The 243,793-nt window shown below is 37.4% G+C and overlaps 2 protein-coding genes and 2 long non-coding RNA genes across 8 annotated transcripts; 2 read left to right on the top strand and 2 right to left on the bottom strand.

Annotated features, from left to right (window-relative positions):
- Positions 1-792: 792 nt before the first annotated feature.
- On the bottom strand, positions 793-4,121 carry LOC120300765. Its single transcript, XR_005554725.1, has 2 exons — positions 3,438-4,121; positions 793-2,859 (listed from the first exon to the last, which is right to left on the bottom strand). It is a non-coding gene; the product is annotated as an uncharacterized LOC120300765 (long non-coding RNA).
- A 2,797-nt stretch (positions 4,122-6,918) lies between these two features.
- On the top strand, positions 6,919-168,943 carry SLC44A5 (solute carrier family 44 member 5). Of its 2 annotated transcripts, none has more exons than XM_039327194.1 (22): positions 6,919-7,344; positions 99,025-99,073; positions 118,678-118,751; positions 123,720-123,804; positions 127,423-127,507; positions 128,103-128,222; positions 131,138-131,198; positions 135,749-135,872; positions 137,022-137,105; positions 137,401-137,513; positions 139,484-139,615; positions 142,628-142,727; positions 147,869-147,961; positions 151,150-151,237; positions 151,966-152,228; positions 152,970-153,064; positions 153,375-153,478; positions 153,726-153,799; positions 156,786-156,856; positions 158,812-158,900; positions 159,736-159,820; positions 160,982-168,943. In XM_039327194.1, the coding sequence occupies exons 1-22, from the start codon at positions 7,308-7,310 to the stop codon at positions 161,092-161,094; spliced, it is 2,139 nt and encodes a 712-aa protein (XP_039183128.1). In that variant the 5' UTR covers positions 6,919-7,307; the 3' UTR covers positions 161,095-168,943. The 2 variants fall into 2 exon arrangements, with proteins under 2 accessions (XP_039183128.1, XP_039183129.1); XM_039327195.1 differs by lacking the exon at positions 6,919-7,344 and adding an exon at positions 88,294-88,403.
- Positions 168,944-179,400: 10,457 nt separating this feature from the next.
- On the bottom strand, positions 179,401-202,479 carry LHX8 (LIM homeobox 8). 4 transcript variants are annotated; one of them, XM_039327201.1, is made up of 9 exons: positions 201,839-202,479; positions 201,303-201,440; positions 194,897-194,992; positions 193,886-194,050; positions 190,408-190,529; positions 186,709-186,929; positions 185,368-185,471; positions 182,383-182,478; positions 179,401-181,928 (listed from the first exon to the last, which is right to left on the bottom strand). In XM_039327201.1, the coding sequence occupies exons 3-9, from the start codon at positions 194,978-194,980 to the stop codon at positions 181,722-181,724; spliced, it is 999 nt and encodes a 332-aa protein (XP_039183135.1). In that variant the 5' UTR covers positions 194,981-194,992; positions 201,303-201,440; positions 201,839-202,479; the 3' UTR covers positions 179,401-181,721. The 4 variants fall into 4 exon arrangements, with proteins under 4 accessions (XP_039183135.1, XP_039183137.1, XP_039183136.1 ...); XM_039327203.1 differs by lacking the exons at positions 201,303-201,440; positions 201,839-202,479 and adding an exon at positions 197,189-197,448 and having other exon boundaries at positions 179,401-180,140; positions 181,745-181,928; XM_039327202.1 differs by lacking the exon at positions 201,303-201,440.
- An 11,400-nt stretch (positions 202,480-213,879) lies between these two features.
- On the top strand, positions 213,880-217,290 carry LOC120300767. Its single transcript, XR_005554726.1, has 2 exons — positions 213,880-214,158; positions 216,323-217,290. It is a non-coding gene; the product is annotated as an uncharacterized LOC120300767 (long non-coding RNA).
- The last annotated feature ends 26,503 nt before the right edge of the window (positions 217,291-243,793 follow it).

The raw sequence follows: 243,793 nt of genomic DNA, 5'->3' as shown, positions 1-243,793 counted from the left end.
AGGTGTCGTCAAAGAATGTGTAGCATGCGAACGAGGAAAGGCCTTATACAGTATGTCAAGAGATTTAGGCAGAGGACCTGCACATCAGGGATAATTTTTGCTTCTATCTATTTTCCGTTTAAACTAGTTCATAGGCTGGGTCCACACCTTATACTAAATTTAACGCATTGTGTTTTGTATTGGCTGTGTGATGTGCAAACTCAACCACTATTAATTTAGTAAACTCTGGTTGAACAGTTGCTCACCATTGCTGAGCTTAGTCATATTATCTTTTCCATTTTTTTATGGGAAAGAACTTGTTCATAGCAACTTTAACTATGCCATGATTAGAAAATAAAAATCTGAATAGAAAACTACATACTGATAAAATATGTAACTACGCTGAGTCTGTTGTTATGATGTAGGTGGGAATGGAATTGGTATTTGTAGAACTTGTTCTGAATTACAAGCATGGGAAATGCAGAGGCAGCAAAAGAATGTGCTATTTTAAGGAATAATGCTACTTACATAATTCGGTATTTTAATGTTTTCTCATATTATTTTATATAATTAGAAAGAAAAATAGTCTCTGGCTTCCCAATCTCACATTTTGCCTAAGAGCTCACAAGAGATACAGTGTTAGTTACACTTTGCTTATAACTGAGTATGGGCTACTTTGCTCATAAGCCTTCAGTTCTTTGGTGTATAATTTATTCTTTGAGGATTTTTCTTGTTGCAGGGTGGAATATAAATTCTATAACTGGCTTTATTAATGCAGCAGAATCCCCTTTTTATTCTAATAAGTTTGTATAAATTATCAACTCTCTCTCTCTCCTCTCTCTCTCTCTCTCTCTCTCTCTCTCTCTCTCTCTCTCTCTCTCTCTCTCTCTATATATATATATATATATATATATATATATATATATACACCATTTGTTTAGATACTTCCATTATTTTTCCTAGTACATTGTTACTATGTTAGCTATTGCAGTTATCAGTACTATGTTTATAATTTATTTATTATGTATTTTTGACATAAAAGCTTACTAATCTATATGTGAATTATACAGATTTATATTTATCCAATGCCCAGATCCTTCTAAGGGCAGTAGTTACCAGCAGCTGCTACTGTCAGCATTAGGGATGGAACTTTGGGTTGTTCTCTAATAAACTGAAGATTAAGAGAAGGCGCAGCAAAGGGGAGAGGATAAGGGAAGGTGAAGCATCTGCATTGCTTGAATGGGAGAGAAAAGTAGGCAGGTAAGCAAGGGATGAAGTTGGGATAACAAAGAAGATTCCAAATGGGAAGACTATCATCATAGGAAGTAACAGTGAGTGGTGCAGGGGTCAATAGCTTGAATGCAGCCTTGTGGAACATTTCTTTTATATTAGAAACCTAACCATTGGTTGCCAGGAAAGCTGGGGTGGGGAAACAGCCTTAGCAACATTAGGACTTGTGAACTTTAACTCCCATTATTCCCCACCCAGCCATGTTGAAGAGAGTTGAAGTTGAAGGAAATTGAAGCCCACAAGTCTTAAAGGTTGGACACCCCTGCTCTGGACCCTGGGAGTTGAAAGAGAGTTGGTCACGGAGGTATATAATGTCTTGGTTATATTGGAGGGGCAGTTGTGCAGTAAACCAATTGGAGCCCTGGAGGTGACTAGCCTCTTCCAGGCTCTTTCTTCACAAATGTAGAAGACAAATGTATAGAGAAGGGACTGGGGCCAGAATGAAAACCCCATGGTCAGAACCTCAATAAAAGGAAAGCAAACGACAGTATTTTGATGCTGGAACACGGTAAGTGCATAGATGAGCCTTTAGTTCTGAACAGATGTAGCCAAATATCAATGCATTAATGTGCAAAACAAAGTTTGTTATAAACTATGGTTTATTATAAAGCTACTGCAACCAGCATGGCTAATATGTGTTAGAAAGCACAGCTATTAATTTTAACATAATAATGGTCCATGTTACATAACCAACCATATTTCTAGTACATTTGAGGGTTTTTTAAACTAAAGTAATTGGTTCCTATGACTGTCCATCCTCCTTCCCCCCTTCCCTCCCTGTAGATTAATTAGAAGGAAATTATATAGAACAAGGGTGTCAAACTGGCAGCCCACGGGGCAGATGCACACACCACACCCATACCGGCTCTGCAAAGGCAAAAAATGTTGTAATACATCACGATACATCACATGACACTATCAAGTTTGACACCCGTGATATAGAAGAACTTGTGTGCCTTTGTTTTATTTGATTTACTGTAGGTGCTGCTTGATTCTGGATTGCTTACAGCATAAACATACAGAATAAAAATACAATAGAAAAAAACAATATGATGAATCTGCCAATCACATGAAACATATCCAGCAAGGATTTCCAACTACTTTATCCTAGGGCTTAGCCGAGCAGCCAAGTCTTTTAAGGCTTCCAGGACACAGTTACGGTGGGAGACACTTAGATCTTTACAGGAAATTTTCTTTTAGAGGAAAGGCACCACGATAAAGGCTTCCTGAATCCTGATAGATGATGCTGTTTAATCAAAGTGATCCAGAGCGTGCCAATCTTTGCTCATATTGGCTGCACAGACACCAGAGGAGATAGCGGGTGCTTCAAATAACTGTACTGTGTTAGGTTTCATAGAATACAGCCATCCCCTTGAATTGCACCCAAAATCAAGTGGCAGTCAATGGAACCTGTGAAAGAGGAATGTCACATGGGTACATTGGGGTGTGCCTATGATTGCCGATGCTGCTGCATTCTAGAACAGTTGAACCTTCCAGGTGGTCTTAAAAGGCAGCTTCATGTAGAACACCTTGCAGTAGTTATGCCACGAGGGGTTATCATCTGTCTGTCAAGATGATCATACTGTAACTCTGAAAATGGAGAATTTGGTATGGTGGGAGAAGCCAAAGAAAGAAGTAATTACTTTTAAAAATGGGCTGGATTCAGTAGGGGACTGGAAGATGAAAAAAAAAAATCCAACTCTCCCCTCCCGCCTCATCCCAATACAATTTTTAAAAAGTTTCATTCCATGAATATTTGAAGGTGAGTTGGTTAAAGTATCTATTTTGAAAAACAAGGAGAAACAGAATTCTAATTTTAGTTAGAAACCATTATAAAAGCAATGACTCCCACTACACTAGTAAAACAACAGTAGGCTATTGTACACATACACTAAACAATTTACTTGTATTCAGAATTTGAATACAACTATTCAGAGTTATATAGACATTATTCTATTCACCCTTCTTAAAAATGGAGAATCCAAATTTGCTCCCTTCCCACATGACATTAAACTACAATTTCATTTTATGATTGATAATTCCTCCTTCTTTCCCTGCTGCATAGTAATGAGAAGTCCCAAAACTTATTTCCTGCTAATTTATTGTTTCTCATTATATCCAAAATGGGAATGGGTTTATTGAAACCAGGCACAATTATTAACACTGACCTCTTCCATTATATCATAGTTCATACCGTGGTCTCTCAGGGTTCAGATATAATGAGCTGAAAATTGAAGTAAAAGCTTCCAATCTCCTTGCAGTTGTGCTGGAAAGAATTGGAGAGTCTGCAAGATTAAAGCTTTCACATGTGATATATAAGAAATATATTTTAGTATGGCATTCAAGGCCAGGCTATTGTCATCGATATGTACTCCATAAAACGGCTTCACAATCTGGTCTTTGAAAGTGAGTGCTGGAAGATTAATGAATTAATTTTTATATTGTGTTATAGCATTATTATTCTTTTTGGGAAGGAAGGTGGGAAATCTTGCTTTCTGTTTTCTCTCCCAAAGTGATCTCAGGATCAGTAAATGTTTGGCATTTAAGATGTTGTTTATACCCTTATGCTGTTGCTCAATTGCAGATTTTCTTCAGTTAAAAAGTAACTGGTTGTGTCCAGCTGCCAAGTATATATATACCAATAAATAACTCACCCGAACTGCCCTATATTTTGAACACAGTATGCTACTGATGGTAACAAATGTGGTCAAACACAGTGCTCATGTAATATTAAAAATGTGTTGTTTTTATCACATAGTTTTTTCATAAGTTTTATTTTTATATATAGAGAATGTTATATATAGATACTTTTTTATATATATATAAATATAAATTTTTTAATTTAATTTTTATTTTTATTTGTTAATTTTTAACTAAGCCTATATTCTGCTCTGGGAAGCTCGGGGGGGGGGGAAGGGAGGGTGTTTGTGAGGGGTGGGGGATGGGGTTTTTTTTTATATGTTTAGTTTTTTATTTATTTTTTTTTGTATATGTTGTTTTTTGTTTTGTATTGTTTTTGTCTTTTTGTAAAATTTATAAAACTTTCAATAAAAAAAAATGTGTTGTTTCACTGTTATGCTTGATTTAATGTGAAGAATTTTCTCCTGTGCTTCTAAAATTAATAACTTTTGAATAGTTTCCTTAGGTCATGGTGATAATAATTTATTTGGTTATTTTGTTTTGAACATATCAATACAGATTTCTTAACAGCTGGATATCTGAATTGTGTATTTTAAAAAATAAAATTCAGCATGGAAAAACGCATGTGTAAATTAATCTCCAAGCTAAAGGGAAGCTAACTATTTTCAAAGTTAAATGAAAAATAGTTCCACAATTCATCTAATGGATGAAACCTAGTTAAAGATAGCTTCTTTATAAAATTGTAGAGCAACAGTAGAGGGTGCTATAGCAGGAAATTGCACTCACAAATGAAGATAATATGCTATATATTTTACAATATACACCATCAGATATTTCTTCTATTTAATAGACATGATAACTGTTATACATACCTTAATATATTTAGAAGAATAACACTGGCCATAATTAAGTAAATAGCAATATTCAGGTAATTTCATAAAGAACATATCTTTGCATATAGGAGAGATTCTTTCATTTAGATTGATACAAAACTTATCTGTTACACATACACTACATATTCAGGAGAATAAAGGATGCAGAGTTTCCACCATGAAGAATAAAAAGGAATTTCAATGCAGAGAAGTCCAAAGCAAGCAAGCACCATTTCCTTACACAAAATTCATTAAGAAATTATTATATATCCAATATAGTAAATATAACATAGCCCAACTTTTATGAATTTATACTGGTTTGATGAATTGAGCATTTGATACATACAGATCCAGTGACATTTGCTTCCCTGAAGTTGGCAATTTGAGTCAACCATTCAGTAATGAAAATAAAAATACTATTTGCAGTTTGCTGTAATTCACATAAAAGGAATCACCAAATGTGGCTGGAGCAATTGTTGCCTCACCATGCTTTGCTGTTGCATTTGCAAACATTCCACCAGGTGTTGTTTTTAATGCTAAAAATTGGGATGTGGACTAAATGGCTGTATCCATGTGCAAGAGGAACTACCAGCTAATTTAGGGAATCTTGAATTTTGTGCGAGTAAAATCAATTACACGTATAGACAGAGAATTCAATAAGCAAGAGTAATAAACAGATTGTGGAAGAAGAGATGGAATGGAATAGAATGGTTGTAAAAAGGGAAAGAGACATAAGGGGAAACCATGTGATTTCCTGGTTCACAGAAAAAATGATTTTTAAATTGTTATTGGGCAGAAGTTAGTGCAACCATAAAAATCAATGAAGAAAACCAAGATTTTAATGCAGTTGAAAGTGGGTATCAATGTCTCATCAAACCTTCTTATATCACACAAAAGAGCTCATATATTTTCTAACCCAATTCTTATTTAGATGGGTACTTCACAGATCTGGAAATAAAGGTTACAGACTAATTGTACTCTATTGTTAATTGCAAGGTTCAAAACATAACCTACAAGTTGTTCAAATAAATAAGTAGACTCACTAACACAGAGAGAGAAAAATATGTAGCCCAGTGGAAATATAGAACCAGGAAGAGAATATCTGTATTCTTATATTTTGCACATTACTGTTTGTATCCATTAAATATACCTGAAGGGTTTTAGTCTTTCAGAAGTAACATTAAACATTTAATTCTATTTTGGTTTTGCTCAATTCCAAACCAACTCTGAGCTTTGTGGCTCTTGTCAACTGACAATTTATTGTGACATAGACTTTCCACAGACTAGAGAAAGCTCACATTCATAATAAAAGTTGTTAGCCTTTAAATTGCCAGAATTCTTGATGGTTTTATTTTATCTGATACACATCACTTGAAATGTAGATCAGACTGCTATCATTCTCTCCTCCCTTGCTTAATCTGAAGTACTTTTTAAATAATAGGTAAGTGCCACCAATGACTCGAACCCCATTTATAGAATTTTGACAAGGCTTCTTGAAGCAAATGGGAGAATTCAACTACGCGATTTTCGTGTAAAGAGAAAAACCAGGATATCAGCACGAGAGGCAAAGGACAGCTCCGGAATCAAGGGGGAGAGAAAAAAAAAAAATGAAAACTTTCCTCGGGCAATTTTCCAAGCGGCAAAGGCGCAGATAAAGACCGCCTGTTTTGCATTGCCCAGAAGCGGCCGATCACTTGACCTATCCAAAATTGCCGATGTCATTCCAAGTCACCTCCGAAGTTGAATATAAACCTCTGAAAAATGTCTAGCAAGTAGAGTCCCTCCGCTCTAAGGTGCAGGAAAATTCGTACCACGACGCCTCCAATCGAAACTCCCTCCCTTTCCCTCCCTCCCTCCCAAATTTCGGAAAACAATGCAAAGGCAACGAGGGAACGAGGGAGAAGGCCGGCGGGATCAAGATGCCTTTGATTCCCACCCACCTATAGCCTTGCAACCCAGCCCGAAACTACCGCAAGGGGAGTGAAGTTCTGGTCTCTGCTCCCGCCTGAAGTTCGCCAGCCGCTCCCCGCGCGAGGGGGCGGAGTTTGTGGCGCTCTCCCGGGGCTGTCGGTGCGCTCTGGCTCGCTGCATATGGATCGAGGGGCGGGCTGAAGCTGGGGGGCAGTCCCACGTGCCCCCGCCTCCTCCTCCGCATGCCTGCGAAGGCCGAGGAAGCTTTTTAGCAACTGCGGCTGCCAGCGTCGCCGCCGCCGCCGCCACCTCTAAGAGAGCTCGCCTCGCTGAGCTCTGGCAGCGGCTCCTCTGCCTTGAAGGGCGCTCTGGGAGAGCGGGAGGCAAAAAGGAGGAGCGGGGGGCGCTCGGGGGCGCCCGCGAAGTGCAGCAAGAGCAGGAGGAAGAGGAGCAGGAGGAGAAAAACAAGCACCTGGGGCTCGGCTGCTCGCCTCACCGCCGCTCTTTCCCTCTGCCCGCCTCTCATGCCATTACAGCAACAAAGAGCACGCTGAGCAGCGGGCGGAGAGGCGCCCTGGCTCCGAGCTCCGTCAGCCCAGAAAGCGGCGGAGGACCATGGCTAGGAAGGGGGACGCCTCGGTCTCTCCTTACGGTAAGTCGGGCAGAAGGAGGAGGGGAAGGCAGGTGGCCGGCTGCAAAGGCACAGCAGCGCGGGCTGAGGGGCACGCTCGGCGCCGCAGCCCAGTCCGGGGGGCTGGCTGGGTATTTTTGGCCTGTTTCAGTCCGCGCATCCAGCTGCCGGAGTTTCTTGCCTTGGGGAGAGAAAGCAAAAGCCAGGGAAGCCCCATTCCGGCCGCCCCGTCCCCCTTCCTGCCTTCTCCGCCAAGGCGGCTTGTTGCTGCGTCCTTGAGGAGGTCGGAAAGTTGGGGCTCGGGCTGCGGGGAGGGGGAGGCAGGGAGGAGGAGAACTCCGGTGCGTTTCGCCCTTTCTCTCAGGCGGGCGGGCTCGGTTGAGGAGAAAGAGGAGGCAGCCCCCGGGTGCAGGTGCACCCGCGCCGCTTTGTCTCCCTCCCCAGGGAGAGGGGGGGGTGCAACCTGGGAATCGTTGGCCAGTTGGGGCCCACGGGGGTTGTGCAGGCATGGACCAGGAGCCGATGGAGGAGAAGGTCGGACGGAGGCGTGAGGACGGGGTGGCTTGTAAGGCGGAGTGGCGGCGGGCTGAAGAGGACGGAGGGGTACTTCACCTCCGGGGCAGCGCTTCTGGGGTGGGTGATCGCGAGGTAACCTGCAAAACAGCCAGGCTGGGACTGGCTGCTCTGACTGGTTGGAAACTATTCCTGTTGAATGTTAGGAGTTGAGGACAATAAATCTGGGGCCGGAGAGGGATGGTTGGGGGGGGGGGGAGGAAAAGAAGAGACAAGAATCTTTTAGGCATGATAAGCAAGGGAATGAATTTGTGATGTGGGTTATGGGCTGAGAGGAACTCTCGAAGAAAGAGACGATGAATCAGGGATGTGGGGTTTGGGAACAGCCCTTCGGGGACTTGAAATATCTTAAGAGGAGTTCTGGAACCAGAAGCGATGAATAAACAGTTGTCATTCACAGCCACTTTTTCTGGGTCTAAACAAACCTGCTTCCTGCTCGTTATTTAAGTGCTCATAAGGGCAGGAATACATGTGTGTAGAAAGCTGGGATGCAGTAACATCAGGGTCCGTGTGGGCATCCTGTATCATTTGCAGTTCAGAGTCAGGCTAGAGAATGATGGATGGATGCTCTGTGTAATTTGCAAGCTAGTCAGACGGGTCTCCTCTTGGGTACCACACGATGCCTTTAAAATCCCAATTTAGAATCAATGCAGTTTGTTAAAATATTTCCTTCGGTCCTCCAGTTCATGACCACATCAAAAGTCATTTTGTGCCAGATATCTGATATAATATGTTTATGTTTGGCTTTGAAATTTGGATTTAGTCAGAAAACAATACATTCTGGTTTACTGCAGTAGGAATGACCATATAGGATACTATTAAATCACGCTCAGGATTTGTAGATATTCTAAGTGATAAATAGATTTTAAAGATGATTGTGTGATTGGTATCTCTGCATCTATCAAAAGTGAAAAGGAAGCCACAAAAATGTAGTAGTCATTACTAGTTTTTCTTTGGGAAAAAAAAGAGAAGCAACTATTTTATCAGAGTTTTCTCAATGGTTCATATCCTTCTTTGTTCACAATGACAAGGCATATTTCAGCTATTTGATTGCATACCATACAGCATCTTACAAATAATACTACAGTGTTGCCTATATTTCTGCATAAGTCTTGAGATTAATACTGGGGAGAGAAAAAAAACTAAAATAGATATATTTTTATACTATCACTTTGCTTCCTTCTTATGCCCCATTTTTGTGTGTCTAAATTTTTATGAGTCCTATATTATAATATATGGCAATCTTCTTTTTGCATAAGAGCTCTTAATATGTATGTAAAAGGTACACAAATAAGAGCTGGGTTTTCATAAGGATATAAATGTCTTATGAATATAAGAAGCTATCCTGTATCGCATTGTTTTTTATTTGATTTTTATCCCCATTGTTTTTACAACTCAAGGCCTTCCACCTCCTATTTTTTCTACCACAACTCTGTAAAGAGGGGTTGGGCTGAAAGGGAGTGACAGGCCAAAAGTTATCCAGCGGGCATTCATACATATGGGAAAACTAGAGCTCACAGTCTCTTAGGGTCTAGTCCAGAGCCTTAACCACCACTATAGGTAGCCCTTGGCTTACAACCTTTCATTTAATGACCATCCAAAGTTGCAATGGTACAGAAAAAGTAACTGATGACCATTTTTCATACCTACAACCATTGCAGCATTCCCATGTTGTCAAAATTCAGACACATGGCAACTGACATTTATTTATGAGGGTTGCAGTGTCCCAGGTTCATGTGTGACCACCTTTTGTGACCCTTTGACAAGCAAAGTCAATGGGGAAGCCAGATTCACTTAACAACTATGTTATTAATGTAACATCTGCAGTGATTCACCTAGTGGCCACTTAAATCACTGTGGCAGGAAAGGTTGTAAAATGGGGCCAAAACTCATTTAACAATTCTCTTGCTTAGCAATTTTGGACTCATTTGTAATCATAAGTTGATTAGAGTAGATCACACTGGCTCTCAGTTATAAATAAACTACAAGCAGTCCTCAAATTACAATCATTCGTTTAGTGACCGTTCAAAGTTACAACAGCACTGAAGAAAGTGGCTTATGACCACCTACGATCATTGCACATTCCTCATAAGCCTGTGATCAGAATTCAAATCCTTGGTGACTGGTTCATCTTTATGACGGTTGCTGTGTCTCGGGATCCCCTTTTGCAGTCTTCTGACAAGCAAAGTCAATGGGGAAGCCAGATTCACTTAACAACCATGTTACTAACTTAATAGCTGCAGTGTTTCACTTAACACCTGGGGCAAGAAAGGTCGTAAAATGGGAACTCAATTAACAACTGTCCCACTTAGCAACAGAAATTTTGGGCTGAATTGTGGTCATAAGTCGAGCACTACCTGCACTGTTGCATATTTTGACAGACAGTGCTTCTTAAGTTCTCTAGTAGGAGATTTTTCATTACTTTCTAACTATTTAAATGGAGAACCAGGGACTGAACTGCTGAGTTTTGTTTCTTCCCTATCATTTGAATGAAAACCATGTGGTATCTGTTTATTATAGGATGAAGCCAGTCTATGGGAGACTCCCATATACAGTATTTATTAATCAAATTCATTTATTAATCAGATTTGTGTAGCAGCCCATCTCTCAAAACACAGCCTGGCTTGTACATAAAATTCTGTTAGGAGCAACCTGAAATATATGGTGTACAAACAACCGGTTTGAGCCATGCAGATTCACAAGAAAATCATTCAGCTGGAAAGTATAGCAATTTAATGAAGAGTCCTTCTGTCACTTAGCAACATTTTGTTTTCCTCTAGATTCTTTCCTATAATCCATTTTTCTCTGTACCTATACTTTACAAAGGTTTATGCTCTAATAACAATGTTGGTTTTTTAAAGACACAATGTATTTACACTTCTGCTGCAACAAATTCATATGATTACCTCTAGAAATTGTGACACAGCTTTTCTTAATCTCAGGAATGTTTATGAGAGTGTGTGCTGGATAAGAAAGAAGATGCTGTCTATGGCACACATAAAAACAGGCATCGATCACCCGGTTGAACCTACCGACTTATTTTTATGGCCCCTTCCATGGCCCCTCCCTTGTTAAGTGTGATCCTTAACCTGGCGTGGGGACTAATAATGGCTGGAAATATTTAGACTTCCTATCCAACATACCTGAAGAATAACAGATTCGGGAAGGCTGAATCAACATTAAATACAGCAAAATATCTTAAACCAAAATGGTACACCATTCTACTACCAAGACAGGATGCTAAGAACTACTATGAAGTAACAAGTGAAGAAACAAATTGGCTAATGCTTAGACACTTTTCCATAGTAATTCGGGTTATAGTGCAAGTTACTTGAGAATGTCTCCTTGAAATAATTAAATTCAATTTCAGCTATAAGTGGCTGACTATGTTTTATGTTGCAATTTTGTTCTTATTCATCTGAAAAATAAATCAAACTTTTTTTCAGCTCTTTTTGCTACATGCAAATTTGAAAAGCAGCAATTTAAAATGTTGTTTCACAGCTAGCTCTAAAAGGGAAGAAAGGTAGAAAGTGCTGAGCAGATTTCTCCAAAGTACAATGAGGAGTTAATCTTGCTTTGATCCTTGTGGCAAATAGATGTGAATATCTCTAAATCTGAAAAATAAGACAATCTGCCAAGCACTGCTTGTCATACATTTCAGAGGTAAAGGCACTATTATCCATGATTATTCACAATTTTATTTTTGTTTTCTTAAAACTCAGATTAATGTGTAACCCAGAGATCTGGCATTTGAGACCCTTTACTAACTAACCAAAATAACATAACTACAATTCTATCTGTTAAAGGCCAGATTAGGGACACCTTCATGGAGAAAATTTATCTATATGGTCACTAAGAATTGACACTGACTTGATAGCACATAATCAACTCCTAAGGAAGGAAATTTAAACTAACCAATGACACTTGCTTCACTTGACCTAATCATTAAGTATATGTAATACTTGAGATAAAACAGCATCTGGGCACAGCTGTAATACCTGTTTGAAACTGCTTAAAGTGGCCACTGCTGGCTTCTGAAATATCTTTTGGCTTTTGCTAAAGTGCTGCAAAGCTAATTTCTTCAGTATCTATTAACATAAATCTGAATAATAAGAGAAATTGAAATGTGTAATTTTATACAAATATGTCATCTTATTTTCATTGTTTCTGGACACAGAACAGAAAGGCTTAGAATGTAGACTCACTCATCCAATAATACAATCTTGGCAGAAGATTAACAGCACTGCAACATTAGCTATATTATACTCATTATCTTGCATTGCCTATTCCCCCCCCACACACACTTTAGATGCAGCTGTCAATGTACAGAGAGGATCCTTCCACAGGTGATAGTAGCATTTTTAAAAAGATAATCTGAAAGTTATAGACAGAGCAGAAACAGTTTACTTTTCAGAAGGAACATTCTGTATAATTTGTTAATTACCACCATTTATTGACTTTTTTCATTTGTTTATAGTCATTGAAATGAGCTATGTTGCAAACAGAGCTTCAGCTAAAGCATTCATAATTTTTTGTTGGCTGTAACTAATGACTTTCCTTCTCAAGTTATTACTGTGACTGTTGTCTGACTCTTTGGCTAACATTAATTTGACGCTTGTCTTGATATCTAGAATGCAAAGTAGTCCACTGATATCTGAGAAGATGTGCACAAACAGTTTTTGTAAACTTGTAATGTATGTTCTCATCTGTGATATATTGCTTATTTAGACACGTATGCTTCAAATTTAATACTTATCCAGAATGAGCATTGCATACTGCAGTGCCTTAATGTCCTTTAATTGTGTAGTGTACTGCAAAATTTTCACTTGAAATAGTTACAGTAAAAATAAAGAATGCTTTTGACAGAGCAAAGTTTTTAAACAATTAGCATTGCAACTGTTAGGAATATTCTGTTGGCGTAATTACATGCCTTGTATTGCATATTGGTATAGATAAACTGTACAATCACATGGAAATCTCTCACCTTACTTTTCCTGTAAACATTATTATTACAGGGAGTCCTTAACTTACAGCCCTTCATATAGCTATCATTTGAAGTTATGATAGCACTGAAAAAAAGGGACTTATGACCAGTCCTTGCACTTATAATTGTCGCAGTCATATGATTGCAATTTGTGCAATTGGTTATTTACATGTATTTACAATGGTTTCAGCATCCTGATGTCACATGATCACCATTTGCGACTTTCCCAGCTGGCTTCTGACAAGCAAAGTTAATAAGGGAAACTGGTTTCATTTAATAACTATGGAGAACAGGTTTGTCAAATTGGGAGTAGTCACATGATGACTCAATGACCAGATTGGTTAGCAACAGTAGCTGTAGTCCCAATTGGGGTCATACATTGAGGACTACCTGATATTTTGGAAATTAATAACATATTCTGGAGGTTCCAGAAAACAACTCATGCTTGTTTTCAGAAGTTACAAAAAACAATTATTCCACTGTAGAAAGTTATTTGTATACTTAAAAATTTACATAGGGAGACATGAGTGGTGAACAATACTACTAATTAGATGCCTGTCTGTAACCACCTTCATTTATTTATTTCAATTATTGTAATAAAACTATAATGGTTCAAATGTACATTAAATCAATTTAGCATCTGGTGTTTGAAACAAGTTTACTGTGACAAAAACTGCATTATCAAATTGACTTATTGCCAGTTGTGTAACAAAAGAAACATTTGGCAGAAATTATGTACTTAATTACATAGTACAAATATGCCTGATAATATATAATCAGTTATTAGTTTATACAGGATTGAAATGTTCATAAGTACTTATTCACATTTAGCTCACTTTAATTCCTTAACTAAAAGAAATGTAAATTATAGTGATTTTTTTGTGGTTTTTTTACAGCTGGTTGAATTTTTACAAAATTCAAGTGCTATCAAGTGCTATTTTAAAATCTTATGCCATCAACGAAAGTTCTACCATGATATGGATGTTTATTTTAATTGGTATAAACGGTGCCATGGACATCTGCACAGTATATTTAGTTGGAATTTAAAACATATCATAAAGTGTTTTTATAGTAAAATCTATTTTAAGGGGAAGATTTTTTTAAATAGCTATTCAGTTTTTGTTAAGAAGTCTATTGTGAATAATATTTAGATCAATAGAAGGACTATTGGAACTGAACATGGAGTTCTGTGTACAAATCCCAGCTGCAAATTATTGCAAGCTAGTCGTGCTCTTAGCTTCAATTCTCTATTATAAAATAAGAATGAAAAAGGATTGTTTCATTGAGGTTTTAGGAATGCAAACGTTCTTGTGGATTCCTCTTTTATCTCAATCAATAGTTTGACCATAAATCTAATTTTTACATTTGGTATTATTAATAGGCACTCACTTGAGGGTATCAGTTGCCCACTGACTTTGTTTAATCAGCTGAGATGTGAAACATGTCTGCAATACATTCACCTTTAGAGAACTTAAAAATTATAATCTGATATGAAAAGCAGGAAGGACCAAAACTGACAATTGTCAATTCAAAAGTTCTCTTGACTTATGCAGCAAGAGTGATGGTATGATTATCGGGCTTTATTTTTTATTTTTTAATCAACCCATCAGAAATAATCAGGGATAAAATTATCCATACAAATTCTTTAGAAAATGGATCTGCTGTTCTGCATTCTTAGAACAATTTGTTTTGAGGCTTATATCTAATATTAGCCAACCTGTGAACTGTTGGGTTATGCTTTCAGAAATATGTCCTTAGCAGATTCCTCAATGCCTTCAACAATGATAGAGCTTCTAATGTATTTCATTCACTAAAAAAGTTGGGATACCTTCAGAGATGTACCTATCTTGGAAATAGCCCATATAGAATTGTACAGCACAGTCAAACATAAGTATAGGAAATGTTTTATGACCTTTTGTATGATATGAACAACTGTTTAAGATAATTTTTATATCATAAAATGTTTTATGAAATTTGTCAAATCTCAGTTCCATGAAAATCATGGATCCAAGATTTTGGATACATCCTATAAGTTGGATCAAAAGTGGTTGCCCTATGATGCACTTAAAGGTTACAGGAACAGGAATTTTAGTCGTATGTATTTGGGCACTTCAGGATTATTTAATTTATGTACCATTGTTTTCAATAAATTGACTCATAGCAAAAATTTACGATGTCTTCCTATGGAAATTTGATGATATATCCACAGTAAGGTATAAAAAAATTCTGTGATAGTAAGTTTCAGAAAAACACAGCATTAAAAAGCAGCAATACAATAATTAGGAACAGAGTTGTCATTCTAAACAGGGCAGATACTTGGACTAGAAGGTACACAATAAAAGATTCAACAACATAGTTGTCATGAAATACTTTTATTGCAGATACTTGAAAAACAATACTTTAGAAAATCAGTAACATGAAACTCTGGAATTTAAGCCCTATTTATAGTAGTCCCCAGTTTCAAATCTAGGTGTATTTTTCCTACAGCATTTTTTTTTTTTACATTTTAATGGCTTGAGCACTGCTCAGAGCTCAGTGGAAGAAGATATTACCATTGTGGCATTATTATTTTAATAGACAAGTCTTGTCTCAATTCTCTGAGTTTTTTGCTCTCTGTTCATTTATAGAGCTGTTAACGACTATAATTAAAACGTCAGGGGAAAAAAATGCCCTCACCAGGCTTCTGTACTGTAATCTTAACTTGTTTAATGCAGGGAGGAACCCAACTAAATTCTGCTTTATGTTTCCAAGTAGAGAACTCATGCTGGCATACATTAGCAAGCCTGTAAAATTGAGGAGTCACCTCAGTTGGATTGTTGGACAGATTTTGAGAACTCGTTATGAATAATGAGTGACTAGTCATAAAACTCTCTTTCTTCTGAGGAGATTGGTGCACTTCCATTCATAATATAAGATTCTAGCTGCTTATTGTATTTATAATATAATATATTCCATGTGGTACTCATGGAATAAATGTATAAGTAATCGGAACAAACTATGGTGATCAAAACATTGATGAAAAGTGCATTGCACTATAATGATGCAGATCCTGGCTGTATTTTTGCTGTGATGTCATATCAAGTATGTTAGTCATTATACTGCATCATTGTGACACACGTAATTCTTCCTTTGCCTTCCACTAAGAACAGTATTAATATATGTATCATTTTACAAATTATTTTGTTCTAAGATTTTGTATTTCTTCACATTAGCATGGAATTACTAGATTTTAGTAGCTAACTAAAAACAACTTATTCTTAACTGCTATGAAGAAATAACCACAAATGTTGGGGTAGAAGTTTGCATGAGGTGATCTAATGAGATGCAGTGACATTTTGGAAATATTACAATCTATTGTAAATTTGTATTTTAGACATGTTTAAATCACAGAATATGTAAATGTCTGGTATAAACTTTCAAAACCAATTATGCAGACAATGACTAACTTAATGGATTTTCTTATAAGCATGCAGATAGAGATACTGAAAGGCATATATCTTCTCAATAATATTTCATATTTGATAATTTAAAAAAATTAAGCACTTGGTATTAAAATATTAATTGGTATTACATATTATTTAAAATGACTATTTTAAATAATCTTGAGGCTTTTCTTCTATATAATATATAGATTTGAAAAACGTACTAATGTGTTATTTAAGCTACAGATGTTTCTTTTGAACCCAATTGTACAAAGAATTAAGAAGTAAGCAAGAATTTTTGTTATAGAAAATGGTGTTAATTTTTGGACACTTTTCTCTAAGCAAGAGTGGATAGAGAGAGCGAGCTAAAGTCAGCATTTAAGTGTATGACCTTTTATTCCTATTACTTATGTGCAGAAATCATAGCAAACTGGATCAAAATACAGAATATTTATGACTGGACATGAGCCCCAAAAGAGCTTAGCCATCTCACAACAGTTCAAGACATAAACCATTCCAATTTGTATAGTATCTTTCTTTCTTTCTTTCTTTCTTTCTTTCTTTCTTTCTTTCTTTCTTTCTTTCTTTCTTTCTTTCTTTCTTTCTTTTCTCTCTCTATGTCTCTCTATCACATACACTTACACAAAAACAAAGCAAGAAGATGAATAGAAGTACATACTGTTGAGTCCGTGGCGGGAAAACAGACACGAGAAGCAGCTGGAGTTCTCAGTTTCTTTTATTCAGCGTTCAGCTTACAGGAAGATGGCTTCAGCCTCGCCCAAACGCCTCGCAGCCTCTTATATAGGCAACTCCCGGGTAAATGGGTTACTTTTCCCGCGCCAGCACCCGCGCATGCGCACGGCGCTGGCGACAGCCTGTCTGGTCCCGGGCAGCTTTGCACCTGCCCGGGACTGCCTGCAAACGCCCGAGCCGTTTGCAAAGGCTCGGGACATAACACCCCTTTCCCCCGGGCTAAAACTACTACCAACATACAACATTTATTTTATATGACATTTTGCTCCCCAGTGCTCCCACTGATTACTGGCTTTTGCCTTGCCAGCAATGTTATGTAATCTTCTAGATACTTAGGAGATTTCTTTGCTCTCTGTGACCTTCTTAGCTCTGGGTTACTGGCATAAGTTCCCCTGACTGGAGGGAGGCGTGAGCCTGTTCTCTCTATTGTGCCCTGGTGTCTTCCAAGGACTGTGCCCCGATGCCTGGCCTGCTTGCTTGCCCACCGGGCTCGTCAGGCCAGGGCTTCTGTTGCTTTGTGACCTGGTTGTCCTACCTAGCTGTAGACCCTCAGGCCCCTTGAAGTGATAGCCGCTGCTGGGCGTCTCTGTAGAACCTCCTAGGTCAGTCCAAGACCTGTCAGGAGGCTGTCCATTCCCTGAACCCCATTCTGTGTTCGGGCTCGTGTGGGTTTCTGTACTTTCCCAAAACTCAGGTGTTCCCTGATTTGTGCTAGGGGTGTTGTAGTCGGGACTTGGTTCCTCGACTAGCTCTGTGTATGTTTGACCCCCTGTAGGATTTGGGGTAAGGTCAGGCCAACCTTGGGAACTGTGTGCCAGCTCTCTTGCGGGGAATGATTTGTTGGGATGCCCCCGGGTATCCTCCGTTGCTGGAGGCTGTGTGATGTATGTGGAAAGTGAGTATGCCCCCGGGGTGACTCCCTGGCTGGAGTAGGCGTGAGTGCCTGTTGTGTGGGTAAGCTCCATGACTTTCTTTTCGGAGCAATTGCAGAACCCTGAGATGGGCCGTTTGTGGCTCCCTCAGTGGAGGTGGGCAGTAGCTCTTGCCCTTCCCTTTGCTCCAAAGGGTCCCCCTCCCCCCCTGGAAAAGACCCAGGAGTCTCATCAGAAAAGTCTCGCCTAGAGCGAAGTTGGTCGATGTGCCGCCGCAGGACACGACCGTTGTCCAGGGCAACCTCGTAGGAGAGAGGACCTGTGATCCTGGACACAGAAGCGGGGACCCATGTATGACCAGGCCCGTAATGCGAGCCCAAACCGGGGCACCCACAAGTAGTTGTCTAGGTGCCCTAGGATGTGAGGTAGATGAAGGCAGTCTGTCCGGATGCAACCGGTCAAGTCTAGTAGTAAGTTGGCGCCCCCAACGAAGTTCAGCTGGACTTCTCCCTGTAGAAGTGGACGGTGTGGTGTGATAAGAAAGGAGAAAGTCAACCAACCTGTGATGCCAGTCCCCGTAGGTGAGTCTCTTCAAGGCGTCCTTTGCGATGCGCACCATGCATTCAGCCATACCGTTGGTGGACGGGTGAAAAGACGCAGACGTGGCATGACGAATCAGGTTTGCCTGTAAGAAAGCTTGGAATTCGGAGGAGGTGAATTGAGGGCCATTGTCGGACACAATGACATCTGGCAGCCCGTATGCAGCAAAAATCCCCCTCAGTACCTGAATAGTCTTTGCAGTGGTGGTGGATGAGACAGGCACAACCTCAAACCATTTTGAATGGCTGTCAACAAGGACCAAGAAGAACTGGCCCTGAAAGGGCCCAGCGTAGTCAATGTGCACCCTAGACCATGGGGACTGTGTTTCCTCCCATCTATGCACAGGAGCTTGGGGCATCTCTAGGCGAGATCGTTGGCACAGGTGGCATGCGTGTACCTTAGCCTCAATATCTTTATCTAAAGCAGGCCACCACAAGTGGCTGCGTGCAAGAGCCTTCATACGAACAATGCCAGGATGACCCTCGTGGAGGGATTCTAAGACCCTAGTCCTCATTGAGGTGGGAATGACAACTCTGTTTCCCCAAAGCAGACAACCCTGAGAAAGGGACAGTTCGTTCCTTTTGGACCAGAAACTCTGAAACTCAGGACTAGGGCAGTGCTCAGGCCACCCGGACAGGACCCAGGAGCGGACACGTGAAAGTGTGTGATCTGTACCTGTTTCAGCGGTAACATCCCTGGCACTAAGAGGGAGCTCGGGCAAGGCTTGGATTGATAGAATGTTGACAGCTGGCGCGGGGTCAGCTTCTACTACTGGCAGAGGCAACCTACTGAGGCCATCAGCATGGCCCATTTCTTTCCCAGGCTTGTGGAGTAATGAAAAATCATATGCAGACAAAAAATAGACCACCTAAGCATTCTAGGGGAAATGATGTGGGGAGTCTGCTTACGTGTGGTAAACAGTCCCAGCAGAGGCTTATGGTCAGTGAAGACCGTGAAATGCCTGCCATATAGAAAATCGTGGAATTTTTTAATTCCAGCAACAACAGCCAGAGCCTCCCTGTCTATCTGAGCGTAGTTGCGCTCGGCAGAAGACAGTGTTCTGGAGTAGTATGCAATAGGAACCTGAGTTCCATCAGACCTGAGGTGACTCAGGACAGCTCCAACCCCGTAGGGGGACGCATCACAAGCGATGCACACAGGAAGAGACTCGTTGAAATGTGCAAGAACACTGTTAGAAGTGAGCAAGGCCTTGACTTCTTTAAAGCAAGCCTCATGTGCTTGTGACCACAGCCACACAGCTTGTTTGTCTAGTAGCCTGTGAAGAGGCTCAGCTACACTAGCTTTATGTGGAAGAAAAGAATTGTAGAAATTCAGGAGGCCTAGAAGGCCTGAAGTTCGGCCTTAGACTTTGGCCTGGGTGCTTCTAAAATAGCAGTTAGTTTGGATTCAGCAGGATGAATCCCAGCAGCATCAATTTTGAATCCCAGAAATTCAGTAGAAGGCACCCCAATCTTGCATTTGTCTTTTCTGAGCTTGAGGCCTGATTTCCTGAATCTTAACAGGACAGCCCTCAGCCTTTCAGCTAGAATGTGTGTGGAGTCTCCTGCAATCAAGACATCGTCAAAGTAGGGGCAGACCCCTGGTATACCTCGTAGTGTGTTTTCCATTACGCTTTGGAAAATCCCAGGAGCGACATTCACTCCAAACTGTAGCCTTTTTACCTTAAAGGCTCCCCTGTGGGTCACAATGGTCTGAGCTATGGCAGCATCATCATCAACAGGCAGCTGTTGATATGCTTGAGCTAGGTCAAGCTTTGCAAAAACACGCCCCCCCTTGAGAGAGGCCAGGATGTGACTGACCACAGGAACAGGATAGGCATGTTGCTGCAATGCCTTATTGAGTGTGCATTTGTAATCAGCACAAATGCGAATGTCCCCATTTGCCTTTAGAGGCGTGACAATGGGGGTCTCCCATGGGCTGGAATCAACAGGTTCTAGGATTCCCTGTTGGATTAGTTTGTCTATTCAGTGTCAATCTTACTTTTTAAAGCAAAAGGGACCCTTCTTGCTTTAATCCTAATGGGAGTGACAGTGGGGTCTAGCTTTAAGGACACAGGTGGTCCTTTGAATGTGCCCAGCTGGGGGCTGAAAACATCTGCAAATTCTTTGCAGACTTCCTGTAGGTCGAGTGTTTGTAAGCTGTTGAGTCCTGTGACGTGTATCCCCAGGGCCTCAAACCAATCGAGTCCTATGAGACTCGTTCGTTCACCCCCTACTACTAATAAGTCTAGTGGACCTTCAAAACTCTTGTATTGCACGTTAAGGGTGGCCTCCCCCTTAACACACACTCTTGAGTTCTGAAAATCTGTTAATACAATATCAGAAGGCCTTAACTTGGCCTTAGTCCCACTACTGGAACAAATCTTCCTAAATGTATGCAATGAAATGATGGACAGGGCAGACCCTGTGTCTAGTTCCATAGATAATGGAACCCCTTGTAGCTTCACGTTGAGTGACAGCTTTTTCTTCATGGGCTTGTGTGTGCCTGTTCTACAGATGCTTCTTCGCGAAGCGCAAAAACCTACCCTATTCTGGCTGGGGAATCTGGTACCCTTCAGGCGTTCTTCTTGGGGTTGTGCCTTTCGTCGGCCCAGACACACAGCTGCAATGTGCCCTTGTTTGCCGCATGCCCGGCAGGTAGCGGAGCGGAACTTGCAGTCGGTTCTCCTGTGGCGACCTCCACAGCCGATGCACTTGAGCAGAGCCGAAGAGCTTCCCTTCTGGTTCTCTTCCTTCGCGGGGTGTAGACGGTCGACTTCTTCGTCCGGATCCTCCTCGGAGTTTCGTCGGACGTCTTCCTGGTGCACGGACGCACCCTCTGCACTGCTTCTGATCGGCCGCATGTTCTTGACGGCGCCGCCTGCTGCTTCTTCTGCAGTGACTTCCCTTAAGGCGTCTTGGAAGGATAATTCTTCCTTGGCGAAAAGTCTCTGTTGTAGCTCTCGATGCCTTAACCCGCACACGAATCGGTCCCTCAGTCGTTCCTCGAGGTCCTTGAACTCGCAGGGCTTGGCGGCCTTCCGTAACGCAGCGATGTATTCCTTGGCTGACTCACCGGACCGTTGATCCCTTGTTCGAAGGTGTGGCGCCATGAGATAACGGACACCTTGGGGTGGAAGTGCTCCTTCAGCAGCTTCTTCAGGTCTGCGTAGCTTACAGACTCTACTGGGACAGGTGCTGCAAGGTTTTCTGCGATTTCGAAGGCGTCTTGGCCGCAAACGCAAAGCAGGGTGGCAGCCTTCAAGCTATCTTCCCTCACTTGGTTTGCCTTGAAGTAGTTCTCCATTCTGGATACGTAGGACTCCCACCGCTCTGGATGTGAGACGTCGAATTCTGAAAGCCTTCCGATTTTCGCCATCTTCGGATCTTCAGGAGACGGGTCTATCAGCCAGCCTACCCCCGAATGCGCACCGGAATGGCGGGCAGCTGCCGAGTCGACGCCGTTCCTCTTCCGCCGCTCAGGACTCCTTGGGTAAGCTTACACTTCTTCCTTTCCAGGTAGTGCAAGGCATCCCACCTCGTCGCCAGTGTTGAGTCCGTGGCGGGAAAACAGACACGAGAAGCAGCTGGAGTTCTCAGTTTCTTTTATTCAGCGTTCAGCTTACAGGAAGATGGCTTCAGCCTCGCCCAAACGCCTCGCAGCCTCTTATATAGGCAACTCCCGGGTAAATGGGTTACTTTTCCCGCGCCAGCACCCGCGCATGCGCACGGCGCTGGCGACAGCCTGTCTGGTCCTGGGCAGCTTTGCACCTGCCCGGGACTGCCTGCAAACGCCCGAGCCGTTTGCAAAGGCTCGGGACATAACACATACCATTATATTATTTACAGTTATATTTCACAATGAAACAAGAAGTGAATTAATGAGTGATTTATGAGAGAGACTAGTAACCAGGAAAAGACTTTAAAAGTAATAAAATTGAAGAATTATTCTAGTAAAAGGTTGAAGTAAATGTATTTAGTGTGGAAAAAAAGGAAGAAAGAAAAATGGATCAAAAGAGAAGAATGGAAAATTAGATAAGCCAATTAATTGAATAAGAATCAAGGGGAAATTGATGAAGTAGGAATGGGGATGATGGTGGTAATGGTGGTGATAATGATGTTGAAAAAATAAATTGATCGCAATTCGGTGTTAGGGAGGATTTCTTTGTCCATTTATGGGTCCAGCCTGTCTAGCAATGAGTCATAATTTTAAACAGAAACAAATACAGATCTTTTTAAAATTTTCAATTGGAGCAACAGGTGATTTTCTGATTGTCAGGGTTACTCCAAGTTGAAAATCTAATCTATCGCTGCATCCACTGCATCCACCCAAAGAATGTAACATTAAGAAATTTAAATTCCATCTTCAACTTTCCAGTATAGTTGCCATGGCAACCCCCTGCCGCTTGCTGGGTACAGAAGTACATAACTACTGTGGGACAGTGCTTTGGGAACAATTTGGAATCGAGTGGGCCAGGTAATGGCCTTCTATCTTGAGTGATTAAACATTATAGTATGTTGTCTTATTCCATAGGGTTGAACTTTGTCTCAAGTTGGAGTGCAGTATTATTGCATATTAAGATTGTATATTTTTCTCACAAACAAGTTTTCATTTTAAAAGGGCAGATAAGCAGTGTCAGCAATACTGTTGAACACATATTGGAGATAAGAATTACCATTTTAAATTTCAGCTGAGACGACAAAAATAGGCTACTCAGATATTAATTATAAATTTTGATGAATATTGCTTTTTTTAAGAGCATTTTTTTTCATTTAAAAATATGAGTAAGTAACCCAATAGATGGAATGTTCCCAGTGACTATGAATGGAATTTGGCCTTACATAAGTGGAAGGACTTCATTTAGGTAAGGCTCTGATAAACATTTCTGCTTTTATAAGGCATTTTGGCTGCTTTCTGTGAGATCCTGCGTGCCACCCTTCCAAATATATATGATAGGTAGGATAGACAATTATATGATGCTTGGGCTGGGTAAAATGGGGATCTGAGAGTAAAGATAGCTTTCTGTTGAGGAAATCAGCAGCAGCAGCAGCTCCCAAATGAGGTGGGAAAATCTATATCCAGTTCTCTATGACCCAACGGAAATAGCTGCACCTGCATTCCAGAAAAACAGATAATAACCATTGCTGGCCATATATACAACAAATTGTATTCATTCTAGACTTAACACCACAGTTGTCTACAATCCACTTTCCTCCAATTTTTTAAATGTAAACTTATTAAATTAAAAGAAAAAAAGAATTGAAAAAAGATAAAAGCAAGAAAAAAGCAAGATAAAAATGCAAAAAGAAAAAAAATAGAAAATGGATTACTTACTTCCAACTTTCTTTGGTACAGATATAGACAAAAAATATATCAAACACTTAACAATAGTCTACACCAGGGCTTTTCAACCAGTGGTACAGGTACCACCTGTGGTACATTGGCACCTGCCATGTGGTACGTGATAATTCTAGAAAAGTGATAGCAGGGAAGGGGAATGAGCTGAACTGGTGGCAGCACCGCACAAGCTTGAGTGAGAGATGACTGGAACTGCAGGGCTGTCAGGGCTCAGCGGAAGCGCCAGAATTAACACTTCTTGGGACTGTCAGGGCTCTGTGGAAGTGCCAGGATCATGCCAGACTCCAGCTGGAGCTTGGCGCTGATCTTGGTGCTTCCGCTGAGCCCAGAAGAAGCGCCGATCAGCTGGAATGTTGCAGCATCTCAAGGGTCTTGTGATTTACATTCAGATGCTTGGCAACTGATTCATATTTATGACGGTCACAGTATCCCAGGGTCATGTGAAGTGACCAAAACCTGCTGCAACCACCCAGCAGACGAGGGGAATAGAAATCAAACACCCCCCTCCCCCGCTACCAATCCTCAATAGAAATGCTCACAATGAAAACCTCGGACAGGAGGAAGAGCGCTGCCGGGTGGGCAGGCAGGCATCTTGCTCGGCTATGCCTTGGGGGGGGGCACTTTTTTTCAGTGCCATTGTAACTTCAAACAGTCACTAAGCGAACTGTTGTAAGTCGAGGACTACCTGTACTTTATCACTTTTTTCCTTTTGGAGGGGGGGTCATCAAGTTTTTGACACCTTGCTAGGTGACTGGTGGTACTCGGATATTGCCATATCCTAAAAGTGGTACAATGAGTGAAAAGGTTGAAAAGCCCTGGTCTACATTATTTCTCTAATCCCATACAATTCTAATCAAATCCCAAAATAAAAATTTCATTTCTTGCAGCTTTTTACAAAATTCCAAAAGTAGTTTTCATGTAGGAATAAAATAAGTCTACCTAACTTTTTTTCTGAATTTTTTTTCTAGATTCAAATTTTTAATGCTGCTGGATTTTGCACTTCTGCATAATAAAAGCTACTTTTGTATTCATCTATTGGGCATATCCCAGTTTTATCTTTACTTTTGATTTTGAGTTGGAAAGAGTAGACCTTTGTATATTGTAATTTTTGCCAATAGCAAATGTTGGTTTCCAATATTTAATATCTGACAATAAATAAGCTTGATAGCATATCTCCAAATTTGGAATATATTAATAATTTTTAAACATTTAAAAAGTGCAATAAAGACATTACAACATAATTATTAGGACTTTTTTGTGAACGGTCACCTTTAAATCATCACAATGATGGTTTTTGCTAGTCAAATCTGTACATGGAAAAATAACAAAAACTATTGGTGTCTTATTCAGTGGTGAAACAGTCTAGAATCTGAATGCATGGAATTAGAATGGAGTGTACTATGGGAACTTTGGCTTTTGGGTTCTGTTTTGTTCATCAACATATTTCTCATGGGTTTCTCAGGAAGGCAGGCAGAAAGGAAATGATATCACATATGCCCTGATGTCATTTCATAATGATGTGAATTATGTAATGTGCATCATTTACACTGTGCAGTCAAGATGAGACTAAGGCCAGTTTCAATCTATGCATAATGTGTGTCATGATGTCATGATATATGAGGTCATTGTGATCTCTACCAGATATTTATGCTACTTCAATTAAAAATTACCTCATCTTTTCAAATTATCGATTTGTCCTCTACCTGGCATCAGATTGCTGAAATGTAAGCAAGCCTTCATCTTGGCATTTAATTTTCATTGCAAACTTCTCATCACCAGTTATCTCTAAAATGTCTTCTTATATGGATCTGATAGTTCCAAAGACTCAGAAAACTACAAAGCAGCCTTTCTGAACCTTTTTGATGTGTTTATATTCAGCTCCATAATAATAGTTAATGTAATCAAGGAAGTCAGCTTTAAGTCATAGACAAGACAAGATAAGTTAATATGAATGAGACTGTCCTAGACTGTAAATTATTGTATAGGGCAGAAAGAATAAGCTTGAGGAACAGCAAGAAGAACCGCAACCAAGACAATGGTCAGCTAAAAGAAATGTTAAGTGTGGACCAGAACTGTAACCTGAGTAATTTTCTCAGACAAAATCCATTCCAGTTCTCATGAAGGTAAAGAGGAGAGAGGGGCATACTCAGACTTGAAAAAATGATTTCAGCATTTCAAAGGAGAATAGAGAAGGAAACCGAAGTCTTGCCTGCTAATACTAGTTTTATTATAATGTTATAATAACAGAACCTTGCCCCAGCTTAATATTTTAAAACTCCATTGTTTTCAGAGGGAAAAATGTAAGCTTATATACTGCATAAGTATTGCCTGCTTAAATACTGGAGGTTAAAACATATGAAGAACGGTTGCAGGAATTGGGTATGTCTATTCTAATGAAGAGAAGGACATGATAGCAGTGTCCAATATATAAGGGACTGCCACAGTGAAGAGTGGGTCAACCTGTTCTCCAAAGCACCTGAAGCAGTACAAGATGCAATAGATGGATACTAATCAAGGAGACAACCAACCTAGAAATAAGGAGAAATTTCCTGACAGTTAGAACAATTAATCAGTGAAATGGCTTGTCTTCAGAAGGTGCAGATGCTCCATCAGTGGAAGTTTTAAAGAAGAGACTGGACAATCACTTGTCTGAAATGGTATAGGGTCTCCTGCTTGAGCAGGAGACTAGAAGACCTCCAAGATTCCTTCCAATTCTGTTATTCTGTTAAATAGGTAAGGCTGGAAAATATCTAACCTTGAATTGACCCATGTTATGCATTTTATTCTTCTATTTCTTTCTGTGCCACTTCAGGAGAAGTTTTATGTTAGAGTATATGGCTTCCTCCTATGCATAACTCCCAGACATGTATCCAGTAGGGATTATTACATTGTAAATAGGCAATGATTGTACTATACTACATTAAATTAGAGTTTACTTGCCTATTAGGTTTATTTATTGGGTTTGTATTTTGCCAGAAAAATAAAAACTGAAGTTGGTGGTACATACTAGTAATATATGCAGCCACAAATGTACCACTGGTACAAATGCTAAATGTGCCTCATGTACTTCAGTGCTATCAGTCTTGAACTAGTACGTCTGTAGTTATCAGTCTCACACATGTGCCACCAAGGCCCAAGAAGTTTATCTGGATTTATATGAATTTTCAGTTTTGTGCCAAAGCTGTGCTTTCCCAGTGTAAAATTATTGTTTCAGTATGTGAAAGTTCATTACGTTGTGGCAGGAAGCAGAAAGAACATTTTAGTCTCTGATACTTATTTCTTATCAACTGTTCCAGATGCCACATTACTTTTTCATAGAAATATCTCTATTTTTGTTTTACATTTATAATATCCCTGCCTGAAGACACTTTGTGTAGATGCAATTGACGGATCTTTTGCTATTGCATATTGTGCTTTCTTATAATTCTGTTTCTTTTCCAAACATGGGCTTCCTGTGGCTTGTAGGAATATCATTTGGTTCACTAGGAAACCTCTTCAAACCTAGCTATTAGGGCCCTTATTTGACTTATGGAACCTGAGACATTCTTGGATGTTGTAAGAGAAATCCCCAGAAACCAGACCAAGTTATCATGATGTCCTTTTAGCTCTATGATATGGACTATTGATACAATTACTTCTGAGTGCAGTACCACCATTTTCCCTAGTTTTCTGGGCATTTGCGGACAATGAAAGAAGGCAGAAAATGGCTAGTGTAACAGTGGTATAAGTCTTTTAGGCCAACCAGACATAAATTAATATATATTCTCATGTGTACTGCATTGCACTGAGGGACTCCATTGTATTCTTAAATAACCATCAAAGCAGAGAACTATGTCAGTATTGGCCCAGTCATAAAACCCCTCTTTATATCAATGTGGTTCTTGTGTAGGTAGAGTTGTTCTTGAAAAAGAATGTGTGGATTCTAACTTAGTTTTCAGAAAGGATCTACATGAAATACAGAGGGAACGTGACTCTGTGATTCTACTTTTGATACCTTTAAACACAATATTCCCCAGTCTGTCTTTGTGAATTGAAGTCAGTACTTTGTTATAGTAATGCAGCTTCTGGCTTTAAGCAATACATCAAAAAGTAAGTTGCTGGGTTTGATGGTTTGTTTGTTTTGGTGCCTTCAAGTCAGTTTTGCCTCCTACTGACTGTGTAGACTAATCCCTGCAGTTTTTTTGGCAAGATTTTGAGAAACATTTTGCCATTGTCTTCTTATTGCTGAGAGTGAGCGAATGACCCAAGGTCACTCAACTGACTTAGATTATCCTATTTATGAACTGGCAACTTTGTTCTCTGGTGCCAGAGAGCAATTCTTTAATCCCCAGAGTTATTTAAATCTATTTAATGATGCTTGTTATCAGGAGTTTGGGGGCTGCATATAGAGAATAATGAGAATGACCTTGATGGAGATAAGCAAGTTATGTCCCCAGAGCTATGAGGTGAAAAGTCTGATTCAAGTAATAATGTAGAAATAATAATAATCCAAAATAATCTGCTAATTCTTAGTTTCATAGGAGTATAAGAGGGAAAGGGAAATAAAACACAAACCTGCAAGATTTTATTATATTACATCTTAATAAAAGTAATTTTAGATTTCTCTGGAAACTGTTTCTTGGTCTGGTCTACATCATGGGGCTGACATTATGCTTCATCAATATGCTGATGACAAGTCTTTTCTCTATAACATTTGAAGTAAAAGAGGGATACACATGTTATGAATTGGTATCTATCAGAAGTGACAGAATGGATGATGGTTAAGAAAATGAGAATTTAATCTTGAATCTTGTGAGTGGGTAACTCCCAGGTATGGGAATTTGCCTGTTCTCCAGGTAGTCACAATTCGTCAGAAGGAAGAGATTCATATGTGGTGGCTACTCAAGTAATTGTCAAAACTACTGTCTCAAGTACTGACAAAAGCTCAAGTAACCATCATGGCTTAAATTAACTACTATTGCTTTTAGTTGGCATGCTATCTGTAGCCTTTCCTAGATTGGGATTTTCTATTATTGTTTATGCATTATCATTCTTAGGTTAGTAACATGCTTCTTGCAGGCTAATGCACTTGTTTGGAAGTTGTAGATGCATAGAATATAGAACTACCCTCATTCTTAGTTCAGAAGCAGTAGATGGTACCTGTTGTTAATTGGAACATGTAGCTCAACACATATAACACTTCTTGAAACAAATGTGCTAACTGCTATTTAGCCATCAAGGCATACATCCCAGGGTTTTAGTTATCACTACAGCCTTCAATCTCTTAGGACCAAGATAACTGATGTATACTTTTGAGTTACACACAATCCTATTCAATTGCTAAATTCATTATGGGAAGTTGTGTTATATTAGCTGAGAACTGGAGATGTACTGTATCTTGCAGCTTATGAATGGGTTTTCTCTGGATGATGCCTGCCCTCTGGAATTCTCTCTGAATGAGTGAATATTTTTCTTTCTGTCTTTTCCCTTCCCCCTTGTAATTTTGACTATTATTATTTAATTTTTAAATTGTTTTATTGTGTGCTTTATATTTTATAAACTGAAGTACATCTGTATAAGGAAGAACATAAAAAAATGACTCAATGTCAACTACATAAATAAATGACTTTTTTCATCTAGATTCTAGAGTAATAATTCTGAATTAGTATAGAGGCCTTGATTTAGATCATGGGTATCAAATTCACCACATCACATGACGTGTCGTGTTGTATTGCGACTTTTTTTGCATTGCCGGAGCTGGGGTGGGCACGACCTCCGTATGATGCAACCAGCTCATAGGCCAGCAGTTTGACACCCCTGATTTAGATATTCATATACATAGCCTTTTTTTAAAGGAATAAATTATATTCCTACTTTTCAGTTATATTTTAAAGTAATATAGTACTGTTTCAGAATTTTGAATAGATGAGTTTTAAAATAAAGTATTAAAGATTGGTCTCTAAAGAAGATATGTTCCTTCTGCCTGAACAATAAGAAGAGAGCCATTTTCCATTCATATTTTTCTAAGTCTATAATATTTAGTTACCTGCATCTATAGCTTATAAAAGTAGTCTTCTGTTAATTAATAGGAATTGGAACTTGAATTTCCATTAAAGTGATACAATTATGAAGTGTGACATCATGTGACCACACTGCTTAGTGATGGCAGTTTTGGCACTTTTGGTTGTTGTCATTAAGTGAATCCAGCAATGTCATTAAGCACAACATCATTTGTGACGTTTGTCAGCTTCTCAATTGGCTTTGCTTATCAGAAGCCAGAAGTGAAGATTTCAAATGGTGATCACTAGATTGTAGGGTGCAATACTGTAATTGTGAACTGGTTGTTGAGCACTCTGATTGTGAACATCTGACCAGAACATGGACTCTGTGATCTTCGTAAGTATAAGGACGGATCTTAAGTATCACTCATTCAGCACCATTGTCATTATACCTATAATCATTTACAGTTCAGATAGTCCTTGGTTATCAACAGTAATTGGGACTGGTAACTCTATTGCTAAGTGCTGCAGTCATAAAATGTGACATCTTGTGAACATACTGACTTACGACAGTAATTCCAGTTGAGGTCATTAAGTGATTTGCACATGGTTGCATTTGTGACTTTCTGCCAGCTTCTGCATTGACTTTGCCTGTCAGAAATTGACAGTAAAAGTCAAAAAAGGTGATCACATAACATGCTGCAGCTGTCATAATTGTAAGCCAATTGGTCATACGTCTCCTCATTCATCAGTTATCCTAGTATCTTTCAGGAGCCCTTGTAGATCAGGGTGATAAGTTATCTCTTTATTTTGTTTTTCTTCTTCTAAGATTTGCATTTTTATTGCTCCTTTGCTATGATCTGAGAGTTAGAGAAGTAAAGGACAAATAAGTAAGTCAACCCATAGTTGTATTTATGGTTCTTCATACTGAGCTTGTAAAGTCAAAGAACAATTGAGGAGAGAGATGCAGTTCTTACCAATTGCTCCTTTTGAAATGGCAACGAATGAAACCTGGATCTTCTTACTTGATACCCCAAAATAGCTAATAATTATGCATTTATTATGTCCAGAGAGACATACTTGTTTTTCCATTATTGGTTTGTCCATAGTTCAAATAACAAAAGATAAAGGCAACAGATAGAGACTGTTTGTTCAGAATTGAGGATTCAAAAATGGATCAAAGTTCAGTAAGATTGCTAGAAGGTTCCTAGAGAAACTTGCCACCTTAAAAAAAGAAAATGATTTTTTTTCTCTTTCAGAAGTATTTTTTTGTAGAAAGTTTTAAATTGCAACCAAAATTCCAGCGTGTCAGCTAAGAAACTAAACATCATTAGAACATAATCCGTTCTGCTCAATCTCCTTCTGTTGTAAACAATATTAACTAAAGTGATCATAAAACTATGTTACATTATTCATATTGAAATAAACTCCATTCTTTGCAGTTCTATTATCCATCCATTAATCTTTAATCAAGAGCTAGAGTTACCAACTGATGCTGACTTTAAGACAATGGATTTGGATGAATTAAAAACGAGGTAGATTAGTCATGAGTAAATCCACTTTTTATCAATTTTCTTCTACTGACATATAATCCTTCTCTAAATACATGCCAGATTGCTGTGTTGTTATTAAGTGACACTAAGAATTCTAGAGAAAGTATGTTGAAAAATACAATTATAGGTTTGTTTGTTTTTAAAGTAATAAGACAGCAATGCTAGACTTTTTTGTCTTAGATTACATGGAATCAGGTTTTGGGAAATAAGATTAAAAGAAAAAGGAGGCAATCTGTGTTTCTGCAGAAATTTTAAAAGCTAAGTTTTCACTACCCTTCATTGTTGCCCATGCTGCCTAAGGATGTTTGGAATGTTATTCAGCAACATTTGGAGTGTCACCAATTATATATCCATGTTCTGGCAATTGTATAATACACCAAATGTTCTAGACCAGAATTCTCAAAGTTGGTCTGGGGGCTGCTGAGATTCACTAAAAAACTTTTAGGGGGTCCATGAAGTCAAGCAAAGAAAAAAAAATACTTTAAAATTTCTCAGTTTTAATTTCTAATACAGTAAATATTGATAGATATAACCCACAAAAACCAAAGCTCTTTGGGGGTCACAATCATTTTTATGATTGTAAAAGAGTCTTTAAGTTCCCCTAGATCAGGGGTTGGCAAATGTTTTCTATAAATGGCCAGGTTCTACCCTCTTCTGACTTCAGGGGGAGAGGTCTAGAAGCATAGTAGCCATTGGATAGTGTCAACCCATCAGCAAAGAGGCTGGTGATAGGCTGCCACTACCACCCAAGAGCTTGGCTGAGGTTCACACATGATGATTTGCTGCCCATCCATCCATCCATTCTTAGGTTGTGAGTCAATGCAAAAGCAGGCAGGCTGGATTTGGCCTGGAGGCTGTAGTTTGCCAAGCTCTTTTCTAGATTCTGGAAAACTTTTTGAAAGTTATTTAGATCTAGAAATTCTGGATCCTCCATCTAAAATTTAATTTACAGATTTTCCTTTCCCTGGCTAGGACTAATCAAGGAATTTGAAGGATCTTTTTTCCCCTTTTGGTTTGTTCAAAGTCCTTTATTTGTCTTCTTCAGTTGGTTAAAGATCAGAAAGGAAGAATAATGCAAGCTTTCTCTAACAATGACTAGAATCATCACTGGTACAATAGAGTGATTACTACATGACCTTTTCCCTCCCAGAAATTTGAGTGGGAGAGAGGCTAGTCAAAAGTCCCACTGAAGTGGGAAGGAGCAGCATATGAAATGAATGTAGGACTTGCTATTTACACAGATAGACATCTTTTTGTGTTTCCAGAAAATAGAACATAAAATAATATCTTCCTCGGAATAAAAATTGAAATAAACTTTGCCTCATTACTTTGTTTCTGTATCAGAAAGGGCTATGTAGTGCATTTTGCTGTTTCATAATGCTCTTAACAATATGGTAGTTACTTTCCAGCTTCTAGTTTTAAATGGAGCAGGTAAGAGGGATCATGTGACAGGCCTGTAAATTTCTTGCACTGGCTGGTCTTGAGTTCCAGACCAATTTAAGTTTATATTTGTTCAATTAATTGACTTATGATCCAAGAATTTAACAAGCCATTCTTCCTCTGTAGGGTTGATTAATAAAGAGGTTTGGCGTGGTGATATCACTAGTCAGCACAGTTTTCTCTGTGGAAATCGGAGACAGGGTCTTTCAGTAGCAATGGCCCAATTCTGCACATTTTCTGAACAGGCCCCTGCATTGTTGAGTTTAGCTAAAATAGTAAGTGGGTTTTTCTGTTCATCATTCTGTGCTCCTTTGCAAGAACAGTGACACATCAGTAAAATAAATTGGTGTGAGAGAGAATTTTTACAGTAGTCAATCTTTTTTCCATACTTTTCAGGATAGAAATATAGAGTATCTTTGATTTTTCACATACTTTAGATGCTTCTCTCTCTCAATCTCCCCTTTCAAAATGGTGAAAAGAAACAGTGAGATTTTACTCTGACAGGTTCAATTTGGTGTGTCAGATTGGCTTGGTCCTGGCTATTTTAAAATGATTGGTGTGGTTTTTGAATCTACTGCTTGCAGACACATTTGTGCACAGATGCCACCTGTCTCTAAAATGTCCTGTCTCAGGCCTGCATGTTTGGAATACCAGCCAGAATTGTTCTGATAGTAGATTTTCATCTGCAGATTCAGGTCCATCCTTCTACAGATTTGCACATGGGCAAATCTGTCCTTTTCTAAACCATTTTCTAAATTGAGGATTTAAGATTGGTCTATCAGCTTCTACTGTGTTACTCAACATACAATATTGTTACTAAACAAATGTTTCCATTTTTCTGTTTTTGTTTTTCGTGAAGGGGTTTTTTGGTTTAAAATTATCAAAATTACTTTGCACTAATGTTAATTTTTCATGTCAGGATTTGGTGAAAAGGTAATCAAAAGAGTATGATCATATGGAAACAGTATGTTTATACTATGTTGTATTATATGAGAACCAGCTGGATTTGTGGTTAAGACACCAGGCTAGAAACTGGGAAACTGTAAGCTCTAGTCCTAAGCCAGCAATGACCTTGGGTCAGTCACTCTGTCTCAGCCCTAAGAAGAAGGCAATGGCAAACCATTTCTGGAAATTTACTGTATGTTAACAGTACTTCTCTAAATTCAAGAAACCGTTGATTTTAACATTTTGTTCATCTATAAGGTCAATTGTGTAAGCTTATTACAAAGGCATTAAATTGCATGATTATTAAAAGAACTACTAATGTCCAGTGATAGTTTTATTATAATAGCTGGGAGGTTTTTTGCATTATTAGCTATTTGTTATCACTGGCTTCTTCATAGTTCTTCTGACTTGTCCCTTCCAAAATATTCCCTTACCATATTTACCACTTGAGATAAAGCATTTGTATGACTATTTCTGTAGTTTCTGATCAGTTTGGAAAGATATGTATTATTGTTTTAGAATTAAAAATATATTTAGAAATAGAGTAATATATTTTATTTCTATCAGCTTAATAAAAATGAAGTACATGTCAAGCTATTATATTACAAGACAGTTAATACAAAGAAGGACTTAGTAGACTGAAAGTTCTGTTAGTCTGTGGTAGCAGAAAATTAGGAGGAGTCTGGTAGCACCTTTTCAAACTAAAACTATTTATTAAAAGGAATCTGTTTGGGGATTTACTGTAAACATCAAGGAATATATGATGAACAGAATAGTTGCTTCTACATAGTAATGATGAGGAATATATAAATTTGAACAACACTAATACTGAGTTCATATAATTGTCTTGCCATTAGTAATTATCATTTTAATACCTAAAAAGTGTTTTAGCAAGTGTATAAATATGAATGTAACATCTGTTTGCAACACTTTAAAGCAATCATACCCTTTTACTAGGAAAAGTTGCAAGTGTTTTGTGTATTTAAATGTTGTAAGTGTGTAGATAGAAGCAACAATATTGAATCTGAAATGTTGCACCAGACCTACCTAATAATCCTCTTCCATTTCCTCTTTCTCTGTCTTTCAATTTCTTCTGCAATCTGTAATTTTGTCTGGTTTAGTTTTCCTTCTGCATATTAGTGACTGTCTTTCTTGGTTTCATTTCATTTCTTCCCATTTAAGAACTTGGTCTTGGAGAAAGAAGTATTTCTATTGTTAAAGCACTGAGGAGCTTGTAAATAGATTCAGAGCCTATTAAAAAGGTCCAAAATGGGAGACAGGAGGGTGGGGGAAATCTCAAGGTACTATATACAGTTGAATGTTAGTTTTGAGAGGAAACAGTTATGCCACTTTTCTTCACCTTATTCCAAAGAGGATATAGGATTAACAGCTTTGCAAGGCTCAAAACAGATTTTCCTATACTTATCAGGCAAAAGGGAATAATATCCAGGAGCACTGAATCTTTAGGGAGAAGGTGGAAACAAATAACTATTGATAGAAGAGGATTCTGGAGATGAGAGAAGTGGTGATGGGAGAAAAGGGTGGATGGAGAGAAAAGATTTCAAGATTTCAAGATTTACATTTATGGTTTCTAATATATAGTATAGAGTCAGTCTGACTGTAGTAGTTAACACATAAGGCTAGAAAGATGGAGATATGGATGCTAGTCTCACCGTAGGCATTAAGCCACTTGGTGACTTTGAGCCAGTCATTTTATCTCAGCCCTGTGAAGTGGGCGATGGCAAACCGTTTCTGAACTCTTGCCAAGAAAATTGAAGGGGCTTGTCCAGGCAGCAGAAATCAAGACTGTCAACACACACAGAGAGAACATATTGTATATTATTATAATCCTTTTAAAACATTTTCCCATCAAGTTTATTTTTAATTTTCCTGCTGACATTTGTGACCTATTTTGACATTCCCTCCTCCCCCAATATAGTATATTTTTCAGATGGAACACAATTTTATGTGATGCATTCCATTTCTTATAAAAAGCAAGATTTTGCAAATTAGGGAAGCTCTTTCTGATACTTCATGGCTGGTAATTGGCAAGTATAGGAGTTACTGTTATATTTGAAAGTCAATGGTTTGTTTATTTTCTTCTCCGTTATTTCCACTTCATTCTTTCAAAACTGTTTATTGTGACATATTTCATTTTATGTCTTTAACATACTCTTTGCGAAACTCTTTCAAGCCTCTGGAACAAAATAAATATATCTGGATAATGTATTACATAATAATTGGCATGGGCCACTCAGTATTTCTGTCATTCTGGTGGTATATTATTTATCTTTACAGCCAAAAAGCCAAATGTTTATAGAGATCTCAGTCATCCAGGTTACAGTTATCCGAAAGGTACTTTTTTCACGAGGCAACTGTACTTTCTTGTTTTTCTTTGAAGACATTTCGCTTCTCATCCAAGAAGCTTCTCCAGCTCTGACTGGATGGTGGGGAATGGAAAGATTTATATTCCTTGCAGACAGTGGTTCATTTGCATTCTTTTAGCGAGTTCTTAATGCTACCTGGAGGCTTATCTGTGTTCTCAGGGTCACCTGAGTGGTGCAAATGTGTGTGGAACTTTCTATCTATCTATCTATCTATCTATCTATCTATCTATCTATCTATCTATCTATCTATCTATCTATCTATCTATCTATCTATCTATCTACCTACCTACCTACCTACCTACCTACCCACCTACCTACCTACCCACCCACCCACCCATCCACCCACCCACCCATCCATCCATCCATCCATCCATCCATCCATCCATCCATCCATCAGCTTTCATTCCTGAGTGGGAATCAAACTCATAGTCTCCCGATTTCCAACCATGGTGTCTTAATCACTAGATCAAACTGGCTCTACAACTCAGCAACTCACTTCTTTTTATACTGTGCTTTTTTGTAAGAATATCCTTCCATACTTTATAACTTCCATTTTAGTAAGTTCCCAAGCCACTCAACTTCATTTTATTTTCACTATTTATTGGCCAGCCAGAATGTCACGGTCTCCTTAAACATTGCTAAACTTTACTGCTTGTAAAACCTGTCAATTTATTTCACAATGTTACTTTTGTTGCTTTATTGTCAGCATGTTTTATAATTTACTATTAAGTTTTGCTTTGCTTTTATACTTCTAATTTTTAAATTGAGACTTTTTGTTCCTTGACCATAACAAACAATTACCTTTTATACATTCAATCTCATCCCAATTATAGTCCTCACAAAATTATAAGAAATTTATTCTTTATTGTGTGTTCATAGGTAGGTTCAGTATTTCCATTCTCATTGATGACCAATGGACTTTTTGTGATGCATAAACACTAAATCCACAGGATTTACATTTTTTGATCTAACAGACTTCACTGATGTTATGATTAATTAAGAGGCAAACCTTAAATTTTCCAATCCTGATGTTTAGTGAGCTCCAAAAACTATAATGGAAATGTGCAAATGTGGATTAAGTCAGTTAATTCTTTTATTATAGTATTTCCTAATAGCAAAAGTGAATTTGTTTTATGTAAAATAATTCTAGGTTGATGTATTTTTATGACTTCGTAGGACATACTGCTTTTAAATATAAAGAAAACAGTTTATTAAATCAACCAATCATGTAGTTCTTATTTCATTTTGAACAGAAATACTTGATATTCTATCCTATCATTGGCTAACCAATCACTAGGTGAGAACTTAATTTCTATAATTTCTTTTCTAAGTCATATTACTCTCCCACCCTTTATTTTTTCTATACTGGTTGACCTCCCAGTTTTTCTGTGTATTTAATTATATTAATAGCACTTATAGGCTTTAGCAGTAATGATAAATAATATAAATCCATTATGCTTCTCATTCTGGTAATCTCTTCTTTTGTAATTAGTCTTCACTTGCCTAGGGTTGCTAGATGCTTTCTCCTGAGGTGCTAAGCTACTTAACTAACTGTCAACATCTGTTAGGATTACTTTCTTGTTACTTGGTTGTCCATCCCAAAGATTATGCTTGCTTGCTTGCTTCCTCCCTTATTTATTTATTTATTTATTTATTTATTTATTTATTTATGTATTTATTTAGTATTTCTTAACCGTCCATCCCCCTCAGTATCTAACAGTACTTATACAACAGTATCTAACATGTTGTGAATCAAATCCATTCCTTTTGTTTTCTTCTAGGCTAGGGGGCCAGGAAAAACTAAACAGACAGACAAATAAGATGAAGAAATCTGAGTATTTCCCAGTATTTCATCTGGACTTGCTTATGAAAGAAAGACCAAAATAGAAAAGTAATCATTGAAAATATTCTGATCAATAATTACTATTCTGCTAATTTATAGATTGGAATCTTTGCATGGATACAGTATTTATGTAGCACTACCAGCTTTGTACATATTAAAAAAATAGATTCTAGATGTCTTTGAATACTCTTCTTGCAGGTTGATGAAGCATGATTTACCCTGGGAAAAGTACTCATTACATTATTACAGAGATACTTGTGTTCAAAGGTTTTCAACTGTGTGCAGTCTTCTATGACTGTTCTCTCTGAACCTTGTCATTTTAACATTAGAATACTTCTCTGTGAAGAATATTTATGTAGAATAGCCTTTAACGAAGTGTCCCTTTTTAAAACTTTTATGCTAAGAGTAGTCCTAATATGACAGAAATAAGATTACATTTCTTGGCTTTGCTGAAAGTAAGTTTGGCTTTGATACTTTATTTCCCTATTTTGACATAAGAAGAAGTTAGAATAGAATAAAATAGAGCTAGAAGGGACCTTGGAGGTCTTCTAGTCCAGCCCCCCCCCCCCGCTCAAGCAGGAGAACCTATACCATCTCAGACAAGTGACTGTCCAGTCTCTTCTTGAAAACCTCCAGTGATGGAGCACCCACGATTTCTGAAGGCAAGCTGTTCCACTGGTTAATTGTCTTCACTGCTAGGAACTTTGTCCTTAATTCCAGATTGCTTCTCTCTTTGATCAGTTTCCAACCATTGTTTCTTGTCCTGCCCTCTGGTACTTTGGAGAATAATTTGACCTCCTCTTCTTTGTGGTAGCCTCTCAAATACTGGAATACTGCTATCATGTCTCCCCTATTTGTTCTTTTCTTTAGACTAGCCAAACCCAAACTCAAGACGTTCTTCATATGTTTTAGTCTCCCGGTCTTGGATCATCTGTTGCTGTTCTCTGAACTTTTTCCAAGGTCTCAACATATTTTTTGTAGTATGGTGACCAAAATTGGTTACAATATTCCAGGTGTGGTCTCACTAGGATTTTATAAAGCGGTACTAATACTTTGCTTGATCTTGATTCTATGCCTCTGTTTATATAACCCAGGACTGTATTAGGGTTTTTTGGCTGCTGCTGCATATTGCTGGCTCATAGTCAAGTGATTGTCCACTAGGACTCCAAGGTCCCTCTCACAGTTACAGTTTTTGAGCCAGGTGTCATCTAATATTTCTGCCTAAATGTAAAACTTTGCTTTTCTCCACGTTAAAACTCATTTGATTGGATAGGGCCCATTATTCATGTTTGTCAAGATCTTTTTGAATCCTGAGCTTGTTTTCTGGGCTGTTGGCTATTCCTGCCAGTTTAATGTTATCTGCAAATTTGATGAGTTCCCCTTCTATTACCTTATCTAAGTCATTGATGAAGATATTGAAGAGTACTGGGCCTAAGTCGGAGCCTTGTGGCATCCCACTGCATACTTCTCTCCATGTGGATGTAGTACCATTGAGGACTACTCATTGAGTATGGTTTGTCAGCCAGCTACAAATCCATCTGGTGGTGATAGATTGTTAGTTAAGCCAAAAGGTGCATGCTGTTGTACTGGAAGTGTTTGATCACTGTCTAAATAAAATTATTTATTAGGATAAAAGTTTCAGTGAAAGAGATCATATTTAAGTAATGGGGTAAGTTCTTTTTGCTATACAGTTCAGCTTGTAAATTTTCTTATCTGTCTACTCAGCCTTCCAAAACAGGTGCCCTTCTGATATGTTTGACATAGCATTAGCATTAGATCCTCCCATGCTATGTAGACTATTGGGCAGCAGTTTAATTATATACATTGTATTACAGTTCCAAAATTACAAACCATCGTGGTTGTGGTGCTTGGCAATGATGTGGATTTAGAATGCCATATTGTTGGTAATCATCAAATTGTAGAAAGCTTAATTTCTAGTAGAATAAAAAATAAGTTGCTTATTTTTGCTTTGCGGCCTTTTTAGTTCTTTTAATTGATGTTTTAAGAGGTCCTGATCCATGCATTTGAGTATCCAAATGATATTTTAAATCATTTAAGGCCCTCCTTGTACAATGTTTTTACATAGTGATAAATTATATAGTTCTGGTTTATCCTGTGGCTTCACTTGTACTGGTTGGTACAGGGAATTAATTGGTTTTTTATCACTTATAATTTGTCCTGATAGGATTTCTTGTACGTGCTTGGTATATTAAAAAGCAGCTGACTAGGAAATAATATAGCAATAATGCTGCACTTATTTTGGGGCTTGCAACGATAAATAGCCTCTGTGCTATCGCTTTGCTGGTGGCAGACCAAAAGGCAATGAACTATATCTCTGAATGCCCTCTTTCTGTTAACTTGGATACAATGCAATATCTGTGCTTGTATCTAGACAGCCAGCAAAATGATAATAAATGCAGTGTGTCTCTGGCCAGCACACTTGAATTCTTGCAATGTTTATCCCAATAAGTAACGTGACAGTATGAGATGAGATTTGTGAAAGGCTTGTGGGTTTTTAGTACAAATGACATTTCCCCAGTTCTCTTTAATTCTGACACTTAGCCTCAGTACTAAGGAAAGGAATTATATTCTGTAGATCTCCAGAAATGACTGAATATAACTCCCAGTAATTCCACATTAACTGATTAGGGCCCCCAGGAGTTATAATTCAGCAAGGTTTGAAAGAGCACAGAATCCCTGCTTCTGACTTAAGTTGAACCCTGTATTTATCCACCCAGAAAGAACCTTCTTTTCCATTTTTTTCTACCCTATCTACTTCTGAACTAGTTCTTTACTCGTAGAGACATACATGACACTATACCAAGAAATACAATAGGATTTACTTGTGTTTTTTAAAATATAATTTAGATACTACTTCACAATAGGGCTCAAACTGGCATAGAATAAAAAGCAAGAATAGAAATAATACAGGAATACAGGTAGTCCTTGACTTACACCAGTTCCTTCAATAACTGTTCAAAGTTACAACAGGCGCTGAAAAAAGTGACTTATGACCATTTTTGCCCTAACGACCAGTGTGGCATCCCCATGGTTACATGATCAAAATTTAGACGACTGGCAACTGGTTCATATATACAGTATGACTTTTGCAGTGTCCTATGATCAGCTTTTGCGACATTCTGACAAGGAAAGTCAATGGGGAATCCAGATTCACTTATCAACCATGTTACTAATTCAACCAATGCAATGATTCGCTTAACAACTGTGGCAAGAAAAGTTGTAAAATGGGGCAAAGCTCACTTAACAAATGTTTCACTTAGTAACAAACATTTTGGGCTCAATTATAGTTGTAGCTTGAGGATTATCTGTAATACAGTAAAGAATTATCTGTTGATAACAGAGCCATAAGTATACAGCCCAACCAAAGAATCCCAGAAGAAGACAGCCCCCACCCATCCAGACAGGCAAGACGTAAGAATGTAAACTGACAGCAAACAGCATCCCGTACTGGCACTGATGCCTAGTTAGGGTAAGGAAATGTCTGCAAGAAAACAAGCAAGCTCAGAGAGCACCAAGGACTCCTCATTTCAACCTGAGTTACAAATATTCCCCTTCATTAGAATTGTATTCCCTCATTCTGGCACCAGTGACAACTATTCAATCATCATAATCCACGCATGGCATGAAAAGGCAATTATGACAGCAGATGCATAGCACTCATTCAGCTAGGAAACAAGGAAATAATGTAAAACCAATTTAAACTGAGTTTGCATATGTTAAATATGACACCAAATCTGCTTTTTTAATAGCAGCCATCAAGGCCCCCTAAGAAAGGCATTCCAAAGTCAGGATATCACCATGAAAACCTCCCAGCTACTTACCTATGTGTAGAACTAATTATTTGGGATCCCCTGCTGAAGCCTGCCCAATTTGAAGTCTAAAAGATAACCATGAGGGGAAGATCATTGGTGATTTTCCTTTGTGTGGAATACTTCCATAAAATGCCTCAAATCAGGCTGACAAAATACAGAAAAAGGGGATACTTTTGTTCTTAAGTTACCATAAATCAAGAAATCATCTTGATAAATATTTTAGTGCAAGAATAGCAGTTTATAGTTCTGGGCTAAGCCTTTGCAATTAGCTACCAAGTCCTATTTAAATTTTGAAAAAGAATCTAGATGCGTATGCATTATTGGTTATTTTGGTTGGTTATTTTATTTAATACATGATATAAACTCCGTCATGTATTATTAATCTTGAATATCGGAATTTTGCGCCCTAATGATCTTGGAAAATTACATTTAAAAAGTGTGCCGTCTTTCCCCCCCCCCCATCTTCCCAAAACTTCTGAAACAATCTTTGTTATTGGAAGGTTGAAGGGAAATGTATTATCAAGGAAAGCTGCATTTTATTTTACAATCCACATAAGTCAAAACCGCTTATATAGGTACAAGGAATGGTAGGCATTATTTCTCTCTACATAGCATATGTATGTATGTCACTTATGCATATAGGTAGTCCTTGACTTACGACCATAACTGAGCCCAACATTCTGTTGTTAAGCAAGATATTTGTTAAGTGAGTTTTGCCCCATTTTACAACCTTTCTTGTCATAGTTAAGTGAATCACCATAGCTGTTAAATTAGTAATGAAGTTGTTAAGTGAATCTGGCTTCCCTATTGACTTTGTTTATCAGAAGGTCACAAAAGGTGATCACAAGACCCCGGAACAATGAAACTGCCATAAATACGAATCAATTGCCAAGCAGCCAAATTTTGATCACATGACCATGGGGATGCTGCAATGGTCATGTAAAAAACAGTCATGTACAACTATCATGTAAAAAACAGTTGTAACTTTGAACGGTCACTAAATGAACTGTTGTAAGCGAGAATTACCATACTGTATATCGTCTCCTCCCACCCTTACCTTGGCAATAGACTGTGGTGACACATCCCGTATAAAACAGATCCAAACTGATCTTTCCCATAAGGATTTTTGTCATGGGAAATTTGAAGGAATGTTACATGCATTCTATGGAGGACAGGTTGCCTGTCCTACAATATGGCTTATCATTACAGATATATCTGACTATAGTTAACTTAAACTGATTATGCTTGATTTGATATCCAAATTGGCTAATAAATTAGAATCACACTTGAAGCACAGTACAATCCATTGATTGTGCAATTATAATTTGTCCTCTCTCTAAGGTGACAATGTAGCTTCCAAAGGAGATTTGCACTTAGACTCACATGACTGGAAGATGAAAAATGAAATTAAACATACACTTTAAAGCCAGATTGCTATAGATTCTAAATGTTGGCTTGTTCAAGTAAGCTCATAAGTGGTACATCTACAACATTATATCTGATGAAGTGAAATACTAGATAAAAATAATAATTTTTTATATAAAATATGGTATGGTTTGTGAATATTATTTAAGTTTGGATAGCTCTTGCTTTGCAAATAATGGCATTTATCAATTTCTTTTGCAAAGTAAAATAAGTTAAATGGTCTCAGATTTTGTAGCCTATTAGCTGATATTTATGAGTATGTAATGACTCTATAATCATTGATAGACTAATAGAAATGTTATTTCTGTTTACATATTTTTGTTACAAATATTTATGTTCTGGGATTTTTTTAACAGTTAGGCATAGGGCAATCTACCAGTGTTTTAGCGACTAGCAACTTTCTATCAAGTTTCCCATCCTTTAAATGCTAAAACGTTAACTTTTTAACAAACTGGTTACTGTGCCATATTTCAAAATGAAGTTGCTTCAAGGTGATGTTGTTTCAAATTGGGCAAATATATAATCAAACTTATTTTCAGACTGCTTTTATCCCTGTTAATCATGCCTTGTTAATGAGCATAAAGCTGCAATGTTGTATTGTGCTATTAAGACAGTAAACATAACTGTGTTTGCTGGAAGAACAAAAAACTGGAGAAGGGAAATGTATTGAAATCTCTCCAAGTGTGGTAAGTTACAGGTTATGAGGATTTAATGGATACTAGACTTGTTTTTTAATTAAGAGTTCAAATCTTTAGATGTTTAATTAAAAGCCAATTCTGAAAAAAAAAGTTATTTTGCAATCTATTAATGGCAAGAATGCACTTTCACTGCCTAGCCCATAAATGCCTCCTTATTTAATTGTCTTATAAATAATTTTAATGGTTAAAATTAATTGTAAATTAGCTGTTCCTTTTGCTTTACAGGTGTTTTATTGAATTCTGTTGATCTGCTGACAATACATGTTAGAGGGCTACTCTGTCAATTTGGAAGTGGCCATCTTCTGAATTATGTCAGCCTCTTCAAAAAAAGAAAAGAAAAGAAAAGAAAAGAAAAAAGAAATGGGACCTTATTTTTCTCTTTAATACATTTGTAAAAATGTACAGTGATGTGATAGGGATGAGTACCAACATACCAGAAAGAGGGTATGGTGGTGGTCTTAATCCTATTGTCCATAACTCCTTAGTATTCTGTCATGTGGCTATGACCACTGGAGTTTTTGTTCCAGTAAGCTACCAAACTAGACATAGAAATTATGTTAGTTTCTCAAAGGAAGAGTTCCCAATTGGTGATGTAAAGAGGAGCTGTTGAGTTGGCCAAAAGAAAAAGAGCAGAGTTTTAAAAACCAGGGGGATTCTAGGAAACCAAAGGGGAACATTGATAGAAAGTGATAACTATAACCTATAATGCACATGGACTGGGCAGTATTATTCTGTTCAAAAGGAAACCAGGAGAAGACTTTGAGAGTAGAATAGGGCATGATCCAGAGAAAAAGCCTGAATAGAAATACAGATAGTCCTTGACTTACAACAGTTCATTTAGTGACCATTTGAAATTACAACAGCCCTGAAAAAAGTGACTCATGACCATTTTTCAGATTTATGACTGTTGCAGCATCCTCATGGTCACATGATCAAAATTTGGGCGCTTGGCAACTGACTCATATATGACGGTTGCAGTGTCCCATGGTCAACGTGATTCCCCTTTCGCAGGGAAGTCAATGGGGAAGCCAGATTTACTTCACAACTATGTTACTAACTTAACAGCTGCTGTGATTCAGTTAACAACTGAGGCAAGAAAAGTTGTAAAATGGGGCAAAGTTCACTTAACAACTGTCTCACTTAGCAACATAAATTTTGGGCTCAATTGTGGTCATAATAGAAGATTACCTGCACTGTCCAGTAGGATTGAATCTACCCAGGAGAGAGGGTGCTCAAAGACAGAGAAAGGACAGTATGTTCTATGACTTAACGATTGAACCAAAGTGAGTTTAAGAATGGTTAAAGATAGTGGGGTGTGTTTTTGTCCTATTGTTAACTCTAAAATAGAATAATAATAATAATAATAATAATAATAATAATAATAATAATAATAAAGCAGTTCAACAATATACTACAAGGAGGAGAAATTGAAAAGTGGCTAACAACTGGGAAAACCTACCTAATAATGAAAAATCCAGCAAAAGGGGCAACACCAGGCAACTACAGGCCAATTACCTGTTTACCAACAACTTTCAAATTACTAACTGGTGTGGTAACTGATGCAGTATAACAGCATCTAGTTGAAAACAATCTCTTTCCACCTGAGCAGAAAGGAAACCGCCCCAATAGCAGAGGAACAAAAGATCAACTCCTAATAGACAAAATGATCATGGAAAACTGCAAGAGAAGGAAGACCAACCTGAATGTGGCATGGATTGACTACAAAAAGGCATTTGACTCTCTGCCACATGATTGGATAATAAAGTGCCTAGAAATAACAGGAGTCAGTAGAAACATCAGAAAATGTGTGCAAAGATCGATGGCACAATGGAAGACACAGTTGCAAATCAATGGTGAGAAGCTGGGAGAGGTTAATATCAAGAGAGGAATATTTCAAGGAGATTCATTATCACCATTACTATTGTTATTGCACTGTTTCCTCTGTCAACAATACTGAATAACTCAGGACATGGCTATCAAACATCAAAAACATCTGCCAAACTATCCCACCTCCTTTACATGGATGATCTGAAGCTGTATGGAAAAACATCATCTGAAATAGAATCGCTGCTCAATACTGTCCGTATATATAGCCAAGATATTGTTATGGAGTTTGGCTTGGACAAATGTGCCACACTTACTATCAAACAAGGAAAAATAGTGAAAACTGAAGGAATCAAGATGCCCCACGAAAATAACATTAAGAGTCTGGATGAGGAAGAGTACTACAAATACTTGGGTATCTTCAAGCTGACAACATCAAGCACACTGAAGTCAAGAAAAAGATTAGAGGTGAATACATCAAGAGAGTGAAGAAGATCTTAAAGTCCAAACTCAATGGAGGGAATACCATAAAGGCAATCAACACCTGGGCAATTCCAGTCATTAGGTACACAGCTGGAATAGTGGACTGGACTCAAGCAGAACTAAAAGCAATGGATAGGCAGACCAGAAAAATAATGACAATGAATCATGCCCTTCATCCACACAGTGACATTGATAGACTTTATCTACCAAGGCAAATAGGTGGGCGTGGAATGCTACAAGTACATCAGATGGTTGAAGAAGAAAAAGTGGCTTTGGAAGAATATCTGAAGAACAATGATGAAGATGCACTGAAATTAGTATATCAGGAAGGCTTACTAACTACTGGAGAGACCAAACTGGCCTACAAGAAAGACCAAATGAAAAACAGAATAGAGGCATGGGAAGACAAAGCACTATATGGCCAATACATGAAAAAAATAGCTGGGAAAGCAGATAATAATAAAACCTGGCAATGGCTAAGAGCAGGAAAATTGAAGAAAGAGACTGAGGGACTAATTTTGGCTGCACGAGACCAAGCCTTAAGGACAAATGCATACAAAGTCAAAATTGAGAAGATAGCAAAAGACAGTAAGTGCCGCCTTTGCAAAGAAGCTGAAGAAACAGTGGACCACTTGGTAAACCGTTGCAAGAAGATTGCACAGACTGATTACAAGCAGTGGCATGACAAAGTAGCAACAATGGTGCATTGGAAGATCTGCAAAAAATATCATTTGCCTGTAAGCAAAAACTGGTGGGATCATAAAATAGAGAAAGTCATAGAAAATGATAAAATTAAACTGCTCTGGGACTTCAGAATTCAAACAGACAACCACTTGCAACATAACACCCCAGACTTAACAATTGTCGATAAGAAAGACAAAAAAGTCTGGATAGTGGACGTGGCAGTGCCTGGAGATAGCAGAATAGAAGAGAAAGAACTGGAGAAGATAACAAAATACAAAGCCCTACAAATAGAAATAGAAAGACTGTGGCAAAAGCAAGCAAGGGTAGTACCAATAGTCATAGGCTCCTTGGGTGCAATCCCAAAACAACTGGAGCACACTTGAACACCATTGGCATTGACAAATTCGCTATTAGTCAATTGCAAAAGGCGGCCTTATTAGGAACTGCTTCCATCCTGCGACGATATCTGTAATACCATCAAACATCCACATCTGCCTATCCCAGGTCCTGGATAAGGACTCGATAGGTAGACAAAATGCCAAATCCAGTCTGAACATCTGGCTGACTGTGCGATGATCAATAATAATAATAATAAACTTTATTGTCATTGTATGTGTATACACAGTAAACACATACAACGAAATTTACGTGACACCCAAAGACCAGGTCCCACAGACATAATCCCCAAACACACTCCCACCCACCACAATTCCCCACCCCTAAAACCACCCAAACATCCACCCAACAGACCAAGTAATACTGTCCAACAATTCACTGATGGTGGCCCTTTAGTTCATTATTAAGTGCAATTACAGCTCTGGGATAAAAAACTATTCAGAAAACTGTGCTCCTCCATACAACCTACTGGAGTTGACACCAAAGGCAATCCACAATATGTTGTAGTTGGCAGGATTGGTGGTAAAGGTGAGAGTACAGTCTGTGGAAGTCGCTAAAGATGCCAGTTAAGCTCCAGTAGTGAGACAGCTGGGTTATTAAGATCTTCTCTGATACAGCTGATGATTGCTCAAGGTTGTTGGTTCCTTGTCTCAGCCAGGAAGATGACCAGGACCCCTGGAATGCTTTATGTTCAATGGGGAGGATCCTGGAGGGGTGTTTTGGAGGAGAACAGGAAGTGTTTGGTGGTGCTTAACAGCACCATGCTAGGGCATGTTTGGTATTTAAGGTGTCACCTTGTGATTTGGAGGTCTCATATAGCCGCCAGTGGCTGCCCTCCATACTGGGTTCCAGATTTTACCGTTCGGGGACTCTTTCCCACTTGTAGATTGTGGTAGTCTTTCTGCCCACCCAGGGTTGTGATCTTTCTTACTATATGAAGATGATGGGGAGCATTGGGTGTTTGGCTGAGCTTTCAGTGCTATTCTCCATGGAAGCCTGTCTTCCCCAAGACCACTGAGTACTTACTGCAGGAATAACTGGGTGGTTGGGTACCCAGTGAAGGGTGAATTAACTAGGGCCATATGAGCCTGAGGATCTTTCTCTTGGAACTGTACCCAGTTGCAATAATCAAGGGGTATGTGTCGATATTGCCTTCCATGAATCCTGAAAGTCTGTCGGAGTCTTTGCTCCACAGATAACCAGATGTGAGGCTCTCTGGTTGAAGTTGAGCTGGTTTACCACTGTCCATGATGTCCAGCATCATCCTTGCCTCAGCTGCTGGATTCCATTGCTGGGCTGGAAAGACAGGTAGTGCTCAGGGGTTTCAATTTTCCACCTGACCTCATTGAGTCTGGAACAATTCAGGAGTTAGTAGCAACCATGGAATCCTGTTTTTAAAAATTGCCTTTCAACTCACTGGTATGAAGCACGTCGCCCCTCTAAGGCAGGATTGTTCAGTTGTCCTGATGGATACTGATCTTCTATTTTTTATATTGTGTTTTGAATATTATTGTTTACTTGTAAACTGAACTACCCAGTCACCTTGGGACTAGGAAGTATCTGTAGTCTAATGAAATAAATAAAATATAATGGTTGATTTAGTTCAGGCATGTCAAACATGTGACGTCACGTGATGACGTGCGACGTATCGGAGCTTTTTCGCCATTGCCGGCAATGGGGTGGGCGCGACTCCAGTATGATGAAACCGCCCCACGGGCCGGCAGTTTAACACCCCTGATTTAGTTCAATAGCAAATTATTTCTAGAATAAATATTTACTAAAGTGTAAATATCTAAAAGATGTGATACCCTTTTAAAAGAATAGACTAAAGTGTAATGACAGATTAGCGTATGAAGGGAAATAAATAGCAGTGAATGAAGTGATTAGAATATTCCTTTGAGAACTAATAATATGGTAGGCTACAGGCTTGGTTAATTCTATTTTAGTAGTTTTTGTCCATATATATGATGTATTTTGAAAATGTACATATTTTGAAATATTTTGAAATGCATTAATAGTCACTGAGAGATAATAATTTTCATAATACAGCAGGTAATAATTGTGCCTTTGTGGTTATAGAGGGAAGAATAGAAATCTTACAGATTTCATATTCACAGACATTGTATTGAATATATAAAATTTTGCTTGCATCCAGATGATTTAGCTTTTTTAAAATCTGATTCACTCCTTAAAAATGTTATTCTAATTAGCTTGTATGCTCATTTATTTTATTTCATTCCATTAATTAAATATAAACAAGGTTATGAAAAATCAGGTAATATAATTAGAATGTATAAATCTATACATTTAACTTTTAAAAAAATGGATACAGACTTTTGATGAAGAAATGGTAAATTGAAGACAGCTCTGCAAAAAGCAGTACTGACAATTGTGGCTATGAAAAAGAAGCCAATGAGTAGATTGGCTCCTTCAACCTTCTCTGGAGAAAGAGAGGACGTGAGATGGCCCACATTGTGTTCTGTACAGTTGCTTCTCATGAGGAGATTGCAAGGCAATGATCTCTGGAGGGTAGGAGAACCAGGAGATAAAGGAATTTGCCAAACTTGATCCAATTTTAGTCAGAAGACATTAAATTTGTACTTCCTTTGTTAATGGCTTTTGGAAATTGCCTATTAATTACTTTAAAGAACTTAGACATCTTCAAAAAGACCAAGTTGAAAACCCAATGGGAGTGTCTTCAGTCCTTAATATATATACAAAAAAATGAGACTGTATCTTTATAAGCTTTAACAGTTCAGTGAAAAATAAGACAGAGGTTTAGCTACAGAAAGTTTTAAACAGATGAAAGACTCAGAAAATGATGGAATATTTGATTTTTAATATTAAGACATTGAAAACATTTTAAAAATTAAATGCATTTTTATGTAAAAAAAATTATTTGTGATATTAAAGACATATAGCACCAATACTGCGCATGACATTATTTGGATCTGCTGTCTCAATAGCAGGTGTACTATATGATAGAACTTCAGGTCTGAATCATAATAATAATGTTGTGCAATTCATCTGTGGACCTAGAGGTGGCTCTGGAGTCCCAGTCCCCATGGACACTCTATTGTCTATCATAATACATATCGATTCTGGAGCAGTACAAATGCCTATGGATTTGATCTAAGTCTTATCAACAATGAAAGTATGCTCACCGTCCATCAGGAAGAAAATATATCAAAGGAGAAAATGCTGCTCTCACAGCTCACCTTTTATTGTGCTTCAGCTGCCCAAAGATGTGTGAAAGTCAAGTTTCCCCATTCAGCTGAAAAGTCCCTACATGCACTCTTACATTTTCCATGCTAAAATGTAATTTAAAACGGATATCTTTTGACCTTATCCATGAGCTTTCTTTCTCAGTATCTTGTTTCTTGGGAGTATATCTGGCACCGGTAATAAAGATTTGAATAGTAGTGTATCCCGCTGTCATAATATTTGAAACCTTTAATTTTAATTTGTTTTTACTCTCTCCGTGTAGCCATCATTTATTCTTACTAAGTTTTTAATTGCAGATTTTAAATTTTTATCAAAGACAAAAAACAGAAACCACAATAGGCTTGCTTGAATAATATGTAATACATTCCTCAAAATATACAATGATTTAGTAGAAATTTAGAAAAATACCACTAAAGCTGCTTGCCGAGATGACATTAAAAAAAATGCCCTAATATTACAAGTATATAAGCCATAATAGGTCACCGGATGGATCTCTTAATGGATTACAACAGTAATGGATGGACATAAGAACTAATACAGACATTGATTTGGAAAAAAATAATCCATTTTGATATAAGTTCATAAGAGTGGCATAGAAGAAATAAAAAATATGTAAGGAAACAAATTAAGTACATGAAACAATCTAATGACTAAAAAATATTGATCATGTAAGAGAGACAATTATTCTAGGATGAAGTAAAATTTATTGTACTTACTGCAAAAATTCTAATTCCTCTGAAGAAACAGTAGAACATTTAGTAAAAGGAAATGAATAAAAATAAAAGGTATCTACTTCTAGGAAACCTATTTCTCCTTTAGGATAATTCCTCTAAACCAGCGGTTCTCAACCTTTGTGTGACAGCGACCCCGTCACACGGACGCGCCACGCATGCGCGGCGCCGCCCCCATGCGTGGCGTGCATGTGCAGCGCCGCCCCCTGAGGGGGAAAAATGGCGGATCGCATTGTTTGGCGACCCCCGTAAAATGGTCATTCAACCCCAAATGGGGTTGCGACCCATAGGTTGAGAACCGCTGCTCTAAACCTTTAGTTTGGTTTTCTATCTTATATTCATCTTAGTTACTGAACTCGATTTTTCAATATAAAGGTAGTCCTCGACTTTTGGCCACAGTTGAGCACAAATTTATGTTGCTAAGTGAAACATTTGTTAAGAGACTTTTGCCCCATTTTATGACTTTTCTTGCAACTGTTATTAAGTGAATCACTGCAATTGTTAAGTTAGTAACACGGTTGTTAAGTGTATCTGGCTTCCCCATTGACTTTGCTTGTCAGAAGATCGCAAAAGCTGATCACATGACCCCGGGACACTGCAACCGTCACAAATTAGTTGCCAACCACCTGAATTGTGATCATGTGACCATGGGGATGCTGCAGCAGTTGTAGTGTGAAAAACAATCATAAGTCACTTTTTTCACTGCTGTTGTAACTTTGAACAGTCACTAAATGAACTGTTGTAAATCGAGGACTACCTGTAGTCTCTACAAAATCTCTTTTTCTAATTCACCCTTCTTTTTGTCATCAGTGTCACTCATGCCTTTCCTGATTTTTGTCTTTCTCTTTGCTATCAGCTTCCCTAATCTTCCCTAATTTCTTGTGCTTTAAAATGTGTAGTCTCTGACCAATTTGCAGCCCATTTGGGTATCTGGTGGAACCTGGTTTTTTATTGCTTTTAAAATAATGACCAGAAAAATGGAAACCCCCTTCCTGGCAAAGGTAATTAAGATAATTATGATAAGAATACATACATAGTCCAAAAACTCCCCCCCCATATAGAAAGTTTTTTCAAAAATGTGAAATAATACAACAAAGAAAAAACAGTATATCACTTTAATAGTAAATATTTGCAATATGTATACTTATCTGATGCAAATATTATTCAAGGATGTAGATATTTCTAAAGTATTGAATATGACTTTTTTTTTTACCAAATGCTTCTTGAAAATACATGCTTACTAAGTTTGGGGGAAAAGGAAATGGATTATATGAATGCGATAAACAAAACAAAAGTGAACATTTTCAGAGGATAATATTTTCTTGAACTACATACCTAGTAAACTGAATTTGACAACTGGACAATGTAAATGGATTCTCTGCCCCCTTACTATGATACTGCAGCACTGGAAAATATATGTATGGCTCCTTTCACTGAATAGATTGAAGAGCTGATTGCACTGGCCACTTATGAGCGGATTGCCTATAGATATAGACTTTCAAATAGCGTGAAATATGGGTTTCATTTATACCAAATACAGTAGCTTATCCTCTTTCAACCCAAACATCCCTCACTCTTTTCCTTTGTTTCCGTTATTCCTTCCCTCTATTTAGCCAACAGTCCTGTCTTCTTGCCCACTGTTGATAGATCCTTCTCTACATTTTCTGTTTCTCCTTTTCATTTTCTGCTAAATTCCCACCTTTGCCTCTTTCTGCTTCTTTTAATTATCTCTATCCTGTGTTTGAGTGTGCCTGTGTACATATATGGGAGTATTATGTGTGCGGATGAGTCACTCTGTATGTGCATCTGTATGCTTTCCACTTGAGCTGAGAAGAGTAAACCTAGCACTAATGCAGGCAACAGCTCAAAGCTGAGAATCAAATAGGGGAGATATTTATTGAAAAAAATCATTCCCAAACCACTCATCCTACACTTGACTCTTTCATTTCCCTTCTCCTTAGCAGCAACACTTGGAGATGAATTACAAAACATAACAGGATTGCACTGCTGTTGACATGATAGCAGTGTTCCAATATCTGAGGGGCTGCCACAAAGAAGAGGAGGGTCAATCTATTTACCAAAGCCACTAGAAGGCAGAACAAGAAGCAACGGATGGAAACTAATCAAGGAGAGAACCAACCTAGAACTAAGAGGAAATTTTCTGACAGTTAGAACAATTAATCAGTGGAACGAATTGCCTCGAGAAGTTGTGGGTGCTTCATCACTTTTAAAGGAGGCTTTTAAAAATAGATGGGACAGCCTGTTTGTCTGAAATGGTATAGAGCAGACATGTCAAACATAAGGCCTGGGGGCCGGATGTGGCCCGCGAAGTGGTTTCATGTGGCCCGTGAAGCCATCCTGGAAACAGTGAGGGAACGGCCCCCGCTGCCTTGGCCCTAGCCCAGGCCAGCCGGGAGCCAATATACAATTTTGTGGTGGCCATCTATGCTGAAACATATTCAGTCTTAGCTTCACAAGGCTGTCTAGAAACAGCGAGGAACCAGCCCCTGCCGTGTCGGTCCCACCCCTGGGTGCATGCTGGGGAAGTGTCACCCTTTGTGAGGAATGAAGAAATGCACCATGCCTTGGTGCTTGCCCCGGTCTCACCCCCTTCTGCCAAAGACCCTCAGATCTGTCCCATTCCTGACCAGGCCCCCATAGGCACCCTTGACGCGAACGATGTAGAACTGGCCATGCCCACCCAGTAGGCCACACCCACTCCATCCATGCCCATCAGTAGGCCACACCCACCCGGGCTCCCCAAGGGCAGCCGCAATGCTGATGCGGCCCTCAGTGAAATTGAGTTTCACACCCCTGGTATACAGTTTCCTGCTTGAGCAGAGGATTGGACTAGAAGACTTCCAGGGTTCCTTCCAATTCTGTTACTCTGTTACGGATGTGTGTGCTTGGAAATCTATGTGCTTTTTTCCTTCTCTCAAGTTTAAACAGTTCTGATTTTTTCCCCCTACTTTAGCCCTCGGATATTTATACAAAACCTGTTTGTTTTTGGTGTATAATTCTTGACCTGCAACTCAAAAATATACTGCCCTCAGCCTGGTGGAAGTGATACGATTACACCCTGTGGCCAAAATTTATCCAGGCTGTTTTGACTGGGTTTGGGTATCATTATAAAGATGAGAGCAGGAGACCCAGGCCCAACTGACTGCATACAAGGTGGCATCCCTATAATTATTTATAAATCTTTATGACTGTGCTATATCCAACACTTTCCAGAAACAGCAGCATCATGTTATGCTCTGGAGAAAAACTGAAACTGCACCCATCCTCTCTCTGCCTATCCACAGACTAAAGCCAGGGGCCATTAGCACTGGACACAATCTGATCCACTGGGGCTCCTATCACTTGTGATCAATAGCGTCTCTATCTAAAAGATCCTGCAGGATGCAGTTTGCAAATGCTGCTTAGCCATAAGATTAATCTATATCTTGAAAACATTTAATTATATGAAAAATTATCTGTTGTGATCATAAATCTCCCACAGTTTAATGGAGGTTTTCAGTTCATGAGCCTAACAGAAAATCCTTTGTGAAGCCTAAGAACTATACTATAGCTCATAAATTCTTTTTTTAAAACAAACAAACAAACAAACAAACAAACAAACAGGTTACCTTTCTTATGATCAGTTTACTTTTCAATAATACTGTTATATAAGGTTGTAAATGTAATGGTATAATAATAACTATATTGCTCTTTGTTCTTTTTCTTTACTTCTCTTAATATTAATTGATTAACCAACTGAGTTAAAGTAGAAAACAATACTATGATTTACAATTTCCTATTATTTCTATTTTTGATAGCGATACTATATCTGGGCTGCAAAAATATGACCATTAAATAACAATAAATTTTGAGTTTGGGATATATCTTTGCTGCCATTTAACAATAGCAGGTTATCCCTATTTCTCAAACCTAGCCAAATAATATACAGGTAGTCCTCAGATTACAACTCAACTTACAACCATTCATTTAGTGACTGTTCAAAGTTGCAACAACACTGAAAAAGTGACTTATAACTAATTTTCACACTTAGGACCGTTGCAGCATCCCCATGGTCATATGGCGCTGATCATCATTTGTAATCTTCCCAGCTGGCTTCTGACAAGCAAAGTCAATGGGAGAAGCCAGATTCACTTAATGACTGCATGATTCACTTAAGAACTACAGTGATTCGCTTACACAAAAAGGTTGTAAAATAGGACAACATTCACTTAACAATTGCCTTGTTTAGCAACAGAGCATTTGGGCTCAGTTGTGGTCATGAGTCAAGGACTACCTATAATTAAAAAGATTTCCAGTCATGATTAAAGTTTCTATTTTGGTAACTCCATATGCACTGGAGCACACTCAACTCAAGCAATACTATCCTTTTTAGAGGGCTTCAGAAATAACTGCATATATATGGTTCAGTCTTTTAGATATATAACAGCATACATTATTCATTCAGACCTTCCTAGGCTATTTAGGCATATCAAAGAAAGTAGAGATGCAGTGTGAATGAAGTTACAGTTTTATCCATGAATACTCTTTTCTTTATGCATGTGCCTCTCTTTAGAAATTATATTGGGAAGTTGCTTTGCTCAAGCTCTGAGGTTTGCATTAAAAAATTGTACTAAGACTGTGATATATTGAGACTGCAAAAAAGGGTTTTTATTTGCCACAAGAAATGCTCTACATGATCTCCCCCACCTTCAATGTTTGAACTCTTGTGCCCCTAGGCATTTGATAAACTTTGACTGCAAAGCATGAGCAACAAATTGAAAATTTATGGATAGCTTTTTACGTAGCAACTGGGATTTGTGCTTATTGTAGGAATATAACAGAATTTTCACTGTAGAGAAAATCTATAGGCATTTAACAGGATATTAAACTTTTGTGTATTTTATAGGCCATTCCCTATAGCATGAATGAAATTGTTTAATTTTATCTTGAACTTTTTCTCTTTTCTCATTTTGCAACGATATACTTTGAATCTTGAATAGATTAGATATAAACATAAATGAAGAAAATAGATGAAATTGAATGAATGATTTTCATTAATAGTATATATAATGCATGATTTTAATGAATTTTCATTCAAAAAAGGAAATCTTGCTCTGTCCTTGCAGTGCATGTCTGCTGGTAAACTATAAAAATATTATCATTTCCTGAAAAGTGTCATTTGTACAGATGTATTTTCCTGATGTAGTAAGTTACAGCATGAAACATAATGATTTACAAGATTTATGTATCACTTCTAATAATTGTTTTTCTAGATATATAGTTCTGGATAGAAATATTGAATATGAACATTTTAAATGTTTATAATTCTCTTTAAGATAATAGGTATACCTTACCAGGATATTAGAGTATAGGAAGCTGTGGGTAAAAGTTATGCAGTTCAGCCCATTTGTACCTATGACATCACCATTCATTCAAATATTTCAAGTAGCTTAAATTTATGGATGGAAGTTGCGACAAATTGAAGACTGCAGGAGATTTCTTCAATCTTCCAGTTTCTTCCTTTACAAAACTGAAATAACCAAGATAAGATAGTCCACTTACTGGCCCAAAACATATTTCATTTTAGAATATTTTTTTCAGATTCAGAATTATTTAGGCAAGAGAAGTTCTTCAACATGAAATAAACTAGTTCTTACTTCTTTTTCATATTCCCTTATGCCTATTGTACAGATAGCATGCTATAAAACTAAGGATATTTTTTTTTGTTGATATAATATGTTTTGGATGCTTTCTTATAACTGCAATAACCTTTAGTTGTAACCAGTTAATTAAAAAATCTGCTGTTGTATCCTTTATACTCAAGCTGGAATGAGATATATAAAATGAAATATAAACATTTACAAATACGAACTATCTCATTAGGAGCCATACAGAATTAGCTCCAAATCATATTTAAGTTGGTAGAAGATAGGAAGTAACTAAATTAACATACTATCTTTGTGAAGAATTTATGTATTTATCATATTAGCGTAACTGCACATCTCAAATAATGAGATGAGTGACATACCAGATAAAACAAAATACATAAAAATAAAATAATAAAAACAATAAAGCCACAATTTAAATTAAAAGTAAAAACAAAACAAAAAACAAAATGGAGCCCAGCATAGAATAACTACTTTTGTTGGCAATCACTACCACATAACAAGTTCCACTCTACCATAGGATCCCAAAGCTCATTGACAAAACCATAATTTGAGAACTTTCTGGGATATTAATAGAGTTGGTGCCAGCTTTACCTGGGAGGGGGGAATCATGTTCCATGGAGCAGGGGCTACAGCCGAAAAGTGTTTCCTTCTACAATTCACCAGACAAACCTATCTAGCTGACAGGACCCACAACATGCCTCATTTAGTAAACCTGATGGGATGGGTAGATGTCACTGGGAGAGGTGTTCCTTCAAATAGCTGGTACCATGATGTGTAGAGCTTTAAAGATCAAAACCAGCACCAGGGCACAAGTAACTGTAAGTAGAGCCTGCCAATCTAGGAATGGATGTTACTGGCGCATAACATGAAGCTGTGCAAAGGCCCTTCTAACCATTACTGTCACCTGTTCTTAGAGCAAGAGTTGCAAGTCCACGAGAGCCCCCAAATTTAGGTCAGATTAAGCTTGTGAAACCCCTAAACAGGACCAAAAATGGTAAATCTCCAGTTACAGAAGTGCCTAAAAACAAACAACACTCTAGGGCTATGTTGAAGACTGTTATTCACCATCCAGACCTTCAGAGCCTCAAGACACTTAGAAAAGCATCACTTTACTCACTAGGGCAGGGGTAGGCAACCTTGGGTCTTTTATGACTCGTGGACTTCAACTCCCAGAATTCCTGAGCCAGAATTCTCAGGAATTCTGGGAGTTGAAGTCCACGAGTCATAAAAGAGCCAAGGTTGCCTACCCCTGCATTAGGGGCAGAGATACACAAGTTGATGTCATTAGCATATTGATATCTCATTCCATGGCAATGGATGATCTCACTCATTGGCTTCATGTGGATGATAAAAAGCAGCAGAGAAAGTTCTGAACTTGTGGCACGGACATATAGCAGGGACTGAGAACAGGATCTTGCTCCCAATCAACACCAACTGGCCTCCAAAAAAAGGAAGAGAACTATCACAGGACTGTGATGCCAACTCCTAACTCACAAAGCATACAAGAATAGGAAGTGCAGAAAGGTATAAATGTTATTTGACTTTATTTATGATGATAAATTATAAAATTTATAATAATGGTAGACAACTTTCAAAATGTTAATAAGAGCAGGGCTTGAGGTTTGTTGGAGAGTATTTTATTGTCTGATTTAGTTCCATGAAATTATCAAGAAATCCATTCAGGATGAGAAAAATTACTATAATATGCATTTCATTGGCTGCGCAAAAACAGAATCTTCTCCTTTTATATTTAAGATTACTTTTTGTCTTGGATTGCCTTGGTTGAAAATGTATTATGCAAGAATGAAGTAATATACAAGAAGGAGACATTTTTGTGAGCATTATAGATACATATTCTATATACAAACGTTATACATACATACGCATACATAAATATTTTCTGTTTATCAAAAATTTTGCATGAAAATTCAGTGTAGTCCTATATAATAAACAATATTTTTTTTCTCTTAAGACAGTAGTATACATATAGAAAAGAAAAACCTCATATAATGGAGATTTGGCTAATATGACAATATAAATGTTCGGTACTAGACAAAACATAAATATCTAAATTATTTCAGTCCACCAAGCAAAATAAATCTAATAACTTTTTATTGCCAAGTAGAAAACTATGACTGCCCTTTGCCCATAAATGTGCATAAACTTGGTATTTTGCAAACTATAGTTCAGCTGTTTTTTGAACCAGGAAAGTACATTCAAAAGTCTTAACAGCCACCGACTTGTTAAGGAGTGCGAAAGTTTGTTATTGGCATGCAAAAACTTTTACATGTATATTGTTATAAATATGTATATATGGCATATGTATAAAAACAAGCATATGCATCAAGAACAGCCCACAAGAAGGAAACAGTTGATTTCCAGGAACAGAAAGATAGGAGGATCCAATGGTTAGGGAATCATCCAGTAGAAGGACGTGATAGCCTACAATCTGAACTGAATACCTTGCAAGCTGTTTCTAAAGTGTTTTGGTCCAGACAGATTTTTAAAAAATTAGTTTAAATTTAAATTACCACGAGCACAAGGCAGAATCAGATTAAACTGTAAGTGTGGATATGTACTTAGTTTCATCCTTATAAGATTCATTGATGTTGGCTGTTTAATTTTGAATGTAATTATGGTAATGATGTCAAGGGAAAGCATAATAAAATATATGAATATGGTTTCATCTAAATCTAACTGCATTGTCTAGATGTTCCTTGGAGAAATATCAGATACGTAGATCGTATATGTTCTCAAGTGTTGTAAAAATGTCAGAGCAGTGTTGAGAAAATTTAATCAGAATGGGTTATGATGGGAACTAGAGCTAGGTTTTTTTGGTGTTATGTACCAGCTGGTGATTTTTAAGCTCAGAGCTACATTCAAGCCACAAAGTTTGTGCTTGAATAGCTCCATGTATATTTTGATGTACTTTTTATTGTTAAAAAAATAAAGTATATGCAGAGGAAAGATTTGGTCTTTCTTTGGTCAAGTAGTACTTTTCTGCCTATTCTTTACTGTGATGAACTGATGCTTTATTTCATCATCTTCATAAAGTTAATATATTGTCAGTATTATACTGCATTAGTTTCTTGGAACTCATAATTGGTACACTTTTGTCTATTCCTTTTGTTTCTGGAAAAGAATCAAGAGTACTTATAAGTTTGAGGTAGTGATAATAAACATTGCTGGAGGACTATTTCTAGCAGAAATGCAGGCCTGAGCAATGTATGTGTATTTTGACAACTCTGCATTGATGAGAACTTTTGTAGTTAACACAGATTTTGGATAATTCTGTAAATGTGCTTAAAATACGTGGGCCCTTTTTGATTCCCTAAATTTTACTGCCAGATGTATAACACTTCAGCTTCCAATAATCCCTGCACTAATGTTTCTATCCAAATTACACAAAGTCAGTGATGAGTCAATTGCCTGTACTGAAATTGCATATATCCTGGCCAAACCAATCTGTAATGTTAAATGGAGAAGGCTCTAATTTTAATTTGTTCACCTTCTACACATCCTGTTTTCAGAGAAAACTAATTCTTTTGCTGGCCTTTATGAATATGGTTTCGCAGGTTTTATCCTTAGCTGGTACTGATTATAGCTTTGATTCCTTGTTTCTTATATTCTGTGGCAGCTTTCATTGCATTAGAGCAAATACATCAGCTGTGCAGTTAGTGATCACTGCAGCTGAGAGTTGAACCCTGCTTAAGTGATGAGACACATACACACAAACACACACACACACACACACACACACACACAGAGAGAGAGAGAGAGAGAGAGAGAGATCTGTTTTTTCCCCTCAGTTAACTTTTGTGCAAATCTCCTGATTTGGGGAGCCTCTACGTTGATTTATGAATATACTCCAAATGTCAGAAGTTGCTCCTGAAATACCAATTAAAACAGGTCATAATTATTTCCCTATATATATATTGTGATATTTTAACTATATGGCAGCAAAAGGAATAAATCTCCTTTTGCTTGCAGGCATTTGACCTTGACCCAGGCCATCTATTCTTCATATGCAACAAATATGCAGCAATGATTAGCTATACCACAGTTCAATACAATGGTATGAAAGTGAGGACGAATGCCCAAAAGAATGCAATAATTTATTTACCTCCTCTTTATCCTCTAGGAAATGTGGCATGACCAGGATAGCTTGGGATATTTTGAGCATGACAGCAACTAGGGATGATGGAAATTATAGTCAAAAACATCCAAAGGTCATGTTATTGTGGAATGTTGGCTTAGCTGAATAATTGCATTCATGAAGGAGAAAAGTAATCAGATATTGTAAAAATCAGAACATTGGAAAAAAATGTGAAACGACAGGGCAATTGCAGAATAACTTTATTGCTACTTTGGAGAGAAAAGGTGAATTACATTTGCAATCTTACAAAAACTAAGGAAATCCAACTTAAAGTCACCCAATTTCTTATGGAGAAGATATGTGTAAATTGTTTGACATTTGTTCTTGAAATAGGGGAACAGATTTTTATCTTGTATATATAAGCCAAAACAGGCATAATTACAAAATTGCCTACTGTTGGACGAGTTCTATTCCATTTATGAGACAGGCAATAACTGGCATGTCCCTGTGACCCCCATGGAGCCATACTACACTTTTATAGCCTTGATTATGCTTTCCAGGAAAGAGAAATTATGTCTTTTTCCCTCATACATCATGTTGTGAATGGATATTCAGAAATTATACCAGGAGAAATTTTGAGGGTTGTCTACACTGTATGTGAACACCAGGCATTTACATAATGCAAAATTATTATATTGTGCACCTGCCTCAGGCAGCAAATTTTAATATCACAAGAAAGCAATAAATAGCTATTAAATTTGGTACTGCTGCATTTTTTTCTGACAGAGAAGAAAGATGTGCTTGAGGGAATTTCTGACTTGAGCAAAATTCACTTAGCTAATTTTAGGTATTATACACATGTAAATTGAAAGTGGAGGGAAGTTATTTGGGATATAGTTCAGTTGAAAGCATTAAGTAATGCATATCTTGATTTCAATAAGCTAAAATGTCCCAAGCAGTACACTTTATTATTTTTCAAGAAGTATTAATATTCTGGATTAAAGAAACAAAAGTTGAACAAAAGGTCAGAAAAAACAATGATTAAGCTAGCATATAAAGCTAGGCATCCACAGTGAACAAAATACACAGCCCAGATTCTAATTTCAGTTTCCTAAGGCAGTTAAATACATGATTAACTTTAGAAATGTGCTTTGAGAGCCATTATATCCTTGCTTGATAATGAGGAGTACACACTTGAGTACATTCTTAAATGTGCTGTGTGAGACATTGACAGCTAATGAGGATGCTTTAGTGTGAGCTGGGGAAGGGATGTCCTCCAAATATTTAGGACTACAACTCTTAATAGTCCCCAGTTAGCATGGCTAGTTATAGTTATGGTTATAGTAATCTGGAGTGTATTATGTTTGCTTATCCTTCTTTAATGCATGTACTTATATGTACATTAAAATGCATAATGAGCCAAACTTCATTTCATTTGACCTTTTGAACTACTTATAGATGCAATACAACTTTTGATGATGTAAAAGACCTGTTCACTTGTTACCAGTTGCCCCTCACTTGTTAGAATACTCTATTTTTTACCTTTGAATGTTTTCCCAATATTTACTGTAGAGTGGGTGGTAGCAATAAGCATTCAAAATTGTGATTATCCAAAACAGTTCTTCCCATTTATGTCCAGAGTCTAGAAAAGAATATATATGTTTATTGCCTTGACTTGGTGTGTCATGCTAGATTAATTTACCTTTTAGATATTTTTACAGAGGTCAGTCAGTGGCAGTTCTATGAAAGCTTCACCTACATAACTAGTAAAAAAGTATCTCCATTAACCTTGTGAATGATGTGACAATTTGCTTCAGAGGCTTGTAGCTTAGGAAATATGGATGGCAGCATCATCCGATTTTAGTCTTGTGCCCTCCAGATGCCTTTGAGTATAACGAGATTGTGAAAGCAAAATTTTGCTGCAGCTTGGATACTGTATGCTATTCTCCCTCCCTGGTTCTCTTCAACGTCTCATTCTCAGTTCAGCTAAAGACTTAAGACTCATTTCTCTTGCTAACTATGAAAAAAGCATAAATTGCATTGTGGAATGTGTGTGCACACATACAGTATGTGAATGAATGGGTGGGGGGTAGAGAAGATAGAGAAAGTGAAGTTGGTAGGGTGGCAAAAAAATGGCCAGATGAAGAAACTGATGAGTTGTAGGACAGCCAAAGATGCCCAACACACTCTAGTGCAGAGGTCCCCACCTTTTGGGCACCAGGGACTGGTTCTGTGGAGAAAGGTTTTTCTGTGGACCGGAGGAGATGTGGTTTTGTGTGCTGCCTCCATCCTGTGGATGGGGCTTTCCTTGTTTGTGCAGACTAGTTGCTGGCATTCCGCGACCCGGTACTGGTCCAAGGACCAGGGGTTGTAGACCCTGTTCTAATACTATTCAAGGGAAAAAAATGACATCAGTAAGAATCTGTTGAGGAAAACGAGTTTATCTAGAAGCCCAAATATATAGCATGGATAACAAGCAATGATTTATAATTTTTACTTTTGACGATACCAAGAAGAGTTAGGTGGGAAGGGAGTGATATTACAATATCAATAGAGTGTAGTTAAAAATATGAGATTTAGCTGTAGATGTTAGAATAAATGTAGAAACAAGGTTGTAAGGCTAAGAGACATAGAAGCAGGGCTTTTTTTTGTCATAGAACGCCCAGAACGGAGTTCCGGCACCTTTTTGGGATGGAACCTTGTAGGATAGGCAAGGCGGGGTTGTATGACGTGTGTGAGTTCTGGCACTTTTTTTTTTTTTTTTACAAAAAAAGCACTGCATAGAAGACACAGATATAACAATAATATTATATAAAATACATAAATGTGAAACATAGGTATATCACAGGTATAAGGAATAGAATAGGAGTAAGAAGTAGAATAGGAATAGACATATTAAAGTACTATATAGTGGTACTGTTTATGAAAAGCCATAGTCTTCTCGATAAAATAAGCCTTTATTTTTTCTACTTCACAAAATATTTTTACCCCTTTGCACTCTGCCATCTTGCAGAATAACCCATGGCACTAATGATGACGGGACTTTTTGTTCAGTTCATCTGGAGATACCTTATGTTCACCTTCTGAAAACATCTTGGAAAGCTATGGGTTTTGCTGATTAAAATAATTTATTCAGATAAGATATGCACATATATTAAGTAATGTAGTGATTTGGGTTTGATTTTATTCTCTGAAGAAGTAACTTGAAAATAAGGTACTTGATTATTCTATTTTATTTAACTAAAGTGGAATTATAATAGGAGAGGTAATGTATTGACTTGTCAACTTCTCAAGCTTGTCACTTACTGGAGGAGGAGTTTATAACTCACAGTATATTTGCAAATGTAATTTGCATTGTGCTACAAGCATATTCACAAATTAGTAGAGGTTTGCGAGATGGCCTTGAAGAAAGCATCCAGGAGTATTTGCAAAAACATCAGCTTGGCTTAGAAAGCCAGGAGAGGATGAGAAAGAAACTCAAGGTTGCCCTAAATTTACTCTCTTTGGTGTAAAAAGGGAAAGAAAAACCATATCAGGCTTTTAAAATTCTGTAATTATAGTTTATATTAATAAATCAGAGTTCTATGATCGCTCATGGCTCATGTTTCCTAAACTTCTACTTCAGAGGGCTAACATCACTATACTGTGTGATGTTTCTGGCGATATTTATATATTTTAGGAACTATTCAATAATATTTCATTTTAGAAAATGTATTTTATTAGAGATTATCTGTTTTACAAAAGCGATGGTAGCTATTGTTATTTAGGTATCATAATGGATATGTTTCTGGGCCTATGTGGGATCGATTTAGCAGGTTTTAAAATATTTAAATTTTAGGTTTCTAAGTTGCTTGACTATGTTTAAAATATAATGAACTTTATCAACAATCCAGCTTAATAATGTCCTTTTATTCTGTTTAATAAAATGTAACTTGTAGGACAGATTTCTATTAATAATTGCAATATGCCAAATGAAAAAATATTTCATATTAATATAAAAGCATACCGGAACTTAATTCTGATTTGTTTTAGTTACACTATAAAAGATCCAAGGGAGAAATAATGCAACTGATGTACCCTCTTATCCACAACTGTTCCATAATTCCATTTGTCCTTTTTCTCCCACCTGTAGTTTTTTACCTCTTATTTTTTCTTCCCATTTTTTTAACTGAAGGATAAAATATGTTACTGTACATAAAATTCTTCACTATGGTATCAGTCCTAGATGAAAAGCTTTTTTGGTGATACAGAATCAAGATTCCAAAGCATTACTTTTTTCAGTATCAGAAGAATTCTAAAGAAATATTAAGAGGGTTAAGCAATATAAACTCATTTCTGCTTTACGAACCAAATTTATTGAATGAGGAAAATATGATAATGCGGTTTTATGTACAGAAATTATATAAAATAGTGACAATTAGTATGCCGCATATTATACCTCTACAAAGTGTGTTGTGCCAACCTCATTCTATTACAATAGGATAAGCTCTAAATGGAATACTGTATCTTGTGTTCTAACATTGTTTTCCATAGTCAAGCTACTTTTAAGGAAAATAACAGTATTAATAGTTGCTGATCTTCTGCTTAAGGTTGGAGCAATTACTCCACATGGATTTGTCATCAAAATTATGCTTTACTTTCAAAGGCCCATGCATTATTTTTTCCCCCAGAATTTCTGATGATCACACATCCATTGACTCTCGTAACCTTTCATTTCTTACATAAAATAGAACATCTTGGTGACTGTTCTGTTTCCATGGAGACTCTCTTTGAATGCAGTTATAATTAGCATGCTGCAGCCACAGTAGATTGTCCTCTAAAAGAAATAAGAACATCATAGAAAAGATATGGTATATTGTCAATTTCATAACATGTAAATGGAAGCAGTTTCTATAAGCCATGAGGGCACACTACTATAGTATGATTTGAGGCATATCAATTTACTAAAGACTTTAAAAAAACCCCAATCTTCTGATTTCTTTTACACAAGATATGCAATTGTTAAAAACCTGCATTTGGCTATATGCATAGATTATGTTTTTTAAAAAATTTTTACTATGGTCTGGCTATGAAACTTATTTTGGTCTGAGATTCATGTACATCTTTTTTCTACAAATATATGATCCACTTGTCTCAATTATGTGTGCTGTATATTTGGAACTGTGATAACTGCTTGCGTCTCTTAGAACAGGAGTGTCCAACCTTGGCAACTTTAAAACTTGTGGACTTCAATGCCCTAGGAAATTCATGGGGAATTCTGGGACTTGAAGTCCACAAATCTTAAAGTTGCCAAGGTGCCTTAGAATCTTAAAAACTGTTAACACGAATTCTGATAATTACGTAAACATACTGGTGTAGTGAAACTAAAAATAATGGAATTCTCCTCCCTTGAGAATAGCAGCTTATTGAGTAGAATCGAGCAGATGGACAGCAGAAAGGGTAGGAGGAATGGTCTTTGAATGAATCCAATTCTGAGAGATTAAGAGGGATGGTTTTGTTCATGAAGGGATTTCTGAAGCCAAAAGGATACAGAGACTTAACCCAGTTTTTAGAATACAAGCAGAATAGGAATATTATTGACAAATGTGATCTAAGTTATGGGAGAATCGGTTGTGGTAAATGAATGTGTCAAAAGAAATATTCATAAACAGTTTGATGAATGATTCTGGGTTAAGAGTATTTAGGCTAATTTCTCAAAGACTCTCACATGACTTCTATTCTTAAATAATTTGTAAAGCCAGTTGTATAGACTTGGATAATTCATTCTCTCAGCTCTAAGAAGGCAATGGCAAACCCCACTTCCGAAATCTGGCCAAGAAAACTGCATTCCACGCAGTCTCCAGGAATCAATGCTGATTCAAAGGCACCCACTCCCACACAAAAACCAAACCAAAACAAAACAAAATATTTCCCAAACCATAACACCGAGTGAAGGAATTATATTTAGGTGTTCAATTCATTGGCTAGCCACAAAAAGAGAAAGTAAATATCAGTTTCAAGAATGTAGATGTTGGGATGTTTGAATGAAAACTTTTTTAAAAAGACAGAATAATTTTGCACATAAAAGGGAAATAAAGAATAGTTCAAGCTGGATAATTGATCAGCTTGAGGACAGTAAGGAATAGTTGAAGAAATATTTCCCTTAGTGAATGGGTAGGCGGGATGGTGGCTTTGAGCATCCATATATCTGTGGACATCTTCCTGTGTTGTCAGGGTCCTTGATCTATCAGATTCTCTAACATCATCAACTATGGGGTCTCTGTGAAGTTTAGAGGCACCTTGTAAGTAAAGGTGATGTTTTAGTTCCCTGTTTAAATTAGTATAAAAACTAAATCCTAATCCTATAACTCTTTTTATTTAGACAGCCAATGATAGTGGAACAGCAAAAATGGGTGGGCAAAATAATTACATTAATATATTAATTGAATTTTATACCAGCCTTAAATTGGCACAATCATGTTCAGATTCTGTTTAATTTTAGCAAGCAATTTAGAAAAACAGCAGTTCTATAAAATGTTTATTTGGGAAAATTTCTCCGATATGAATTCTCTGGTTCAAGCCTGAGAGAAGAGAAATCCTCTCTAGTACATAATTCCCTTCCAGTTCCTTGCCCACTACGTATTCCAGAAATATTAACAACATATAATTATGGGTTCTGATTTTTGTTTTTATTTTGTTTTTAAGATGCAAAGTGTGTGTTAAAAAATATATGGGCAAGATATTTTCTTAAAGATGGGGTCATATCTGAAAATCTTTGATCAAGTAGACAATGCTTTCTAAACGCATAATTGAATAATCAGTAGCGAGATTTCCAAATATAGTCAGCAATGCCTGCTTAAACGACAATATTGTTAGGCAACAAAACCAGCCGAGGTGGTATCAAAATCCAGAACATATATCTTTCTAATAATCTAGGTCTAGAATGAATCAGAAAGCCACTTTGGTGTGATGGTTAAGGCAATGGCAGTAGAAACCAGAAGATTGTGAGTTATAGTCCCCACCTAAGATAAAAAGCTAGCTGAATGACCTTGGGGCAGTCCGTCTCTTTCAGCCCTTGGAAGCAGACAATGGATAACTGCTTTTGAAAAAAAAAAACTTGCCAAGAAAACTTCAGGGACTTGTCAAACTTGAAGACAGAAAAGAAATAATGAAACTGTAAGAATAGAGCCTTCTATGTTGCAGTCAAGAAAGGTGATCTCAGAGCTGACAACACTAAGTATTACAAGTACATCCACAGACAATAGCAACATTAATATGTGGATATGGATTTGATCAGAATGTCATAGTCATGTAGTTGTGAAAGGTGGTGATTTGTGTGCAGACTGCTTGAGGTTACCTATTTTGATTCAAAGATTTTTGAGTTTGCTTTCACCATTATTTCACAATGTAATGGCTAACCCTATTCCAAGCTCGTTGCGACTGCAAACAGTTGTTAGATGACCAGTTGTAAATCAAGGCCTAAACTGTACAGTTTTTGTCTTTTACTCTCCTCTAGGGTTTAAAAAGCAATGAGTTCTATATAGGTAATCCTTGACTTACAATTATAATTGGGATCAGAATTTCTAAGATGGTTGATAAGTGATTCATTTAACTATGTTACTAACTTAACAACTGCAGTGATTCACTTAACAACGGTGGCAAGAAAGGTCATAAAATTGGGCAAAATTCACTTATCAAGTATCTTGCTTAGCAACAGAAATTTTTGGCTCAGTTTGGTTGTAAGTTGAGGATTACCTGTAATACATCTCCCTGCTAGTGTCAGGATCTGCAATAGCCATTGAGCCATTCTTTTTCACTAAGGAAGGGAACTCATACCAAGTGCCTTAAGATAAAACTTTGACCCAGTTTAGAATATGGATCCCAGGTGGGTCTTTATATTGGGAGAAATATTCTTGAGGTGGTTCAAACCAAATTTCTGCACTCATTATTTGCTAAACCAAGGACTAGCCTCAGGCCTTCTCACATTAGAAATAGGTTTGCTTAAAAATGAAGTTAGAGTATGGAGGCTGATATCAACACTCCAGTTTTTACCTTAGGTTTACTTTCACTAGTAGTGGCTGATGATCATCCAACAAGATAGAACAATATTATAGAGCAGCGGTTCTCAACCTGTGGGTCATGACCCTTGTGGGGGTCGCACGAGCCTTTCACAGGGGTCGCCTAAGACCATCAGAAAATACATATTTCCGATGGTCTTAGGCAGGGCTTGTCAACCGCCTTCTCTCCCTCCCCCCCTCCGCTCCACCTCACTTGTTTGTGGAAAATATGCTGCTTGGCGGCAGTCTGCACAAAGTCTACCAAATGTGCCCTGCAGGGGGTGCATGAAGAGCGCAGGCGCAGAGCAAGGCCCCGCCCTCCCCAGCGACTCATTGTGCAGCAACCGGATTGACTTTTCGTGCATGCAGGTCAGCAAAGGGGAGGCCGCCACAGCGCTGAACTCCTGCGTCCATCAGCTGGCAACCCCTGAACTTGTGCTTCTCAGCCAGGAGGTCTGGTGATGGCCGCCGGTCTCCTTTACCACCCCGCCTGTCCTCAACTCCTCCTCTGCCCGTTCATGTCGAGCCCACCAGGGCTTGACAGGGAGAGAGTGAGGGAAGGAGGAAGGGACTCCTCCTCCTCCTCTCCAATGCTTCAAAGCTTCCCAAGGGCGCCACAATCCTCACAAAAGCGGGGGAGGGGGGAGAAGCAAAGGGGGCAAGAAAGCTCACAGTGGGCTCGAAGGAGCACCTGTCAGTGTTGGTGATGAGAAATTCCCCACAAACCCAGGGAAGGGGTGGAGAAAAGGAGCCCCGTTTGGGAGGAAACCGCCACCTTCTTCTCCTTGGCTTTGCGCTCTTATGTTCCTTGGCAGCCGGGCTGCCAAGCCTCTCCTGGCTGGAACTTTCTTTCCTTCCCTCCCTCTTGGTCTCTTCCTCCTTCCCTCTTGTCCAGGATCTGGGTGAGCCTCTACAGCTGATCTGCGCTTCTGCAGCTGTAGCTGCTCTACTTGGCTCCTGCCCAGCAAACTTTCTCAAGCTGGCTAATTTAGCAGAAGTGCGAATCAGCTGTAGGCCGGCGCTGATCCTGGAGCTTCTGCTAACTTAGCAAATAGCATGTCTTTTGGCGAAGCTGAGCAAGTGAGCTGGGTGAGCTCTCCTCTGTCTCTGCCTGTGCACAGGCAGGTTTGCCGGCAGTAAAGCCCCCAGCCACGCTGGCAGCCTATCCCCCTCTCCTTGTCCCTTCCTGGGCACGGAGGGGGGGGAGGAAGGAAGGGATGAAGAGGGAGGAAAATAAGGAACAATGAGAGAGGGAAGGTAGGAAGGAACAATGGAAGGGAGGGAAGGGAGGAAGGGACAAAGAGGAAAGGAAGGAAGGAAGGAAGGAAGGAAGGAAGGAAGGAAGGAAGGAAGGAAGGAAGGAAGGAAGGAACAATGGGAGAGGGTGGGAAGGAGGAAGAGACTAAGAAGGAGGTGAAGGAAAGGAAGGAAAGAAGGAAGGGACAATGGGAGAGGGAGGGAAGGAGGAAGAGACTAAAAAGGAGGTGAAGGGAAGGAAGGAAGGAAGGAAGAAAGGAAGGGACAAGGGGAGGTAAGGAAGGCAGGCACCCATTCGAGTCCCATCCAAGAGACCCACAGATTCCCCCCCACAGGCACTCTGCAACCTGAGTGATCAGCTGGCCACGGCCCCTGGCCATTGATCATGTGACCCTGGGATACTGTGAATGTCATAAGTATGAATCAGTTGTCAAGCATCCGAATGTAAATCACATGACCCTGGGGATGCTGCAACAATGATAAATGTGAAAAATGATCATAATTCGCTTTTTCAGTGCTGTTGTAACTTCTAACAGTCACTAAGCGAATTGTTGTAAGTCGAGGACTACCTATACTTTCCCATTTTTTCCTCTTTTTTTTTGGTCAAGTTTTTGATACCCCCCGGCCAGCTGGATGGGTTGTTGGGGGTCACCACAACATGAGGAACTGTATTAAAGGGTTGCGGCATTAGGAAGGTTGAGAACCACTGTTATAGAGCAAAAACATAATGACATTTGGCAAGTTTGTGTGATCCTTGGGGTATAATCATGCCAAAGGTATACTTTTGACAAGATTAAATCATGTTGAGTTCCAGATGAAAGTAAACAGGGAAAGAAAGCTGTCGTTTTTGGGAAGCAGATATCTACTCTCCTTTCTAAGTTAAGAAAAGGCCCTCCCCCTTTTTTTGAGCAAGTTAGGATATTGTCCACTGGCAGTGAATATGAGGCAGCAATCAATGTAAAATCCCATTGTTTTACTCAGTGCTTTTTTTGTAAAAAAAAAAAAAAGGTGCCAGAACTCACAAACGTCATACAACCCGCCTTGCCTACCCTATATGGTTCCATCCCAAAAAGGTGCCGGAACTCCGTTCTAGGCATTCTATGACAAAAAAAGCCCTGGTTTTACTTATTGTACTTGCTGAACACTTAATCTTATTCAATGTTTTTTTGTAAAAAAAAAAAATATTTTCTTTAGCACTATTTTCTCTTCCTAGTCATTGCTCACAATTGTGTGTGTGTGTGTGTGATATGAAGAAAAAATAAATAAAAGGATTAATGGATTTCATAGCTATATTTTATATAGTATATAGTATACATGGCTCTGGGGGTTATATTAAATCTCAACTCTGGAGCTTGGTACTGTGCATTTTCTGTCAATAGAAAATTCATTTATTTCCGTATCAGTATTAACAGAAGCCTTGAAATTCTTGGTTTGCCAGGCAACCTTTAATGTAGCTTTAAAATTCCGTGCATGTTCTTTGTTTTTTCCCTTATCACCAAATACTGTCCTGTATTATTAGAATCATAATCACTACTACTCATAGGCCAACATACACTGTTGCATCAGAAATGTACGGTGGAGAACAATTTTTCACAATGTTCCCCATGAAATGCATACAAATAGGGTTGCTGACTTTCCAGGAGATTTGATAATAGGTCATTTGGTGAAACAGGAGAAATGTAGTCAGAAATATATTTTTCTTCCAAACCTACTTTCATTAGGTTCTCAACCTTAATGAATGCTTAATATTTTATTTTGGCTGGGTGGAGACACAAATTATTTATATATTTGCATTAATTACTTACAAAATTTGCATTAATTACTTACAAAATTATTTATATATTTGCATTATATTTGCAATTTTGGCTCAGCTGCAGGCAATAAGACTGAAACTAACCAGAATTTTTTTTGATTGGCACAAGATAACAAATGAGCCACATGAAAATTTTACCTGTACACAGAGTTTGAAAAGAAAAATGTTGACAACTTTTGCATATTGTATATTATATACATTTATTATTTTCATATTGATAAATCAATAGCTTTTTTGTTTTTTGTTTTGGTAGATGTTGAGTCTTCTTATTCTCAACAGTCCCACAAGAAATTCTGGAATATTAGAGCCCTCCTCCATCTTATAGTACAAAAAAAAATGTATGCTGCATTCCATTACTCCCCAAATATGACATTATAGGGAGATTTTTTTCTCGCTCTGGGGTCTATTGGAATAAAACCAAATAATTATGATTCTGTATAGGAGTCCAGCCATGAGATAGGAGGGGGAATGATTGTTCAGCCTTGGGGAGGAGACTCAACAACTCTGCATTGACTTAGAAAGGGACCCTGAAATTTTTGGACTGGCATTCAAAGTTCAGTTAACATGGCCTGTAGCAATAAAGTAATATTCATAGAATTCCTGTGGTGTGTTACTTGACCTGGCCTATCTCACAAGACCAACAGATTCTCAAGGGTCTGTGGTGTTGTACATTTATATTTGTGACTTCCATAGTTGAAAGATATTTAAATGCAACTGCAACATAATGTGTTTTCAGATTCAGAGATACCTCGGTACTTGACTGCTTTGAAACTCATCGAATTTGGTAGTCAATGCATTTTGACATGAAAATTTTATTTATTTATTTATTTATTTATGAGACTTATATACCGCTTTAAGTGCAAGCACTCTCTAAGCGGTGTACACCAGTAAGCAATGTATATATATATATATATTTACATTGCCCCCAACAATCTGGGTCCTCATTTTACCTATCCCAGAAGGATGGAAAGCTGAGTCAACCTTGAGCCGGTGAGATATGAACCGCTGACCTGCTGAACACAGTCAGCTAAAGTGGCCTGAAGTACTGCACTCTAACTGCTGCGCCATCTCGGCTCATATTTTGTCCTGATATTCATCTTTTGTTTGGTATTCAATACAAAAGCTAGAATGTGTTGGTGTTGGCTGCCTTGTGACTTACTACATTATTCCTTATGGAAAACAATTGTTTGGTTCCCATTGTTTTTGATATTCATCGCACCTCCTAGAACCAATTAACAGTGACTACCCAGGTACCACTGTACAGTATAAGGATCAGGGAAGTTTCAGGGCTTTAGAGAGTAAATGCTGCCTTGATACAAACCTACCAATGATACTGGGTTAATTTCTCATAAAACTGCTCACTATGATTGTCTAACACAGCGGTCCCCAACCTTGGCAACTTTAAGACCTGTGGACTTTAACTTCCAGAATTCTGGGAGTTGAAGTCCACAAGTCTTAAAGTTGCCAAAGTTGGGGACCCCTGGTCTAACAAAACATATGTCTGTTGCCCATTTTTCTGTGTTATTCTAAATGAAGGTTGCTGCAGTCCATCTTTAACTCACCTTTCAGTAATATTTTCACCTTGGGTCAATTCCTGTAACTCTTTTCAGTTTATTGTCTCTGGATGTAATCCCTGATACAAACCCTGAAAGTATATTCTTGTCTGACTACTGATTTGTATCTTACTATTGTTTCCTTTCCGCCGTTTTCCACAAGTTAATCTCTAGTCACTTGCTTGGATATTTACTTTTTCATTTAAGATCTTGCTTTAGTGACCTCACCTTCTCCAAACTAAATTCATCAGAATTAATTCAAAATGTTTGTTAAAGAAAAAAAATCATTTAGCTACTCTTGCAGTTAATACAATAGCGTATGCTAATATAAGTCCCTTAAATGTATTGTGTATATAGGTATTTGTATGTTTTATATTAGTATGTTTATTAATTTGGAAATTTTGCTGTGAAACCTCTGATGGGGCAGTAAACAGATATGTAATTTGGGTCTAAATGGCATAAAGCTCAATATTTCTTTTTAGGTTTCTACGAGAAAAAAAGCCCATTGTTATTTTTTAGCAATAATCATTTGCAGCCTGTGTAGTGATATTATACAAACCTAATTAAACCAGAGGGACTTGCAAAAAACCCAAAACAAAGCAAGTTTGAACTGCATTCAGCATTTGGGTAAACAAGCATGGGAAGTTATTTTTGCTATTTACATTGGCCATGATTTGTACAGTTATTTCTGTATAGAAGTGAAAAAGGAAGTACAGATTTTAACAGGTAAATGAAAACTATACAGGTACTTGACTTACCACTATACATTAAGCAACCATTCAAAGTTACAATGGCATTTTAAAAAATGAATTATTGCCTTTCCTTGCACTTATGACCATTGCAACATCTCCATGGTCACATGGCAACTGGCATATATTTATGAAAACAGCAATTCTGGTTTTGATTGTTATCTTAAGTCAAGGACTACCTCTACTGCAAATCGTATAGGTTGTCTCCAATTTATGACCACAATTGAGCCCATAATTTCTGTTGTTAAGTGAGATATTTGTTAAGTGAGTTTTGCCCCATTTTCTGATCTTTCTTGCCACAGTTGTTAAGTGAATCTGGCTTCCCCATTTCCTTTGCTTGTCAGAAGGTCGTAAAAGATGATCAAATGATCATGTGGTTTCTACAAAGTTCGCAAATGTGAAAAATGGTCATTAGTCACTTTTTTCAGTGCCATTATAATTTTGAATGGTCACTAAATGAACTGTTGTAAGTTAAGGACTACCTGTATTTGTAAACAAATAGTCCTCATTTAATTATGATATAATAAAGCTGACAGGGGCTGCCTTGAACTGCTAGTGTTTGCAGTTATGATGGTGATGAAAAGGTAACTTTTTGTCCAATGTCCTCATTTACAACCATCACAGCATCTCTGTCTCAATCATGCATTCACCATTACAGTCAGTTAATAGGTGTCCTGTGCTTGACCCATTTTTTTCTTTCCCCCCTATTGCAGAGTGGAGAGGTTGCTTAAACAAGCTATCTTTCCCTGAACTGCTTTTCTCCATAGCGCAGCACATCCTTAAAAACTACTAAGGGCAAGTTAACAAGTTTGGCTCTGTGATGTTAATAAACTGAGGTTTGCTGGAAGCTGCTGTCTGAAATTGACAAGACTTTAATTAAGATTTTTATTGGGGCTGGGAGAGCATTAGGCAAAGAGCTGACACTGGCATATTCCCCGCTTACATTCACATAATCCCTTCATTTCCTATTAATATAAATGAAAACATTAATTCCCTTCTTGCTAATTATTCCAGTGCTGGGGTGGGCATCCCAAAAAGTAGGGAATGGGGAACAAGATCTGTAAGATTTGCCCTTTTACTCAGCTTCCTCATGAGTTAAGTTGTGTAAACCTTTCCTGCTGTTTGTGTCATATCCTTCTGATACTACAAAACAGGAAAGCTGAAGTAAAATCATAAGCACAGCTGTGTCCACATGATTTTCACTTAGTGACCACTTTACTAAAGGACAGAGTGGCTAGTCCCAATTGCGGTCGCTGAACAAGGATTACCTGTATTGCCCATTATTTAACAATAATGGTCTTATTTCAATTCTAATTATCTAGATCATCTGTCCCCAACATTTGGGGCACCAGGGATCCAAAAGGTTGGGGACAGCTGGGGAAGGCATGGTTTCACGCTCTACCTTGATCCCGCACACGTGCAGATGAAGCTTCGCTTACTTGTGCATCCCAGTTCCTAATGGGCCACGGCCCAGTACTGACCCAGTAATGATCTCTTTCTTTGACTGTGAATCTCAATTCACTTTTTTTTAACAACAACAACAAAAAAAAGACAAGGTTGCCATGTGATATTGGTTGTATCTCTAAAGTACTCAGTTTTGTGATGGTGAAATCATATATTATAGGCATAATAATTAATCCACAAATACTAGCTCTTCACGTGCAATTGTCCCTGTTTAAGTCATAGGCATTGCATGGTGCTAACTGCCATATACTGTAGTAGGGAATGGAATTAACACCTGGTCTTCAGTATATGGTTTCACTTTGTGCAACTAACATCTAAATAGGAATTTTATATCTGTGAAGTTTCCTGTGTTCTTTGGCAAACTGAATCAGGATAGCTGACTTCTTGTACAACAGTTCAATTTCTATGTTGCAACATGCATTTCCTAGTGCCCCTTTAATATTCCACCTGGAAAATTAAACTAAAAACGAATAATAGAATTGATGTCAGACAATGCAGTTATTTAATTCAGTTGGGAGCTGATGTCTTCAGAATGCTAACTAGTGATCACTAAATAATTGTCAATCATCTAGAAGCAAAATTGTAACTAAACTTAGTTTCATACATTGATGACTAAAATCAAATTTTGGAGAAGTAGCTTGGTTGTAGAACAGTGTTTATCTGGAATAATAAGATTTAAGTAAATTCATTGCACAAGACAAATTCACTGTAGTAGGTACATTATGAGCAAATTAAACAAATTAGTGTCAGAATGAATAATATCTTTGTTGTAATAATAGACACAGGTTCCAAGAGTAACAAAACTTCTAGATAATATCAAAAAGATCCAAAGACAGGGTTTGTTTAAACAATCCTAATAAACTTGTTAAAGGAGTTTTGAAATCCTTTGTAGTATGGGATTGCCAGAATATTAAAGTGTAACTGAGGTTTTAAAGTTAATATTCTCTTGTTCAGAAGTGTAGAGTTTAAGAAATATGCCAGGTATGATTTTGTTCCCTTTTAATATTTCCAATTTTAAATGTGTTTTCAATTCTTTGCAAATCAGTTTGCAAATATAATTTCCTATATACATAATTTTATGAATGACTCTAAAACAGAATTTCCCAATCTTTACAGCTTTGTGAACCAGTGGGGGGGGAGAGGGAATGGCTCAGCGTGAGTGGCAGGTAAGTGCACGCATGTAACACTTGCGCAAATGAAACGCACATGCTCACCTGCTGCTCGTGCAAATGGGGATGCATGCGCCTCTGTTCACCTGCCACTTCTGCGACCCAGTTTTGTACAGTTCAAGGCCCAGTAGTGGGACGTGCCTCAAGGGGGCTGACAACCCTGCTCTAAAATACACATTTTTTCAATAGTTTTTCCTGTAATATATTTTTATTACATAAAATTAGTGTCCACTAATATGTTCATTACAGTTTGTGAGATGAGATGGAATTAATTTTTCTCCTTCATAGATAGAAAAAAATTGCCTTGCCATTCCTATTATATCTAGTGATCATTTGTTGCAGAAGGCATTGTTTGTGATAGGATAATCTAGGGGAAAAAAGGAAGGACATTAGCTAAATCATTAATTGGTGATGTTTTTCTTATCTCTTATTAATTTTCAATTATTTTTAACATTAATAGTAGGCAGTAAGGTTCAAGAACAAATGGAAAACTAAGTAGTACTGTATTCTTGCTATAATTGTTAACCTGATTTTTAAATTATATATCCATGTATTTTAATTACTACATTATTGTAATTTCTTTGAATATTTTCAAAGGTGTTTTTAAGCTTTTATCTCCCAAATAATGTTCCTTTAGCAAAAGGTCTAGATTCTAGAAACAACTATTCCTATAGGAAATTCTGGGAAAATTTGAATTTGATGTTTATGTGTGTTTCTGGATGCAAAATAGATGCTAACCAGAGGCAAAACCCAGTCAAATGCTTTCCATGACATTCTAAAGCAGAAAGGCACAATTTGAATGGTTTATGAATAGCTCCTCAACTGAGACATTAAATTACAGCCTGTGTAATCACACGAGGATGATGAGTACAGGATACATAAAACATTTTTATTGCCAATTACCTTTAATGTTGAGCAGAATGAAAATCTTTCATATTGGAGAAGTCCTGTTGATATCTTACAGAGGGATACTATAATAGAAAGAAGAAAAGAGTTTGAATTTGAACTGAAAGAGAAAGGTTACAGGACTTGTAATACATATTTTCCGGGTAGGTCTTACTTTTGGGGAAATGTGGTAAACATGATGAGGACTACAGAATGCATAGCATAGAAGTAAAAAAAAATAGTTTCTATAATTTTGAGGAGACCTAGATTATAGTGATATAACTGATAAAACTTCAAGGAAGTACTCACTGGAGAAGAGCCTAATGCTGGGAAAGATTGAGGGCAATAGAAGAAGGGGATGACAGAAAATGAGTTGGCTGGATGGAGTCACTGAAGCAGTAGTGTGAGCTTAAATCAGTGTTTCTCAACATTGACAATTTTAAGGCATGTGGACTTCAACTCCCAGAATTCCACAGCCAGCATTGCTGGCTGTGGAATTCTGGGAGTTGAAGTCCACATACCTTAAAATTGTCAAGGTTTAGAAACACTGGCTTAAATAGACTCCAGAAGATGGTAGAGGACAGGAAGGCCTGGAGGAATGTTGTCCATAGGGTCGCGATGGGTCAGATACGACTTTGCAACTAACAACAACACATATTTTAATACTTTAGATGAAGAATCAGTGAAAATTTGTTTTAACATGAGCAAAACTTCTAAGTGATTAAGTATACCTATCAGCATGAAGGACTCTTAATATCCTTGAGTTTAATGTGAATACTAAAAATCCAGTTTGTTAAATTGAGAATGAAAGTACATTGCCGTCTAAACAAGATCAGTGTAAATAGGGAATCAAAAATGATTTCTTTAAATGTTTGAAAAGTTAAATCAGTTCCTTTAAATATTTATTGTCTGTTCAAAATGAATTTTCAGTGTTATATATGCTCCTTAGGCAATGATGCTTTTTTACTTTTATGCTTTTTGAGAAAAGAGAGTTAATTTAATACTTATCAAGAAGAGGTAGTTTAGGCAATCAGAAAGATTTACTAGCTTTTCATTCCTAGGAGAGGGGTTATGATGGCAGATTGCTAACCATGCCAGCCTGTACAGAATATGGATAATAATTTTTAGGAGAATTGAGTTTTTTTCATTCCAGGTTAGGAAGGCCAAATTGTGAAGGCCTTGATGTAACGATTATTGGATCTTGACCTCATGATCTCTGGCAATTGGTAGCACTTAGTTGCTTGGAAATAAAACATCATGACTGTTTCCTTGGCTATCTAAAGATTATTAGGGGTTTATCTACCATATGTCAAAATATCTGTTAACAATTTTCTTACAAATGGGGGACATACATAAGTTACAGTTTCTGTGGAAGCAATCTGCATGTTTTTAACCATACTCAAAGTGTAGATAAGAATACACAAAATAAAGAAACTGCAATTTTAAGCTACAGTTGGAAAAATTCGTATTTTCTTTTAAAGCTGTGATCTATAACAAGATATTTTCACCATTGTCATTCACCATTGTCTGTTTCTTTTATCTCTTCCAGTGTGGTTTTAGTATTTAATAGTTCATTTTTGTTCTCTCAGAAGCAGGAACAGTATAATAGTAAATGTGTAAATCTTGGATCATTTTTGATTGCTACCTTTCTCCCATTTTGAAATTGTGGAAATTCCAGTATATTTGGAGGGCGACATATAATTTGGAATATGCTATATGACCCTTTTGAAGAGTAAATGAAATACAGCCTTTTCTTTGGTATAATATTTTAACATGAAAACTTATGTTAAGATAAAGACTTGACTGAGAAATACATGCTGCATTTTCAGTAGAGTAATATACAGTTTGTTAGAATTGTGGGTTGTTTTAAATGTGTTTTCTGCATAATAAGAATAAGTGACATAGATATGGAGCCTAAGCATGCTAAAAAGAACAACAACTAAACAAGTTAGGACAGCTGAAAAACTATACGGAGATGTGAGAAGTTTAGCATGCAGAATTGGATGCATTCTTTGCAAATTTTAAGCCATGATGAACATGTTGTTCAAATGTGATCCATCAAATATTATATCATATATATTCAGATGCTTGACTCGCAAAGCCAAATGAAAATTTCAGATACTTGGAAGCTGAAAGTGCTTTTTAATTATTATTTTATAGATGAAATTTAGAGATGAACCAATCTAAAGAATGGAACTGCCTTTGCATATTTTCTTCAGCTACAGATTTTATTTTGATTATCTTATAAAATCTTTAACCACAATAAAATTTAGGGAAAGCTTAATGTGGCAATTTTGCATATAACCAGTATTATTACCTTTATTTTTTATTTGTTGCAAACTTGTTAATATAAGTTTTCTTTCTAATTTATTAAACTCAACCAAAGTAAAATTTATAAAATGTGCCTTATATTCATGTACATTGTGTAACATATTAATAATAAGCATGCTAAAGTAGCAGAATAGGCTATATCAGATTAATAATAACCTCAAGGAACGAGTATTTCCATTTGATGCTGTTCAAGAAGTACTGTACATTTGAATATAAATATTTTATTACTTTATAATTGCTTTCAATTGTACAAATGCAACATATGCATTTAAACAAGAAGATGCTCATATTCTGTGACATTTAATTAGAATTTTGAGATGATAAAGGTATGTTCTAATAAGTATAAAAATCTTTGTTGAAAGAATGAAATACAAGAAAGAATTCCTCCTCCTTTTAGTTGGGATTTCCTGTGTATAGTGCAGGAAACTATACACTCGCAATGTCACGTGATGTGTCGCGACATATCGTGTCTTTTTTTCCATTGCCAGCAATAGGGTGGGTGCAGTTTCGGCATGACACATCCGGCCCACGGGCTGACAGTTTGACATCCCTGGTACAGTATCATGGTTAAAGAATTAGACTCAGATGAAAGAAACCTAGACCGATTGCCTTCCACTTGACTACAAAGCTGAAAAGATGATTTGGGATTAGTCATTATTTCTCAGTCCAACAATCACAGGATTGTTGCTGTATAATTAAAATGATGTGAGTGTATGTCTGCATGTATAGTGTGTTGAGCTCCAAAAGGAAAGGAAATGTGTAAATTTAAGGTACTAACAACAGTAATTCTTAATAAGAAGAATAAATGAAAGACATATTTTGAATGCTATTGACAAAATCAAAAAAATAAGATCTATAATTTTTCCCTGTATGAAGAAAACTTTTGACACTTTGAAATAGCACTTCATGGATATGATCTTGAAGAAAACTATCCAAACTCACTTTTGTTGATACAGAGTAGTTAAAAAGAACCCAAGATAATAATAAATAGTCTTCCGTTACAAAAATATACAATAATGAAGCTAATAAAACAATACTGTTGCCTCTCTCCGTTTTATTTTTATTGGCGCTACAAACACAATATATGTCAAGAAAATAAAATTTCAGGAATTAAATTAGCAAACCAAAAACATAAATTGAAATTATATGCTGACAATGTTATTATTATTGTTTCTGATACGAACATTATCCATGATTGATAATGGAATATGTACAGCAATTTAATTTACTATCACAAAATTGGATTAATAAGGACAAGACTGAAATGCTGACATGGAATTGATCTGAAAAATAAAGCAATAGAAGAACTTTATATTTTTAGTGGCAGTATATTCATTATGTTCCATTTTGTTTTCCAGGATCTCAGCAAATCCCTTCATGTTCAATTAATTATATTGATGTTTTAAACTGGCTCTTGCTCTGCATATGTGTCTAAAAACATTTAATATTTTACCGATGTCAATTAATAATGTGTATCCCAACAAGCAAATATGTTCATTATTTTAAATTAGATCATTGCTTTAAAAAGACCTGTTTAAAAATTCAGTACCTGAACCACAGGGCATATGGGATTATACTGCAAGTACTGAATTGCTTAATTAGGCAGTTTTCTTTCTATACAAATCTTAATGCTCTCTTTAATGAACTTTTAAAGAAGTAGTTAAATTTTGTTTTATTCTATATTTATTGAATTGAGAGGTTTTTATGGAGAAAACACAAGTATAAATATAATAATGCATTCACTATTACTTTAAGAACTATTATAATTGTGTATAGTGCTTTTTTTGTAAAAAAAAAAAAGGTGCGTCATACAACCCCCCCCCTTGCCTACCTTACAAGGTTCCATCCAAAAAAGGTGCCAGAACTCCGTTCTGAGCATTCTATTACAAAAAAAAACCCTGACTATGTATAGAAACATTGCATAAGACCATGCAAAACATACTATTAATCATATATACACTACAAGTAGACCTCGACTTATAACCACAATCGAACCCAAATTTTCTGTTGCTAAGTAGACAATTGTTAAGTGAGTTTTGTCCCATTTTATGACCTTTCTTGCCACAGTTGTTAAGCGAGTCACTGTGGTTGTTAAGTTAGTAACATGATTGTTACGTGAATCTGGCTTCTGCATTGACTTTACTTGTCCAAAGATCGCAAAAGGGAATCACATGATCCTAGGACATTGCAACGGTCAGAAATATAAATCAATTGCCAAAGCATCTGAATTTTGATCACATGAGGATGATGCCACAGCATTTGGAAAAGGATAATAAGTCATTTTTTTCCAGTGCGGACTACCTATATAGTTTCAACTTCAGAGACAGAGATTTGTAAATACAAACCTTAGTCTAAGGAGCCTAATCTAGGTAATAGGGACTTCATTCCTTTTTCTAATCGACATTTGGATCAGTAGAGACATGTTTGCATGGGAAAAATCCTTTATCTTAATTTTAATGGGACATCACCTAGATAAATCAATGGGGAAAATACTGTAGTTCATTTTCTTCTGGCCGCCAATCCCAATATTTGAATCCTAATTCACTTATTTTTGCTTATTTGTCAAGCAAAATCTTGCACTGAGGAACTTTTGTTATTATTGTCATGCTGTTCTGCTGTTCTGTTCCTGAGAACAGCATGACAACTTATATGTGGCATGTATTAAATATATCCTGTAAACATTTAAACGCTAGACACCCTTGTCATTGTTTCAGAGATATTTCCTTATCTAAACAGAAACAGTATGACCAGAGGTGGGTAAAAAAGTATTGGAATTAGGAGCAATTTCCAATTTCCTGCAGGCTTCCTCATTGAAGTTCCTTGTGGGAAGCTAGCAGGGAGCATCAGAAATCTTTCCTTCCTCCCTTCCTCTGATTGTACAAGCTTTACTGTTTCATACAGGGTTTTCTTTTCTGGAGACTCAGATTTCAGATTAATGGTTACAACTGAGGTAGCAAGCAGCTCTGTAGCTGGATACAGATGAAGTCATAATAAGATGACATGCATGTTAGAAAAATGTGCACTAAGTTATTTTTTTATCTCTACTTTCTATGTGCTGGAACGTACCAAGTCTATACCAAATGTACAGACTTCTCAATTTTCCTAACTAGGCAGCCTTATATAAGAAAAAAAAATCAAACATAGAGTGATAGCCAAATGAATAAAAATATACATAAATTAATCTGTTGTGAAATTTCCTTGGAAGAGAGTGAAAAAGTTTAGGGTACAATGCCATAGAAGGGTGTCAACTGTTGTTAATGGGAAATGTAAGAATATAATTTGCATTATTTGCAACCATTAGTTAAATGCTTTCTGGGGCTATAGTATTGAGAATTGGTGTCTGATGCTTGGTTCCCTTACCTAATTTTCTGTTCCTGTTTTGCACTTTATATTTATTTGTTTAATCTTTTCAATATTAATAAAAAGTGGGTATAAGTAAATCCAACATACACAAATTACTTTCTGTAGCATAAATCCCTATTATATTATAAGAAATAATATTTTCTTCTATTCTGGCAACTGTAGATCTTCTAATTTATATTTGGGCTATTACTTTCCTAGCAATTTCAGCCACTTTTATTGTATATACAGCATATTGCAAATCATTTTCAAAAATAAAATAGAGCATGAAATATATAGTTGTGTTTTTTTCATAACAGAAATAAATTCTTTTACTGAAAATATTGCTGAGATACAGCAAGTTATAAACTCATACTAAAGGCCAAACAATATCCATTAAAAGCATATTTTACAACCATGAATTATGCTAAATTGCATTAAAGGTTTGTATCATTACAGTGTTTCTCTTTTGTATATCAGTGTTAGGGGACTAAAGTAGGAACAAAACTTGCTGAGTACAGAAAACTATGCTTTTTAAAATCAGTTGAACTTCTATTTTAGCTACAGTTATCTTTGAAGGCAGTGCTACTTTTAGTTGAATGAAGGTGTCAAGAGAAATAGTAATACTAAAGAGTTACAGAAAATTATATCTGAAATAAAATGCTTCACTAGATTAAAAAAAGATGAAAAACTGTCTGCCAATTCTTCTAAAACATATGCTGTTTGTATTTTATGATTCCCTTTATGATATTGACTTTGAGAAATCACTAAAAGGTACATATGGGATAGAACTGAAAATCTTTATTTAATTCTAACAAAAGCTGATTAAAAGGAAGAGAAACAAGATATTATGGTTTCAACTTGCGGTGAGAAAAATATCATTATGATAACGTTTATCAGATATTTAGACAGAGTATATCTGCTTCGTGGCTTCATTGTCTGGAGGCCATAAGGAACAGGATCAGATTTAATCCTGGCAAGATTTAGTAGTTGTAATGTATTGTACCTAGGAACATATCGATATTTACCCCTTTGAGTAATGTACAGTTTGGGGATCTTCATGGACTCACAGCTCCTCTTTGAGTTGGCAGCTATGATCACAAGGGTTTTCTACACATGGACACATGGACTAGATCAGGAGACACTTGAAACAGTTAGTCACCCTCTGGTCACCTTATATGTGCACCGCTATAATGTGTTCTAGATGGAGCTGCCCTTCAAGACTACAGACAGTCCTTGACTTATGATCACAATTGAGCACAAAATTTTCATCACTAAACAAAACAGCTGCTAAGTGCATTTGCCCCATTTTGCGACCTTTTTTTGCCACAGTGGTTAAGTGAGTCACTGCAGTGTTACGTTTATTACAGGTAGAGGTTGTATTGATAAATTTAGGGTTTGATTCTTAGCCTCACTCTGTTGTGTAGAACTATTCCATGGCTTTAACTAAGATTGAATTTTAGATATATCTGGCACAAGCTCATACAATGACTACAAATATTAATAGCGCTGCATATTCATATTTATTTCTTTAGGAACACAGTTTTTCATTTACAATATCAGTTATGATTTTATCTATCACGAGAGTTGCTATCTGCATCAACTCTTACTATGTATATTAAAATTATGAATGACGTAAATACTATACTGAATACATTTCTGTGATAGAGTGTATGAAACAAATGTCCTGCAGATTAGATCTCAACTCCACTTGTTCACAGACCCTAATAATTTTGTTTTCCAGCCCTTCTTGGAGCTTCCAATTCAAATGGCTTTCATAAAACTTGCTTATAATATTGTCAAGATCGTATGTCAATACGGTGGCAGGGTCACCCATCCCCTTTCTTGAACACAGGGGCAATAATGGCCACTATTTAATCTGTTTTCAGTTGATCCATGTGTGATAAAATTGAGGTCATCTGCCAGTTAATGAGATTTTACATTTCAGAGAAGCTATGGTCACAACTAGGAGCCTTAGGAGCCATACTTGTCTTGAAGTTATTGTTAAGCCTTTTCACTTCAGACTCTGAAACTGGTGTGAGACCAGGTTCCTCTGACTGAGTTTCACATAAGAGTTCTAAAGTGAGTTTCCCAATTCCCCATAGGAACTGGGTGCGATATATGAATTGTTAATAATGCTGTTATCATGTGCCAAAATCGAAGACTTTTACCTTGAGCTTCAGAAAAAAGCTATTACCATTATTTCAGATGTGAGACCAACATACATCTGGAGAGGCCAGATTAGAGATAAATGTTGGGAATAGTTCACTATCTGAAGCCCTGAAATTTACCAACTGACAAAAATAATAAATATTCCCTTTGATTTTCTTCCTGGACTTAATGGAAACTTGTAAAACTAAACTAAAACTAAGCATTCTCCAATCAATCTTTGGTTTCATTGTATTGGTGCAATTATTAGCCTTTGCAATTTATCTGGAAGTGCTTTTACTGTATTTTACTGCAGTAAATGGTAAAAATACTGAAAAGATTAGCACGTTCACTGGTGTTATACTTAATAAAATCTGTTTGTAATTCTTTCTCTTTCTGCTGTGGACTGTTGCTGTACTCCGTGTATAGATAAGACTTTATTCAAACACTGGAGAAACAAAATAGCAGGAAAGGGGGGGAAAGGGGGGGAAAGGGGGGGAAAAAACGAAAGAAGCAATCCCAAACAAAGAAATGATTTGCCCTCAGAATGGTGACTGAAATTTGAAGAAGCTGGGAGGTGGAATATCCTATAGCAAAACAAGGATGATTTAACTGGAAGAATGAACAAGAACGCTTTGCATCACATGTCATATCAAGTGTGATTTTTACAATATTAACAAATTGGTAGCAAGCCTACATTTAAAATTAGTTTAAAAGCATAATTTTTTTGGGGGGGGGGAAGAAAATCCAGTTACTGCATTTTCTTGAAAGCCCAGGAGATCCTTACACTCCATTTTCTATATCAGTATGTGGCCACATAAATCTATTTAGCTGCTCCCAGAATAACAAAATAATTGTATGGGATCTTAGACATCTGTCCTCTAGGGCAACAGATGGCATCATTTGGAATTTCATCAAGAGAATTTTATTCTCAAATGGAATTTATTAAACTTGGATAATTTCCCTCCAAGGCATTATTTATTTTGAAGTAGGTTATGCCAGAGAGTGATTGCAACAGAGTTATATGATGACACAACATTCAGAGGGAAAATATCTGATACATTGAATTCTTTCTTTATTGTCTCGTTTTTACTGGTGGGTTATACTCATACCAATGTGTTTACCTGTATCTTTATTGTAAGACTTTTATAATAGCACTGACATATAGGTTGGTTTAGCTTAACTTGTATACAGTAATTGAAAGCTGAGATTACAAATTCTAAAATCAGACTTGTAATTTGTTCTTATTGTAAGGAGAAATGGAAACCATTTTAACAACAATTTTATATGCATGTGTGTATATAAATAATCTGAAGCACTTAGTATTTGCCATCTTCTCTACTTAATAAATTTTGGGATTTGTAGTTTTTGATTCAGCATAGGAGAAAACAAAAAAGCACTGCTATTCTAGGGGAAGCAGGTTATTATTCAGAATGTTTTTCCTCAAATATGGGCCTTTTATTTGCTCCAGCAAAACTCACAAATCTGCACAGCAGATGCATAATCTGCAAGAAATTAAATCCCTATAAATATTGTTAAGTGTGATGTCAGCCTCAATGGTTTTCTTGGTATTGTAGCCTGATCTGCCCTCTCCTTCATCTCCATAGTCAACCTTCTCCTTTTCTTGGGCCCTGACTAAAGAATCAGTTTTTTTTATGGAATATATTTGAATGGCACCATTGGTTTTGATTTATAACCTGCTTGTCAAAACATTGGCCTGCTGTTGATGTAAAAATGAAGGGGCCTGCGGAGAGGAAAATTATCTGCAAAGAGTCCAGCCATGTGGTTTGAGAAACCCATATTTCATTTTTGCATCATTTTAAAATTAATTTAAAGATTTTAATATAATGTATTATATTGTACCTGCTGTGTTATTGGTAGTTTCGTTTTAGCATCCTATGACGTTCCTGAAATAGATGAAACTCAGACAATGTATGCCGATGTAAATTGCCCCTCTGCATTACATATGGATCACAACCAGCATGTGGTTAGCACTAAAAAAATATATTAAAATAACTTATTTTAAAATACTCTAAGCAAAATGTCTGGAATGTTTTTATATGTGAATGCAACAAATGCATGAAATGCCTTCCATCTCTACTGCATCTAATAATCAACATAATGTAGTTGTGGGCACACACATAGTTGACACAACAGCTGGTAAATTTTAAAATGATTTGTAATGATAGAGACACTATATCGAGTACTAAACTGGCTGTGGTGGTTTCAAGTTGAGCCTCTATTTGTATGGTTTGGGAAAAAAAGAACTTTAATGAAAATAGCATAGAATTCTTACTTGCATCACATTTATAGCACTAGCCTTATTTTGGCATGAGATGAAATAACTATTCAGAAAGCAGAAGTCCTGCCCCCATTTTTAGTTGTGTCCTGATTGGAGAACTTGGTGTGTCACTCAGTTAGCTTTATTTTTAAACCTGCTCAAATAGTATTTTGTGGACATAAACTCACTGTACAAACTGTTCTTCCTGATGAGGTTCTTGTAGTGGTTAAAGTGAGGAATCAGAAAATGTCTAAGAAAGAAGAATTCTACTATGGAAAAAATGGTAATCTTTATTTATTTTTTTGTCCTTAATAAGTAACTTGAGAAGTATTTTGTGGTAGAGGCTGACATTAAACTCTTTGAAGATCACTTTCTCTGGTCTCTCACTGTGTTTAAGATGTACTAAAAACATCAGAACTATATGTAATTAGTCCCAAATTACAAATTTTTGTTGCTTGAATTAACAGTGCTGTTATGATTCATTTGAGTTTATATTTATCTTTGTTCATATAATTATGTTTTAGTGCAATGTTTTAATTTTCATTTCGATTAAAGAAGAGGCTGTCTTTTTGGTTGTAAGCATGGTTATTATGGAGTGTTAAATACTGATTCATACTTACTACCAGCTAAATATATACAGGAGTTAAACCAATGTGTTTTTGAAACAATTAACTATCATAAAACCTAACCCTGACAATAGAATAAAGTTAAAGACAGCGCTTCCAACATACGTATTATTAATAAAATGGAATCATTGCAAAAAAAAATATTAAAAAGAATGTGTTTGTATTTCTTTCCATGTGTTATCAGCCGTTCAGCTTATATACATACACACACACACATACACACACTAACATTGCCATTATTGCAGTATTATGCAGAAGGAAAAGACAAATACAATTTTAATGTATAAAATAAATCAAGTTTTGATATTGGTTTAAAAATAAATTTTGCTTAAGTGGAAACAATATGTACACAAATTTGCCAATTTACCTAGACTTTACATTGATGGGCTAATATAAGGAAAGATCTGCATTGATCTGTCTAAGCCTAGACATATTTTTCCTATGAAATGCATATTGGTTAGTCATGATTTTTTGGAGGATGCAGACAAACTGTAACATTTGACAGGACTTTTATAAATAAATTGAATTCTACAATTTGTTTTGAAAAGGATATTCTCCTTTGTGTTTGTAATTCTTGTGATTCTTAATTTACGTTTGCCTTTGATGCATGGATGTATCAAAGAGTCAGGGGCAGAATTAAGAATAAAATTTTTCTTTAGAAGACGCTCGTACATATCCATATAGATTTAATAATGTACTTTTCCCAACATTGTGGAAAAATATTCATATGTACAATAAAATTACATATGCTAAGTAATTACAGATTATGTTTATTCAGAACCAGGCTACATTGCTAGTGAAATATTTTCTCATGGGATTTTTATGTAGAACTGCAGCACAAGGATACACAACTGACTTGAAACTTGTTCCCAAAGAGCGTTGATAACAATTTTTCATCCAACTGGACAAAGGTATTAATTGGAGGATATGAGGATCAGTCCAGGATCCTCTACTCTTCAATATTTTAATTACTGTTTGGATGAAAACATGGAAATAATGTTTATTAGATTTGCAAGTGATCTAAAATTCTATAGGATAGCTAATACCTTAGAAGACAGAAATATTTCAAAAAATCTGGATAGATTGAAGAAAAGTCTAAAATTAACAGAGTAACAGGCACACATGCACAGTTATTCATTTAGGAAAATGAAAAAGAAATGCACAGGTATAGGATGTGGAATAGTAGGCTTAGTGACAGCAAACTGAATATGTGTGATGTGGCTACAAAAAGCACAAGTTTAATTTTAGTTTACATCCACAGGTATAATTTCTAAACCATAGAAAGTGGTCATTCCATTCTGTTCTGCTTTGATCAGACCCCACCTTGACTTCTCTGTCCAGTTCTATGTGCTGCATTTTAATAATAATTCAGAGAAATTGGAACAGGTTGAGAGAGGAGGACAATGAGGATAAGCAGGAGACTAGAAACTATTTCATTTGAAGAAAGATTATAGGATTTAGGTATGTTTAATCTGAAGAAAAGAAGACAATATGATAGCAGTCTTCAAATAACTGAAAGGGTTGCATGGAAGAAGATTCATAGTCTGTTATCTTTCTTTCCAAAGTATAGGACAGAGTAATGAATGAGTTAGAGAAAGGTGGATTCCAGCTGAATGTTAGAAAAACTTCCAAATCACAGTTCAACTATGGTATCAAAAATGTGATGGGCTTCAAGTATACTTCAGGGAGTTCTATTATTACTTATTGATTGTACCTTGAATTTATCTCCTAAGCCTGGAGTTGGTCTGAATAATTTCTATATGAAGCATTATTTGTGTTCTACCATCCAAAATGAAATTTTTATATTAGCAGTGAAATATATTTTGATGGCTACTGCAGTGGAAAAGAACATATTTGTTGCAATGTAAATAGGAACAAATCAGCTTTCTGCATTTACAGAACAGGGTGTGTGTTTGTAAAGTTTTCAGATAGTAAGGCTCTGGACAAAGTCTGAGTTTAGTTAATGAATAGTATTCATAATATTTTCCAGGAAGGAAAGTTCACAAAGCATGCAATACTTTTACATACTTATTGAGAAGCTAACCAGTGGAATATATTTTCAGGGAAACAAGTATGGGTTTGAGAAATGAGAAATTAGTGAAAGCATATCTATTAGCCAATGCTGGTTGAAAACCCATAGTTCATTTTTATGGATATTCGTTTGAGAGGTACATCATTATAAAGTTGAATTGCATCAGGAAATTAGGCCTAATAAAAATGCTGATAAATTCTCAGTATCATAATATAAATAAGTCACAAAAAGTTAAGGATATCTTATAGAAAGGTATAATATTTAAATAGAATCATACAATATTTCTACAATATTTTATTGTCTAAACCAAATCAAATAAGAAAACTTTACTGTTTTTTTTCATTAGAAAATGTAAATTTCTACAATTTTTGCCTAGTAAGTTATTTATGTTTGAAACATCCTTGTTAAATCTGATAATGGATGCCTGAAAAAAGACAATGAATTTTCAGCTTTTAAAAATCTGTAATTCTATATTTTGAATTCAGAGTAGAGCAGGGATAGGTTGCTTAGTATCTTCAAATGTTTTGAACTACATATCCCAGGATTCCTTGTCAGTAGCTAGCTAGCTCAGGCTGAGAGAAACTAAAAACCAAAATGTCTAAAGGACATCAAGTTACCTATAATTTTACAATAAAGTCTACCAAAACTAATGACATTAGTTAGAAAAAAATGATACAATGTAGACAGTATACTACTAGGACTACATAATAGAGGTTTAAGGCCAAGGACAGAAAAAGTGACAAGATGGTACTGAACTTTTATTTGATAATGACTCAAAATTAAATCATTTAGTTGATATGGAAAAAAAGTAAGTTAAACTGATGCCTCAAGGAACTGAATGGCTTCAGATTTGTTTTGGCTTCTGTAGTTCGTCTCAAGTACTGAAAGCTGTTCTTCAGTTATGGAACTTTCAGCTATTTTCATAATATTGTGGCATTCCCAGCATTTTGGAAATGTGCACCACCAGATGTAGAATTATATAATAAATTAGCAAAATTTGTTATATTTTTTAGTTTTTTAATTTCACATCATCTGAATAATAATGAAAAGCAAAAATAAGTATTTTAATTTACCTGTCTTTAATGCACTATAGAAGATTTAAAAATTGCTAGAAAGATGCTACTAAGGTTATGAGCAAATTGCAGATCAACAGATTTATCCTAAACATTTTTCCTCTTTTAGATTTTAGAGTGTGGGTAGAAGTATATAAAAAACCCTACTGCTAAGTATAAATATTCTCAATGTAGTGAAGTAAACATCACATCTGAACAAAGTACCTTTTAATCTGCACATTTTTCCCCATTTGGAGTTTTCCAGTACTACTGCCAAAATGGTCCTATACACAGTGACTTACTGTGCTGGGAGATGTTTAAAATAGTTTGTGGGGCCATTGGTTTTTTTTTTTTTTTTAAAGGATCACTCTGTCCTGGAAACATATTACTACTAATAATAAAACTTTTAAAAGGTTGAGTTTTAGCATTCCTGAAGGCTGATTTAAGGAGAAATATATTTTTATTTGTGAATTTTCTGATGGGAATTTGTCTAGATATACAACGAAGTAGAAACACACTACGTGGACTCATTCAATTATGATTGTGGCCAAAATCAGTCCTATTTAAGCTGCAAAATATCTCCATGGTTATGAAAATTAATTATGGTGGTAGCTAACATCTATCCTATTTAAACTGCAAGATATATCCAGCAATGAAAATTTGCTGTAAAAATATATTAGTTTATGAACAAAACACTCTTCTCAATATTAAGTGGGTTCCTGCAAGTATTACAGAGACAATATAGTAACTTACAATGCAGCATCAAACTGACCTTAGATTAGCCTGCAATAAATTTATCTTCTGAACACACCTGCAAACCTAGAAAATATAGCTAAAAACACTACCTCGCTCCAAAAATGTACTGACCACTGATTACTTTTACATGGTGCCTGGTTTCTATCCATCATAACCTTACACAAAGTAATTGTTTATTGTTAAATCATCTTGAGTCTGCCATATTTAGGTGTCATACATTTCTCAAGTTAAAATGTCAAAAAATAATGGCAGTCATGCCACACAGTCAAAGCCTTGCTCCATTTTACATGAATTTTGGGTTTAAAAGGAATGGGCTTCAATTGTATACCATCATTTGTGCTTTTTTTCCCTTCTTGATACAGGCACACAAACCAAATTCCAGATGCTAACTCCATCTTTCCATGCTGCAAATGATTTGTTTTACCACAGTATTAAGTTTAAATGTGAATTATGTTGTCATTGATCAGTATAAGCACAGTCAATGATTTGATACATTAAAGCAGATCTGAAATCAGATATTATAATATTTTTGCTTATTTATTTTTATCCCTCCTTTATTATTTTTACAAATAACTGAAGGCACAATTGTATTTCAGATACAATTGATTAAAAGTAATATCTTTAAAAGATTAAACTCACATTTGACATTATTTTCTTTTTAAAAAAGAAGTGTTTTTTTTTGTGTGTGGCTGATGTGGGAGGAATTGTAAAAAAAAGTATAAACAGATGCTTCTATGACACTTATATGATATACTTCAAAAGGCACTTATATGATATACTTCAAGGCCATTGTTTACTCTTTATTCTTTGTTAAAAACCAGAATTGTTAAACCACATATTGCTTAGCACCTTTCATTTACAGTGTAGGAGAAGCCATATCCAAATTCTGCATATCCAAGTTCACTTTATTCTGCTCTCTGATTAATACTGCTCAGTGCTAAAAGCCAATGTAATCATTTCTGTAATCAATTCTCATTGCCACCCAAAAGAACATTTCTAATGATTTTGTCAATTCAAACCAGAAACTACCTATATGCATTTCTATACCAAAATATATCTATCTAGATATTTCCTCAACTAAGGAGTACTGATCAAGTGATGAAAATTGTAGCTGAATATATCTGGCTGGTACCAAGGCACCATTACTCTGCTTTTTGTAACATGAAAGACACCTTTATTTGCTGTCAAAAGCTACAGTCGGCATTGTGTTACAAAATAGAAAGAAGCACATCCAATGCTTAAATTAAACTATCAGACCAATATTATTCTAGACTGTTTATTTTACTTATCCTATTATTTTAAAAAAATATTCTCCTTCCTCTACTGTACAGATGTGGATTATATACTGTAAAAGGCTCATTAGTTATACAGTTCCTGATTCTATATCACGGTCTTTTATAAAGAACACATGAGTTATGCTCTTGGTTAAAATTTATTAGAGCTTCATAATTCTTGACCTCTGTATATAGACCATGTATCACAGAAATGAAGTGTTGAACTTCATTTCTGAAGACCACAGTGATAACAAATTCAATTGCTAAACTTATACTCATTCAACAGTTCCCCACTCCCTCCCCTGATATTTTTTTGCCTTGAGTAAAATTACACAATAAACTCTTGTAATCCCTGCCAAGTGTTTACAAAAGAATCACAATAATTCATCCTTTGGTGAACTACCCTTTGAGTGCAGGCTGTGTAAGCACCAGACTCTGAAATTACAGTACAGTAGCTCCTCTGTCTTCTCTTAAGCTCCTGCCATGTCACAGAATTTCTCTTCTTCAAAATCCTCATTTCCCAAGAGTTTGCCACACTTCCATCAAATTGGATTGATGAGTTGGCATATGATCACAGCTTTATAAAAAGTTTCTCCTGATCAAAGCAAAAATTTAAAAAGGCAGGTTTCCTTTTCCTGTGTGATCTTCATAATTCTGGTGCTAGCTGTTACAAGCTGTCCTTGCAATCTTCTTCAGCTCCATCCAAGCTGGATCATCTAATTTCTTTTGGGTCCCTTAGGCCTGGGATTCCGTTTTGAATGAGGAGATTCATAAAAGTTCTTCTTGAAGATCTTGTTCTTCAGGTCGTCTTTCAGAGAATCAAGACCTTTCCTTCTTATTGATGTCTGAAGATCACTTGCCTTCTACTTGAACCAAATGATGCTGTTCCAGAGTCCTTCCAGAGAATTTAATCTTTTTTTCACAATGTTCCTCCAAATAGAGGGTAGGAACAATGAAGTTTTGTTATTAGTTGGCCAAACAGGATTATCCTCATGTTTACTTTATGAAACTGATGGCAGCATCTGTAGTTTTAGCAAAAATCCTAGTCAGGAAAGCAATGAGCTATGAACTGAGATTCCAGCAGAATTTCAAGATCAGTGCTTTTGCTACCTTTCCATGTTGCACTACACTGTGATTCACACAGAGTATCGAGAGAATAATAACCGTTAATGGTTTAATATCACTGTTGGCCATGTGCCACAGCTGAGTGGTAGTAGTTTAAGAAGACAGTTCACTAACCCTTGAGAGTAATCTACTGCATTTTATATGGCATTATTCATCCAGAAGGGTACCAAAGTGCTATGCAAATGAATATATATTCATTAGTCTTGGCAATGGTAAATGCTGTAATTTATATTACATTAGAGATATCTATTATAAACCCCTTTATTCATTTCATTATATTTTTATTGTTTGGGCCTCAGGCTTTTTGTGTTTAACTTCTACTCGGAGGGCCTAACCATTTCCATCAGTGGTTTTGTTCAATGCTATACTTTTCCACTTCACTGGCCTATGTCTGCTTTACAGAGTCCCATAATGGTGTCACACCATGGGAATATTCTCTGAGTATCAGATAGATTTAACGTTAGTTGAGAAAATGATATATCGTGTTTTTAAAAATAGCAGTTCATTTTTCCAGCTACAGTCTCCTTGAATAAATCTGAGTATAATTATATATAATAGTTCATGGTTATAAATAGTCTTACACGTGGCTATTTTTTTCACAACCCTGTAGCATTTAAAATCCTTTCCCAACCCTTTTGATCTTCAGAATAATTCAAGATAAATGAAAAAGAGATGGCAACAATTCAAAAGGAGAAGCATTGTTAGGACCTTTCTTATCAAAACAAAGTTTGAGAAGTTATTCTTACAGCTTGTATGTCTTATATAATTGACCACTCCAAAAAGCTTCATTTCATATTACTTAAATTTATGCAGCCCTTTTTCTTCTAATTATGGTCTTGCTCTTCTGCTCCTCTTGCAATGCTGGCTGTTTTTCTGCTAGTTAGAGCCATTCATACTTTCCATTAAAAAATGTGATGATTTAAGCACTCATTTTAAGAATCGTGAAGCAAATATTGAGGCTTTTACTTTATTATTATGTTATTAAGATACCAGGCAGTTCATTAAGAACACACAAAAGGATACAAGAAAAAGAACACCAATTATCCAAGTTTTCTCATTTCCATTTAAAGAAGTTCCAACGCTGTTGTATTTTCCTGACTTTTTTCATCTCTTCTCTTAACCACCACTTATCCAAATTTCAATCACTTTCTTACAAATTCTGTTCCTATTGTGCTGATTCATGGTTAGTTTTCAATTAGTAATGAAGCTGCTTTATTTAAACAATTTATTGTTGAGATTAACTAGCCTTTTAGATCCATATAATAATAATTCGACTGATTATGTGCTTTCAAATTGGTGTCAACTCTTAGCAATTGCATAACTAGTCCCAGGGTGATCTGGTCCTTCAGGTTTTCCATAGCCACCATTGCCTCTAAAATCTAGTTTGTTTTCCTTGCCACTAGTTGTCCTTTTCTTTCCTTTCATCTTTCCAAGCATTATAGACTTCTCAGATCAGTTATATCTTAATATTAATATCACTTAATACAAGGCTACAAAATCTGGGCCTATATAATACCCTAAGATCAATGGTGGGATTCAGCCAGTTCGCACAAGTTCGGCAGAACCGGTAGCTACTTTTTTGTTACCCAGGCCCAGAATGGAAGTGGCATCCACACAGAGAACCACACAGAGAACCAGTTTGTTCATATGTTTGAAATGCACCACTGCCCAAGATCTGTACCATAAATGGTCAAGGAAATTAAAAAAAATGATCTCTTTCTTGTGCTGAAGGAATACGTATATCTGTTTAAGTTTAAGTAAATTAGCCGTTATCTTATAAAGCAGGGGTGTCAAACTCACAACATCACGTGACGTGTTCAGTTTGACACCCCTGTTATAAAGGAATACTATCTGTTCCCTGTCACTACAGAGTATGTTGAATCCATAATGGAATATTTTGGATGTTCCTTTGAATATCCCCTCCAAAGTGTTTTTTTTTCTTTTTTTACATTCTAACTTTCAGGATTCCAAGCAGAATTATTCATACAGTATCTCACCCTTGCATATGGTTGTTTCCACCGGATAAAGCACTTATAGATTATGGATGTAATTTATCTAGAAGTAATTTTTGTATCATTTTCATCCTTGCTTTTTTTTAAAAAAAATGGTTTCACTTGGATTCTTTTGTTATTCTAGCACTAAGTCATATAATATATGGATTTAAGAAGCTTATTTTTATGCAATGCTGGAGTGCATGAAAACTGATAAGAGCTACTGACTAACTAATGAAAGGATTAAGACTATGAATTCTACAGTATATGCCTCATTCCTGACGTACTTACTACAATCTCCTATTACTTCAGACTAAAAAAAAGATGTCATAGACAGGAGAGGTCAATTGGTGGTATGTAACTATTAAGTTGCATTACATTTTTTTGTTTGTCAGAACCAACCTTCCCCCCCAGAACTGTATGAATTGGCTGGTTGACAGAGCATTGCTATGTTTGGCATCTTGAGTTGTATTTGGGGAAAAAAGGGCAGGATAAAAATCTTTTTTAAAAAAACAAACCTAAATATCTCGTGCTGCAAGAAAGTACGGGTAAATTTCTGTTGTTAAATGAAACATTTGTTAAGTGAATTTTGACTCATTTTACAATTTTTTTTGCCACAGTTGTTAAGTGTGCTTCAGTGGTCGTAAGCGTGAAAAATGGTCATGTCACTTTTTTCAGTGCCGCTGTAACTTTGAACAGTCACTGAATGAACTATTGTAAGTCAAGGACTACCTGTGTATGTTTGTTTTTAAGGTTGAAAATGTGGATGAAGGATTGGGGAAGCTTAAAGGAGCGGAAGGAGAATTTGAGGCTCAACGTTGTTGTGATGGCAATTGCAATTGTAATTAATTCATAGGCAAGGATTTTGAAATGAAACTAGGTTTGCAAGAATTCTGTAGGCAGTAATCTGAACTCCACAGGATTTATTTATGAGTAGAAATGTACAATATAAGATATTGACAAAGAATCATTCAAAAAATAAAGGGATTGCTTTGGCAAAAACAATATACTGTATCTTTCTTCTATTTGTCTTAATGTATTTTTGCCCCATAGAATTTCCCAGTGAACTCAACTCATACAAGTAGATACGCAAATACTTTTCTCTTAAACTATACAGATTTGAAACTGTAGAAAGTGTTCATGCTCTTGCATTCTCATGCCATACAACAATTTTATACGATGATTCATTGAAAATACCATGGGCTTTGTTAACACTGTATTATTGGTTTGACATTGACTTTTTAAAAGTTTTTTTGAGCATTTTTCAAACAACTAGAAACAGCCAAGGTAAAAAAGTAGGTGGGATCAGGATAATAGGAACATTAGATTTATTTTGAATAAAAATGTGAATGTAAGGTGATTTAATAAATTTAATTTATTACATAAAACTAATAAAGATACTCCCCATGCATTTAATAACTTAATCCACAGCAATTAATTTGAATGGCAACTTTTCAAGGACTTTTGGCGAATGAAAGCAGTTGGGCAGCTAAGCAGTATCAATGTCCATCACCAAATATATCAGGAGCTACGGGAATTAAACTAGAAGATTTCTGTTTAGTAATAAGTAGTATGAGTTCTACAGCAGGATAGCACTTTATGTAGAAATTACGGATGTTTTTGTTGTTTGTTCTAGGTTTCAAGTGACCCTCAATTTCAGTTTCTTGACTTGGTTCCTAGTTCTGAATTCCAGGTTCAGTTTTTAGTTCTGTTTTCAGCTATTAGGAGTTTTCTCAAAATATTTCACTTAGACCAGTGGTTCTCAACCTTTCTAATGCCGTGACCCCATAATACAGTTCTCCATGTTGTGGTGACCCCCAAGTGGGTGTGGCCACCAATAAGAGGGAGTAGGACAGCTAGGGAAAAGGGGAAAAAATGGCGGAGAGCATAGTTTGGCGACCCCCGTGAAATGGTCATTCGACCCCAAATGGGGTCCCGACCCACAGGTTGAGAACCACTGATTTAGACCAAGTAGCAACATATGATTCCTGATTTTTTTTTGTTATGTTTGCTATGACCTATTTTATAATCTTTTATTTTAAATGCAGGTGAACCCAGAAAATTTGATCCAAAATTCAGCGGACCTATTCACAACAGGTAAATATTTTATTTTGATATATCACATTGTGTTTTTTGTGTATGAATACATAAGAGTATATATGCACTAAATTGATTGAGAAGGAAAACATTTTTTCTAAGAGGAATTCTTAGGAGAACTCATTTTCGTCTCTCACCAAGGGAAGAAAAACATACTTAAGAGAATCAGGAACCATTATATTCCCCCTTCCCTCCAGTACTCTTAAAAGTAATATTTCTATTAAGACACGCTTACCCTCAGCTTTTACTGTGTGAAATTTGGAAAATATTCTTGCCCCTGTAGCACAGCCTTAAGATATGTTCATTACAACTATCTCCCAGATGAGAAGATTTTGAAAAACTGTAACTGAAGCACAGAGAATTCTGTTAGCTATTGACACCAGAATTAAAACTATTGTAGTTATTGTTGATCTGTTTTCAACTAATTAGCTTACTCATGATAGACTAGGATTCTGTGATTAATTTCTGCCCTGGTATTTATTGGATTGCTTTGTTAACATCATCAGCTATTTTCCTCTTTTCTGGTACAATCGAAGGAAACCTATGAACTTACCAATTTCATATCTGAACCTTCTCAAATGAATGCCATTTTGAATTTCTGATATATTACTTTGTACTTCTAAATAAAGCCTAACATTTATTCTCTTATCAGAATTAATTGCTGCAGCTCTCCAGTCCTACTCTCTTAAAAAGCCAGTTCAGGCATACAACAGAGAAATAAAAATACTTCTCTTACCTCTTTGTAATTTCTTGACCCTTCTTTAGGAAATCTTAAACTTTAAAGCCATCAATATAGTCTACCTGTACCCTTTGCTGTTTTTAAAATTATTTATACTAATTATTGGTCCCTATAATTTTTAGCAGAAGACCTGTTGTACCCATTTTATGCATGTTAATAAGACTTGTAATTTTTCAATGGAATTTTAATAGTGCTAGCATTCCATTGGGCTTGTACCCTTTCTGATTTATAAATAAGCTTCTGTTGTTGCTGCAAGACCTTTGGCACTTTTGTCTTTCCTTTTAAGCATTCTTTTTTTTTTAACCAAATTTCAGACTCTTTGATCCAGAATAGGCAACTTGTTTAGGCTAGTGGACACACCTGAAACTTTAAGAGCCCATCAAAGGCACTCTCAAATGAGCCTTGGTGGCACAGTGGTTAGAATGCAGTATTGCAGACTAACCCTGCTGACTGTCAGCAGTTCAATTCTGACTGGCTCAAGGCTGACTCAGCCTTCCATCCTTCTGAGGTTGGTAAAATGAGGACCCAGATTGTTGGGGGCGATATGCTGACTCTGTAAACTGCTTAGAGTAAAGCAGGGGTCCCCAACCCCCAAGCCGTGGCCCACTACTGGACCGTGGCTTATTCAAAACTGGCCCATTGCCTGTTCGGAACTAGGCAGCTCAAGAGGCGACCTTGTGCACACATGTGCATGCACAGCTCGAGTCACATGAGTGGTGGGTCTGTGTACAGATGCATGCATGTGCAGCTCTGCTTGCAGTTGAGATGCACATGCATGTGCCTTACCCCGCCCAGCTGGACTGCCAAACCACAAAGGTTGTGGACCGCTGCTATAAATAACAATAGCATTTAGACTTGTATACTGCTTCATAGTGCTGCTGTAAAGCACTATGAAGCAGTATATAAATCTAAATGCTATTGTTATGGTTCATTAACTTTCTGCCATTTAAAAGACAGTTATTCTGTGCCAGCCCTTTTAAGTTCCAGGAATGTCATTCTTCCAAACCAACTACTGACTTATTTCATTTTCTAAGAATGCTATAACTCCCATGTTAGCTCAGGCTGGATAATAGCTGAGGCTGGAGACATTTACTTTATTTGTAACATGCCTAATTCACATTTATGTATGATTTATTTGTTTGTTTTTATTGAAAGGTTCAAACCTATTCTAAACAAGTCAGTATATTGCATGTAACTCTTAGTTGGTGGAATGTAGGCAACAACATACTGTCTTCCAAAGTAGTGTGTAGATTGCAGATCCTCTTGTATGATTAGGATGAACATGCTTGAGACAAAACCTGGCTTTGATTGCGCTTATGACATATTTGACAAAATGTGCTCAAACTAACCACTACAGTCATTACATGTTAATAGATAATACTGCATGTGGCATGAGTATAATCCAGAGTGCTGAGTAGTAGTCTGTACCTTCACCTTATTAGAAAGTTTTATGTCAAAGCCTCAGTTGTCCAAAGCTATGATGTTAATAGCTTTGGGTCCATCTGATAATAAACACATAATAAACACATAATAAACTCGTGGAAGATTATGATTTGGAATGTAAGAAGAATAAATACTAAAGAGCAAAGAAAGAAAGAAAGAAAGAAAGAAAGAAAGAAAGAAAGAAAGAAAGAAAGAAAGAGAGAGAGAGACAGAAAGAGAGAGAGAGAAAGAAAGAAAGAAAGAAAGAAAGAAAGAAAGAAAGAAAGAAAGAAAGAAAAGAAAGAAGTTGTGTATCTGTGAAACTAAAAGAAAGGAGAATATATCTGAATGAAAGTAATTTGATATTGTGCAATGGACTCATTAAAACATGCAAAGAAATGAAGGTGTAGGTTTAATTATAAGTAAATGGGATAAAATGTATATCAGAAAGCATGGGTCAACTCTTTTGCGATAGGTGGATGTGCAAATAGAAATTGTGATATTGCAATCCTCTCAAAGGAATGATGATAATGGAAGAACAAAATAGTAGTTTTGGGGAAAATTTTGGAACAGTCAATGAATACTATCCAAAAGGGGAAAAAATCAGTTAGGTGACATGAATAGGAACAAGATAAGACAGTATAGAAAAAGTGACTTTGCTATTTGGAGACTCAAGAATAAATTAGAATAGTGATAGTTTGGTGAAGATTTGCTTTGAAAAAGTTGGTTCCAAATATGTTGATTAAGCATTTGTTTACTCATATGTTTGTGTGGCAAAGAAATAAATATAAGTATAAAAGCATGATTAACAAATTGCTTTTGATGAACAATTGGCAGAATTAGTGTAGGACACAAGGATGGTGAGAATTCCGAATGTTCGTCAAACTACTTTTTTGATTATGTCAGGAGTAGATCGGGGGGAGGGGGGGAGAGAAGTGGGCATGAAGCAAAAAAGGGAAAGAAATAAAAAATATGGGTCATATAAGAAATAATATTAGAAGATAGATTACTCTATCAAAAAAATGAATAGAGAGTGGACATAAGGAATGTGTTAGAATGAAAAGAATTATATTACAGAGCATTACACAAATGTGTGGATTTACAATAATGAGAAGTAGGAAAAGGGATGCTTAGTGGAACATGAACTGGATGAGAATAAAAAAATATAGGGGAATGATCACTACAAACTTGAAGATAGGATAAAAATACTATTATATATGTACACAGAGTAATACATAGTCATAAACAACAAGGGACAGTTAAGATTAAGAAAGAGGAAAAATGCTGAAAGATTTCGATAAAGGTGGATGAAGAGAGGTAAGCAATGAGCCTTCAGTAGAGTGATAGGAATTAAAAATAAAAGTGATGAAAACAAAGTGAGGTGAGAAAATGCTAACAGGAATATTGTGGACGCCTGTATTGGAGTAACAGAAATATGTTAGAAGAATGGGAATTAAAGTAAAAGTAGGCGAACAGAAAATAATGAATGTGAAAATGTTTTAAAAGTTAAAAGTTGCAGGTTTAAAGAGTTTGAATGGGAAAAATATTAAAATATAGATGTGGTATGCTTGGGGAACGACTGTGCAACTTCTTTAATATGTGAAAACTACACCTATCCCTGAAGAATAGAAGAATGCGGTTATTATTTTCATACATAAAGGAAAGGTGGGAAGCATAAATGAAGAGTACAAAAACAACATTTCAGAAGTACAGGATGGTTTTGTGCCAGCATGCCGAGGTCAAATTTTTGCTTTTCAGCAAGCCATTAAGAAATGTGTGAATACAACAAAGGAATTTTATTACATGTTTGTTGATTTAGCAAACGCATACGATAAGCCTGAATTATGCAACGTTTTACATAAACAAGGACTTGAAAGCTACTTGCTGAATGTGGGAGGGATGTAATGAAGAAAAACATGAGTGAGAATAAATAGAATTTTTAATAAGTGCTTCAATATTGAGGAGGAAGTAAGACAATGATGTGCAATGAACCCTTGAGTACTTAATAAATGTATGGATAAAAGTGACAAGGAAGGCTTTGTTAATCTGTGATGTTGCAGATGTTTCATTTGGAGACATGAATATATATGTAGTTTTGTAAACAGATAATTCTGTATTGTTTGTTCAGAATCTGAATGATTTGCAGTAAATTTTAGATATATTGTATTGTGTTTGTGTTGTAATTTGAGCCTCATTCATTTTTTCTGTTTGACCAAACCATCTCAGTATATTTTTTCATTACATACAGTGCATTCAGAAAGTATTCAGACCCCCTTCACTTTTGTCAATTTTGTTATCCTGCAGCCTGATTCTACAGTTTTTAAGAAGAGACTGGACAGCCATTTGTCCGAAATGGTGTAGGGTTTCTTGCCTGAGCAGGGGGTTGGACTAGATGACCTCCAAGGTCCCTTCCAACTTTACTACTATTACTATTACAGTTGTTGAAATTCATTTTTTTTCTCCTTAATCTACACTCACTACCCCATAATGACAAAGGATCAGGAAAAAAAAAAAAGAATTAGCGTATCCCCTTAAATTGAACCGGAATGATTAGTTTTTCTATGGAAACAAGGTGATACCATATAGGTTAGCCTTATTTATCAGAATAATCATACTAATGTGAAATGATCATTATTCATGGTACATACTTCATTAGTGATATTAGCACATCAAAATCATAATCCAGCATATAAGAAATCTTAGAATACATTCTATTATCATTTATTGTCCAACAAGCATGAAATTCTGCAAAGGAGAAATAGTAAAATTAGCTGCTAAGCAATCCATCTGATTTTATTTTAGCAATAATGATATTTAATATGCTTGGAGAGTTTAAGGGGTTTGATGCTGGAAAGGAAGAGAAGTATTAAAAGCTCTGCACTTTATCTTCCATTTTGACTTGAGGCAGAATTTCTATTAAGTTTAATGGGAGTTGAAGATGTTTGGTATCTTTTAGAGACCACATGCTTTGTAGCAGTTTACTAGTGGTGTAGCAAAATTAACATCTGATTTTATCCCCTTGCTTTACACTATGACACCTTAATATACATATATTGTTACCATGACAATAATTGCAGATACTGCAGATATTTTTATTTTGCAGCTTTTACAACCACAGCATATTCTTGGAGGCAGGTGCTACCTAACGACTGTATCATCTAAGTTCAGTATAATTTATAATGCTCTAGGAAGAAATGCAATATGGGAAACTAGCATTTATTTTCTGGGGGAAAAAATTCTTCTTCTTCCTGCTCTGCAATGAGTACATAATTCAAAACCTCTTCTTTTCTTGTAGTTCTTCTTTATTAAGCAGAAAGCATTTATTGTTAGTGTATACGTTGGACCTGATTTTATTATGTGACAGAGTGCACCACCATGCCAGACCTTAGTCAGCATTTTTAACTTTTTATGACAAAGTACTCTGTTTTGTTCAATACATAAGCACGTGTATATTTAGTTGGTCGTCCTTATCCACACCTTCTGTAGAAAAAGCGGTTATTGTCGGCGCAAGCAGGGCATCAGATATTTTCTTTTTATAGCCTTTAGCTTAACTTTAAGAAGTAAGCGCACAAATGATCCTAAGTGTATAGTTAAAGGTCTGTGTCTAGAGGCACAAGAAAGCAACATCCTGTATTAGAATAAACTAAACACTGAAAAGTACCTTCAAATTTATAGTAGACAACTGTACTTAGTTTGATGGCCCAGTTACACAATTCTTTCTGGATACAAGTGGATGATAAGGGGACTCTTGTTGCCCATGCTATTCATCTGGACTTTCGTCAGTCATCCAAACTGACTATTAACTCAAGTTCTAGTATGCATATATAGTCTTGAATGAATTGCTCCCACTTTATATCTGTTTTGAACTATATGAGTCAATGCACATTAGATTTCCATGCCCCCTCGAGAACATTGTTTTATGGATATTAAGCTGTTTCAGACGGTAGAGGCATTTGTCCTGAAATGGATATTCTAAATGTGCATTTGTTAGAACTTGCCCAGAGCACTCTGTTAATTTTTTGTTAAGTTGTTTCAATGGCATGTCATCTTTTATATCAGAGATTATTCAGTATCAAATCAGATCCAGCATCTATAATAATAATATTTAATGAGGAAGTTGTTTAAAATTAATACAATTATTTCTTTTGATTTTTTTTATCAACTATATCAAAACTATAGGCAGAATAAATGAACTTTTAAATAACTATGAACCTCATCATGTCCCATCAAATATGCTTTGTACTACTTTTGTCAATCAGAGTTAAATAGATGCAGAACAATTGTAATCATAGCAGTTTGATTATATTGACTTATATTGTCTTGCATCATTTATTCTATATTTAAGTGTTTTTTAAAAATCTTAATGTAAATGCAATTATGTTCATAAACTGCTTTCAGAAGCAGAGGCTAGGGACACTTTAAGCAAATTAATAAATTATTGTGTATATGGTAAGTAACATTATTAAAACAAGCTGCCCCAATAAGACTTATTCAAAATCATGAAATATATTACAATATATATTATTGAGAATATATTATTACAAAGGGTTTTTTTGTTATCTAATGGGGAAAAAGAAGAATGAATTTGCTATCAATTGATTATTCATCTTTACTTTGATCTATAGCAAACTGGCAAGGAAAGAAAAACGATAATACTAAAGTTCAAAGCAAATCTTAAAGATACATAGTTTACTTTATAACCTATTACCTTTATGGATGATGTTCTGAAAATAGATCTGAACATTTAGCAAAGATTTTAATTAATATGATAGCACTATAAACAAGTGCTATGTTGATGTAGCTGTTTCTTTTACAGGCTTCTTACATATCCAGGAAAGCCTAATAGTAAAATGGACATGGATGTTTTCTTTGACCATTACATTTTAAAATGTCCACAATAATTATGCTACTCAGTTATTTAAATTTATTATCTATATCTATTGCAAAAATATGCCAGAATTGACCCATGGAAATAAGTTTAGGATTTTTAATTTGGATAGCGTTTTGTTTTTAATCTCTCAGTGAAATCTTTTTAAAGGATGAAACTTGATAATGTTTTAATTTTCTGAAAAGCTGCAGACTCTCAAATCTTTGCCATGGTTCAACAGAGCAGGTTTTTAGTGTACAAGAATAACTGAGGTTGGGAAAAAGCAGGGGAAAGATATTACCCCCATCTTAATTTTTAGGACAAAAGGCTATTCTAATAGTGACAGGAGCTTATTGGAGTACCGTAAATCCTTAGCCGTTTTGAATATTCACCTTTTTAGTATCTTGTTTCTATATCTCTTCTTTGAATTTTTCTTCTGGAGGCAGTACTTCTGTGCAGTCAGAGATAAAACAGGGATCAGGACTATGCAATTCTGTCTGTATTATTGCAATAGTTTATATTATAGCAATAATATTTTTAAAGTCAGAAGTCAATTGTCCACCATACTCAGATAAAAATAATAAAAAGGAACAAGATGAAATTATTTGATCACTATAATAGACAACATAAACTATCCATATCTAGATAGCATATGTATCTTCCAAATTAATGGTGATGGAACTAGACTAATAAACCCTTGCATCCATGGCAATTGACCAGATCCTTTTATTGATTTCTTGGACACATCAGTTCATAGAAAGAATGCATTTTGGCCATCTGTATGAACAGAAGCATAAAGCTAGACAGAAGACCTAATGAAATGGACAAACACATGAGGGATATCCTTATGCCTCTCTTCTAAAACCATAAGTAGCAACTCACTGAGTCTAACCAAGAAGAATATCCTTCTATCTATCCTACCAAGTCAGATAAGGATGGACAAGCTATTACTTTCCCCCCCCCCCTCTAAATTTTGCTCTCTGATGGGACTTCAGGTTTGCCACTGCGGCATCTACGGATGCAGGAAAACGAGCTCCGTCTTCTGCACCCAATTCATCCCGCTGGCGGACCCTGGAAAGGTTGAAAGTCGCCTTGTAGAGAAAATGAGCAAGGAGGGGACCCTCACTTGATTGTGGGAGAGCAGCAATTCTTCCGCTTGATCCAGGGCAGCTCTCCAAACCGGCAGGGGAAAGACTAGCCATAGCAATATGGCCCATCACTAAGCTGCTGACAGCTGAAGTCAAAATTACTACCAAGCACCTTTAAAGCAACGCAGATGAAACTGAGTGAGATCTGAACTTCTCTTTAAGACTTTAAAAATCTTTTCCTATAAAAGCTGCCCAAAGTACTTTTCCCCCTGTGAGGAGAGAGGGAAGGGAATTTCTACCCCACCCTCTAAAAACAGCAGCAACTAACTATCCAGGGAAAACAGAGCAACTATAAGAACAATTTTAACCTAATTGGATGCACTTTTGATACTTGGGGGCTAAAAGTTTTCCTATTCTTACTGGAGACGTTTGTGTTTATCTAAAACAAACAAACAAACAAAAAAAGAAATAAACCTTGAAAAACTATCATTAAAACTTTGGATTTAAAAAGCTTTAAATGGCATCAGTGACATCTTGTGGTGAAGTATGGTATTACAACTTGTTATTGCCTAAAAGAGATTTGGCTTGAAGCCCAGATTCTAGAAAAAATTTCCTTGACCTTGACAGATACCACCTGTGAAAAACTCAGCTGTAAAGAAGAAACTTTTGGGTGGCATATCTGGCCTCTTTGAACTATGAATGTAAACCTTTACTGATTTTCAGAGTTATATGTCGGGAATCGCTTTCTTATTTCTTTACATGAGAAGCATCTGTTACTACATGAGATGATGGAATACTTTGGACTATAAATTCTTACTTGGTAAACAATCTCCACTATAAAGACTTCCTTTAATAGGTGAAACAGATGTCCCATATCCAGTTATAAAAAATGAAAAACTATTTTTGACGTTTGATTTTAAAGTCTTTAACTTAACACATTATCAAGAGAATATGGATGAAGATCAGGAAAAATCCTTTCTATATTGAAATCAATACACAAAACCATTCTTTCAGCTTGTGACATGATAAGATCCAACATAAAGGAACAAGATGCCAGCTTAGATATACAAATCCAGACCTTGACTACAACGAAAGAAATAACAATGCAGAAAATAACAGGAGAAGTGGAACCACTAAACACTAAGACAGAGGACCCAATTGACCAAGAGATCCAGTCAATGGAAAAATCAGAAAAGGGAGTTTACATAAATCAGAAGAAATTTGAGGAAAAAGAAGAAGAACAGATTGAATGGAAGATAAACCGATCAGGACAATTGTGGGAAATTGCAATAATAGGGAAGTGATAATGAAGGCAAATAGGCTAGTTCTTCCAAAAAAACTGTAATCAAATGGTCTTTCTTATTTCAAATAGTACATATAATAATAGAGGGAGAACTGTTTGATGATTCTGACATAGAAGGTCAGTTGGCAAAGGAAGAAAGCCAGAGTAAGGCTGAACAAAACTAGGGTCTTGATTTATTAGGGGGGATTTCATATGATTGATTAGAGGGTTGAATGTGGTGGAAAATAGATAATTTTTAGAAAATGAAGTAACATTATAATTGAATAGGTAAGATGTGTAATAAGACTAACAGACCTTTCGTTTAATATGGTGGAAAATAGATAACTTTTAAAAAACAGACCAAGATTATATGCAAATAGATATTAGATTTAAAATATTAGATTTTGTTATGAAAAGGGAAAAAGGAAGAAGTTGAGATAATGGAAACTTTGGTTTCCTAAAGTGCCTAAAGCTTGGCAATTATAAATACCAATTGTTAATTTGAATACTGATGGAAAATTAAAGCTTCAGAAAAAAGTAATAACAGGACATTGATTGTATATAAGAATTGAATGTAAACATAATTAAGATACATATAACCTAAAAATTATTGATAAATGTAACAAAGATGGTTTTACTTAGTTGATAATAATAAGAACTATACTAGCCTTCCCTTAATATGAGATATTAAGGGAAAAAGATAAGAAATATCTGATGTTGTAACTTGAGATTTGTACTAAAGATTTATGTATGTTATTGAATTATTGATTAACCCAGTCACCACGTTGCTTTTTAAATGTTTAATTATAAAATTCAAAAACTAATAAAACATTATAAAAATTTTTTCCCTTTGATGGGAGCTAGGAAGCGCAATTTTTTTATGGCAGCTCCTGTCCTATGTGGAAAATTGAAGTTCAGAGATCTCTACCTTACTAGCCCTCAGTAAAGTTTTGAAGAACTGGCTTTTCCCTAAGTGCTAGGATACGTTTAGGTGACTGTGCTTCAGAAGCTTGACATAGTGCTAGGTTTTTGTTGTTTTTAAGGTTTTCAATATATTTAGTTTTATAGTTTTAATATAGCTATTATGCCATTTAAACTTTTCATTGGAAGCCACCCAAAGTTGGTCATAAGATGAACAGCTATCTAAATCTAAATAAATCCTGTGCAGGATGAAGATGTTCGGATGGCTGGGATAAAAGTTTTCTGAAAAAGCTCCTTTTCAATAATGGTTTAGAAAAAATTTCTCTGCCAGCTTTGGAGATAATTCAAAATTTATTTTTTTGACAAGGCTTGAGTTACAGAGTTGATATCAAAACTGAAATAGGAGCGCTAGGACATCTCCTTGCTTAACTCTTTTTCATGGGTATTGAAGCAGAAAGATTTCTGAAGATGAAACATATGTCCTGCATGAAAGCTTTTTCCTGTAGAATCATAATTATGTAAACTGACAAGCTATAGTAGAGACCGACCATTTCACCCATAACTCCTGTCAAGAAATAATAAAAAAAAATCTTTAAATCAATAAAGGCACAGACTACTTTTCAGCCAAATGATGCAGGACAATACAATGGTCAAACATTGACTATTCTGCCTTAAATTCTGCTTCTTCCTCTGTAAACACTTTTATCTTGACAACCAATCAGTTCATTTCCCATGCTGATACCTGGCGGCATATAATTTGCTGATAGTACTTAGGAAAACTGATAGACCAACAGTTTGACAGATCAGCCATTTCTTTTTGTTGTAACTAACAAGTGTTAATAGAATGAATCCATTCCTTGGGCATTTACAACCACAGTTGATCCTAAAATCTCCATTGCTAAGCAACACAGTTGTTAACAATCATTTGTTTAGTGACCATTGAAAAAAAGTGACTGGCTGTTTTGCACATAAATATGAATCAATTGACCAGCATCTGAATTTTGATCACAAAACCATGAGAATGCTGCAGTGGTCATAAGTGTGAAAAACAGTCTGAAGTCACTGTTTTCAGTGCCATTGTAACTTTGAATGGTCACTAAATGAATTGTGGTAAGTCAAAGACTTATTGAAGCATTAACCAGGTTTTCTCCATGTAGCATTTTTTAAATCAGTGAAGATTGTCCAGGTGCAGTCATGAGAATGAGAATCCTATGGCCTTTCAGATGTTGAACAACAGAACAAGCCAACTATCATCGTTGACTATATTACTGAACTGCAACAAAAGAAACCCACTTATATTAGCCAGAGTCATCCATCATAAGCTTGTTATTGTACTTTTTCATCATTATTTTCTATTTGTGAACATCAAGCATCTTAAAATAAGCTTGTACTGTAAGGTGATATCAATATTTTTAAAATCATAATTGGTTGGCAAAAGAGATCACTTTTAAGTTAATCCATCACAGGATATCAATTTTTTAGTCAGAGAAAAGCCAAATGATTCAGTAATTTTCTTCTTTTTCCCACCTGGAATGTTGAAGCGGATTTTTCCTGAGATTGTAGCAAGGCTTCTGCTTTTCTTAATTATATTTCTTGATCTGTTGGGCTGTAATAAGACCTCTCATTTCACAAGTTAAGAAACAATCATTTTCTTCCCTGCTTTCATACTTAAGCTTTGTAAAATAAGCTCAGCCTTACTTATTGGCCCTTGTGTTTCCAATAGATAACACAAATGGGAAGAGCATGCACATGGGAAAACAGATTAAGCTACTGCTTTCCAATTAATTTAGATAACTCTTGGTATGACTATTACATATTTAACATGCCATTTTAATGTTTTAGTAGCTTACTAATAACTTATGGAAAAGAAAGCATAATAGGTTAAAGTGGAAACATTGGTTAGGAATGAGTTTTTTCATTGCTACTGCTGCTATTATTTTGATTATAATACTTGCTGGACAAAGAAGTCTTTTATAATATTATAATATTTTCTTTCTGATTCACAAAGGTCAGAAAATCTGATTACCAACTCTTCAGTTGTCATTTCTTATTCCCTGCTGGAGATTGTGATTCCATGGCCAACACAAATATCTCCTACATTTGCAGCAAATTGAAAAATATACAATATACTTTTGCACTGCAGTTTGACTGTCTCAGAAACCTCATTGTAGCATGATTTGGCTAATGAGAAAAACCTATTTAGCCCTTGGTCCTTCTGTGCATCTCTCTCTCTCTGTGTGTGTGTGTGTGTGTGTGTGTGTGTGTGTGTGTGTGTGTGTGTTGAGTGTAAAACAACTCAAAGCAGTGAACATACAGACAATTCTCAACTTATGATAACATTTAGCCCAAAATTTCTATTGCTAAGCAAGACAGTTAAGTGAGTTTTGCCCCATTTTATGACCTTTCTTGCCACTGTTGTTAAGTGAATCACTGCAGTTAAGGCAGGAACATGGTTGTTAAGTGAATCTGGCTTCCGCATTGACTTTGCTTATCAGAAGGTTGCAAAAAGGTGATCTCATGACCCTGGGACATTTCAGCCATCATAAATATGTAGCCGTTGTCAAGCGTCCAAATTCTGATCATGTGACACAGGGATGTTGCAATGGTTGTATGAAAAAATGGTCATTAGTCACTTTTTTTCTGTCCCATTGTAACTTTGAACAGTCACTAAGCAAATGATTGTAAGTTGAGAACTACCTGTATGTATGTATGTATGTATGTATGTGTCAGTGTTCTTTTGTTTATAAGGGCTGTGTGGGTGTGTTGAATGAGGATCTGTGACTCAACCAACCTCCCCATCACAAGACCCATTGATAACTCTCACACCTGACCCATCACAAGACCCATCACAGATCCTCACTTGACACACCCATACCTGAAGCCCTTATAAATAGAAGAGCACTGACACTGAATCCCCTTATATATATATATATATATTGAATGTTTAAATAGAAAGGTTGCTTTCTATTTCAAAAAGGTGGGGGTTTTCACCTGTGTTACTAGCAGCTCCCATTTCAGTCTCTAGCTCAGCAAAAGTAAAAACAAAGTTTGGAAATTTGAAAGCCAAAGTTACAGCCAACCTCATAGTAAGAGTCATCTAATAGTGAGTCAAGCCATTAGTAAACATAATTCCATGTTATCTATCTGTACTGGTAATCCTTCTTTAATGACTGTTTGCAGTTAGGGCATTGATGAAAAAGTAACTTTGTAGCTAATCCTCATATTTATGATCTTCTCAAGCCTAAAGCAAAGAAAAGCTGAAGTAAGGTCATAAGCACGGCTGCAGATTTACTTAGTGACCACCTAATTTAATGATTCAGTTGCTGTTTCCAATTATGGGTATTAAACAAGGATTACCTGCATTAAGTCCTGGTTTTTCTGGATTTTAGAAAGGCAGTTTTCTTAACCTGAACAGGATATATACAGATTACAGTAGAGACCTTCAGCAAGCAATTCATATGTTCTTCCAGTACTTATTTAACTTGCAATTAATCATCATCAACTATAACAATGCAGTTAGCTTGTATCAATCACAAAAACAGCTCTAGGTGGCTTACATATTAGTGTTATAAATGAACACAATAACAAAATTAAACAATCTATTTTATCGTGCATAGAGTGAAGAACAGGAGACAATAACAATGATAAAACATACATTCAAACCAAAAAAAGAATTGAATCACAAACTACCCTGCCCCAAGGTCTGATGGAAGGAACTGGGTTTTTAAAGATTCACAAAAAGCACAACAGAGTTGGAATCATACAAATTCCTGGGAGAATGTTGTTTCTTGGTTATGGCAGTCCCTCCTCTTGTAGTGTTCCTAATACTGCTTGCTCTGCATTGCCTTCTCAAAATCAGCAGTTAAGGAAGAAATAACCTTTGTTAAATATTGTGCTTTTATACCTTGCAATTTTAAATAAACCCATACACTGTCTGAACCAGATTAAAATAAAAATAGCACAATTCAGTTATTCTGCAGGCATCAAATAATTTAAGAGCAGCTGCTCAATGCATTTGATATTAATTCATGGATTTGGTGGTTTTAGTGACTGAAAGTGATGGGATCAAGAGTGTGAACTCCTAAGGATAATCTTTTCCAGCTAGATAAAAAAGGGAGAAATAAAGCTAAAGTAATCCTTAATGAGTATAAGAAAAGTTGGAGACATTTAATCAGTGGTGGGATTTAGCCAGTTCGCACCAATTTGGTAGAACTGGTAGCTATTTTTTTTTTTTTTTTGATGCCCAGGTCCAGAATGGACCTCCGAAAGCAGATCCAGACAGAGAACCAGTTGTTCACATATTTGAATCCCACCACTAGTTTAAGTAATACCATTCATTATCACTTGCAGTTTTTCCAGACTGGATTGTGGCCCCAGCATGTGAACTCATAAGAAACACAGACTTTTCTACCCTAACAGTGTCAGGGATCCTCATTCATCCTGCATTTGATGGCTAGTTTAATGAACTATGCAATCAAATCTTAGATCGTTAAATGTGCCTAATTTTTCACATCAGACCAGTAGTGGAGAGAGTATGGAAATGGAAGTATTATAACAATAGTACTGTATGTGATTCTCTGATGACCCTAACTCATAAAAAATCAATTCAAGACATTCTAACGGAAGGCTTTGTACTTCTTTCCATCTCTCCACACTGACATATTCTGTAATTGCAGTGAACATTTTTCATTGCCTTTGATTTCACAATTTCCCTAAAAGCCTCCCCTTTGTCCTTTCTTTTAATTGTTTCTTGTCTTTCATATTTCTCACGAGGCTGCCTCACTTTACCTCGGTGGTCAAATGGCTTTGTATGCATCTCTCCAAGGACATTCCTGTTTGGAAGGTTTTTTATTTTTATTTGTTAAAGCTTCAACTTGAAAGACACATCCCAAGATTCTTAGCATGCTTTACAAGTAGTTGTTATGTTTGCAGTTCGTGAAATCATCTTTTATTCTCTTGTATAATGTTAATGTATCTTGGGTGTTGATACTGAGAATGTCAATAGTAAGCGTAGGATGAAAATTAAAAAGTTTACATCCTTAAAATAAAATAGATCTTATACAAATATGTTTACTTTTTCATTCCTTTTCCTAATTAATTCTACTGCAGTGCAGTGGAATGGGATCTTATATGATCGCTCATAATGCTGAAATACGCATTTTTCCCATTTTGTTGTTGCAACCCACTGCTTATTCACAGTGCACTAACCATTATAAATCCTTTGGAACCTTTATCGTACTTTATCTACATCACACTTGTATCTCTTAAGTCCATCCTGTCAGGTTATTTAACATCCAATCATTTACATCTGTAACCAGTGTAATGACAACCTATTGTTCATAATCAGGTTGGATATCGGGAACCCATATTTCTTCCAGTTTGGCCCTTGCAGTTCAGAAAAAGCAGGTCAAAGTAGGCTGAAGTTTAAGCTGAGCAAGATGATGATATTGTTTGATTTTAAGACTATTATCGTTCAGATGTTAACTCTGAACAGGGACATCTATCTTTGAGGCTCATCCCAGCTACTGCAGAATGAACAGATGTAGGGTATGGTCAAGGGGACTTTTGTCCAACTTTGGGACAACAGTTGCAAGTTGAATTGTGGAAATCTGACAATGGAAATTTTGAGTTTTGGTGGCACAGTGGTTAGAATACAGTATTGAATCCTTTGCCAACTGCCAGCAGTTTGATTCTCACTGGCTTAAGGTTAACTAAGCCTTCCATCCTTCCAAGGTCAATAAAGTGAGGATGCAGATTGTTGGGGGGGGGCATATGCTGACTCTGTAAACAGCTTAGAGAGGGCTGTAAAGCACTGTGAAGTGGTATATAAGTCTAAGTGCTATAGCTAGTGCTATTTATCCCTATCACCATGTAAGTAAGATTCTCTAGATAGGGCTGTCTCTATCTCTATCTACAACTGTAAGCTGTATCAGCACACTTTTGGTAGGTGAGGACCTCCATTGCCAGGTAACACCAGTACTATGAGCCCTACATTGGTTTCCATTGGACTTCAGAGTACAATTAAAAGTACTGCATTTAACCAATAAAGTTCTTGGCTTGGCTCCAAAATATGGCTTGGCTCCAAAAAATCTCCAACACTGTCTCCTCCAACTGAAATTGAGTTGTCATGGGAGTTGTGCCAGTTGTCATAGGAGAAGAGACTAGATTTTACACTTTTTGGGGGTGTGAGTGAAGGTGTTGCTGAATATACAGTAAGACTTTTTCAGTGACAGCAAATCTTATAAAACAATCTCCTTCCTGAATTTAAACTAACATGAAGGCATTCCCAAAATTGATTAAGATAAAGTTATTTGGGAGAATGCATAAGGATTCATCAGATGGACACCATTTCTAATTTGTTAGTAATCAGTTATTGAGTTGATAGATAGATAGATAGATAGATAGATAGATAGATAGATAGATAGATAGATAGATAGATAGATAGATAATCACATTAAGTACTGGGAAGGCTTGGTGGTTATGGGAGTATACAAAAATAAGTGGAGTAAGAAAATAAATAAATGAATATGAATTATTTTATTGTCTTAATTGTTTTTTTTCCTTCCTTCCTTCCTTCCTTCCTTCCTTCCTTCCTTCCTTCCTAATTCAGTGCCCTAAACATTGCATCATTTTGTTTATAAATCCATTTTCTTAAATATGCTTCTGTATGATTTTAGAATAAACCAAGCCTTCTTTCTTACCGATTGTCTTGCAACAGTATTGAATTGGGTGGCTATGGAATTGAATAAATAAATAAAATAAATAACATGATTGGTTGTTTTCCTTGAAGCTCTAAAAATAAGCATATCCATGTGTTTAAACTAAATTATGATTCATGACAAGCTTGTAGATAGATTCTTTGTTTAAACCTAGCAGAAAACATATTTCTTTAAGCTACCAAAATGCATTTAATATATGCTATCATGCCATAACTACATATGGCTTATTAGATTAGGATTCATAATGCAAACATCTTTCAGAAGAACTAGAAGGTCAAGGAATTATTCAACTATCAAAATATAGAATATACAATTACCAACATGGTATGATCTAACATTTTGCTGATTTAGAATTTATTACAATTCAGTTCAATGCTCCATGGGGAATTTAATATTCATTTACTATGCAAGGTTTACAGAATTCAGGCTTTCCATATTAATCTTACTGCATGAGTTTAATATTTAATACTACAAGTAACTAAAAAATTATGTTCTTGAACACAGTCTCTTCCATCTGCAGATGATTGTCATGGTACTGATTGAATAAAATTGGATAAAATTGCATTATATTCAACATAAATGATTTAAATGATAAAGTGTAGACTTTTCCTTGAATCTGAATAGAAATTAAGCATATTTTGGAAGCAAAATCTGACTGTCTTGAGCAACTTCTTAAATTTCATCATTCAGAAGAAAACAAAAATGAGGCACAAACCTTTAAACTTATTTGATTTTTTTCAATTTATTGCCAGACTGTTCTTATTCAATATAACTGCACAGTAGATTTGTTAAGAAAAAAGTGCCTTGGAAGCGTATAACAGAAGAGTTACCACAAGAAAAGGGCATTCTTGTATAGTGTATAAGTAGTTTTTGGATAGCGTGTAGTTTATGGCGTTGTATAGTGTATAGTGTTGTATAGTATAATAGATCGGAATGTTGAATAGTGGGAAACTATTTCTGCAAATAGGAGAAATGTTCTTAAGGCATAGCTAGGTGGCTGCTGGGCCTCCAAATTGAAAGTAAAACCACATTTCACTTCTCAAATAATAACGGTTGATGGGAGATTAATCAAAATGAAAAGAAGCCTGATTGTAACCATTAGAAAAACTTTACCTATTGGGGTGCAGCTCTTTTAATAGTTGCCTTATAATTAGTAAATGAACCCCCTGACACATTTTCACATGAAGTGCATCCCAGTGCATGATTTCTTGTCTGAAGAAAATTAGAATCATCAGTAAGATGACTCATATTTATGACGGTTGCAGTGTCCCGGGATCATCTGATTACCTTTGGCATCCTTCTGACAAGCAAAGTCAATGGGGAAGCCAGAGTCACTTAACAACCATGTTACTAACTTAACTGCAGTGATTCACTTAACAACTGTGGCAAGAAATGTCATAAAATGGGACAAAACTTAATAAATGTCTCACTTAGCAATATAAATTTTGGGTTCAATCGTGGTCATAAGTCAAGGACTACCTGTACTTTGTTCAATAAAACTGTGAGGTTTCTAAGTTTAGTTAATATTATGGTACCGTTCACCCGTTGCTGTTTCTATTCTGTCACCTTTATATTCTTGTCAGTTTTCTTGGCTTATTTGTTTGTTTCACCAGTAACTCTGATCATACAATATTTCCCTTCCTCCCAATGTGGATTTACCTTAAATATGCTTTTAGCATGATTAGTGAACTATGTAAACATGCTATTCTGCCACAGTCTTATTGACCGAGCATATTTCCCCTGAAGGTAATAGTAAATAATCTATTATATCATATGTCATTACCTCATCCAATCTTTCTTACTCAGTTGTTCATATCCTGACATGAGAAAGAATTGATTGAAAATAATATTTTTGAAGGTGCTCTGAAAGGCTATGAAAATGCTTCCTGTGAAGTTCGATCTTTGGTAATACTTTCATGACAAAAACTGTTTTTATAGTCGTGATTAAAATAATGCATATGGAAGCAACTCTTTTGTAGAGCCAAGCATATTGAAGTTTGACAATTCATACTAAATATTTCATTGATATCTTTGGGGTTGCCACAAAGAAGAGGGAGTCAAGCTATTTTCCAAAGCGCCTGAAGGCAGGACAAGAAGCAACGGGTGGAAACTAATCAAGGAGAGAAGCAACCTAGAACTAAGGAGAAACTTCCTGACAATTAGAACAATTAACCAGTGGAACAACCTGCCTCCAGAAGCGGTGAATGCTCCAACACTGGAAGTTTTTAAGAAGAGACTGGACAGCCATTTGTCTGAAATGGTATAGGGTTTCCTGCCTGAGCAGGGGGTTGGACTAGATGACCTCCAAGGTCCCTTCCAACTTTACTACTACTACTACTACTACTACTACTACTACTACTACTACTACTACTACTACTACTACTATTATTTCTGGAATGAAAACCATTGGCTGAAAGCAAACAGGTGGCTTTGAAATGAAACTTGGAAGAAGAGTAACAAAAAGTGAATGGGTGCTGAGCTGATACACTTGTGTCTTTATTGTGTCAAAAGAGATACTTGCTTTGGGCCACAAATGTATTGTAATTTTGATATATTCTTTCTTCAGGCATTGCACAGATGTATTGTGCTGTGGGATTTTCGTTGTTGTCATCCTGGGTTACATTGCATTAGGAATTGTGGGTAAGTAATATTCATAGATATAGTTTATTAGAAAGTAGTTCTTCACATGCTATTTGAATAAAAGTTGTTTTCCATTAAATAGACATACCAGTTAAAGAGACCTATTTTCATTTAAAATATTTATCGGAAACAAACTATGGAATGCCATTTGAAATTACAACAGCTCTGAAAAAAGTGACATGACCATTTTTCACATCTATGACCGTTGCAGCATCCCCATGGTCATGTGATCAAAATTCAGATGCTTAACAGCTGACTCATATTTATGACTGTTACAGTGTCCCAGGGATATGTGATCACCTTTTGTGACCTGTACATTATATAGGCATTACCATTAAGAAAATGGAACAGGTGCTCCTTTTCTGCTAAAATAAATTATATCATCACAGTATTCTTCAATAACATTGTAGATCTATATTCTGGCTGGACATTTAATACAATTATATTGATGCTATTTATTAATATCAATACTGCTGTTTGCTCCTCATGCATCTTCCCTGAACAACTTCAGTTTGAATTCCAGAAGCTCCAAATAACCAAAAATAAGCCCGTAAGAGCTTTTAAGAGTATTGGGCAATTAAGAACTGGAATATCTAGCATGCATGGAAGACAATTTTGGCATCTCTGGGTTACATTTGCCTAGATCTATATTACAATTAATTAATGTTATTTTTCATCTACTTTTAAGGAAAAGCCCATGTTCAGCTAACTGTTGTAATAATCAGAATGCAATACAGGTAGTCCTCGAGCTACAAAAGTTCATTTAGTGACCAGTACAACGGCACTGAAAAAAGTGACTTATGATCATTTTTCACACTTACAACCGTTGCAGCATCCCCCTGGTCATGTGATCAAAATTAAGACACTTGGCAATTGACTCATATTTATAAAACGGTTGCAGTGTCCCAAGGTCACGTGGTCACCTTTTGCCACCTTCCGACAAGCAAAGTCATTGGGGAAGCCAGAGTCACTTAACAACCGTGCTACTAACTTAACAACTGCAGTAATTTACTTAACAACTGTGGCAAGAAAGGTCATCAAATAAAATGGGGCAAAACTTACTTAACAACTCTCTTGCTCAGCAACAGAAATTTTGGACTTAATTGTGGTCATAAGTCAAGGACTACCTGTACTGATTTACATTATTACATTAAGCAGACTTGGCTATCTCTTCTTCTCTTTTGTGGCTCCTTTCAAATAATAAAGATTTGTACAGGATAGGAAATTAATTCATTGGGACATGAGAAATATAATTGCCTTGTACACCTATAGTACTTTCAGTATCCATAGATCCTTTATTATAAAGGGTAGTTAAAAAGCTATCCTGAATATTTATTTAATTTAATGATTTAGATTTGTCTAATGATTTATTTTGTTGGGTCTGCTTTTGACGTTTTCTTTTGTAAAACATATATATTTTTTTATCCTTAGGAGCCTCTTTTGTCCCTTTTTCAAATTTGTCCTTTATTTTTTTTTTCCAAGAAAGTATGGTCACTGTACTTCTAGTGAGCAAAGTTCATTTTTTAATAAATCCTTGTGTTTGAGATTTCATTATTTCTTTTCATTTGTTGATCAACCTGCTAGAAAAAAACTTCTACTTACTCTTGTTATAGAATGTCAAGTAGCATCTTTTAAAGCCGTATTAGTTCCTCAAATTTCAGGCTACGTTTTAGGGCTAATAAGCAGCTAACAACTGGAAACAGGCCTCTGTTTTGACAAAGTAGTAAAAGATCTCATTAAACCTCAAGTCCTGAAGTACAGTATTATTGCTTATAAAAAATATTTCACTCAGAGTCACAGCAGATGGAAGAAACTTAGATTTCAAAGGCACGCTAGGTCTCACCACACTGTGGCTTCACATGCCTTGGTGCAGAAAATGTAAACAGTAGGGTGATTCAGTTGAAAGCAGCAGCAAATCCTAGCAGAGATTAAATTGCCAATTGTATCTTCCCTGAAGCAAAAGCAATTTTATGTGCAGAGAAGACTTTCATTCTGTTAGAATCATGCCTCACTACTTTTGTATTTCACTGTAGATCACCTCTTTATGAAATAGTTTCTTTAATTTTTTTTTTCAAAAAAAAAACCTTTTGTTACTGGTATGCCATCATGAAAAATGAAATGATCAAAAAATGATGGGGCAAGGAGGGGGAGAAGTAGCAGAAAAACAGTTGGAAGCTTGCAATTGTGCTGTATCCTTAGATGTTTCTACAGCTTTGCACTTTCTGCTACCACATAAAGTCTCTCTTAATCCTCTGCCTGGGATCTCATGGCAGTTTTCTATGAGAGGTTTCTCCAAATAATAAGAGTTTGGAAAATATGTTGAAAATGGATGGAGATAATGACTGAATGCTTGGCTTGTTTTGCTTTTCTTCACAGCTTGGGTCACTGTAGAAAAAGTGTACATGTAAATCACATTGGGCTTGCCTTTAACTAAAAGGACAGAATATCAAATAAAATTTCTGAACACTAACAGATGCTGAAAGCAGCTCAAAATGAGATCCAGTTTTGTATGTTTGTGTGTTATCTTTCACACGCAGAGACACCTAGAGATTTTTTTTTCCTCCCTGTGTCTCATTCTACATCTGAAATGTTTTCCTCTTACAAACTGGTAGCATTCACATCTGTCCCTCTTTCTTAAATTACAATTTCCTTTTCTTATTTCCCATTTGTCCATTGCTTTATTTTTAACCGAGAGATGAGATCACCTTTGGACGGGCTCCAGACACTTGTCCTGTTCAAAATGCATGAGAGTCCATGAAGCTCATATAAAGGGAAAAATAGATTATAATCAGCTCACAATCACAGTTATGCCCGAGGCTACTCATGACTCAATAGAATCTATATATTTCTGGCTTTTTACAGAAGAACAGGGGAAAAAGATTTTTCTCTTGACTACAATTAGATATGGGTGGACCCTGCATTTACATTTGACTAAAACTGAAAAAAATTCTCAAGCAGCTTTGTTGTTTAGTTGTTATTCAATCAATAGAAAAGTCTATATTTCAGAATCGAAACATCTAAAATTCATGGACCTTTCTCAGATATGAATCTTTATGCTGATAGGAAAAAATACTGGCTGAGAATTTTTAGTTTTGTAATTTTCAACATAGAATTTGGTCCTTACTGGTTTTTCATACTTGACACAGACACGTGAAGATAAAGATAATCAAATCTTTTACAATCTCAAAGTTACTGGTTTATGATAATAACCTTCCAATGTTCTGTTTCAGTGCTCTCTGCCTTTTGAATACAGACACTCCTTGACTTATAACCATTTGTTTTGTGACCATTCAAAGTTACAATGGCACTGAAAAAAGTGACTTACAACTAGTCCTCACACTACCAACCATCAAAGCATACCCATGGTCATGTGATCAACATTTGATTGTGTAGCAACTGGCATGTATTCATAACCCTTGCAGGATCCCCTTTCCAACTGCTTCCAATAAGCAAAGTCAATGAGGGAAGCCACGTTCACTTAATGACTTACAACTGGGATGATTCACTTAACAAAAGATTATAAAAGGTTAATCAGAAGCAACTCATCATACAACCGTCTCACTTTAGCAACAGAAGTTCTGATCCCAATTGTATTCATAAATTGTGGACTACCTGTAACTATCAGCTTCAGAAATATTTCTTTCCAGAGTTATTAAAATGCAGTTTATGATATACAATTCCTATATGGTTAACTAATAAATAATAAATGCCCAATCAGTTAAGTTAAACTTTCAATAGCCAATGTGATGGGAGCAGGTTACAACCAATTTAATCTTTGTATTGATTGTGTTTTCCTGTACATGCAATAAGAACAATTTATTATTGAAATTATTAGGTTTCAAAGCAATACTTTTTGTGGAGAAAATCAGTAATTGAATGGATGTTGCTTTTCTGTCCAGAACTGAGGAAGGAAATATTGTCCTTTATTTAATTGTTGTGGGAAAAGAAAATTATAATAGCAGGATTAAGTGGTGCATTCTTTTCTTTTCTACTTGATTTTGCTCAATATATTATCTGACCTACATTAGTGTTTCACAAGTGTCATTTTTCACCGGTGTCAAACTTTATCATATGATATAAAATAAGGCAAACCCTCAGTATCTGAAAGAAAAATAAACTCACTACCACAGTATTATTATGTTCTGCACATATGAAATGTGTATAGAAATGAAGATAGAATGAAATATGCTCTGACATTCATATTTAAATAAAAGTAAGGAAATAAAACTCTGCCTTAATCCAGATGAACAAAACAAATCTGGGCCTTTAGGAGTTATGCATTACATTGTCCCTTCTACCTTTGGCTTGCAAAGATTTGTGTTTGAGCTGTTGTTGATAGTTGTGAACAAGGCATTTTCATGCCTTATGATTCTAATTATCCTGATGACCTTGGAGAAGATTTTGATTTTGGCTTGATTTTATTCCAGTATTTCTACATTTAACCCCATTAAATGAAGAGGAGTGTGAGACTGTAGCAATTAGAGTAGATCAGAGTCAAAGTGATTTGCATAAACTGGAACTTGACAGTGTATTTTAATTGGTTCATACAATTCTGTGTACAGAAGGCAGTTCAGAAGCATGCATGAAGTCAGTTGAGTGTATTTAGTTTGGTTCAATACTATTGTACAGCTTTACACCAACAAAGCTTTTGTATTGCATCCCTCTCCTCATTTTAATAACTGTCATTTTCTAAGTGCATTACCTCATTTTCTGGCTGTAAGCCAGATACATTCTGATAGAAAAGGGGGGGAATGGGAGGGAGAGATGTATTTTGCTTTGTATCTATCCCCTCCATATTTTTTCATTTTTTAAAAAAGCAACTGTTTAAGAAGCAATCAATATTTTCAGTAGCCATTGGGAGAGGTTAAAACAGTTCATGACCATAGGAATTGCATTTTAATGAGCAGCAAAATTTAATTCCAACCAAAATGACTTGATGCTTTCTTGTTTTTCTTCTCCGTTTTACAGCCTGGGTACATGGTGACCCAAGAAAAGTAGCCTATCCAACTGATAGCTATGGGCAGTTTTGTGGTCAAAAAGATACACCTAATGAGTAAGTACTGAATTCTTTTGCATCGGTGTTCCTACCACATGCATCAGAACTATTAGCTCATTTTCTAATTTTTTTTGCAGAGGACATATCAAAAGCTTGCAGGTATCTTCTCCCTTCATTCATCAGGGTTTTTTAAATTGGGATTCCAATTAAGATTTATTTAAAAAAAAACAAAGTTCAAACCAAGTCACTGCTCAGCTCAGACATTTGTCTGTCACTTAGTTATGTAACTGTTACATCATGAATCCAAGTGACTGTAAACCTAAGATGCATTGGGTGTGATTAGGCAACATAAACTGAATGCTTAAATAAGATGTCAACTGGGAAATTGTTATGTCATTCTGAGAGAAAAGTAATTTCTAAGCACAGCTGACTGCTTCCTATTTCTGTAAGTTTGTCATGTTTTATTCAAGCAGTATCATATGCCAGAAGCTGAACTTGGCAAGAATGCTCTCTTGCTTGCTTAAATTGATACATATGGCAAGCATTTAACTTGTCAGGGGCTGCAACTCTGCCTTCCAAAGGCTTAAAGGAGGCCATGTTTATGTCACTTGAGAGGACAGGACTAAAGATGTCTAGCCCATTCCCTACCAAATGGCAACTGGAGACCTGTAGAAAGGAAATTATAACCACCCCAACCCTAAAATTATCCCAAACTAATGTACCGTAAATGCCGGCGTATAAGATGACTTCCACGAGTGCTGAAATCGGCGCCAAAGACGGGGGTCGTCTTATACGCCGAGTCGTCTTATACGCCGGAAATACTGGTAGTTTCCGGCGTATAAGACGACGTTCTAGGAATGTGGCCCAGCTATAAAGACGGGGGTCGTCTTATTCGCAGGGTCGCCTAATACGCCGGCATATACGGTAATATATGTTGAAATGATATAGTAAGCAGACCTCAGGAGGAACTTTTGAAGAGCCAAACAGGAGCAGTTGAGTTCTTGAAAATCCTGGCTTAATATAATGTGTGAAAAAGGACATGGTGCCAGTTTATTTTATTTGTATTCCACTTTTTTTTTACAAGTAACTCAAAATGGTGAACATATTCAGCACACCTTCTTCCTCCTAGTTTCTCCACAACAACTCTGTGAGGTGGGTAAGGCTGAGAAAGAGTGATTGGCCCAAAGTCATCCAGCTGGCTTTCTTGGCTAAAACTGGATTTGTATCAGTTTGGCTCAGGACATTTGGTTATTCGAGAATATACTTGTTTCTTAGTATTTATGAGGGCTATAAACAAGTGGCATTTTAATATATTTTTTTCTTAAAGTATAATAAGGGTGCAGAATGATACATCAGCCTTCCAAAGCTTGACAGTCTCCATATATATATATATATATATATATATATATATATATATATATATATATATATATATTAGTAAATATTAGATTGTACTATAAATCTTTTGGACCTATTTTCAGCACTCATCAAGCCTTATCTGCATATTTCATTCTTTCTTGAATTACAACTTTAAAATTCATTATATATGAAGATAATATTTTGGTAAGCTAGTTAGGAGGCAAAAATAAAAATTTCATGTAGAAAAGCTTTTATGAAATTTGACCAGTTGCTGATATGGATGAAAGATTTATGGTTTGTAAAACCCAGAAGCTTCCTCTAATTCATATCTTGAGAGTAGTTAAAATTGAAGATACATGCTAATCTTTACATGACTGTTATTTGAAGTGCTTTGGCATAGGAAAATGTAAATAATAGTTCCAATGGTTCAACAAATTCTATACCAGATAAATATTTTAGAATATTTGATGTTTTGAAACAATTCCAACATTCATAGTTCTTCAGGAAGGGATGATATTGAACTAAAATAACAGAATTAATTCCGTCTTGGGTTAAGTACATTGTGAGGGAACTTGGTTATGTCAATTCATTTCCCTGTTAATCTCCATATAAACCAAGATTCCATTTGCATAGAGAAGACAATAGTGTGATAGTCTGAAAAAGAGCCACGGCTTTATTCCTTTAATGTGCTTTTTCTGTATTATCTGCAAATAGCAACACTTCAACTCCAGTTAGATTGCCACTCAGCTGTATGAATTTCATTGCAGTGTGCATTTGGAATTTATCAATCTGAACTTCAATTTTAAAGAGTCCTAGTTGTATATTCATTGTGTATATCAAGAGGCGATAGTCAGAACACTTTAAAGGACACTTCAGTTCTTCATAGCAGTCAATGGTCCTATTAGAAAGCGTAATGATGCAGTGTGGCCATATAGGTGAATATGAGTATGATTTTTTTTCTTTCTTAACTATTTCAAAGGGGGTTGAAAATTTCCCTTTTCAATGCATGAAATATTTTTGGCAAACCATGCTAAAGTGACAGCCAAAGGGGGTCTTGACAGCTTTCAAAAAAGAGGCAAAGCAGCCTGGAAGGATATTTTTTTCCCTTATTTTATTTGTCGAATTCAAATCCCATCTTTTTCTGTAAGAGTTTAAATGGCTTACATTGGGATCTTCTTTGTGGATCTCTGTAACAGCAAACCTGTAAATTACCGCTTTGTTAGCCTGACATAAGAAGAGGGTGTCAACCTATTTTCCAAAGCACCAGAAGGCAGAACCAGAAGTAATGGATGGAAACTAATCAAAGAGAGAATGGGCCTAGAACTAAGGAAAAATTTCCTGACAATTGAAACAATTAATCAGTGGAACGACTTGCCTCTAGAAGTTGTGGGATCTCCAACCCTAGAGGTTTTTAAGAAGAGATTGGACAACCATTTGTCTGAAATGGTATAGGATTTCTTCCTGGGGCAGTGGGTTGGAATAGAAGACCTCCAAGGTCCCTTCCAATTCTGTTATTCTGTTATTTCGACAGAAAATGACTGGCCCAGTTACCAAGTGGATTTCTATGGCTGAAGTTGGACTTAAACCTGAGTCTCCCTGATTCTAGTTTTAATCTGTCATTTTAACCATTTTTGTACATCGGCATATTAGTTCTAAATATTTTTAGACCATTCATAGAGGTTTGATGAAACAGTATTCTTTATTATTTAATTTGTTGGTAATTTGTATCCACTCTTTCTGGAATTCAGTGTACTTCTAATGAGAACTTGCTTTTAAAAAATAAATGGATTAACTTTTTCCCCAAGTTGGCTTAAGGCAACTGTATGTTTTATATCTATATAATTCATTCTGGTCTTTCATTCATAAGAATGATCTATACTTTTGAAAAGGTATTTTTGGGATTTTATAAGGTCTATAGGGTTTCTACATACAAACAAGTTGTTCCTTGATTTTTTAGTGCCATCTTGTGATTACTATAAAAAATGCCAGTTTCATAATACCATGTAGTATGTGTTTAAACTTTGTAAATGTACAAGATAAATTTACTGCACAGTGGTGAATTGGATATTTGATAAAACATTAATGTGAAAAATATGATTAAATTAGCATAAAATGGTGCTATCTATCCTATTGCACAGGGAAAGAACAATTTTCGCAAAATTAATCTTCATGTATGCTATAATAGGAATCCCTACAGGCAGTGGTTTGGGAGTGAATTTTTAATATGTGTATAATATATTTATGTATTTGATTAATTATTAATTATTGCTATACTTATACATAGAGTGAAAATGATCATTTTTTTCTATCTTGTAGGAACAAAACAATTTTATTTTATTTTAACATTCTGAAATGTGCCAGTCCTATAGTGCTAATAAACCTACAGTGCCCTACAACACAGGTATGTAGTACACAGTCAAGAATATACAGATTATATCTTGATACAGCTGTTTTGAAAATAAAAAGTGTTGTGTATTAGATATACATACTGTAAAGTAAATGCTATTGTTATATGTAAATTCTGTATTCTCAGTAGAGATATATCGATAAGATGGAAAGGAAATTGTCTATTTAGAATATCATTTAAGAAAGAAAAACATATATTGAGTGCAGGACTGAATACCTGTATTTATTCATTACTTCCTCCCCACCCACCCCCCAAATACACATATATCAAGTAATGGATAATGACAACTAATTTTTAAAATTATTTATGAGATATTTAGAATAACAAGAAGAGAAAGTGTGCAGTCACTGAAAGAAGAATCTTTCCGCTTCTTCTCATTTCCCTCTTTAGGTATTACAAAATAAAGAAGAAAAAGAAGAAATTATTATATGTGTATACTGTATAAATGCTTTGCTAAGCAAACAGTCTGTTAAAAAAAAAAGAAGCACTTTTAGAGATTGGCAAATCTTTGCATAGGTCCTTTGGTAATATAGCTGTCTCATCCTCCATCCTCATGCTTCAATCAGTTTTTTTGGTTTTGTCTTAAAAGCTTTGTGTTTCAAAGTGCCCAGATAGATTTGCAACCTACATAGAAATGCAATCTTCCTACAGAAGTTATTGGGAGTACTACAAACAGTTTTGCAAGCCTGGATTTACTAAGCCACGCAAGGTGAGTTTAGATGCATATTTTAATCAGTCTAGAATAAAAACATCAATGGCAAACTTATATCTGCAGGCAGTGGTGGGATTCAGCCAGTTCGCAGAACCGGTAGCTAATTTTTTGTTGTCCAGGCCCAAGACGGACTTCTGGAAGCAGCTTCCACACAGAGAACCTGTGATGACCCAGGGCCCCGAATGGAGGCAAAGCAATTAGCTGGTCAGAATAATTGTCTTTGTAAGCACTGCCAACGTTCACCCAACAGCCCCCACATATGCTGGCACAAGTTCAATAAAACAGTCAATGGAGTTAAACAGTTCTTTAAAGTAAAACAGATAACAAAGTATGATCTTTTCAACGCCCAGCTTGCCTGTAACCTGCAAACTGCAAAACTGAAGACAGCAAGGAAAACTCAGCAGGAAACAAACTTGATCCAAAATACAAAGAGTCCAGGTACAAGAGCTCACATCACAAGATTTCACGTTTGTTCCTGGCAAATGCATCTCCTTAAATACCTTTGTTCCCCACAGCATCTCCTTAAATACCTATTCCCCAGGTGTGCCTTGTGAAGTGGGGCGTGATGCTCTCCTCCCGAGCAAGTGAGCCTGCCTCCGTTGTTCCCTCCTCCTCTCTGCTTTCCTTGCTCTGGGATCTGGTGGGGAGGGACCTTGCTCCTCGCCTGAGCTCTGCCTTCCCTGTTCCACACTTGAAGGGCCCTGGCCTGCTTCAGCCTGTTCCTTCCCAAGTCCTCCGAAGCCACAGACACTCCCTCCTGGGCCTCAACAGGGAACTCCATGTCGTCCTCAGAGTCAGGCTTGGACGGAGGCGTGACAGAACCGGTTGTTCACATATTTGAATCCCACCACTGTATGTATGACTATCTCCATGATTACTTACAGCAGTGGTGACGAACCTATGGCACAGGTGCCAGCGGCGGCACTCAGAGCCCTCTCTGTGGGCATGTGCGCTGTCGCCCCAGTCCTAGGCCTTCAGCTGGATTTTATAAAACCTTTTCACTTTAGGCCTCTGCCGCCTTGTGCAAAAAAAAAAGGTTCAATCAATCAGTCAATTTCAACTTCTCACGGGGGAAAAAAAAGATCTTGCATAGTTGGAATTGATTAATTGAACTTTTTAGTCCCATCCAGTCTGCTGTTACCACTGCAGCCACGCCCACCCAATGGGCCACACCTACCCAATGAGCCACACCCAGCCAATGGCCACACCCACCCGGCACCCGACGATGCATAAGTGGGTTTTGGGTTGCAGTTTGGGCACTCAGTCTCTAAAAGGTTCGCCATCACTGACTTATAGCAAAGTTATTGCTATAAGTTTCTAGTGCAAAGACGTCAGCCTCCAAAATTAAAATTTTAAAAGAGGCCAAACTACAACACTACAAACATCTAACCACTTAAAAGTAATTTATTTTATTTATATTTATTGAATATATGTCCTGTATAACTTCTAGGAGCTCAAATGTCAGCCATTTGCTTCATATTATCCCTACGAAAGCAACCTTATGAGGTACAATGGACTGACAGATAGTCATTTCCATAGTTGAGAGTGGTTTTGAACATTGATCTCCTCCATTGAACCTTAACCACTCTAAAACACCAGCTATCTTTGAAAACATAGTAGGGTCTAGATTTTTGATTCCGTGACTGTAATTTTCTGTAATTTTAAAACAAGCCCTCCATTTACAATTCACTGAACAATGCACCACAGTGTAATTAAGACCTTGTGCAATGGAATAGTTAAGCATCTATATTTATAAAGAAGAATCATCACTGGTTGAATCAAGTTAGCGCTCTGGTCCAGAACATTTGAGCAGAGGTAAGAAAAACAGTGAGAAAGGTAAACTTAAAGGAGGTCATGAATTGCATGATCATGGTTCAAATGTATCTCTCCTTTTCTTCTCTGTCCCACAAGGTCAATTTGCATATCTGTTTGCTGCTTGCAATATTCATCTGCACAACTTACCTCTGTGATGAGAGAAATGGGTTCCTTGGTCTCTGTTGCCCCATCTCTATTTTTTTTTTTAACCAAGGTAGTTAAATTTCAAAGTGCATCATCAACTAAGGAAAAAAACAACTAGTATCTTAGTAGGTTTATCAGAACTTCACAGAAATGAATGTATCTGGAGCCTTGTAATATAGACATTCCTCCAGGGAATCCAATCATCTGGGTAGGGGTAAGAGCTTAAATAAATTGTAAAAGAAAAAAAAATTCAGCAACATTGGAGAATCTCAGGCCAAAAAGTGGGAAACGAATGGCTATATTCAATTTTCATTAAATAATTAGTAGCATAACAAAGAGGTTGTGGTGGGATGGGGTGGAGGAAAGCCAAGAGGTTGTTTGTGACCACATGATCAAGATCCTGCTCATTGGTACATCTTATAGTATTAGTGCAAGTGCAAAAATGGGATACCTTGATCATGTAGTCTCAACTGCTGTCTTGGCTTTTTGAATCCTCATCTGACAATTCAGTTTAGGAAATACTTTATTTCAGCGATAGGATAAAGCAAAAGATATGAGTCATTGGGATTAACTAATTGATTTGCAGTGAGGTCACTGGTTTGAAGCAACTTACTCTAGTCTTTCAAAAATTAAATTCTTCTTCCATTATCTCATATTGAAAAGCTCTTACCAAGCCTGGATTTCGGTCATAAATTCATTACACTTATTATATTAAACGGTAATTTAATTCTGAAATTAGGTCAAAGCTACTTGCTCAAATATTTTCTCTTCAGAAGCATGACAGGAATCCTCCAGGTTTCTTTTACTATTAATAGGATGCCAGTCAGACAGGGACTTCATAGTTCTCACTGAAATTCTAACTGATCATTTATAACAACTTTTTAATTCTTAACATTAAAAAATGGATGATTTTTTTCCAACATTTCTGCTTACGGTTTTATTTTGACTTTTAGTCTGTGGCCCAAGTTATGCGTGATGAAGATTGTCCTTCTATGATTATTCCAAGCCGGCCTTGTAAGTATCTGTGTATTTATGTTGTGTAACAGTTAACATTGGCAGGGCCAAATACTACAATCTTTCATCTTTTGAGTTTTGAGACATAGGACATAGTTTAAGGGACAAATTAGAAAAATATTAAAATTACGTCTTGGGTAAAGCACTGTTTGTTTTAATCTTGCTTTGTTGATATGTATTATCCAACTCTAAGCTAAAAACCATGGTTCACACATGATCCATACATTGTGCTAAGTAAAATTCCAATAAACCAAGTGTGACTTGAAGGAAGGAAACCTAACTAAACTCAAATAATAAATATATATTTGTAGCACTTCAAAACCTTCCCTAGTAGAGTGAATGCAGCATATCTTAAATCCTAGTGTTTCACATTTTAAATCTTCCCTTGCTTCAGCTACTATATAATAAGACAACTCACATACTCCAAATATCAGATAATTGTATCCTTCAATAAGCTAGAGCCATGTGATACTGTGTGCAATCTTTATTTCCATATTATTTTCTCCATATCTTGCTTTATCTTAGCACACAGTATGCTATATACACGTATCTACATACCTAAATACCTTTTATGCTAGTCTCTTTGGGACTATAAAATGATGCTAAATTCATTTACTTCTTCCTGAACTGTTTTTTTTTTCTTTTCTTTTCACTCTAATTTAATTAGGATCCTTTTCTTTTTTTTCAATGTCTCTTTTGGCTTCACAAAACAGTTTACAGCACGAGTGTCAAACTTGCAATGTCACGTGACATGTCGCAACATCATATCACAACTTTTTCATGTTGCTAGAGCTGGGGTGGGTGTGGCCTCCGCATGATGTAACCAGCTCGCAGCCTGGCAGGTTAACATCCCTGGACAGCAATGTGGATTGTTGGCTTTCTTTTAATGTGTTGTACAAAGGAAAATATGAGTGTTCATATACCATGGGTTGTGTATCATGATGTGCAAACCCAACCTGCAAGCCCTGTTCTTTAAAACATGCTGAAGAATAGGGAGATACATGAATCCAGTGTCTATTCATGCTGTAGCTTGTCTATTGGCTGCAAAGAAGCCCAAAACTACAATAATTGCTGTGAAGGAAAAAAAGTAGTAATATTTTGCCACGATTTTATAATTCGTTAATAGTTATAAAAAGGTAGACGTTTACCAGGATAACCTAAAATGCAGTATATTCCAGTGGTGGTGAACCTATGGCATGGGTGCCAGAGGTGATACTCAAGAGTCCTCTCTGTGGGCACACATGCTGTTGCCCCAGCCTCGCCTCCACCCATGACCCCCTCCTCTCCAGCAGCCCCCCTGAAGGAGAGTTGCCCCTGAGCATGGCCCACGCAGAGCAGTGCAGCCAAGGACATGGCAGCCAGGCAGCGTAGACAAGATTTTGTCCTCACACCCCATTGTGCACAGTTGATGCTGCAGGGCGTGGGCAGAGGGCGTGACTGCCATAGCACTGCTGGGCTGCTGGGCGATCTGTGGTGGGCCCTGGAGGCAGTGAGTGGCCCTGCAGGCAGGCAGGGCAGAGGATGGGGGCAGAGCAATGGCGGGGCCAGTTTTTGGGCACTTGGTCTCTAAAAGGTTCACCATCACTGGTATATTCTAATTTGTATAAAATAGAAACAAAAATTGCAGGAAAGCAGTAATGCAAAATTGATGCAGCTATGATCTCCCCACTTTTCTACACTGACAGTAAGAGAAATAATATAGATTTGTAAATGACGTTGTGTAATTATCTGTGTAAAATTATACAGTTTAGCTAATAATATTAGCAAGAATGGGAAAAAAGTAAAGGTTTATTTACTAGTAGCAAGCCATTCCAATTAACAAATGGAATATTGCTGGAAATAGGCAGTTGTTTAAAATGGGGCTTTTCTGTCACATATGAGATTTCTGAAAGTAATGATTGATGGATGAGGATGATGGGTGATTTTTTTTTTCAGTGATTGAAAAACAATGTCACAGTTCTAAAACTGTAAGGAAATACATTTAATCCTGAAACTAGAAAGAAAGGAAATTAGAGAAAAGACATTGGTATGCTTAGGATGGTGCTGACTTTTCAAGCATACCCTATCTACTTTTCATGGCAAAAGACATGGGAAAATCCCATTGGGGATCAAATCCACTTAGAGTTAGGGTTAGGTCTCTATGAATTTGTAGAGCAAAATGGACATCTCTAATGGATTTGGAGTGCATGGGTATGCTTAGGAGGGTACTGACTTTGAAACTTCCCTATGTTTCCTGGTAAAATATATGGGGAAATCCCACTGGGTGGCAAACCCACTTAGGGTTAGAGTTGTGTCACCATAAATTTAGAGAGCACAATGTACATCACCAATGGATTCATAGCGCATCATTATGCTTAGAAGGTTGCCGACTTTTTGATCCCGGCCTATCTACATTATCTGGTAAAATAAATGGGAAACTCCCGGGGGGGGGGGAGAACCCACTTAGGCTTAGGATTAAGTACCCATGAATTTGGAGAGCAAAATGGACATCATCAACACATTTGTAATGCATCAGTATGATAAGCGTGTCCTGATTTTTCTACTTTTCCTGGTAAAATACACGAGAAAATAGCATTGGAGAGCAAACCTTCTTAGGGTTAGGGTTAGGTCGCCATGAACGCAGAGAGCAAAATCGACATTATGAACAGATTCATAGTGCATCAATATGCTTAGGAAGATGCTGACTTTTTGAACCCACCTTATTAAGTTTCCTTGTAAAATACATGGGAAAATCTTTGAGCAACAGGTTCATAGTGCATCGGTATGCTTAGGAGGGTGCTGACCAAAATCAACATGGACAACAGGTTCGGAGTGCATCAGTAAGACTTAAGAGGGTGCTGCCCTGTCTACATTTATTTCTAAAGTAAATGGGAAAATCCCTTTGGGGGCAAACCCACTTAAGAGATATGATTAGGTCTCCATGAACTCAGAGAGTTAAATTGACATCGCCAATAGATTCATCATGCATCAGTATGCTTAGGGTAATGCTGACTCTTTGAGCCTGCCTTGTCTACATTTCCTGATAAAATACAAGGACAATTCGGAAATAAACCTCCTTTTGTTTATCAATGACAGACACTTGCAAATACAGAATTTTTATTATACACATTAGAAAACTACAGCACTACATTACTCTTCAATATAATCGCCATTCAAATTGAGGCACTTGTCATAATGTCTTACAAGGTTTGAAATTCCTTAGTAATAGTCACTCGGCACCAAATCTGGGCAATGGTGTGTGTGTGTGTGTGTGTGTGTGTGTGTGTGTGTGTGTGTGTGTGTGATCAAAAACATCTCAACAGAACTGCTTCAAAAGTTCTTGGGTGCATTTATCAGTGTGCAGGTGAGCATTATTGTGAACCAACACCACACTGGAAGTGGTGCCATAGAAAATCCCACCAAATGCGAAGATGTCAAAGAAGTACTTCTAGTGAAGTTCATGGAGTGTGGTTCAATCAACATTTCAGAAGTCTACTGCGAAATCTTATTAAAATTCAGACAAGCGCACATAACAAGTGTCAGGGCATGCTGACCTCCAGTATGGTGTTGGTTCATGATAATGCTCGCCAGCACACTGCTAGATGCACCCAAGAACTTTTGAAGCAGCCCTGTTGGGATGTTTTTGATCACTGAATTGTGAAAATCCAATTGAGGGGCAAATCCATTTAGGGTTAGGTATTCATGAATTCACAGTGCAAAATGGACATCACCAATGGATTCATAGTGTATTGGTATGCTTTGGAGGTTCCTGACTTTGAGTCTGCCCTATTTACGTTTCCTGGTAAAAAAAAACATGGGAAATTCCCATGGGGGGGACAAACCCACTTAGGGTTAGTGTTAGCTGTCCAGGAGTTTGTAGAGTAAAATGGAGATCATGAAATTATTTGTAAAAAATGAAAAAGATATATGGGGCTGATACTGTAGCAATAAATCTTACTCAACAATTACATTGTACGGAATAAGGTTGCCAGAATTTGTGCCAAAAGTGTTGTGTTATGTGACCAGTGGTACATTTGCTTGTGTCATTTGTTTTTTTCTTTTTTAAAAAAGTTTTCAAATCAATCATGAATATGATTACTTCATTTTTGCATTTAAAATGCAATTATATTGGATTTTGCATTATGCTTAAAAATGTAAATACTGTCGAGAAAACTTGAGAATTAGCAGGATCAGGAAATGAAGATGTAATTCTTGTCTTCCCTCTTAGAATTTTACATGAAGTCCTTCTCTGTTCCTGTTAGTTGCTTTAGAAGAAATCTTTTTTGACAAGTGGTGGTAGATTATCACTTATTGAGATACCAATATTAAAATCCCAGTGAAGCTAATTGCATTTCATTAGTAAATTAAGTGAAACAGATATTGTGTATAAATTACACAATATATAGCACATACTGCTTTAAACATATACAGTTTCTTCTTGTTATTATATATAATGGTGTTAAATCTAATATGATAAAATGCAATTTGATCTGCATTGTTTCATCTTAGTATCAAATATGAATCTTAATAAAAAGACACATGACACTGCACATAACTTTATGTTTTAACAGTTCTTAAGAGGTGCTTTCCTGATTTTTCTACTAAAAACGGGGTTCTGACTGTGGCCAATCAGACTACTTTCAAAGATGGAAGAGGAAAAACACGGAATGTAACGGATCTCAGGGAAGCAGCAAAGTATGGATTGTTTGTGTTCTTGTGTTTACCTATACAACTTTCTGGACTAGTCATATGAATGCGTTGCCATGGATTATTTTTTTTACAGTAGTAATCTCATGGACAAAGCTCTATGTAGGAGAAGAATTTCATGATTTTGATTTCATTTGTTCCAGGAACAACTTTAGATGCAAATTATTTTCTTATTCATGTCTGGAAGTGGAATCATGGCCACTGAATTTCTTTTTTGATCTGAAACATTCACTACTTATCCAAGTATCTTGAACCGATATCAGTGCAATAATGACATCACAGCTTGTAATTATTATGATTGTTTTATTTTTGTCCTTTCTGTTCAAACAGGATATTAAAGGCCGCTTAATAAAAGCAACAATTAATTCATTTCACCTACATCCTGCTTTTCCTGCAGGAGTTTTCTTTTTCCTCGATTTTTCCTCATCATGAGCACCATTGTAGCACCGGTTGAGCTGAGAAAAGGTGATTGGGCCAAAGCTACTCACTAAATATCCATGGCTAAGAGTAGTCCTGTACCTGCATTTCTTTGGTCCTTATTGACATCTTAATCATTATAAAGGCTCTTAAGCATACGAAAGACAACCTTAAAAATAAGCTGCAAACTTGCTGTCTTGCACAACCTTCAAAATGGTTAATTCAAACAAACATACACCATGGTTGATTTTCATATGACACAGTCATCTATAGTTAACCAGTACTAACACATTATAGATGTTTCCCTAGAGCTGTGCGTATAACTGGTATACCAGTGTTGCTTACATATCCTATGGTTTTATTGTAGCTTTAATAATTGTTTTGAAATGTTAATAGTTTAATAGCATAATCTGCATGTAATATACAGTAAACAGAAGTAGGTCTATTTAATATGTACAGAATTAGAACCTATATTCTTACCTTTTCCATAAGATTTATATTTTCCTGAAGCTTATTATTGCTTTGGGCACAAACCTCAATATAATATAGTTTTATTACTAGTTATAACCCTGAATATTCCATTTGGTCAATTAACCAAACACTATGAACAGAGTTGTGACTTATCTTTTTTTAATGGTATGTTGTACTGTTATTATGGATTGGTTGATTTATATAAGAGGGACATAGTCTAAAACTTGTTTTTCTTTTTCCTTTTTAAAGTGGCATCAATAATGTTCTTGATGCAAGATCAGTTGGGATGAAGATTTTTGAAGACTATGCAAGCTCTTGGTACTGGATCTTAATGTAAGTTCTTATTCATCAAAAGTCACGCCTTCAGCATATAAAACAGTCATAGTGGAAGATGCACGCAAAGTGGGAATTAGCTTCTCTTCTTTGCCTTTTCATTCTTTTGTGCTTTCTTTATTCAGTTTTTTTCTATGAATTCATTGTTCTATATTTCTACTTGCTATTTGCTTCAGATCTCAATGAAATTAGGGGAAACAATTGAAGCACCATACTTTAAGCCAGGATACACTACCATAGGAGACTGCTTGCTCGTTTTTTTTAACTGTTGTATTTTATTTATTTTTATTCCCAGAGGGCTGTTTATTGCAATGGTAGTCAGCTTGCTCTTTCTTGTGCTTCTGAGATTCATAGCAGGAGTTCTCTTCTGGATTTTCATCTTTGGTGTAATTGGGATTATAGGATATGGTAAGTGCCAAATGTTACATACAGCTACCTAGCATTTTACTACTAATACTGAGATAAGCAGAACTAATAATCTCTTAATTCTATACCATCTCACACTTTCCCCGTTAACTGACTTCCTATGGGGCCATTCTATTTGTGCTCTAGATCCCCTCTTCCTATTACAAACGAACTAATTGAATGTTAAATAGCCACTGTATAAAAAGCAAACCCCATTCCCTTCTAACACTGACGATGTTACCTAGTGAAATAATGAAACGTCTGTAAGAAAACAATCAAGCTCAGAGACCACCGAGAATTCCACACAATCTGTTTTTCCTTCAGCACTGCAATAACTAATACTAGTATTTTACTAGTACTTGGGCAAAGGAAAATCACCCTAGTCTTCTACCCACCATGCAGATGCTTACTTGTTATGTACAGTATGTGTGTTTTCATATATCTGAATATAATATCACTATTAGTTTTTGTTAGGAATTTGCCATTGGAATAAGCAAATCTTTACTTTTTGCTCATTTGGTTAGTTTATGTTGGCAAGTTTATGATTGCTCCTTGTTCTATGATTGCCCTACTAAACACTGAAATATGACATGATAGATTTAAAGAACACTTAGTTTACAAAATTTGAGGTGTCTTACAATCGTCATCATCAAAAAGAGATAAGCATCCAACCTCAACTAACTAACTAGGCAGGACATAAGGATGGTTTGAGTGGCAAGCTTTTTAAAAATGTATATATGCTTTTTCTAAGATAAATGGACAGACAGACTATCTGGCTCATCACCTGTGACAATTTAATAACCTATTTCACTGCAAATTTAGAAAGTGATTTTTTCTTCAGTTTCCTGATTCATAAACACCTGTACAGTTATCAAACATGACCCACATATCATATGAATGCTCTATTTTGACAGCTGTCAGTATAGAATATTCAATATTCTTCATATTTGATGTTGCTCTCTAGTAGAATTTGATTTTTTTCTGTCTGAAACATGAGATAAAATACTGCTCCACCTTCTCAAAAAAATTATCAGCAAGTTTCTTTTGGAATTTCAATTATTTGTGAAAAGACTGATGACTGAGAATCAGGAAGCTATTTTCTTCAAATAAGAATATCTATAAGACATTGTAAGGCTTGTTTTGCTTTATCTTTACTATTTACTGGCTAAATTTATAAAATAACTCATAGAACAGTTCATCTCTGTTTGCCACACAAAATGAAACCTAATAATTTTTTTAAAAATACAATAAATAATTTGAAATCCAGCACAGCAAAAGTATGAAAATGTTTGCCAGCATGGCAAGTGTGACATATCATTAAGTTAAAAAAATTAAATAAAGCTTTGGGAACGGGAACCAAAGCCAAACCACAGGAACTGAAACTAATACATTCAAAATTTCTAAAAGAGCAAAAGAATCCTAGTCTTTCATCTATCAAAAATAGAGGTCCCAGATTTTTTTTTTCTCCAACAAGAGCATACCAAATCAAGAGACTTCTGTAAAAATCTCTATTTTTCTCTCTTATCCCATTGATAAATTTCTTATTGCATAAGCATATAAAAGTGTTTTTGGATTATGCATACATATAATAGGAAGGCTTGTACTGGGTGTTAGGTCAAGCATATAGTTTGTAACTCTTATATTTGATCTTCTAGCATCTTTCTGCCAGAAAGTTTTCTTTGATTTTGAAGCAAACCACAGTATAGATTATCTAAAGCAGTGGTTCTCAACCTTTCTAATGCCGCGACCCCATAATACAGTTCCCCATGTTGTGGTGACCCCCAACCACTTATACATCACTGGGTGCCAGGGGCGTGGCCAAAGAAAAGGGGGAAAAAATGGCAGACAATCTTGTTTGGCGATCCCCGTGAAATGGTCATTCGACCCCAAATGGGATCCCGACCCACAGGTTGAGAACCACTGATCTAAAGGATGTAAATTGTTCTATGATTCTATTATTTCTTTTTCAAAAGGTATCTGGCATTGCTACTGGGAATATCATCGCCTTCATGGAATACCTGGTTCTGATCTTACCGTCTATGATATTGGATTCCAGACAGATTTCAGAGTCTATCTGCAACTGAGGCAAACATGGTTAGCATTTAGTAAGTGAATTTTTGAAAAACCTGTATTTTGAGACACCTGCTTAGCATTAACATGAATAAACAGCTTCTTTGATGATTGATTGATATCAAACTCAACATACTGCATGGTAAGCTATGATATGTTTAAACATGGCTTGACAAACAAACTATAGTTGAATGAGTTTATCCAACACACTGAAATTTTAAAAAATCAAGAGTACTTTTATTTAACACAATATGCAAGCCTGTCCTCTGAAGACCAGATTTCCTAAATATTTTGTTTGTCTAAGCAAGACATTTCTTATTTTACTGCAGTTATATCCCACTACAATTTGAATTGATTCTCAGAGGCTTACATGATATAAAGAAATTTATCTATAGTACAAATTGAAAATTAAAATGCCATAGAATTATTTCTCTATCTCAGCTCCAATATTAATAAGAAATAAAAAAGATGAAAGATATACGAGTCTAATTAGAAGGCTTTCTGGAGCAACTCTGGCTTTGGGATTTTCTTGAATGTCATCAGAGAGTTGGTCTTATCTCCAGTAGGAGTTTGTTTGAGAGAACGAACACAACACTTGAAAAGCAGTGGCTTCCATCTTTAGCGTCTATTATTCCCCAAAGTTGAGAACTAGGAGTATGCTATTCCTAAATGCCTTAATAGTTCAAATGATTTTGTTTGGACCAAGTGGTCCAGCAATGTGCTGAGGTAGAACTTTACTTTAAATTACATCTAGAAGTCAATTGGAAGCTAATTCATAACCCCCAGCATAGCTGTAATGTGTCCCCAAGGTTGGGCATTGGTTAGCACATAGGCTGCTACATTCTGGACTAATAGTTACTTCTGATTAGTCTTTAAAAGTAGTTCCATGGAGAGTGCATTGTAGCTATCTGGGCATTAATCAGGGCAAGAATTAGTTGTTCCCAGGTTCTCTGGCACCAGGTAATACTGCAACTGAAGCATCAGCTGGAGCTGGGTAATAACTTCTCTAGCTACAACTTTACATGCTGTTTTAGCAGGAGCTGTGAGTTCAGACTGGCCTTCTAGTGATAATCTTGCTTCTTTTGGAGTAATACTTGCTCATCAAGAGATAACACTAGAATCAACAGAGAACCTTTGAACAAACATGACCTCTGCTTTCTTGGATTCAGCTTTAAATCATTCTGATCTCTCCAGACCCTGGGAGCCTCCAAACACTTAGGACGTTAGTGTCGTCTCTGGTTCAGGGCAAGGAAGTGTATAAAATCTGTTATTGTCAGCATACTAATAATATTGCACCCCAAAATGATCCCCAGGTGATCTCACAGCATCATCTAGAGCAGTGGTTCTCAACCTATGGGTCGGGACCCCATTTGGGGTCGAACAACCACTTCACGAGGGTCGTCAAACAACGCAGTCCGCCATTTTTTCCCCCTTTTCCTTAGCTGTGCTACTCCCTTCCTATTGGCTTTTGAAAGCCAATAGAATAGACTCTCTTGAATAGAGTCTAATTCTATTGGCTTTCAAAAGCCAATAGGAATTGTCCAGGCTGTCTCTGCCCTGCTGAGCCGCCAAAAGTCCCATTCTGCAAACAGTGCTGCACCAGTTGAGTAGTCCTCGACTTATGACCGGTTGAGTAGTCCTCGACTTACGACCGGGTGGGGGTCGCGGCATTAAAAAGGTTGAGAACCACTGATCAAGAGTGTGTTCATGACATCTGAAAATTATGGGATGTGCGGTCTGACATATCTACATGGCACTGAGTAGTAGATTTTGCTCTGGAATAGGCTTCCAGGCTATGCAAGATGCAGCAAAGCCAGTGGTGGGATTCAAATATGTGAACAACCAGTTCTTTGTGTGGATGTGGCTTCCGGAAGTCCATTCAGGGCCCGGGCAACAAAAAAATTAGCTACCGAACGGGTGCGAACTGGCTGAATCCCACCACTGAGCAAAGCTACTGACTTGTTCTTAAAATATATGAACTGGAGAATGTACGATGAAACAGAGTTCACATATTGCTGCATCTATGCAGGTAGGAGACATGGGAATAGGCTGGGAAGATCCTAGGTTAAGTGGGATAAATCACATTGAAACACAATACAGTATTTTACTGCTCCATGTAGATAAATAAGCTTCTTAAAAAGACATTACATGTATTCTATTTCATTGAGCCTGCAGGCAAAATCAAATTGTATAGTCTCTCTTGTTTTCTTCTGCTCTGGTAGTATTGTATTCCAACAGGATCAAGACTTAAAATGAAAACCAACTTGAAACTTAGAAATAATCCCTATTATGTTCAATAAAACTCAGTGTGAGTTTTCTTGCCTGTGATGAAGTGGATTGTTCCTGTTACTTTTACTCCTTTGCTTTCTGGGAACAAAACAGACATATGATTTTAGTGTTATTTCTCATTTGCAGAATTTCTGAATCTAGACAAAAGTCATACTGGAATTCAAGTAAATATCAGTACATTAAAAAAAAATAGCTGAAATTCAGGCTGCTTTTATTCATTAAAAAGTTGTTATCCAGGAATAATCATGATAAGCACTGGGATACAATAAATAAGAGAACAAAATCAGACACATATAAGTATTGATTATATTTAACATCTCCAGATACAATGAACGAAAATAGCAAAAGGCAGTCAATGAATAAGGACTGTGTAATTTGAAACAGATATTTCTTTAAATTAATAGTGTTAAATTTAAAATGATATTTAAAGTATGCATTGCGTCGAAAATGGTTTTCTTCATCAATCTCTTTGTACGATATGCCGTAATAGTCATTGACGAGTAGGCTTGCGGTATGCAAAACAAAACTCATAGATATCATTGTGATGAGAGAGTACAGTCTTGATGAAATACTTGCTTTAGTGTGTATAAAATAGCTTAGGCTTGATCTAGGTATGTTGAGATTTAATTCCACTGGAATCCTGAAAAAGATGCAGTTGTGAAAGGGACTACTGAAAGTAACCCTTCTAACTGGTAATGTGTTGTTTTGAGATTAAGTCAGCCTTATTTTTTGACAAGTTTACTTTTTGTTGTTTTCAGTGATACTACTTTGTATAGTGGAAGTTGTCATTATACTGATGTTAATATTTCTGAGAAATCGAATTCGGATTGCAATTGCTCTTTTGAAAGAAGGTAGCCGGTAAGTATTATTAACATTCTCATTTTTGCAGTATTCTGGACACATTAATGGAGAGTATATGATGTTTAGGTTTTTCTAGAAATTCAGGGCAATATACCACTTGAATTATTTTTGAGAAACATGCTAAAATGAGAATTTTGTGCAATTTCACTTTTTGGCTTTACTTGGCAAGCAAGCAACTGATTGCACTGCAATCCATTGCAATTTTTTTTTCCTTTTCCCAAGCCTCAGCTGATTAAACAGCTTTAATTGTGAAGCAAGAACATTTTTTTTTCTGCAGCCTAAAACAACTTTAAGCATTCAATATTTATAGATCACAATGTGAGCTAAATATATAATGGAATACTCTATTCCTTACCCTATTTACTTCCTAATTTTAGAGTTAAAGGATGGATTATAGAGATTGGTGGCAATTTTTTTTCTATCTGCCCAGCTGACAGCTGGTTTTTCTTATTCAGGCTGGTAAAATCAAGTTCAGATCCACTGAGAGCTGTTTTCCGCTTTGACACATTCTTATGGTGCTTTCCTTCTTCTGCTCCCCAGCACATGGTCTGGATTGTGCCGTATTCTCCACATGACTCCCCTGAACTAGCAATAGATTTTTAGCAATTAACACTGGTCCATCCATTTTCAATTCCCCAGAAAGCCATCTAAACATTAAGTTTTGAATTAGCCAGTGTTAATTTCCATTTCCAAAGTCAGACCATCTATAGCCTTTTCCCTTTCCTATGAGAAACATTTCTTCGAGAACAGAATGATCTCTACTTTTCCCATCAACAAAGCTGACAGAAACTAGCCCGGAACAACTGTTTGAGTGCCCGCATAAAAATATGACTGTATGCAGAGTTGGCAAAAAGCCATGATAACTTGGAAGCCTGTCAGAAAGATATCAGGCTATTTGCTCTAGTTCATAGATTCAGTCAGACTGTACAGTGAAGGAAAGAGACCTGACATTCTCTTTCAAAGTAGGTTATCTTAATTGTGAAGAGAGCTATTCTGCGAGAATGCCAAGTCTTGATTAATGAATATGATCCTGCTGCTTCAAAAACTCTGAATTACATTACCCACTTCATAGAATATTTATATATTTTTATTAAAATGTATATTTGGCATCTCTACGGAAGGATTGGTCAGCATCATTTGTTTGGTTATTTTGTCTGAAATGACACTGAAAATAAATGTAAGGGCAAAAGTATTTCATTTTCAAATTCTTTGTTTTTTTCCTCCCTAAAGAGCAGCCTTGTCTCTTGTATACACTGAGTTTCAGTCTGTTAATCCTCACAGAGCCAATAATCAGGGTTGCTGTTTTGGGGGAAGTTGAAAGTGAAATATGTAGTGAGGTACATGTAGTCATCAAACTCAACTACTTTTCAGGGGTCACCTGGAAGCATCATAGCAAAGTAAACAGTACAGTTAAAAGAATGTGTGCAGAAATGTTCATAAACTTGTAGTGAAAAAATAAGAGTTCATTATAGTGAGTGTATATTCCATTAAAGATCATTAAATATCACAGAAATACTGTCCAATATTTCTGCATTGGAAAGTGCATAAATATGATACCTTTTGATGCATTCATCAAAAGAAATGTTGCACTTCATTGTGAACCCAACAGAATGTAACCCCTAATCAAGATCTTGAAAAATATGCAGTTAATGACTGAAAGCTAAGTAATTTTTTTCAAGTTTAGCTTAATCATCTCTTCAGTGAGATAGCAGTTTATACTAGCAATAAATCAGTTACGATCTATTCCTAGAATTTAACAAGCAGTTTATTATTATAAACAGTTATGATTTCAATAAGGCCTACCTATTATTAAATTCTGAAATACACTGATTTGTAGTAATTATTTCTTGAATAGCATAAGCTTCAGTGACTGAAAAAAAACAGTCAAGATGTTTCTAGCACAATACATTAATTGTCCATGTAGAACTAATGTTTAATGCAAGGATTAATTTAAGTTTTAGCTCTTATTTGAATTATGTGAAATAATTATAAACATGTGCAGAGTATATTGCCCGCATTAGGGAAGGCTTACAAAAATTGAAATGGTAATTATATAAAACGTATGTTCATGTAGAGAAGAAAGTCAGGTTTCATAACATTACCAAGTAATTACCAAACTGAGATAGGGTGAAAAGGACAAAAAGATTTAATGATAGACAGCATGTGGAAGCTTACCTTTGGTACCAGGTTTAATATATGAAGTTTTAATAAATATATGAAAGTATATTTATTTATTTATTTATGAGACTTATATACCGCTTTAAGTGCAAGCACTCTCTAAGCGGTGTACACCAGTAAGCAATGTATATATATATTTACATTACCCTCAACAATCTGGGTCCTCATTTTACCTACCTCGGAAGGATGGAAGGCTGAGTCAACCTTGAGCGGGTGAGATTTGAACCACTGACCTGCTGAACACAGTCAGCTAAAGTGGCCTGCAGTACTGCACTCTAACTGCTGCGCCACCTTGGCTCTTCATGTACTATGTTGTCTTTTTATTGATATTGTTTTAATCAATGGTTGAAGACAACCCAGAGTTAGATATGAGATGTGTGGCTACATAAATATTTCAAATACATAAATAAATGCATCCATCCATTCGTGTTTCCCCGAAAGTAAGACCCAGTCTTACTTTCTTTTGGGCTCTGAAGTGAGGACTAGGTTTTACTTTCAGGGAGGGCTTACTTTTTGCCAGTATCTGTACCAGTAGAACATGAGCGCATGGGGATGGGGTGGGGCCTGTGCATGGGATGGAGAAGCAACATGGCGAGAACGTGGTGGCAGACCAGGTACAGTACCGGTGCAGCCATGGTGGGTACTGGCGGAAAGGTTGCCAAGCCTGGTGAGGGGCAAGTCGGCTCAGATCCAAAGTGCTGCCCCACCGCCGGCCTGCCAGAGCCCTTCGCCAGCGGCCAGCAGTGGAACTGCACCACCCACACCTCCACATTTGGGCTGCTGAGCGCCAGCTTGCATGCCTACTCAGTGCTGCAGGTGCTAGGCTAAGGGCTGAACCTAGCACTCTTCGGGCCTCACGGGGCTCTTTGCCCTCCTGGCTGTGCTGCTCCTGCCTGGAGCAGGGTAAATAGGCCCATATCTTCTGTGTAAGAGAGCCCTCACTGTCGCCGGCCTGCCAGGGGGCTTTGCCAGTGGACTAGAATGCTCTGTTCACACACACTGATGTCACTTCTGAATGGACTATTTCAGTGTGTCTTATGTGCAGCTGCCCTTGAAGAATATCTGGAAGCTACAGCTCGTACAGTGGTATAGACCGTTACATGTGCTGCTTGACCAGTACACATTATACTTCTGCTCTGCAAGCTGCTTTGGTTGCCATTACGTTTCTAGGTTTAATTCAAGGTGCTGGTAATGACCTATAAATTGCTCCATTACATGGAGATGGCTTATGTGAGGGACTGGATAAACTCTCCCCGATTATATCTACCTGACCCATTATTCTCTTCTGCCTATTTTAAAATGTCATCAGACAGAGAATCTTTTTATGTCACGCCACATGACCTTTAAAACATCTCCCTCCAGAGTTGAGATTAGCCCTGAGTCTACTGGCTGTTCACAAGAACTTAAAAGCATGATTTTGTTACCAGACTTAGGGATCCAGAGGTGTGGCAGAGCCGGTGCAATGGCTATATTAATTTATTGGTTGTAGTTCTACATCAGGGGTCTTCAAACTTGGCTCTTTTATGACTTGTAGACTTCAACTCCCAGAATTCCTCAGCCAGCTGCTGATTGTGTGTATTGTTTTATGATGTTTTTAATGGTTGTTATCTCCCTCGAGGCATGCCATATAAATTGAAATAATAAACAAATATTGACAAAGAATAGAGAAAACAATAAAATGTTACATAGAAGAGATTGGCTAAAAAGGAGAAGAAAATAGTAGACTTTTATTTAAAATTGACTTTTTTTACTCCATGTGTGGACCAAAGAAAGTCTCCATTCTTGTTCACCTTTTTCCTACTTACAAGGAAACAGTCGATGCTAACCGCTCTATGCCACTCCTGGTTAGCTTCTGATCTTCTGCCATGACACTCATAGGTGGTGCTGAATGATTCACTGAGTTTCATTTTTCCCCTAAATATTTTGTCCTTGTGTTTGAATATTTCCTTCCCCTTTGCAAAATTCCCCTTCATTGATGTTAGAAATTCTGTTTATATAAAGCATCACATAGAACAAACAAAGGTACAGTCACCATGTGCTTTACTGCTCAACTATAATACCCTAAGAGGAAACTCTACTTAGAACAAAAGAGCATAAAGTATATTCCATAGATCCAAATTTGTAAATACTGCCATCTACTGGTTGAATACTACTGTAGTTGCACAGAGATACATTCCAACAGTGAATTCCAACAATTGGTAACAATAATTTAATATGTCTTGTTGTATTTGTAAATCCAACAAAGAAAATTCTGAACTTTATTAATCTGTGGGATACAGTAGGCATGAAATGGCTATCCAGCTTCCAAGTGTTCCTCAAGTACAATTTTCAGTATTCAAAACTGATTATATTGAAGAACCACAGTTCTTATTTCTGGGGTCCCATAGTATAAAGAAGCTAAGGGAAATAAGTATGTCAGTTTCAAGTGTACATCTGCTAAGAACTATGATGGATGAACTTTTATGGGCACTGGATAGAAGTTGCAACTGGGTTTAAAAATGATTTTTGAAACTGATACCAAAAATTATAGCATGGGGGGAGGAGAAACATACCTTCTTGTGAAAGATACTAAATAAAAATATGAATAAAACAAATATTAAAGGACAGTACAAAATACAAATGAAGAGTTGATGAACAGGTAGAACCTGGGAAAAAATGAAATAAAACCCCACTTTTATACAGCTTGTATAATAAAGGCATTGGAAATTAAAAAAAATAAGCATTAGTTGTCATGTGAACTTTTCACATGCATAGGCAAAAATAAGAATTTTAAAATGTAAAGAAATATTATGGGAATTTACATCCATTTTATGATGACATATGCTACACATATTTGCATAATAAAAATTACACCAGAAGTAGAAATCACAGTGGAAATCTGGTATGCTGAATATAAAAATCCATTGTTTCTCAGCATGACCTCTGATAAATTGAATAACTTTATCTATTTATTTATTTAGGGCAATTGGCTACATCATGTCTACATTATTCTATCCAATTATAACCTTTATTCTAATCGCCATCTGCATTTCATACTGGGCAGTGACAGCTGTGTATCCTTTCTATCAAGGAGTAAGTGATTACAGGTTATTTTCACATCTCCAGGTGAGCAGTTTATTGGCATGTATGTGCATGTATTCATCACACTATTTCCTTTAGGAACATTATGTGGAATCCAGAAAAGAGTAATAAACAGTAATTTTCTAGGAAGGATTGAGGAAGAAAAAGGAAAAATTGCTAAATGTTATACAACACGATGTACTACAGGTAGTCCTCAACTTATCGCCACAATTAGGATCAGAATTTGCCTTGCTAAGCAAGGCAGTTATTAAATGAGTCATGCCCAATTTTATGACCTTTTTGGCACAGCTGTTAAGCAGTTATTAGGTGAATCATGCTAGAAGCCAGTTGTAAAGGTTGCAAATGGTGATCACATGACCTTGGGATATTGCAACTGTCGTGATTGCCTGGATTTTGATCATGTGACCATGAGAATGCTGTAGTAAGTGCAAGGACAGGTCATACTTCAATTTTTGGTATTGGTGTAACTTTGAATGGTCACTAAAAGGAGGGTTGTAAGTTGAGGACTATCTGTATACCTTTCCATACTCTTCTTCCCTAGCAAACTAGCCTTGTGAATTTTTATATTACAGGTAGTCCTCAGTTTACAACCATAGCTGAGCCCCAACATTTCTGTTGCTAAGTGAGACATTTGTTAAGTGAGTTTTCCTCCATTTTATGACCTTTCTTGCCACAGTTGTTAAGTGAATCACTGCAGTTGATAGGTTAGTAAGTGACGGTTGTTAAGTGAATCTGGCTTCCCCATTGACTTTGCTTGTAAAAGGTCGCAAAAAGTGATCTTGGGACATCGCAACAGTTATGAGTCAGTTGCCAAGCATCTGAATGTTGATTACATGACCATGGGGATGCTGCAACGGTCGAAAGTGTGAAAAATGATCACAAATCTCTTCTTTCAGCACCATTGTAACTTTGAAAGGTCACTAAATGAACTGTTGTAAGTCAAGGACTATGGTACTCTACCTTTAGTCTGTAGGCTTGCCATCTCTTTCTTTTTGCAAATCTTTTTAATGCTATTCCATTACAACTTTCGTATTCTACTCTTTCTCTAGATCCATTATTTCTTCTTTCAGATATTGGTAATTCAATTGTCAGGTGCAAGGTACCAGATTAACTTCATGACTAAGCCACCACAGTTTCTTTTTTGTTGTTCACTTATATTACAAGAATCTCACCAGACTGGCTGCATTCCCTTGGGAACTAGCAGATAAGGTTTCACTAGTCTGGTTTATGATGTTTCCTCCATACTGACATGTCTTTTAACTTCTTCCTCTCCTTTAGTCGATGATTCCACCGCATCAGTCCTAATTAATTCTTCTCTGTGACCACACCAACATTCTTCTTCCATGCTTCTTTTCATATTTTCATTCTTGTATTCAATCCATTTTTGTATTCTTCACTCATTTATTTTTTTTTCTTTTGCTCCTACAAACATTTTTTAAGCCATTCCCACTGCATTCAACTTAGTCTAACATACTCTCAGTAACATATAACATAGTGGGTAGAAGCATGCTATTACACAGTTCTTTCAATAATCTTTCTTTGCGGAAAGATTACGCAATACCATTACTTTTCACCATCATTTACACATGTCAAAATCTTTCCATTGTAGTAAGCATTTTGTCAAGAATACACAAATTCATATACGCTCGTTTTTTTGGAGTTCATCTATAACTTGCAATCGTTCATCACAATCTCCCTGTCAGAATTAAGTGCTTTGGTGATTAATTCAATATTATTCACATCCGTATCATTTGTTGCATTTGCTGGAAATCATTTACATGCTCCGTCAAGAATATGCATACAAATTATAGATGTATTCACCTTCCTAACCAACACATTTTTAACAAGCTTTGCTTATAGACTAATCCCTAAATGCATTAAAGAATCAAGCAGAAATCATATAAGCTTGTTATTCCCCTGCTCAATATTAACAGTTTGTTAAACATTCCATTTATTCTATGGCATCCTTTAGCCATGGTGGTGAACCTGTGGCACGGGTGCCACAAGTGACACACAGAGCCCTCTCTGTGGGCACGCGCGCCATCACCCCAGAATTAGGCTTTCATCTGGCTTTTATAAAACCTTTTCACTTTAGGCCTCTGCCGCCGTGTGCAAAAAAAAAGGTTCAATCAATCAATCAATTTCAACTTCTGGCGAGAAAAAAAAGATCTCGCAAAGTTGGAATTGATTGAACTTTTTAGTCTCACCCAGTCTGCTGTTACCACTGAAGCCACGCCCACCCAATCGGCCATGCCTACCCAATCGGCCATGCCCACCCAGCACCCAATGATACATAAGTGGATTTGGGTTGCAGTTTGGGCACTTGGTCTCTAAAAGGTTCGCCATCACTGGACTAGAGTGTGCTCTTAATGTATTCAATCCATGCTTATGCAAAATTTTCATAATTTAAATCTATCCAATTTATCATAGTTCTTTGCTAAGCCATGAAAGAAACAAGCATCTTAACCACCTTCAGAAGAAGCTACATTTTGCATAAGAAGAAATCTCTATTTCAATTTCTTACACTTAACTGAGTCAAGTATCATGTGATAATTTTTTTGCCATCAGAATTGCAGTTTGAGAACACTTGATTTGTTCAAATAAATAAATGAAGAGACCCTTACAAAATTCACTATGCACACGAATATCTTGTGTTCTTCAGTGGTTTCTTAATTACTTATTTACATGCTCCCAGAACTTCTCACTGATTAATTGTTGGTGAAATCCTTACATAAAATGCAAGTTTTGCACTGTTGTGACCTTTTTACATTTGGGTAGAAGTGTCTTGGCTATTAGATGGCTTATTTTTTTAACTTGTTGAAATGTAATTTTATTTTATTTTTCTGAACTTTCTCAGTATATTTCACCACAGTATCTCTACTGTGTATGTATTCTTTGAGCTACACTATTTCCTTTTTCACCTGATGCCCAAAATTACCAGCAAAGATGCCCTTGTTATTAAGTAAAAGAGTGCATTAATTACTTGCAGAACAGGCAAATAGGTTTTTAGAAAATGCACACATGCTATAGTTATCATATCTTGTGCTAGTCATTAAAAAGCAAAGGAAATCAAATGTATTCTTTGTGACCCTTTCTCTTGATAGAACATTACATACTGTGACTATCTGATTCTATTTGTTCTTAACCCAATTAAATCAAGTTTCCTGGCTACCTCAGGAGAACCTGTGTACAAAGTTATGGCTAATCAAAGCTTATGCAAGTATGCAAATTTGACCTGTTATCCAGAGGTAAGCAAATGGGTAAAAGAAACCCATGTACGTTTTAGTTCTTCATTAGTTAATGTGACCTATGCTTTCATAATGCCCTATGCTTTAAATTCCCCACATTTCTTCTGACAAATTTATACAAATGAATTTGTTTAGTCTACTATAATCATAAGTGGGTATAGCATTTAGTGCAGAGAGGCTTGCATTGACCAAACATAAGATTGAATTATTGGTTGTTTGATTAACTTTGTTAACAGTTTTCTGAAACTGTTAAAAGCACTAGAAATTTACTGAAGCCTGTGAAGCATCTACACAGACACAGTACTGCTTAAAATGAGGCATTGAGAATGGTTTGTAAGAATTATTTGCCATATGAATTCATTACCAGTTGAGATTTTTTTTTAACATAGTAACATCTTGAATTTTGCTAAAGCAAAATTTCCATCTCATGCAGAAGTTCCGGAGTTTCTTTTATACAAATATCAGATCTAGTATTTTGATTGTGCTTATACAGGCTATCTCAAGCTGTTTTTATAATATGTTACACAATACACCGTTATTTCACTATCCCAAATTTTAAATAGATGAGTATCCTTAATACTTACAGTACAGTATGCAATCATTAGCTGAACACTGCCCTCTTTTGTTCTCTACCCATTCGCCTAACATTGGAAAGATTCACAGTTTTAGATTACATTGAAATCATTTCGTATCTCCAGTTGATGTTTTTTTCTTTTGTTCCTGAACAGACTTTCAACACAACCAATGTGACCAAACTATGCCCAGGGGCACAGTGCACATTTGCTTTCTATGGGGGAGAAAGTCTATACCACCGCTACATCTTAGTGTTTCAAATTATCAATGTGTTTGTCTTTCTCTGGCTGGTCAATTTTTCAATCGCATTGGGTCAATGTACCCTTGCCGGTGCCTTTGCTTCTTACTATTGGGCCTTCCGAAAACCTGCTGACATCCCACCCTGCCCACTCTTTTCTTCATTTGGACGAGCAATACGGTAAGTAAGAAATTACATAGGTGCTTGAATTCGGTTTATCTCTATCTTCTGTGTCGTGTGTTTCACACAAGTATATTTTAAACATAGCTGTAACTTCCCTTTGGCCCTAGCAGTGGCAGTAAATTAGAACTACAAATTCTATTTTATATATATATACATATATATACCTTGAGTGTTTTTTTGATGCACCCTGTCGGCTCAAATATGGGAGGAAGAAATCTTTTGCCTTTATTAGCTCAATCTAGAGCCATCCACAGGCAGCAGTCACTACTGCGACATCATTTGTGTTTCCTAAATTTTTTGGATTGCTAACAAAGAATAAAGGGAGAACTGGAATAGCTATTTCGAGCTTCTTAACTCTCTTCAGCCAGACATATCCTTCTGAGATTCGAACCTGGGCTGTGTGCATGTTAGGCAGTTGTATTAACTTCTAGGCCACAGGCTCTTTCTCACTTTGTCAGCTGTATCAGGGAGGGAAGAGACTGGGAGAGGAGATTTACCTTGAGTGTTTTTTTGATGCACCCTGTTGGCCCAAATATGGGAGGAAGAAATCTTCTCCCCCGTGAATACATGTTATATCCCATTATGCTACATAGTAGAATACATGGTGAATACATGTTATATCCCATTATGCTACATAGTAGAATTTTTATCAGCCATATTAACTCTTTTTGTAACTGTACAATGTGTAGTAACACATTCAGGAAGAAGAATAACATTTGATTTCCCCCCCCCCTTTAGGTATCATACAGGTTCTTTAGCGTTTGGCTCCTTAATTCTTGCAGTGGTTCAACTAATTAGAGTAATCCTGGAATATCTTGATCACAAACTTAAGGGTGAGTTTCATGGAATAAGATTTTGCTTTTTCAGATTGTGAACACTAGTATGCCTAAACCATGATTGGCTTATATATCTTTCTCCAGTGTTTCCATGCAAGGGACTTTGGGAAACTGTGCTTTACAACAAGCCATGATTGGGAAAATTCTGCTTCCCAAGTTTGTTTAAGCAATGAGACAAAATATTTAAAGCTTTATTGAACCCTTGGTATTTTTCATCTCCAGTTCTCATGCACAGTATAAAATCTTCTACATGGCATCATCCTGGCATTTTGTAATTGTTAAGAAATGTTTTCTCTCTTTCATGCAGGCTCACAAAATGCATTTGCTAAGTTCTTGCTTTGCTGCCTCAAATGCTGTTTTTGGTGCTTGGAAAAATTCCTTAAATTTATAAACAGGAATGCTTACATCATGGTATGTTTTCTTTTTCACTCTCTCCTTTTCCAGTACACTTTTACCCAAAGTGTAGCAAACTATAATTGTTGTGGCAAATCCAATTTTCCAATTTTTTAATATGATGGTTTAAACCCTAGTATTTAAACTATTTCTGGATTGAAATGTTTATATTTTTTTTCTGCATACTAAAACATACTTTAATATCTAGTCCATAGTAGATGTCAGACGACTTTAATATATGTTAACAGCTATTACTATTCTGCAGATTGCAATCTATGGTAAAAACTTCTGCACCTCAGCAAGAGATGCGTTCTTTCTCCTCATGAGAAATGTGGTGAGGTAAGGATGCATAATCCCATAATGCTCCATATATTTGCCCTCACTAAAAATGTGCTCGGTTAATTTTTAAATATTCATATTATTCCCATTTGTCTGAGACTGATGTCCTCTAGATATTTTGAGCCATTAATTCCAGGATGCTGTCCTGTCCATAAATTCTTGGGGTTGCATAAGCAATGCTTCTGGAGAATTCCAGTTTAGGAACAGGTCGCATTTAAAGGCTAGATCACATTTTAAATTGTTTCACACAATTGTGGAGATAGAAACTTTAAAGCATGGACTAATGCTGCGAACAAGTTTGTTCTAGATTCACAAAGAATATAGTTAATACACCTAGCATATGTTTATTTGAGTTAATCTGAAAAATGTTATATTTATTTTATTTAAGTGTACGCGCTGCCCATCAAGTGAATATTAATAAAAGCATTAAACCAAGACGTTTTCAGTTTTTACCTTCTTGGCCAGTTCTGCTATCAATAGAACATTGCCATGGGGGTGGAGGTTTCTGTAACAGGTAGAAGAAGAAAGGTAGAGACAGAATGAACAAATAAACGTATGGTATTCCCAGATCAAGAGTTTTGTACTAAGAATTTCCAACAGGATAAAGAATGCAAACATAAAACATGTCTCATCAGCACAGCATCCCATTTGGACGCTGGGACATGATTTAATGGTGTAGAGCAGTGGTTCTCAACCTTTTTAATGCCGCGACCCCCAACTGGTCGTAGGTCGAGGACTACTCAACCGGTCGTAAGTTGAGGACTATTCAACTGCTGCAGCACTGTTTGCAGAATGGGACTTTTGGCGGGCTCAGCGGGGCAGAGACAGCCTGGACAATTCCTACTGGCTTTTGAAAGCCAATAGAATTAGACTATATTCAAGAGAGTCTATTCTATTGGCTTTCAAAAGCCAATAGAATAAAAGGGAGTAGCACAGCTAAGGAAAAGGGGGAAAAAATGGCGGACTGCGTTGTTTGGCGACCCCCGTGAAATGGTCGTTTGACCCCAAATGGGGTCCCGACCCACAGGTTGAGAACCACTGGTGTAGAGAGCTATATTCAGCTTCTAGCAGCTCTAAATACAGGTGGTCCTCAACTTATCACAGTTTATTTGGTGACCATTCAAAGTTACAATGGCACTGAAAAATGTGACTTAGGACCACTTTTCAAAGTTATGACCTATGCAGCATCCCCAACTGGTTCATATTTACGAGGGTTGCAGTGTTTATGACCTTCCGACAAGCAAAGTCAATAGGGAAGCCAGATTCACTTAACAACGGTGTTACCAACTTAATGACTGCAGTGAGTCACTTAACAACGGTGGCAAGAAAGGCCATAAAATGAGGCAAAACTCACTTGACAAATGTCTCAGCAACAGAAAGTTTGGGCTCAATTGTGGTCATAAGTCAAGGGCCGTCTGTACAGTTCTTCTCCACTTCTAGCTTTATTCATGGAAATCCAAAAGAATATAGAACAAAACTATATGCTCAGTCCTGTCCATTGCCTGGTGCAGGCATGTCCAACTCACATCCCTTGGGCTGCGTGCAGCCCTGGATAGCTAGTATTGCGGCCCCCACAAGATTGTAAACTTTTAGCATTATTCTCTCCCTCCCTCCCTCCCTCCCTCCCCCCCTCTCTCTCACACACACATAGACAGACAGACAGACTATTTTTATATATCTCATGTGCGGCCCAAAACAATTCCTCTTCACTCAGTGCGGCCCAGGCAAACCAAAAGATTGGACACACCTGGCCTGGTATAATCCCATCACATGTTCATCTGAAGAGATACTTAAAGTAGTTAAATTCTACCCTGACCTCATGGAAAATTGTTGCTGGCCGAGATGGCACTAGAAAGAACGTTGGGTCCAAGGTTATGATCTGGACTCTTCATCACAGGCAGCCTGGTGAAAATATATCACCCTTTTCTTCCATGGATTTCCCAGAATTTGGGGAGACTGGGCTCTCTCCTAGTCCTTTCCCTAAGCATTAATGGTGTGCATATATTTTAACCTGGATGTGTCACATCAAAGCCAAATTACTCTTGAGCTCCTGGTGCCGGTCATTGTTAATTTGCTGTGTGGAGGAATTTGCACGTGCAACAAACTGCCATGCATTGCCCCCCACAAACCTCATAACCTTTTGATACCCTTTGTCCCAAGGAAGCAGCCAAAAGATCACCCCCTTTTGACTTAATATCTTACCTACCTAAATAATAAGTTCCCCCTTATCTCTTCCTGTCTTTATCTCTTCTTGTCTTTATCAGTTCTTTCTCCTTTTCTAATTTACCTGTATTTGTTTTACCTGCTCTCAACAGGTAATGTGTTACTAGAAAATAATTGCTTATATGAAGGAATTTTTCAATTACTTTATGTCAACAACTAAAGGTTAAACTTCTAAATGTAAAATGTCAGTAGTTAATGGTAAAGCCTATGTATGTAAAAAGTATATAAGAAACAATAAACTCAGAGTTGGAGAAGCTGTGTGAAGATGTGTCATGCAGCTTCAAACCTCTGCCCAAGACATGCCTGAGTCTTTTTCTTAGCATCGTTACATTGCTGTGTTTCTATAACAGTGAATTTGCTCCTTTATAAAGTTACAAAATATAATGCTAAAGCTTACCTTAAATCCCTAATCAACCTATTAAAAACTTGCTTTCTCATCTGAAACACAAACTGTTTCTCAATAAAATTATCAATACTTTCATTAGAATGCTTGTATAGCATGTTAATTTGGACATTAATTTTTAGATAACTGGCAGTCGGCAAATAAAGGAATATCTGCTTTCTTCCCCAATAATTTAAAATACTAATATTTGCTTTTCTGAGGAAATTAATATCGGTTTTAAATCTTTCTCTAAAATGAGATCCTTGGGTACATAGAAATAGTAGTTATCAAAGTAACCTTAGTATAGCAGCTAGAAACAGATCCATACTGCCTTTGGGGGTGAAAAACAACTTAATATCAGTTTTCTTTTCTTTTGCACAGGGTTGCAGTCCTGGATAAAGTAACAGACTTCTTATTATTCCTGGGTAAAATCCTTGTTGCTGGAGCTGTGGGTGAGTCAATTCATTCCCCCCCCCCTCTCTCTCTCACACACACAGACATATATTTCAAAACAAAGTTAAAATACAAAATATAGAACTCAAAAAAAAGACAAAAGGAAAAAAGATACAAAATAATCAAAACATTAAAAAGGTGCATAAAAAGAAGACATTATACATGTATTACCCCCTCTAATTGAACACTGATTAATATATTACTACAACATTAGTTCTAATCAATTAACTCTCATTCATTATTTTCAGTTTTGTTAAGGCCATTGGATCATGTTGAGCTGACTGTTGACATAAAGCCCCTGGACAGGTAGCATTCATCTTATGACTAGTGGTGGGATTCAGCCGGTTCGTACCACTTCGGCAGAACGGTAGCTAATTTTTTGTTGCCCGGGCCCTGAATGGACTTCTGGAAGCGGCATCCACACAGAGAACCAGTTGTTCACATATTTGAACCCCACTACTGCTTATGCCCACAATTGACCCCAATTGTGCAAGGATAGGGTGGACCATCCTTGCAGAGGTTTTCACACGGACTGAAGCTAATATTAGCTAGGCATGGCAAAGGACTAATAAGTGTAGTCTTCGACTTATAACAGTTGTTTAGTAACCGCTCAAAGTTACAGTGGCATTGAAAAAAGTGACTTATGACCATTTTTCATACTTAACAACCATTGCAGCATCCCCATGATCATGTGATCAAAATTAAGATATTTGGCAAGTGACTCATATTTATGACGGTCGCACTGTCCTGGGGTCATGTGATCACCTTTTGTGACTTTCTGACAAGCAAAGTCAATAGGGAAGCCAGATTCACTTAACAACCGTGTTACTAACTTAACAACTGCAGTGGTTCATTTAACAATTGTAGCAAGAAAGGTTGCAAGATGGGACAAAATTCATGTTAACAACTGTCACTTTTAGCAACATAAATTTTGGGCTCAGCTGTGATCATAATTCGAGGACTACCTGTAATAATATTTTCCAACAGCAGATCGAAAGATAAGTGTTCTGAATTAAAAGAAAGGGCATAATGTATATTATGCAGATTATTTTATAACTGGAAAAAAAATGAGATTTGTCTGAAGTGAAAGCATTTAACAGTGAAATTGCTTCATGTTTTCCTTGTGCTTAAGAATAAATTTCTGGGGCTAATTAATTTACATACTTTCTCCTTCCTGCTTAGCATAGATGTTATTCTAAATTGGTATCTCAATTTATCACCAAACATACCAAATAAGATTAATGGCAAATAATTAAATGATTCTCCAAGACATAAACTAGCTAAGCTTTTTTAAAATCAAGTTTGGGTTTCTTTTCTGTTTTGCTAACTGCACATGTTATTAAAAGAGACTGAAGGAATGATAAAATAGATTAAAATCTTCTGGTTGCATGAATTATTCACAGATAATTAATTGGAATGCCCATTTTTAGACCATTACAAATACCAAGAATGATTAATGTAAGGATTTATTGTTTGGAAAATTATGTTACAAAACTCTCAAGGGCCCTGTTTGTGAAAATGCATGTATGTTTAAATGGAGATGCCTAAATGGCTTGGAGGTGAATAGTTGAATAACAGTAGCACTTAGACTTATATACTGCTTCACAGTGCTTTACAGCCTTCCCTAAGTGGTTTACTGAGTCAGCCTATGGCCCCCAACAATCTGGGTCCTCATTTTACTGACCTGAGAAGGATGGAAGGCTGAGTCAACCTTGAGCTGGTGAGATTCGAACGGCTGGCAGTCAGCAGAATTAGTTTGCAATACTGCATCCTAACAACCGCAACGTTATGGCTCTTTTATAAATAAGTCATTTATACATTTGTGTATATTCCCAGACATGGAATTTTCTATTGCAAACTATATTGTTTGTTTCAAAACATGAGAGATAAGAGATTTGAAACCCCAACTAAGCCACATTGTAGCTAATACTGTGTGTATGTGTTTTTCCTGCAGGTGTCTTGGCCTTCTTTTTCTTCACACACAGGATACCAGTATTTGCACAAGAAGCACCTTCACTGAATTATTATTGGGTCCCCCTCTTGGTAAGTTCAAATGAAGAATTAAACGTCCAAGCTTGAGGTTGGCTTTTGGCATGGAAAGATCATGGGATGGATTCTCAATTGGGATCTTGCCTCTTCCCCTACCCCACCGCCAACAAAACAAGCAATCCCACACCTTGATTTGTTTTGATTCTGATTTATTTAAAAATCTTTGCTCACTGCTGCTCAGATACACTCAGGGGAAAGTGTCTGTAGCTGTAGTACTATCTCAGTTGCCACAGGATAGCTCTGATTCACATTCTGGCAATAAGAATTGCAGGCATGGGGAGGGTCATGTTTGACTTGAGATTGATACTTGGATCCCAATTCATATTTTAAGCAGGTAGCATGGTCTTCTTCAGATAGTTTAGATTACATCTTAGAGATTTACTTGCTACTTTTATATTGGGTAGGGTTGATGGACGTTGGAACCAAAACATATGGAGGTGGTTGTTTGCTTTCCTCTATCTGCCTTGCTCTTCTGCACTTCTCTTTGGATTTTTTAAAAAGAAAGGAAGCCCCAACTATATAATGTGCCTTTAAAGAAAAGTTTGGCAAGAGAGAAGAAGTAATGGATTGCCAGCATAGTTCAAGCAGTGGGTTAGTGTAACATTAAAGGAAGATGTAACCTGAAACTACTGTTTCCCATTCAAAAAGCTATTAATAACATTGTACTTTGCTATTAATAGCCTTGTCCACTGCACCAGTTCTAGAAAATCTGTTGGTAGTGGGGAAGGGGACTGGGGAATCACTATTACTTTCCAACTTCAGAGTCAGGGATATCTTTAGAAAAACTATCCTGATAATGTAAATTTAACATGGTTTTCTTCTTTTCCAGACTGTCATTATAGGGTCTTATCTGGTTGCACATGGATTCTTCAGTGTCTATGCAATGTGTGTTGACACACTTTTCCTCTGTTTTTGTAAGTCATCAGCCTTTTGTGATTTATTTCCTCTTTCAGTTATGCTCAGATAAAGGACTGGTAATTCAACTTCCTAACAGAATTCATGAATATGTTGGAGGGATCTGTTTCTTGCTTCTCTTGCACAGTTTACTCAACTGAAATTTTTATTGCATGTCAGATATGATTTTATTAATCAGCTAGTGAACTCTTACTATTGCTAATTACCACCATGGCTTTTTTGAGAAACTACTCCATAATAATTACTAACTACTAAGTATTTTATAGCTTCATTTTGTCCAGCAGCATTGCAGTAGATGAGTGTTATGTGTTCTTGCTAATAACATCTTTGCTGTTTTAATCATGACAGCTGTGTTGGTTGGATTTAAAGTAACATGATTCCTCTTCTCCAACTAGGTTGACTTTAAAAGAACTGGAATATATTTTACAAGGGAGCATGAATTAGTAACTGCTCCCACTGTGCTCTGTATGCAAATAAGTTTAGCCATCCTTATGCAATTATAAAGATGAAAATTGTCTTTGAGCATCCTAATCATGGAAATCCCACTTGCTATTGAGAAAGCACTAAAGACAGAAGTCTAGAAAAATGATCCAGTGTGCAATAAATAATTATGTTCCCATCTTCGTCTCTCTCCATCTTTTGGTTGTGAATCAACCACTTGCAAACTTGACCTTTATGTGACTTATAGTAGTCCTAGTCTTCTAGTTTTCCGTGTCACCAGAATCTATTTTATTTCAAAAGAATCATTCAACTGTCAACATGTCATCTTATAATTGCAGTTGACTTACAATTACGCTCTCCCCTCCCCCCCAACCACCCCTGTCCAAGACTATTGTGGAATACAGCATTGGTATGTTCTGTGCTTCATCACCAAGCATAAGTTAATTATTTAACTTCAAGTTAACCTGTTGCATGGGCAAAAAATATGGATCACGGGATGGCTTAATGTAGCTTAGTTATGACCTAGGTGATATTGATCTGAAATTGTGCATATGAATGGCTTTGTGATAGTCTGAAATAGCATCATACTGAAATGCAACTCTACCGTTACAGGAATTCTAATTATTCTTTTCCTCTCTTTCTTCTGAATCTCTCGTTTGTTTTGGTTTGACTGCATGTCTGCTCTTTGCCTTGGCTCTTTCTGATCACTTTCTACCCAGGTGAAGACTTGGAAAGGAATGATGGATCTACAGCAAAACCTTACTACATGTCAGCTAGTCTGCACCGGATTTTGGGGAAGAAGGAACTGAGTCCCAAAAAGTTAATGGGATGATGCTCAAAATTGGAACAGTGTTAGTTTTAAGAAAGAGGAGAGAAAAAAAATAAACAATTTAAAAGGAGGATGGATATAATTTAGACAAAAGATTTTCTTAAGTATGACACTTCTGGTTAATAAATCATTTGTGTTGCTTTGTACTATCTAAAAATAAGCAAATGGGCAACATTTTCAAGATGTCTTTTAACTGCTGTGAAATAAGATCACATCATAGTTTTTATAGAGTGCCTATGGGAAACGTGTAAATGTGAGGCTTCTTTTTTTTAACCTTTAGCTCTTAGTGTTTTAATAACTTTTCTAACCTGAGATTTTGCTGTCTAAAATGACAGCCATTTTGATAACTTTTTTTATAGGTGTATATTTGTAAAGGATATTCAGGCAATTTTTCAAAGCACTACAATGTATCCTAATTAGCCATAAACATATCAAGATTATTGCTAACCAGCAGGTGGTCCTAAATTTGTAATGATGGTGCTATGGCTGTATTTTTACTGCACATGCTGATTGACAGCTACTTAAACTGTGACTAAAATATACTAATGGTTCTGAAGAAGGGCATATTGCTAATTCAGTTGCCTCCTAAAAGTTGAGATGGAGATAAATTGGGATCCTGCTGATTTATCTAAAAAAAAAAAAAGACAGACAGTAGATAGGGTAAAGTTTCTTAAAATATTTTCATTTTTTTAAAAAAAAGAACGTTATGCCAATTTCTATTCTTTTTTTTTGTAATGTAAGTCATGCAATAGCTTCTGTTTGCCACCAGATACAGTTGCAAAATATTATTAGTATTACTGGTTAAGAGTGCCATGGTTTTATGTGTGTTATGTAAACTTTTTTTTTCTAGAAAAAATATCCATAAAATAAAATCCAATATTAGTTTTTTTCCCCCTACGGAAGAACTCCTTGTTAGACAAGCTTGGTGTTCTCTAACCTGGCCTTCTGGAGTTTTGCTGGAACTTCTGTTCCAGTCCTCCCCACCAGTTCAACCTTTGTTCAGTGTATCTTTGGAAAACACCATGTTAGAGAAGGTTGACCTGACCTGAAACTCAAATCATTTGCTTTTCATCGTAAATTTTTCTCTTCTTTCTGCTGCTTGACAAAGAGAAAGAATGATTCTTTGCCTTTTAGGTCCCTCTTTCGTTACTTATACGAACATGTGGTCATTTTTCAGTCAGAGAGGAAAGAAATTAGAGAGATGTAATATGAATGAATATTCCTTGTAGTTGAAGTAAAAACTGGCCTTGAGTCTCATGGAAAAAGGCCTAGTAAGTAAGTATTAAAAATTAGTATTCTGCATCATAAAATAGAAGACATTCCTGCAAAGAAAAATGCAACTTTCTTACTCAGAACTGGAATTAAAAATACAATTACATCATTCATCCCACTGTATGTTAGTAAAAGCTGGGTAGACAACATATTCTAAGTAGGGTTTCTTCACAGTCATGCTGCTTATTTACGGGTTGTCTCACATGAACTTTTATTTCTGTTAAACATTAAAACAATGGGTAGTCTTAGTTAGGCTGTTTCTCCTGGATCACGAGAGGCTTTTGAAATTAATAGGACACATTGTATTAAAAAAACATGTAATCATGAGTTCCATTATCCCCTCATGATATTATCCTGTTATTAACACGGGTGATTGGCCTCTGTTTCTGACTGAAGCTTTGTGTGTCCAAGAATTTGCACTGGTGATTCTACTTTTTCTCTAACTTATTGCACAAAAGCCAAGCTTGCCATTATAAAACTGGATTCTCCAAAATTCATTCAACCAAACTCCCTAGTTCTACATTAAGCTGGACTTGGTTTTAAGATAATTGGGGAAATCAACCAATATTAATTGGACTAATATAGAATCTTAGGTGATGGTGGTGGTGGGGGGTGTTTCAGCATTTTTAACTCATCTGTTGCAAAGAAGAAGGTTTTCCTGGAAGCCCCTTCTGTTAAAAGAAGCAACTTATTTCCAGATAAGAATGTTTTTTTAGAAAGGTGCTTACATCATTTGTATTCAAAACACCTGTGAGGCTATCAGTCTGGAATAAATTATATATATATATGCACTCAGCTGAATGTCCATTTCGGTGAGTAGATGTATTTTTTTTTTCCAGACAAGTGTAATTCATCCAAAGTTAGCTTTACTGGAGGAGGAATATTTTGCTAAATTTACCTACTTCAGCAAAAACTGTTCTAGAAGGTACTCTGGGATAACAGGAGAGATACAGGAAGAACTAGATTCTAGAACAGTGGTTCTCAACCTGTGGGTCGGGATCCCATTTGGGGTCAAACGACCATTTCACGGGGGTCGCCAAACAAGGCTGTCCGCCATTTTTTTCCCCTTTTCTTTGGCCACGCCCCTGGCACCCAGTGATGTATAAGTGGGTTGGGGGTCACCACAACATGGGGAACTGTATTATGGGGTTGCGGCATTAGAAAGGTTGAGAACCACTGTTCTAGAACCTGGTTAGAATCCTTTGCCCCTCTCTCAGCTGGAGCTTCCAAAAGAGTCTGCCTACCCCAGTGGAGTGGTCCTTTCATTTCCTTCCCTTCTGTGCTACCAAAAATGAGAGAAAATTAGTTTCCTTGCATGCAAATATGCAAATCAAAAGATGAACAGAGCCTCTTAACTACAGCAATCACTGAGCAGTGGAGTGTTAGCAGACGTCACTCTAGAAGGCAACTTTTATCCATGGATAACCCAAGAACAAGTTTCAGATTGAGTCCTATATAATTCATCATAAAAACAACAAAACAACTTTTCCCTTGTAATGCCTGCTCAAACCTTAGATTATGGCTATATAATTAACCCAGCTAGCATGTTGTCCACCCAGTGTTAATATCTTGGGGTATGTAGTAAGCAAAATCAGTCATTGCTAAGTATGTCCTTGCATATTAAACCTTAGGATTAGTCTTAAATGTTCTCAGCCAAGATAAATTGATATCCATTTGACAAATAGCAAGTTTTCACTTTTAAGTCACAATGCAACCATTAGATATCATTAGGTGTCTTTAGGAATTCTTAGCTATAACACTGGGTAGTTTCTAAATAATTAGAACTGATTCTAATGATTATTAGAACAGGAGTGACATCCGGAAAATGTTTGTTGTTGTCATACTGATTAAAACAGAGGCTTAGCAATCAATCCAAAGAAGCTAACACATAAAGGAGGAAAAGCAAATAAGAAATTGCCAAAGAAGTCATAAGATTGCCTTTTTTTCACATGCAATCTTTATTCTGGCCTGGTTTTTATTTAATAAACCATGGTTAAAACCATGTGATTTAATATGAGTGAGCACAGCTGGTAGGTTGTACATGAACAAGTAAACTCAGTAAGAAATGTAACGGAGAAATGCCCTTAAGGGGAACAGTCTAGAGTCGTTCTGTTAACTAAGCAACTGAAATAAATGTGAAAATGCTAAGCAATAGCACTGAAATTTGGCTGCCATTCAGCCATTTGAAATGTTCAATAATGGCAAAGTGTACATCTGATAGGCAAAATTCCTGAATATCTTTCTCAGAAATGAATGAGCATTAATGTGCAAACTAAGTAATAATTTATTTTTGAAAGGCTTTGAACTTTGACTGATGTGTTTCTTAATCCTTAGGACAAACCCTGCCGGTTTGTTGTAGTCTCCATTTTATGCATATAGTGCTTTAACATAAAGCTAAAGCTTGATCAAATGCACTTCCTTGCTTTAGAGAAGTCATAATATACTAGCGGAATCATTTCTTGATGAAATGATAACGTTGAAATAGGCTTGGATCCTGCACTCCTTCGAGTCAAGAGCAAGGCAAAGGCCTTCTTGATGGAACTGGTGCAGCATCTAGCCCATCTGATTCTAAAGGGCTGATTATATTATTGCGCCAGTGTTTACAGTGTAATAAATGCCAAAACATCCCATATGTAGTATACATACCGTGTGTGTGTGTGTGTGTGTGTGTGTATATATATATATATATATATATTTTTTGCAGGCGTTTGCTGTTGTGCACAAAAGAGCCAGCAGATGGAAGTATTGGATTGGTTTCATTTTTTGCTCTCTGCCTTTCTTCCTCATAGTGAGAGATTTAGAAAGTCAGGACGGTTCTACCAAAAGACCTTATTACATGAGTAAATCTCTGCTGAAGATACTCAACAAGCATAACATACAAAGCAAGAGACATTAGAGAAGGTCGAGTGTCCTGATCACACCATTTTGCGATGGGTCTGGTGCATTGTTTCTGCAATACGTTGTCAGCTTTTACTTGTGCAAGTTTTATACCAAAGCTATTGTACCTGTGAAATCATCCGAGTTTGTCATGACACCAATCTTTCAAATTCCAGGGACAGAGGAAACATGAGAGATTTATTTTTTTTTCCCCTTCTCTCTCTCTCTCTCTTGATTTCTTTCTTTAATTCCTGTGGCTTGGCTGTTTTGGAGTGGAAGAATATTAAAATGTTGGCTGTTGTTTTATTTTTCTTGTTTTAAAAAAGAGGTATGAAATGTTTTAATGTTGAAAATTTTGTTCTAGGTGAGTAAACAGATTTTTCAGAACAATGTTAAGAGTTTCCAAGGAAGAAAACCTGTAAATGTCCTTTTCAGTATATATATGGTTAAAGAATATGTAAATGTCTCTTGACTGCATTTCAAGTTATGTCACTTTCCTAGCCTGTACAGCTGTGTGCTCCAATACAAAGTGCCTTACTGGCTATTGGCATCACCTAATTTATGTTCCAAAGTTTACAAGCACCATTTGAACCATTAATCTACTATTGCTTGAAAAAGATAAACAAAAACTCTCTTTTGATTTACTTGAAAGCATTGGTACAAGTTTGGTTGTTTTATGTAGTTGCAAGTGTTATAAAACCTGTATTTTCCCCACCTCCATCTGCTCTAAAAAGCTAAGTAGAGGGCAATATAACATTTAAGGGAATAGGTTTTTCAGCCTGGTTTTTAGCCAGCTTGATTTATAATTTAGGATATTGAATCTCTGCTGACTTTTCACTTCAACCTGTGCTGCAACCCCACACATAACCCTGTTTTCTGGGGTATTTATTCAACTTCCTCAATCCAGGAGATCAGAAATAGGTGTGCCAATTTTCCAGCCAGATGTTTTATCTATCTTCTGAGCAGAAATTTGATCCACCATAATTAACAGGAAATATTTATTGCCCTGCTAAGAAATGTCATATGACCCTAATTTTAGAAAGTCTTTCCTGTAAAAGAGTAGTAGATTAGATAGAAAAAAAATTATCAAGAAAGAAAAAGTTCCAGAGCAATGCCCAAATCTGCACCCCACTCTTCCCCAATCTATCCAGGGCGGCATCAATTCCAAGGCAAGCCACTCTGGTTTCTCCCATCCCATTGTCACAAAACCACATCTGCACCTGTATACATACCTGCCAGAAGCCACAGGACAGAAAGAGCAGATCAAGATTGGCTGTAAATTAAGGTGTACAAGTAGTCCCCAACTTACCATCATTCATTTAGTGACTGTTTGAAGTTACCACAGCACTGAAAAAAGTGACCTATGATTAGTCTTCACACAACCACTGCAGCATCCCCATAGTCACATGGTCAACATTCAGGCGCTTGGCAACTGGCACATGTATTTTTGAGGGTTGCACTGTCCTGGCATCCATGCGATGACCATTTGCAACCTTCCTAGCCAACTTCCAACAAGCCAAATCAACCTGGGGGAAGCCGGTTTCGTTTAACAACCACGTGATTCACTTCACAACTGTAATGATTCACGTAACTGTAGCAAGAAGGTCATAAAATGGAACACAACTCACCTAACAGAAATTTTGGACTCAATTATGATCATAAGTCAAGGACCATCTATATAGTTGAACATGGAAAACAAAGAACACATACATTCCCTCCCTCCCTTCCTTCCTTCCCAGCAAAATAAGATAATATAAAGGATATGAAGTGAGGGAAATGGGTAGATGTGCAAGAAAGAAAAGGCTTATTTAGGAATTACATAAAAGGCTGGAAACTCATTTGGCAACGTTTCCTCATTCCAAGTTAGTCAAAGGGCTTGTGCTTTTCCACAGTGAGGTTCGCAGTCCTTTGTGCTCCCTGTCCATTTCTTTGCTTTAGTAGCCAACTTAGGAAGAACCTTGCCCCCTTTACAGATCTGAAGGAGCATGAAACAGCTGCTCCAGATACAGCCACAGGGATCAGCTGTGAAGTTGGCAGTCCTACAGACAAGCTCCCATGTGAATGCTGGGAAGAAAAGAAATATTTTTTCTTGCTTGGCCTTGTATGTGTGATGCCTGTAGATATTTCAGCTTTCAGAGCTGATGAAATCCATGCAGAGGGGGTGCTTTGTAAAACAGAGCTCCGAGCCTGCCCCTTGAACGGAGTAGGGCTGCGCCCTCGGCAATCGTGTGCATGCTCAGATTACCATTCTGCTGGTTGTCTGCAAACGTGCACCTCATGATTAGCCCAGAGACCCCCTCAAAGCGTAGAAAACATGGGTGCCAAATTGCATTGCAGCGCTCTTTTGGCTGTCTCGCTGAGCATTCCTACGGAGGAAACTTTTCAAGGAATGGAAACTTGGAAGAGTACAGTATTTTGCAACACTACAGCCATTTAGTAATCATTATTCTGAAGTTACAGGAATGAATGTTACACTAGCAGTGGAGTTGTGACTGGATAGCACTGCTACCTAACCACAGGTAGCATGGGTATGTCCCTTTAGTTTTGCATAGGCCCTTGCTTTCATCAAGACAATTATATCCCCTGTTAATGTCAATCACGTTGCATAAATACTACTTAACAAAAGTTACAATATTGCAGTTATAAAAAGTATTTCTTAGGTCTAACAAGACAATAGGACAACTAAGCGTGTACACCTTATGTGTTTACCCAAAAGTAAATCCCACCAAATTAAATGAGGCTTAACTTTCAAGGACGTCTGTACAGTACAAAGTATTAGAGTAACACCTTAATATTTGTAATTATTTCCGTGGGTTGGTTTCCATACTCTGCTCAGAAAAATGTGTTACAATCTTAGATACAAAGCTTAACTGAATTCATTTGGTAGCAGATCCCCTTGCTTCTGACTAACTGTGCCTAGATTCATGGAATTAAGGGTAAATTCTGACTTTATTAAAATTAGAAATGCTCATTATTAACCCTGGAATCAAGATATATTTTTAGAGCCAATTATACGATGTCTTGTACTTCCATGCACTAATTAGCTAAGTCAGAATCACTTCATCAATTATTCCATAATTTAGAGTCCTGCTTTGTAAAGTACAAGAAGCTGGAACAAGGAGATACATATAGTACACTAGTGTAAAGTATTTATTGCTTTGTTAACAGGTGTTAAAAGACTATTTCATTTTTTAAATCCATCTAAAGATAAGATGTTATTTTAAAGGATGAGTTTTAATTTTCTAACTTTTGATACAATCTATTATCCGCCCTTGTAAAATGTTAATTAACATTTATAGTTCATGGTAATAAAAGAGAAACTTAATATCTTCTTAGTTTCTGAGATGTATATTTAATACTTCCTTAAACAATCATTAATGCAACCTGTGATAGGGGTACATCACCATTTTAAATATGTACTCATATTTTGCATGATAACAAATGAAGGACATTTTCTGTTTCTCAGCTGATCACATTTCTACTTCAAATGTGATTTTTTTAAGAGACTGTTTTTTGTGCCCAAGGCAAATTAACTTGAGCACATGGCCATCTGAACTTTAAAATCTATTTGCTTCTGCTGTGCAGAAATTTTAGAAACATATTGTTGAAAATATCTTTGCAGAACTTAATATTTAACACAAGTTGTTGTTACTTATTGTTTAACAGCTCTTAAGATTTGTTCTAATAAAGGTTTAGATTAAAACGATGGCTTTTCCTTCTTCTCTGAATGTAATAGAATCAAATGATATGCGTCTTCCTTCCTTACAGAGCCTACTTGCAGTACTTCACTGTTCCACAAAATCTATTTGATTGGTTAAGAAACACAAAGTAGAATGCCATTTGTGTTTACTTAGCAAGGTCCCGTTGGTTTTATTAGGACTTCCTGTCTAATGCCATGTGTGACAGGTGGCCTTTCATGTGTTACTGAAATGTGATTCCTAATAGTTCTAGTTAAAGTGTCAGTAAATTACAGCCAAAAGAGATACAGAACACATTTTTACTTGTCCCATATAAAAACAATACGGAGGTTTTCAAATGATTCTCCACATAACAACCATTTGTAACAATTCTGAATGGTTGCTAGATTGAAAAGCAAGGATGTCTACCCAGTCCATGCCTCCTTTCTATGTCATTTAAAGCCATTCTGAACTGCCAAGTTTTATTTTATTGCTGCAGATCTTCAGCCATCCAATTTCCTTGTTTTCATTATGATCTGTAATCCATAATCAAGCGATGGATTTGTACGACTTGGGAAAGCCATTGGAAAGAATCTTTCGATTTGAAAGCATTTTAAAAATTGGAATGCAAGTAGTTTTCAACTTACAACAATTTGTTTAGTGACTGAAGTTATGACAGCACTGAAAAAAGTGACTTGGTCATGTGATCAAAATTAAGACACTTGGCACCTGACTCATGTTTATGACGATTGCACTGTCCCGGGTTCATGTGATCACCCTTTGCATCCTCTTGACAAGCAAAGTCAATGGGGAAGCCAGATTCACTTAACAACCAGGTTACCAACTTAACAATGATTCATTTAACAATTGTGGCAAGAAAGATTGTAAAATGGGGCAAAATTCACTTAACAAATGTCTCACTTAGCAACAGAAATTTGGGGGTCAGTTGTGGTTGTAGGTTCATGACTATCTGGAGTGGGAGATTTAGATCTAGTAAAGTCTTGCTCATGTAAAAGCAGATGATTCTGACATTGTTCTTAGTACTAAACTCTACTTGGTTGCCATATTCCCAAGGCATTGTTACCTAGGGTTAACTGGTTCACATGACACAGTGAACTAAATCATACTGGCTTGCAGGACATGTGGCTTAATGGGATTGGCTAGTTTGTGATTTAGTGTTCAGACAAGCACAATTGTAGTCAAATGAACGAAAAGGTCAAAAGAGGCACACTCTTTTCCCTCTGCATTTCTATTTCTGAGTGGGAGAACCCTTGTTCATTCTGCAAAGCACATGGAATATGTCTAAGCATTAAACACTATAAACAACATATGATACAAGTTTACAACAATATTTCATCATTTATAAAGGAAAGCATTAATCATCTTGGATTAAGACAAAGAATGTATTCTAATCTAAAAGCCGGGATCGGATTGTTGAGAGTCCAAGATCTTTACTGTCTAACCTATATTTACAGAGTTGTTTTTAATTAAATTTGGATTTCTTAAACTGCTCCAGCATTCCTTTTGTGTCATATGTAGTGTGCCGTGGATTGGACTACAACTCTTGGTTATCCTTGATTACTGTGTCTTTGCACATTCCCAAGCCATAACTTATCACAAGCTGCTTGCTTTCTCATCTTTAAGGCATGCTCATAAATAGGCTTTTGGTGATTGATGGGTTTTCTGTAACACATACTTTTTCTTAACTTTTATTTTAGATTTAAATCCCCCATTGGCAGAAGGCCATAGAAATCTTAATCCATCACCAGCTGAATTTTAAAACTGGGGCTCATTTTTTTCAGTAATTCCATTATAAATATTCTGAACTAAACTTCATGGCATGTTCACTAACTAGTCTATTACAGTACTTAAATGTAAGTCATGCTTCTTCATCTTCATTATAGTTATATCTTTTCTCTAGTTCCTAAAGTGTTTTTTTGAGGGGGGGAGGGGAATTGTCTAATTTTTATCACCACAATATCAAGTCATTTAGACTAGAAATAGTGACTGGCCCCAGACATCCCGAAGTCTTCACAGTTCAATGAATTCTTGAACTCAGCTTGGTAAACTAAAACCAAATTAAATTGGTTTTCATTAGCCTACATCATTAACCTGTGTAAGAGGATAGAGTTGGCCTTGTGTAAACAAACCTTTCTCTGAACACAGAGAGTGGGTCCCTTTGCATATAACACAGGCTAGGAATTAAATACTGTAAGTTGTTCCTGCTAATAATCTCTACATGAAGTGAATTTTCATAGTAAACTAGCAGCCTTCATTAGAATTGCACACAAAATTAGAAAAAGTGCTTCACTTTTTATGCAATTTCAGTACCTCTCCACTATTTATTAAAGCAGCTATGTCTTTCTTTTTCAGATATGTGAGCCTGAAAAATGGTATTCTTGCTTCAGGGGCACTTTTTTAGGCATGAGCAGAAACTTAATAAAAAGTATCATTGCCTTAATGAGTCATAGGCAGTATTGGAAGTACTATTTCATTTTTGAAGAATGCACAAATCTATGATTTATGTTCACTAATTAGCCTCTGAAAAATGTCTAAGCCCCCAACAGTGCAACTTAGAAAAGGTGTTGTTTCCTTTTACTTTTATCAGAATTTTGCTACTGTAACTTGACTATACACCAGCTTATTTGTAACAGAAAATTGTTCAGTGTGTTACATCTTCTCCACAAACTAACAATGTTTTTTTGCAGGGAAAAGAAAAAATTTCAAAACAATTTCTAATGCATCCTTTGAACAGATATATTGAAAATGGATGTTGGAAATGCCATCTCTCCCCTTAAGATTATAAAAATATTACATTCAAGCTGTTGCTTCTGTGTAATTTGTTTGTGCAAGTTTGTTATATGTTTAGGGTTTCTCAAAGCTTTGATAATGCATTTTAAAAAATTACAAAATTAGAAAGGGTTATATATTGGGCCAAAACATTTTCCCAAGTTGCCTTTCTTGCTCTATTGTCTGAGCAAATCAATTTCCTGCCTCAATACATTTTCATATCAACATATCCCACAGTCTCATCTCTGATTATCTGGCTATATAAGACTAATTATGTATTTTTGCTTTTATATATGAAACATTTGCATTTGGGAAAGGGAAAAAAAATACTGCTGCTAACACAGCCATTGTTTTCTCCAATAATAATGTAATTTGCTTATATGTAAATGTTACAAAACCAGAGAAGGGCTTGTTTAAAAACTTCGATGGAAGACAAGCTTCCCCCAGTAAAAGCTACAGTAGGTTGTCCAGTTAAGGAATTCTTAGTCATCTGCTCAGCACTTCTGTCTTCATCTCAATCCTAGGAAGTACAAAGGAATTTGATAGGAATTGTGAGATGTAAAAACCCCAAATTTTGATACTCACAATACGAAGACAAGTCTGGTTAACAAAACAAAGGTTTATTGGAGAATAACATTAACAGAATAAAAGAGAAAAGAGAAAGAATAGAAGAGCGTTTGCAAACGCGGCCGCCTGGATCCTTCCCTATGGATTGGATTCCAGGAGCACACTGGCCAGGTTTCAAGATCTGCATTTTATACCCCCTACAATGCATGTCACATCTAAACAGCTCTTTCATCTTTATGGATGTACTCTGAAGTTGTACTTTGTTAACCTGACCTCTTCCATCCATCTGCTGTTATCTTGTTTATTTGTAATTCTCACTTTGGGTCAAAATCCCCCTCTTTGATAGTGATTTCTACTCAAAGTGTAAGTTCCTGTGTCCGGAGGAATTTTAGGAAGTAAACATTGAACAAACCTTCTCACACATTTGGCAGTGTATTGCTACATTTGTGTTACAGTGTTACATTTGTACTAAAGAGACAGTTTCATATATTGGCATTACATTTCTACAATTATTTTTTTATAATTTTATAAAAGAATAACTTTTATTTCCTTCAGAATCCTCCTGCTTACTGCCCAGAATTATAGCACTTAAATGTGAATTCCAATCCTGAAACAGCGTAGCTATATAAGTATGCAGTTTTGCAAATGGGATATACTCTAATGAATTCTATTCTAAAGTCAACAAAGACCAGGTGGCAGATGTAAAATAGAAGTTTATTGGGAAAGGGAAAATACAAGCAAAACAAGAGAAGGCAACAATCACATAGGATTTCAAATCAATTCTACCTGCTTGGGTCAAGTCTGCACTTCATTGCAGAAAATTTGGTTGAAAATGTTCTTTTGATCCGTTTAGATGTTTATAGGAAGATTCTTCTTTCTTCTGCTGCTGCTGCTTCTTGCTTTGCTGGTTATTTTTAAGCACTTTCCACCATTTTTATATTAGATTAAAAGTAAATGAAAGCTGTTGTTTTTTTCCATCAAGGAGATTGTCCTACCTGGGTCTACCCAGAAAATCAGAAATCAGCTAGAAGCTAAATCCACATGACTCAATGGAATTACAAAGCCAAATCCACTTCTTGAATAAACAAGCTTATGTGGGAGAGCTTTTTGAGGTAACAGAAGCTGAATGCCATTTGGTCAGATGAGATCAATGAATTAAGTCCTTCAGCAAGCACTGTGATGCCACATCAAAAGTAGAGATTGGTTACAATAAAAAAATGATACATTGAATTTGACAAATTTCATTGATCTGTCAGGGATCTAACACAGAAAACATTAAAGGAATAATCTTTCTTCAAATAATGGCTTTCATTTGTTAAAATGGTTTACTGCTAAGCTCAAAAGAGAGTCCAATTAAACAATCTTTATTTTTTCGATCAGTGTCCTTGTCCACACATATCTATTTGTTGGACATGAAGAGTCTTAGCAAGAATCAACTCAGTCTACAAATATTTTCCTTGTAGATGTCTATGCTTTTGCTTACAGAGCATCTCAGACAGTATCCTTGACAATTTTGGGGCTGTCATCAGACAGGAACTTGATGCTATGACTGATAACTGGACATCAAAAGATCTTCTTGGGAACATGAAATTTCTACGACTAGTCAGACTACAAAAATGATTTGAGGCCTAGTAGTGACAACGTATAACTTAATATTAGCATTCAAATCCCCTCAGTTGATCTTGAGTAAATCTCTCTCATTTAACTTTCCCTAGCTGGGAGATCTATGAAATTATAGAAAGGACCAACTTTGAGTTTTCTGAGGAAAAGATAAAATAAAAGATAAATCATTCTGGATGTGTCTAATAATATATTATGCACACCAATATCCATGTCATTAGGTGTCCATTATTCAGTTTTACTTTGGATACACACCCATACTGCATAATATGTATTAATTACTGTGAAAAAAATCTAGTCTTTTCAGTGAATTCCCACAACACGTGAACCAAATTAAGTTTTATATTGGAATAGTGAATCTTGCAGAATTTCCAGAAATTCATAATAAAGATAACCCAATCTTTAAGGTATATCATGGGAATGAATTTTGCAAAGGGAATAGAACTTCAGTAAGCAATCTAATAAATAGATAGGACCTGGATTAGGAATTTATTTAATCTTAATACAATGCCACTGATTTATCTTGGTGATTAAAGACCAATCAGCAACATAAAGTATAATGAAAATTATGGTTAGATTATAATAAAAATTGGAACTGCTTATGTTTGAAAATTTTAAAATGTTTTCAATACAATAGCACAGATACAAAAGAGAAAATGTATTAACCACATATTTTCATCTAGAATGGCTCATTAATAATTCACAATATACTTTTATGAAATTTAATAATCTGAAATTAAAATTTTACACTGACCAAAAAAATAACCACAATAATAATCAAACAGAAAATTTACAAAGACCAAACTTTATTTTCTTAGTAGTCAGTTGAGAATATGCTTTATTTTTCAGACTTCTAGAGTACCTCAAATAGGTCATAACCTATAAATTAGTAGGTTGTGTTAATTTTGTAGCAATTTTATCAACCTGTTCCACACATATTTTTAGATGTCCTCAGGAAAGACACTGTCACATATTAGTATTTGCAGCTTAAAAGACTTCATTTTTTTCCAATTTAGTGTATCTAAGAAACCAGCGCAAAGACTCATGCTGATATCATCTGAGGTCATGTGATCATCGTAAATAGGTTGAAACCCTGAATTGTGGAAATCTGGCATGTAAGAGAATAATTTTGTATAGTCATAATGATAAAAATGCGTAGGGGTTACATTTGTAGTCAACTGTAAAAGGAAAAATCATGCAGGTAGTTAAGGGCATATAAGTATAATTTTGTTTTATAACAATTGGCAAAATATTCCTGAAAATGAAATATATTTACCATACATACATACAAACCCTGAAACCTATAAAAATGATATTTAAAAATGCCCTTCAATTAATATTGGTGTTGTTCCGAGCTTTCTGAATAAAATGGCTTCAATCCTTTAACAGCTGCAAAATTTGATTATGTAGGGATATCTTCAACAAGTAAACAAGCAAGTTGGCTGCATACTAAAGCAGCAATTACTATAATGTTGCATCCAGAAGCCATTAATAGATCACCCAGTAAGAATAAACGTGAAGAAACTCACAAGTTTAGAAAATTAGATTATGTAGCATGAAGAACATGGAGGTCTTTTTTTCTTCCCCCCAAGTATTATTAGAGTGACAAAACTTATATATATATGAACCATGAATTATCTGGGAAATAAATATAATCACACAATATGATTATATTAACTTAGGGAATATTCTTCCACAAGAATAAAAAGACTGAAGCAAGATGGATCTCTTTTCCAACAGAAGTATTGGACAAGTAATCTTGGTATGCTTTACAAATGCAAAGGTTACAGAACAAAATTTCCCAAGGGATAACTGTGGTGGTTCTCCGCTGATTGAAGGTTGGTTTTTTTAAGCCACAGTATAGGAGTGCTGACTTGTGGGAATGTATATTAAAAAGAAGAAACTGTAGAGAAATAGGAAAAAGAAAGGAAGCTGGGAATGTACCAATATATCCGGATACAGGATATGCATTAAAAGGAAAATGTATTTTAATTCAGCTTAGCAGGAATTTTAACAGATCTTAGGACAAAGTAAATTTATTTTAGGTTTTCTTTTGTGAGCTGAAAATTAGAAAAGTATGCTCGTTAGTCAGACATCATTCTTTCATCTTACTCTGGCTTAAAGAGACAGCCAATCAGAGGGAGGCACTGGACAGGGAGGGATTAAAATCTTTCTCATATCGCTTTTTCTCGAGCTGACATACAAATCAAAATTAAAAGTTGTACAGGCAAATCATAATCACTTTAAGAGAAAAATAGGAAAATGTAATAATGGAAGAAAGACTTATATCAATCTAGCTAGGACATCAGGCCGGGCCAAATCAACAACTGTTGCTTTGACTATTTCATAGCATGGGCAAAACTATTAAGGACTGCATGCTTCACCTGAATTAAAGACATACAGGTTAAGTATAGTTGTAATTCCCTTTCCCTGTTAGGGATGGGCTTTCTGAGTAATAAATGCATTGATTCACATTCATCAACAAATCTGCATCTGAGAGGATTTCCATCTCTCCTATCCAAATAGCAAGCAAACTCGCTACTTAGTTCAAAGTGTAATTTTCCTTTCCTCTCCATTTTTTTCTTTCATGCACTAATTGTTTTAAAAGATAGAGAGGTGGGATACGGGCTAGAGGCCATGCATATTACACGCCTACGTGGCCTTGCCACTGCAGTTCACCTCCTTACTAAACCCACACCCAAATTATACCTGCCAATGAGCTACAAAATAATCAGCCTTTTTATAGTTTCCTCTTGTTCTATTACACAAAATACTGTAAACCAAATCTCCTCTGCTGTTTGGGTTAGCAGGAACTGAAAATGTTTGCATTTGAATGGAGATGAACACACCTGCTTCCACTTGAACTAGGAACCACTGGGGGCAGAAGAAAAGAGCAGCTGCCTTTAGTCCAGTGATCGCAGTCTCTTGTCTTTAGAAAAGACCCAGACTGGCAACACGGGTGATCACTTAAAAAACAGTAAACAGGACAAATCATGCTTATGGTAGCAGCTCCGTTAGACCTTCGTCAGTATTTACCACACAAATGTTGCTTCTCTTTTTACAAATGATGTCAACAAGATTTAAACTGCTAGATTCACAGAAACGACTACTGTATTTCATACAAGCCATCAAGTTACCTAACATCTATTTGCGCACAGCAGAATTCCAAATTGTTATTCTTTTTTGTTGTTGCCTGTAGTTATCTAGTAGACGAACTTTCTGAATGGATTGATTCAAATTGTCCCTTGTGTTTCCATGCGTAGCAGGAAACCTTAGAACTAAAACTACCTGCTATTCTGTAAGTGTGCATGTGTGCGCCTATGAATATAGTTGAAACTCCCTGGTGTTCCCTGACATTAAGATGGACGCAGCTTCTTAGAAATAAATATATTTTAACATAAAGCAAAATTGAGATTTATCGCCTCTAATTATAATTAGCCATTTTAACACAATGAATGGTGGGTATTCTGATGCTATTCTATTGTAAACAGTTCACTGTGTTATTGTATTTATTTGTATCCCTTCATTATTTTACAAATAACACAAGGTGGTGAACACATCCAACAACCTGCTTCCATTACATTCCCACAATGACAACCCTGTGAGGGGAGTTGCGTTGAGAGAGAGTGACTGGCCCAAAGTCACCAAGCTGGTTTTCATGGTTAAGATGGGAATTTAATTTCTGGTCTCTGACTTTCTAAAGTGGTGCCTTAATCCCTAGACCAAACTGGCTCTTATAAACAGGTACATGCCACCTAACAGAATATAGCTAAGAAACTGGAAAGCTAATGATACTTTCAATTTGTTGACATCGTGCAATGATATTTGTCTTTGTCAAATAAATCTATAGACCACCTCTTTATAACTCTGGCCCTTGGACATGTCTCTGTATATGGTAGGGAAATTGGCTTTCTATCATATAAAGCTCCAAATTATATATATGCAAACTCCCTGAATCTACTTCCCACGCTCACATTGCTTCATTTTGGCCACTATACAACTCTGGAGGTGCATAGCGTGAGAGGATTGCTAATTTACCCTTTGGGAAACCGTGTATTTCCTCCCCTAACTTCATAGTTTTCTTAAATTACAAGCAAATGATATATATATAACACTCATTAAGAGATACGGGCTGACCAAGAAACAGAATAATTTTTGAATATAAATATATAATAGAAGTTAATCAAATCTTATTTCTGTCTATTAAATCCAATAAAGTACTGCATGTCAAAAGGCAAGGAGCAACAATGAGAAAGGTGGCAGCTGTGGAGCAATTCTAAAGTAACAGGTAAAAAGACTGGATTCATCATTAATAGAATTTTAAAACATGTTAAGACTATTAATAATTCAAACCGCCTTATAGTAGCAGTAATTATTAAAAACAGACATCTTGGCCCAAATCTGCAAATCTTTCTAGAAGCATACAGTCTCCATATATGTAAATCCATTTTTCTTGCATAATTGTTAAATATACAGTGTTTTAAAAGACACTACCCTTATCTGTGTTACACAGGCTTTCTACATTAAATCATTTGAATTGTGTAAAAGAAGTAAGTAAAAACTCTTGAAATTTCCAATGTTTGGTTTCCTGTATTTGAGCTGGGTCCTCAAATCTGTCGTGTAATAGTATGCAATTGTTGCTCAGTTAATAAATATTGAAATAGATGTTGTATATATACCGTAAAGCTAAATTCTATATTAATTATGATAGCACCTTTTAGTGAGTAATAAAGTCAACCAGTGCCATCATCCTACATTTAAAACTTCAGGACAAGAACTGCTGCTGATAAAAATCAATATATTTAACCTGGCTTTACATAAAATATTGCATAAAAATATCTAGATATATTACTTGGTTTGATATTGATGCTGTTATTTGCATAGGAATCGTATCTAAAGAATCATGATCAGCAACCAAAGATCTTGGTTGCAATAAATTCATTGCTTAGTTGCAATTGTATGTTGAGTATGGAGTTTAAGCTAAATTTTCTCAACACTGTCATTATAGGGATCTCAAGAAAGCTTCAGAAATCTCAAGAATGACAGATGTTACCAGACAAAAAACTGTGATTAATGATAATGAGCTAGACATAACTCGTTGAAGGCCAAAAAATGGAATATTCATGCTTTGAAGCGTATTTTCCCCTCTGAATCCACAGATCACTGCATTTGATTTATAAATATATGTACCAAAGTAGCTATAGGAGATATGGATGTCTGTATCAATACCTGAAGCTGAACTCAGGTGAAACAGATTTATTGGTTAATCCTTTTAAGTCCACTACTACTAGGCTACTGCTTAAAAAGATTTAGGGTATTTAAGGATTGTGTTGGACTACTAAATGGCTACATAACTCAGAAACTTTGGTAGTTAAAATTTATCCTGGAGAAAGCCAAACCAGAAGAAATAGAAAAGTGCTAAGTAGCCCAATAGTGCATTTTCTTTTTGTGGTATGGATCATTAATGTTCAATGTCATTTATATTTAAATCATTTCACTTCAAGTTGTCATTACCCTTCAATTTAGAGATTTCCAGAGTCAACAATTACAGAGAATGCTTTCTGCTTATATCCTTACAACTAGTGAAATCATGCTGTACTTTATTTTTTTAAAAAATCACAATTATACCATTAACACATTGCCATATTTGTTTGGCATGCTACAACAGAAGGCTTTATTTAGGTCAATTGGATAAGGTTGGCAATTGAAATTTTGCCAATTTGTGGACATAAGCTTTAAAGTATAGGCTGCATGTAACTCAAATACAAGTAATACTTTAATAACAATAATTTACAGATACAAACTAATGATGAACTATAATTTCACAAAGAATTGTAAACATTTTGCACAATTGTCAGTCCTGTCTTTTAGGCAAAGTGCTCTTTTGATGATAAATAAATTAACAAACACATAGCTAGAATGGACTACTTCCAGACAATACAAAAAAAAGAAGAAGATGTTTCTCTTCAATAAAGTTTGTAAACATACAGTATTTATGGAGAAAGCCATAAAAGTGTCCTGCAAGCCATCTATACTTACATACTTGGACAACAAAATGGTCTTCAAAATACTTTGGATGCTATTTAAGATTAAATTGATTTTCAATGACAGAGTATAATAGGTGACTCAGAATGTATCTCCTTAATCTCATGTCCCTGAAATAAATAAATCAGCTGTGATTTATTGGCAATTGTGTCACTGAATGGGATAGCAAAGGCTGGAGTCCAAGAGCAGAAGGTGAATGAACTACAAAAATAGAAAGATTTTTGATCAGCCTGGCTGGAAGTAGAAAAATATTACTTGTGAATAAAAAAAAAAAAACCAATTGTATTGATATGGCCGGGATACTAACAAGCTGTACCCATTTCACAGCTTGTGAAAGAGTCGTGTCTAGAAAGACAGTGTTTTCCAGATGTTCGTACCCTTAGTGATGCCTGCTTCTCCCATATGAACTGTGTTTATACCTGCAGTTCTGCAAGTTGCAGGAATTTTATTGCAACTTCGCTTAACGTCTTGCTGAACACATCTATAACTAAGAAAATTTTTGTCATAAATATATATAGTACTTTAAATGATGATAGCTATTTGAGCTAAAAGGAGAAGCCACAGCTTTTGTTAGAACTAGATGTTCTTTTTTAATCAATCATGGGTACCAAAATATGCCTAGAATAGGTCAATGTACCTTAATAGTATATATTTCTTTCATCTACATGAATGATTAGTTTAGGGAGTGTATGTCTGTGTTTTAAGTGCTATGTAAATAATATCTTTTAACATTTTGGGAAGGTGTTGGACTCCTTTTCTCAAAAAATGTGAAATTCAAATAGTGTGATAGGTGGAAACTGTGCTTAAACATTTCATTATTTCTTTAATGCACAAAAGGTTATACTGGAGAAGAAAAGTCCCACTCTCATTGTATTGAAGAAAAAAAAAGAGTTCTAGCTATGGACAAATCCAGAGCTAGAGTTGATTATAATCCCAAATACTCTTTGGGAATAGAACTTGCAAAATAATTGTAATATGGCTTAATACCTACTCATAGCCCCATTTACCTAAGAACCTATTAGAAATGGTCAAATAAAGTTCTACTGTTATCATGAAGACCCGTGAAAGGCCATGGGGAGAGCAACTTCACTATCAATCATCCAACTATTATCTAAAAAAACTAGTTTTGCATGCGAATTATCTCGCTTTTCTTTGAAGAATTCTTATACCACCCATATTGATAGATAACTATAAGAATAAGGGCAAATATTGTGTATTGCAGACCTGAATGGAATCTTTGGAGAAGTAATATGAAAAATTCAAGAAGGTACGTAGGAAATGATGCTATCATATTTTAAGTCTAGGATTCAGAATTCCACTAGTGGGTGAGGAGAATAATTCTTTACACTGAATTTATGCCTGTGATTCTACATTGCAAATGGATAGAACCACATTAATTACACATAATTCCATTCTTTCCATGCAATTTCAACTTAATGCAAGAAGCCTTAGAATCCGCCCCTTTAACAAAGTGAAATAATAAATTAGTAGCACACTTTAAAGCATTTATTTTTGAGGAGAAATATTGTTATGTAAAACTCCCATTTCCCTTCTGAGCCAATAGCAGATATTGCTACTCATTTCAAATGTCTCTCTGCAACAGTAGGTCATGAAGTTTTTAATTATTATTTTTTTTAAACAACCCCCTGGAAAAGCTAGGGTTTCTCACAACATGATATTGGGCACAAAATAAAGGCAGAATTGGCAGCCTATGGGTTGCATGGTGCCCAACCCTGAGCTAAAGGATTCATTTCACCCAATCTTCTCAAGTCCACAGAGTAGTTATAGCAAGCCACTGTACCTACCATCCATGTAACTATGGAGAGCTGTTAACATTGTCCCATCTTGTGGCACATATGCTGAATAGGCCATTTCTTCTAACATTGGTGGTGAAAGTCTAGAAGCTTGGACTGTTGTAACAGGAGCAGTGGATGAGTGATTGGGGCTGACATGTTTCTTATGGCGTGCTCTACAATTTTGAAACCATACCTGGAAATTAAAAAAAAAAAAAGAATTCAGTTAGTTATTAGACTTTTATTTTCATGCTAAACAGATAAATTTTAAAAAAATAACTTTAGTGTATCAGTTGTGGGGTTTTTTGCATTGTGACACTAATTCCAGATAGAATCCAGTTAATAAATTCTCATATGTATTTTTTCTCCAGTCATATATAGAGACTCTATAGAGGCTCTATAGAAGGTTACAGCATCAACATACCCAATCATTATAACTATGACTTGTGTTGCTGATAACTATAAATCATATTGCTTCAGCCATGTGGAAGTATTTAATAGGAAACATTAAGTGTATGGAAAAATAAGTGTTTTTGAACTATTATAAGCTATTATACATTATTTTAGCTGAAAATAAACTAGACTTTTTGGAGCTTTATAAAACTGGAGAACTTTGGTCACAATACTTGTGAAATATGCAGTATAGTTACTTGTATCACACGCCTGCTCAAGCCTGTTCTTTCTGCCAGTTTTTGCAGTGTTTGTGCATCAGGATTGTTGTCTTGAGCAAACTGTGCTTGCATTACCTGAAAAAGAATCAGCATGTTTATGGCATACTGGCAAAAACTGCATAAATAATCAAGAAACAGTCATGCTGTAGTCTCAATAGTACTTTTGAAGAAAAAAGTACTATTGAGGAATAGAGCTTGCCAAATAATTGTAATATGGCTTAATAACTATTCATTGCACCAGTGACCTAAAAACTTACTACAAATGGTCAAATAAAGTTCTATTGTTATCATGAAGACCTGTGAAAGTTCATGGCTTTACTAAAGGCTTATAAAGCACTAGAGCAGAGTTGACCTGAATTCTAAATTAAAAAAAAAAAATCAAAGCAAAATTATACTAATTTGTCATTGAAATACATACAATGGGAATTTATCATAAGGCCATTTAATCATGTCTATGTAACACATTCACCCTTGTTACTTTCTACTTGTGTTTTATCAAGTCAAAATATATGAATCCTACCAGGAGACATTTCACAAAACATATAATTTTTTCTCTTCCCTAATTCCTTCATTCATAATTAGTTTTAGAATTCTTACATTGTTTTTACCTTACTAGTAGCATGTACAAGTCATGTGGTAAAGCTGATTATATAGCTATAGAGAAAGGACTATTATTTGTACTGTTTTATAAAATCTAGTGTCCTTTAGTAATATAGTGCAAAATATTTCAAAAGATTCCAGCTTTAATTGAATTTTCTATTAAAGAACTATACAGGTAGTCCTTGATTAACAGCCACAGCTGAGCCCCAAATTTTTGTTGCTAAGCAAGATAGACATTAAGTGAGGCTTGCCCCATTTTACAATTTTTCTTGTCACAGTTTTTAAGTGAATCACTGCAGTTTTTAAGTTAATAACACGGTTAAGTGAATCCAGCTTCCCCATTGACTTTGCTGGTCAGAAGGTCATAAAACGAGATCACATGACCCTGGGACATTGCAACCGTCATAAATTCATGTCAGTTGCAAGCTTCCAAATTTGGACTGGGGATGTCGCCACAGTCCGAAAAATGGCCATAAGTCACTTTTTACAGTGCCATTTTAACTTGGAACGGTCACTAAACAAGTGTTTGAAAGTCTGTGAACTGTAAATAGATCACAACACAACATCCCTCTTGCTAAAATTCTCACTTACAGGGTTGCAAGAGATAGTTATCTAAATAGTCTAAAATGTATAGGAGCAATAGATTGTTTTAGGATTTTCCCCAAACTGATTACATTTGGATTTCTGAACTACAGGTAGTCCTCGACTTATGACATTTCAGCCCAGAATTTATGTTGCTACGTGACAAATTTCTTAAGTTTTACCCCTTTTTACGACCTTTCTTGCCACATTTGTTAAGTGAATCTCTGCAATTGTTAAATTGGTAACACAGTTGTTAAGTGAATCTGGCTTCCCCATTGACTTTGCTTGTCAGAAGATTGCAAAAGGTGATCACATGACCCCTGGACACTGCAACAGTCATAAATGTGAACCAGTGGTCAAATATCTGAATGTAAATCACGTGACCATGGAGATGCTGCAACGGTCATAAGCGTGAAAAATGGTCCTACTTCACTTTTTTTCAGTGCTGTTGTAATTTCAAACGGTCACTAAATGAACTGTTGTAAGTTGAGGACTACCTGTATTAGTATGTCAGCTTTTTTATGTTCCCTAAATAAGATCCTAAAATACATAGTTTTCTTTAAAAAATGCTAGAGTTGTAGTTTCTAAAATAAGATAATTTCATATAAGAAAAGTAAATAAAATGTACTGGAAATAATTCTGCCAGTTGTAGAGTTTTCAGTTAAGGTTCTCCTTTTTTGTCTCTTCACTTTCTTTATTCTTGGTTTATTATTTTGACAGTAGGTTATTCTTGTCTTAAATATATGGTAAACTATTTTGTTTTATTTTGTTTATTTTGTTTTGTTTTTCTGCACGTTTTGTTAAAAGAGGTGGGGTTTAAATTTTAATCTAAATAAAAACATTTAATTTAAATGTTAAATAAATATCCTATGTGTATTTACGAGATCAAAATTAATATCTGAAACACTAACACTTAGGCTAAAACAACAATTAAAACAAATTTTATTATTTTAGTTGCAAAACAACAATTAAAGAAAACTCCTAAAAGGATGAAAACGTTATGGTGGCCAATGCAACAGAGTTAAATAAGCAGTTAAGAAGAATGCTAAAATACATTAAGTTTCCAATTTATTTACAACAAAATAAAGCAATAATGAAATAACTGAATACAGTTCATAGACATATTTCTTTGCACTTATTTTGAAGCAATATGGCTTGTATGGGATATCCTATTCTGCAGTACAAAGATACCAGCTAATATTCTGAACACAATTTCGCAGCAAACACTAAATTAATCCCATCATTTAACTATGACACTCTGCTTGGTGTGAAGAACAACAGTTTTGATTGTCACATACTGTTGCATTTGCATGGCATCAAAAATATAGAAAAGCTTATGCTCTTTGGAAATCTGCTGCTTGCAGATTTCCTAGTATCTTTCTTCATGTTACATAAAACTGAAACTATTTAACCTCCTATTATGATTATGGGAGTCGTGTAAAGGTCTGATTTAATAAAATTCATCAAGTAGTCAAAAGAGATCAGCATTTATGCTTTCACTTTACAGAATTACTAACTGCCTTGAGGGAAATTGAAAAGCTTGAAGAGTAACTAATTCATATGAAACAGCAAAAGCTCACAAATGTATTCCAGGAACATGCTGTGCCTTGGTATTAAGAGAAATCGTATACCATTGAGCATATAATTTCTTTATAAACAACTAATTTATACAGAATTTTTAAAATTATGCACCGTGTACAATTGTTATGCTTCTGCATCATGGCTATGCTCAGTTCCCCACCATAGGTCTGATTATAGCAGTCTACGATTCAGTGTTTCTACCTGCAGCTGATCTGCTGTGAAACTGGTTCGAGCTCTTTTTGCTGGCTTGGGATGATTAACATCTTGCTCTGTTAATAATGCACCTTCTACACTAATACCATTCCCTGAAATTAAAGAGAGAAGAAGTCCAATTGTAGCACTGATATTAGTTATTATTTACAGATATTCCTTTATAATCAACTTCCAGTATTCAGAATATACTTAAACTATGAAAATATCCATTATTTACTATTTTGAAACAGGTAGCCTGGAATTTGACTACTTATACACATTTTACGTATTTCATAATTATTCAGAATAATGAAATAATTTAAAGCAATTTTTCAGAGTAACATCTGTAATATAAAACTAGTCTATATCTAAAAATAAATTCACAAGCTACCAGGCAGATTAGAACATGCAGGTGAAAATTAGTTTTTATTTTGCAATTAGCAGAAATAAATAGTCCAATAAATTTCATATAGATAACTACTATCTAGTTTCGTAGACATAACTTTTCCCATTGGCTAAATTTCGACAACCAAATCTACCAATTGAAAGCACTGAAATGAAGTGAGCATTTGTTTCTTTAAAGGCAAATATGCAATCAATGTTAACATGTTTTGAAAGAACTGCAAAAATATAATTATTGCCAAACAACCTATTGTGCCTTGTTTTGACATTTTTAGTGAAGTCTTTAAAAAAAATTTTTATCGCTCAGAATATTATCACCACAATGCTGAATACAAATAATAAAAAAATATTCTAGTACACCTGGACAGAGAATCTGTATTCTGAAGCAACTTGCATTTCAGGATAATTTTCACCACAGCCATATTACTGATCATGACTAGAGATAAGGTAAAATTCTCCAGACAGATTAAAAACTACTGAAAGTCAACTTCTCTTAACGCTGAAGCCACACTATCAACGACACATTAACTATGGAACAATTTATCAAGTTAGAAATTGGTTTTCAAAAGGCATTCAAAGATTGACCTCAAGATTCAGGAGGGCATGTGACAAAGTATAGACATAAGAAAGAACACAGAAGCTGGATGAGCTATCCTAATGGATGACCACAACAATTAACTAACAGTAAAAGCACGGTGGAAAAGTGTTTTTAACTGGTTTGTAAAATGCTGGAGGAGAAGGAACTATCTGCATGTACAGCAGGGGTCCTCAACCTTGGCAACTTTAAGACTTGTGGACTTCAATTCCCAGAATTCCTCAGCCAGCTTTGCTGACTGAGGAATTCTGGGAGTTGAAGTCCACAAGTCTTAAAGTTGCCAAGGTTGAGGACCCCTGATCTACAGGGACCAGAACTGAAAAGGCCTTTCCCAGGATAAAAGGGAAGCTTACCGTTTTCAACTTCTCTTTTCAAGTTGTCCAACATGCAATCATAATGTACCCTACAGAGGACTTTCTCTTCAACCAAAGCAAACTCCTCTCCTGTCGAGAGCTGCCTTTTGCAAGAGAAACAGGCAAAGCAGGCCAAATGATACACGTTTCCCTTGGCTCTTCGAACCCAGTCAGTAGAATGGATGTGCCTACCACAGCGAGAACAGCGGGTTCCATAGCGTCTACAGAAGAAGAGCGAGAACAAATGAAACACAAGTCACGGGCCTGATTCTGTAACATTACTTTGCCTGAAGTTTATAGTTAACGCTATTGGCCTCAGAAAAGCCTGGATTTGGAGTGTTTAATTTCCATTGCATTTTATCAACCCAAAGAAGAAATTGCTTTTGTACTGTTGACATGTCATTCCTCTATGCCTTCCAGGGCTTCTGAAGAAAACCATAAGGGAGATACCTAAGCACAGGGATATTACTCAGGAACCCCTTTATGTTATATACATGAAGTCACACTGGATTTTACCTTGATGTAGTTGAGATTGCTAATCTCTTTCAGTTGTGTATCTTTGTGAAATGTGGTATCATCAATCATCTAGAATCCTTAACCTTTTCAATTCCACCATATTTTTTTAAAAGCCAAAAAGTCAAGAGACATGCTATTTTGAAGAAATATGCTATTTTTGTGTCCAGATAATCTACAGTTAAAAACCAAAACAAGATGATTTAAATGTAATAGCAACTAAATGATGGAAGGAAGATATAAAAGCTCAGACCAGCAGTGAAAACCAAAATTAACCATCCAACCCAGTAAATACTTGGAAAATTTGGTCAAGATTTAGACAAACAGTAGATTCTTTCTTGATTTCAGATTATGGAATATACCATCAAAATGTTCTTCAGGCACACAATACTGGATATAGATTAAATACATTATATTTATATATTGGAATCTATGAGAAATTAATGGCATGGGCATCAAAGAGCAAAAGAGCAACAGTAACTACTGTTTTATCATATTATATTCACATATTTGTGTCTTAATAAAAGGAAGAGTAAGGCCTTGCATCTTTGCCTATTGTTGAAAATGCAAGAGCCCCATTTCCATAGAAAAATGTATCTTTCTCTTTATTAAAATATTTGAAACAGTTCCTCCAGTTTGAATGAAGACCACAGTAGGATCAATATCTATCTCCATTCTAATTCCAATCGGATGACTCAATCATGTGCAAAAGAAAAAAGTATTTTTTTTTAAAAATACATATTTTTAAAAAAATGATCAATTTCTCATTTTTTTTAAAAAAAAGAGGCGTGATATACTTCCTATAGCTTTAACTTCCTCATAACCTATAATTTATAAACAATTTTCAAGGGTAGTTCCACACAAGAGTGTTTTGCAGTAATCCAAATAGATAATTCTTTCAAAGTGAGACGATAAAGACTTTTATAGAAATATATTTCTTTCAATATTTTAACAATATTTACTCAGCTAGTATATTGCTATCAACTGAAAGAAAAATAAACTGAAAATGTTTAAAAAAGTATGATAGAGTGTGCAATAGCACCATTAAATCTGCCACAATCAATGCAGTTATTGCCTAGTATATCCTTAGAAATTTACTAAAATTTTCTAAACTTCAGATCTGTAAATTAAGATTTCACAAATAATTATAATTATTAAACAATGCAGGCCACCTATACTTACATACTTGGATGAAAAAATGTTGGTCAAGTATAATTAAAACAATTTTTTTTACATTTCTTTATGTAAAATGAAAAGTACAGGTTTATGCTGTGGTCATAAATCCCAAACCCTTAGTAATTAAATGCTATATTTTCACTTACTCTTTCAAATAGCAGTAGTTTATTCTAGCAGTAAAGTACTTCAGTGATGTATCTTAGTTGGTGTGGATGCTCTGAAGAGAATGCAGGAATAGTTACTTCCCCATTGTGGAGGCAGTGAAATAGAAATACTTTAGTGCTAGAGAAAGTAACTGCATTTTGTGAAGGTAAACAGATGAAGATAGGAAGAAGACAGTAAGATTGAACAGAAAACATCTTAGGAACTTTTTTTTGAAAACTTGACCCTACTGTCAAATAAGATGATTGGTTTCTTGTAGATGTTTCATTACCAACCTAGGTAACATCAGTAGTGCTAGAGAGGAGTGGGATTTGCTCCGTATTTATATACAAGTGGCCCTTGTAGCACTGCTGATATTATCCAGTTAGGTAATAAAACGTCTTGAAGAAAACAACCAAGCTCAGACAGAAGGACAGAGTCCAACCCTGTGCTACAAATATTCTCTTCTATTGTTAATTGTGTTTTTCTAATTATGTACCACCCCAAGGAAATAATTTTACTATTGGGCAATTATTTATATTCCATCTAGCATATAAAAGAGGAATAAAATAATGTTTTCATCAGGACCAGCATATGTGATCCAATGACATTAAGCACTTCATCCACTCTGATTTCAGTAAGAAGGCTAATCAACTACCACACTGAGGATAAAAAACAAATATTCCAGCCTCTGATGAAATATTCTGCAGAGCATACACATTTTGAGATATGCAAGGGGGAGTGGGGCCAACATATCATTCACATTAGGACAAATTAGAATTTGAGATTTCTTGTTCATTGAATATTAAAGTTACCATGCACGATACAAGGATGTTCAAAAGCACCTGGAATTTTGGTAATGAGCTAACCCCCCCCCACCACCACAGCAAATATAATCTGCTTAGCATTAGCAATTACTTTTCAGCATGTACCATACCTTTTTAAATATAATGACTATTGAAGAAAGAAAAGAGACCACGGTGGCATGTATTTCTATGATGGAACACTGATATATTCAAGATAATCATCTGTAACCCCCATGTTCCACCAACCTTACACAAAGACCAGAGGTTATATAGTTGTGTTGCTTTTAAGCTGACAATAAATACTGCCATCAAGATTAAGGATGGAGTTGACATGCCCACAATAAATAAAACCTTATAATTAGCTGAAGAAAACAAAATTCTATTATAGTGCCCAAATGAGAGGAGTAGTGGTTGGCCAGCAGTGGCATGAATTATTCATGCGTGTACTATGTTCCCTAGTACTCTTCAAGCTTCAAATTCCTTCTCATGGTATTAAAAAAACAGTATAAAAACACAGAATAATATTTTGACCAATATTAGATAAAAACCTATAGGGGTATGCAGAATGCTACTGCACCTAGCACCACAAAATTACCAGGAACACCCTACAGTATGGTTGCTGCTACCATTACATGATTAGACCAAAAGTCTGGGAGAAATCTAATTGTCTAAAGAAATCTAAAGATCTATATCTAAATTAATGTTTAGACTAAATCTGAAATCTAAATCTAAACTAAACTAAACTAGCAAGATGCAAAGTAATCTTTGCCTCTCTATATACATAGTTTGTTCTTAAGAGAATCTTTTAAGCTGAAAGTAAGACTATACTATACATTTCCCAATTTAAAAGAAGATTTATATATGTATGTATGTATATGTATATGTATATGTACTGTATATATCACATTATAGAGGAACATATATATTTGTTTCGGTGTAGCACTCTGCCCTCAGATAATGTTCCATCCAAAGCAAGTTGAGCATTTATCTCTGCACAGAAAAACATTCCACAGATTTACATTTGCTGTTTTAAAATAACATGTACTTGAGTTCCATAGTATACCTGAAATAATCTAGTTTGCAGAAAATGTCTTTGTCTTTGATATAGCAACTGGTATGCCTTCCTAAAGAGGTCCTACATACACTGCAGGAAAGGCAGCGTACATGCCAGCACATATCATTTACCTAGGAAGGAAAAAGAAAATTGAAATCTGACATCACTTATTTGAGTAATTTATAAAACAAGAGTTAACAATGTAAAATGACAAAGATTCTAATTTTGCACATATTTAAAAAAGATAAATGACTTATTCTGTTGAGAATGAGTTTCTTGATCTGTTTCTGCCTTGCTATGAATTTTGAACATAGACATAGGTACACATTATTTTAGGATTTGAAATAAATGTTTATGTTTAATAAATAATTGTAGGACGAGTGAAGTGGCTGATATGACTGTAGACACACTTAATTCAAAATGGTATCATGCAAACATTTAGTCTGTTTCAATTATATGAACTGGCTGTATATTAACCAGGCTTCCGATGGTGTATCATAACTTCTTATAAATATATTTATCCAGGATTAAACTGGATAGTGGCTGATATGACTATAGACACACTTAATTCAAAATGGTATCATGCAAAACTACTTCAGTAACTTCTAATTCAAAAACTAAATGGAATAACTATTACCACTTTGTGAAATTTACCATGGATACCTCACATCTTAAATTGTCCCTCTACATTAGGGAATAAGTTGAGGTATGATCCTATAGGGACATACAATTTGTGTATCTTTTCATGTAGAAAACTAAATTCATACTTCTGAATAGAAACATATAGAATTGCAGTGTCTAATCCTAGATAAATATCTTCATAAGAAGTTACAATATATCATAGAGGTCGGAAGCCTGTTTAGTATACAACCGGTTCATATAATTGAAACAGATCAAATGTTAGCAATAAGACATGTAATAAGGGGATACTGTGGGGGGGGGGGAGGTCCTCCACCATTAGTTCCAAGACCTTCTCCATCAACACTCAATTTATGACATGAAGTTCAGAATACGATTAATAGGGACATGCTAATTTTCCTGTGACATCTTTTTTAAAATGTGAGTTATTTTTACAGTCAAAACATGCATTTTATGAATATTAACATACAATTTGATGAAAGTATAAGGCAAATCTACTTTCTTTGGAGTGACAGACATAATAAAATTGTCTTAGTAAGATGTTATGAATGGTTTGTCAGTAACACTATAATTTCAATAAGCAAAAAATATTTTTTCAACCCACACTGTATGATTTCTTAGAATTGAAATTCTGAAGTGCCTTCGACCTTAAATTAAAATGTCAGCATAATCTAGTCGGGCTTGGTAAAATAATATAAATATGAGTGATATATAAATAATATTGCCTAAATCTCAAAACAAATTAAAATCAGCATTGATGATGTGGAATGAAACTTGTCTGCTAACTGGACAAATATGTTTTCATGCTAGTAAAATTTATTGATATATCATAGTACAATAGTTTAAAGTTACAACACTAAGTATTGGAAAATAATATTTATACAACTTTCTGAATGTCTGGACTAAGTTTTATAGATAGGGAAAAAAACCAACAACCCCATTAGAAATCAAAAGAATCTTGAGGTTTCTTTGGTGCTGCTAGCAGTTTAGAAATAAAAATATGTAAGGGCAGAGAAAATTAATAATATTCATATATTTAGCGCTATTTACAAGTTCATCACTGCATTTCAATTTTCAAGAATTGCCTTACCCAACATCAATGTGTTTGATAATTTCCAGAACATTTGCTTTAAAATTCTGGAATTGCATGCAACATATTAGGAAAGTTTGGTTTGAGTTAAGCAATAATAAAATTGTTCTTTTGTTTACAGAAAATCAGCTCCTGTCATGTATTTCCTAAATTCCACTTTTTTAACTATGTGTAAATGAGAATATTACAAAAACATCTGCAATAATTGTCTCTTGAATATACTATTAGTTATTAGGAAGACAACAATTTTTAAAGAAAAAACAGACACAAGCACAGGCCTAACATCATTAGATGATTTCACTGGACGACATCTGAAGAAAATGAGTCCATATGCTTTTTCAGAACTCATGGCTATTGTCAATGTGGTTTGAGTACTTTTATAGAGTTTAGTAGTTATTTGCTTTTCAGAGACTCTGGCAAGTTTTTAAGTGCAGCATTTATTGTGGATAAATATTTAATGCCAAGGTATTCTAAGTCCAGTTTGAAGACTTAGGCTAAGATTTTCAGCAGGGGATGAAACATTTTTTTGTTTTGAGAGGAAGTATCAGCTTCTCCCACTCAACAATTCCATAGAGCTAAAAAGCAAGAAAAATATGAACATAGCTTATTTTAGCCTCCAGTCCTTTATCAGCAGATATTAAAGCAATTTAATTCTTGGAAAATACATACGCACAAACATATTTATTTGGCCTGACTGAAATATTAAATTCTTTATAGGAAGTTATTGCCAAGTGCAGCAATGTGTCAACTATAAAATCAAAACTACCAATAAAATCAGGTTTCAGTTTAGATTAGATCATTACCCATTTACCCATAAGTCATTCATAAATTGCATGCAAATTTGCTATGTACAAATAAAGTCTTAAATCACTGGGCTTCTAATTATAGAATGTGTTGGGAAGATGCTGTTTTACAACATTTGTTGTAAATTTGTTGCGAATTAAAAATCAACAATCTTTATTCTATCTTAATGCATAATATCCCTGAACCCAATTTAAATAGTAAAATTAACAAAGTATTTTTGCCTTTTAATACTGTGCTGCCACAACATTCCTGAATTAATAGTGACCAAATATGCAAATTAATTCAAGAGTGTTATGTTATTTCTGAAAGTTCAAAGAAGATGACCTTCTGCCAAGTTTCTCAGAGGTACATTTAACTGAATTTAATTTCCTTTGAACATTAAGTCTGGTTGATAGCAACCTGAATTAAGCTCACCTGATGTGGTCCATTAAAGCAAAGAAAAGGAGAAGGCACAATTTGAAAATATTTGGGATGGCATCCAGGCTATTTTTCCAAATTAATCCCCAAGATATTTTATAATTACAAAGTATTTGAAAGCTGAGTTTCTCTATGTGATCACTTGCCACTGCTTATTCATTACAACGAAAGGAAATTATTTCAGCAATACTTTTTTTTCTTTCCAAACATAATATTTATTCTACAACTATTCTATACCACAAACAACTGCTATCAGTTGCAACAAAGCTGTTGAAGAGTCTCAGAGACAACTTTAAAGTCAAACAAATGTATCCATCAGGAAGATCACAAAAGACTGCAGCTTTTATTCAGCTGCAGAAAGTAAGGGTAGCTTTCTCCCCTTCTCTTGTAGATAAGATAAGCAATATTCTGAAAGGCTGCTCTATTCCAGTCTTAAGAGAAGTTTATTTTTAGCTTAGACTGCAGCTCCCTTCCAGAAAATTATTACCGTGCAACTCTACTAAAGCCTTCTCATTCACAGATCCAGTGTTTGCTCACCTTCAGCAGGTATTTGTCCACAATCTCTAGACCACAACTATTACAGATGCATTTGCTGGACCCGCAGCTGCCTGAGCCAGAAGCCAGTGAGCGGGGCGAAGAGGATGGCGATAGCGGGGTGGAGGAAGAGCAAGAATCCTCATCAGCCACCACCTCTGGACTCACCTGTCACAGAGACACAAGCACAGGTCTGTCATCAGCCAGACTTGGTTCCTGTTCCCTCCAGATCCCTTTCAATCCAAGTCTTGGGAAAAGTCTCTTTCGAAGCCCTTCCCCGCCCAGATCTAACTGGGGCACAAACTTTGATTGGCGGCATTGTTTTGTTTTTGTTTTCCCCCTGCCGCGCCCCACAATGCTAGTTTCATCTCATCATAAGCCACCCATAACACAACGCGCTCCTCCTTAAGCCAGCCCAGGGCCACTCTCCAAGGGCGTAAAATCCGTTAGGGGAGTCAGGCGATTGTGACAAGCGGGGACCGAGGCAACCAAAGCACCACAGGTTCAGGAGAGCAAGTGTCGCGTGGCGGAGCTTCCGACCACCTGGGCTGGAAGGCCAAGGTCCCTCCCGCCACTCTCCATGAAACGCCAGAGGTTTTGCTCCATGTCGCGTCTTCTACACCCGAACCTCGTTCCTCACAAGTTCGGGCTCAGAGCCGCCCCCCCTCCGGAAAGCAAAGAAGGCGGCGGGGGGGTGGGGGGTGGGGATCGGAGTCGCTCGTGCCTGCAGTCGCCGAATCAGCTGCCTCGCCAAATCAGGCGGGAATTCGAACCCGCGAGCCGCCGGTATTTGGCATTTGCCCGCCGCTGCCTGCCTGCCTGCCACGTTCAAGCGCTCCGAGGGCGCTTCTGGGCCAGCAGTCCCTCCGGGAGAGTTCCCGCCAACCGTTTCAAACCCTCCCCCCTCCTTCATGTGTTTCAACCTATTCGGGGTTCTCACAAGTTCCAAGGACGCCCCTCCCGCTCTCCCTAAAGTGCCCTCTCTCGTTTCCTCACACGAGGAAACCCTCTTACCAGCCCTGTGTCTCCGACGCTTTTCCGCCTCCTTCCAGTCACTGCAGCAGCAGCGGCTGCCCCTCGCTCGCTCTCCTCAGCCATGAGCTTCGGGAACTGCAAAAGAGAGACCAGACCGTTTTAGCGCCTCCGAGAGCGCCGAAAACCTGAGGCGACGAGGCTCGGTTTCCTCAGAGGGAAGGGAGCGGGGCTGTCGACTCCTGCCCCCCCCCCTTCCCAGAGAAAGTTAAACAAGGGCAATTACAGGGCGAAGCCGAGCTCTTGAAGGGGGGGGGGGAACCTTCCAGCGCTAAGTGCAGCAACCGCCACCGCCTTCCCAAAAGCCGGCCGGGCTGCCAGAGCCGGGCTTGATTTGAATGAAAATGCCTCAGCTTGCTTAGAGCTCGAGCGGCTCGCTGCAATTAGAAGTCGCCCTCCACTTTCAGCTCTGGCCTTCGGAGGTGTAAATTGCCACTTAAACCTCTCCGGGCGGAGTTAATAGGCCGAAGGAACAGCTCGACTCGAGAAATTAAAACACACACACACACACACACACACAACTCACGGGGAAAAAGGAGAGTCCCGTGAAAGGAGAAGCCTTGAAACCAGCCAGCTGAATTTAATTGAGGCGTCATTAAGGACAATTGGTCCTTGGGTCAACCGAAGGGAGGGGGCCATATATAAGAGGGCTTGACACGGCGAGGCTGAGAGGCGAGGCGGTCGGGCCCTTTCGACCTTCCCCCTCGGCGGCCGAGTAAGGAAGCAGCCCCGGCCCTCGCTCTCCCTTATCAGCTTCTTCGCAACCCTGGTCTAATTAGTCGCAGTTAACTCAGGCCTCACCTCACTCCGGCGGGTTGCCTCCTAACCTTTAAAGAGACAGATCTCAGGCAGCCTCAGGCCACAGACGACTGAGGGAGCCGAGCTCAGCCATCGCCAGTCTGGAAGACCCAACAAAGCGAAATGTTTTATGGAGATTCTCAATCATCCAGGTCAGAGTTGTCCCAAAGGTGCTTCCCTCCACACAAAAAACTGGACTTTCTTGTTTTTTTTTTTCCTTTGAAAACGTTTCGCTTCTCAACCAAGAAATTTCTGCACTTTTCAAAAGAAAAAAAAGTTCAATTGCTTTTTTTTGGGGGGGGGGGAGATCTTTGGGACCACCAAAGCGCAATTGTCACGGCGAAGACCGAGCTACTCCTGGGCAAGGCGAGTTCTTCCCCGCCTTGGTTCCTTTCCTCCAACTACCTAACAAGTTAGTTGGCGCTTTTTTTCAGGGGCTTTTATAAAAAGGTCCTAATTCAAGGATATTCGCCTCCGCGTGTCAGAGTAAAGGCCGGATACTAATTTTTCACCCCTTTCTGTCCTCCTGTGTTGGCTCTTTCGGACAGGAGGGCCACAATGGAAGAACGCAGGGCAGCCATCACCCGCAACCCCGAGCGTTTCTTTCCTGGAAATGTAATCGGTTCAATTGATCTGGCGTCAGTCTGGCCAAATTAAATCGAGTGGTGTGTCTTTACTAATGGACTCTGGGTGGTGAAATGAAAGTTTCAATTAGCCGACATAACTTCTAAAATAATGAAAAACTATGGAGGGGGCGGGAATTAAGACGGTCTGCGATGTATCACTTACCCCGGATTAGTCCCATGGAAGACAAAATAATGACTTTAGGATTCTGGCTCTGGCTTGTTGATTGCCGGGAAATGTACTTTTAAAAAAGCCAAGGAAGCCTGCCGGTTAGAGTGTATTGCCTTAAATAGTTCGAAGCCAGGAAACAACAAACAATCCTCAAGCCACGCGGAGGCTTAAAGTCAAGGGACTACTCCAGAGTAAGTGGTTGAAGTGGCGCCAGTCCTCTAGCCTAAACATTCGATTAATTTAGATTTCCTCCCGCAGGTGTTTCGTACTAACGTTTCCTATTTAAATGAAAAGTCAGATTAGAAAAAAAAATAATAACACGGGCAAACTGTAGCTTATCCTCTCTTGAATCTCCTTCGCAGTTGGGGCTACTGCTCTGGCGTCGGGTCAGACCGTGCCAAGTTTGCTTTCAGGTTTTGGAACCGGAAGGAGAAACTAGGTCCACCAGACGAAAATCGCCCAGCGCAGGGGGAAAAAAAAAAAAAAAACCGGGAAGGGAGAGAAGATTTTGCTAACCCGCCATCAACAAGCCGAAGTAGTTTCATTGAAAGACATGAAATTACTCCGGAGCAAAGGGCCTGCCTATTGCAGCTGGGAGAGGCAAGGCAAATTCGAATCCGCTCCGGGTCACCGAGAGCTCCGAGCAGGAAGGCGAGCTGCTTAAGAAAACGCCCGGCTCACCTTCTCCGACGCGAGGCGAAGCTCAGGCACGTCCTTGTCCAGTTTACACACAAACATCTGGCTGCTCTTCCAATACATGGCCCAGGGCTGGGAGCGCTCCTCGCAGACCCCCTCCCCCCGCACGGAAAAAGCCTCTACGAAGTCCAACGGGCCGAAAACGAGCGCCCGATCTCCTCCTCCTCCTCTTCCTCCTTCTTCTTCCCGGGCTCGGGGTCTGCGCCGTTTCCCGCCGGCCTCTTCCTAAGCGCTCTGCTCGCCTTCACTGAGATCAGACCCTGGCAGAAAAAAAGTTTTGCTTTCAAGGGGGTGGACCCTGCAAAGAGGGAGCGCGCCTCTTGGCTGGCTCCGGAGCCTCACCTCCTGGCGTAAAACCCGCCTTCTAGCCACGGCCAGATCGCTATCGCCACCAAGCCAAAAGAGTCGCTCTGGGGAGCGCCTTTTTTTCTGCCGTTTGGGTTGTTTTTTTTTTTTTTTTTTTTTTTTAGAGGAAGGGGCACAAAGGCAGGAGTAGGTTAACGCGGGATTACCCACCGCGGTCGCCTACCCCCCCTTCCTTTCCCCCCCTCCATTCCCCCCGGACCTCCAGCGGTTCATCTGCCGCGGAGCGCAAGCGAAAGCCACGGAGGACGGCGGGGGAAATTCAGCACCTTTGCCTTGTTCCGCGCTCCTTCTTAGAAGGCGAGGCTGGAGAAGAGCGGCAAGGACTTTGGACCAGACGGCCCGGATAAAAAAAACAAAACTTCTCCTTAAGTGGGCAAGCGAGAACATCTGAGCAGCCCCAAAGTCCCGCTGGGGAGATCAGAGGCGGGTTAATCGGGGCAAATCTCCAGGCGGGAGGGGACTAAGGCCCGGTGGGCGGCAGCAGCGGCGGCGGCGCAAAACTCCCGCACCCAAACCCCGGTTTGCCACCCGCAGGCCGAGGCCGCGTCTCCGAAAACGCCTCTGAGCCGGACCCTCGAGGTACCGGGCGGGAGATCAGACGCCTCCGCTGTTTTTCGGAGGGAGCGCCGGCGGCGTTTTATCCATCCCTTCTGCGCTCCGCTCCCTTCCCTCCCTCCCTCCCTCCTCGCCGGGCTTAAGAAAAGAGGGGAAACGGGCGGCGGCGCTTCGAGCGGCGAAAGCCAGGCGGGTGTTTCTACCCTGCGGTGAGTGACTTCGTCCTTTCGGGCCAGATCCAAGCTTGGGTTCCTTTAGCCGACGGCCCCGGGAGCCAAGGCTAAACAAACCCACAGCTTATGCTTTTAGTCTGTTGTAGTCGGTAATCGATAGCTAAGAGTGGCTTGTTTAGTAGACAGTTGCCGAGCAAACAGTTGGCTCCCTTGATATTTGAACCGGATCGCTCTTTTTTTAAGTAACTCCGCTGTTTTTCGTCAACGTTTAGCAACGCTAACTTAAGTTGCAAAAAAAAAAAAAAAAACTTTTCAGCTTGCCCGCCTTTTGGGTGTGAATTCGTATCAGTAACTCTGTTTGTTTAATCGGAGCGGATCGCCCTGTGTCTCTCTTAAAAGAGACGCGCGTCAACTTTGCCGCCGCGCAGGGTGACCCCGGTTGTTCAAACACGGACTCCGTGTTTGAGGCTGCCTCTCTAGCGTTTAAATCTTCAGGACCTTGTGATCTTGAGCATGCAACTCTAGCCACGAGGCTCCTTCGAACTGTTTGGTTTGTGGTAAAGGAGAGCCCCGATTCTTTCTTTTGTCAATGGGTTGTTTTCCGGGGGGTCTCTTATTTATTTTATTTATTTTATGAGACTTATATACCGCTTTAAGTGCATGCACTCTCTAAGCGATGTACACCAGTAAGCAATGTATATATATAATATATTTACATTGCCCCCAACAATCTGGGGCAATGTAACGCTGCATTTTTCTCTCGAGGATAAAACCTCTCGGCTCTAGGGCGTCCTGCTTTTTCTCGCCCTTCCCACCGTCTGCAAATTCTCTGCGCCTGGCCATCGCGGGCGCTGCCCAAATTCCCCCGCGGGGTTGGCGCGGAAGTGCGCGCTTTCCCGCCGGAGACCGGAGGGCAGGCAGCCTTCCGCGCGATTCTTTTGGAAAGGCAGACTTCAAGGCGAGGTGACTTGGACTCTTGAGCGCGTCAAGGGCGGCACCTCGAGGCTCGCCTTTCAACGCCGCCGATCAAGGAAAGGCCAAGCGACCACCAGACCCTTATCAGATTTAAGGCCGCCTCGCTCGGACGGCCACGGGGCGAGGACCGGGGCGAAGCAAGCTTGGTCGCTGGCCGCGAGGAGGGAAAAACGCCTCGGAGTGTAGCGAAGCGTATCTCGCAGCTTCTGAAGAATCCGCGGCGGCTCGCGTCGGAAGCCGAATCGCAGCGCTGAGCCTCGGAGGAAGCGAACGGTTTCCCTCCTTTCTTAAGCCCAGCGAGATTGAATGCACCGACGACGTTATTTAGTTTGGGTCGTGAAACGTCTGCGAGAAAACAACCAAACACCAGAAAACATCAAGGACCTCTCCGTTTGGGCTCAGCCGGCCGGCCCCGGGGTTACGGTTTTAGATAGCAGCGCGTTCTCCTTTTTTTTGGGAGAAATGACTTTCTCGCACCGTGTTTCTCTCAGATTGCCTGCCTGTCTGCCTCTCTCTCTCTCTCTCTCTCTCTCTCTCTCTCTCTCTCTCTCTCTCTCTCTCTCTCTCTCTCTCTCTCTCTCTCTCTCTCTCTCTCTCTCTCTTTCTCTCTCTCTGTGTGTCACACGCTATAAGTCCTAAACGCACATTTTGCTTTTTTATAAATAAACTGCAATTCGACAGTGAGCTTCTTGAGACCATTTCGCCCATCCTTTCCAGTTTGCCTCTCGAGGTGGCTAAAGGCTGGGCATCGGGATGCTGAACAGATTTAGAGAGAAAACTAGATCAAATTAGGGCTCGATTTTTTTGAACGCACCGTTTGCAGTACTACGGTCTTCAGCCGCTGGGCAAGTAGTGGCTTTGAACTTCAGCTCCTGTCCATCAACGGTCCGGAATGATGGGAGTTGTAATCCAAACCATCTAGCATTCCCTAACATCGGGGGAAAATTGACCCACACTCACAACCCAGACCTTGAGACCTCCAGATACCAAAGTGATGTTCTGTACAATTTCTTGACCCTTGCTAATCCTCTTGAATACTTATTGGAGGAGGGTGTTGATGGAGCAACTTGACGGCTGGCTTGACGGGCGAGGAAACTCTCCCCCCCCCCGACTTAAAACTCAGCGTTTGACCACTATTAACTGCCCAAAGATTGAGGCTCTTTCTATCGCTATTCTCCAAAAACCAGAGCAGAAGTCTAGGGCTGTCCTTTTCGATCCGAAGAGTGATTTTTTTTCTGCCGCGATCTCTCTCAGCCCTCTCCCCTTTCCATTAGAAGTCCTGGCGCCACTTCCGGAGGAGGAACTCCTCCGGGAAGGGTTTGACAGCAGAAAACCAGGAGAGCACATCTGCTTTCTGCGTTCGCACCGCACCCTGAATTAATAGCCGGGGTTGAATTGCCACATCGAAGCCTGTGGCCGTGGCTAGCTCCGAGGACATTCCTGATCCCAAGCTCGGCTGAGCTGCTTTCCTAAATCACGGGCCCTAAATCTCCGGCAGATTCTCTTCGCCAAGGATCTCTCTGAAACGGCTCGCCTTTGTCAGGGAGAAAAATGTACTGCCCCGTTAACTTTTGCAAGCCCTTTTTTCTGTGGCCTCTTTTGAAACCTTTATCCATCGGGGGCGCGTTAACTTTAGCAGAGAGGAACAAAAGAGGCGTTCCTCTGTCTCTCTCCTTCTCTCCCCCCTCTTCCTCTCCCTCTCCCTCTCTCTCCCTCCTCCTCTCTCTTTCCCTCTCTCTTCCCCCCTCTCTCCCATTCTTTCCCTCTCTCTCCCTCTCCCTCTCTCTCTCCCTCTCTCTTTCCCCCTCTCCCTCCCTCCCTCCCTCCCTCCCTCTCTCTCTTTCCCCTCTCTCTCTCCCTCTTCCTCTCTCTTTCCCTCTCTCTTTCCCCCCTCTCTCCCTCTCTCCCTCTCTTTCCCTCTCTTTCCCCCCCTCTCTCTCTTTCCCTCTCTCTTCCCCCCCTCTCTCTCCCTGTCTCCCTCTCTCTCTCTCTCTTTCTCTCGCCAAAGAGTGTCCTTTCCCGTACTCAACTGATTCGGATCTTCATTGCAGACGAAACAAAACGCGTGTTAGGGGGCTTTCACCCGAAAGGTGCAAGCAATTACAGAGCGGGTTCTGCAACGTCAGCACCAGAGCCCTGGTTCCTGGGAGGTCGTGGGCTTCTTTAATCTGTTGAGAGAGGAGAACTAATGACTGGTGGCGGGGGGGGGGGAAACGGCGAGATCGGAAGTGAGATAGAATCAAGAGGAAAAATCATTTGGGCATCAGGAAGCCTGCATCTGAGCCGCTTAAAGAAGGATCGGGCTTTCCTTTTAGGAAACCCCCCCCCCCGCTCCGCTGCTGCTTCCCGCCTCCCACCACGGGGGCTCCTTGAGGCACTGTTAACCCTGTAACTGCCCAGAGAAGCCAGTTTTCTTAGGGCGCCTTAATATTAATAAACACCCAAATCTTCAGCCTGTTTCCCTTGGCAATAACTTCGAACGAAGTCCGTGAGGATTCCATGCCGGGGTCTTGTACGCGTGTAACAATCCTCAAGACCTCTGGGTTGTACTTCACTCCACACTTACCCGGGAGTAAGTCCCAAGACCTCCGGGAAGCTTACGTTCGAGTACAGGGCTATTGCACGCACCCACCAGCTCCAGGGCTTGCGTAAGATTGAATTGTGTTCTGTGACGTTTAACGAATCAACCTCGGTTTTAATCTGGGGCCTTTGGCACCGCTTCTTTGGAAAGAAGGAACATTTCGTTCTCTGAATGTCTTGCCTTTCTCGCTAACTTGTAAAAAAAAAAAAAAGGTAAAGGGAGTTTAGACGGTGTAAAAAAATATGCAGACGTTTAGGGTGGGGTGGAGTGAAGAAAGACTCGAGAGGGTCGGCTTTTCTCGACCGCGAGTTTATTTTCCCTTCTGCCCCCAATCTGCCCTTTCTTGCTAAAAGGAAAAGAAGTACTTTCATCCACAGCCGCAGAAGCAATTTTTAAAATAATAAAAGAACCCACCCGGTTGCACACACTTCCCAGCTTGGTTTTGGAAGAAGACGCGAAGATCCCAAAAGGGCCAAAAGGGGTTGGAAGCGTGCACACTTTACTTTCTAACCATGTTTTCAGGGTTACCCGTTGGGCTGGCTGTTGTACAGTCCAGTGGAAGAGTGGAAAGATTGTCGTGAAGAAATGAATGAAGAGAGTCCTGCTTACTCCTTTGGGATCACTGCAACCTAGAAGATCTCCGGGCCAACCCATATCGAATTCAGCACGATTTACAAGCAGTCTGGTATTCTGTAACAAACCATAACTTGCATGTTCTAGGTCAGTGTTTCTCAACCTTGACAATTTTAAGGCATGTGGACTTCAACTCCCAGAATTCCACAGCCAGCAATGCTGGCTGTGGAATTCTGGGAGTTGAAGTCCACATGCCTTAAAATTGTCAAGGTTGAGAAACACTGTTCTAGGTGGAGACATTTGGACAAGAATTTGGAGAGGATATTCGCAGGAAAAGAAGGAGAAGGGGAAGGAAGAAGAAAGAAGGCAAAAGAAAGAAGGAGAAAGAAAGAGAAGAAAGAAAAGAAAGAAAAAAGAAATAGAGAGAGAGAGAAAGAGAGAGAGAGAGAGAAAGAAAGAGAGAGAGAGAGAGAGAGACAGAAAGAAAGAGAGAAAGAAAGAAAAAGAAAGACCCTTTACATGTTGATTCCCCTTAAACGGGCAGGGAAAATCTACTCCAGTTGGGAGAGGTGACCTTTGAAGGTCGTGGACCACATTGCAAAATGTGTTGAAAACCCGATGGGAAGTGGCCTCGGAAGGGTTGTCTCATGATTTCTAAACAAAGTTTTCTTTTCCTCCTTGAGTTAAGTTTTGATTTTCCCATGGCAGAAAAATATACCCTATTTTTCCAGTACCTCTAAAATCCATGGGGGGGGGGGGACATGAAGCAGTTTAAGAAAGGGCTGCCTGACTTGAACAAAGTTGATAATCTTTTTATTTTATTTTTTAAACTCCAAGTAAGTTTTGATTTATGTCAAAAAGGACAATTGGTTATAATAAGGAATTCCAAATTGTGTAACTGAATTCTGATTGCTATGGTCAAACATCATCAGATGCAAAGAAAAGAGAGATTTAAGGTAGGATTGACAAATGTTTCTAGTTGGCTGTAAGGTAAATATTTTTGCCATTAGTAATTAAATACATTTGGCCCAAAGGAAAGTAAATTGTATAAAGAATGTTCTTCCATTTTTCTGCCAAAACTATTTCAGAATTCATCCAGAAATCAACAAGCAAATAGAATTTGGTTACCACTACATTTACTCGAAAACAAATAATGTCATTTCCAAATGAGTCTCCTTCTAGCTCATTTACAAATACACTACAGTGTCTCTCATTACAATAAAATTAAAGAAAGTCAAAGGGGGAAAAAAATTAACAAAAGCTAAAGTTTCTTGGCAAAGAATATTGCTGCTCCCTTAAGGTGAACAACTCTCTCACACACATTGTTTACATTTGCCTTTTCAAAGGAAATCAATGATTTGCCTATCCCTAAAAATTAAGGCATTTGTTGCTGTTCAGTTTTTTGCTTCTAAAAAAAGGGGGTCAAAATTAACCTCTTTTTTTTTCCTTCTCTGCTCTTTCCCTGCCTCCATTTTTTTCTGCTCGGCAGAGAAGTGATGGGTTGAGTGCTCAGAACCTCATTTGAGATTCAGCTGGTCCTTTTCTTTTCAAGAGAAAAATGAATGAGTGGCTGGTGGGATTTCTGTGCCCCAGAATGCTGCATGTAATTTAACACGTGGAACAACTATTCTGGACCAAAACACCCAGAGCACATTTGCTATGAGACTGTTTCTGAATTAAGGAGCTCACTCAGGTTATATGATACTTGTCCCCGATTATTGAACTTCTCTGTTTTTTCCTAATTTTTTTTTAAAAGGTACTTCTTGGAAAAAGAGGTCCATAGAACTCCATAACTGAACCATATCAGTTTGATTGGCTATCATAAAAGTATTACCCAATAATTGATTTTGTATTATTTTCCTCCCTCATAGACCAATTTAGCTTTCTCTGTTTTTAATGTGAAAATGTATCTTTCCTTGCCTGGTTCTGGGCTATTTAAGATGCACTTTACTTATCTTACACTTTTCCTCCAGGAATCCTGTGTATAAACTGGACAAACTTCAGATTATTCAAGTAAAAAAGCGGAGGAGAATTAGTATTCTAACTTTCAGTAAAGTTAGGACAGCATGATAGAATGAATCCATATGTAGGCTAGGCTGGAGACTGTTGATATGCTGTATATGCCATCCAGGGTAGCAAAGAAGACCAAAAACACACTAACTCAGATAGGACATGTTACAGGACTGTTTTTAGCTGTTTCAGTCCTTGTTGCATAGTGTTTCCATGGGGGGGGGGGGAAATTACAGTGAAATCCAAAGGTTTTTACTGTTATGCTTAGGTCTAAACAAAGCTTTCTCCCCATATACAAAGGAAAGGGCAAAAGCATATATAGGTACAGTATTTGCATAATGCCTTCCTGTGAATCCTGTGTCAAACCAAACTGAGTTCATCAAGCAAGACAAGTTCCTAATTTGTTGTTTAAATAAAGATTGATGGTGGGTACTTGGCTATACAAACAATTCTTTCCTCTCCCTGCGCTGACAGTCAGCTGCATTAGATGCCTCAACCTCATTGAACTCAACCTACACCCCCTCCTCCCCAAATAGGATAGGATTGGCATTTAAATATTAGCTGCCAACTCAAGTTTTGAAGACCAGCATATTCATAACCTGGAATTTTTAAAAAGTATTTTCCTAGTTTCCATTCTTAGGTTCAGTTTTGAGAAGCCCTGTAAATGGCAGTGGTCATTTCTTTAGTAAGATGTACCTGTTCCATCCACTTAGAATCTATCTTTTACTCAATCTATATCTTGGATCTCATTTTTAAAAAGCCCACCTATAAACTATCACAGCAAACTATAAATGCAATTCTATACTACGTACTTTCTGGGAAGTCTCATTCAACTCAATGGGATTTTCTTTTGGATAGACTTCTCTAGATTAACCTTGTACTCCCATTCTTAGGCATGGATATTTCTAGATTTAATGGTGTCTTTAGGTGCCATAGATTTGTATATTCAGATAGCAATTTGTTTTCTCTAAAGAGGCAGGAGAAGAAGTTGTCTTTTGAAAAATGGCCTAGAAACTTGATCAGAAATATAAAATAAAAATATAAAATATCTAAGATAAAAGCAAGCCAAAACTAAGAATAATTCTCTAATTTCTGCCAGTTTTCAATTTGAATCCTGCCCTGTTGGGAGAGTTTAAAACTTATTTGATAGTCATTTTTGCTATTTAGCTAAAATCTAAAGGGAAAAGTAGGAATTGTTTATGTTAAAAATCAAAGTCTCATTCAGAAGAAATTCTATAGCATGATTTGCTAACAGCACATATAATGCCAGCCTAACCATGCTTACTCAGAAATAAGTCCCTCTGACACAACATGTTTACCCATGGTTTACCTAATCATGGTTTAACAAGTGAATTAACTCAATTGCACACAACATGCTGAATCATACACGAACCACACAGCCAATTTTGCACAGCTGAGCCTCACATTAGCTAACCACATTTTTAGCTACTATGCTGGGAAAACTCACTATTGCTTTTGTTCATATATCATTTTAAGTCTTGATTTGCTTAGCCATGATTTATTGAAGGAGCCATATTGAACTGGGTGGATGCAACAACAACTCATATGAGCGTCTGAGGCCAAGCTAAATCCAAAAAAATGCTAGAGAATTCCTGGAACCTTAGCACTCAGACTAATCAGCCACCAATAGACACTTAGAAAGAAGTAAACCACATTTATACACCATTCAAAAGAGACAATAAAAAAGGAGACTAGAACACATTAAGCAGGGATTAACACCAAACAAACAAACAATCAAGCAGAAAAGAAACTTCTAATCAAGGAACTACCAAAGAGAAAACCATATGCCCCAAAATACTGGCAGGGCAAGCTACTTGGTATATAGAGGTAGCAATGGGGCAGTGCCACATTCACTGGCAATGATGATGTTACTAGCTGGTCAATGAAATGTCTGCAAGCTAACAACCAAGCTCAGACAGCATCAAGGACTTCACAGTTCTTGTTACAATGCTGATTATACAGTATATTATCTCCTACTGAAACAACCAGTTGCAATGGTTTAAATTAGTGAACATGCCAGGCTAAAACCAAATGAAGGGCTTGCTACATAATGTGATTTCACCCACTCCCTAGAAAATGTGGGGCCTGTGTCATAAGCCATGTGGGTGCAGGATTCATTGCATAAGCAGGGAAGAAACAAGGATGTAGTCTTCTCCTTCCTAAGCTCCTTCACTTGAGCTTTACCCTAGAAAGGCATAAACAGTGTTAGGTAGTGTGTGAGGATATTATGTATAACACAAAAAATACGAATAGGATCAGGGCCTAAATTTAAAGCAGAATCTGAGTCTGTACCAGATAAGGATTAGTCAGAAATAAAGCTTTTGGACAGGGGTCTTCAAAGTTGGCCCTTTTATGACTTGTGGACATCAACTCCCAGAATTCCTCAGCCAGGCACACTGGCTGAGGAATTCTGGGAGTTGAAGTCCACAAGTCATAAGAGGGCCAAGTTTGAAGACCCCTGCTTTTGGAGGAGTATATTGCACTCGGATCAGGAACCACTGTTTCATGAGGCCAAGACTCTTTCGAGAATATAATAAGATATCTTAAGCCTTTGTACAGAGGTATTGATACACCTATCTGCTGGACCTTACATAGTCGTAGAAACAGGCTTTAAAATGATCAATGTGATGTTTGATTAACGTGCCTAAGGCACTCTTCATAGAGCAACCCAACCAGCTTCCACTCCAGACTAGAGAGCCTGCTGCGCATAATAGGTCCTGAAGGAATGAAAATAATCATGGAGGACAAGAAGACTAGCTGAACAAATACATTGCTTTCAGTTTGACTGTTATACATATATACAGCAATTATTTTATTAGATTTAGAAGGCTGCCTAACTCTGAAATGGGAAGCTTAGATAATTAAATCATATTATTATTCTATACCTGAACCAGTCCACTTCAGGATGGAGGCCTCTTCATTGAAGGTTATTGACTGCAATCTGTCATGTTGGTCCAGTGCAGACAGGTTGATAGAGGCTTTGACTTCCTAGTCATGCCTAATGGAGGAGTCCTTGATGCTCTTTCAGTTTGTTTTGTTGCAGACATTTCATTACCTGACTAGATAACATCATTAGTGCTAGAAGGGAGTAGGGTTTGCAGAGAGTAAATCCCACTCCCTTCTAGCACTGCTGATGTTACCTAGTTGGGTAGTGAACCATCTACAAGAAAGCAATTAAGCTCAGAGAGCACCAAAGACCCTGAGCTACAAATATTTTATTAAATTTGAGGGTGGCCAATTTTCTCTGAACTGGAAATTGAGAGAACAATCTCTCTTCTTTCTAACTCTAGGTTAAGTGACTTTTCTTCATGCATCTCAATTTGTTATAATTCCTTCTGAGACCTTGCTATGGATTTTCTGCTTTCTCCTACCATAAATATTCCAGGAACTCATTTCTAGTTCCACAAAGTGGGTTAGATTTGTGCCAGTAAATCTCTCCAGCCAATAAAGTTGCACAGATGTTAGCATAGGGGGAAGAGAGGAATGCAACTATTGTCTAAACTCAAACATATTTGATGGATGGGCTGAAATGATATTTCTCCTGGCAAAGGTATTTGTGTATATGCAATGGATTAGCTTGCCCTGATTCTGAATTGGGCAATGGAAAAAAATGATACCCAAGACATCTCTGAGGCATCAGCCTGGAAGGCAGAATCTGGAACTAAATAAAACAGGTAGCCAAATAACAGGCCTGTGTGCTTGTCATAGCAACAATTTATACTGCAATATACTAAAAAGATGGTATCTAAACTCTGAGAAATGCTAATATTCAAGATAGTTTGCTTGTGTTTGCTTAATACTGAGTATGATTCCAGACAACTGTGATTTATTCAATAAACCATAGATAAGCAAACAAACTTTAGTATGTTTGACTTCAGCCTAAATGTGTCCTGTTTCTTTGTTCTGAGGATTACCTTACTTAGCACAAGATTCTTTCACTGTAAATTAGTTGTTAATGTTGTATAATTGATGTGTGATAAACTCTGTTCTTATTTTTTTTGTTTTTGGTCTTGCAGGATATGTAGGTTTTTTAAAACCAGTTTTTAAACCAGTTAAAGCATTAAAAAAATGACAGTTTTTAAAACAAAAATCCCTAAAGGGGAAAAGATTGGTTAATCACAGTATATGAACTCAATCCTATAGTTTCGTGAATAAAACCCAATTGAAAACCCAATCACATCTGTGTGATTTTTGTAACTACAACACAGTTGTTTTCTCTCTCTCCTTCCATATAAAGTCCCTTCCAGATGAACACAGTTTTATTTATTTCAGCAGCCCCGTTTGGATGGTTAATATTCAGATTGTTGATGTTGATGATGATGATTGTTGTAACTGCCTTAAAAAATTGGAAGCCCAAATCCCTTGCTGATCCCTCAGATTTCTCCAACTCTTGACTCTTGATACATCCAAAAGCATCGACAGTCAAAATTGGTTGAAGCTTTTTAGAACTTGTTTACAACTTGAGTTGGCTGAAAAGAGGTCTGACACAATTGGAAGCTTCTGGTGTTGACTAGAAAGCAGCAAACTTTGCAGTTTTGAAATGTCTCATGAAAATCTTGCATGGTATAAATATGCATGTGCATACTGTACATACTATATGGTAAAATCAACAATTTACACTGTCTATGACTTAGAGTTAGACTGTGAGCCAGAGTATAGAGTGCCCCAATTTTTTTTTTGTATTTTATGTAATATTGGGGATATTTAAACAATTGTAAAATTTTGTCCCCTTTTATAAAACAAAATAGAGAATCAGTTGGGTGTAGTGGTTAAAGCAACAGCCTAGAAACCTGGACACTCTTAGTTTTAGTTTCATCTTAAACACAAAGCCAGTTGGATGACCTTGAGCCAGTCACTTTATCTATGCCCCAGGAAACAGGCAATCGAAAACCACTTGTTTAGGCAGTTGCTAGGAGTAAATATTGTTTCCAAGGCACACACATTCACACAAACATAAAACAGAACCTCTAAGACAGGTAAGAACAGGAGTCAAACCACAACCATATAGATACATAGGATAACACATACTTTTACAGTTACAGGTATAAAGATTAGGTAAACTTTTCTTAAACTTTATAGGTGTGAAATTTATTTCTACTTCATATGGGATGATAAAAAGTCACTGAAATGACTTTCTGAAGAGAGCTGAGAATATATGGGGTCTTCTTGATACCCTATGTTATGCCAACACTTATATTACCCAAAATAAAACATTCATGAATTAATGCTAAGGGTCAAGAACATACAACCCACTTATTAGGCCACCTGAGGAGAGGATGTCAAACATGAGTGGTTTTTGATCATGTCATGTTGTGCCTTTTGATATAGGGAATAGCAGTCAAATCTCTTCTTTTACAGGAGCATTGGGGATTAAGGACAGAGCAAATTTAATTAAAAAACTGCCACTGCCTCTATCAAGGCTTCCATTGTAGACAAACTATGCAGAAAAAAAAGATTGACTTATAATAACAATCCCAGAGAAACTAAACTCTGTTTCTGCATAGTTCACAAAGTAAATCCTGATATGACAAATTCTGCAAATCTACTCAATGATAATTGCATACTACATTTTTCAATATAACAGGCAATTGAATCAAGCGATGGGTTTACATGTGGCAGTTATTCCTAACGTGGTTACTAATATGGTTTATCTAGATATTGTGGTATTGTAAATGATGGATTACAGCTATATTTTAATCATAATTAAAATAAACCACAGTTCACATAGAAAGGGCTAATCAGGATTAGTTTGTATTTTACAACCTGGAGGGGTGTAAATCCTTTTTTCCAGATATAGATGAAGAATACAGTTTATACTTTCTTATAACTCTTAACAATTACATTGTTACTGTATCTATTAAACTGTTAATTGGGTTACTTTAAGAGGTATGATCTGATGTTTCTAACAAGGCTACTTTCCATTTAAATCTTTTTTCCCTAGTAGTTTGAAGGAACAATTATTTCAGTTTCCCTGAGTTCACATTAACTTGGACAGTAATCCAACTATTCTTTTAAAATCTGAGTCCATTTCTTTGCTGTGATAAATTATGGCAAAGAAATGAAAGCAAAATCAAAGTATATTTCTGGAATTATGAATATTTGTTGTTTTCTTGCCTAAGATTATTCTTAGGCACACTTGCTAAAGAGTACATTGAAAGGGTAGTTTTACTTGTGAGAAAATAGATGTAGGATTGCATTTTACTCAAATTGGCTGTGCATAAGCCAATTTCTGCGTGTGAGTTTTGTGTGTATATGTATGTGTGAAATCACATAATAAAATACATTTTGAACAAGCAGTTTTAGGTTTTGCTAACAAATATTCATGTTTTTAATGAAAGAACATTTTAAACACCACCTTTTATTTCTTCAGATCTTCCCTTTTCTTAAATTGCAAGTATTGCATAAGAAGGCAGTGATTTAATATTTTAGGAGAGGCATTTTACAGCTTGCATTACATTCCATCTTGCATTTCTCACTACCCATAAAGACCCAGAAACACTGTACGGGGGAAAAAACCCAGGGTGGTGGTATTTAGAAGTATACAGTCAGACTACGGAACAAAGAACGCAGAACAATAGATATAATAATAGAGCTGGAAGGGATCTTGGAGGTCTTCTAGTCTAACCCCCTGCTCAAGCAGGAGACCCTATACCATTTCAGACAAGGGTCTGTCCAGTGTCTTCTTAAAAGCCTCCAGTGATGGAGCACCCACAACATTTAGTTCAAATAGGATTGAAAGCCCTTTCATCTTTATACAAGGAAGAGAAAGTCAGCCTGGCCAAGTATTTAATTCAAGCTCAGTTTTATGGTATCTATCAGTGGCAATATCTACTTCAAGTCCAAATTAGATGCAGAAAGCTGACTTTAGGCAACTTCTGATTTATCTGCTGAGGTCCCAGGTAGTGGGTCCTCTTGGTTTCCTCTGGAATCAGTTCCTTGATGGTAGGTAGATAAGATTGCTAAATTCAGGCCACCTCCAAAAAAAAAAAGAAAAGAAAAAAAAGAAGAAAAAAGTATTTACATAGTATTCATTAGCAATTATGTAGCAATGCTTTGTTAGCTATCCAGCAGATGTTGTGGGAGGAGCTTCTGAGCCTGCACAGATTCTGTGCAATTTCTGCCCTTCCATGCTGAGATAAAGACAGATAACATTCCCCCCCCCCAAAAAAATGTTGCTTCCTGAAAACATTTTGGTGATTATGATAGACTCTTTCAAACTGAACACAAATATAATTTCAGAATGACTGTACGATGTAGAAATCGTGAGAAATACAAAATTAACTTTTAATGACTATATTGTATTTAATCGCGTAATGTTTCTGACAGTTGCATGAGTTCAAAAGTGCAGAAAATATTTTGGTGATGAATTTAGTTAGCACTCAGTGTCCAATGCATCTCACTACAATGAATAACAATAGTCAAGGCAGCAATGGTGGATTCCAGTTGCCCTGACACTATTTTTCCATTGTGTCCATGTCCTGGTGAAAACTTTCACCATATTCAGCACTGACTGTACCTAGATTTTCAGGAAAGAAGTCCAACTGTGAATGCAGATGATAAACCTTCAGTGACATGTTGCACTTTATGGTCTTGTATGCTGTAAGCAGTTTGTCACCTGAATGTATTTTGATGCTCTGTAGTTGCCAAGGAAATGCTCAATGACATCTTTGAATGCTTTCCAGGCAATTTTCTCAACCACTTATTGTTATCATTGATGATATCTCTGATCTGTGGACTCAAAATACCTTCCTTACTCTTGGCATCAATTATTCCTGGAAACATCTGTCTCAAATAATGAAAGTCTTCACTTTCCTTGTCCATCACTTTCACAAATTTTTTCATCAGTCAGAGTTTTATGTGAGGCAAAGGTGAAAATATCTTTCTCAGGTCAACAAGTGGTTCGTGTGCTACATTTTTCTGCCCTGGAACCAAATTCTTTTGGGGTGGCCATTTCTTTTTAATGTAATGCAGCTTTCTTATACGGCTAGCTCATTCACATATGTAACAACAGTACTTGGTATACTGTATCTGAGCTGCATTCCAAGCAGCAGAGCTCCTACTTTTAGATTTCCACAGATATTCCAATGGTACTTGGTCTACTGGGTGTGCTTCAACAACGGTTCCATGTTTTTGTATGTTTCTTTCATATGTGCGGCATAGCCAACAGATACCGAAGGGTATATATTACCAATTGTGTAAAAATAGAAGTTTTCTATAAAACACTGCACGATAGGTTAAATCAGTGGTTCTCAACCTGTGGGTCTGGACCCCATTTGGGGTCGAACGACCATTTCACGGGGGTTGCCAAACAATGCAGTCCGCCATTTTTTTCCCCTTTTCCTTAGCTGTGCTACTCCCTTTTATTCTATTGGCTTTTGAAAGCAAATAGAATAGACTCTCTTGAATAGAGTCTAATTCTATTGGCTTTCAAAAGCCAATAGGAATTGTCCAGGCTGTCTCTGCCCTGCTGAGCCCGCCAAAAGTCCCATTCTGCAAACGGTGCTGCACCAGTTGAGTAGTCCTTGACTTACGACCAGTTGGGGGTCGTGACATGAAAAAGGTTGAGAACCACTGGGTTAAATTATAGGTTATTTTCATGATTACCAGCCAAAAATCTGTAAGATACACTCGAAAGTGTCTAGGAAGCAAAATCTTTGTTGTCCAGTGGAATCAAGCAATAGAAATTATATGACATATTAGAAACTAATTCTAATTATTTAATGGGGAACTGAGGACAGAGTTCAGGCGGAAAGAATGCCTGTCATTGAAGAACAGAGGCAACCAGCCATACAGTTTATTGTTGTTATTTAAGAAAAACAATTTTTTTGGGGGGGTGGTTCTTGGTAGGTAGTTAGTAGGATAGATTGCCTATAAATACATATAAGGATGCTACTTTAAAAACACCAATCTATAGATGTTTATTCAGAATAAGCCCCCCTATAAATCGATCAAACTGGTAATCTTGCTCTTAAGTAGGATTATTTCCTGCAAGGTCATATTTGTATGTTAAATGATGCCTAGATCGGCCGCTTTCTACAGGATGCTAAGGATCACTAGAAAGGAAGTTGCAGGTTAAGGATCCAAGGGAAACCCCGTCAGGCTGCGGACTCTTTCTAACCTTGGCCACTTTAAGACTTGTGGACTTCAACTCCCAGAATTCCTCAGCCAGCTTTGCTGGCTGAGGAATTCTGGGAGTTGAAGTCCACAAGTCTTAAAGTGGCCAAGTTTGAGGACCCCTGGGACTCTATCCCATCTCTATCTCTCAGCCTATTTTCTCTCATTCGTAGCCAGCCGGTCCAACCTTGAATTGAAATCAACAGGAAATCTAATCACTCCCCCAATCAGCAGGAAATAGACGAAAGCTGGGGGGGGGGGGAGTGGGCGCTTGTCTAGCTACTTCCTCGGCCTTTCTCTTGTCAAGCTCAGGTCACGGACGAGGGGGCGTCTCCCCTCGCTGACGATTCCCATCCATTTCCAGGGCGATCCCGGCCACCCCTTTTCAATCCCATCGAGCTTTTGGGAGGGAGTTGAAGGGCCGCGGCAAAAGGACGATCTGTTAAAAGCGCGGGACGGGGCTCCCTCCAAGCCGGAGACCACCAACTTTGCCGGGCACGCTTTAAGGGGCTCTCTGAGAGTTCCGGGAGGGCCAGTTTCTACCGGCTGGAGGAGGAAGAAGCGGTGAGGTCCGTCTAGTCCTCACAGTGAGTCTCCTTTTGGGCTTAGCTCGCCTTTGGGGCCTCCCCGTCGCTTTGGATTGGTGGAACTCGGAAGGAATTTCCGGCAGCTTCAGTCTGATTTTGTCACTTCGGATCTCCAGGCCTTTTCCTCCCAACAGAATAGATCTGGAAGGGACCTTGGAGGTCTTCTAGTCCAACCCTCTGCTCAAGCAGGAGTCCTTATACCAGGGGTCTTCAAAGTTGGCCCTTTTATGACTTGTGGACTTCAACTCCCAGAATTCCTCAGCCAGGCACGCTGGCTGAAGAATTCTGGGAGTTGAAGTCCACAAGTCATAAAAGGGCCACGTTTGAAGACCCTTGCCATACCATTCGAGACAAGTGGTTGTCCAGGCTCCTCTTAAAGACCTCCAGTGATGAAGCACCCACAACTTCCGACGGCAAGCTGTTCCACTGGTGAATTGTCCTCAAGGTTAGGAAGTTTCTCCTGAAGTCCAGGTTGCTTCTCTCCTTGATTAGTTTCTTGTTTTGTTGTTTTGCCTTCTGGTGCTTTGGATCTCTTTCCTGGAGATCCTTTTTTTTGGGGGGGGGGGGGAGGTGTTCCTGATCGCGGCGTACTCCGGACGTTAAATGAGATGTGTTTTTTTTCTCCGTGCCGTGTTTAAATCCCCGTCTGGTTAATTGCTCTTTCCTTTCGGCATGTCAACTTAAAAAGAGATCCTTTCGAAGTTAATGGGACCGATTTAATTGACATATAGTTCTACTAATAGGGAAGCTTTGATTCCAGGAGCGAAAATCTGACTTCCGACGCTAAGTTTCCCCAACTGAGAGACTCGCTCGCCAAATGTTGGCGAGCGATTACAAGGGAGGGAGCCCAGCGGGTGTAAACAAGATGAAGAAAGTGCGGATGGTGACAATCTACAGTGGTTAGAATTGTAGTATTGCTGCTTCCCTCCCTCATGCTTAACGCTATTGGTCAAATTGTGAGTATGCATGTGAGATTGCGGAGAGCGGAAATGCGGCGTCGTGGCCTTTGGTGGTAGAAAATTCAGATTAAGGACTGCTCTTTACCAGGGTATAGCAGACCCACTAAATACAGCGGGATTTATCTCAAGCAAGGCTTGAGCTTGCACACCTGAGGCAGAAATGCTAGCTCAAACTGTACATCCCTCTGCACGGTTTCAGCTAAGAATCGGGATGCGCACTTAAACCGGTCTTGAATGAAATCCAGGTTCAAGTCTACCCCGATGGTACGTTTGGAATTCCGGGACAGGTTTTCAGAAGGCTCGTCCCTTAAACAGGGCAGATGTCACTAACGTGAGACGCCAAGGGCTCAATCGGATGGTGTAGCCTTGCCAAGCTAACTCGATATGTTGGGCCAATTCAGGCGGTCCCTTACTCCAGGGACCTGAAGCTGGACATTAATGCGGAATGCCATCTGGCTGGCATCTGTCATCTGGCAGGCTATTTATCAGGCAATTGAAAGCAAGCATATTTAAACCCAAAGCCCACAGCTTGTAGTTAAGATCCCGGAAGTTTTAAGCGTCCTGGAAAAAGGCGAGGCCTGCAGCAAGATACTAAATTTGAGATTTACTAGAATTACTCATTACTCAGACTCGAAGATAACCAGAGAAGGGTTTGAAAACCTGAACCTCAAGTGGATCCGAATAAAGCCCCTTCCATCTCCACCTGTCATCACGGACTCTGGCCATGTCCCTAGAGAGTTGGAAGGTCCTCCAAGGTCCCCCAAGCCTTGTCCTTCCAATATAAAAGGGAGACCAGATTTCATTTCATCCCAACGGTAGGTGGGCGGCTCTATAAATCACCAGTCAGGAAATGTCTTGCTGGTTCTCCACGAGACAACCTACCAACGGGGTTTATTTCCAGAACTGCCGCCTATAATCCCAAACACCTGTGGCTATTGGTACATCCGCCGAATTCAGTTGGATTTGGGGACGAAGGAAAAAGACAATTTTCAGTTCCCTTTGCAGCCTTAGTAAAGTCCCTGTAGAGTCTCATTCCTGCGCCACTTTCGTGCCTTTGCCAAATTCATTAGTCGCGCTAAATCATGATGTGATTTGTAAACCGTAGTTTGTGTCTGGCTGAGCATAGTGGGTGAGGCCAACTCAGTTGCAGCTTCCAAAAATTGAGATAAAAGCGAAATCTCTCTCTCTCTCTCTCTCTCTTTTAGAGCGACGGTTTCAGCTTTTGGTGATCAAATCCTTGCACCAGGAAGGAAGGAACCTCTGAAGGTGGCCGAGCCATTGCCACCCATTCATCCGTCCGGACGTCTCGGGGACAAAGTGATCCGGCCCATCTCCCTCACGCATATTCTTCACTTCACTACGCTAAGTGCGTAGACAACCCTCCGGTGGCTCCGTTGCCTGAATCTCCCGGGAAAACAGCCGCCACTCTGGCCGAAGCGCGCGAAGGACAAACTTGGCTGAGGCGCTCTTGCTTCAGCCCTGCGCCTTTCCTTCCTTCCTTCCTTCCTTCCTTCCTTCCTTCCTTCCTTCCTTCCTTCCTTCCTTCCTTCCTTCCTTCCTTCCTTCCTTCCTTCCTTCCCTCCTCAAGGAAGAAACTGCCTGGGTGAAAGCCGGAGAGGTACGCGGGATCCCTCCTTAAGCCTCTCTGGCAGCCGAGCGAAACAATCAAGGGAGCCTCGCCTGTCGTCCCGGCAGAGTCTGCAGGATCGCCGCTCTTCTCAGCCAGCCCGGCTGCATCTCCCGAGGCCGGAGACAGTTCTGCGAGGCAAAAAGCCTCGCCTTGAACCAAGGCCGGGCGCCGCTGTGTGTGAGAACGAATTGGCTGGGGCGCCTGGCATCGCTTCCTCTGCTTCTGTGGCATTGAAACTAAAACCGTTCCACTGGAAAGGGAGAAATCGGTTTTCCAAATTGCGCTCGATCGAACCATTTTTTTTTGGGGGGGGGAGTTCATGAAGTTTCCCTAGCTTCCCCTTCCCCCCACCCCCACCGACCCAGTCGTTTCAGCAGGTTGAAGGGAAAAAACTTCCAACAGGCTCTTCTCTTTTCTGCAACTGAAGCTTGATTTCCGCAGAGTTGAACCCAACACAAACAATGGTGATTGTAATTTCAGGTTTCCCCTCCACTCACTGCATGAAAGAGAAAATACCTTTTATTAAACACTGTCTTGAAAGGACTGGCTTTTCTTTCCTATTCGCTTTTCCCCCTTCCTCATTTTTTTTTTTATTAAAAAAAACACCCCTTTTTCCTTTTGGCGGAGGGGCAAGAAGGCTCTTGGGTTTAGTAGTCAACCCTGCAATTTCTCCCGGAGGCACCATGGGCAGAATTTAATATAATGATTTTATGTTGCCCCAATACTATCAGCGATGATGGGTGGACTATTTAACTAGTGTTAAATTCCCGGAAAAAGAAACTTGGTTCCTCCCCCCCCACTTTAATAATGGCAAGATAAGGCAAGCATGAAAGAAAGCTGAAGAAAAGCCTATTTGCAGCTTGCAATCCTTGCTTCCTCTAAAAAGGCCCCTTTTATATGCCTGTCTATGTATACACCCACAGCCATTATCAAGGCTGATGACAATTTACATTATAACCGTGAAGGACCAACAACAAAACAAATAATTATGGAATAACAGCTCTTTTTTTAAAAAAAATCACATAACCTAAAATAGAAAAATAAAATGCTTCTTTCTGACCACCCAAAGAGCTAAAAGCTGCTCCAGAAAAACCACCACCATCACCACCACAAACTCTTGAAGGCAGATGAAGAAAGTTTAAGATATATCCTCCCTGTCTACCTTCAATTGTGTTATTTTTTTTTCCTGTCAAACATGTTAGTGTTGCATTTTGCATGAGTGGTTTGATCCTTCAGCCACAGTTACTTAGAATCAGATTGCAACTGAATTGCTCTCCTTTACTAGTTGGACATAAGGAGCTCTTTGTCCCTCTTTAATAGAGGTAATCACCTAACTACTGTTTTTTTTTAATGGCATCCAGTCATTGCTCTTTTGGCACAACAAGGATAGGTTTTATATTGCCTTGATGGTGGCTGAATGATACTATAAAGGCATTATAAATCATTATGAACGAGAAAAGGTCATTGGAACTGGAACTTGACTGTGTTACCAAAGGTTCTTCCATTGGAAGAGCCAGTTTGGCCTAGTGCAGAGGTGGGGAACCTTGGCTCTTTTATGACTAGTGGACTCCAACTCCCAGAATTGAAGTTGAAGTCCACAAATTATAAAAGAGCCAAGATTCCCCACCCCTGACCTAGTGGTTAAGGCACCAGGCTAGAAACCAGGAGACGATAGGTTCTAATCCCATTTTAGGAACGAAAGCCAGCTAATTGATTTCAGCTGGGCCACACTCTGTCAACCCAATCCATTTCATGGGATCATTGTTGTGGAGATAATATGAGGAGAAAGGAGAATTCGATATGCCTGTCACCTTGAGTTACTGACAGGAATAATAAAGGTGGGATTTAAAAAAATGTAAAAAAAAATAATAATCCTGTTAGATATCCAGGAAAAATGAAACAGTTGACATCATCTATCTGTCTGTCTATCTATCTATCTATCTATCTATCTATCTATCTATCTATCTATCTATCTATCTATCTATCTATCTATCTATCTATCTACATACATACATACATACATATATATATATATATATTATTAATTTTCTAATTTAACAATCATAAGTACTTAATAAACAATGTGTTATCTGGGTCCATTAATAATTCAGTGGTATATATTAACTTTTTCAGTTTAGTTCCAATACTACGCCATCCAGTGCTTCCTTGATCCTCTCTTCTTCCGGTGATATGCATTTTTCCACACTGGGCAAATACAATTCTTGTTACTGTTAATACATATACAATTAAATATAGATATCTTCATCACATTTTTCTGGGATTGTGCATAAAATTGATAGTGTCAGTTTATAATATCTTTTCTAGCCATGACATATCTCAATTGCATTTACAATTAAAATCCATTTGTTCAATCAATATCCTGTTTTTTCCGCTTTTAATTTTTTTTTTGTTTCCCCTCAATGTTCACAGTATCTCTGTTGGTTGTAATTTTCTCATAGTAAATTATATTTGGGTAACCAAAGGCTTCCCTTATTTGAACCCTTTTAGAATTTTCATATTTCCCATCTCATAACAAAATATAATATTCTAGTTGCAAATCCTATCCTTCTAATTATAATACTTCTATTCCTAACAGTTATCCATTTTCTTAACCATGCTCAAATATCTGTTTAATAGTGTAATATCCCATCTAATAGGTCAAAGCCTCTATTTTATTCAGTCTTACTCTAGCTTTCTTCCTTTGCCAAATAACTTTCCAAGTCAGTACAATTGAATCATCAAGTAATTCTTCCTCTGTTTCTGTATATATTGTTTGGAATGAGGAAGAGAATTTGATTGAAGTAATTTTGGAAGAGCGCTCAACCCATTTATAATCATTAAACAGCCTCCAACTTTCTCCTTCAGTTTTTCTTTTCATTTCTTGTTTGTCAATATCCAGCATTTCTCCTAACAGCTTTATCATCCGTTTGATCAGCTCTTCTTTATCTTCAAATGCGTTCTGAGATCTTCAAAAGTAAGATATCTTTTCCATTTCTGGTGTTACCACTGCATCTTCTAATTTTTCGTTTGTCTGTATCTGTCTGTTAATTTGTTCCTTTATGTCCCTTATCTTTCGATCTGTTTCTTCTGATTTTCCTTCTGTTTTCTGGGATACTAGTTCCTTCTTTGTAGTCTGGATTTGTAAGTTTAGATTAGACAATTGTTCTTTTATCTCATTTGTGTTATTTTTAGTCTCATCATGAAATAAAACAATTGTTTGTTGAATTGATTTCAAAATAGAATTTCTTTCTGAGATTCATTAATATTTTCTTGTTGGTATATCAAGCTGGAAGATGATTTTTTTTACCATTTAAGGCCAAGTATGGAACACTCATTTTGTTTTTGTATATAGTCTTTATAGTCCAATAGGGTCCCCAACACAGATAAGCAGCCCAAAAGTTTTTTTTCCCTTTTCCCAGCTGCAGTCTTCAAAAGTGAAAGTTTCCAAGGACAACCAAAGTTTTATCTGAGTCTGGGCTTCAAGCTAAGTTCCTTTAATAATAAATTGTAGTGCCATAATTCTCCACTAGATGTCATTAACACTGTCTTCCAGCTTTTTAAATCCAAACTTATATTAGAAACTTTTCAAGTCTCTTTTCTAAAAAAGTCTCAAAAATACTTTTAGTCCCCAAATTTCAAAGCTATGTATCTGTATTGGTCCCAAATTAATTTTGTAATTTTCTTTATTTTCCCCCAAGCAATTAGTTTGCTGCTTTTCTTTTCCTAAGGGAATGGGGTGGGAATTCCCCTTCCCTCTCTCATCGGGGAGGATTCTTTGCTTTGGGCATTTTTTTAAAAGAAAAAAGTCTTAAAATCATAAGAGAGAATTAGTCTTACACAGTTCCATCCACATTGCTCAAAAATTGCTTGTTAGTGCTTATTCTCTTTGGTTGTCAGTAGCTTCTGACTGGCCACACAAGTGTAGCCAGTCTTTCCCCCACCAATTTGGAGGGCTTTCTTGGATAAAACAGAGGGACCACCACCCCTCCACAATCAACAAGTGTCCCCCCCTTTGTTGCCTCTCCGGGGCAACTTTTGACTCTTTTTAGATCCCCAGCAGGGCAAAATTGAACGCAGAAGATGGAGCCCCATCTTCCTGCACCCATTATGCCGTGATGCCTAACCGGAAGTCCAGTTAATATGATCTTTATTTAACCCCAGTTGTATCACAAGCTACACTCCATTTGTCCTGTTTTAATTTTCAGTGATGCTTTCTATCTTCTGTAGACATAGAACTTTGGACCATCAAGATAAAATTGAGTCTAGAGCAACCTTTTTGGCACCAGAGACCAGTTTCATGGAAGATAATTTTTTCATGGACCAGAGAGGGGAAGGGGAGTACACAATCTAGATCTCTTGCATGTTCAGTTTACAGTAGGGTTCATGCTCCTATGAGAATATAATGCCTGATGAACTGAGGTGGAGCTGAGGCTAGCACTGGGAAGTGGCTGCAAATACAGATGAAGCTTCACTCACCCACCACTCACCTCCAGCTGTGCAATCTGGTTCCTAACAGGTAATAGATTGGTCCATGGCCTAGTGGTTGGGGACCTCTGGCCTAGAGGACTTGTCCTCCTGCTCTTGGCAACCTGAAGCTGCAGAGAGTATAAGCCCATATGATCCCTACAGGAGAGGAGAGCCAGTGTTCTCCCACTGCCCCAAGAACTAACTCTCCACCCATCATTGTCAAAGCTGGCAGCAGCTCCCCAGGATGTCAGAGTCTGGCAAGAAAAGTGTTTCTGGAATGAAGGTGCTCTTTAGTGAGCTGTTCTCTTAGTACACCTGAAATGAGGTTTTGATCTGAATCGACCTCAGAGCATGTTGTCAGAGTGGCTAGGCAGCATTTCTAATTGCGTAAGTAATATGACATGCCATCCCTGGTTGTGGAACAGCCACTATCACTTGCCTAATGGCTCTTGCATGCAGAGGTCTCTCCAGAAAGCAAAATTTAGAGACATCATTCTGTCTCTAAATAACAGTCGTGAGTTTAGCCATGACCTGGCACAGCCCAGCAAACAACAAGAAGCAGCAGGATAACAATTACACCATCAGCCATCGGAACAAATGCAATTAGAAGCGGTGATTCTTGGGAGAAATGATGGACATTTTCCAGCAAAATGGACCATGCCTTTATGGAAAAAGCAAACCGAATGCTTAGGTCTGGAATAGTACAGCCCTAAAAATGACAATGTGTTGCAGCTGGATTCAGAGTGTATGAAGACAGTGTAGGGAACTGGACAGCAGAACACAGAATTGTACCACTGAAGCTAGAAAGGGTAGTGCAGGCAGATATCAACAAACTTGCCTTGTTCCACCAAACTATAGGTACCTCACTGGCAACAAGCACAAGTCTCCATCTGAATTCCTTCATGGTTGCTGATATTTTCCCAATATCCTAGGCATGTTTCTGATGAACATGTCTTCCTCTGGTTTGCGTAACAATTAGGGATAGTCATCAGCACAATAGCTGTGTAACAAGGCACATCCATTCTTTGGAATGTGGTATTCCATGGAATATAAACAATTCTAGGCATGCTTCCGTATTTTCACTGATCTTCAGGCTTGTTATTTAAGACACATCAGTCACAGGAAAGCAGCGATGTCTGGTGTACCACAGGCAGTGCATCTATCATAGTTCACAGCAGCTGAGACTGATACTAATTTTGCAATACTATAGAAGTTACATGCTAAGAGTGAATCTGGCATGCTGGAACTCTGACAAGTCCATTACAGCATACCTATATCTGTGCTTAGGTTCCTATACGTATAAATCATAATAAATAAAAATAAGAATACATACTTTAATATTTGCCTCAACATTTCTGTGTGCACCTGAACATGCATTTACATATAATGTGTGCAGCTATGAGGAGTGTGGTTGCCTCTGGAAGTCATTACAAGAGCAAACACATACAGGAGGAAGCAAACTGGAAGCAGGAAATCAGCAGATGGACTTTAATAAATGAAAAATGGACCGGTTCCCAATTAACTGTTGAATGAATAGAGATGTTGAGTTACATATTTGATTATACATATAAAGTCTTGCCAGTGCATGTAAGTAAGTACTGCATTCCATGTATGTCTCTGCTCCAGAATAGAGTGAGGGACCAATTTCCAGCATTACTAAGGATCCCTCGATAGAAATGGCAGGCCAGTCTCTCCTTATAGAGAGCACTACAGTGGAGTCTGCCTGTGAACTATGTTTCTAGGCAACCAATGGAAGGGGTTTAGGTCCCTATGGAAACAGCTGTATTTTCATGAGAGTACACCCTTCCAGTCCTGCATGGTAAAGGATGATCATTTCAATGGCACTCTTGTGTCATTCTAACATCACTGTCTACACTGCCGTGGTAGGACCACGTATAAGCAGACAGAGCCATAGAGAACCAAGCAGAATCTATGGCCAAGTCTTCTTCCAAGCAGTTGAAGTTGGTAAGTGACTAATGTTATCCAAGTTGTATGTTATTGCAAGTGTGAATGAGAAGGAAGCATTCTGGACTGGTAAAGTAATATACTCTATATCGCAGAACAGCACTTGGTAAATTAAAGAAGAGCATTGCAGAGAATTTGGGGTTTACTCTGCAGCACTCTTGCTCATTTTACCCTACCTGTACATGGCTGATTATTTGGGACAACAAACTGTAGACAGCTTACTTTAGGACAAGGGTATCCAACCTTGGCGACTTTAAGATTTGTGGACTTCAACTTCCAGAATTCCCCAGCCAGCATAGCGGAGATTGTATACCAGTTCTGGCTGCAATTGCAGAAGCAGGATCTTGCCAGCCAATCTCTATGGAGAGAGAATGGCAACAACACTGTGACAGATTGCAATGTAGGCATCTTGCCGAAAAGTTGCTTATCAGTTTAGTTTAAGAAGAAGAACCATACCCAAGGATCAAGAAAGTTCTTTTGGAAATTACCCTGAAAACCACAGACTAACGTCCCTTTCAGTACTTCAGGATGTAAGGTGCATTGCACAACCTATTCTTAGCAGATCTTTTGGTAAGAAAGAGGGTGATACCCTGGAGTATTCAACTCCTTTAATCTAGACATCCAGGAAAGTTACCAACATGTGACACTAGTTAAAAAAATGAGATTTGGGTTGAGGGCTAGTGAAATCCTTGCTCTAAAACAGGGCTTTTCAACCTTTTCACCCATTGTACCACTTTTAGGATATGGCAATATCTGAGTACCACCAGTCGCCTAGCAAGGTGTCGAAAAGTTGATGACCAAAAGAAAAAAAAGGAAAAAAGTGATGAAGTATATGTAGTCCTTGACTTACAACAGTTTGCTTAGTGACTATTTGAAGTTACATTGGCACTGAAAAAAGTGCCCCCCAAGCCACAGCTGAGCAAGACACCTGCCTGCCCACCCAACAGCACTCTTCCTCCTGTCCGAGGTTTTCATTGTTGTGAGCATTTCTATTGAGGATTGGCAGCGGGGGTGGGGTGGGGAGGTGTTTGGTTTTTATTCCTCGCGTCTGCTGGGTGTTGCAGCAGGTTTTGGTCACTTCACATGACCCTGGGACACTTTGACCGTCATAAATATGAATCAGTTGCCAAGCATCTGAATGTAAATCACAAGACCCTGGAGATGCTGCAACATTCCATCTAATCGGCACTTCTTCTAGGCTCAGCAGAAGTGCCAGGATCACTGCTGCTTTCCAGCTGATTGGTGCTTCTTCAGGGCTTAGTAGAAGCACCAGGATCAGTGCCGAGCTCCATCTGGAGCCTGGCACTGATTCTGGTGCTTCCACTGAGCCCTGACAGCCCCAAAGAAGTGCCGATCAGCTGGAAAGCGGCACTGATCCTGGCGCTTCCGCTGAGCCCTGATAGCCCTGCACCTCCAGCCATCTCTCGGTCAGGCTTGTGCAGTGCTGCCACCGGTTCAGCTCATTCCCCTTCCCCGCTACTACTTTTCTGAGATGGTCGGGTTTCACCTACCAGGTGCCAATGTACCACTGGTGGTACCCGTACCACTGGTTGAAAAGCCCTGCTCTAAAATACACTGAAGTGATGTACGGATTTCCCCTTCTACTAGTTTTTCCAGATTGCTCTAGAGTGTATGAAGTAATGCTGTGTGTCCTACTTCTCAATATTGTCTTTTCCAAATAAATTTTAAAGAAACAATTGCAGTACAATAACGGAAAGACTCGTAGAAAAAAACTCAATAACATTTAGTTCACACTATTATTTAAGAGAAAATTGGTACAGCATGCTTTACAGATGGTATATAACTCCATCCATAATTGTAAAAAATAGATAAACCATGTAATAAAAATACTGGAAATGTTGTGATAGTAAAGGAGCATTTGATCATGCGTGATAGTCATGTAAAAGAAAAACGTACTGGGAAAAAGAATATAGCATTGTTCAAAAAAGTTTAAAAAGAAAGCTTGAATTGAAACCTCAGTTTTTCCTACTAAGAATTGTTCCAGAACAACTTTTTTTAAAAATACAGTTTATTAAGATTTATTTTGATGGTTACAAGGACAGATTTAGACTAATTTTGGAAGAGACACTTTGCTGACAATATTAGATCAGGAAATGAAACCTGAGGAAAATGAAGCAATGGCAGAATTAACAGTAAACATCCAGAACAGAAGTTTAACTAAGTTTAAGCAAGAATGGCTCCAATATGCATCATATGCCATATAAGTAAAACTTGGACACTCATGGCTTTTAAGAGGGAAATTATACATGATATAAAGAAAGTAATTAGAAGAAATTCTCATGTTATAAATATTTTGATGCAATGACAAATTAGGGAGGGAATTGGGAATTTGATATTGTTTTTGCTGTTTTTTTTCCTTTCTATTATTTTATTTTTATTTATTTTAAAAATATTTCATCAATGATGTGGGACTGGAGTTCAGACCACAGGAAGTAGAGCTAATACTGCAGAAAGTTCTCTCCACTTCCTCAAAAGCATTGACTCAATTCAGTCCCAGGTAACCCTGGAAAAATGTTGTCTTTGCCTTTTCTTCTGGACTTGCCCAGGTGGCATCTAGCTTTGTATAAAGGCAAATAATTTTTGCTCTCTAGATCAGGGATCCCCAACCCCCAGTCTGTGGACCAGTACTGGGCCACGGCATGCTAGCAACTGGTCCACACAAACAAGCAAAGCCCCATCCACGGGTTGGGGCAGCACACAAAACCATGCATCCTCCAATCCGCGGAAAAACCTCTCTCCACAGAACCGGTCCCTGCTGCCCAAAAGGTTGAGGACCTCTGCTCTAGATGTTTTGGCAAGCTTATCCTTATAGCTCAGCATCAGATCAATGATTTCCCAGAACAATCCAAATAACTTTAAACAGGTGCTGCTGGATGGTAAAGGGCAAGATACAATAAATGCAGAGAAGAAGTGCTGTGGTTGAGATACACATCATCTGTGATTGCAAGGGACATAACACAACTGTATGGAGACTGATAACCACCCAGTGCCACTCCTTGGGAAGTCTTAGGGCAACCGAAGACCCCATTATCATGGTAGCTTGCCTGCTTGAGAACTTGGTGAGTAGATTAGGAAGGCATTATCCACCCCGTCTGCCTGTATAGGTAGCCTGTAGAAACAACGGTAACACTTTTGGTTTTTCTACTCCTTTTAATCTTAACCAGATGCTTTTAACAGGAGTCAAATATTCAAGGTCATACATTTCTTCGCAGGCCTCCAGTTTCTTTACATACAAATTCATTTGGCTTCCTTTTTCATTATATTGGATTTTTTTTTTTTTTAAAGGTCTCCTTCATGTTCTTCCAGTCATGTCTCTTATCCCACTATGTATGTCTATCAGGTCAGATTTGGTTTCCCATGTTTGGATTCCCAGTTCCTTTTGTTTGTTGCCCATATTTTATTAATTGATATACAGACATGGGAAGGTTGCTGTAACTGGTTTCTGTATAGACAACATTGGGATTTTGAAATATCCTTTTTTTTTTGCTTGTATGTTTTCCATTATCACATGCAGCCACATTGCTATTGGCCAATACTTTTGTACTTCAGTCTGCATCTTTTTCTCTCTTCTGCTTCCAGTTTAGTTTAAAGCCTTCCGGTAAGGGCAACAAGGTTCTTGCTTAGCACTTTTCTGCCTGCCTTTGTGAGATACAACACATCTGTCCCTGGAATTCTTTTATGTTAATAATGTAGGGCGGGGTCTCCGAACTTGGCAACTTTAAGACTTGTGGACTTCAACTCCCAGAATTCCTCAGCCAGTCAAGTCTTAAATTTGCCAAGTAGAGCATTGCCTAACAACTCAAATCTTTCTTGAAACCCCAGTTTGTAAGCCAGCAATTCACTTTCAGGATTTTTTACGTCACTTGACTATTCATAATAGAGGCTGGATGACATCACTCTTAGTGCTTCACTTCCCTCACCTTTTTACCCATGGCTCTGTAGCCACTTGTAATCTTCTAATCCTCTTTATGCTCTTCTGATACTGTTATTAGTCCTATAGATATAATCTTTTCATAATGCCTAGGTTATGTACTCTAGGAAGACAACATCCTTCTTGCCATAGTTTGCTTAGCCCTCACACAGCCATTTCTGTCCTTTTAGTAGTGAATTCCTGTCACCTCATTTTTTTCCTTACTGTGTGAAGAACTTTACTGATCTTCTGCACAGTCTCCTCTATTGCTTTGGAGAAGCTGGAATGATAGAATTAGCTCAGATAGTTGAACTTTGCATTCCATGTCTATCAAACATCAAGTCAGTTGGTCATGTCCCATGACATGGAACGTGTCTTGGTTTGTTCAACTTTCATGTGATATGTGTCCATTTATACATTACTTCCATTGGGGAACTTTCTTGCTCCTTAAGGTCCTCCACTTGTGTCCTCTGCTCTGGGCAACTTTCAATAACCTTCATTCTAAGAGGCCTCTTTCTGTTGGCCTTCATGGAGAGCCCTCTGTGTGAAATCTTTCATATCTTCATTTTTCCTGGTATGAAGAGAAACACTGGTTCCCTTTCCTGTTACTTTTCCTTCCAGGCAAGGAGGCAAATTTGTATGGTTTTAGGTACAACTAGTGAACTCCTCAGAAACTCCTGGCAAGTCACCAACAATGCGACATATCAGTCACATGAAGCCCAAACTCGCTAACCACCAGTACTGTGATATAGGTGAACCTATATCAACCAAGACCAGGGTTTCCCGACTTGGGATACTTGCTTTCCAAGGAGGTACAAGATAGAATTTTAGGGGATGCAACAAAGAGTGGCTTGTGTCCCTTAGTGACAAATCCTGAGTCACAATCACTTTTGTGGGGATGCGAACAATAATCAAACATTTTGTAGGAGTGCAGCTCATAGAAAAGTTTGGGAACCACTGACCTAGAAGGATTGTTACGTGAAGGTGAAATAACACAGGAGATAACCATAAAATATCTAGTTTTGAGTTCTTTGGGAAAAAGACAATATACGCAATAAATAAATGCTCAAGGGTTGAATAAAACAGAATTAGCGTGTCAATCTTATTACAAAGTGAAAGAGAAGGATTTTTATGAGTTTGTGTGTGAGTTAATACACGAAGTATCATGCTGCAGGACAGCATTTCTTTTCCTACTTACTTAAGGATAATTCTGTGACATTTCTAAATACATAATCATAGAATTAGGATACACCAGAATTTCTCAATGTGTCTGAGAAAAAAAAATATTTGCAATTAGTGGAAAAGGATCAAACACATTTTTTCTTTCATACTTTTTTTATTTGTTTCTATTCCATTTTTCTTGCCAAAAAAAAACACAAATAAACAAACAAAATTTAGCATATTTATTCTATTCTTCCTCTCCACCTTTGGCATGGGAAATATTTGTAACATTCATCCCGTGTTTATTACTGTTTTTGGATCTTTTCAAAGTACATCTGGTTTTGATCTAGACTGCAAGCAGCGGTGCCTTTTTAATTTTTGCATTGCTAGGAACATTTTTACACTCTTCTCTGGTTAAAAAGGCCAGTTGCCCAGCTGGATTGTGGCCTATACTTTCACACATGTGTACAACCCCCCCCACATGGTTCTCCTCTACTACAATCTCTATAATAAACATACTATCAGAAGTGCTTTCTTTTTATCACAGATAATATCTATGAGAAAGAAGGCAAGCTGACAGGAATAGCCAACACTCCAGAAGACAGGCTTAAGATACAGGAGGATCTGGACAGACTTGAACACTGGGCACTATCTAACAAAATGAAATTCAATGGTGAAAAAAGTAAGGTTCTACATTTAGGCTAGAAAAACCAAATGCACAGGTATAGTATAGGGGGTACCTTGCTCAACAGTGGTAACTGTGAGAGGGACCTAGGAGTCCTACTGGACAATCACCTAAATATGAGCCAGCAGTGTGCTGCAGCTGCCAAAAATGCCAACACAGTGCTGGGCTGCATTAACAGAGGGATAGAATCAAGATCACGTGAAGTGTTAATACCACTTTACAATGCCTTGGTAAGGCCACACTTGGAATACTGCATCCAGTTTTGGTCACTGTGATGTAAAAAAGATGTTGAGTCTCTAGAAAGAGTACAGAGAAGAGCAACAAAGATGATTAGGGGACTGGAGGCTAAAGCATATAAGGAACAGCTGCTGGAATTGGGTATATCTAGTTTAATGAAAAGAAGGACAAGGGGGGACATAATAGCAGTGTTCCAATATCTCAGGGGAGGGAGTCAAGCTATTTTCCAAAGTGCCTGAAGGCAGGACAAGAAGCAATGGATGGAAACTAATCAAGGAGAGAAGCAACCTAGAACTAAGGAGAAACTTCCTGACAATTAGAACAATTAACCAGTGGAACAACCTGCCCCCAGAAGCGATGAATGCTCCAACACTGGAAGTTTTTAAGAAGAGACTGGACAGCCATTTGTCTGAAATGGTATAGAGTTTCCTGCCTGAGCAGGGGGTTGAACTAGATGACCTCCAAGGTCCCTTCCAACTTTATTATTATTATTATCATCATCATCATCATCATCATCATCATCATCATCATCATCATCATCATTATTATTATTATCTTGCAAGGATCAAAAACTTTTGGTCTGCTAGAGATAAACTTATGGAAATGATTCTTGGTCAAAAGGTACTGAAATATTTAACTAGATGTATCAATGTTCCAACTTGTATGCACATACAATAAATGCCTTGATCAATATATATATATATATATGTATGTATATATACTCACTCACAGCAAGTGAGGCGGCTTACAAACAATAAAACCGAGTATAAAAAAAATAAAAAACAATAATACCCCCCACCCCTCCAGCGACAACAATACAGTCAAATGAGCCACTTGATGACTCCATCCCATTCTAGATTCCCCAAGCCTGTTGGCAAAACCAAGTCTTCAGAGCCTTATGAAAGAGTGTCAAAGAGGAGACCAGTCTAATTTCTATAGGGATGAAAGTTCATTTGTATACAGGCAGTCCTCAACTTACAACAATCCCTTTGAACTGTTCCGGTTCCACCCAAACTGTTCGAACAGTAACTTCGAACAGTATTAGTGGCTGTTTGAAGTTACAACAGCACTGAAAAAAGTGACTTATGTCTGTTTTTCACATCTACGACTGTTGGGAGCATCCCCATGGTCAAAATGATCAAAATCCAGATGTTTGACAATTGACTCATGTTTATGAAGATTGCAGTGTCCCGGGTTCATGTGATCTCCTTTAGTTGACTTTCTGGCAAGCAAAGTCAATGGGGAAGCCAAATTCCCACTGAACAACGGTGTTACTCACTTAACGGCTGCAGTGATTCACTTAACAAGTGTGGCAAGAAAGGTCGTAAAATGGAGGCAAAATTCATGGAACAAATGTCTCACTAAGCGACAGAAATTTGGGGCTGAATTGTGGACGTTAAGTCAAGGGCTACATGTGTATATATATATGTTTTATACATGTGTGTATGCAGGTTTCATTTTATGTACCTCTCCCTCTCTCTCTCTGTAGGTCTGTATTGGCTGATGTGAACAACTTTGCCATACACAGGAGCCTTTTTTTTTTTTTTGTCTCTTTGGGTCGTTGTGGATTCCTGGCAAGTCCATGCACTTTTCTTAGCAAGATTTTGGAAGTGGTTTGCTTTGCTTGCTTTCTGGGGTGGTGAGTGACGGACCCAAGGTCTCCCAGTTGGTTTTGTACCTAAGGCAAGAGTAGAACTCATGGTTTCTACTCTAGTGCCTTAATTCCTTTACCAAGATGGCTTTCTTCTTCCTTCTCTGCTGGCCTCTAGCTGGGGTAGGACTACAGCTTCCACAGCTCCAAGTCATTATGTATGATATGTGCATTGTTTACGGCTACAATATATTAAACAGTCAATGAAGCTGGAGAACGCTGCTCCATCTTGTTCTTTCCTCTCTACACAAAAGCCTTTCCTAGCTGGCATCTTTTAGATTACGGCTACTGTTGGGGGCTGTAGAAATCCATATAACCATTACGATCAGAGGTCCCCAACCCCCAGTCTGTGGGGGCTACGGCACAGGGCCACGGCATGCCAGAAATCGGTCCACACAAACAAGCAAAGCCCTACCCAAGAAACCATGCCCTCTCCGGTCTGCAGAAAAATCTCTCACCGTGGAACCAGTCCCTGGTTCCTTAAAAGGTTTGGGGGGGGGGGCACTGCATTAGATGATAGCCAGGAGATTAGGAAAAAAAGGAACTGCAGCTGCCACGTAACCCTCTCTGGACTTTTACAACTTAGATTATGATTGCATTACTGAAATTTGCATCATCCCAAAGGCGGTATTACTTTCAAAGTCCCCCCTCAATGTCTCACAATAGTCTCTTGGCTTATCTAAAAGATGATTTTCTATGCTTCCTGTTTTTGATGGACTTGATAACTAGGATTTTTGTCAGTTCCAGAAAGATAAACCCTTTACTCTTTGTGGAGTGGTTTGTGGTCAGTAAGGCAAACCAAGCCAATGGGGATTCAACCAATCCATTTGTTCTTGATATGAGTACTGCAGTGCAATATAGTAATGTATTCTCTAAGAACAAAATATTCAACTGTCTGAGTGGGTGGTCAGTTGCCCATGTTTTCTATATATTCCCATGTAAAGAGCAATGTGAATTAAAATCATTTGTGGTTTTGGTAGGGAAAAAAAATGAAGTGTAGGATTGTGGGAGACCCCAAAGCTTCACAAGTGTATAATGTTATTTTAGTATCTTAGGGCTGTGCCAATTTATACTTTCACATACAGCTAGAAAATTATGTTCTAGTCAGATACCTCTTTCTTGTCCCTGGAGACTAAATTACCATTTTGATCTGTTTCCTTCTCAATAATTGTGTCCAGTTCCTGGAGCTAATACACTCATATTCTTCTGCTTTTAACTTCTGGGTTTGAAATCCATCATATTTTTTTCAGTCAAACTAATAACTAAGAAAGAATGTTAGTATATATTGAAATTCAGCTTGAGTTGTGCTATAGAGTGAGTTACTGCTACATAAACACACTATTTCTACCTAAATTTGTACTATTGCAAATTATTTAAAGCTGACTTCAGCTTTGCAAATAGATATATAGCCAAAGGCAGAAAAATATAATTTGGAGTCCAGTTGGACATCATAACAGAAGAAAATCAGTCAATGGTTAGCATTTACTATTATTGAGTTGAGATTTAGGGGTTTTATACTTGCAGTAAATGCACTGCATCTAAATTCTTCCTATTTATATGGGTGTGACTGACTTAAAATTCTTGTATTGGCCCTGTGCAGAAGCTCTTCTTGTTGTTGTTAATTGCAAAGTCGTGTCCGATCCATCGCAACCCCATGGACAATGTTCCTCCAGGTCTTCCTGTCCTCTACCATCTTCTGGAGTCCATTTAAGTTCACACCTACTGCTTCAATGACTCCATCCAGCCATATCATTCTCTGTCGTCCCCTTCTTCTATTGCCCTCAATCTTTCCCAGCATTAGGCCCTTCTCCAGTGAGTCTATACAAGTTAATTGTCTGCACAGTATTACAGATTTTTTTTTATTGCTAAAAAGATTGCAACATTTAGATTAATTGATATTTTTCATTTTTCAAATGATTTGAAAACAAATCTTAAGTGGTGGAAGTTGAAGGTAAAGTTACTTTGATTTTCATTCCCCGCTGTAATTATTAATAGAGCATAAAAACAAAAGAAGCCATATTTATTATTCTAGCAATGAACAGTGCTTTTATTTCTTCAGTTAGGGTTGTTCACTTTTGTTTCATAGTTCAAGAGCTAATCCTTGAAAATAGTTGTATATATTAGATTATAGTTAATACTACAGGTAGACTTCATTCAGTGACCCACAATTGCAACTGGCAACTCAGTCACTAAGTGACACTAAGTGGAAAATCGCATGACCGCAACTGTGTTTCCAATTTTACTTTAGCTTCCCCTTTTCCCCACTGCCTGGCCCTCTGGAGTTCTCATCCTGTGCTAGGATCATTAGTGAGAAGGGAATCAATATTTGTATTTACACTGATTGGAGAAGAAGGGATTACATCAGAATAAGCTGGCACATTAGTAGGGAAAAGAGATTGAAAGGATTGAGCTGGAACTAGTTGTGCAACTACTACACTCCCTCCTCCAAGTCCCAGCCTGCTTTTAGTTTGGAGGCAAACTAAGGGGGAAAGTATGAAACTGATTAGTCTTGTCAATTACAGTCAACAGCTGTGAGTCAGATAATTAAGGTCCTAGAGTTCAACTTGTTAATTGGCAGTTAGCAGCTTTTGGGGAAGCATCGAGCTATGGAGAAAAGCATCTCAGATAGAGATTGGAGAAATTGTGATGATTCTTGGTGCTCTCTGAGCTTGGTTGTTTTCATTAAATTTCATTACCAAACTAGGTAACATCATCATGAGCTGTGGTGGTACAGTAGTTAGAATGCAGTACTGCAGGCTACTTCTGTTGACTGCCGGCTGCCTGCAGTTTGGCAGTTTGATTCTTACCAGCTCAAGGTCGGTAAAATGAGGATCCAGATTGTTGGAGGCAATATGCTGATTCTACAAACTGCTTAGAGAGGGCTGTAAAGCACTGTGAGGCTGTATATAAGTCTGAGTCAGTGTTTCTCAACCTTGACAAGTTTAAGGCATGTGGACTTCAACTCCCAGAATTCCACAGCCAGCATTGCTGGCTGTGGAATTCTGGGAGTTGAAGTCCACATGCCTTAAACTTGTCAAGGTTGAGAAACACTGGTCTAAGTGCTATTGCTATCAGTGAACTGATTGGAGAAAAGTAGAATAGATTGGAGAAAAACAGCACTTATTAATAGAGCATAAAAAATTGTGGGTCACTTGCTTAAGGGATCTCTCTACCCTGCAGGGGGTGGGGAGGGAAAAAAAATCTCAAGCACAGGAAAATGGATATTAACTGACTGTAGCGAGAGAGACACTATGGAGTAAGTGAATATGTAGCTTGGTTGCAATTAATTTGCTCAGCACTGTGGAAACTCTGAACAGCCACTGCATGAGGCAGAGGGTACATTTCCTGTATTCAAATTGCAAATCAACTAATTTTTAAGTAGACTGATATACTAGTTATAACTCTTCCCTCTTTTTCTGTGTCTCCATAGCAGGCTCAACAAACTGAAGTGCCTTCCAAGCAAGTTTGGACAAAGGTGCAGAGGTCTGGTCCTCAGGGACTTGATACAATGCTTCTGATCTCTGGAGAGAGACTGCTCCTTTATATTCCTAATATAACATAAAAAGAATCAGATAATCGTGATTATTGCAGTAGTGGCCAAAGATTCTAGGAGAAGCGCAGTCATCTGAAACAATTTATAGCTCGGCTAATTTTTTGTGATATTTGCCTTGCGGTAGCTTGGCAGTTCTTACTACTATTCTTACTATTATCCAAAGAATATATTTACCTTGCACTCTCCCCCCCCCCCCCAGCCCTGGGATAGGAGACAGATAAAGTTTCAGTAGTCGTGTACCTTACTGGCAAGAACAATGGAAAGATTTTTTTTTAAAATGGGGATAAATTATATAGTGCCACCTCCTGGCCTTTTGGTGCTGAGTCATGTGGCTAGAGAAATCAATCTCTCCTCCCTCTTTATGGTGAGGCAGATACATCTCTCAAGAGATAAGCAGAATCAGACTTTTTTTTTTTTTTTTAGGAAAAGGCAATACGTAAAAATAGTTACATGCAAAATTATCCACGAGAGAACCATATGCAGGAAAAGATAAAACTCTAAGCAAACCGTAAGATAATGATGCATTACTAAAGACTTTCCAAAATGCATATAAAGCGATTGAAAGTAGATAGCAGAGGCAATAAAACTTAAATAATAAAATGTGTGGCTTTGATTGTATGATTTTGATCACCATCCTGTCTTTTTTGCCCTCCTGTGGACACCCTTGGATAATACACGATTAAAAAAAAATCTTATAAATATTTCTAGCAAAGCCGGTTATCAGCTTCTTAGAGATAAAAGGATTTGTGCAGCAAATATTTCTGCTTGTTTTCTTTTTCAGTTTGTTGTAGATCATAACCTTTAGTCAGTGGCTTTGGAGAGGAATGTTACTCTGCATAGCTTCATTATTCAACTTCTCTCTTTCTAATAAAAGATTAAAGCCTTTGATAAAACCTCTGTCTTAAGCAGAGGTGTCAAGCTGGCGCACCCAACTTTGCTGTTTGCTCAAAATCATGCCTGAGAGATGTTGACTCTGAATATCTGCCATTTGCCTGTCATACAATTTTTGTTCTGAAATATGATGGTGCCTTGGTTAAAACATAGTATTGCAGGCAAACGCTACTCATAGCCTGGAATACAGTCCTGAGTTGACTCCATTCTTCTGAGGTCAGTAAAATGAGGACCCAGGTTGTTGGGAGCAATATGTAAATAATGCTTAAATTGTAAACTGCCCAGAGAATGCCGTAAAGCACTATGAGGTGGTATATCAGCCTAAAATGCTATTGCTATATTGTGACAGCAGATTGCATGAGAAAACCTGTGTCATGAGTTTTTAGATAGTTTTGTACTCTTTTTTTTTTTTTTTTGATAGCTTTGAGGTGTTGACTTCTGCCAATTGCCTGGACAGGTCTCTGCACTTTCTTAGCAGTGTTTTTTTCAGGACGGTTTGCCTTTGACTGCTTCCTAGAGGTGAGAAAGAGTGACTGGGCTGGCTTTGTGCCTAAGGCAGGACTAGAACTCAGGGTCTCCCAGTTTCCAGCCTGATCCTTAATCATTACACCAATCTGGCTTTTATGTGCAATAAAAACATTGACAAAAAATTGCTGATAGGTCAAACTTGGTATGTCAGTCTAAAAATGAAGTTTCCCAACCAAAAGTTCTTAACTTTAATTAGCTAGTTTTTAACCTGTATTAGGGAACTAAAGCAGAGGTCCCCAACCTTTTGGGCACCACAGACCAGTTCTGTGGAGAGAGGTTTTTCCACGGACTGGAGGGTGCGTGGTTTTGTGTGGTGTCTGCATCTCGCGGATGGGGCTTTGCTTGTTTGTGTGGACAGGTTGCTGGCATGCCATGGCCCGGTTGGTCCACGGACTGGGTGTTGGGGACCCCTGAACTAAAGTGTTTCAATTCCCAATGCTTTTGTTGCCTTTTTTCACTCCCTGTAATTTCAATTACACAATAATGTCTAAATTAAGGCAGAAAGAGCCCTTTATCATTTTGTGAGTAGAGAAAAAAGTGGCAATAAGTATCTATATATGTGTATGGGGGAAACTTGCCCTGTTCCTAAGGTCTCCCACACTTTGAAAACTGAACTTAAAAATGGCATGTTAGAAAGCTTGTTAGGACATCATTTTGCTCTTCTATTATTCATTTTGCAATATTTTTTTGGAAGAAAAATTGTTCCTAATGGTAGCTTTAGGGGGAAAAAATTATCCATACCAAAGTGCATAAGATTCTCCGCAGTTAAAAAAAATCAAACCAATAAAATCCTCCTTTGACCATTCACTTAGTTCAGGCAATACTGTTTCAAAGCTAGATGTTAATTTCTTGTTTTGGAAAAGTAACGCATATCTGGATTTAAGTTATGCAAATCCGCAAGTAGATGGAGGATGCGTAAGATGTTTAGTACATACATCTGGGTTAAGTGAGATGTTTACTATTGTGGCTGGAATTGAACTGATGAGATGTGTGAGGTCTCAAAAAGTGTGGCTTTTCATTTGGAAGTTGGAAAGCAAACGTTCTCTTGCCTTTACACCAAAATAAGAGAAGGAGACCAAGGAATCTGCTAGCATTTGAAAGAGGAAGTGTGTGCTTCCAGCTTGCTTTAAAATAAATATTTGGAAAGAGCAATGAGCTTTGTTTCAGTATCGGTGCCCACAGAGAGACTTCAGGATTTTTCCCTTTCAGGTTGCTTGCCTATGCCATACTGGGGTAAAAGACAACTTTAGGGATGCAGTGGAAATAGTTTGAGCCAGTGGCAGCCTCAGTCGAAAGACCAAGAAGAAAAGCAAAGATGGCTATGATGGAGCACGATGGACTCAAACTCAGGTTGACACAACTTAGGACAGGGGTCCCTAAACCCCGGTCCATGGGCCAGTACCAGGCCACAGTATGCCAGCAACTGGTCTGCACAAACAAGCAAAGCCCCATCCGTGAGATGCAGGCAGCACATGAAACCATGCCCCCTCCGGTCCGTGGAAAAACGTCTCTCCCCGGAACCAGTCCTTTGGCTTAGGAGACACTGTGGGGGGGGGAACTGTTGCTGAAAGGGATGGTCAGAAGGGTGCCATGATGTTCTCTTGCCCTCCTTATACAAACAACTAATTATTCTTTCTTGGGGACAGGACGTGGATAATCAGATACGCAAGATAGCTTTGGCTGCCATGGACACTGTTCCTTTAGACAAATTATAGTCTCCGCTGATTGGGGTAGGCTATGGCAATCCTGAATAGCCAGTGTTTCTCAGTCTTAACCATTTACAATGTGTGGACTTCAACTCCCAGAATTCTCCCAGCCAGCACATGTAAATTGCTAAGGTTGAGAAACACTGGTTTATACCCTGATTGCTTTCTCAATTAAAGAAGAATCTCTCTTGCTCTCTCCCCCCCCCCCCAAATAATGTCCACTGTATTGGTCTTCATTCCGTTCCCCCCCCCAAACCAGGCTATTTTCAGAGCCTCAGTTTTGGACTGAGGAGGTTGAACAGTCTCTGCACATCAATCCAACTTTCTGGTAAGGACTAGCTTACCAGGTGAAATCTATATTTTCTGTTTCAATATAGTATTCAGCCCTTATACAGGTTTGTAGTTACAAGTTTACAAATAATATGCTCATTTTGTTTGGCTTAAAACACTGAAGTTTACAGTTATATAAAAATGAAAGCTCCATGGGTTTTTGACTATACACTTTGCTGTGGCTTGTTAAATAATTGGGAATAGAAACTCTTTGATAATGTATTTCAATAAACCCAAAATTCAGCTTTTCCCCACTTCCTGCTCTCTGGCAATTCTGAGACTACAACTACTAGGATTCTTGGAGTAAGTCCTCTGAACTGGAAAATAGCCAATGTGACTCCTATTTAAAAAAAAAAAAATTGTGGAGGGGTGACAGGTAAGTTTAGGCTAGTTAAGATTTGCTTTGAGTAAAACAGATAGAGATTATTACTAAAGAAGAAAATAATTAAACATACAGAAACATGAGCCTTGCAGAACATAGCTTCTGCTAAAGTTAGTCTTGCTTCCTAAGAATCCTCTAGTGTGTTTTGAGGGGGTTAACAAGCTTGAAGACTTTAAAAAATCTTGGACAAAATCCTTAACAGCCAAGTGGGATAAGAGCATAGGTCTTCTCATGGATGGCAGTTGGCTAAAGAGCAGAAAGCAATACGTTGGAATTGGAGAGTGTCCAGAAATGTTATCTCTTCACCATTCTATTACCATAAATGGAGCCCATTCCACATTCATCTAATAATGGGGGAAAAGAAAGGAATCCAGGAGCATATACAGAATTGTTTACATTTTCTAAAACGTTTCTTAACAATTCTAGGTGGGTTTCAAAACTCCAGAAAACACTCTGCATGATATCAAAACACTTTATATTCCCCATTATGCAAGCAAGCTAATAGTAGTTCATGCAGAGCAGCAATATCAGTCACAAATCAATGTGATTGGAATCCATGCATTGAATCAAAGTGCTGCTTTTCAATCTGTCCTCCTATGTAATAATTTGGCTTACCCTTCCATCTGTCAACTCCTCTACAAGGAGCATTAACTCTTCTTTGGTATCATGCAATGCAACATCTTGGTAAGAAAGCTTTGTGTTAAGTAAAATGTTCCAAGCCTAATGAAGTTGTCCTGTCCTGGCTATTTTGTATCTCACAAGGCCCAGAACAATTATCACTTGGAATGTATAAAACCCTTTTAACAGAAGCCTGTGTACTCCTATGCTCTTCCTGTAGGCCTTAAAGAATAGGAGAAATACTGTTCATAAACATCTGTTTAGGATCTATCTTCCAAGAGATGTGAATGTCTGAAGAATTGGTGTTGGATAGAATTTTTAAAATTTTGCTTAGAAAAAGGGAGTGAGCGAGCAACAAGGTGGCTAGATTTGGAGATGATAGCAAATTGTTGGTACAATCTAAAGGGGTTTGTGCAGAGCTACAATAGGACACTTTCATCCTAATGTAAACAAATGTAAAGAGATGCATATTCACCAACCCTTAAAATAGACTTCAGCTATATAGTACTAAAGTTGAACTGTGAGTATCTGTTCAGAAAATGACTTTGGTGTTGCTGAAAGAAAAATCTTCATCAGAGTCCAGTCCAAGCCAGGAATAAACAAAATGGAGGCCGTTTGGAAAGAAGGTTCTTTATTGAGTTGCAGAACCAGAGACAAATGTGGCTCAGGAGCAGCTGACCACATGGTGCTGGGAATGGTGGGTTTTTATACCTTTTTGGGCTTTTGTGTTTGGAGTTGTTCCTGTTCTTGTGGCATGAATTTTGACCTGAGGTTCAGTGTGCCCTTTTGGTATTCTGATGGTGGTGGGTTAATCCTATTATGTCCTAAAGGTCATTGTCCTGCTTCCCCGTGGCTGTGGTTGATGGCTATGTCCTGTGTTGGATTTTTGGGTGGGGTTGCTGGTTCTAATTCTATCTTTCTGCTATTGTTAGCTATCAGTTTTGCTGCAAGAGATTTCAAAATACTTTGTCTTGAATGGGCTTCTGCCTGCTAGTATTTGCTCATGAATGGGGCCTCAGTCTTTCTGAATAGGATTACCAAATATGCATTTCTACAGAGCTCGCCTGCTTAATTTTTGCTTGGGGCTATTAAGAAAAACTGGGCCTGCTTTCCTTTGGGGAAATATAATATTCTGCCTTTTTAATATTCCCCAAAATATTCCCTCTCTGGGGGGAGTGTGACTTTCTTCAGAAAGGGTATTACAGTATATCGATCCACAAGGTATATTTGCATAAACAAACACGTCTCTTCATATTAAAACAGCCATTTGCTTGGTGGATCAGGTTTTCAGTGAATACTGATCTTGAGAGCTCTTTACTACTTCTGAATCACATTTAATATATCTATGTATCTAATATAAAATATTAGCTATTAGAGAGTAAGAGTAGAGGAATGCTGGTATTCATCTTTGCAACTTTACTATATCTTGGTTGCAAAATCCCAGAAGACCATTAGATGGTAGCAATTAGAGTTTTCTGTATGTACTTGCTGCCATCTAATGGCACCTGGAGTTTTGCAGCTCAGACCTGGTAATCTAATATCTGCCAGCTTCCTGATTGCATCTAGTATGGTCACTGTGTGACATAGAACTCTTGGCCTGATTGGGCAGGGCTAATCTTCTGTCCCTTATATTCTACATAATTAATCCATATAAAAGGTGTGTGTGTGTGTGTGTGTGTGTGTGTGTGTGTGTGTGTGTGTGTTTGTGTGTGTATAAAGTAATATATATATATACAGTAGAATATGCAAAGGCCCCCTCTGAACAAGATGGGTAATCAAGAAACGTGTGTGTGTGTGTATATATACATCTTCCTCAGACAGAATCTCCATAATACTGTATATTCTGTACACAGTAATTAGCTGTATAATTCATTAAATTGGGCTATTTAAAATAGAAAGTGATTTATCTTTTCTTTTTAACTGCAGGCAGTATCACTGCCAATTTTTTTTATTTTTTATAATGAAAGTGACAATCTTGGACAGTATTTTCTTTTACTAGAAGCTAATACATGTTATTTAGCTCTAACTGTTGGGCTATCATGGAACATTTAGGGGCCCAGAAAATGCGTCGACCTGGAGCACTGAAGTCCAGCTTCTTCCAAGACACTGGGAGAGGTAGAACATATGGAACCTATTTAGTAATGGAAGCTATACAAGCTATTAGTTAGCTGTGGAGTCTGTGTTAGTTAGACAACAACAGAGTAAAAGAACGATGCCTGACCACACAGCTATTGAACTTGAAAACCAGCAAGGGTGTCATTACAATTAAATTGTTCTTCCTCTTGGGTTTTTAAATGATTGTTAGTGTTACAAACAAATGCATGCGTTTTATTTCTGCTGAGAAACAATCCTCCAGATGGATTCTGAACAAACAGATTCCATTTAAAAAACCCCAACTTTTTATATGCATGGACTTATATTTACAATGTACTTTTATTTTAAGGCCGCTTTCCCAGTCTGGTACCCCACAGCTCTGCTGAGTTTCAACTCACAGAATTACCACCCATCCTGTCAGTTCACAGAAGTGCAGTCCAGCCCTTTCAGAATCAAGCATCAAGTTGGGAGTTAAAAGCACCAAGCAATTTTTACCTCATAGGCATCCACGGAGAGGATAGAATAAATGAATCCTGACATAACAATACAAATCACATGACTTATGGATGTGTCTGTGACAATGGGACACCGGTAAGAAAAGCTGGAGTTTATATTGTAACACATTTCATCATGTTTTCATTACTGTAGTTAATGCAAGATGCCTTGGCCTGTCTGGACTATATCCTCACCATAATCAGAAATAAAGATCGATTCTACATGACCCTGATTACTATGCATGAGAGGATATGAAGCTGACTTCTCCAATCATAATTTAACCAATATACCAAAGAAGTCTTTAGCTTCTCAATTCTGTGGCTGCTTCAATCATAGTTTAATTGATTATAGACCTGGGGAATCACTATCAACCACTAAACATCCATGACAATAGATGAAAGTGTACGTAGAGTTTCTATATGCAGGCAAGGTTCCACTAAATATGTAGTTTGTATTTATGTATGGTCTGCTAGCTCAATATTATGTACTAGAGATTCTGTTGGAGTTAATGAAATATTTGTTAAATGAAATTGCTTTTGGGGGGCATTCCATAAAATTGTGCAGAAATATTATTGATAAGGACTCAACAATATATTGATTGTGGGCTTCCATCAGCATTGTTTTCTTTGCTCAGCTGCTGCCCATTTGGTCCTGATCAGAAGTCTACATTTGCTTCAGCAGAATCCTCAGACCTGTTGGGATGCTTTAATTGGATTATGTGGTTTTGAAGATGAAGCAAGAACCTATTAGTAATTGGAACCCATTAGAATTCCATTAGACTGGAAGTCAGATGGAACCATTGTGAGTATTGTACAGAGAGAGAGAGAGAGAGAGAGAGAGAGAGAGAGAGAGAGAGAGAGAGAGAGAGAAGAAAATGGCTAACTTTTATGTTGTTGTACAACCAGGGTGGGAATCAGGGGAAGGAAAACAGTGGAATGACTAACTAGTTTTCCATCTAATTATATAGCACAGTCCATCAAGTTCTGTTCATTTCCAGTGCTTTGGAAAGGATTGTTTGTCTGTAAATACAATTCATTTTGTTTAAAAACAAAGCACAAAAATATTATGACAATGTTCTTTAAAAAAACGAAAGAAAGAAAACCCCAGCAGTGCTTAAAAGCACCTTTTTATATATAGAAGCCACTTTTGGCTAATTTGTAATTAAAGTTTCTGTAAGCCACAGGCACGGTATTCTGATTTTTTTTCTTTCTTTCTGAAGAGTTGATTCAATTTAAAAATGCACAATAAATGGGCTAAGTGTCGGGGAGGCCATTTCCTTACTAGTGATTTATAATATCTTCTAGCAGCATCTAACTATTGTTATGCCTTTCTAAAAACTAGCTTCGTAACTGTTATAGCTCAGCATAACAATAGTGAGATGATGCTAGATGGTTCTATAAATCCCTGTGATTAATTTCTCCCTCCCTCTGTTTCTCTCTGCTCCAGAGTTGAAGATTTATCTGTATGCTATAAGGCTCTTAAAATACTTACTCATGATCATCTATTTATTATGTATTTATTGAAACCGAGATAGCATTCATCTTTAATAAATAAACCAAGTATTTTGCATAAGTTGCTTTAGCAGCTATTCAATTAATATTATAATATAATCTGTATAGAAAATTGAAAATGTTTCATTCTGAGGGATAAAGAAAAATTCATAAGGATTTTTCTGGGGCAGACAGAGTGGCTGAACTAATTAAGAAAGACTTACACTTCTGTTTCAGGGTCAAGTCTTCCTTCCCCACCGACTACTGCCCTAAGCTCAGAACTCAAAGCAGTGTAGCTATTCAGGTGAGTAATGTGTTTTTTGTCGCTAAGAAATGTTCTTCACAAAACCACTAGTGTACACGGCTTGTCACTGACGTAATCCAGTAAGGTGCTTGTCACGCCTCAGTTCCGCTGACAATAAACGGACACACATACTTTCTACATCAGCAATTGCCTTAAGTCTCGGTTCAAATGTATAAACATGATTTAGAAGACAAAACTTTAAGAATATAACCACAAGATTATTTGACTGAGCAACAAACTAATCGGAGGTTAGTGAATGATGATCCTGAACATAGTAAATTCTATTCTAATCCATGAAAACAAAACAGTCTTTTTACCCAAATGTAAAAGTGAGGGGTAGTTCAAAAATTTAATCCTTACACATTTCAAGAATTTAATATTTAGAAATGAGGTAATGGAACTTCATCTTATTTTTGGGAGTACTTCTGCTAGAACTGAGATGAATCACAAACACATGGATAGCTTACATGGAAGCCATTAACAACTTGATAGCTATGTCTACTATTACCAATGTAGAGAACAATGTATAAATGTTCCTGCACCTCTCATGAAAGGCTG

Source organism: Crotalus tigris, unplaced genomic scaffold, assembly GCF_016545835.1.
Source record: "Crotalus tigris isolate CLP2741 ecotype Arizona unplaced genomic scaffold, ASM1654583v1 scf7180000024358.1859470, whole genome shotgun sequence".
Classification (NCBI taxonomy): Eukaryota; Metazoa; Chordata; class Lepidosauria; order Squamata; family Viperidae; genus Crotalus; species Crotalus tigris.
Note: the sequence above shows the minus strand (reverse complement) of the source record. Positions and strands in the feature narration are given on the sequence as shown.

Coding starts and splice junctions, on each gene's coding strand:
- SLC44A5 (XM_039327194.1), top strand. CDS start 7,308: ATGGCTAGGAAGGGGGACGCCTCGGTCTCTCCTTACG. Junction 156,857..158,811: donor CCTTGTTGCTGGAGCTGTGG/GTGAGTCAATTC, acceptor TTTTTCCTGCAG/GTGTCTTGGCCTTCTTTTTC. Junction 159,821..160,981: donor CACACTTTTCCTCTGTTTTT/GTAAGTCATCAG, acceptor CTTTCTACCCAG/GTGAAGACTTGGAAAGGAAT.
- LHX8 (XM_039327203.1), bottom strand. CDS start 197,266: ATGTATTGGAAGAGCAGCCAGATGTTTGTGTGTAAACTGGACAAGGAC. Junction 194,051..194,896: donor GCGTCGGAGACACAGGGCTG/GTAAGAGGGTTT, acceptor TCTCTGTGACAG/GTGAGTCCAGAGGTGGTGGC. Junction 185,472..186,708: donor GAAAAGAGAAGTTGAAAACG/GTAAGCTTCCCT, acceptor CTTTAATTTCAG/GGAATGGTATTAGTGTAGAA.